The 288,358-nt window shown below is 40.9% G+C and overlaps 1 protein-coding gene and 1 pseudogene across 3 annotated transcripts; both read left to right on the top strand.

Moving 5' to 3' along the window:
• Nucleotides 1-69,777: 69,777 nt before the first annotated feature.
• Nucleotides 69,778-203,427, top strand: PRKCQ (protein kinase C theta). Of its 3 annotated transcripts, none has more exons than XM_036341735.1 (18): nucleotides 69,778-69,956; nucleotides 126,796-126,921; nucleotides 131,245-131,444; nucleotides 135,642-135,702; nucleotides 144,907-145,069; nucleotides 146,151-146,182; nucleotides 146,276-146,361; nucleotides 150,865-150,994; nucleotides 154,587-154,696; nucleotides 155,614-155,731; nucleotides 157,167-157,327; nucleotides 160,759-160,932; nucleotides 182,586-182,677; nucleotides 184,412-184,474; nucleotides 185,810-185,948; nucleotides 192,593-192,781; nucleotides 201,244-201,372; nucleotides 202,204-202,321. In XM_036341735.1, exons 2-18 carry the CDS (start codon nucleotides 126,804-126,806, stop codon nucleotides 202,210-202,212), a joined length of 1,974 nt encoding a protein of 657 aa, XP_036197628.1. In that variant the 5' UTR covers nucleotides 69,778-69,956; nucleotides 126,796-126,803; the 3' UTR covers nucleotides 202,213-202,321. The 3 variants fall into 3 exon arrangements, with proteins under 3 accessions (XP_036197628.1, XP_036197608.1, XP_036197618.1); XM_036341715.1 differs by having other exon boundaries at nucleotides 69,780-69,956; nucleotides 202,184-203,427; XM_036341725.1 differs by having other exon boundaries at nucleotides 69,780-69,956; nucleotides 155,614-155,689; nucleotides 202,184-203,427.
• A 47,048-nt stretch (nucleotides 203,428-250,475) lies between these two features.
• Nucleotides 250,476-251,109, top strand: LOC118656371 (annotated as a pseudogene).
• Nucleotides 251,110-288,358: the final 37,249 nt, after the last annotated feature.

The raw sequence follows: 288,358 nt of genomic DNA on the forward strand, positions 1-288,358 counted from the left end.
AAATATTTTTCACCAATGTTATTAAAAAATTTTGTTATGTGGATATTAAATGATTGTAATCTTTAATAACTTATCTACTAGATTACTAGTAAGTAGCTCTTATTATACATAAAAAAATAGTCTATAGAGTTGCATTTCATTTTCTGTAAGAACTAAAGGAAAATTTTGAATTTTGTATTGGTCAGTGGCCCACTATTGAGAATCATGATTATAGTAATAGATACTATTATAGACAATCAGAGAATAAGACAATTTGTAAGTGTTTGCATCTACTAATGTTTAACCAGGAAAACAAAAGTTCTTCAAGTATTTACAACAATGGAAATATACTGCAGGGACGTGGTTACAGAGGTGGAGACTTGAGAAGCCAAACCAAGGCAGCCAATAACCCAGAGGTTACCAACAGCAGGAAGCCACTACTGAGGCTGGGGACAAAAGGAAGAGGCAGTGCCATCTGAGACCTGGGACCGGCACCACCCAATGGAAGCTGGATCCGCCTCAGGTCTGCCTGCTGGGAGCTGGAGTGTCACCGTGTTCTTGCTACCTGACGGGTCAGAAAAGCAATGCCCTATCTTCTCCCTTCTCTCACCCTCCAATCTCTAATCAGTTAGCTGTACCCAATGGAAAGCTAGTTGACAGGGAAGTCTGAGAAACACATCAGGCAGAGGTCAAATACTAAGGAGAGAAGGGGCAGGGTGGGGAATGGATCTTCAGGCACCAGGTGGAAGGCCAGCAAACTTAGAGATACTGTGAGGATAATACATTGGTGATTAAGGATGTGAAAGGCGGGGTGGGGGAGAGATGATTCAAAATGAAGAAGATTACCAATGATTATAGGCCAAGAAACAATGCTTGATTACATTTCACAGCAATGGATAGTTCCCTCCTATACAAAAATTTTGATTAAGTTCAAAATGGAATCACAGGTAGAGAGATCAGGCTTTCTGCTTCTGCTATAAATTAAACTCCTAAACCTAAAAATGTACTGGGAGAGTGCCATGCGTTATGTAAGGATACAGCATATATCAAGTCATATTGATTTCATCCTTATTACAAACCGCTCTTTGTTCATAAACATCTCATGACTATCAGGTTTTAGATATATGAATTAATCTGAGGTAACTTATACAGACTAGAGAAAAGGAAGATGAAAAAAGACATCTGATTTTCTTGAAATATTTTTTAAAAGAGCTTGGTTTCATATGAATAATTTTTCTTATGTATAATAAACTTTTCTCATTAATATCAATATTTTCTTTTATCTGTTACAGTAAATTTTAATGAACAATATCTCTGGTTTATAATCAATTTTATTTACTTATTCTTTGAGTTTTTTAATATGCAAAAGATGACTTCAATAAATTCCATGTTTTATAAAACTCAATTTGGAGTTAAGCTATACTAGTATTAGTTTTAATTCCCAAGCTTCAGTCAAATGTTCAGAATTAGAACTTGCATTTTTATTCTTTCTAAATTAATACCTATGACATATTAGAAATGCCAGGTTCTGGAAGGCCTGTAGATGAAGAAAAGAAGGGAGAGAAAGAATAAAAAATAAGAAAACAGAACTGAAAAGAAGAGACAGAGGAAAACGTTGTAAGAGCAAGAATCTGAATCATCTTACAATCTATTAGTATTGAGTGAAATGCATGTAAGTAATAGCTACACTAAGAATACATTTATAATTCGTTTCAAAGATATTATTTTTACTTATAAAGTCATTGGCTTACCCTTTTCTATATTGATTTTTTACTTTATAAATTATACTTTGTATCAGATAAATTATATTGTTTTTACCTATATTCCTGTTTGCAATAATATCTTAGTACTGTTCACAGATTTAGTTCTAAAACTTTTCCCCCACAAACACATTAAAATATTTTAAAAACCACTTAGCCAATGGTTCCTTTAATAGTTTAGACTTGGTGGAAACATAATTTTATAGATGATGCCAGATGGATAAAAACAATACAAACTTGACTATAAACATATCATAGAAAAGGTAGTAAAAACCAAAGTAAAAAAAAAATCTTGAAAGCAGACAGAGAAAAATGACACACCACATATGGAAGACAACAATTATGACTAATTTTTTAATTGTTGCTTATTTTTAAAAGATTTTTTAAAAGCAGTTTTAGGTTCACAACAAAGTTGAGAAGCGATAAAGATTTCCTAAATGCCCTCTGCCCCCACACATGCATAGCCTTCTCAGTTATCAATATTCCCCACAGAGTGGTCCATTTGTTACAATTAATGAATCTACATTGACACATCATTATCATCCAGAGTCCATATTTTACATTGGAGTACATTCTTGTGTTGTATGTTCTATAAGTTTGGACAAATGTCTAATGATATGTATCCATCATTATAGTATCATACAGAATATTCTCACTACCCTAATCATCTTCTGTGCTCCACCTATGATCCCCTACCGTGACTAACTTTTCAAAGGAAGCAGTGAAAACAAAAAAGACAATGAAAGGTCATATTTAAAAGTCCAGGGGAAAAAGCTGTCAAACCAGAATATTATATCCCGAGAATATGTTGTTGTCGTTTTTCAAATTGAAGGCAAAATAAAGACATTGCAAATAAAAGAAATCTGACAGAATTGTCACCAGCTGACCTGCACTAAAAGAAATGCTAAAGGAAGTTACGCAGACTGAAAAAAGCTGACATTATATGGAATCACAAATCTGCAAGAAAAAAAGAAAAGCACCAGAAATGTTAAATATGTGGGTAAATATAAATAACTTTTTTTAAAAAAAGACATATATGACTGATCAAAGAAAAGTTAACAAAATTGACAAATCTTTAGTTTGACTAACCAAGAAAAAAGAGGGAAGGTCAAAATAAGTAAAATTATAAATTGAAGGAATGTATACAGTTAATACCACAGAAATAAATAAAAAAAAAAACTTCAAAGACTACTATGAACAATTATATGCCAACAAATTAGATAATTTAGAAAAAAAATGGATAAATTCCTAGAAGCATAAAACCTACCAAGATTAATCATAAAGAAATGGAACAGGAGCTCCAGTGGCGCAATCGGTTAGCGCGCGGTACTTATAAGAAATGGAACATATGAACAGACCAATTACTAGCAAGGAGATTGAATCAATAATAAAAAAATCTCCCAACAAAGAAAAGCCCAGGTCAGGACTAGATGGTTTCACAGGTAAAATTAAAGAATGAATAGCAATCTTCCTCAAACTCTTCCAAATAAATTGAAGAAGGAACACCCTAATTCATTTTACACAGCAAGCATTATGTTGATATGTAAGCCAAATAAGTATATTACAAGAAAAGAAAACTACAGGCCAATCCCTGATGAATATAGATACAAAAAGGCTCAGCAAAATACTAGCAAACAAATTCCAGTACACTAAAATGATGATTCACCATGATCAAGTGGAACTCACCCCTGAGATGCCAGATTGGTTCAATGTGTGCAAAGCAATATGATACATCTGAAGACCATATGATCAGCTCAATAGATGCAGAAAAAGCATATGACAAAATTCAAAATCTATTCATGATAAAAACTATCAACAAATTGATTATAGAAGGAATACACACTCAAAATAATAAAGGCCCTATATGACAATCCCACCGCTAAAATCATACTCCACAATGAAAAGATGAAAGTTTTCCCTCTAAGATCAGGAATAAGACAAGGTACCATTCCTATTCAACATAGTACTGAAAGTCCTAGCCAGAGCAATAAAGCAAGAAAAAAAGTCAATCAAATTGGAAAGAAGTTTCTGTTTGCAGATGAGACAATCATATCTAGAAAACCCTAAAGACCACCAAAAAACTATTAGAGCTAATAAACCAATTCAAGAAGATTGCATGATACACAATCAACATAAAAAAACAGTTGTATTTCTTTACTCTAATGATGACCTAACTGAAAAAGTAATAAATTAATTCCATTTACAACAGCATAAAAAAAATACTTAGGAATAAATTTAACCAAGGAGGTGAAAGATCTGTACACTGAAACTGTAAGACATTGGTGAAAGAAATTGAAGTAGATACAAATGAATGGAAAGATATTCTGTGGTCATGGATTGAAAGAATTTGCATTTTTAACATGTTCATAATACCCAAAGTGATTTTGAGATTCAATACAATCCTTATCAAGATTCAATGGCACTTTTCACAGAAATAGAAAAAAAACATAATCCTAAAATTTGTGTGGAACCACGAGAACTCTAATACCCAAAATAATCTTGAGAAGGAAGAATAAAGCTGGTAGTATTACACTTCTTGATTACAAGCTATGTAACAAAACTAGAGTAATCAAACCAATATGATACACCCATAAAAATAGACACATAGAAAAGAATCAAGCCCAGAAATAAACCCATGCATATATGGTCAACTAAAATTAAACAAGGGAGCCAGGAATACCCAATGAGGAAGAGATATTCTCTTTAACAATGGTGTTGGCGAAACTGTATATTCACATAAAAAAGAATAAAACCACCCCATACAAAAAAATTAACTCAAAATTGAATAAAGAATTTAATGTAAGACCTGAAACCATAATTTTCTTAGAAGAAAATACAGAGAAAAAGCTTCTTGATGTTGGTCTTTGTGATGATTTTTTGGATGTAACACTGAAGCACAAGCAACACAACAAAATTAAACAAGTAGGACTCTATCAAACTAAAAAGCTGCTGCATAGCAAAGGAAAACAACAAAATAAAAAGGCATTCTATGGAATGGGAGAAAATATATGCAAACCATATATTTCATAAGGGGTTAATATCCAAAATACACAAGAAAGGAACTTACATAAGTCTATAGCAAAAACACACGCACACAAAAACAAATACACCAATTAAAAATTGGACAGAGAAACCAAATAGACATTTTTCCAAAGAAGACATATAAATGGCTATCCGGTGCATTAAAATGAAAAGGTGTTTAGGGTCATCAGGAAAATGCAAATTAAAAAACCACAATAAAATATCACCACACACCTCTTAGAAGGGTTATGATGAAAAAAAAAGACAGAAATAAATGATGAGTTTATGAAGAAAAGGGAACTCTTGCACACTGTTAGTAGGGTGTAAATGGACACAGCATTATAAAAAGCAGTATGGGGTTTCCTCCCAAATAAAAATAGAGCTAGCATATTATCCAGAAATTCCACTTCTTAGTATTTCTGCACCTCCGTGATCATTGAAGCATTAATTACAATAGCCAAGACATGGAACAAAGCTAAGTGTTCATCAACAGATAAACGGATGAAGAAGTTATGGTATACATAGATCGTTCCTGACTTATGATGGTTTGACTTACAATTTTTTTTTTACTTTATGATGGTGCTAAAGCAATACACACTCAGTAGAAACCATACTTTGCATTTTGAATTTTTATATTTTCCTGGGCTACTGGTATGTGGTATGATATTCTCTCATAATGCTGAGCAGTGGCTGCAGCTCCCAGTCAGCTCTGCAATGACAGTGATAAACAACTCATAGTCTACAATGTGTTCATTGTGTTAGATAATTTTGCCCAATTGAAGGCTAATGTAACTGTTCTGAATATACGCAAGGTAGGCTAGGCTAAGCTACAATATTTGGTAGGTTAGATGTATTCAATGCATTGTTGATTTAATAATGTTTTCAACTTGTAATGCTTATCAGGACATTGTCCCATCATAAATTAAGGAGCATCTGTATGTACAATGGAATATTATTCAGCTATAAAAAAAGAAAAATCCTGACATTTGCAACAAAATTGATGACCCTTTCAGGCATTATGCTAAGTGAACTAAGTTAGATAGCTAAAGACAAATACTGTATGATCTCACTTATGTGTAGAATCTTTTAAAAAACTGAACTCATAGAGACAGAGAATAGACTGGTGTTTGCCAAGAGCAAGGTTGGTGGGGAAGTAGGTGAAGGCAGTCAAAGAGCACAAACTTCCAATTCCAAAATGTGTAAAATCTGAGGATCCAATGTACAGCATGGTGACTAGAGTTAACAATAGTGTATTATATACTTAAAAGTTGCTAAGAGAATAAATCTCAAAAAATCATCACATTGTATACCTTGAACGTAGACAGTGCTAAATGTCAATTATATTTCAAAAAAGCTGGGGGGATATTAGTAGCAAATAAGCATATAAGAAGATGTTCCATATCATATGTCATCAGGCCAATAGAAAGTAAAACAAAAAGATGCCTCATTTGTTTGAATAGCCAAAATCCTGAACACTGATCATATCAAATGTTGTGGATGTGGAGCAAGAGGAGCTTTCATTCATTGCTGGTGGGAATGTGAAATGGTGCAGGCATTTTGGAAGCTCATTTGGCAGTTTCTGACATAACTAAATATACTCTTGCCATACAATCCAGCCATTTCACTCCCTGGTATTTATCCAAATGAGCTGAAAACTGATATACACACAAAAATCTACCCATAGATGTTTATAGCAGCTCCATTCTTAATTGCCAAAACTTTGAAGTAAGCATTATGTCCTTCAGTAGATGAATGTATAAATAAACTATGATGCATCTAGACAATAATTATATTATTCAGTGCTAGAAAGAAATCATCTATGAAGCCATGAAAAGACATGAAAGGACCCTACATGCATATTACTAAATGAAAGAACTCGATCTGAAAAGGCCTCATATTGTTGGTTCCAACTATATAACACTCTGGGAAAGGCAAAACAATGGAGGCAGTAGAAAGATCAGCAGTTGTCAGGGCTTGGACAAAAGGAGAAATGAATATGTGGAACCCGGAGGATTTTTAGGGCAATGAAAATACTCAGTATGATACTATAACGATGGATGTATTACACATATGTCCAAACCAATAGAATATACAACACCAAGAGTGAGCCATAATGTAAACCATCAACTTTGGGTGATAGTGATATGTCAAAGTAGGTTCATCAATTGAAACAAATGCATCACTCAAGCTGGGTAATTATTTATAATGGGGGAGGCTGTGTGTGTATTAGAGCAGGAGATATATAGGAAATCTCTATACCTTCTGCTCAGTTTTGTTGTGAACTTAAAACTACTCTAAAAATCAAATCAATTAAAAAAACGTAAGAAATATTTAATGGAACTACTAGAACTAAAGTGAGTTTATCAAGGTTATAGGACACACGGTCACAAAACAAAAAAATACCTGTTTCTTTATAGCATCTGAAATGAAAAATTTTTTAAACATATTTTCCTATATTAGTGTCCCTTCCTGCACCCTAATTTCCACTTTTATGCTTTATATTAGCCAATAAAGGATGAACCATAAAACCCTAGACGTCCCTAGCATTGGCCCCTAATAAAGACAGAGCCCCAGGTCCATTTTCTCTCTCTCCCCCCACCCCACCCAAGACCTTGCTGTGTGATCTCTCACATGTACCCTATACCTTCCAGGATCTGTAAATGGTAAATCTTGTTCGTCAAAGCACCCAAATGATTTGTAATACCTATGCATGAAAAAAATAAATATGTATCCAGAACATATTTTTAGAAATCCATCCAATTCAATAATAAAAAGACAAACTTTTTAAAACATGGACAAAGCAACTTGGATGGACATTCCGCAAAGGAATATATATTAATAACCAATAAGCATATGAAAATGCTCAATATGTTTTCAATGGGAAATGCAAATTAAAATCACAAAGATATATTATTACACACCCACTAAAATGGCTAAAATTCAAAATACTGAGCAATCGGAAATTGCATGTATTACTGGTAGGACTGTAAATGACACACCTGCTTTGGAAAAAGTTTAGCAGTTTTTTATCATGTTCTTTTTTCCCCATTACCCAGCAATTCCACTCCTAAGTAGGTACTTGAGAGAAATGAAAACATGGGCAAACAAGAGTTTATAAGAACATTATTCAAAACTAGAGTCCCAGTGCATGGATTTATGAACCGGAGGGGTCCCTCAGCCTGGCCTGCTTAGATGGGGCCAAAGCTCTCCAACATCCCCCAAGGGGTCCTTGATTGCTAGAGGATGGTTCTCAGGTGACACATCCCAAAATCGGGCTTTCTCCTCCCTGGTTTCAGGTGCGTCACCAGAGAACCACAGCTGCCAAGTGACTGCAGCTTGGCAGCTCCTGTGTTGAACATCTGCCCCCTGATGGTCAATGCATGTCATAGCTACTGGTCGGTCGGTCGGCCAGTCAGCCAATTGCTTAGGCTTTTATATATGTAAACTAGAGGCCCGGTGCACAAAAATTTGTGCACTCGGGGGGGAGGAGGGGTCCCTCAGCCTGGCCTGTGCCCTCTCGCAGTCTGGGACCCCTCGGGAGATAACGACTTGCTGACTTAGGCCTGCTCCCGGATGGCAGAGGGCAGGCCCAATCCCTAGGTGCAGCCCCTGGTCGGGCTCAGAGCAGGGCCGATTGGGGAGTTGGGGCACCGCCCCCTGTCACACTCAAGGCAGGGTCGATGGGGAGGTTGCGGCGCCACCCCCTGTCATGCAAAGAGCAGGGCCCATCAGGGGGTTGAGGAGCTCGCCCCTGTCACTCACAGAGTAGGGCCGATAGGGGAGTTGGAGCACCACCCCTTGTCACACACAGAGCAGGGCGGATCAGGGGGTTGGGACACTGCACCCTGTCACACTCAGGGAAGGGCCGATGGGGAGGTTATGGCTCTACCCTGTCACACACAGAGCAGGGCCCGTGTGGGGGGGGGGGGGATTGGGGCGCCGCACCCTGTCACACACAAAGCTGCAGGGTGATCAGGGGGTTGGGGAGCTCCACCCTATCAGGCACAGAGCAGGTCTGATCAGGGGGTTGGGGTGCCTTTCACTGTCACAAACAGAGCAGGGCAGATAGGGAGGTTGTGGCCCCACCCCTGTCACACACAGAGCTGCAGGGCGATCAGGGGGTTTGGAGCTGCCCCCTGTCAGGCTGATCCCGGTGCTGGGAGGCATATTGCTGGGGACCGGCTCCCGGCAGCATATTACCCTTTTACTATATGGGATAGACGCCTGGTGCCCGGGTGGGGGCCGGCTGGTTTGCCCTGAAGGGTGTCCTGGATCAGGATGGGGGTCCCCACTGGGGTCCCTGGCCAGCCTGGATGATCGGATGATGGCTGTTTGCAGCTGGTCACACACCCTTCAGGGTGGGGATCCCCACTGCGGGCCGCCATCTTGGTTGGCAGTTAATTTGTATATTGCCCTGATTAGCCAATGGGAAGGGTAGCGGAGGTACGGCTAATTACCATGTTTCTCTTTTATTAGATAGGATAGTCCCAAACTGGAGACAACCCAACCAACTGATGAATGAATTAACTTCAGAAAGATAAAAAGTTGGAGTATTCAATCACACAGAGGTGTGCTTTAATCAAAGAGGAGAGCCTCTGGGAAAGTGTGTGTGTGGGAGGGTGGGGGGGCGGAGGAGGGTCCTCCTTCAGCCATCTCACCAGTGCCTAAGATAGGGAAATGGTTTTCTTGAGAACAATTGGAGGTGTGGCTTTTATCAAATGGAGTGAAATCAATAAAGTTCCCTAATGTCCACAAACTTCTTAAGAAAATTGTTTCAGCAGAAACACTCTCAGCTTGGACTAAAAGGGACAAAGGTATAGGGAATAAAAACAGACTAAAGGACTCCCAAAATTCTCTGGCGTAAGCAACCTAATGAAACTACTAACCTGTAAACATGAGCTACCTTTCATGAAAAAAAAAGATAATAGAACCACGAGCCCAGGAGGAAGATCCATGAGACAGAGAGAATTATTCCCTGTCCTGGAAATCCAATCAGGAAATTCTCATTACTCAACTGGATTTGGGAACTGCCTTTATTTTATTTTTATTTTATTTTATTTTTTCCTTCACCATTTATCCCCTCTATGCCCTCTTCCACCTCCATCCATGCCCCTCCACCCTCACAATCACACACTGTTGTCCATGTCCATGAGTTCTCTCTTTTTTTTTTCTTTTTTGCTCAATCCCTCCACCACCACCCATAAATCCTCACCCCACCCCAAGCCATCTGCCTGCTCTCTGTCCATGAGTCTGTCTCTATTTTGTTTGGTAGCTCAGTTTATTCATTAAATTCCATATATGAGTGAAATCACATGGTACTTGTCTTTCTCTGACTGGCTTATTTACTTAGCATAATGGTCTCCAGGTCCATCCATGTTGTTGCAAAGGGTAAAATGTTCTTCCTTTTTACAGGAGAATAGTATTCCACTATATAAATGTACCACAGCTTTTTTATCCACTCATCTACTCATGGACACTTGAGCTGCTTCCAAATCTTGGCTATTGTAAATAACAATGCAATTAGTAAACAAGTGCATATATTTTTTTCAAATTAGTGCTATGGTTTCTTTGGATAAATTCCCAGAAATCACTGGGTCGTAAGGTAGTTTCATTTTTAATTTTTTGAGGAAATGCCATACTGCTTTCCACAGTGACTGCACCAGTCTGCATTCCCACAAACAGAGCACTTTTCTCCACATCTTTGCCAACAATTGTTTGTAATTTATTGATGGTAGCCATTCTGACAGGTGTGAAGTGATATCTCATTGTGGTTTAAATTTGCATTTCTCTGATGATTAGTGACTTTGAGCATCCTTTCATATGTCTATTGGGCAATCTGTATATCCTCTTTGGAGAAGTGTCTATTCAGGTCAGGTTGGTAGGTTTCTTACCTTCCCATTTCCCTTTTTTTTTTTTCTAACCCTAACCATAACCCTTATCCTATTTATTTTTAACCACAATATCTGCAACTGTTATACTATGCCTGTCCCACCATTATATATTGGGAGCAAACTCTCTACATAGATAGATGATAGTTAGATAGATAGATTAGATAGATAGATTAGATAGATAGATAGATAGATAGATAGATAGATAGATAGATAGATAGATAGATGATAGATAATTTTTATGGTTGTTCTCTACTTCAAACTTATCAAATTCTCTACTTCATTCTCTTTTTTTTATTTTCCCCCAGAAGTGATGCATTATTTGACAACACTCAGGGAGTGGAAAAGACAAAGTTATAATAATTTTTTAAAAGTGGCAACCCCATTATCTATGATATATCTGGGTTCAGAATATCTTTTGGGTCAAAATACTGTTATTCTAATGCCATCCTTCACCCTCAGGGACCACTTCCATGGGTTTATTGTTGACTCCAGACACCAATATTTTTAATTGGCCGTTGGACTGAAGACACTGAAAATTTTGGACCCCAGTGCAACACATCCCATATGAGTAAGAGGCCTACTTTTCTTTGATAAAGTAAGAGAAGGGTAATTTTGAAGGGGAAATGGCCAAGAAAAACAGCATAAAATGTTGCCCCAACTGCATTTTTAGACAGATCACTTTTAAGAAAAAGGATATGTGGAAGTCAAGAATCTGGCAATGGATTCTTTAAAAACTACCTGGTCCATAAACCACCTGCAAAGTCTTCATGTAGTCCACATTTCTCAGTTTGGAAATTGCAAATTGAAATATTTCTGAATAAAAATTCTAGAAATGTAACTTTTAAAAATGTGGGCCGGGGCAAAACATATCTTCTCCGGTTCTCTTGACTTGAAGTAGACATTTAAAAAAACAATTACTGGAAATTACTATGAGAGAACTTGATTCAAAACAAGCAAAGTTTTTTTACTTTCATTTTAGCTACACACCAGAAAGCCATGTGTTGTGTGTGTGTGTTTTCTTCAGTGTGTCTCTATACAAATATTCTGAATAAGAAAGAAAACTAGCAACTTGAACTGAACTGATAAAACAACTTTGAGTATTTTTGCATTAGTCAGATCTGCTTCTGGGCACAAGGACCCTGCTCAGGGATGGTGTTCAGTCAAAATATCCCATTGCCTCATAAGTAAGAATCTAAGCGTAAGGTTTGATATTACTTTAGGACTCAAAATATCATAATTCAAAAAAAAAAATGAATCCAAGGAGATGACCTCTATTTTGATAAGATCTTTAAAAAAAAACAACATCGTTGTCCATTTCATTGTGTTTTTTGACTTATAGTGTGATTTAAGTCAAGTTTTGGTGACTAACAGTAGGAAGTAACATCTTTCTACTACCCAAAGTGAAGTTATAAGTCAACTCTTTGAGGTGCTATAGATGGAACAAGTGTCTATAGAATTTTACTGAACCAAAATTCTGTGAGCAGTTCATTCAACCTTCATGGAGCTGCCACTTAAAATATACAAAGACAAAGAAAATGTCAACTCAATCCATCTTAGGGGCAGACACTGTAATGAAGACAGGTCAATAATATTTTCTTGATTCTGAACATACTATTTCAGCTCTTTGATAGAAGTAGCATAGCTGGCTGAGTGGAGTGCCACAGTACTATCTTTTATATGTTGTTGTGACTCTCCCCTGCTTGCATGAGATGACCCACTTTCTAGTAAGCAAGTGGCAAGTCTGCTTACTTTAGAAAAGAGCCATGACCACGAGTTTTTTAGCAAATTTCAAATGCCATGTTGGGGAATGGAATCTAGCCTTAAACTTAGAAGATGTTTATCAACCAGGTTTTATTATGTTTCAACTCAAATCTATAAGTGGCTATTGCACACCAGTTTCTACTTAGCACCAGCAATAACAATTATAGTAATAGCTTCCATTTTTACTATTTTTTCTGTACCAAAGACTGTTCTTAACATACATGATTTTGTGAAATTCTCATAATAAATCTATGAGACAGATTTTTTTTGTATTATTCATTTTATACACAGAAGAAATGGTAGGAGAACTGGGTATCACAAGGCAGCATGCTGAAATAAAAAGAATTTGCATCATAGCAGTATTATCTTCACACTGAAAAAAATTTGGTTTAAAAAAACAAGTTTAATATGTCACACTATATTAATGCTGCCAATTTTATCAGTTTTACACTTTTACTTATTGTCAAATCTAAGTTGCATACTTAAGAACCATAAATATGAGGACTTTATGTACCATTTATATTTATATAGGTTGAAACAATAACAACTAATTTAAGCCAATAACATATAATGTATTATGTTTTCTTTCATAGGATCTGCATTTTCTCAAGTTTCTGAAGCACTGGAATACATTTGATACTATAAGAAGATAAAAGCAAGAACTAATGATGCTTATCTTGGAGGGAAGAAATTGAAGGTAGAGAAAAAAGAAAATACTGGTACATCAGAAGAGTCTTCAATGATCATGTATTTTTCTTCATGATCCCAAGTGCTAGAGTTATAATTAATGAGTGAAAGCTGTACACATACACACACCCAAAGTTGTGCAAGATGGAATGGGAAATGTAGAAGTTAATTTCCCTTTATTGTGGCTATTTTATTTTTTTCAAATATATTTTTATTGATTTTTTACAGAGAGGAAGGGAGAGAGATAGAGAGTTAGAAACATCGATGAGAGAGAAACATCGATCAGCTGCCTCCTGCACACCCCCTACTGGGGATGTGCCCACAACCAAGGTACATGCCCTTGACCAGAATCGAACGTGGGACCCTTCAGTCCGCAGGCTGATGCTCTATCCACCAAGCCAAACTGGATAGGGCTTATTGTGGCTATTTAAACATGAAATTCCATGACTGTTTGGGGCCTTGGGTGTAGGGTAAACCAGAAGACCAGAAGATCTTGGGTGTAGGGTAGACCAGAAGACCCTTAGGCTCTTCTTGTGCTGAGATTATCTGTCTCTTCAGGGAAAAGCATTGAAATTAGGAAGACATAAGATAGACTTCATCCAGTCACTATTTCTCCAGGATTAGATCTGTTTGTGATAAAATCTGAAAAATATGCTGTATCTCAAAGACATAAGAGGCACCAACCAGCAGGGGCTTGGGGGAAAGCAAGTAGTTGTTATCTCCAAGAAAGCTCCTTTACAACTGAAATGGGAGGAAGAAAAGCAAGGTTTAAGCTGATAACATATTTGATTACTGTGGCTAGTACTTCCAGCACTATGTGTTTTTATTTTATTTTATTTTATTGGTTAATAAGACCATACAGGTTTCAAGTGTACAACTCAATAAAACAACATCTGCATACTGCATCATGCACTCATCACCCAAAGTAAAGTCTCTTTCCATCTTCATTTAACCCTCCTTTGCCCACATCCATGTCCCCCAATGCTCCTTTTCCTCTGGCTGTCACTATACTATTATCTGTGTCTAGCTTAATCCCTTTAGCTTTTTCACTCAGTCCCGCAACCCCACTCCCCTCTGACAGCTGTCAGTCTGTTCTATGTATCTATGCTTCTTTTACTATTTTGTTCAAATAAGAATGGTGAAAGCAAACACCCCTGTCTTGTTCCTGATCTTAAGGAGAACACTTTTAGTTTTTGCCCATTGAATATGATGTTGGCTGTGGGTTTGTCATATATGGCCTTTATTATGTTGAGGTATGATCCTTCTATTCCCATTTTGCTGAGAGTTTTTATCATAAATGGGTCCTGGATTTTATCAAATGCTTTTTCTGAATCTATTAAAAAACTTTTGCATAGCAAAAGAAACCATCAGCAAAATGAAAAAAGAATCCACTGAATGGGAGAACATATTCACCAATGATACATCTAATAAGGGGTTAATTTCCAAAATATATAAAGAACTTATACTATTCAACACCAAGAACACAAAGAACCCAATTAAAATATTGGCAAAGGATCTGAATAGACAGTTCTGTAAAGAGGAATTACAGCCCTAAACGATGTGACTCAGATAGTTGAGTATCATCTCATGCACCAAAAGGTCACTGGTTCCATTCCTGGCCTGGGCACATACCCAGGTTGTAAGTTTGATCCTGTTAGGGGAGGCAACCAATCAATGTTTCTCTTTCACATCAACGTTTCTCTCCCTCCCTCCCTCCCTCCTCCTCCTCCTCCTCCTCCTCCTCCTCCTCCTCCTCCTCCTCCTCCTCCTCCTCCTTCTCCTCCTCCTCCCCTCCTCCTCTTCTTCTTCTTCTTCTTCTTCTTCTTCTTCTTCTTCTTCTTCTTCGTCTTCGTCTTCGTCTTCGTCTTTGTCTTCATCTTCGTCTTCATCTTCGTCTTCTCTCTCTCTCTCTATCAATCAATAAAAAATTTTTTAAAAAAATAAATGAATCATTAAAAGAGAGGACATATAAGTGGCCAATAGACATTTGAAAAAATGTTCAAAGTCACTAATCATCAGAGAGATGCAAATTAAAACAACATTGAGATATCACCTCATAATGGCTATCGTCAATAAATCAAATAACAAGTGCTGGCGAGGATGTAGAGAAAAGGTAATCCTCTTGCATGGTTGGTAGGAATGCAGACTGATGCAGCCACTGTGGAAAACAGTGTGAAGTTTCCTAAAAAAAATTAAAAGTGGAACTGTCTTTCAATCCAGTGATCCCACTTCTGGGAATATATCCAAAGAACTACAAAACAGCGATTTAAAAGAATATATGCACCCCTGTGTTCATTGTAGTATTATTTACAATAACTAAGATCTGGAAACAGCCCAAGTACCTATCAGTAGATGAGTGGGTAAAAAAGCTGCGGTACATTTACATAACAGAATACTATGCAGCTGTAAAAAAGAGGGATCTCTTACCCTTTGCAACAGCATGAGTGGACCTGGAGATTATCATGCTAAGTGAAATAAGCTAGTCAGAGAAACACAAATACCATATGATCTCATTCATATGTGGAATCTAATGAACAAAATAGAAACAGGGGCATGGGTATATGAAACAGATTGACAGTTATCAGAGTGGAGAGGGTTTGTGGGGCTGGATGAAAGAAAATGAAGGGATTATGCAAAAAATGTGTGTATACAACACATAAACAAGGATAACAGTATGGTGATAGAGGGAAAGAGGTTGAGGGTAGGTGGAGGTGGGCAAGAGGGATATAATTGGGGAGGGAGAGAGACTTTGCTTTAGGCTATGGACACATGATGCAGTGTGCAGATACTTTGTTGAGGGTACACTTGAAACCTGTATAGTTTTGTGAACCAATGTCACCCCAATAAATGCCATTTTAAAAACAATAAGTTCAATGTATTTACTTGAATGTTTTTCATGGCATTTGGTTGATGAGCATTGACAGAATAAATAAATTACTTAATTGATGCAAACATTTTATAAATTATCTCCCTAGAGATTTCTTAATATCTTGAACTTTACAACTTCGCAAGGTCATTAGAATGAAACCAACTTTACCTCCCTGCTTCTTCAGCAAAGGTGATACTATCCCATCTCCTGAAAAACTTCAGGAGACTTATTTCAATGGGATTTAGTCTTCTAAAAGTAAGTCCATAAATCAGGAATGAGGGATGTGAAAGTCTTATGAATCATTTTTAAATTATAAAACCAGATACATTATGCATATATTGTGTATTTATTCACAACCATGTGCCATCACTTACAGAAAACATCTAATTCAAATTACATCTGTGATCTGCAGCCTGTTACTTTCTCAAGGTATTAATACATCATAGGGTTCAGCAGTTACTTGAAGTGCAAAGTAATAAGCATTGCTATAAAATCCATGCTTCATAAACCCAGAGAAATTACAATAAGGATGGATAGGGAAGAAATAGGGTTTGGAAGTCATTCTGAAAGAGCATGATGTCCAAGATAAACAATGCCTGGACACTAGTAAAGGCAATGAAAACAGATTTTATTGCAATAGGGAAGAGAATCCAGCATAAACCAACATTATCTTCCATCTGTGCAGAGCTGACTGGACATTTTAAAGGTAGAATGCGAGAGTAAGGATGGAGAACAAGTGGAAACTGAAGCAGAGTCAGGGAAGTAGAAACGTACAGAAATAGGAAAAAGGGTTAGTCAATGTGAATAGGTTGTCTGGGTTTGTTAACTGGTGCTCATCCAAGTTAGGCTCCTGTTCTTCCACAAAGACTGGGGACAAGGGTCCTATCTTCAGAAATTGATGAGAGAAAACAATAAATTCTTTGGGCAGCCTTGAGCATTCCCAGAATTTAAGGTGGGTTATGGTCATTCTAGAAACATTGAGCTGTTAGAAACTATGCTAATGTTTGTTCAAGTCTCCTGTGAGGGTTTGGATGAAATTCTTTGTGCTAAGAGTCTTCAATCCTTATTGGCCAAGTTGACGGTTTAATCAAGAAAAAAACTTAGAAGAGCCTGAGGTTAAAGGGTCTTTGTCAATGATAAGATTGACCAAGCAACCTGGAGCTCAGTGACCCAATACAACATTGTATATGTCTGCCAGTATGGTAACTAGGTTACTGGTGTAGACTGTAGTAGTCCTTAAAGTGGTCTCCACAACATCCACACTACTCTCCCTCTGTGTGTAGCATCCATACAGTTTGAGTGTGTCTGATCCTATTCTCAGCTTGTGTAGACAGAGGGTGATGGGGAGGTTGATGGGTCTGAGCTAATCAGGATTGTCCCTTCCCTCTTGGTTCAGGTGCCCCAGGTCTTAGCCAGTTAGCACATATCATTTCCACAGTTCACAGGTGTGCGCCAATTTGTGAGAAACTCACTATTTATGCTACATGACAGTGAGAAGTCACCACTCTCTTTTTAGGAGTCATATGGCCCAGTTATAAAAGTTAGCCATCCCCCTACAGTGAGAGAAAGCATCTGAGGATAAACTTATATACAGAGGAAGGCAAAGTAAAGAGAAATATCTGGGGCTAGAACCAGACCTCTGATCAAACATATAAACCTACTCTGCCCTTAGCTAATAAATCTCCCTTTTGGTTTAATATCATCTAGGTTTACTTTTTTATCACTTTTCTATCAATTAAAAGAGTCCAAAGTTAAATGTAAATTTTAATATGACCTTTTGAAAAAGAAACAATACAAACACAATCAGACCAGAAATGATAAACAAAGAAATGTTTTGCAATTGAATGATTTGGTGTTTCATATATAAGAAGAGGGAGATCTTCAAACTTATTGCCCCATAGAGAAAGATGGTGGGTAAGTGGAGGCCTAGGAATGATCCAAGACATCATCCTTTGTATAGGGCACTTTTGTTCACTAGGCACTTTTTATTATCCCTGGCAAGAATTGGTTGCTACTTAAGTATATGTTAAAATAAAATGAGTTAGTGAATAATGACCCCTTTTAAATTCATGTACCATAATGATGTCAATTTATTTGAATAGTTGGCTTAGAAAGCCACTGTTATGAACTTAGCATAAGTGCATTGACATGCAAGCACCTTTTATGCCCCTGCGCTCCCTACACTCTCATTATTTCCCAATAAAACAACAAAGGTTCCCTAGAAATGCCCCAGTTAGACATCATTACTAAGCATTTTACCATCATTTGCTAAATTAATGTGACCTATAGTAATGAGTCAAGACCTTGGCGGAACAATTGAAATGAGATGCACAAATCCCTTTGTAAATTGCTTTAAATAAAAGCAAGTTCATTCCTTGTTGATAGACTTGATTGCTTTAAATGTCAGTACCTCTCTTTTCCTGATAGTCATTGCAGGGTCCAAAATAAGAATGGATAATTTATAATGCTTGGGAATTAACTTTCTGAAACTATATTGGATGCATTTTCAGCTTTAAAGCAGCAAGAATTTGGTCTGGGTCAGGATACTGCATATTATATAATATCTTCTCCTCATATAGATTAGAAAGGAATGAGAAGAAAGAACTACAAAATATACCTGACATTGTTGATAACAATTCATATCTAAAGGATTGGAAGGAAGTCATAGTGGTTTAAATGGTGGACTAGGAGAGTAAATCACCAGGGTCCAGGTCCTGGTCCTTCTCCTTCTTAGTTGTATAACCATAGAGAAATTATTTGATCTTATTAAGCCTCGTTTTCCCATTCTGTAAAATATCTATAATAATAAAAGCTATAACAATAATAATATGCTAATTAGACTAGATAGCTGGACAGCAAAAGACTGTCCAGACTGCCTTTTGGACGACCATCCGGGACCACACTATGACACTCACTGGCACCAGGCCAGCCAAGGCAGGTGCAATGCGATTGGTAAGAGGCCCGGCCATCACCCCATGGTCACCCTGCAGAGGAAGGCCCAGGCCAACCGACTGGCAGGGTGATTAATCAGGGGGCTCCATGATCGCCCCAAAGAGGGAGGCTCTGGCTACTGACCGGCGGGATGCAGTGGGTGGATGGGGCCTCCCTCTGCAAGGGAAGCCCGGGTCTGGGTGCCAGAGGGAAGCCAGTGCCAGCAGCAGGGGAAAAAAGGCCTACTCTTGCACAAATTTCGTGCATCGGGCCTCTAGTAATATAATAGCAAATAATACCTATCACATAATGCTGTTTTGAGAACTCGGTGCTTATAAAGTTCTCAGCCACATTGGTTACTAATAGTCAATAACTTTAGCTTATTGTTTTACAAAGAAGAGAATAATACTCTAATATAGAAAATTAACATTAGCTGTGCGGCCAGTGCAGGCACAGAGACCACGCCATCTTGAGAAACAGAGCTGCTTAAGACTAGGATCCTGGCCTCAGCACTACCCAATCTGGTCTCAGATGCAAACTAGGACTCTGCAGCCACTGAGGACAGAGACCTGCAACCACAGCTACAGACCCACAGACATCAAGAATCCAGACATCCCCATGGCAGATTTATGTGAGTAACAGAGCCCATCCCCCTCCCCGCAGGCTCACAGGCAGTGCCATAGTAACTGATAGACCCACCCCTCTCACAGTGTGCGCTGCTGCAGGAATTTGAGCCTGAGAGCTTGCAGACACTGGAAACCTGTTCCCTGCAGCACCAATGCAGGAACTTGAGCCTAGGAGTGCTCAGACACTGGGAATTTGTTCCCCGCAAGGCAATCCAGCAACCAAACCTGAAGCCCATGTAGGGCAGTAGTTCCACCTGACTTTGATTCTGGGCAAGCGTTCACTGAATTCCCCCAAGCTGACCGGGACCCCGATTCTCCAGGCGAGAGGCAGCACTAAGCACCAGTGACATGACACTGTTTCTTACCAGACATGTCTGGGATCCCTGACTCCCAGTGCATTCACACTAAGAGCCAGTGACTCCAATTCTTGGTGCATGCACACACAGGGACCCTGAATCTCAGCACAAGGCTGAGATACTGGATTCTTGGGGAACTCTGACTCCTGGCACATGCTAAGGGGCTCTGATTTTCAACACACACCAGGGGGCTCTCTGTTTCAGCATGGAGCAGGTGGGATCCCAGATTCTAGGTGCGCACACCAGGCCACACTGAGCACTGGTAACGCTGCCTCTGGGCGAGCCTGGTTCCCACCAACCCATGACAGTCACACATCTAGTGTCGTAGCTCTTCAGTGACACTAGGGTGGTGCAAAGCTCCCACTGCATATGGCCCAGGCCCACACAACTAGACGTTTGAACCTTCTGGTGATAGTGAAAATGGGGAGACTACACAATCCCCAGAGGAAAGAAAATGAGGAGTCGCCAAGAAAGGAAATTAGTGAAATTGAAGCATGCAACATGACAGAAAAAGAATTCATAGTAATGGTTGTACAATTCATTCACCAGATGGATGACAAAATCAACAACCTATGCAAGAATCAAGAAGAAATGAAAAGTGATATAGCTACAATCAAAAACACCATGGAAGGTTTCAACAGTAGACTAGAAGAAGCAGAGGACTGAATTAGTGAGTTAGAATAAAGTAGAGAAACAAGCTCAATCTGAACAACAACTGGAGAAAAAAAATTAAAAAGCAGGAGGAGAGCCTAAGAGAGCTTTGGGACAACATGAAACAAAGTAACATATGCATAGTAGGGCTGCAAGAAGGACAAGAAGAGCAGCAAGGATTAGAAAATCTATTTGAAGAAATAATGTCAGAAAACTTCCCAGATATGGGGAAGGAAAAAGTTACACAAGTACAGAGATTCCCAAGCAAGATGAGTCCCAAAAGACCCACACCAAGACATGTCATAATTACAATGGCAAATCTTCACCACAAAGAGAGAATTTAAAGGCTGCAAGAGAGAGACAGAGAGTTACCTACAAAGCATCCCCCATCAGATTATCAAATGATTTCTCAACAGAAACACATCAAGCTAGAAGGGAATGGAAGGAGGTATACAAAGTGTTGTAAAGCAAAGGTCCGAATCCAAGAATACTCTATCCAGCAAGACTATCAATCAAAATTGAAGGGGAAATCAGGAGCTTCACAGACAAAAAAAAAAGGCTAAGGGAGTTCATCACTACAAAGCCAGCAATGCAAGAAATGCTAAAGGGAGTGCTATAAAAAGAAGAAATAAAAAGGTAAGAAAGAACACAGGCACAAAAATAGAAATGGCTACAGACAAGTACCTTTCAATAATAACTTTAAACGTAAATGGACTAAATGCTTCAATCAAAAGACATAGGGTAGCTGAATGGATAAAAAGACATGACCCATATATATGCTGTCTACAAGAAACCCACCTCAGAACAAGGGACTCACACAGGCTGAAAGTGAAGGGATGGAAAAATATCTTTCAGGCAAATGGAAATGAAAAAAAAGCTAGGGTAGCAATACTTATATCTGACAAACTAGACCTCAAAGTGAAGGCCATAACAAGAGATAAGGAAGGCCACTTCATAATACTAGAGGGATTAATACAACAAGAGGATATAACCCTGATAAACATATATGCACCCAATGCAGGAGCACCCAAATACATAAAAAAAACTCCTGGAAGATATCAAGGGAGAGACTGACAACAATACAATCATAGTAGGGGACTTAAACACACCACTGACATCACTAGATAAATCCTCTAGACAAAAAATCAGCAAAGAAACAGCAATCCTAAATTACTCACTAGATCAGATGGACTTAATTGACATCTTCAAAACATTTCACCCCAAAGCCACAGAATGTACATTCTTCTCAAGTGCACATGGGACATTTTCAAAAATAGAGCACATATTGGGTCACAAGCAAAGTATCCCCGAATTCAAGAAGATTAAAATCATACCAAGCATCTTCTCAGACCACAATGGCATAATATTAGAAATAAACTACAATAAAAACAATCCAAAAAACTCAAACATTTGGAAGCTGAATAGCATGCTATTAAATAATGACTGGGTTACCAATGAGATCAAAGAAGAAATTAAAAATATCCTGGAAACTAATAACAATAAAAATACAACAATCCAAAATTTATGGAACACAATGAAAGCAGTCCTGAGAAGGAAGTTTATAGCTCTATAGGCCTACCTCAAAATATAAGAAAAAATGGTAGTAAATCATCTAACTCTACAACTCAAATAATTAGAAAGAGAGCAACAAGAAAAGCCCAGAGTGAGCAAAGGAAGGAGATAATAAAGATCAGAGCAGAAATAAATGACATAGAGACCAAAAGAACAATAAAAAATATCAATGAAACCAAGAGCTGGTTCTTTGAAAAGATAAACAAGATTGATAAACCTTTAGCCAGACTCACCATGAAGCAAAGAGAGAGGACCCAAATAAACAAAATCACAAATGAAAGAGGTGAAATAACAACAGACCCCACAGAAATTAAAAGGATTGTTAAAAAATACTATGAACAACTCTACTCCAACAAACTGGACAACCTCAATGAAATGGACACATTCCTAGAAAAATACAAGGTTCCAAAACTCAATCAGGAATATTCTAAAAATTTCATTAGGCTAATACCTATGGAAGAAATTGAGGCAGTCATCAAAAAGCTCCCAGCAAACAAAAGCCCGGGGCCAGATGACTTCACAGGGGAGTTTTACCAAACATGCAAGGAGGAACTAAAACCTATACTCCTCAGACTATTCCAAAAAAATTCAAGAGGAAGGAACACTTCCCAGCTCATTTTATGAAGCCAGCATCACCCTCATACCAAACCAGATAAAGACAACACAATGAAAGAGAATTACAGGCCAATATCCCTCATGAACATAGATGCCAAAATCCTCAACAAAATCCTAGCAAATCAGATCCAGCAGTACATCAGAAAGATCATACACCATGACCAAGTGGGATTTATCCCAGGGATGCAAGGATGGTACAATATCCACAAATCAATAAGCGTGATATATCACATAAACAAATTGAAAGAAAAAAACCACATAGTCGTATCAATTGATGCAGAAAAAGCATTTGACAAAATCCAACACCCTTTTTTGATAAAAACTCTCAGCAAGGTGGGAATAGAAGGATCATAACTCAACATAATAAAAGCCATATATGACAAGCCCACAGTCAACATCATACTCAATGGACAAAAACTAAAACCATTCCCCTAAGAACAGGCACAAGACAGGGATGCCCACTCTCACCACTCCTGTTTGACATAGTACTGGAAGTACTAGCCATTGCGATCAGACAGAAGAAGAAATAAAAGGCATCCAAATTGGAAAAGAAGAAGTAAAACTGTCCTTATTTGCAGATGACAGGATACTGTACATAGAAAACCCTAAAGACTCCATCAAAAAATTATTAGACTTAATAAACAAATTTGGCAATGTATCAGGATACAAAATTAATGCAAAGAAATCTATGGCATTTCTTTACACCAATAGTGAACTTACAGAAAGAGACACTAAAAAGGCAATCCCATTTACCATTGCACAAAAAAAAATTAAGCTACCTAGGAATAAACTTAACTAAGGAGGTAAAAGACCTGTAGTCAGAAAACTACAAGGCGTTGAAAAAAGAGATAGAGGAAGACATAAAGAGATGGAAGAACATACTGTGTTCATGGACTGGTAGCATCAACATCATCAAAATGTCCATACTACCCAAAGCAATCTATAGAGTCAATGCAATCCCCATTAAAATACCAACGGCATATTTCACAGATCTAGAATGAACTTTCCAAAAATTCATCTGGAATAAAAAAGACCCCGAATAGCTGCTGCGATCCTGAGAAAGAAGAACAAAGTAGGAGGGATCTCAATACCAGATATCAAGCTCTATTACAAAGCCACTGATCTTAAAACAGCTTGGTACTGGCACAAGAGCAGACATATAGATCAATGGAATAGACCAGTGAACCCAGAAATTGACCCAAACCACTATGCCCAATTAATATTAGACCAAGAAGACAAGGGCATACAATGGAGTCAAGACAGTCTCTTCAATAAATAGTGTTGGGAAAATTGGACAGATACATGCAAAAAGATGAAACTAGACCACCAACTCACACCATACACAAAAATAAACTCAAAATGGATAAAGGACTTAAACGTAAGACGGGAAATCATAAAAATACTAGAGGAATCCATAGGCAGCAAAATAGCAGATATATGCCGAAGGAATTTCTTCACTGATACTGCTCCTAGGGCAATGGAAGCTAAAGAGAAAGTAAACAAATGGGACTACATCAAAATAAAAAGCTTCTGCAGAGCAAAGGAAACCATCAACAAAACAACAAGAAAGCCCACTACATGGGAGAACATATTTGCTAATGTTATCAACAATAAGGGTTTAATCTCCAGCATTTACAGGGAACTCATACAACTTAACAAAAGGAAGATAAACAATCCAATCAAAAAATGGGCAATGGACCTAAATAGACACTTTTCCAAAGAGGACATTCAGAAGGCCGAAAGACATATGAAAACATGCTCAAAGTCACTAATTATAAGAGAGATGCCAATCAAAACGACAATGCGGTATCACCTCACACCTGTCAGAACGGCTATCATCAACAAATCAACAAACAACAAGTGTTGGAGAGGGTGTGGAGAAAAAGGAACCCTTCTGCACTGCTGGTGGGAATGCAGACTGGTGCAGCCACTGTGGAGAACAGTATGGAGTTTCCTCAAAAAACTAAAAATGGAACTTCTATTTGATCCAGTGATCCCACTTCTAGGAATATATCCCAAGAAGCTAGAAACACCAATCAGAAAGGATATATGCATCCCTATGTTCATAGCAGCACAATTCACCATAGCTAAGACTGGAGTCAGCCTAAGTGCCCATCAACAGATGAGTGGCTTAAAAAACTGTGGTACATCTACACAATGGAATACTATGCTTCAGTGAAAAAGAAGTTCTTACCATTTGCAATAGCATGGATGGAACTGGAGAGCATTATGCTAAGTGAAATAAGCCAGTTAGAGAAAGATAAATACCACATGATCTCACTCATTTGTGGAATATAGTGAACAACATAGGCTGATGAAAAGGGACAGATCCAGAGACAGAGAAGCAGTGATAAGACTGTCAAACCTCAGAGGGAAAGTAGAGGAGGGTGGGAGTAAGTGGGGAGAGATCAACCAAAGGACTTGTATGCATGCATATAAACCCAACCAATGGACACAGACAACAGGGAGGTGAGGGCATGAGTGGGGGTGGGGGTTATGGGGGGAATGAGGTCACATATGTAATACCTTAATCAATAAAGAAATTAAAGATTGAAAAAAATTAAAAAAATAAAAATAAAAATATTTTAAAAGAAAGAAAATTAACATTAATACAGATATGTTTAGAATTTTATTTATTCTTACTGCATGCAGTCTTAGTAGCATTCAGAAGAGGAACTCAGGATATTTCTGAGATTTTCAAATCTGATTTAAGGTATGATTAGGAATGGATAAAGACAAAGATATAATACGTCAGAATTGGTGATTACAGCAATGCAAGGGTTTCCAGACAGGGAGTTCGAATAGTCTTGGGGTATAAACTATGGCTTTATATTTATTTTCTAAGGAATGTTAATAAGTCTTTCATGAAATTCTTGTAATGAGCAATAAGGTTATTACAATTTTTATTTTCCTGAGGGAGATATAGCAAAATTATGTTAATGAACACATAAAGTCAAACTAATGTGGACATCAAGCTGTTTGAATTTCCCATTTTTAATGTAAAATGAAATAGTGATCAACCCAAAATTAATTTCCTTTTTTATGATAGTTTTGTGCCACAAACATCAATTCCAAATTTCATTTTGTAAAAAGTGCTGCTAAATATTTTTGTTTTCATTTAGTACTTCCTATCTCTGCATAGATGAAAAGGAACCATGAAGGAAAAAAGTTGTTCCCATATTACACTTTCTCTTCAGAGAATTCATATTTGCAGAATTAAGAAGCAGCATACTATAATGAACAATAAAGCATTACATCAAGGGTCTGATTTCTTTATTTAGGAGGTTCTTATTTTATGAGATTCTTGAAGATGAATTTGGGGTCACACTACTATAACCTTTTCTCTTTCCTTTTTTAAAAAATTTTTTGGAGGTGAAAGAAAAAACATTAAAGAGCATGGCAACAATTCTTTCTCCTTATCAATCTCTGATTCGATCATATTTTCTTAGCATTTAAGCATTCTCATGGTTTCACAACCCTCCTTATGAATTTATATTCTATAGATCAATAGCACAATCACTCACATTGCTAACACTTAAAATCTCTTCCCCCTTTCTTTCTAGGTCCCACTTACTTTGCAAAATACCATTCATTGATGAACCTGGCTATTTCAGATCTGGATCCATGTCCACTTACTCTTGACCATGCAAAATTCTTGGTTATTTTAGATAACAGTAGTGTGAAAGATTTGAAGAGGGTTGGCAAATTCACCACTTGATTATAATGAAATCAAGTAACAAATCAAATACCGCCACACATATAGACATTTTGTATACAATCATTTATTAGCAAGCAGGCTGGAAAGGTTCTATAAGTTCAGCTCTCTGACCTTTTAGAGACCTGTCACATCTTGCACGAACCTAATTTGAAGCAGACACGACACTGCAGAAACAGGATTCTGCTACCCTTACATTTGTCATCAGATAAACAGAAAACCTTTGACCAACGTCTAGACACAGGTTCATTTAGGGATATACTTCACTCGTGTAAGTATTAGTAATGTCTCCAAAATTTTTTAGGCCACCCATATATCTTGAATATCACCAATTTCCACTGATAGACCATTTCCCACACTGCATTAATTTATGAGCCTCTGATTTCACAAATAAAAATGCATTCTTAACATTCTTTATGCTAATTAGAGAAAGAGCCTGATGTTGATCAGGGATTAAAAAGAGCTATTGTTTCTGTAGTAAATGCCTGTGAAGTGTGGCCTTTCTGACACCCTGAAAAATGAATTTCTAAGATGACAACTGACTGCTTCCCCAAAACTTGCTCAATCTTTTTCATCTAAAGGAGCCTTTTAGATGATTTTTAGGATACAAAAGATTAAAGAAGAATGATAAATGTGTATATTCAAGTGGTTATTTGTTTTTCTTGTTTAAAACAAAAACAAAAAAATGATTTTTAAACCAATCTTTTCCGGAAAAAAGTAAAAACAGATAGTTAAGCTTAGTTTACCTTTCTCAAAATTAAACTCTTTCTTTCCTTTAAATTTTTTAAAATACTTATGAAGCTAATATAATGAATTTCTGCTAAATAACTAGACTAAACCAAAAGAGAATTTCATTTTTCTAAATTTGGCTCAATAAAGTTAATTCAAAGAAAGGTTATTAATTTACTTTTATTAAAGTTACTTAGAGCATAAAATTTTATTGATAATCAATAAATATCAAAGCTTCCAAAATCATAAGCCAAGGCCAAATGAATAAAAATATAGTTTAAGAAGTGATTTTAAATAACACTTTGCAAAAACAGTGTGAGTGTGGAAGGGAGGCTTTGAAGCTAAGAAACAATAGTTTAATAACCAGCACAGACCACTCTTGCTGACTCAGCACTCAATCATCCTGTTGTTTCTACCTATATACTCTGGACCCTGTCTCCGCTCTGAATTCAATCCCTAACTCATAATGCTTTGGCCATTCTAACTTTCTTTCAGACCCTTAAAACTACAAAAGCAACTCTTGCCTTAGGATCATCACAGTTTGCCTGGACCACTCCCTACCCCCATACAGTTTTATACCTGAGGGTTCATTTTCATCTTTAAGTTTTAGCTAAATTATCACTTCCACAAAGTGGGCTTCCTTAACCATGCAACCAAAATAGCAACCAAACCTTGTTCAGATGGTATCTATCCATTATGTGTTTACTTACATGACTGCTTTATGTCTGTGTCCATCCATTGAATGTGAGCTCCAAATTTAGTTTATCATTTTATATATAACACCTAGCACAGCTCCTGACATTTGATACTGCTGAGTAAAGATGGGCTGAATGGATGCTGTACTGACCAACTCACTGTGTTGGCAGGAGGGTCATTGTCATCCCCAGAAGAAATTCGCATTGGGTAGGGGAAGTGTTGGGTCAGTAAGTGTGAGAAGCCTAGTGGGGAGGACAGCTTTCTTGCCCTCAGGGTCAGCACAGTCACCAAGATCAGACTTACATTATATAAGAATTTCAGAAACAGAGCTAATCATCTGAGGGGGAGACCCTCGAAAATGGATATTTAGAAAAATTGGAAAATAAATAGGGTAAATTCAGGTTATGGACACTTTGCAAGCCAACCACGGGACACACACAGCTGTGCTACTTCCTCTGAGAACTGGGTAAAAAGAGTTCACTTTCTTTGCAGTAGCACTAGTCTAGTTTAGACTTTAGGAAGATATCCAAAAGCTAAGTGTCATTGAAATAGACTAACAAAGAGGCCGATAACATATCAACTCAGTACAGGGAAAATTTAGGACCTGAAAATAGAAGAGAACTCAGGAAATGTAGCCTTCCAAATCCACTTATACTTTGTCCCTTTCTTCTCATTTTTTCACTTGCCTAAATCAAATCATTTTCACTGTAAGGTTTAGTCTCCAACAACACCCTCCACTAGATTACATGGGAAATTCATAACTTGTAGTTGGGGCCGGCTTCATGGGCATACCACCTGCACTTGCACAGGACCCTATGCTCAGAAGGGCAACTCTAATGATCTGTTGCTAACATGAAATTAAAGTTTTAAACAAGTGATCTTGTATTTTTATTTTGCACTATATCTCACAAATTATAAAACCAGTCTTGCTTATGGTATAAATTCTGGGCCATATCATGCTAAAAGCATAGCCATATATATGTCCTGCCCAGCCTTGGGTTTCATTTCAAAACCTATCCTATCTAATAAAAGAGAAACATGGTAATTGGCGTACGACCGCTACCCTTCCCATTGGCTAATCAGGGCGATATGCAAATTAACTGCCAGTCAAGATGGCGGCCGGCAGCCTTGCAGCTTGAAACTAACATGAGGCTTGCTTGCTTCAGTGACGGAGGAAACCAACGTTCCCCGCCTGCCTTGCAGGCCTCTGAGCCTACAGTTTGAAACATTTTAACAAATAGAAGCTAAAAAAAACCCCAGAAACCAGCTTTCAGCGAGCTGGGATCTCAGAGCTGGAGTCAGAGCTGGAGTTATACATTGTTTCGAACCGAAACAAACCAGATACCTACTTTCAGCAGCAGAGGCCTAAGAGTTGGAGCCTCAGAGCTAAAGCTGGCCCAAATTAAAAAAAAAAAAAAAAAGAATAAAAGGAGCGGTTGGATGCTTCTGTCACCCGCCAGCCTGAAAACAGCCCTCAGCCCCTCACCCAGACTGGCCAGGCACCCCAGTGGGGACCCCCACCCTGATCCAGGACACCCTTCAGGGCAAACCAGCCGGCCCCACCCATGCACCAGGCCTCTATCCTATATAGTAAAAGGGTAATATGCCTCCCAGCACCGGGATCAGCATGACAGGGGGCAGCGCCCAAACCCCCTGATCACCCTGCAGCTCTGTGTGTGACAGGGGGCGGGGCCACAACCTCCCTATCCGCCCTGCTCTGTTTGTGACAGGGGAAGGCGCCCCAACCCCCTGATCGGCCCTGCTCTGTGTGTGACAGGGTGCGGTGCCCCAACCCCCTGATCGGCCCTTCTCTGTGTGTGACAGGGTGTTGCGCCCCAACCCGCCCCCCACCCCCACGGGCCCTGCTCTGTGTGTGACAGGGTAGAGCCATAACCTCCCCATTGGCCCTGCCCTGAATGTGACAGTGGCGGCGTCCCAACCCCCTGATCAGCCCTGCTCTGTGTGTGACAGGGGGCGGCGCCCCAACTCCCCTATCGGCCCTACTCTCTGAGTGACAGGGGGAGCTCCTCAACCCCCTGATGGGCCCTGCTCTGTGCGTGACAGGGGGGAGCTCCCCAACCCCCTGATCTACCCTGCTCCGTGCGTGACAGGGTAAGGAGCCCCAACCCCCCTGATGGGCCCTGCTCTGTGTGTGACAGGGGGCAGTGCCCCAACCCCCGGATTGGCCCTGCTCTGTGTGTGACAGGGGGTGGCGCTGCAACCTCCCCATTGACCCTGCCTTGAGTGTGACAGGGGGCGATGCCCCAACCCCCCAATTGGCCCTACCCTGAGCGTGACTGGGGGTGGCATCGCAACCTCCCCATCCGCCCTGCTCTGTGCATGACAGGGGGTGGCGCCCCAACACCCCAATCGGCCCTGCTCTGAGCCCGACCAGGGGCTGCACGTAGGGATTGGGCCTGCCCTCTGCCACCTGGGAGCAGGCCTAAGCCAGCAGGGCTTTATCTCCCGAGGGGTCCCAGACTGCGAGAGGGCGCAGGCCAGGCTGAGGGACCCCCCCCCCTTCCCCCTGAGTGCACAAATTTTTGTGTACCGGGCCTCTAGTTTTTTTAATATAAATTTAGAAGGTGCTATGTCCAATTGCCTGTCCCAATTCCTGAAATTTCTACCCCTGCTCTTGGCTACCACATCAGTACAGCTACATAATAAGCACAGATGAGAATTCAGATAAAGCTCACAACTAATGTGTCCTCTAAAGATGATCTTGCACATAAGTGAATGTGGACAGCAGCATGTTGTCTGCTTGGGGAATGTTAAAGTATCTGTATTAATTGTAAGCTGATCCCCCTCTTTCCCTACTCCCTCAAATCCCTGGCCTCACACCAGCTGGAAATACAGTGGGAATTATCAGTGCATTATTACAGATTCCAGTTTTCTCCTTAAAGGTTTATCATATAAAAACAAAGTTTTATATAGAAAACATTTTCTAGTTCTCCAAGTGTTTTTACCTTATTTTTTATCATTTGATCACCACAATAACTGTGCGGCAGGCAGAGTGGATCTTATAATCCTGCGTGGCAATAGCAACAATTGCGTAAAGGGCAGATATCAGAAGGCAGGCAATTCAAGGTCAGATCTTGTCTAGACCACTTCCTGGTGTGTATAATGGAGTTTATAGAGATTAAATGTGAATGTGTATAAAACTCCAAGTACAATGCCAAGCATGTAATAGGTACTCCATATGCAGCTTTTGTTGTCAAAAGCATGCTTTCTAGGGAATTGAGGACAAGCACCATCCTGATTAGAACCCATGTCCTCACATCATCACTGCCAAGATACCTGGCCCTGGTAGTTCCCAGAAAGCATCATGTTCCCTCATGGCTCTTTGGCCTTTTTCATCTGCTGCTCTCTCCAAAATTGCTGCTGCCATTTTCCATCTGGCTAATTCCACTTATCCGTTAGGACTTCTCTCATGTGGCCCTTTTTCTGAAACCTTTCCCCGAAAAGCCTTTCTTCATCCTGTGAGGTGAGTGGCTCCCATTCTCCTCTCTGATCGCTATGGTTGCACAATATGGTATTATGGCTGTCTGTTTCCTTTGTTGGTGTCCTTTGTTGTTTGTACTTACCTGTAGGGTAGGACCTGTGTCTTTACTCCACTTCTGCAGTCCCTGAGTATATATTCAATAAATATTTACTCCTTAAATGAATAAACACACAAATAAATAAAAGAAGGTAAAAAGGAATTAATTTTCTTTGTGTTCGTGCCCCCTGGTAACAAAACTGTGATGAAAACCTGGATTTCTACTCTCTTGGAGAGAAGCCAGCAAGCACTCCCTTTTGCAGCTAAATGCAACCAAACAAGACTTCTCTAAATGAAAGTGTTTTTTGAGTTTCCAGGAGTCTGGCCTGTAGCCACAGGTATGGAAGTGGTAGGCTGCTGGGTCTGGGTTGGGGAAGGAGTATCACTTGATTACAAAGATCGTTTTTCTTGGCACTAGTCAAAGAAGAGGACAGAGACATCTGCATGTCCCGATGACATCACTTGGCCCTGCCTTGTACAATAGAGAGAAAAAACTGTCGGGGCAAATTTCCAGTTTTGACATAGCTGAGGCAAAGCCAAGATCTTCCACCCCTACTGATCCCAACACCGAAAATGCCGCTGAGAACTGAATAACATTGCCTGGAAAGAGCAAAACACTTCATCAGATTTGCAGCCGTGAATTCGAGTCACTCTCATCATAGCATTCCTGTCCTGTATGCTTCCATTTCCCCACCCATCTTCCACTCAAGGGAACCACTCCCTCCAATTTGAGGATTATCATCCATAAGCATTTCTTTATACTCAAACTACACAGGTATATATTCTTAAAGCTATATCACATCGTTTTACATTTTCTAAACTTTGTATGTTATGTCATGTTGTATTAATCATTCATCTTTAATTTATTTAAACTTACTGTGTCCTCTCAATATGACATTGTTAAGTTTATCCACATAGATATTTGTAGTGGCATTCCCTTGGGTGGCATCAAATTTGACAGCCGCCAGTTCGAGGCGTGTTACATGTGCTATGTGAGGCTGGTGCGTGGGAAGCAGAGGACACATACACACAGGTCCTTGCTTCTTCTCATCTGGGGGTAAGCGTGTATCCTGTATCCGGGATGTCACAGAGCTGGGGGTATCTGTGGTCTGTTTTATCATGTAGACTAAGCTGATCTCATTTCCTGAGCTTTGTTTGCTCCTTGAGTGAGTCTATAATCAGATAGTCCATTGTTGCTGAAGAATACTAGGCTGGAAGTCAGAAACCTAGATTCTTGTCTCACTTCTGTAATAAGAGTCCATATGTCCTCTGCCAAGTTACTTCACCTTCCCAAGCCTTGGAATGCACATGGAGTGTAGCTTGATTTCCACAAGCTGCACAGTCTTAGGGAAATAAGACACACTTATTGGGTCAAATGTGGTGAAATTGTTAAATTGTGTTCAGAAGGACTCAGTCATAGTCTCTGCTCCCCCACTTCTCAATTGGAGATAATCAGGCATATTACTGAGTTTTCCTAAGTCTTGCTTACCTTCTCCCCACAAATTGAGAACATAATGATTAAATTATGTAACATATGCAAAGTGCTCATTGCAAGACTGGCACATAAAAAGTGATTGATGTTAGCTGGGAGTAATTAGTAATATTTCTCTGGCGATAACCTTTTCCCATTCTTTTGTGTCATCTCAGTCCTCCTAAAAGTCTGTCCTAAACCTATTTTCTCTGAGTCTTTAGAGGGTATGTTGCCAACTTCTGCTATAAATGAAGCCCCTACAATCAGCAGTGTCACTATGAGGGCACTGAGACGCCCACCACCACAGCAGGAGCTACGCTGGTTACGACCACCACAGGCAGTGACATGCACTTCCTTTCCCAGCATTTCCAAGAATTAAAAAGATATCTCTCCGTCTCATTGTTTTATTTTGGTTTTTCATTTCTATTGGTGATGTGTATTTTCAACCCTTTTCTTCTGAGCACTTGTGGAAGTTGGGCTGGAAACAAGTTGCAGTGACAGAACTGCCTGAGTCTCCCAACAACTAAGTGTAGTTTATGTTCCAGGATTCCTGGGACTCCTTCTCAATTCCCTTCAGACTCAGAGGTCTCTCCTTCAGTGCCTGTTAAAGACCCTTACCTCTCCTTAGTTAACATACCTCTCAAAGTCTTGGTGGAGGGCAAATTATCTGGCCCCTCTCAAAGGACATAGTGAGGGGTGTGTAGAGAGAATAATTGCCCCAAAAAATGTCCACCACCTGACCTCCTGACTGTGAATATGTCACTTTGCTTGGCAAAAAGGACTTTCCAGGTGTGAATAAGTTAGGGTCTTGAGATGGGAGACTATCCTGGATTACCAATTGGACCAATGTAATTGTGAAGGTCCTTGTAAGAGGGAAGCAGGATAGTCAGAGTTGGAGAAGGAAATGTGAGGCTGAAATTTTATGTGTGTGAGAGAGATTTGAAGTGCTACCCTACTGGCTTTTAACATGAAGGAAAGAGACATGAGTCCAGGAATGCAGTGGTCTCTAATAGCTGGAAAAGGCAAGGAGCAGATTGTCCCCACAGCTTCCAGAAGGAATGTAGCCCTGCCAACACCTTGATTTCAGAACTTCTGATTTCCAGAATGCTAACATGATATATTTGTGTTGTTTTCCACTACTGTTTGTGGCAATTTGTTACAGCAGCAATAAGTAACCACTACAGGTGAGTAAGTTGGACATGATAAATCCATTCCAGTGTTTCTATCTCCTTAAGCCTTTTGATTCATTCTGCCTTAAGCCTAGGCATTTCTAGCAACTCATTGATTGTTAGATACGATCTCCTGAGTGCACATTTCAATCAACCCTCTAAGCAAATGTTGAAAACCATTCTTGGGTGTTTGAATCCAGAATCTCCACGATGTGCCTCTAGTTGATAAATTGAGCCTAATCTAAAATTATGTTCTTTTCTTCTAGTGTATGACCTTTAAAATCCACTCCCACCTATTCTTCCCTGGTTTCTGCTGGTAGCAATTAGCAAAATCCTGCAATTCATTAAGTGTGCAAGCCTTCTCCTCTGATGTAAGACTTTGTACTTTCTTCTGGGGTCTCACTGGGGATCCTGACTCTGGAGTTATCAGGAATAGAGAAATGGAGAATCTTAAGGTGGCAAGAGAATAATCCTGTGAGGAGAAAACATCCCCTTGTTAGGTCACCAGGTGAGATTTTTACATGAAGCAACAAGGGAGGAGGGTCTGCTTCTTCTGAGGAGGAAGCTCCCCTAAGGTTTGAATCTACCCAGCATCTTCCTTTCAATCCTCTTTCCCATAATTGCCCTATCTTCACACACATACACACACACACACACACACACACACACACACACAGTGTAAGGCTAGAAACACACAACCTCTGCTGCAATTCAGCAGCCCACGAAGGCTGACCCCATCTCATTTGCATTTCTACAAAACATGAAAGATGTTTTAGGGGCAACACAGAATATGGATTATTATTCTCTCTACACACCCCTCACTATGTCCTCTGAGAAGGGCCAGTAGGGTAGCACCTTCAAATCTCTCTCACACACATAAAATTTCAGCCTCTCATGTCCTTCTCCAACTCTGACTATCCTTGCTTCTCTGACTGTTTCTTAATAATATAATTTTAAGATCACACCAGTAGCACCATCCCCAAAAGAACCTGGGTAACAAAGCAATCGGATCTACAATTAAAACATTACAGCAAAATATAGGAAGACAAAAAAACAATCCCCAAAGGAAAGAAAAAGAAAAATCACCAGAAAGGGAGTTAAATGAAACTGAGGCTAGCAGCATATCAGAGAAAGAATTCAGAGTAATGTTTATAAGGATGCTCAAACGGCTGGATGACAAATACACACAACTCAATGACAAATACACACAACTCAATGAGAATTATAAGGAGCTGAATGAGAATGTCAGCAACATAAAAGGAACCAAGAGGAGATGAAGAATGACATAGTTACAATAAAGAACACAATGGAAGGCTTAAACAGTAGACTACAAGAGGCTGAGGACTGCATCAGTGAATTAGAAGACAAAGTAGGAAAAAAGACACAAACACAGCAGCAACTGTAAAGAAGACTTAAAAAGCAAGAGGAGAGCCTAAGGGAGCTTTGGGACAACACAAAACAAAACAATATTCACATGATAGGGGTATTAGAAGGAGAGGAAGAGAAGCAAGGAATAGAAAACCTGTTTGAAGAAATAATGACAGAAAACTTCCCTGATATTGGCAAGAAAAAAACTATGCAAGTCCAAGAAGCACATAGAGTCCCAAACAAGATGAACCCCAAAAGACCGACACCAAGACACATCATAATTAAGTTGGCAAACACCAACGACAAAGTAAGAATCTTAAAGACTGCCAGAGAGAGGCAGAAAGTTACTTACAAGGGAGCTCCTATTAGGATATCAACTGATTTTTCAACAGAAACACACCAGGCCAGAAGGGAATGGAATGAAATATACAAAATGATGCAAAGCAAGGGACTGAATCCAATAATACTATACTCTGAAAGGCTATCATTCAAAATTGAAGGTGGAATCAAGAGCTTCACAGACAAAAAAGGGCTAAGAGAGTTTATTACCACCAAGCCAGCAATGCAAGAAATGGGGCTGCTATAAAAAGAAGAAACAGAAAGGCAAGAAGAAACACAAACATTAAGAATAAAAATGACAACAAACAAGTACTTATCAATAACAACATTAAATGTGAATGGATTAAATGCATCAATCAAAAGACATAGGGTAGCTGAATGGATAAGAAAACATGACCCATATATTTGCTGTCTGCAAGAGACCCACCTCAGAACAAAGGATTCACACAGACTGAGAGTGAAAGGATGGAAAAAAAATTTTCAGACCAATGAAAATGAGAAAAAAGCTGGGGTTGTGATACTTATATCTGACAAAATAGACCTCAAAGTAAAGGCCATAACAAGAGATAAGGAAGGCCACTACATAATACTAAAGGGAGCAATTCAACAAGATGTAACTCTGGTAAACATATATGCACCCAATACAGGAGCACCCAAATACATAAAACAACTTCTGGAAGATATCAAGGGAGAGATTGATAGCAATACAGTCATAGTAGGGGACTTTTATACCCTACTGACACCACTGGATAAGTCCTCTAAACAAAAAATCAGCAAAGAAACAGCAATCCTAAATGACTCACTAGATCAGATGGACTTAATTGACATCTTCAGAATATTTCACCCCAAAGCAACAGAATATACATTCTTCTCCAGTGCACATGGGACATTTTCAAAGATAGACCACATATTAGGGCACATTCAAAGTCTCTTCAAATTCAAGAGGATAGAAATCATAACAAGCATCTTCTCAGATCACAATGGCATAAAACTAGAAATCAACTACAATAAAAACAATTAAAAAATCAAACACTTGGAGGTTAAGTAGCATGCTATTAAACAATAATTGAGTTACCAAAGAGATCAAAGAAAAATAAAAAGCATCCTGGAAACAATCCAAAATCTATGGGACACAATGAAAGCAGCCCTGAGAGGGAAATTCATAGCTCTACAGAACTACCTAAAAAAAAAAAAAAAAAAAAAAAAAAAAAGAAAAAATGGTAATAAATTATCTAACCTTGCATCTTAAAGAATTAGAAAGAGAGCAACAAGGAAAGCCCACATTATCCATAAGGAAGAAAAAATAAAGATCAGAGCAGAAATAAATGACATAGAGGGAAAAAAAACAATACAAAAGATCAATAAAACCAAGAGCTGGTTCTTTGAAAGGAAAAACAAAATTGATGAACCTCTAGCCAGGCTCACCAAGAAACAAAGAGAGAGGACTCAAATAAACAAAATCAGAAATGAAAGAGTTGAAATACAAGTGATCCTACTGATATACAAAGGATTGTAAAAAAAAAAAAAAAAATACTACAAACAACTCTACTCCAAAAAACTGGATAACCTCAACGAAATGGACATATTCCTAGAAAAATACAACCTTCCAAAACTCAATCAGGAAGAATAAAAAAACCTGAATAGGCCGATAACTACTGGGGAAATTGAAACAGTAATCAAAAAGCTTCCAGCAAACAAAAGCCCTGGACCAGATGGTTTCACAGGGGAGTTTTACCGAACATTCAAAAAAGAAGGAAAACCAATCCTTCTCAGACTATTCCAAAAAATTCAAGAGGAAGGCACACTTCCAAGCTCTTTCTATGAAGCCAGGATTACCCTAATCCCAAAACCAGATAAAGATACCACAAAGAAAGAGAATTACAGGCCAATATCCCTGATGAACATAGATGCTAAAATCCTCAACAAAATTCTAGCAAACCGGATGCAGTATTACATTAGAAAAATTATACACCATGACCAGGTGGGATTTATTAAAGGGATGCAAGGCTGATACAATATCTGCAAATCAATAAACGTGATACATCATATAAACAAATTGAGAGACAAAAATCACATAATCATATTGATTGATGCAGAGAAGGCATTTGACAAAGTCCAGCACCCTTTTCTGATAAAAACTCTCAGCAAAGTGGGAATAGAAGGATCATACCTCAACATAGTAAAAGCCTTATATGACAAACCTACAGCCAACATCATACTCAATGGGCAAAAACTAAAACCATTTCTCTTAAGAACAGGAACAAGACAGGGATGGCTACTTTCATCACTCCTGTTCAACATAGTACTAGAAGTACTAACCATAGCAATCAGACAAGAAGAAGAAATAAAAGGCATCCAAATTGGAAAAGAAGAAGTAAAATTGTCATTATTCGCAGATGACATGATACTATACATAGCAAACCCTAAAGACTCCATCAAAAAATTATTAGACTTAATAAATGAATTTGGCAAAGTAGCAGGATACAAAATTAACACCAAGAAATCTATGGCATTTTTATACACCAATAGTGAACATACAGAAAGAGAAATTACAAAAACAATTCCATTTACCATTGCACACAAAAAAATTAAGATACCTAGGAATAAACTTAACTAAGGAGGTAAAAGACCTGTACTCAGAAAACTACAAGGTGTTGAAAAAAGAGGTATAGGAAGACATAAATAGATGTAAGAACATACCCTGTTCATGGATTGGCAGAATCAACATTACTAAAATGTCTATACTACCCAAAGCAATCTATAAATTCAATGCACTCCCCATTAAAATACCAATGGCATATTTCACAGATCTAGATCTGGAATTAAAAAAGAAAAACACCTGAATAGCTTCAGCAATTCTGAGAAAGAAGAACAAAGTAGGAGGGATCTCAATACCAGATATCAAGATGTATTACAAAGCCACTGTTCTCAAAACTGCCTGGTACTGGCACAGAACAGACATATAGACCAATGGAATAGAATAGAGAATCCAGAAATTGACCCAAACCATTATGCTCAATTAATATTTGACAAAGGAGGCAAGAACATACAATGGAGTCAAGACAGTCTCTTCAATAAATGGTGCTGGGAAACTTGGTCAGACACATGCAAAAAAAATGAAACTAGACCACCAACCTATACCATACACAAAAATAAACTCAAAATGGATAAAGGACTTAAACGTAAGACAGGAAACCATAAAAATATTAAAGGAATCCATAGGCAGCAAGATCTCAGATATATGCCGAAGCAATATCTTCACCAACACAGCTCCTAGGGCAATGGAAACTAAAGGGAAAATAAACAAATGGGACTACATCAAAATAAAAAGTTTCTGCACAGCAAAAGAAACCATCAACAAAACAACAAGAAAGCCCACTGCATGGGAGAACATATTTGCTAATGTTATCAACAATAAGGGTTTAATCTCCAGCATTTACAGGGAACTCATACAACTTAACAAAAGGAAGATAAACAATCCAATCAAAAAATGGGCAATGGACCTAAATAGACACTTTTCCAGAGAGAACATTCAGAAGGCCGAAAGACATATGAAAATATGCTCAAAGTCACTAATTATACGAGAGATGCAAATCAAAACGACAATGCGATATCACCTCACACCTGTCAGAATGGCTATCATCAACAAATCAACAAACAACAAGTGTTGGAGAGGATGTGGAGAAAAAGGAACCCTTCTGCACTGCTGGTAGGAATGCAGACTGGTGCAGCCACTGTGGAAAACAGTATGGAGTTTCCTTAAAAAACTAAAAATGGAACTTCCATTTGACCCAGTGATCCCACTACTAGGAATATATCCCAAGAAATCAGAAACACCAATCAGAAAGGATATATGCACTCCTATGTTCATAGAAGAACAATTTACAATAGCTAAGATTTGGAGTCAGCCTAAGTGCCCATCAGCAGATGTGTGGATTAAAAAACTTTGGCACATGCCCTGACCTGTTTGGCTCAGTGGATAAAGCATCAGCCTATCGACTGAGGAGTCCCGGGTTCGATTCCAGGCAAGGGCATATACCTTGGTTGTGGGCACATCCCCAGTAGGGGGTGTGCAGGAGGCAGCTGATGGATGTTTCTCTTTCATTGATGTTTCTAACTCTCTATCCCTCTCCCTTCCTCTCTGTAAAAAAAAATCAATAAAAATATATTGGGGAAAAAAAAACTTTGGCACATCTATGCAATGGAATACTATGCCGCAGTAAAAAGGAAGGAACTCCTACCATTTGCAACAGCATGGATGGAGGTGGAGATCATTATGCTAAGTGAAATAAGTCAGTCAGAGAAAGATAAATATCACATGATCTCACTCAGTTGTGGAATATAATGAACAACATAAACCAAGGAACAAAAATAGATCTAGAAACAAAAAAGCATTGATCAGATGCTCAAACCTCAGAGGGAAGGTGGAGGGGGGGGGTAAGGGGGAGAGATCCACCAAAGGACTTGTATGCATACATCTAAGCATAAGCGATGGATGCAGATAACAGGGGGTGAGAGCGAGGGCAAGACTGGGGGGATGAGGGACAATGGGGGGATAAAGACACATTTGTAATACCTTAATCAATTATCTACACTAATAAAAGAGAAACATGGTAATTGGCATACGACTGCTACCCTTCCCATTGGCTAATCAGGGAGATATGCAAATTAACTGTCAGCCAAGATGGCTGCCGGCAGCCAGGCAACTTGAAACTAACATGAGGCTTGCTTGCTTCAGTGACGGAGGACTCCAACGTTCCCCGCCTGCCGCTGCAGGCCTCTGAGCCTACAGTTCCAAACATTGTAACAAATACAGACTCCCAGAAACCAGCTTTCAGCTGGCTGGGATCTCAGAGCTGGAGTTGAAACAGAGTTTCGAGAACCGAAAGAAACCAGATACCTGCTTTCAGGAGCGGAGGCCTAAGAGCTGAAGCCTCAGAGCTAAAGCTGGCCCAGAATAAAAAAAAAGAAAGAAAAAAAGGAGCAGTTGGGAGCTTCAGTCCCAGCCTGAAAACAGCCCTCAGCCCCTCACCCAGACTGGCCAGGCACCCCAGTGGGGACCCCCACCCTGAAGGGTGTGTGACCAGCTGCAAACAGCCATCATCCCCTCATCCAGGCTGGCCAGGCACCCCATTGGGGACCCCCACCTTGATCCGGGACACCCTTCAGGGCAAACCAGCCAGCCCCCACCTGTGCACCCGGCCTCTATTCTATATAGTAAAAGGGTAATATGCCTCCCAGCACTGGGATCAGCAGAGCTGAGAGGCCTCCCGGCACTGGGATCAGTGTGACAGGGGGCAGCGCCCAAACCCCCTGATCGCCCTGCGGCTCTGTGTGTGACAGGGGGCAGGGCCACAACCTCTCTATCAGCCTTGCTCTGTTCGTGACAGGTGAAGGCGCCCCAACACCCTGATTGGCCCTGCCCTGAGTGTGACAGTGGCGGCGCCCCAAACCCCTGATCGGCCCTGCTCTGTGGGTGATAGAGGGCGGCGCCCCAACCCCCTGATCAGCCCTGCTCTGTGTGTGACAGGGGGCGGTGTGCCAACTCCCCTATTGGCCCTACACTGTGAGTGACAGGGGGGAGCTCCTCAACCCCCTGATGGGCCCTGCTCTGTGCATGACAGGGGGTGGCACCACAACCTCCCCATCGACCCTGCCTTGAGTGTGACAGGGGGCGGCGCCCCAACTCCCCAATCGGCCCTCCTCTGAGCCCAACCAGGGGCTGCACCTAGGGATTGGGCCTGCCCTCTGCCACCCGGGAGCAGGCCTAAGCCAGCAGGTAGTTATCTCCCAAGGGGTCCCAGACTTCGAGAGGGCACAGGCCAAGCTGAGGGGCCCTTCCCTCCCCCCCGAGTGCACAAATTTTTGTGCACCGGGCCTCTAGTATATATATAATTTAATCCCTGAGTTTATCATGTTGTTGTTGTTTTTTCATTAGGCTTCTGGCACAAATAAAAACAGGTAACCCATATTCTGAAGGTAGTGTATCCTTGTTGCTCTCACAGCCAAACAGATAAGACTACCATCCCCAGGTTCCCCCATTTTCTTGGGAATAATGATACTAATTACTATAGAGCAACAGTTCAGTTGCTGGAGAACAGACGCCATGCTGGCTGTTTTAAGAAGAGTCTTATCACAGACTGTTAAACACATTCCCGAATCATTAGGAAGGCTGCAGAAACAAACTCTGGGCTGTGCTTCTAAGGACAACTTTGAAATTACATTGCAGTGCCTGGAAGCCTCGAGAACTGTGCTTCTGCCATGATCCAATATCGGAGGCTGCCAACCAAGGGATACAAGCTATTTTCACACTTGCTGGTTTCAGAACTACCCTGGCCCTGCTGGGACCCATACAAACAGAAAGGAGGCTCATTGCCCACCTCAGATTCAAGTCCCAAGTAAATACTTCTGTTCAGCAGAACCTGATTCATATCCAAAAATCTAACTGCAAGAGAGTTCTAGATGTAATTTTTAAAATCTCTATTATTAAAAGTATTACATATGTCCCCTTCGTTCCCCTTTTGACCTCTCTAGCCTGCCCCCAACCCTTCCCCAAGCCTTTACCACCCTTTTGTCTGTGTCCATAGGTTATGCATACTAGTATATGCGTACAAGTTCTTTGGTTGATCTCTTCCCACCTACCCAACCTCCTCCACCTACCCTCTAAGATTCCATAGTCTGTTCCATGCTTCTATGTCTCTGGATCTATTTTGTTCATTAGATTCCACATATGAATGAGATCATGTGATACTTGTCTTTCTCTGACTAGCTTATTTCTCTTAGCATAATATTCTTCAGGTTCCTCTATGCTGACTCAAAGGGTAAGAGATCCTTCTTTTTTTATCACAGCTTCTTTATCCAGTCATCTGCTGATGGGCACATGGGCTGCTTCCAGATCTCAGCTATTGTAAATTGTGCTGCTATAAACATACATTCTTTCTGATTGTTGTTTCTTAGGGTATATTCCTAGAAGTGGGATCACTGAGTCAAATGGCAGTTTCAAATTTAACTTTTTTAGGAAACTCCATACTATTTTCCATAATGGCTGCACCAGTCTGCATTCCCACCAGCAGTGTACTGGGGTTCCCTTTTCTCCACATACTATCCAGCACTTGTCATTTGTTGATTTGTTGATAGTAGCCATTCTGACAGGTGTGAGTGATAATTCATTGTCATCTTAATTTGTATCTCTCTGATGATCAGTGACTTTGAGCATTTTTTTCATGTCTCTTGGCCTTCTGTGTGTCCACTTTGAAGACGTGTTTATTTAGGTCCTTTTCCCATGTTTAATTGGATTGTTTGTCTTCCTTTTATTTAATTGTATGAGATCCTTATATATTTTGGATATTAACCCTTTATCCGATGTTCATTGCCAAATATGTTCTCCCATACAGTGGGCTCCCTTTTCATTTTGTTAATGGTTTCTTTTCTGTGCAGAAGCTTTTTGTTTTGATGTAGTCCCATTTGCTTATTTTCTCCTTTGTTTCCTTTGCCCTAGGAGATGTATCGTTAAACATACTAGTATTGCTACAAGAGATGTCTGAGATTTTGCTGCCTATAGTTTCTTCTAGGATTGTTATGGTTTCACAACTTATATTTAAGCATTTTATCCATTTTGAGTTTATTTGTGTGTATGGTATAAGTTGGTGGTCTAGTTTCATTTTTTGCATGTACCTGTGCAATTTTCCCAACACCTTGAATGTTGCATCTTCTCCTCTAGGCAGTCAGGTAAAGGAACCAATCCACAGTGTTGGCTCACTGCCCCCGATAATTCCTAAATGAGGTACCATCAAGGCCCTGAGCTAACCAGCTGCATTGATGAGTCAGGGATCTGCCAGGCATCTCTTCTCCACAGATGAACTGGGAGTCAGAGCACATGTGGGGAGAAAGGCAGGACCAGTCTCCTGCCAGTGAAGAAGGCAATTCAACCTCAGCGCATCTATCACTTGGCTCAGAGATCTGAACTCTGAATGGCGTTTCATTGTTATCTTTTTGTATTTTAGAATTTATCTTTATAGCTACTTTCTCTTGTTTTTAAGTTCTCCAATTTTATTTCAGAAAGGTAAAGACTTCTCTCCTATATTCAAGATGTATAGTTGAAGCAATACTGAGAGAGAAATGGGTCCTACCAGAGGGGAATTCCCTCTGACAAGCTTCTCAATTTAAGATTGCTCAACTTATGTAGAATCTGGCAAATGGGAGGCAAATATGCATTGTTTTGATTTTAAAATTTGGATCTATACAATTAACTAAGGGAAAACTAGCATGCTATATAAATGCTAATTAATTACTCCTCATTTAAATAACAACAATTAAGCCATTGTTCCCGCTGTACTGGTTTGCATATGCAAATTGTGTTTTTCTCTGCTACTGGAAACTCTCAGATCACAGCTGCATGAAAAACTGTCTGGTTTATAAAGTTTCCATCAATCTTCACATGATAAAGCCTAGTTATGCAGAATTAATTAGCATTCTTGAATTTTAAAATGTGACTTTCATTTACATCTATCTTTAACTCCTAGGATGGTACATTAATCCCTAAGAGAACTTGTGAGGAATAATCATTTAACATGAAATCAAATACTAAAACATTTAAACTGGGATGTACATATGTGAACAAGCTTGAGAATGAGTGAATGTCTGACAAATTGAACATATGGAGCCTGTTGATTCATAGAAGAGCAATGATCCTGAGAACCCCCAAGCAGTTCTCCAGTGACTAAGCCTGGTCTTGTTTTCTCTATATCTTTTTCCACTTTCCCAGAAGCATTTTTAAACTGTGTGCTGTTTTCTACACGAAATCATCAAATTACCTCAGAATTTTACAGTAAAGCAAAAGAAAGACCATTAATTAATCATAGCAGTAACAGGTGCGCAGGCTGTTTTAACATCTCCCACACTCCCTGCAACCAGAAACCTTTTGCTATCCTCTGCACTCACACCAAGGAGGACTGGCTTGGTCTCATTTATTGGATGTATGTAGGAGGTTTTTATATATTAAAGAAAGGCTGTCTCTAAACCCCCAAACCAATCCATGGTAAGAAATGTTCCCCCTCTTCCCCAAATACGTGATCTACTAGTAGAAATCAAATATGATCTAGAAGTAGACTTGAGCATTTATAGAAATACAATATGCATAATTTAGTAAAGAAAAAATATCCAACTTTCTCACAACTATGCAGGTCCAGCCATAAATCATATTGTTCCTCTGGATCTTAAGCCTTGAGTGATGGACATCAGGCTTTTTCTAGAGGAAAAAAAAAGTACAGCCTGGGGAATGGACATGGCACAGTCAAGAAGCAATTAGTCAACTAGTTTAAAAGAGAGGACATTTACAGAAATAGAGGTAGATAAATTGGGGGAGACTAGACAATGGAGAAAGATTAAGATCAGAATATGAAATCTGGATGTTTATGTCTCAAGCAGTAGGATCGTCAACTGACTATTGACTCAAACTGCTATCAATAAGCCTTGAACCCTGTGGACCAGAAGTCATTAAAAAATATCGCAGGTCCCACAGGAGAATTTAGGGGAGAGCAGCCTCTGCTCTGAACCATACAACTGCTACCCCCAAATCTTAGGAAGAGTCAAGAGTGGATGTGGAGACTTTGAGTAAGGCTTGGACACAAAAAAGTAAGACCTTACAGTGTGAGCCTGAAGCCTCCCGCTTAGATACCGGAGGTTTTTCTGAACAAAGTCACTGGTTTTTACAGAAATCATGACCCATAGATTCTAAGATTTTCAAGATGCTTCTAAGATATTTACAAAGCAATAAAGACTTACCCAACTAATATGTCAAAGAGTTGAAATCATAAAAACAATTAGGTGAGCAGGGATAGAGCAGAAAAAGGCTTTAAAACCTGCAGTAGGAGAATGGCCTCAGATAGCTCTTTTTAATTTTATGTATTTTATTTTATTTATTTCTCCCTTTTATTTTATATTTTTAATTCTATAAAAAATTCGTTTACACAACAAAGATTCTTTGAATGCTTACTGTGTGCCATCAGAAGGCTGTCAAAGCGCAGGCTTGGAGTCATAGTTACCTCTAAGTCAACACTGCCATTTTCTGGCCATGGGATTTTGGCAAATTGTGTATGCTCTGTGTCCCTCAGCTACTTTTTCTTTTTCTTTTTTTTTTTTTTTCACAAAAATGATACCCATCTCAAAGTCTGTTAAAAGATTTTGGTTTATGAAATGCCAATAATAAATGATCAATGAAAGAAGGCTTAAAATTTTTAAAGTTTCATTTTCTATATCATCAAAAAAGATTTACTACTGTGTGTTAGGGCATTAGCTACTTTCCTATTTATAGGCTCTGCTTATAGAAATAGCTTTGGTTAGAATTTAAATGTCTTCTTAAACCTTTAAATTTCTATAAGAAATATAAATTATAACTTATTTGTTATTTAGGGCTGGTGAAGTCAATTTCCATGGATTAGTTTCACTGTTTCTCCTCTAATTGAAAAGAAAATAACAAACTAAAGGCTATTTATTTGTTTCAGATGATTCTACTCAAACATTTGGGATATATGCCTCCTATCTTCTCAAGCATTTAAAAATTCTTTCAAGCAATCATAAAATATATAATAACTTTTCTCTTGCTCTTCCCGTTCTGAGTTTAATTGTTCAAGATTCAGTTATTTAAGCTTTTAGTAAATGATCATATGATTCTATTACATCAGCAACTCAGCCTAAATTTTTTTACAAGGAAACACTTAAAAAGCACCTCAAGCCCAGGCTAGTTTGGCTCAGTGGATAGAGTGTCAGCCTGCAGACTGAAGGGTCTAGGGTTCGATCCTGGTCAAGGGTACATGCCGGGGTTGAGGGCTCGGTCCCCAGTAGGGGGTGTTCCGGAGGCAGCCAATCAATTAGTCTCTCTCATCATTAATGAAGGGAGAAGGAGATAGAGATAGAAACATCAATGATGAGAGCTAGAAACATCATTGATTGGCTGTTTCCTGCATGCCCCCAACGATTAAGTGTGCAACCCAGGTATGTGCCCCTGACCGGAATCAAACCTGGGATCCTTCAGTCCGCAGGCCAATGCTCTGAGCCAAACCAGCTAGGGCAAAAATACATATATTTTAAAAGTATATCAATACTTAGATTTCTTTAGAAAGACATAATATAATTGATAAAAATTCAAGAAATTAGCTAAATACAAAATACTCATTAATAAGCCTGCTGTCTTTGATAGTATTGGAGTGATGTTTCTACTGAGTAAAAAGCTTTGTGCAAGTTGGAAAAATACTTAAGAGTAACATTATCAGGTGCTATTTTTTACCTACAGAAAAATAACAAACACATCAGAAATTTTGTAGCCTAGTTTCAAGAGCTGTTTTTGTCTAGAAATAGAAGAAAATCTACCATATTTACCCATAGTTGACATGTCTCCATCAGGTAGAAAGGAGGGCAAAGGTACTAGAAAATCTGATTTCAATCAGTTGCTTGAGGCATCCAACAGAAATGTTTTGACCTTATAATATCTCCTTCCAAGGATGCTGTGCAAGCAAGTTCTCTTTCACAAAAACAGCCACTGTTCAAAACCAACATGGCTAGGTTTAAAATATCAGCAACAGCTGTGAATTTCTTTACAAACCCATCAGCAGGAACAGTCAGTAATTTAACGACCAAATAAGCGAAGTAAATGACTCTACAGAAAACTCTTTTATACAGGATGGGGGATGGCAGTTAATGCAATCAAATTACTCAGGCTCTCCCACTGAGTTTGCAGTTCTTCTCCAAATACAGTGCCAACTATTGCTACTGCTGCTATCACCACCTAGGTCTGAATGTCCCAACTTCTGAATGCCCATCTGCTACTCCATTCAAGTATGACATCTCCATGTTTCCCAAATACATGGGGAACTTTCACAGATTCTTATTTGCTCATGCTGTTACCTCTTCCTGGAATGACTTGTGTTTACTTCTCCCCTTGGAGAAAGTCTACTCATTCTTCCAGATCCTTTCTACAACATTATCACTCCCTGGAAGGCTCTCTAGATGCCCTGCTTCCCAGAGACACCTTGTGGAATAGTCAGCCATTTACCTTCTTCTCCTACTATCTCTTGTCCTTAAAACTAATTCACTCCCATAATCCTCCTCTTGAACTTGTCATTACAAATCACTGAAGCCTTCCATTCTTTGACCATAATCTTCTGTCTTTCTAGATCACCCTTTCTAGTATTCTTGCTCCAACATTCTAACATAGGATCTTCAATTCATCTCTCATAGCACCATCTTTTTTTTTCTCATACCACCATCTTTTATGGTCCCTCTTCCTCTCACATCTTCACTTATTTCTTTGTCATGCTTAAATTTCTCAATAAACTTCATTATATGTACTTTCATACATTAACTCTTAGGTCCTTCGTGCATTTTTGCTATATTGAATTCATTTGTCTAAGCTTCAACCTTGAATGTGGGAAGCAGTAGTTTTGGGATACATTTGAAGGAATATGAGATACAAGAAATAGAATCAAGGATGATTCCATACTGGAGAGCATTATGCTAAGTGAAATAAGCCAGTCAATGAAGGAAAAATACCACATGATCTCACTCATTCATGGATAATAGAGACCATTATAAAAACTTTTGAACAATAATAGATACAGAGGCAGAGCTGCCTCAAACAGATTGTCAAACTGCAGCAGGAAGGCCGGGGAGGGTTGGGGGGCAGGAGGTAGGGGGGTAAGAGATCAACTAAAGGACTTGTATGCATGCATATAAGCATAACCAGTGGACATAAGACATTGGGGGATAGGGGAGGCTAGGGGACTGTCTAGGGCGGGGGGATAAAATGGACACATATGTAATACCCTTTGTAACACTTTAAGCAATAAATAACAAATAGAAAATAAAAAAATAAAAATAAAAAAAATTTAAAAAAAAAAGGATGATTCCATGATTGTGGCCTGAGGAATTCAAGAACAGAGTTGATAGTTTCAGCAATGGAGAAGTCAGGGAGAAAAGCAAATATGGGTAAGTAGTATTCCAAAACTTAGTGTTGAATAGGTGCATTTTAGGTACCTAGTTGGCATGTCAGTAGATGTGTTGACTACTTGATCATTCAACTTTGAAGTTCAAGAAAAGATCTTAGATGGAGAAATAAATGTAGGATTCATCAGCATCTAGATGGTTTTAAAAATCACAAGATTAGAAGAAAATCCTCATAAATGAATGAATAGAAGTTATCCAAAGTCTCCAAGGAGAAAGCCTTGGGTACCCCAACAGTTTAGGCTGGTGGAGTCAAGAAAAGATACCGAAAAGCAAGTAGTTAGAGGAAAGGTAAGAAAAGCCTGTGTGTTTGGGGTCCTGATATCTAAGTGAAGAGATATTTCAGTAATAAGAGAGTGATTAGTTGTGACAAATACTGATGTTTCATAAAACTTTCATTACGTTATTCAATGGTAACAAGAAATCTTCAAATTTTGTTATATCAACAAAGGTTTATTTCTCTTTTATATTACATAGTGGCTGCAGGTCAGCTATAGTTCTGCTCTATTCTATGTATTGGTTTAATTCCAGGATATGGGTTGAAGGAACAACCCCCATCTAGGAAATACCATTCTCTTGACAAATGGTAGAAGAACCAGCATGATACATTTAAACTTGTGCTTTAAACTGAATTCCTGATACTGCTCCCGTTTAGTCACTTAGCCAAGTGGCCAAACCTAACTTTAAGAGAGCCTGGGAAAGGTAGCCTAGCTATGTGCCCTGAAAGAAAGGAAGATTTTGATTAATAATTGTCAACCTCTGAAAAATGGTGGCAACAAGATGGCATAATTGATGTTTTCTATCATCTTCCCCTTCTCCTTCTCCCAAGAACACCGATTTCGGCAATCACCCATTGACAATAGTGGAAATCTGCAAGTCCAGTGGAGAAGATCTAGAACACCTTTGGAGCAAAACAATATGAGTGTGGACACACTGAAGAGAATAAGAAGAACAGTTTCACTTTACCTGTGTCACTCTTCCCCCAAAGTGGCAGATTTCAGTGACAAGAGAGACCTTCACCATGCGAGATTTCTCCCATGGGGGAAAGTGATAGCCTGTAGTGAGCACCCAGCTTCCCCATTGTGTGGGATGCTGCCAGAGAGGCCCACTTCTTTCTCTCCCCATCCAGAATACTGAGGTGAGCTGCATAACAGTGGGATTGGAAGGGACAGAGAAAACGGCAGCCCAGGGCTCCAAATGTATCAAAGGGATGTGAATTCTACTTACCACTTCATGCCCCAAATACTAAAGGAATCTTGATCAAGAAGAGCAAATCTGGAGGCAACACACTTCCTAATTCCAAACTATATTACAAACTATAGTAATCAAATCAGTATGGTGTTGGCATAAAAACAGTCACATAATAAATAAAATAAGCCTATGAGACAGAATAGAGAACCCAACCATAAAACTAAGTATACCTGTTAAATTAATTTTTTTAAATATATCGTTATTGATTTCAGAGAGGAAGGGAGAGGGAAAGAGAGATAGAAACATCAATGATGAGAGAGAATCATTGATTGGCTGCCTCTTGCACATCCCCCACTGGAGATAGAGCCCACAGACCAAGCATATGCCCTTGGCTGGAATCAAACCTGAGACCCTTCAGTCCGCAGGCCAACGCTCTATCCACTAAGCCAAACCAGCTAGGGCTGTTAAATTAATTTTTAACAAAGGCACCAAGAACACACACAATGAGAAATTATAATTTCATCAATAAGTGGCAGTGGGAAAGTTCATGCATCTTCTCAGATCACAATGGCATAAAATTAGAAATCAACGACAATAAAAACAATCACAAAAATTCAAACACTTGGAGGCTAAATAGCATGTTGTTAAACAATTATTGGGTTACCAAAGAGATCAAAGAAGAAATATAAAACATCCTGGCAACAAATGACAATGAAAACACAACAACCTAAAATCTATGGGACACAGTGAAAGCAGTCCTGAGAGGGAAGTTCATAGCATTATAGGCTTACTCCTAAAAGTAAGAAAAACTGGTAATAAATTATCTAACCTTGCAACTTAAAGAATTAGAAAGAGAGCAACAAGAAAAGCCCAGAGTGAGCAAAAGGAGGGAAATAATAAAGATCAGAGCAGGAATAAATGACATAGAGAAAAAAAATACATAAAAGATCAATAAAACTAAGAGCTGGTTCTTTGAAAGGAGAAACAAGATTGATGAACCTCTAGCCAGGCTCACCAAGAAACAAAAAGAGAGGATCCAAATAAACAAAATCAGAAATGAAAGAGGCAAAATAACAACAGACCCCACAGAAATACAAAGGATTGTAAAAAACAAAACAAAACAATAAAACACTATGAACAGCTTTATTCCAATAAACTTATCAACCTAGAAGAAATGAACATATTCTTAGAAAAATACGACCTTCCAAAACTCAATCAGGAAGAATAAAAAAATCTGAATAGGCCAATAACTATGGAGGAAATTAAAGCAGTAATCAAAAAACTTCCAGCAAACAAAATCCCTGGACCAGATAGCTTCACAGGGGAATTTTACCAAACATTCAAAGAAGAACTAAAACCTATCCTCCTCACACTATTCCAAAAAATTCAAGAGGAAGGAACACTTCTAACCTCTTTCTATGAACCCAGCATTACCCTAATCCCAAAACCAGATAAAGACCCTACGAAGAAAGAGAATTACAGGCCAATATCTCTGATGAACATAGATGCTAAAATCCTCAACAAAATCCTAGCAAATCACATCTAGCATTACTAGTACATTGGAAAGATCAGACACCATAATCATGTGGAATATATTCCAGGGATGCAAGGATGGTACAATATCCACATATCAATAAACATGATACATCATAAAAACACATAGAGAGATAAAAACCATATAATCATATCAATGATACAGAAAAGGCATTTGACAAAATCCAACAAACTTTCTTGATGAAAACTCTCAGCAAAGTGGGAATAGAGGGATCATACCTCAATACAATAAAAGCCATATATGACAAACCTACAGCCAACATCATACTCAATGGGAAAAAACTAAAACCATTTCCCCTAAGAACAGGAAAAAGACAGGTATGCCCACTCTCACCACTCCTATTTGACATAATACTGGAAGTGCTAGCCATAGTGATCAGACAAGAAGAAGAAATAGAAGGTATCCAAATTGGAAAAGAAGTAAAACTGTCATTATTCACAGACGACATGATATTGTACATACAAAACCCGAAAGACTCCATCACAAAACTACTAGATCTAATAAACGAATCCAGCAATGTAGCAGGATACAAAATTAACACCCTATGGCTTTTTTATACACTAATAATGAACTCACAGAAAAAGAAACAAAAAAAGCCAACCACATTTACCATTGCACCAAAAAAATTAAGATACCTAGGAATAAACTTAAGTAAGGAGGTAAAAGACCTATACTTGGAAAACTACAGGACATTGAAAAAATAGAGGAAGACATAGCCAAATGGAAGAATATACTGTATTCATGGATATGTGGAATCAACATCATTAAAATGTCCATATTACACAAAGCAATCTATAGATTTAATGCAATCCCCATTAAAATACCAATGTCATATTTCACAGACCTAGAAAAAATGCTCCAAAAATTCATATGGAATAAAAAAAAGACTAAGAATAGCCGCAGCAATCTTGAGAAAGAAGAACAAAGTTGGAGGGATCACTATACCAGATATCAAGCTATATAATTCAAAGCCACTGTTCTCAGAACTGCCTGATACTAGCACAAGAACAGACATATAGACCAATGGAACAGAACAGAGAACCCAGAAATTGACCCAAGCCATTATGCTTAATTAATATTTGACAAAGGAAGCAAGAGCATATAATGGAGTCAAGACAATCTCTTCAATAAATGGTGTTGGGAAAATTGGTCAGACACATGCAAAAAAAAATGAAACCAGATCACCAACTTACACCATACACAAAAATAAACTCAAAATAGATAAAGGACTAAAATGTAAGAAGGGAAAACAAAAGAAACACCAAAAAGAAAGGATATATGTACCCCTATATTCATAGCTTCACAATTTAAAATAGCTAAGATTTGGAAAAAACCTAAGTGCCCATCAACAGATGAGTGGATTAAAAAAGTGTGGTATATCTACACAATGGAATACTATGCTGCTATAAAAAAGAAGGAACTTTTACCATTTGCAACAGCATGGATGGACCTGGAGAACATTATGCTAAACAAAATAAGCCAGTCAGAGAAAGATAAATATCACATGATCTCACTCATTTGTGGAATATAATGAACAACATAAACTGATGAACAAAAATAGATCCAGAGACAGAGAAAACTCAGAGGGAAGGTAGGGGTTGGGGGAGGAGTAAGAGATCAACCAAAGGACTTGTATGCATGCATATTAGGGTAACCAATGGAAATGAACACTGGGGATGTGGGGGCTTGTCCTGGGGGGTGGGAGTGGCCAGGGAGGGGTTGATGGGGGAAAAAGGAGACATATGTAATACTTTAAAAAATAAATAAATAAATAAATAAATAAATAAATAAATAAAATACAAAAGATAACCTACTTAATAGGAGAACATATTCATCAATGATACATCTGATAAGGAGTTAATATCCAAAGTTTATAAAGAACTCATACAACTCTACGCTAAAAAAATTCAAACAATCCAATTTAAAAAATGGACAAAGGACTTAAATACACACTTCCTCAAAGAGGACATACAAATGGACAATAGATATGAAAAAATGCTCACTGTCACTCATCATCAGAGAAATGCAAATTAAAACCACAATGAGATATCAGGTCACACCTGTCAGAATGGCTATCATCAATAAATCAACAAACAACAAGTGTTGGAGAGGATGTAGAGAAAAGGGAACCTTCTTGCATGCTTGTGGTGATGCATATTGGTGCAGCCACTATGGAAAACACGGTGGAGTTTCTTCAAAAAATTAAAAATGGAACTGCCTTATGACCCAGCAATTCCACTTCTGGGTATATATCCAAAGAAAACCAAAACATTAATTTGAAAAGATATATGCACCCCTAGTTCACTGCAGCTATATAAGCAATTGCCAATGATATTACTCATAAAAAAATAAAATCTGACCATTTGCAAAAACATGGATGAATCTAGAGGGTATTATGCTAAGTGAAATAAGTCAAACATAGAAAGATAAATGCCATATGATTTCACTTATATGAGAAATCTAAAGAACAAAATAAAGGGACAAAGAAAAGAGAAACAGACTATAGATTCAGGGAACAAATTGATGGTTGCCAGAGAGGAGGAGGTTTGGGAGATGAGTGGAAAAGGTGAAGGGATTAATAAATACAAATTGGTAGTAACCAAATAGTCATGGGGATGTAACGTAGAGCATAGAGAATACAGTCAATAATATAATAATAATTATATATAATGCCAGGTGGGTACGTGAATTATTGGAAGGATCACTTTATAAATTATGTAATTGTCTAACCACTATGCTATACACCTATAACTAAAATAATATTAAATGTCAACTATAATTTATATATATATATATATAAGCCTAATATGCAAAGTGTCTGCTCAGGAGTTCAACCCACCAGGAGATCGATTGCTTGCTAAGACATGCGCTGACCACCAGGGGGTGGCACGGAATGAAGGAAGGCCCTGGCAGTCAGCCGGCAGCCACTAGGGACCCTACCAGTGCACGAGTTTCGTGCACTGAGCCTCTAGTTGAAAAATAAAAATTAAGTTTAAAAAAGGATATTTACAAGTAGTAGATCTAAAGTTGACTAGAGACCAGGTAGAACAAGTCTGGTGGTACCTTTAAGACAGCCAGTGAGCACTCAGAAAGGTTAGGTCATGTGCCTTTAAAAGAAGCTCCAGGCCCTAGCTGGCTTAGTTCAGTGGATAGAGCATCGACCTGCAGACTGAAGGGTCACTTGTTTGATTCCGGTCAAGGGCATATGCCTGGGCTGTGGCCTCATTCCCCAGTAGGGGGCATGCAGGAGGCAGCCAATCAATGATTCTCATCATTGATGTTTCTATCTCTCTTTCCCTCTCCCTTCCTCTCTAAAATCAATAAAAATATATTTTAAAAAATTAAAATAAAATAAAAGGAGCTCCAGGCCAGGAGAATTCAATCTTCTGGAATTCATTTGGACATTGTCTTAAATGCCTCAGTTGTGTCTGCAAATTCCTAAGCTTGGTGCATATCTCAAACTCCAACTTTATTATACACTTCTCTAAGCTATTGATGTTTCCAGACCTGATGCCCTGACCTGGTACTTTTGCCTCCCAGACAGGTGTGATGTTTACCAACTTTTGGAAAGAAAAAAAAAATTTGTCTCTCAGGGACTGGTCTTTCTTGATAGATTTTGATTCAATCAAAACCATGAATATATGAAGTCGAGGAGACTTCGGTACATTGCAATATCTAGTCTAAAAAGCCACCAGTTTGTCTCTCTGACTCTCTTTCAATCCAGACTGTAGCCTAATGAAAACTAAAAAGTACTCTAGTCTCAGCAGCAATGTATTTTTAAGATCCTTCATTGACAGTTACTTTTCTGGGTAACTAACCCTTTAATTCTAGGAGGTAACATTTTTATGAACCTATTTCTTAATTAAAACTGTGCACCTGTGGCAGGCAGAATAACCTCTCCCAATAATGTCCATTCCAACATGTAACTAAATTTGCAGGTATTAAAATAGGGATCTTATCCTGGATTATCTGTGTGGGCCTAATCTGACCGAAGGAGCCGGAGAACCTTCTCAGTCCGTAGGTAGAAAATGTAGCAGATGTGGAGTCAGAGAGATTCCAACAGTGGAAAGGACTGGACATACCCTTGCTGGATCTTGGATGTCGGGGCCACATGCAACAACTAGAGAAAGGCTTGTAGGAATAGTGGCAGCTCCCATCTGCTATAAATGGTAACTTCAGTTCTACAGTTTCAAAATGGACTCTTCCCCCAACCTGAATGAGTCTGGAAGTAGATTCTTCCGGAGCCACCCAGTAGGAGCCCAGTGAGTCAACACCCTAATCTCAGCCTGTGAAAGCTCAAGCAGGAAAACCAGCTGAGTCAACTCAACTTCTGGCCTACAAACTGAGATAATGAATTTGTTCTGTTTGAAGCTGCTAAGTTTATGGTAATTTGTTACAGCATATAAAAAACCAATAGGATACCTTATTTGAAAATAGTGATTCCTTGACTCAACACAATTGTTAAAATGAATAAATATTTTCATTGACTTATTACTGATTTTTATGGAGGTCATATAATTCCAATAAATTGATGGAGGTGACATTGGTCAACATGAACATATAAGTTTCATGTGTGGGCTTCTGTTACAAGATCTGTATATTGAAAGATATTCCATTTAAAGTAAAGAATTTTCTGTTTTTATTTGTAAACATATTAAGTACTTCTTATGATGTGATGGGACTAAATTAAATCCAGTTGTCCAAGATCTAATGTTCAACAACATGACTATAATTAACAACATTGTATTTTATATTTATATGTTCTATGTCTTAAGTATATATAATTTTAATTGTCAATAAAGTTGGAGAAAAAAGTAAATAAATAAAAAATAAAGCATTTGCTCTTTGTTTTTACTTGTAAATTTACTAACTACTTCATATGATATGAAAAGACACTACATCTACAACTATTCAATGTTTTTACATAAATATAAGTGAATATATGTCATATATATGTAAAAGTATTGTGAGTAGCTGCCTTTAATTAATTTATCCATCTAGCAAATATCGTTTGAAGAACTGTTATGTGCCAGGTTGTTGGGGAACCAATAGGAAACAAATTGGGAAGGGAAATAGGAAGGGGCACTAGGAAGGGAGACACATAGGGAACGGCATGCATGGATAGAGTCTCGGGAGCTACAATTTTAAATAGAGTGGTCAGGGATGAGCAACTAATGTTCAGGCCAAGACCCCTACCTGGTTTTGTACAGATGTCGAGCTGAGGCTTGTTTGGCATGTTCAGGAGCACAAAGAGGTCAGTGGGGTTGGATCTGGTGAAGAAGATGAGTCAGAGGGGCTTCTGGGGAGTGGGGCTGGAACACATCTTCAGTGAGAAGGGAGCTCGTAGAGGGCTGGGGCAGGGATGTGACACATGTGACATGAGGATGGGCCGCAGTGGAGCAAGAGCAGAAGCGGGAGCACCAGTGGGGAGGATACAAATGCACGTTTTACCATACGCATCTGTGCTTATGTATAAACACTACCCGCTGATAACATCTCTGTGGCAGATAAGAGCTTGACAGATGTAGAACAGCTCACTCTGCCTTCTCGTTATACATGTGTTTCTGTTCCCTCTAAAGCAGAAGCCACGTGTGAAAAGCGCTTGTATCTGTTCCTCTTGATGCACCCAAGAGCTTCACCTACCGTAGTCTCGTTTGATGATCAGTAAGGCAACCAGACGAAGAAACTTAAACTACTGTGTAGTTATTCTTCCACTTGTGCATTTTTCTCTGGCAGCTTGAGCAGATGGCTTCCCAAACCAATGCAAGAAATTTAGTCAGAGTGGTTTTCCCTCACTATTAGGTAACCAACCATCTGAAAGAGGACCTCCAGAGTTATAATAACAGTATCTTGTGAAAAGAAGACTTACATAAAACCTATTCTATATCTCTAATAGTTTTAGGTGGTTACAGTTCAGAAAATTCAAATGATTTCTTGTGGGGGTTTTTTGCATTTCCTTCTGATTCACTGTAAAATTCAGACATATGCTCACATCATGAATTCAGTTGTTGCTCTCTAAATATTTATTGAAGAGTTAATTAACTTCAGATATAGAGTGAATGATCACAGTGGATGACAGAACTTTGAAAATAACTGTGAAGGTGAAATGCTCGAGGAAGGGTTATTTGGAGCAGGCCAGGTGCTTCAAGATAGGATCTGGTAAAGCATACTTAGAGCTACCTGGGAAACGGGAAGGGTCACCAAGAAAGACACTTTCTCCAAATTTTCCAGAATTTGCATTAAAAGAAGAAAAGAGTGGCTTGAAAACATATCAGAGGGTTGAAAATGTCCAAGATACCGAAGCCTTCACAATCAGGGGACCACAACTCTATCCAAATTGTGACAACAGATGCAGTTAGGTCCTACTTTCCAACAACTTTGGAAACTTGCAACAATTAACAGTGTTCTTCTCAAGAAAAACTTCTAACATGGGTTTGCATGTTTAAAGGAACTCCCCACAAACACTCTTTCTGAGCTATACTTTTTCTATTTTCTAGTGGAAATTATAACCACAGGTTACCTTGTTTTCTTTCCTGTGTTTGAAAACCACATGTGTTTTAGTGAAAACATTAAAGTGAATAATGAAATGGAAGACTTTAAACTACTAGATACCTGTCACTAGAAATGGAAATGTCTTACCACTCTTTTAATAGCAATAAATTCTAGTAAGTTGAAAATGTAACTTTTAGTTATCAATCTCAGTTGAATATAAATCACCTCTCATTTTTCCAAAGTATAAAAAAAGAGTACAAACATATGTCAGACTTAGGTTATTTTGTACCTTGCAGATTTTTAAAATTGAAACAAGCATTCTCTACTCATCACCTCATTCTTCAACTGAGGAAACTGAGGCCCAGAGAGATGACGCTCCTCCCCCACACACGCATCCACATGTCTTCTCAGCAGGGAAGTCCAGACATAAATTTGGAGTTCTGATACTCTGCAGTCCATAAGCTTCCACCAGACCACCAAGCCTCTCCTCTTTCCACAGCAAATACTAGAAAAAAGGGGGGGATATATTGAGTGCTTACTTAGAAACCTCCACATGTTTTATGAAACTCATTCTTACCTGTGAGGTAGGTAAATGGAAGCAGAAAAGTGTTGTAAAGTGCACTGAGCACCTATTATGTAAGCAGGCACTTTAAATGCCATAGGGAGACTCGTCATCAGGATTTCACTGCCCTTGAAAATAAAGAAGAAGGTGATAGTGTTTCTTTGAGCTGAAGGTCAGAAACCAAATAAATTAACATTTATACTTTTCTAAAAACATAGCTTCAAAATTATCTCTATTTCTCTGACTTCCTCAACACCAGAAAATCCCCCAGGATCATAGTATGAGCTGGCGCTGACCTATTGCAATAGAACACATAGCATTCCCAGGTGTGCATGAGGGCTGAAGGCTGAGGGAGAGCTGGACAGAGATCAGCCAGGAGCTCACAGTCCATCTGAACATGGGCCACAGGGACCTTCCTTCTGTCCAAGCCACTTTCTCATACTGTGTCTGTCTCTGCTTCCGGCACAGCTGGCCCCTTGGGTGGCTGCTCCTTGAGGTTCCTATTCCAGCACCTGAGCCTGGTGTGGAAGTTTCAGGAACTCAGTTTTGTCTGGGTGATCGGCACATGATGAAAGAATGTGCAATATCCAACACAAAGGGTCCACCTCATGGCATAACCAGTGTTGTCCAGTCACTCAGGACTCTAAACCCCAGACTGAATCAGTTCTTCATGAGCAAAATAAATTTTAAAAAAAGGATAATAGAGGAAAGTCGTGTTTCAAAAGGGTATTTATATCAAGCTAATAGAGGTTTATCCTTTTGTAGTTTAGCAATATATCTTTTGAAATAAACATTTTCATCTCCTTAAGCAAAGTACAATTAAGTACAACAACAATTCAGACAGCTAATTTTTATCATGCAACCCTCCTTCTGAATACTCTTTATCAATCCTCAGAATCTCTATCACCAAAACCTTATCTTTAATTGCCTTATTGAATTTTCCATCCGATTCTTTATTGCTTTTATTTATATCCTATAACAGTTACTTCATGACACTTTAATCTTATAGACATACTACCACCAAGAACAGTTGAGTGGGTCAAAACTACTCCCGTTTGTACTTGGAGGATTTTTATTAAATTCTATCTGGAAATTGGCATGAAGTGCACTTTGCTAAAGTTGGGAATTTTTTTATTTTTTTATTTTTTTGGCAGCATTTACCCACAGACTATAATGTGAAATTTGAGCTCTTGTTTACTAAACCTTTGCCTATAGAACAGATATTCTGTCCTATCTACTCTGCCCAGGGCATAGTATTAAGAAAGCAGGGGAAGTGCAGGGAAGTAGAGCAAGCACAAATCATGGCTGAGGAGATGTCAATGGGCCACCACTCAGAGCAGGAGCAGCAGGTGTCTTAGAGTTGGGTCCTGGACACACCACCTGTCCAACGCCTTCACTCACCAAATAAGGAAAAGAAACTCCGAAAGTACTAATGATTTGTCTGAGGGCACACTGTGTTAAGATTAACTTGTTGACATGTTGAGTAACACAAAGAAAGTCAGAGAGAGGGATAGGAAGAGAAACAGAGAGCGACAGAGACAGGAGAGAGAGAGACACACAGAAAGAGAAACAGAGACAGACAGACACAGATATGGACAGACAGACAGAGAGAGGGAGAGAATTGACGTATCTGTCGCATAGCTCGCACTCTCTGACCTAAAGAACTCTCTATTACCTGGGCCACCAACCCTGTTTCTGGACACACAGAAAGGGCTCCATAAATAGGATTATACTATGTTCCACTTTCAAATAACCTCTTTCTTGGGGTTGACCCATACAGAAAGGTACACAAGCAACAAAGGTGCAGCTGGATGAATTTTTACAAAGTGGACACATTGATGAAACCACATCTGTCAAGTGACAAAAGTGTCACCAACTCAACATAAACCATCTGAATGCCCTGTCCCAGACACTACGCCACCTGCCTCCCCAAATGTATAATCAATACTGTCCTGACTTTTCACAGCATAAATTCATCTTGAACCCATCAATGAAACCACACAGTTGGTGTTCTTTTAGACCTGCCTTATCCACTCCGCATTGTGACTGTGAGGTTTGTTCATGTTGGGCAGTACTTTGCTCACTTTCAGTGCCACATCATGTCCATGGATGACGGACCACATCTACAGTGGCTGGACAGTCCGGCTGTTTCCAGTGTAGGGTGCTCATGAGTATGTGGCACATGTGTTTTAGCGCATGTATGTATACGTGTCTGCAGATTATGTATGCACAGGATACCTGGCTCTCAAGGGATGCATCTGCTCAGCTTTAGTAAATACTGCCAATTTATTCCCAAAGTTGTACTGATTTGCTTGAGAATTCTACTTTCTCCACATTCTCCCCATAATGTACATAATGGACTCACCATGGCCAAGGTGTTACAAAGAAGATCATGGAATTTTTGAAACTTTCTTAAATAAGAAGTAAAAGGAAAAAATTAAGTTCAGAACCATGGAAGAGATCTCCATTCCATTCCAACGAAATTACAAGGTAAAGAGAAACTGTGAATCTGCAAAAAGTAAGTAAATACATGTACAATAGGTGTGGTTTTTCTTAAAGATTTCTTTGTCATGCTTTTACACCATGGAACATGTAAAAGGCCTTAATAACCTCAAGAACCTACATTTAAAGGCTCTTTTATTTATTGTTCAGTTTCTTTAGCTCTGCTCCTCACCACATTCCTGGGAGAAGTGGAAGGTTGGTAATTAAGTTGTTGCACCTTGAATGTTCTACCCAGAAGGCTTTTAAGTTCTTAACGTTTTGAAGTCTTGTTAGGTTCCCTGGGCAGGGCAGGTCACATGACATAAAAGTTCCCAAGCAACAGCTTTCTTATTTTTTGCTCAAAGAGAAACTTTCTTAGTGTGATTAAAGTTTAACCTGCATTTCAGCAGCCCTCCCAAATGTATGGAACGCACAAATATATTTATTAAATCTGACAAGTCAATGTCAATTTCTTCAGCCTGACCAAAGGCTTTTCCTCTCGTTAAAAGTGTGTGACAGGGAGTTGATGGTTTTCTTTCACTGCACAAGGGCAAGTTATAGTTGAGGGGGAAAAAAATTAAGCCATTCTGGGAAGTTATAAGGGCAGACTTGAACAATATCATTATTCATCTTTAAGGTTTTTTGTGTAGAAGTAATTTTTGCGCTTAGGGAAAAAGCAAAGTAACTATTCCTATTAAGAGCAACCAGAACATTCAAAAAATCAAATTTGTATTTTCTTTAAAAAACAGATCATCGCCGAAACCGGTTTGGCTCAGTGGATAAAGCGTCGGCCTGCGGACCGAAAGGTCCCGGGTTCGATTCCGGTCAAGGGCATGTACCTGGGTTGCAGGCACATCCCCAGTGGGAGATGTGCAGGAGGCAGCTGATCGATGTTTCTCTCTCATCGATGTTTCTAACTGTCTATCTCTCTCCCTTCCTCTCTGTGAAAAAATCAATAAAATATATTAAAAATAAAATAAAATAAAAAAAACAGATCATCAAGAAATTAAGTAAAACCCTAACCAGTTTGGCTCAGTGGATAGAGCGTCGGCCTGCGGACCGAAGGGTCCCAGGTTCAATTCTGGTGAAGGGCATGTACCTTGGTTGCGGGCACATCCCCAGTGGGGTGTGTGCAGGAGGCAGCTGATCGATGTTTCTCTCTCATCGATGTTTCTAACTCTCTATCCCCCTCCCTCTTCTCTGTAAAAAATCAATAAAATATATATTTTTTAAAAAAGAAAGAAATTAAGTAAAAAGTCAAACTTTTTTTTTTTTAATGATGATGAAGGTCGTAAAGTACAAATTGTGTGAGTAGTTAATTTCAGCTTCAGTCTCAAGACACGTGCTCTCAACCATGACCAGGATAAGAAACAAACGTATTAACAGTTCTCTTTATATTTTGAGATTATGAGTGTTTCAAATTTTCTATGATGACGTCTCACTATTTTACAATCAGGCAACAAATAAAAGTTATTTTTAAAATAAAATAATTTTAAAAATTATGTATAGATAAAAGAATGTAAGGAAATATACTAAATATTGCTGATTTGGGGTTATGGAATTATAGGTAATCTTTCTTCTCTTTTTACTTTTCTCTAATTTCTAGATGTGTCTGGGCATATGTGAGTGCATGAGTGGAAGTGAATGCATAACTTTTATCATAGAAGCAATAATAAACATTATCTTTCACAATCTGCATGCAGAATATGACCCTTATTTTTAGCCTCTGTAATTGGTGACCATAATTCTCTAAATATAGTTCTCCATAGGTCCGAATAAGGTCCACCTGGCTTCTGGTTCTGGCTCCGCCACTCACATGCTATGTGATCTTGGATAAGTTACTTATCCACTCTGGGCCTCCATGTTCTCATCTGTAAAGTGTGACTAACACCACCCATATTTCCAGGAGTGTTATGAGGATAAATAAGATCATATAAGTAAAACAACAACAAGAACAAAAAAAAAAAAAACTTGATACAAATGTCCATGAAGGGTAGTTGATTATTCAAAATACAGCATAAAGTTTATAGAAATCTAGAGGTTTTATCTACTCAGTCTTCCCTATGAAATTGTCAAGATGTAATAAGAACAGCTCCCCTTTTGTTAATTTTAAAGAGGAAAAGATTTGTGAAACAATGCATGACATCTGTAATCTATTTAGAAAAATAAGCATATCTTTCAATTTCCACATACCTTTCAAATATACCACATACCTTTGATTTTTTTTGAGCATATCATCTCCATCAAGTTCTAATATGAGGTGTGAAAAGATTAACTTGTTTTTCATTATTTTAAATGTTGCATAAAGGTACAGATATAAGCTGTTAATCTGATTATGTAAATATTACATATTTTTCTTTAATCATCAGAGTACATTATAGTCATGTACTGGATAATTCAGGTGTGTGTGGGGGTGGGTGTGTGTGTGTGTGTGTGTGTGTGTGTGTGTGTGTGATATAGATAAAACATCTGCTCTTCAAATGATATGCTGAATCCCAAATATAGAGCTTTACTTCTTTTATTTGTAACTCTGCCTAGTGACAGCAAAACAAAACAAAACAAAACAAAACAAAAAACTGCTTGAATCTATTTACAACATATACTAGTAAGCCAATATGAGTTTGAAGAAATAACCAGTCTCAGGGGTTATCATTTGGAGCTAAAAACTAACATTTCAGGGGTAAAATGTTTGGGATGGGGGATAAAACCTGACCTTGCAATAGAGTACCCTTAACCATTCACCCAACAGCCAAGTTTGGTCAATGGAGCCTCATTAGGCCATTGTTCTCACGACTGAGAGAAAAAAGAAATTCCTTATATTTTGTTCCAGAAAATTTTTACTTTAAAGTGAATGACTGGCCCTAGCAGTTTTGGCTCAGTGGATAGAGCATCGGCCCACAGCTGAAGGGTCCCAGGTTCGATTCCAGTCAAGGACATGAACCTCAGCTGCAGGCTTGATCCCCAACCCTGGTAGGGGTTGTATGGGAGGCAACCAATCATGTGTCTCTCTCACATCGATGTTTCTCTCTGTGTCTTTCCCCCTCCCTTCCACTCTCTCTCTAAAAATCAATGGAAAAATATCCTCAGGTGATGATTAACAAAAAAAGAATAATCATAATAAAGTGAATGGCTGAAACTATGATGCAGTCAGGAAAACTGTACACCAAGAAGAGAGTAATGATTTTCACTGTTTTCCTGAGTCATCAGTGAATGGCTTCCTTGAGAATATTTGAAATTTTCATACCAGAGAACATATCAAATCATCAATGAGTACAAGTAGAAGCAAATTATGTTACATTCCTCATTGTTGACAGTTAAAACCTTCTTTTAATTAACATTTCTTCTAAATCCTTTATAGCTGGAAGAAACCTGATAGAATATCCCATGTAGTCCACCATACATTTGTAAAATGAAAAAAATCCCCTCCTTCCGTGTGTGTGTGTGTATGTGTGTGTGTGTGTGTGTGTGTGTGTCAGAATAAAACCATAAATAGTATATGTTTGAAGGGCATGGATTGAAGGAGAAGGGAGTAATGAGGAGCAGGTGTGATATTTGCCTTTTAAAAAAGAATTGAGATATAGTTTACTCTAAAGTAATGTGCCTTCATTGGTAGATTTCCAAATCCATGGGTAATTGCAATAATAAAATTTATAAATATGAAAGAACATTTTGTCTTGATTGCTTCCTCCTGGATGCCCAGATCAAATCTCAGATTTATTAATCCTTCCTGGGGAGTATTTCTCATCAAAATGTTCAGTCTTTTGAACTCAGGTTGTTCTTGCTTTTCCACTGGTAGAAGAGAATCACTAAAAAGTGTAACTCTATCTAATTATTCTCTTTAATTTCAAACAAGATTTTATATCCAGTTGGGCCATACTCATTATGCTAATATCACCGAACTCACCCAATTCTACACTATAACTGCCAATCCTTAGAAATATTAGGCCATCCTCTTTTGTTCTGATTTTATCTACCCTTAAAACTTACAAACATACCACGTGTTCATGTTAACTTGTATCTATGCTAAAACAACACTGAAAATGTTATTCACTATCTGATTCAGATAGGTATGTTTTAATTAGTATCTCTTTAATAGCTAGCCATGACTTAAAAAATAATCAACACCTTTAGGATGGCAGAAGCCACAAAGTAACAATACTGTGTTTTTATAATTCCTTAAGTAAGACTTTCGTGCTCAGTTTGATTCTTTAATAATGTAATAATAATTGGTACTCAGGAAAAAATAAGCTCTACATGTTTAGCATCATTAAAGATTAAATTTTGTTTTATATTCTATGGTTGTATTAGAAAATGGACATTTTGATACATTATACTTCACAAATTGGCTTGCTATACATGCATTAACTCTTCTTAGAATACTTTATTAATCGGAACATTGACAAACACAAAATTCTTTTACTGTTTCAAGCATCAGGCTATAATTTCAGCTCTTATCTTTTTCTGTGTGTATGATGACAAAAGTCACAGATCTGGGAGTCAACAGACTGAAGTCCATCACTTACTGGCTCTGTGAGCCTGGTGAAGTCATTTATTTGACCTCTAGACTCAGCTAGTACATCTATAAAATGAAGAGGATATTATCCATCTCAAGGGATTTGTTTAAGAATCAAATGAGATATTCAAAGTTAACTGTTTAACACTATGGCCTGATACACGTCCTAAACACACAATAAATATTAGACAGTATCAGGTTCACTCATTATCTCTTTCTTAAATGAAAATAGAGTATCTACCTCCCTTACCTTGCCTAAGATTTTAAAATTAGCTTAATATTACTAAACATGTATAATAACAATGGAACTTTCAAAAGTATCATATTATGAACATTTTTCTTTTTCACCTCAGAGTGAGATTTCCATTCACCTTTTACCATTCCCCCTCATGGCCTGGAAGAGTTGATACCTCATTATCAATAATAATCCAGGTTTATTTACTCCCCAAGGGAGGGCCAATTTTTGCTTCAGGTTTAGAGCTATCTGCTGGCATTAACAATTTCTAACTTTTAATTATCCTTTTTTCCCACTTGAAAGCCTAAACAGGATTGAAGAGGAAAAAAAACAAAAACTCCTTTTCCCTTATCCAAGCTGTGAATTTAAAATACCTGTGTTTTGTCTGCACCTTTGTCACTTTTAACCATAGCTCCTAGAATAATTTTGACAATTTCTGAACCATTTTACCCTAGACTCCACATGTTTCTCGAGTGTCTTTGGTTAAGGTAGATCGCTGTCTTCTAATGCCATGCTGATTCTTCTGAGGCTTCCTGTGGCCCACGTTAAAAACAGCTTCTGCCTGGTCTTTGGAAAAGTGGACAGCCAGGGAGCCAAACTCCTCATGAAATAGTCCAATCTGATTCCCTCAGAGTGGTGACTTCTGCAGAGAGAGAAGTGTCCTTATTATATAATCCAGTGCTTAAATGATCTGTTTGTCATATCCTACTTCTCCCCAAGTATCATCTTTCTCCAAATTGAGGCTCATAATAAGAACATTTTCTTTTTAATTTCTATCCTAAATCCTTCATAAAAAGTCAATCCACAGATGGGTGCAAGAGCCACATGGTCTCTTTGGGAGCCAGGGCACAGCCGTCAATTAGGTCTAAAATGATGGTCACGTGATGTCTGAGGCTTCCTTTTGCAAATCCCAAGTTGAAGAAAGATGGATTGTGGTATCTCCAGGGACCAGATTCCTGGGAGTCCCTTATCCCTTAGCTCTGGATCCAAAGCAGGAACCATGTCTTCCCGGCTGCAATGAACTGGCACAGCTGCCCTCTGGTCTGTGTTCAGCACGATTCCAGGAAATTTGGGCAGACACTGAAGGAGGCAAGAAGCACACGACTGAAAGTGCGGTGTGTTTAACGTAATATGGAACCTCACCACCCACAAGCAGTCTGCTCCAGGAAATGCCATTTCCTCTTCCAGGAAACAAAGGTGTGGAGCACTTCTGAGCAGCAGCCGTGTTTGTAAAATAGAGATAATGTCTGATATAAACTGCTTTGTAAGCTGGAAAAGGAGAAGGCTGGCTAGACAGGATGCTGGAGTCAAAAAGGTCCAGAGGTATCCTAACACCTAGCATGTATCAAGAATAGATTTGGAATATTTTCTTTCAGATGAAATTTTAAAAAAACACTTTTAGACACATGATGAATATTGTTTTTAAAAAATCTAGTCTTCCAATTAATGAGTTTGCAATTGCAGGACTACATAGTTATAACTATGTAGTTCTGCAAATAAATAAATATAAAAATAAAATAAAATAGAGTAGCACTGGTCCCTGAGACCAGCTATCCCAAGAGAGAAGCAGAAAACAGAGGACATGGCTGTGGAATGGAAGCAGTATTCAACAGGGCTTGAGGGCTATTTCACACCAGCCTGAGATGAATGCTGGTTCTGGTGCTTCATCAATTGTGGCATCTTGAACAGGCTGCATGATCCTTCTAAGCCTGGTTAGTCTCATCTCTAAAATAGAGGAGATGAGGATGATGATAGAATATCTAACTCATAAGATTGTTATGAGGATTAAGAGAACAATGCATCCAAAGTGATCATACGATGACTGATATATAGGTACTCAGCACATAATCATCATTATTTGAAATTTCTTTTTAAAGCCACTAACTAGTATTGATGAAATTAAAGGGCATGTGAATTTCCCTTGAGCCCCAATACCTACTTAGCCTCCTTCTCAAAAGTCAATGAAAACCCAGCAATGGGGAATGAATGGGTTTACTATCTCTTAGGCACTGTAGCCGTTGGCAGTCTGCCAGCTCTTCTCTCTTCTCGATGTGATAGGCTGTGTAAGGATGGCTGGAGAAGAGCCAGGAGGAAGGCATTTTGAACTAGGAGGTTTCTCTTTGACAGTCTGCAGAGAGGCGCTGATGGGGTAGGAGGATGGTCATTAATCCAGCTCTAACGGCTTGTTCCCAGCCATAAACACATTTTTCCTCCAAATTTTAGTAGCAAATATGCAGTGAACGCCTACTACATGATGGCAGGGTGAGCCAGCACTTCTCAAGTCCCATCCACCCTCAACCCTCCTGGCTAGACTCTTCTAAGAGGTGGCAGCATCTCTGTTGGATGATCCTGGCCTAAGGGTCAGTTCAGTGCTGTTGGATATTAGCAATAGGGGAAAGGGGCTCATTTTAATGGACTATATTTTACCCTTATAAGGTGTGTGCATTTGCTTTGCTGAGTTCACATAGATTAAAAGAATCACCATATCTGGCTTCCCAGGACAAGCAGCAATGTGAATTAATCAAGTAACCAAACCCTGCTGGGCCTTGGTTTTTTTGAGGGGAGAGGGGTGTAAGAGATCACCCAAAGGTCTTGTATGCATGCATATAAGCATAACCCATGGACACAGACAATAAGAGGTTGAGGGCATGTGCTGGGGGTGGGAGAGGCCAGGGAGAGGTCAATGGGGGGAAAAGGAGACTCATGTAATACTTTCAACAATAAAGAATTTAAAAGAAAAAAAGAAAGAAAGAAAGAAAAAGTTTGACTTCTGGCTGGTGTGGCTCAGTTGGTTAGAGCACCCTTCCATACACCAAAGGTCACCGCTCAATTCCTGGTCAGGGCACAAACCAAGGTTTCCATCTTTGCGCATTTGAGAGGCAGGCAACCAATCAATATGTTTCTCTCTCTCTTTCTTTCTCCCTCTCCCTCTCCCTCTCCCTCTCCCTCTCCCTCTCCCTCTCCCTCTCCCTCTCCCTCTCCCTCTCCCTCTCCCTCTCCCTCTTCCTCTCCCTTCTGTAGAATCAATACAAAATATCCTCAGGTGAGAATTTTTTAAATGTTTTTAAAAATAATAAATAAAATTTTGGAACTAGCAGGAATCTGAGGTCCTTTTCAGCTGACACTCTAACCTTCTATGATCCAAGGCTTGCCTTTTTTTCCTTTTTCCTACCTTTTTAATCTCTCTCTCTCTCTCTCTCTCTCTCTCTCTCTCTCTCTCTCTCTCAATATTTTTTAAAGTATTTCTGTTTTATTGCTCACTGGTCCTAGTTTGTTAAAGCAACAAAAGCCTTAGCCAAGCACATTTTAATCATTTGGTGTCATGATTGAGAGGGAATAGCTCTGTAATAGTAATATAGTATTGGTAACCAGACGTGTAATTTCTGACATGAATTTTTAAAAAAAGAATTCTATTAAGTATAGGGGGACACACCCTATTATCCTCAGTATGATCATTCATGTCAGCCAGCGAAGCACAAAAGTCGTAAAATGACACATGCACTGTCACGACATTCCATTACAACTTCAATGGCTCAGTTCAGAGAGGGCAACTTTGGACATTTATAAATAAAACAACAGTGTGCAGATAGAAAATCAAAATCCCAGGTCAGACACCACCTGGGAAAGACTATCCAAGGTACCGAATTGTACCCAAACCTTCCCAGACGGGTAATTATAAAACAAAGATATTCACAAGTCCTTTCTAGTGTAAAAACAGACAAAATAGGTGAAATTCTTTTTACAGGGTGACCTTGATCCTTCCCACTGAAGGATCGTTTTCGCTTTTCAGTTTGTCTAGCTATAGAATCATGTGGTCTCAGTCCCCCCTCTCCTTTCCTCGCATCAGCCAGTGTGGGGCCCGAGCTCAGCGCCCCTTCCTCCCCGAACAGCGCACCCGAAGCGTGTCCCATCCCCTTCTGGTCGCCACAGCGGGGAGGGAAGAACCTGTAAGGAGCGAGGCTGGAGGGCGGGGCGGGCACAGCAGAAGGAGAGGAGGCGCCGGCAGCTGAGCGCTGGGCTGGTTCCTGGGCGGGCGGGCGTCCAGGACCCGCTTCTGCGGTCCCGAGCGCGGGGTGACGAGCGCCCCCTGGCCGGCACCGCCTGCGGGCGCACCCACCGCGCCGGCACCGCCAGTGCCCGCGCCACCACCAGACAGCTGCGCTGGGACCCGGCAGCTCACCCAGCAGGTAGGTCCCTGCGTGGCCGCTCGTCGCCGGCCAGGGGTGGGAAGGGGGTCTGTCTACGTGGGTCCAGGACCCCGGTCCAGCGGAATCGGCTCACCCAGCTCCGTGGTGACTTGTTCCAGGAAGGGGGGTGCAGAATGATAGAGAAATCGAAGAGACAGGAGCGCAGCGAACTTTGGGTCACTGGTTTCTTGGGGGGGTTTCTTGCGTGCGGGTTGCAAGGGATGGTGAGGACCTTGGCCGCAAGGAGGCCACCGGGCTGGCTGCACTTCCTCCTTCCTTCTCGTTTTTTTTTTTAACTCTCACCTGAACTAATGAAGGGCGGAGGGAGGAAGGGAAGAAGGTGGAAAGTTTTATGTTCTTGGCAAACATTTGTAAGGAGAGAGGTTTGATGCAGATGGCAACCTGTCAGACAGCAACTTGTTTTTTTGAAATCCATTGCTAGAGCAGCAGGAAGGGCTGCTCTTCTAAACAAACCAAGTTTCTTTTCGCCAGCGTGGGGTTAGGGTGAGGTAGGTCTCTGCTAGATGCAAAAAGAAACGAGAAAAAAAAAAAAAACACGTCTGGTGCTTAATTCGGTAACCTTGAGGGATCCTTGTTTGTTTTTAAGCTTTGAGGGTCATACGTATAGAGAGTGAAATGTCTTTATTTCACTGGATTTTCAAGAACCCCAATTATCCATGCGAAATGGACTTGTTCGTGCTAAAGGCGCAGGCACTACCGTGGGCATGAAGAGAGAGAGAGCCAAAGGCTGGCTCCTCTGGGTTGTGTCTGCAAAGTGAGTGTCACCGAGCTGCCTTGTCCTTGAGGGTTGTCCTGCTCAAAGTTGCTAATGAAAGATGATTCAGTAATGGCAAGGGCTGACAAGGAGGGGTGATGGCCTGGAGAGAGGAAGGATCACTCACTGCTTCTCCTGGTCAGTGGTGAGGGACTGTTCCTGGGGCGTGTGCAGGTCCTGCGAGGGCCGGGCCCTTTCTGAACATAAGTCGGGGGGGGCCCAGGGCTTGCTGCCCCCTTTGCATTGTTTTCTGGAGCTGTGACCACCCCAGGCCCTTCCTTGGCTGGGATGCTTCACAGACAAGCCCTATTTGTAAGGCCCTGGGTGCCCCACTCCCAGCATACACCCCAACCTTCTGAATCACCATCTTCATTTCTTTCCCCCTAACTTATCTTAGGCAACTCATAAAATGGCAGGCTTGCCCACAGATGCCTGGTCTCTTTTTAAAAATGCTGTGTCTAGTGGGAAGGAGGGTGACATTTGCTAATTTGGTTGCAATTACTTTTGAAGTTTATGCACAGCTGTTTAAAATCCTCTGCGATTAGTGCCATTGTTTGAGGCAGGTGTCCGCCTCCGAATGCTCTTGTCTCTTTCTTCTGCTGATTGTACGTACATATATTCATTTATTGTTTGGGGGTTTTGTTTTGTTTTGTTTTTGTTTTAAGCCAAAAAAATAAAAATGAAAGTACATACATTTAAAGATACAGCATTGGAAGTGCTTTTAAAACCTTCAAAGCATCATTTGTAAAACTCCCAACTTATAAATGAAGTGTAATTTAAGTGTTTGTGGTTTGGTTTTGGTTTTGGGAATTTTTTTTTGAGAGGAACATATTTTTTTTAAATCTTTATTGTTGAAAGTATTGCATATGTCCTCCTTTTTCCCCCACTTACCCCTCTAGCTCCCCTCTCTCCCCGCCCCAGGCCTTCACCACCCTATTGTCTGTGTCCTTGGGTTATGCATATATGCATACACATTCTTTGGTTTATCTCTTCTGACCCACCCACCCCGGCCTGAGCTCATCAACTCTTATTTCTGATGTCAAGAGTAACCTGTTCCACATCACCAGCCTTTGTTTCAGCCTCCTGTGATTTTCTTGTAAACTTGTAAAATGTAAACTTTCAGGGGAGACTCTTGTCACCACCCTCCGCTTTGTCATGTTCACTTCCGTCACTGTCTTGTACTACTACGGCGGCTCAGGATGGCAAGGAGCTCTTGGGCGACTTCTTTACCTTCTCTCCCACAGCTCCACTCCCTACCCTTTGTTGAGTCTGCTTGGAAAATACGTGGGTCAACTACTGGAACTTTGATTCCTTTTGCCGATGTCCCTCTTCTCTTTCAGGTATGCAGGGACATTGCTCAATTATTCACAGCTCAGTTGTTCTTATGCTCTCACTGATCCCTTCAACACTAATATTTTATTTCTCTTGTTCATGGCAGGTACTGGAGGCTCCCTTGAATACTTCATTTGTCTTTGATCATTTCTATAAAGGTCCCTCATTCCATTGTAACATATTCTCTCTCTTTGTGGAAATGACAGAATTCTTCTCTATAATGAATTTGGTGTTTCATCTAAAATTCCTTGTGCATTGGGTCTAGGATTTTGTTTTGAGAGGGTTTACAGTACAAATCTGTGACTGGCACTCAGGAGTAAAGCTCCACAAATCTCCATAACCCAGCTTAATGGTGGGACATTCGCCTTCCTTTAAAATAGGAATTAGAATTAGTACTTCCCTTTTTAATGCTTTTTATGTTTTAGAGTTACTGATTATGTTGTTTGCCCCTGAAATTATTGAAGAGATATTAATCTAATGTGACTTTTAATAAGAGTATATTTGATTTCAGGTGATTTTCTTTTTATACAATTCAATCTTTTCTTTCTTTTTTTTCAAGTAATTAATTTCCACAAATAATGTAAAATAAAAAGTTGTTACATGATGAAATATCCCAGAGAACACACATGTATCATGTGATTCCATATTTATATAATTGTATTGCCCAAGTCAAATCTGTCATTAAAAGTAGAGAAATTAGTGTTGTGGTGGCATGCATAACATTAAACTCTTTTTTCTGTTTCTGTCCATTACTTTGAAATCTTAACCATCTCATTTTCAAGAAGCAATCCATCTAACTTTGCCTTTTCATACCTATCCTGGCTGTTAAGGCAGAAACCATGAAACACCCATAGAAAAACATAACGCTGAAGCAGAAAGGTGAATTAAAAGGCATTGCGTTGCAGTAATGGAAATATCTTTCATTATTTTAACATGTAAAGCATTTATGCACAAATTTCATATTGTCCTCTCTTCTAAAATTATTCTTTGTGCAAATGAGAATCAGAGGTTTCAAGAATTAGGGATAGCTCAACCCAAGCCCAGAATCGTAGATTTCTGCTCTGGGATTAAACTAGCAGATATTTAAAGGTACTCATTTTGGCAGCATATACTTTTACAGGTTGATATAGGGTAATGCTAACTTTGAATTAAGCTGATAATATTGATGATAATAATAATCAGAGCCAACAAAAACAGTAAAACATAGTTTTAATGAGTCATTATTATTTGTAATTTATGTACCAGATTTTATACTCCCAACTTTATTTATATTTGACAAACATTCCTATCTCATTTAATCTTTGCAAAGCTTTCATAAATTAGATATTATTATTACCATAATCACCCTCATTTTACAGACGAGGAAACTGAGGCCCAGGGAGGTTAAGTCACATGTCCAGCTTTTATAGCTGGTAAGTGGTAGTGTCAGGTTTATCTGACCGCCAAGCACTTGCCATTAACCACAGAGCTGAACAACCCACCAATTAATTTTTTAATGGTGGTAAAATATACATAACATTTAAGTGTACAGTTCATTGGCATTAAATACAGAATGGAACAAATTAGGTTTACAGTTGTTCTAGTGGAAAATAATGCAAGAAGTAATAAATAATAATACAAGAATAAACTTTATGTTTTGTGTATTCACAACTGTAAACCTACTTTTGCCCCTCTCTGTATATTCACAATGTTGTCCAACCATCCATCCAATAGAATTCTTTCAACTTGCAAAACTGAAACTCTATGCCCATTACATACTAACTTCCAATTCCTCACTTCCCCCTGCTCCTGGAAACCAGCATTCTACTTTCTGTTACTATGAATTTGACTACTCTGGAATCTCATATAAGTTGAATCATACAGTAGTTGTCTTATTTCACCTAGCATAATGTCCTGAAGGTTCCCCAGGGTTCACATTGTAATATGAATCAGAATTTCCTTCCTGTTTGAGGCTGTATAATAATCTTTTGTTGGTATGGACCACATTTTGTTTATTCATCTGTTGATGGATACTTGGGTTGCTTCCACATCTTGGCTATTATGAATAACGCTGCTATGCACATGGGTGTACAAATATCTCTCCAAATCCTTTTGGCCATATACCCAGAAATGGAATTGCTGCGTTAGATGTTTAATTTTTGAGGAACCATCATACTATTTTCCATAGCAGCTTCACCATTTTACATTCCCACCAACAGTGCACAAGGGTTCCAGTTTCTCCACATCCTCACCAGCACTTGTTATGTTCTGTTTATATGATAGTGGCCATACTCATGGGTGTGAGGGGGTAACCAATGAGTTCTTTACCAAATTGTTTGATGCCTGATGTCAGGAGTCCCTGGGCTTATGGTACTCCTGAATTCATTGCTTTTCCTATCTCACCTTGTGCTTATATACCTTTCTCTAGTGCAGAATCATTGTAATTACTACTCAAGCATTCCCTGAAGGACTAGGGAAACCATGGATAGGAGGGCTTCTAAAAGATAAACAAAAGGTCCCTGTAGGTAGGATAGCCTACCTAGATTTAGAAGTGAGTGTTTGAGGAGAAATAGTACTGATTATACAGAATAGGCATGATTCAACTAGAAGTTGACAAAGATGAAAATGGCCTCTCTTTCCTCTCCCAAAGCTTTTTCCTTGCTGCTTGAAGACAAGCATTGGTGGTACCATGTGAGATGATGTGCTTTCCTTTCTAAAGCTGGGGTCCCCGGGATGAGAGCTGAATCCAACTGCCTACTTTTTCCAGTGTATATACAGATATTGATGAGTTCTCTGGGGGGAAAAAAGGAACTATGCCAATTCACAATGATATAACTCCATAATTTCCAACTCCAGCCAGGCTCTCAGACTTTCCCTGGTCAGCCCTCTTTTGCTTTCTAGAACAGTATATTTCAGACTTTCTCTTGTCACCACTGTCCCTGCACTCTCAGCACTTTGCCTTGCTTCCTTTGCAAGCTCCTCCTCTCCTTTCTGCCCCCTGGAAGATGAATATTCCTTCATTTTCTCATGCCATAAGCAACCTCATTCCTCATTGCCCTCCATAGCCATTCTCCTTGTTGACCACCAACCAACCGTTTGCCTATGCAAAGTCTTACTGATCCTCTTCCACAGAAAGCTGATAGGCACATCCAGCACCACAATATCCCAAAGTGAATGTATTATCTTCCTCCTTCCTCCTTCCATAAATTTTCCCTCTCATTCTTTCCCGAACCTAACTTTGGTATCATCTGTTCTTGTATAGCCAGAAATCTGAATGTTTTTGCCTGATGTCTCACCTCCAGGCTTACCCCAATGCAAGTTCTTCTAGTTCCACCCCCTGAATATCTCCCTATTCCATCCACCCTTTCTTGTCCCCACTGCCTCTGCTCTGAGAGGCCACCACTAGTTTTATTCTAGATTACTGCCAGAACCTGCTAACTGGTCTCTGTTACTATGGATTATTCTCCATGCCACAGCTGAAAGGATCTTTCTGGATCCCAGACCTTAGTGTGTCATTCCCTTGTTCTAAGTTCCCCAGTGGCTACCCAATGCCGTTGGAATGAAACTCAGACTCTGTGACATGAAGTGAAAGGTTCTAGTTGATCTACATTCCCCTGTCCTCTCCAGCCTCACACACATCACACTCCTCCGAGTCCAGCCTCTTTGGGTTCCTTAGCAGTCCCACGGATCCCCTGCCTCATCAGCTTTCTGCCCAACCTCTAAACCTTTTCTTCCTTTGGCTAGTTCTACGTATCTTCAGTCTCAACCTTAGATGCCATCCTCTGGAAAGCTTTTCCTGATCCTCCAAATTAGGAATTTATCTCCTCCCACGTGTTCTTAAAGTACATATGAGATCATCTATATCAGTGGTTCTCAACCTGTGGGTCTCGACCCCTTTGGGGGTCGAATGACCCTTTCACAGGGGTCGCCTAAGACCAATGGAAAACACATATATAATTACATATTGTTTTTGTGATTAATCACTATGCTTTAATTATGTTCAATTTGTAACAATGAAAATACATCCTGCATATCAGATATTTATATTACGATTCATAACAGTAGCAAAATTACAGTTATGAAGTAGCAACAAAAATAATTTTATGGTTGGGGGTCACCACAACATGAGGAACTGTAATAAAGGGTCATGGCAATAGGAAGGTTGAGAACCACTGCTCTATATAAAGTATTAGCACCATGTGTAGCATATAGTAATCAATCAAAAACTGTTAGCTACCACTACACTTAGAATATATTGCCATTGCTTGTTTACTTTTTTACTTCCCCAGAACATTATAAACTCCTTGGGGGAAGAAGCCACATTCTTCCTTATTATCTGTTGAATCCCTAGCATCTATCAACATATCTGACATATAGTAGGTGTTTAATAAATATTAGTGGAATAAATAAATACATAATGAATTTTACAACCTGTAATTTTTAAGGAACTGTGTGCTGTAGGAGAAAAGAACCCCAATCTAGTCCTTTAAATGTTCATACAAGTAAAATCATTATCATCTTGGGCAGTTTTTGCCTATGGTTCTCTAGAATTATCTAGATAAATTCTACTAGGAAGTCAAAGTTGAAGGAAATGCTAAGAGACAACTTGCTATAAGGGAAAAGCTCCACCTCCTCCTGTCTATGGTGTGATTCTCTCCCTCTGTCATCCTCAGTTTTTTATTTTTCTGACTATTATAATTCCAGTAATAAAAGAAAAAAGACCAACCTAAGAATGATCAGGAAATAAAAGGTAATATTCAAATACTCTGAAATATCCCACAAGCAAAAGAATGAGGTAAAAGGTAGACAAAATGTAGATATACTGAGAAATTAATTACATAATTTTATTAAAATTAATTATTTTAATAAAAAGAAAATATTAGATATTAAAAGAGGTAAGAAAATTTTAATGAAATGGCAAAAGACTTCAAGGATTCTTCAAAACAAAACCATAATTATCTTAAAAGTCACTAAAGCAGCAAGAGTAGGAAAGGTAAAAAGTAAAAGACTAGATTCAAGAATTTGGATGATAAAAGAATGCCAAAGATAAAATAATTGAAAACATTTAAAGAAAAATGTCTTGAAAATAAAGAGTAATGAATTATTTAGGAGATTCACTTGAAAGTAGAACAACAAAAAATATGAAACCAAAGGGGAAAAAACATAATCTTTTAAATGAGATTGAAAATAAATCCCAGCAATAATCAAATAAAATGGACACCAGTACAGGTTCCTAACAAGAAAGCCAGAGCTAAAATGATATTAAAATGGGAGCTTGGATTTCTGGCTTGTATCACAAAAGCTGACATAACCCCTGTGAGACTTCAGAGTTTTCAGAGTGCACTTTACTTCATGAATGGCATTGCATTTCAGGGGAAATGAACTGTGAGTTCCACTGATACTTCCCTCCAGGGGAGTGTCAGCATAGGCTCAGGTAGTTATGCTCACCTTTGCCTGCAAATAAGGGAGACACTTCTTACATCCTCTGCATTCCAACCCTTACTGGGTCCTCCATCCAAAGTATCTTGTTCTCCTTTAGCAAATAAGAAATGCAGGTGGCCCCTAAATCCTAAGTGTATTTCTCCCTTTGTTCATGAAAAGGTCTTCTCAACCAGGGTCCCTTTTAGCAATTAGGAAAAAAAAGTGTCCTTTTGTGTTATACCTTTTCCATGTAGCTTGTCACGTGTTTACCTTCCCTCTTATGTTTTCATATCTCTGAGGACTTGAGGTTTCTATCCAGCTGATGACTGAAGCTCAGTAATGATATTTTATTCAATTATTATCTCCTGAGTAAGCTAGCCTAAGGACATGTGCCAAGTTTTCTATTTCCTTCCTTTTCTTTAACTCCTGGCACAGAGCTCAGACCGCAGACTTGAGGAAGCTCATGAAGCCTCTCAGAGTGAAGGAATATATTTGATTTTCCTCCGTTCACCAACGTGAAGGATTCTGAGGATGATGTACATTTGTCAGACCTATAATTAGTATGAAGAGCCCTAAGCACTCTTAATTTTTGTCCACATCCTCAAGGTGAATTTTAGGGATCTGACTGAGAGTGGTTTACAGGGCCAAGTACACAGTTACCCTTTGGTGTGTTGACTTCGGATAAGCCAGTCTCTGTACTATATCACCCGCTGCTTCCTCCCCTCCCAGGTTCTAAGGTGCCAGTTTCTCCACCTCACTGCTCTCCAATTTCCCTACATAAAACAGGGAACTATGAAAGTTGGCTCACAAGGGAGTTGAGAATGCAAAATAGATAGTCCCTTTCAGCAGAAGGGACTGAAGAGAGTATAGATTTTGTCCTGCCCTTTGATGGCCCTGCCAGTGTTGCAGATCCATCCAACAGTGATGGTGGGAAGAAAGGTCACAGAAGTGGGAGCCAGGAGACCAAGGTTCTCTCATTCCACTTTTGCCATATTGACCACAGCATGAGTGAGTGGATGAGGGGGGTCTCTAGGACTCCTCCTGGCCCTGTTATTTTGCAGCTGTTTCTCAGATAGTCTTTTGGTATCCACATGTACCTGGGTACCTGGGGTGGTGCAGTACTGGATAAATTTTAAGGATTCCAGGAAATAGCACCTTCATAATTGTTGGTGAATAGACCATATAGATTAGAGAATATAATCAATAGTGGAATGGGTAACTCTTCAGCAATAAACAAGTGCAGTCACCCATTCACTGAAGTCACTCAATTACATCAAGCATGTCAAACCCAAAGGCTAACATGAATAAACAAGGTTTAAGTTTATGTGGGCCACACAAAAAAACAAAAGCTTAAATTTTCATAGAAATGTAGGTTTATTTCGATAGAGACATGCTGAATACAAAGGGCTGAAATAATGAGTAATCGTTAACATAAAATAATAGAACATTTTAATAAAAATTTATTTTTTTCTTGAACATCAACTTACCAGACCCTGAATAACTGCACAAATTAATAAGCATAACGCAAGTAAACCTATTTTTCTTGTTCTCCAAAAACGAAATATTTCCTGTTGCACACACCAAACAAGTCAGTCCAAGAGTAATCACATGGCAATCAGCTGGTAAAATATTTGCTGCTAATATTAGTGGAGAGAAAACGGTGCACCTGTGCGTAAGGCGCATAAGGGAAATGAATGCAACAGGATTATAGTAATCAGTCATTAGTGAACATTGTAGTTCGTTATTAATAATTATATATAATAGGATACTGTAAAAATTAAGTTACAAAATGTTTATTAAAATGTTTCTTACATACTGTTATATTGGCAGGGCTGCAAAAATATTCATTGTGGGCCTCACGTGGCCCGCAGTCTGTGAGTTTGACATGCTTGAACTACATTGTCTTGATTTTGCAAAAGCAAAATTTCATATGATAACAACAAAATATTTTTCCTCTACTGTGTTATTGTTGGTGGTAGCACAAGGAATGTTATAACGACCAAGTTTTATCAAAATGCTGGTTCTCCCAAAAGAGCAACTTGATTTCCTCGGTGAACTTTGTTTCTGGAAGATATGATAATGATGAATAATAGCCATACGGGATCTCTCCTCTATGGTTGCAGACTCTTTCAATTCTTTTTCATTAGTCATTCAAAACAGAAAAACAAATTGGCATGTATTTATTTTCCAGGACATATTCAGGCTGTGCAAAAGGGGTTATAGTAACAGTAGCCATAAATAAACTCTTTCTTAAGAGGACCTTGAATTACTCTACCCCTTACATGCAACTGAGCTCATCCTAGAGTTTGATGAAATCCTTTTAATGTTGATGAAATAATCCAATCAGAAATAACTTGCATAATTCCAGATTCTGAAGCAGAGGCAGCATAAGTATTTGCCAAAGGCACAGAACAAGGTTCTTTAACCTTCTTTCCTCCATTCCAATTAAAAGAAGGATTTTTTTTACTGGAACTCTTTCCTAGTTCCTGTGCATTGAGGTTTGTTAATATTTATAGTACACTTGAGATATATCACTAAAGGCACTTTAGTAAGACATATGAGCAATAGGAAAATGCTTTTTGTTACTTATTAAAATCAAATAAATGCAACATACTTGACCCAAAAAAATTGCCAATGTTGCTAAACATAAATTAGCACATATTTTTAGAAATTAATGAAGCAAAACTCATCTGTTAACAGTTTCCCATAGGTGGAGCTGGTAGAAAGAAATGCTAGCACATATTTGAATGTTATGTATTTCAATAGAAATGAAAGGAAGAAGAGTCCCTTCTCTTAACAGAAAGATTAGAAGTATTCAGAACAGAGAGAATATATATTTATTTAAATATGCAAAAATCAATTGTCTCCTGAAAAATATTGTAGGTATTTTCTCATGGAAAAATAACCTAGACCTCTAGATATAAAAAGCTAGATCTTGAGAGAGATCACACTACTGATTGAAATACTGTGGGGCCTTGACTTACGAGTTTAATTCCTTCCGAGACCGAGCTCCTTAAGGATCTCGTTAAGGAGCTCGTTAACTCAACTTACTCTATCAACTCAATGCAAAAAATCCGGAGAGAGACAGCTGGTATCTCAAAAAACTCGTTAGTCGGGACACTCTTAAGTCAAGGCCCCACTGTACTGTTCTATCTCGAGACACAGCTGTACAGCAAAGAAAGCCAATTATGGAGAATCAGCAAACATTCTGAAGCTCCAAAGAGTGAAACATGTATTTGTTTGGATATTTGTCTTAAAACTACCAGCAGGAAAGTTCAGTCTGAACTCTGGGGATTTTAATCCACACACCACATTTTCTTGGCCTTTTGCAAGACAGAATCAGAGGATTACCTTTTGTGAGAAGCCCTTTTTAAAAAACTTAAGTGCTAATCAGTGAACTATGACATACGCTCAAAATGAGATTTGCTAATAAATAAGCAAGGATGAAGTACACTTATTGGCAGTAAAGCAATGCTATTGCCCTGAAATTGTCACGGCTGCAGTTTGTTATTTATTTAACATGCATTTCTCTGACCCAGAGTATTGCTTTACCTATGAATCACCGTGTAACAAACCGCCCCAAAGCTTAGTGGCTTAAAATGGCACCATTTTAAGGGTCAGGAATTTGGGCTGACTCTGCCCCTCATGGTGTCACCTGGGGTCTCTCATGAGGTTGCAGTCAGATCTGAGATGGAATCACTCACATATGTGTTGCTTGGTGGGTATGGCTAGAACCCTAGGTCCACCTCATGTCCCCTCTTCTTCTCTATACCTTGGGCTTCTTTTCATGGTGATTTGATCAAAAAAGTGAGTGTTCCAAACACAAAATGGCAAAAACTCAGGTCTCTAAGGCCTAAACTAGAGTGTCACAGAGCAGCACTTCTGTCATGTTCTGCTGTCAAAACATGCCAAGCTCAGGAGGAGGGCAGTAGATGGCATTCTTCCGTGGGGAGCAGAAGAGTAGGGAGTGGCGGATGCTGTGGCAGCCATCTTTGGAAACATGGTCTGGCACAAATATTTAGGCTGTTGATATGATAACAGGTCATAAAGGCAAACTCAAGTTTATTTTTCCTGAGATGGAGCCTCTAGTCTTACTCTTCCCATCCATTCTTCACTCTGCTGACAGGAGGTTCTGCCTAAAACAAAAATCTGACCATCACTCTCTGCTTTGAGAACTCTGTTTTCTCCATCCACTGCAAAAGGAAATCCAGCCCCTCACATGGCTTGCTGGGCACTTCCCCGCTGGTCCCCAGACTGCCTCTCCAGCCTCCCATCCCTGGAGGCCCTGAGTACCTGTAGTTCTTATCTCCTCCTGGTTAGCACAGCTCCATGTGGGACCACAGGCTTGAGATCCACCTCTTCCTGTCCTCACTTTGCTGACCCCTCAGACATCACCTCCTCTGTGAAGCCCACTCCTCCGACCCCCAAAGGGCAGCCTGGGGAAACTGGTAGTGATAAGACCCCTCTCCTCATTCCGACTGCATCAGGAGCTCCTCCAGGGCAGGGACCTGTGTCCCCTTCTCTCCAGTCTGCCCTTCCCCACAGAGTCCCCCACACAGTGCCCATAAATGTTTCTTAAATGTCCGCTTAGTGCAGGCAGACGACAGAGCAGTGGAGTGCCTGAGGAAAGAGAACCCCAGACAGGAAGAAGGCGGGTGTGAGGAATAGGAAGGTCAGAGCCCAGAAGAGTGAGTTGTGTGCGGGAATCAATGTTGTGGGTGCAAAGCTGCAAAAGTGCAGAAAGAGAATATACTAGATTAACGAACAACAAGAAACCAGCACAGTAAGTCAAACAGAAAATTCAATTAGATGAGAGAGAAAGTGTGTGTCGTGGTTAAGGAAAAAGCATCGGTGAGAAGAAATGACTGCCTCACATCAGACCCAGCCACAGAGATACAGGAAGAGCACACCCTAAGGGCAACCCTGACCGGAAATTACAAGGAGGGACACCCAGAATCCGAACAAGACAGACCCTCCCTCTTCCTGACACCAAGTGGCTCTCACAAGAGGACTGACAGCCCAACCCAGGAGGGCAGGAGAGGCGCTGGGCAAAGTGCAGGGAACCTGATGCTACAGGAACATGCCATGGCACTGTCACTCCCAAATCTGAGGTGTTGCCTGTTTCACTTTGCTGGCTATCTTTACACCTGACCCAAATTGCCTGAATAACATGAAAGTGAAACTGACTGTGATGCTCTTGACTCTAGTGACAAGGGGCAGGGCAAATGGTAGGACTGGGGAGACGAGGGGTGGTAGCTGGACACCAATAGGGAACACCCACCTGAAAAGAACCTATAGCCTTCTTTTCACGGCGCACTGTAAAGGAAGTAATCGCTGTGAGGAAATGGTTTTCCTGCTAGATAGTGGAAGGACATGATCATCATTCTTTTGACTCTACTGAGTATATAAACTAAGTACTAATTATTATAGCTGATATTGGGCTTTTCTCTGTATGTCAGGTACTGCTCTGATCACTTTGCATCCATTAACTCATTTCAGGTAGATTTTCTTATTGTCCTCATTTTACAGATGAGGTAGAGTAGCTTGTTCAAAGGCACGGAGTTACTAAACAAAATGAGAGGGCCGGGGTTTGAGCACCAGCAGCGTGATGCCATAGCCCATGTTCTTAACACTCTCCTAAGCCTGAAATTCACAATACACTGTGCCTACTGACTCATTTTTTTTAAAATACTACTTGACATTGGTAGTAATTCTAAGAAGTGAGTTTTGACACTTACTTCCCTCTCAATTACTGTTTTGGGCATATTTCTTGTTTTGCTATGTAATACATTACTCGTTTTAGTAACAGAGAAAATGCTCAGGTTCAGCTTCATACATCACGCCAGGAGCCCTGCTTAGATCTGTACTACTTTTCCAGATCCTTCCCAGGCATTTGCCGCCAGCCCTGGAGGGTGGATCTCTGTACCCCACGCAGCTTGCAAATCCTTCCAGGTGTTTAGAGGGATGTTTAAAAATAGCAAAAAAAGCTGCAAGGAACTCTCACAGTTTCTGCTTCTCCAGGGAAACTGGCGAGGGAGGAGACTGCCCAGTGCTTTGCTTTGGCTCCCATCACTGACCGGGCCACTCCCAAGTTCCCACGAGGCAGCAGCACATAGATGAGGCCCACAGATAGCTCAACTCCTGTGCCCAGTCCTCCTTTCTTCCTCAGCCTTGAGCATCTATCTGGATTCCTATTTCTTCCCTGCCTGCATGTTTCCTTTACAGTAAAGTCAGATACTAAATTTATTGTGTTGTGTTTCCTTCCTGCCAGCTATCCTTCAAACCTACAATATCATAACAGAAAAATACATTTTAATACATGTGAAAAATGTACTTTAGAATCCTAATTTATTCACTTATTTTCCTCGTCTTTTATTAATCTCAATCTCAAATTCTGATAACACCCTACTTGGACTTTCCTCTTATATCTTTATTCTTTTTTCATCAGTTCTTTCACGTGTTTAACAATACATTAAACAGATTAGAAATGGAAAATTCTATCATATATGGACACACACACAACACACACACACACATATACACAGGGACTGTTGTAAGTTACAAAGAGCTTCTAAGAAGAAAGTTTGTTTAATTAAAAATGAGTGAGAAATGCAGCCAGATTAACATTCTTTAGCAATAACTTTGAAGTTTAAACTTCAACTTTATGGGGTTTTTCTGGAAATTAAAAGAGTAATATATTGTTATACTGTGAGGTATATTGTTTTTCAATATATATGCCTGATATAATTTTTTAATTTTCAGAATAACTCATATGTTTTTATATTTGTGACTCACAAACAAGGTTCACATTAAGTTTCTGATCATTTTTATGCCTATTATTTATTCACTGTTATTATTTGACAAGTTTCTGAATCATAAGATTCCAAAAAGTTCAAAGCGATATTCTTAGTCAAGAAAACATTTATTTTGCCAATAGTTTCCAAAGAATCATTTTTTAAAATCTCAAGAAGTCTGTACTTTATTATTTTTGGTTGGTTTGCAAAATAACATTCAAAATACAATAGATGCTTCACATTTGAACAAATGGACAATTTTCAGAGGTTGAGCAATTTATTGAATATATAAATATTAGCCCTGAAAATGAATAGGAAAATAATAATAGCCACCAAGGCACAGAACAGCCATGATGCACTGACTCAGGGGCAAAAACAAAGCATCTACAGCTCCGTTTTAACCTTGCCCTTCTGTCCCTCATGGACCACCGATGGCAGCTGCCCCACGGCCAGCACCTTTAGAGGATGTATGAACGCAGCCACAGAGGAAGGAATGAAGGTGTGAGAAACCAGAGCAGTACAGAGGCAGTCTCTTTTCTTAGAGTGGACTTCCCAGCAAGTCAAAAGGTGACCGCCTTTGGAATGTTACTTCCCGCCTGATCTCAAAATACCCTCCATTGTGCTGCCAGAAAGTCCTTACTTCACTTTATTCCAGTACCAGAAATTCTGCCAACCAGAAGTTTAAGGAACACAAATCCTCTTAAAAATGCAAGCACCGCTAAGATTTCCTTCACATGTTAGAGTGGCTTAATTAGTAACTTACTGAAAATAGGAAGTTTTATAGAAAAGGGAAAGGCTGGGATTGAATCATTACGCAACTATTTATTGATCAAGTGCTGCATTGATCATTGGTCAGTGATTGACCTGAGGGTTGCAAGTACAAGGGAGCAAAGAGGGTCAGTGTCCTGGCCCTCATGAAGCCTACTTTCTTTTGGAGGATGAAGACAATAAAAATGTAAACAGATTATAAATAAGATTCTTTAGATCATGGCAACTGCTATAAAATAGCAGCAATGGAAGAGAAGAACTGAAGAGACAGATTTCTGGAACCTAGTCTGTGCTTACATTACTAAATGTTCTCTATATGGAGAGTGAAGAACAGGTAAAATATCTGATATGTACTCACTGTCCCAAAATCATGGTTACAAAAAGAAAAAAAAAAAAAAGAGTATGCGGTCAAGTTACCAGGTGATAGAGAAAAGGCATTGTCTGTCCTTTCCTGGTCCCAAATAATCCCTAACCCTTGTCTTCATTCCTCATGAGGATAAGGCCCAGGCCATGGCTCCTTTATCGCCACTATGTTCCTTTGCTAGTACATATCTGGTACTTAGTAGGTGGTCAGTAAATATATGTTGATAAATATATGGAATCTGACTATTTACTATGATGATTCCTGTTAGTAATGAGGATCAATATCTTTTATTTAGAAGTCCTTAACTTTGTATTGCCTGTTGCTGACATGAGAAGAAGGAATCCCAGGCTCAGAGGAGCTAAGCAAGCTGGTTGGTAGACCACTCTAAAAGCCTCTTGGCATCTGCTATTCAACTCTGGCTCTAAAACAACCTAATAAACACCAGTGCTCTTCCATATCAACTTCAAAGATTCAACTTGAACCTAAAAGTCTTATCTCTCCTCCTGTATTAAGGTGACCAGATCCTCACAAGTGAATGGGACATGGTCCAATAGGTGACACTATTCCAGTTGGCGGGGATTCCCCTAAGAACATTATGTTCCCAGGGGCTCTGTGGAGTCAATCCGTCAGCTTCCTAGTCCAAAGCAATTTCCTATACCTTCATACTGTACCCATGATGTTTGCTTGCTAAACCATCAGCTGAAGTTATTTACCCCATATCTTTAATCTCAGTTTTCTTGTTGTATTTTATCTAAGTCATCTTTACTTTAGTTGAGCTAAAACTGTGGTTATGCAAGTTATATCAGTTGTGGGTTTCTGCATATTTCTCCTCCATGTGTTTATGAAGCTGTTTCTTTTTTCATTAGTATTAGATGTCTGTTTTCATCTTTATAGTTGTGTGAGGGGAGATTTGTTTTTGCTTAAGGTTCTTTTAAGCAAATTAAAGACTACAGAAAAGAACACATTTTAAGAAACCTAAACACTTTTTTAAATGCCTTGTTTAAGCTATATCGTTAGCCACAATTACGTTTCCTGCCGGGGTCCAACCCCAGCAGGTCCAGGGGTCCCCAAAGGTGTGGATAGAGTCAGCGAAGAAGGAATAACACGGAGACAGCGTTCAGTTGATCAGCAGCCTAGCCAGGATCTCCAGCCAGGATCTCCAGCCAAGTTCTGGTCTGGATCTCCAGAGAGGTTCTGCTTAGGATCTCCAGCCAGGTTCTGTGTCCATGTTCTCTTGCTAGGTTCTCCAGGTTCTCCAGCCAGGTTCTGTAGCCATGTTCCCTCGCTAGGTTCTCCAGCCAGGTTCAGTCACCAGGTTCTAGTCAGGTTCTCTTGCCAATTTCTGTAGTCAGGTTCAGTCCAGGATCTTTTGCCATGTTCTCTCGCTAGGTTCTGTCTCTAGGTTCTGAGGCCAGTTTCTGTCCAGGATCTTTTGCCACGCTCTCTCCAGCGAAGTTCTTCTGTCTCTAGAGAATGTTCTGTGTAGGTTCTGTGCCTAGGTTCTGTCTCCTAAGTTCTGTCTTCTTACATCTGTATTTATACCAGTTGATTCCAATCCTATCAATCTCTATTCCAAAGGTTAGGGCGTTTCTTATCTCCATTCCAGTGAGTAAAGATTATGTAGCTTAAGCATGATTGTTCGTAGTTAAAGTGATTAATTACCCGCCTGGCACTTAGTTAAGAGGTTTTATTCCCTCCCTAACTTCAGGGGAAAATCCCTACCTGGGGAAACAACCTTTCTCAGAGACCTTGGTTAAAACACATAGTGCCAAGAAGGTGAGCAAACATATTAAGAACAGTATGCCATATATGCCAGGTCCCTTGAAACAGCAAGCATGGACCAGCTCCCGGCAGTTTCCTTAAAGTTTTGAAGTTTGTCCATAACAAAGACTTTCTACTTTAGGAAAAAAGAAGGTTTCATTTTTTTTTCAACATGGAAGAGATATGAAAAGACAGTTCTTATGGGTAATGTGGAGGAGAAATAGGCAGCATTCAAGACAAAGGGGTATATACTAATTAGGTATTCATTGTAATAATCTAGGGAAGATATCTGAAGTTCTCAAGCCAAAAGACTGAATATTAGAGATCAATACAAAAGAAATAACCAGATAAAATCCATAAAACTTTTTGCTTAATTGGATGTAAGGGATGAAAATAAAGGAGTACTCTCAGTTGACTCCAATATTTGTAGCTTGGAAGACTTTTGACCAAGACAGGAAAAAGAAGAGAGGCATGGGCATTGAGGAAAAGGAAGAATTCATAGTTGTTTTGGTTGTGCTTGAGGAGCTGGTGGTACACCACTTGGAAAGGTCTGATATGCAGTTGAAAATATAGTACTGACAGAAGTGCAACTATCAGTCAAGAAAAATGTACTTTTTGAAGTTATCACTAAGTAGAGGATCATTGAAGCCATCAGTATAGATAAGATTGGCCAGACAGGAGTCAACTCAAAACCTAGACATATTCCATATTTATTTAGATTTTTAAAAAGCTGAACCAAAAGACTAGACTAAGGAGTGACCAAAGAGGTGGAAGGACAGCAGGAGAGAAGAAGGGGAGTCATCAAGGAAGAAGACCAAAAATGAACCAGTGGATCTGGAAATTGGCATCATCAGTGACCTCTGAGAAAGCAAGATTGGCATAGGGTTGGGCATCAGAGGAGGTGGGAGGAAAGGTGATAGAACCACAGCTTCAGGAAAAGCAATGAAAAATAGCATCATTGGTGCATTTGGCCCTTCTAGATACCCCATATCATTTGTTGCTTTGAGAACATGATCCATAAAATAAGAACAAAGGGAATAACAAGAAGGTAAGGTAGTAATTCTTACTATAATGTTCTATAGATGAAAAGGTCATTCTTAGCCATACCCTGTTTTTCAATCCACCTTATGGTATCCACTTATAAAACCTCACTAAAGAGCCAGGGGCCAACGCATCCGAAACAACCGAACAGATGACCAAACAGGCTGAGTGGGGCAACAAGACTGGCAGGGGGGTTAGTGAGGAACAACCAAATGACTGAGCAGCAGGCTGCATGGGGCAACCAGGCCATCAGGGGGGTTAGTGAGGGACAACCAAATGACTGAGCAGCAGGCTGCATGGGGCAACCAGGCCGGGGGGGCGGGGGGGGGCAGGCAGTTGGGGGCAACCAGGCTGGCAGGGGGAGTAGTTAGGGGCAACCAGGCTGGCAGAGGGGAGCAGTTGGGGGTTACCAGGCCAGCAGGGGGGGCAGTTAAGGATGACCAGGCCGGCAGAGGGGGCAGTTAGGGAAGACTATGTCAGCAGAGGGGGGCAGTTGGGGGTGACCAAGATGGCAGGGGGGGGGGCATTAGGGGCGATCAGGTTGGCAGGCAGAGGTAGTTAGGGGTGACCAGGCAGGCAGGCAGGTGAGCAGTTAGGAGCCAGCGGTTCTGGACTGTGAGAGGGATGTCTGATTGCCAGTTTAGGCCCGATCCCCAGGATCGGGCCTAAACTAGCAGTTGGACATCCCCCGAGGGGTCCTGGATTGGAGAAGGTGCAGGCTGGGCTGAGGAGACAACCCCCTCCCATGCACAAATTTCATGCACTGGGTCTCTAGTCCTATGTAAAAAGCTTAATATGCAAATTGACCAAATGGCAGAACAACCAGTGGAACAACCGGTCACTATAACGTGCACTGACCACCAGGGGGCAGATGCTTAATGCAGGATCTTCCCAGCCCACATGCCCCAGGCCAGCCAAGACAGGTGCCAGTGAGCTACCCCGACCCCGATCGCTCCGCTGGTCATCCTGCAGAGGAAGGGGACTGGTGGTGGCAGTCGGGGGTGGGGGCGGCAAGCAAGTGGCACCAGGCTAGCCAAGGCAGGTTTGCCCCGCCAGTCACCCCACAGATTGGCCCTGATTTCCAGCCAGGTCTATGGACCCTACCCATGCACAAAATTCATGTACCAGGCCTCTAGTAGCATTATAAAATTGGCATATTGCATTACCCTTAAAGTAATTCAAATTAGTGGCAGCCTTTGAAACCCCTTACATACTACTTTGATACTTATTTAAAATATATATGCCCAACAATGGATGTCTTTTGTCCTCTCCAATGATAGCACAGAATTACAGTTTAATAAATATTTTTGTTTAACAGTCTGTTTCAAAGGATTGCTTTATTCATCTGAGTTTCTATTGTCTGAAATAGAAATTCCTAAAAATAGCTTGTATATGCAACTACTAAGCTCTGCAAACAAATAACCACTCTGCTCCCATATCAATTAAAGGTGACACTAACAGATCCTACCTTCTGATGAGGAGATTCAAATGAGTCATCATAGGATTGGACTCAGTTATTTTGAATGGCAGTAATTTTTCCCAATAAAAGTAAGTTATAGCCCTAACCGGTTTGGCTCAGTGGATAGAGCATCGGCCTACGGACTGAAAGGTCCCAGGTTCGATTCCTGTCAAGGGCATGTACCTTGGTTGCAGGCACATCCCCAGTGGGGGCTGTGCAGGAGGCGGCTGGTCGATGTTTCTCTCTCATCGATGTTTCTGACTCTCTATCCCTCTCCCTTCCTCTCTGTAAAAAATCAATAAAATATATATTTTTTAAAAAGTAAGTTATAATAAGAGACTTCTTGGATATGATACCTGATATTACAATAATCTTTTAAATACAACTTCCATTTTCATTTCCTGTGACTAAGTATAACTTCCATTTTCATTTTCTGGGGAAAGAGTTGACAGAATTCCTGCCGTAGAGATGAGTGAGATGTTTGCCTCTTCTCAAAGCAATATACTAGTATAGTGGATGTGGCCTTGCCAGGTGCCATCTAAATGGAGGGCTCTAAATAGAAATGTCAGCAGTCACAGTATTTCTTGGAACCTAGCTATTGCCCTCTACATGCTGCTGACCAAGCTATCAAAACAGGGGACTTTTTCATACTGTTTTTCTTCCCCAACCTTATCCCCTTCATCCAATTCCAGCACCCGCCCATTAATTCCCAGCTCTGAGCCCCATTTTGCTCCTACGGCAACTGCTACAGAGTTTTCTGTCTTTAGAATTGTAATTCCTTAAGAAATCAGTGTGGATTTTAGCACCCACTGACCTTTGTTGCTTTTACGGTGAGTCCTATGTCCTGAAGAGACTATACTTTTTTTCTCTTTTTAAGAGAGAGGAGGGGAGAGAGCGCGAGAGAAACATCACCTCAATTTGTTGTTCCATTTATTTATGCATTCTTTGGTTGATTTCTGTGTGTGCTCTGACCTGGGGTCAAACCTGCAACCTTGGTGTATCCAAATGACACTCTAACCAACTGAGCTACCCAGCCAGGGCAAGACTATATCTTTGAAAATAGTGTGTTTTAATCCATACAATCATGAAATATTAACATTTTACAGATGACACTGTAAGTGAAGTAACTACTTAAGGTCACTCAGCTGAACTCAGCAGATAGCTGGTTGAACTGGCATTTAAAAGGATGGGGAGGGAGATGGGTATGATTTCCTCCTAGAAATATTTGACGGAGCTCTGCCAGAGTCTGTCTCTGGGCTCTGTTTTTGCCATTGCCATGGCTACTCAGCACCTTTTTGTCTGGGAGACCTTCCTCCACACAAGATGCATTTCCACACTGTTCATTACAGTTCTGTTTTAAAAATTATAATCACATTTCCTGCCTCCCAGAGATAACCTTCATTGAAGTTTTAGGTGCTCAAAAACTATTTATTGGTGCTTTTACAGAGCAATTTGGCAATGAGTAGGAAAGTGAAGACATGTATACACCAAAACCTACTGTGCGCCTATTCTAAAAAAACTCTACAAGAATGGTCAAACAGCATGGTTTATAAGAGAGAAAAATAAGAACAACAGAAGAATAGATTTTTTAAAAAAACTGTAATAAATTTATTTCAGTGGAATACTAAGGAGCAGCTCTCAAAGTGGGATCCAGGGAACCCTGGAGATCCTCAGGACTCAAGTCAAAACTAATCTGATAGTACTGCTCAGTCCATCTTGACCTTTCACTCTCAATCTATACCGTGGAGTTTTCCAGAGACCACATATTAGGAGCAACAGACTGAGTGCAGACATAGATAATGAGAAGCCAGCTGTCTTCTGTTAGGCCAGACGTTAAAGAGATTTGCAAAAATGAAAAAAAGGACACTTTTCTCATTAATTCTTTTGCTTTGAAAAATATTAGTTATTGCCGAAACCGGTTTGGCTCAGTGGATAGAGCGTCGGCCTGCGGACTGAAGGGTCCCAGGTTCGATTCCGGTCAAGGGCATGTACCTCGGTTGCGGGCACATCCCCAGTAGGAGATGTGCAGAAGGCAGCTGATCGATGTTTCTCTCTCATCGATGTTTCTAACTATCTCTCTCCCTTCCTCTCTGTAAAAAATCAATAAAATATATTTTAAAAAAAAGAAAAATATTAGTTATCATAAAATATGGTATTACATACATGGATTTTTATTATTATTTTTAAATAATAAAAAAGTGTTTTAAAATTTTCTCAGTATTTTTTCCAATTTGACAAATATTGATAGATTTAATCTATATAAACCAAAGCTCTTTGACATTTTCAATAATTTTTCAGAAGGGAAAGGAATCCTACGACCAAAAAGTTTGAGAGCCACTACTATAGAGCAATGAAAAATGAGTAAATTGAGACTACACGTATGAACAAGAATGAATTTCACAAACATGATAAACGCAGTTGTGGAAGAATATAGGCAATTTTTATATTGAATTTTAAAGCCAGTAAAATATACTACATATATATTTCATATCTGGATAGTAATTCTGTTGGTGGGTACTGGGTATATGAAAGGAAATAAAATCAGTGGGAGGACATTGGCAAATTCAAATATATTGGTAATGTGTTCTTTTTTTAGGTTGGACTATTGGTATAAAAGTGTCCATTAAGTTATTTTTTATATTTTTGTATACCTGAAGTGTTTTGTAATACAGTTTAATTTGTAAAACTAAAATGTATATATAACTCAACAACAAAACAAAACAAAAAACAATTTAAAAGTGATCAAAGGACTTAAATAGACATATCTCTAAAGATGATATACAGATGCCGAAAAAGTATATGAAATGGTGTTCAACATCACTAAGCATTAGTAAAATGCAAATTAATACCACATGAGATTTGACCTCATATGCATTAAGATGGCTACTATGAAAAAACAAAATAAGTTTTGGTGAGGATATGAAGAAATTGGAACCCTTGTGCACTGCTGGGAATGTAAAATGGTATAGCAACTATGGAAAACAATATGGAAATTACTCAAAAGAAAATTAAAAATAGAATTATAGTATGATCCAATAGTCCCACTAGTGGGTATACATTGAAAAGAATTGAAAAAAAGTCTCACAACAGTATGGTGATTACCTGAGGGAAGGGAGAGTGAGAGGCAGATAGAAGAGGGTAACGGGATAAACTGTGACAGGAGGAGACTAGACTTTGGATGATGATTGCACATGGCAATATGCAGATGATGGATGGTAGAATTGTACACTTTAAACCTACATAATGTTATTGACAAATGTAACCCCCAATAAATTCAATAAAAAAGAAAGAAAACTGTCTCAAAGAGATATTTACATACCTATATTCATAGCAGCATTATTCCCAATAGCCAATAGGTGGGAACAACCCTAATATCTGTTGATAGATGAATGGATGAACAAAATGTGGTATAACCAAATAATGGAATATTATTCATCCTTCAAAAGGAAATAAATTCTGACATGTGCTATAAGTGAAATAAGCCAGTCATACACACACACACACACACACACACACACACACACACACAACAAATAAATATGAGTTGATCTCTTTTACATGAAGTATCAAAGTAGTCAAATTCATAGAAACAGAAAACAAAATGGTGGCCACCAGGGGCTACAGGAAGGCAAAAAATGGCGAATTGTTGTTTAATGGGCATAGAGTTTCAGTTTTGCTTAATGAAAAGTTGAATATCTGTTGCCCAATAATGTGAATATACCTAACACTACAGAACTCCACACTTAAAAATGGTTAAGAAGATAAATTTTATGGTGTTTTTTACCACAGTTAAAAAAAAAACTAATAGCTTTAACAATATTTTTTTCTGAGCTAGAGATTTTCAGGTTCTTTGCTTTCACTCCAGTTATCATAAAAATAATGTTAACTATTTCTGACTTATCTATTTGAAACTTCTGCTCAGACTCCCTGCTTCAGTCCCGTCTTTGTAATTGGCTCATACTGAGCTGTCTGCCCTTCCAGAATGCCCTCAATCCCCTCTCACCTACCTAAGTCCTACCCGCAGGAATTCTGATGACTCCCACTGGAGGATGCCCACCAAGCTCTGCTTTCTCCCTGATACAGCCAGGAATCACCCTAAGCCACTTGGATCCCTCTTGCCTTGAGGACCCGGTACACTTAATTTTTATACAAGCTATTGTCCATACACATTAGTCCCATGTATTGCTTCTTAATTTTTCAAAGATATTTGATCACCCCAACTGGAATTTAGGCCTTTGGAAGACAGGATCAACAACAGCTGCTTATGCATGCCTATAGGTAAGCTTTGCATATAGCTGGCACACAATAAGTGTGAGTGAATGAATGAATAAACAGATAAATAAATGGATGGATCAGTAAGATCTTTAAGATGTAGCTGAGCTGAATGTGATAAGAATTAAGTAGAATGTCTTTTCAGGGCTAGTGTACCTCTGGCTTCCCTATGCTTTACTTAGATTCCTTGCACCAAACCCCATATTTCCTCTCAACAGCCCCATCTTGCTTTATCTGAAGAGGCACGTCTACCCCATGCGGGGATGGAGAGAGTGAGGCAGTCCTTACTCCCCTCCTTGCTCACACTGCTACCCCTTGCTCACACTGCTACCCCTTGCTCACACTGCCACTCCATTTTACCATCCTTTTGCTTTAATAGGTTTACTATTAATGATACATAAAAACAGATAGCAGGTAACAAAAATAATAAGCATCAGGACTTCTACAACAGCATTTGGTACTTGATGTTAGATACCTCTAAGCTCAATTCCTCACTCCACTTACTAACTGTGAGTCCTTACTGACAATTTACCTTAACCCTTTCTCAAACTGTGGTAAAATATACATAGCGTAAAATTGACCATTTTAACCATTTTTTCAGTGTGCAGTGCAGTGGCATTAAATACATTCACACTGTGGTGCTATGATCATGACCATACATCTCCAGAACTTTTTCACCTTCCCAAACGGAAACTCTGTGCTCACTAAATAATAACTCCCCTTCCCCCAACCCTTGGTAACAACTGTGTATTCTACTTTCTGTCTCTATGGATTTGAGTATTCTAGGAGCCTTATATAAGTGGAATCATATGGTATTTGTCCTTTTGTGACAGCTTATTTCATTTTTTGAATTTTTTTAATTGATTTGAGAGAGAGAGGAAGGGAGAGGGAGAGAGAAAAACACCAATGAGAGAGAGAAACACTGCCTCCTTCATGCCCCCTACTGGAGATTGAGCCCAAAACCTGGGCATGTGCCCTGACCTGGATTGAGCCAGCTACCTTTGGGTGCACAGAACAACGCCCAACCAACTGAGCAACACCAGCCAGGGCATGATTGGCTTACTTCACTCAGTATATGTCCTCATGGTTCATACATGTTATGCCATGTGTCAGAATGTTGTTCCTTTTGGGGCTAGATACTACTCTACTTTAACCTTTTAGATCTCACTTGCCTCTTCCATAAAACAGGATGAGTAACCCATTGTTCAAAGGCTGCTGCAAAGACTTGAGGAGGCCATGAAAAATGATGCCATGATAGATACTAATTCAGTTTCCTTCTCTTCCCTGTCTAAATCCTAAATCTCATGAGGACTAGGTGAAAGAAATATTCCTTTCTCATTTCCCTAGTTCCTAATTCACATATTAGTGAGCATGCAGTAATTATTATGTGTAATTGAATGGAAAAAAATATCTTTATTTAGTAAGTTAAAGATCCACTCCCAGGGTCCGAGCATTATAAAAGCAGTCATTTGTTTCAAAGTTCCCGATACTCCCTTCCCCCATTGATTAATAACATAAGGGGGGAAATAGAAGACCCTCTGCCCTAGCCAGTGGAAAGAGTGCTGGCTTGTAGACTGAAGGGGCCAGGTGTGATTCTGGTCAAGGGCATGTACCTCAGTTGCAGGCTCAATCCTTGGCCCTGGTAGGAGCGTGTACGAAGGCAACCGATAGATGTGTCTCTCTCACGTCAATGTTTCTCTGTGTGTGTGTGTGTCTCTCCCACTTCCACACTCTCTAAAAATCAATGGAAAAGTATCTTCAGGTGATAATTTACTAAAATAAAATAATAAAATAACAGACCCCTGCCACTCAGGAAAACAAAGTTGATATAACCCATTATGCGACTGGGTAAGAGAGAAGGTTGAACAGTTACCTGATAAATTCAGATGCTGAGGACAAACTGAATGAACCAAACCACAACCAAAGTCCCAGTTTTATTTATCTTAATTTGTAATCATCTTTTGGCCTAAATCAATGTGAGGTGATCAGTGTGGATTTAATAATAGCCCCACTCCTTCCATGGGCACTGCATTATTAAAATGGGCAAGTTGCTACTTCAGCTAACAGTGTTACTGGGTCCTTAGAGAGGTAAATCTGATGAAGAACCTTGAGTGATGTTGATTTTAGTGGAAACATAAAGCCATTCATGAACTTTCCAGCATGGATATAAAGTGGCAGGAATTAAACTCAAAAATGACTCTGTGACAGAGTTTAACTATCAGATTGGTAAAATTTCTGTGAAAAAATTTACTTCACACTCTCTTTGATTCTTGAAACGTTGTTTTCCCCAAACCACTCTCTCTAGAGCTCCTCAAAAGATGGTAATTTAATACATAAATTGTTTGCCTTGAGAAGTTCTTTTTTCTTTAATGTGAAAGAATGTAGTAGAAGTATGCTCAGTGAGAAAAGTCAACTTTTTTAAATCCTACATTCTACTAAATGAATCTTGCCTATCTAAATTGAGAAAACAATGAGCTTAAGTTTATTATGTAGAAAATAATGTTAAGTCTATTTATTTTATTACTAGTGGTCCAGTGCACGAAATTCATGCATGGGGGCCAGGGATAGGGGGTGTCCCTCAGCCAGGCCTGAACCCGCTTCCATCTGGGACCCCTCAGGGGATGTCTGACTGCTGGTTTAGTTAAATCCTAAATTTCATGAGTACCAGGTGAAAGATATATTCCTTTCTCATTTCCAGCAGTCGGACATCCCTCTCACAATCCAGGACTGCTGGCTCCTAACCGCTCACCTGCCTGCCTGCCTGATTGCCCCTAACCACTCTGCCTGCCAGCCTGCTTGCCCCCAACTTCCCCCCCTTCCAGCCTTCTCACCCCCAACTGCCCTCCCCCTCCTGGTCTGATCACCCCTGATCCTTCCTAACTGCCTCTGCCTCGGCCCCGCCACCATGGCTTTGTCCAGAAGGATGTCCAGAAGGTCCCCCAGAAGACCTCCCAGTCTAATTAGTATATTACCTTTTTATTAGTATAGATCACTTAGGAAAAATTAAACTGCAAGTTTGTGTATATTAGGCACTGAAAATAATATAGCTTTCCCAATCTGCTGAAAGTCAATGTGTCATATTCCTTAAAAAAATAGGGATGTTTTAGAAACATATGCTACATATCTCAGTGAGGCCAAGCCCATAATTGATTGGAAAATAAAGGAATGCTTTATTTATGTTATACCAAACCCAGAAAGCAATTTGTAGATCTTACAGAGTTGGGAGTTTATCTAAAAATTTAAAAAAGGCAACACATAATATTTTGCAAACAAATATCATACCCTTTCTTTTCTTGCCAGGATCTCATCTGTAAGAGTTACACAGGGCCCTCCCAAAGAACAGAATGGCTCAGCAATTAGGCAACAGTGCTTTGGAGACAAATACAGCAGTCTAGGTCCCTGGGCAGGGGCAGGGACAGGGTGGGGTGCAAAAGTGACTCAGATTTTCCCATTAGTCCTGCACATAACAATAAAATAAAAATTAATGTGGCACTGATATTTTTATTCTTTGTTTTGTCTCAAAATATACAGAATATTGTGACTTCTTTGTATTTCAGACAAATTAAAAGAAAAGTTAATGGAATTTTAGAATAGTGACATTGTTTTAATTATGTTTGGTTAATTCTATGGTATGCAAAGTAATTTAAATAGTTAAAAATAGGTTGTCTGCCTGGCCAGCAATGGCTCAGTCATTGAACATCGACCTATGAACCAGGACATCACGGTTCAATTCCAGATGAGGGCACATGCCCGGATTGCAGGCTCGATCTCCAGTGTGGGGCATGCAGGAGGCAGCTGACCAATGATTCGCTGTCAACATTGATGTTTCTATCTCTTTCTCCCTCTCCTTTCCTCTCTGAAATCAATAAAAATATTTTTTTAAACAAAATAGGTTGTCTAGTAGCACCCACCTTTAAAAATAGAAACTGGCCCTAGCCAGATGTCTTAGTCGGTTGGATTATCATACTGTACATTAAAAGGTTGTGGGTTCGATTCCAGGTCAGGGTACATATCTAGGTTGCAGGTTCCATCCCCAGTCGGGGTGCGTATAGGAGGCAACAGATCAATGTGAGGATTGATGTTTCTCTCTCCCATCAATGTTTCTCTCCTCCTCCTCCTCCTCCTCCTCCTCCTCCTCCTCCTCCTCCTCCTCCTCCTCCTCCTCCTCCTCCCTCTCTCTCTTTCTCTAAGATCAATGAAATAGCCTCGGTGAGGATAAAAAGAGAAAAGAAACTGACTGCTGGGGTAGTAGAAAGGGCCTCAGATGCTGAATCCTTTCCTTCTCAGCTGCAAATCCTTGTATAAGATGTTTAATCTCTTTGTCAGTTTCTTCATTTGTAAAATAAGGGTGACAATTTCTACCTTGCAGAGCTACCGTGGGCATGTTTTAAAAGAGGGGTATAAAGCTCAATCAATAGTAGCTAATAATATTTCTAACTTTCATTTCCATTATAAATACCTGCAACTTACACACTAAACACACCCCCTTAAGACATAAAATAGTCTTGGTATAGTACTTAGCAAAACCTTCCCCAAAACATGTTTTCCATAGTTAAATTTTAATCTAGCACTTCCTTGTGAAGTTTAACACATATTCCAAATTAATCAGGGATGAGAATTAGATTAAATTAATGAGTTTCTTGATTTACTGTAGTAAGATAAATGATATAATCAATTTCGCTTACCTGAGGGGAAAATGGCACTCTCCTAGGAAGCTACATGCAAGCTATCTGAAAAATGCGTAACCCTCTGAGTATTAAAAGGACTAGAGATGACTTCTTCCCTTCCCATAAGGCTCCAAGTTTTCCAGTCTGGCAGCTGCCTACACAAAGCCTAAGTCAAACAAGATCATTGTAAGGGGTGAGTTTATTTCAACATCCATGACAGTGTTTAAGTGTCTGGGGGTGTGTGTTTGCTTTTCTGAGGTAACCACAAAGTAGCGGTTAGTTTCTCTCTAATAGATAAGGGTGGCAGAAGTTGCTGTTGGCTTTAGGATGATGTATGAACTCTTATTCAGAGAATGAACTTGGTACATTTACCGTAGTCATGACAGACCTAGTGCTTACTTTTTCCTCTCTCACCTTTTTCTCCCCAGCACCCTTCCTTCCCCTTTTCATTTTTCTCCTCCATTTGGAGACGGAAAGAAACCAGACAGACTCAGCAGAAAGTGCTAGGAACCACGTGCCATGCTGACAGTATTTCAGATGTGTGGGCTCCACCTGTGTGACTTTTGCTTCTTTTCCTTTTAAAAGTAAACACAGCAGAATGTGCACAAACCAAGTACTGAGCACATCGAAATAGGGCAAGTGCTGGCTGAGGAACAGCTTTAAAGGACAGTGGCAGGAGCTGGCTGCCTCCCTGCAGGGCAATGGAAGTGCTGTGCTCTCGCTCTCCCACCCCCCATCCCCTACCCCCCACCCCCAGAAGGAGTTGACTTCCTAGCCCTGGACTTTCCTTAGAGCCCCACAGAAGTAGCTCTGTGTAGGGAAAGGACACGTTGGCAGTGGGGTTTTGCTCTTGCTTTGAGACTTTCTAAACATAAGCAGAGAAAGAAACCTTTATTTAAAAAAAAGAAAAAAAGGAAACCATTTTTATTTATTTGGCAGAAACAATGAAAAGAATATGAACTTGACTTGGAAATACCTTATACCTTGTGAATTACATATTTTCCCAGTGAGTATATGTAGGAATATATATATATATATACATACATATATATATATATATATATATTCCTAGGAATACCTAATATATATATATATATATATATATATATATATATATATATATATTCCTAGGAATACCTAATGAAGCTATGATGTAGGTAACCTTTATTACTTCCATTCCTTTTAGATAAGGAATTTAAAGCACAAAGCAGGTGAGTGACCCTTACCATCAAATTCGATGTTAAGCTGATCATCTGACTCCCCCCTATGTGCTACTACCTAACATCACAAGATGAGTGGCAAAGCGCACCTGCAATCCAGATGCTGAATTCTGCTCTGTCTTAGAGTGAGAACTGTTAACTCTGAAATTATGTATGTTCCGTTATTCACATCATGGCTTCCATAAATGCTGCTGTATTCATGTCTTGCTGCTTCTATGAAAATGCAAGTGTTCAAGGATAAAATACCAATAATCCATGCCCAATGAGTATTCATTGTGTAAGTGTTACCTGGTCACAATCTGGGACCCCTTGGGGGATGTCAGAGAGCTGGTTTTTGGCCCAACCCTCACAGGCCAGACCGAGGGACCTGACCGCTACACGAATCCGTGCACCAGGCCTCTAGTATGCATATAAAATCTTTGGTTAATCTCTTCCCACCCTCCCCCCCCACTCCCTTTCCTTCTGAGATTCATCAGTCTGTTCCATGTCTCCATGTCTGTGGTTTCCCCTCCTGTGTTGAATGTCTTCCCCCTGGTGGTCAGTGCACATCATGGCTACTGGCTGGCTGGTCGGCTGGTCACTTGGGCTTTTATATATATAGATATGTTATTCCCAGAATATCAGAATACAAGGATATTTCACCAAGATGGCATATTTCTGTCTGTAAATGTATTAGCAAAATAGCATAAATAGCAAGTCTGGAAGCTACCACACACTGTGGGGTGTTGGGATTACACTAGACTGGAGAGATTAACCTCTACTCCCTCATTTTATAGGCAAAGAAGATGAGACCCACAGAGATGAAATAATTTTCTCAAGTTTACCCAATTCTTCCCTGAGCTTTGAATTGGCCTCCTCATTCTTAGTGAGAACAGTTAGAACCATTCACAGCTCCAGCTCCTGCCTCTGCCAGAGAATCAAGGAGCATGTTGAAAAGGTGTGGTTGCTTTCCTGGACCTTCAAGTCAATAATATAGAAAAGCCCAGCAGCTTGGCATTTTAACAAGTTCATATAGAAATCAGATAGCATCCAGAGAGTAGGGGGAAATAATTTGAATTTTGAATATGAATACATTTTGGAGAAAAGAATAAAAAGTAGATATTACTTGGTATGGAAAAGAGAAAGTTGGAGGTGAGTTTATGATGTAGCATCAATATAGGAAGGATAATTGAAAAGAGTCCAAAGTAGCAATTTTCCAATCTTCACTTAAAAGAGAGAAATAGACTTGTAATATAGCAGAAAGTTTTTTGTATATTTGTAAAAAAAATAAAATGAAATAAAATAAAGGTGATAATCAGCAGGACTCATGCCAAACGCACTTAATTTCCATTTTTGTGGAGTTACCAGACTAGTGAAATACTAGTGAGAAAGCATTTTATTTCAATAAGATATTTAACACAATGTCTCCTAACACTCCTGTTAAAAACATAAAAAATAACTAGCTGGTGCATAGGGATAATTCATTTCAAATTCAAGATAGAGGGGTATTTAGTGGCAGGTCATAGGAGGCTGTACTTGATTCTGCCCTAGTCATCAGCATTTGTAGGAATTATTATCCTGAGTGAAGACTTAGAAGTCAGGCCAAACTAACATCTGACCACACAAAACTAGAAGGGTCCGGAGAAGGCAGCGCCAAAATGATCACATGATAGGGAAGCCGGGCCAACACCAAACTGAGATCTAACTTTGTTAAAAGCCTTCATTTAGATCCAGCAACCTAACTGGTCAAGGGCAGGATGGGGAAATATGGGAACATTCTGATGAAGAGGATTCCGGAGTTCTAGTTAAGACTTCTGTAGGAGATAACAGTAGAATATAGCTTTCACAAAAAGTCCATTTATTCTCAGCCTGCATTGATGGGTCTTCAGTGGATCACAGAACACTACCCTCTGTCAATCTGACAATATCTGGAGAGTATGGATTATTACAGACATATTTTAAAAGCACATGAACATGCACAAAAAGATGTTCAAAATCACATCCATTGGGACGCAGTAAACAGAAAATAAGTGTTGTGGAGAAACATTACTGGTAAACTGTAAAATGGTACAGTTGTTGTGGAAAACAGTATGATGGATCCTCCAAGTTAAACATAGAATTACCATGTAATCCAGCAATTCTACTCCTAGGTATATACTCAAAAGAACTGAAAGCAGAGACTCAGATACTTGTACACCAAGGTTCATGACAGCATTATTCAGAACAGCCAAAAGATGGGAACAACCCAGCTACCTATCAATAGATGAATGGTAAACAAAATGGGGTCTATAGGTGCAATGGAATACTATTCAGCCATAAAAAGGGAGTGTAATTCTGATACATGCTACAGTATGGATGAACTTTAATAATGTTATACAAAATAAGCCACACACAAAAGAACAAATGTGTGATTCCACTGAAGTGAAATATCTAGACTGGTCAACTTCTTAGAGACAGAATGCTGAATGGTGACTACCAAGGTCTAGGAAGAGGAAGGGATGGAGTCATACTGCTTAATAGGTACAGAGTTTGTTTGGAAGATAGAAAATTCTGGAGATGGGTGATGATGATCATTGCACAACATTATGAATGTATTTAATGTCACTGAGCTGTAAATTTAAAAATGGTTAAGATGATAAATTTTATATGCAGGGTGTCCCCCCAAAAAAATGTATACACACTTTAACAGCTGATAGCTAAATTTTGAAAATAAAATGTATTTTAATAAACACTGCCTTTATAATTATTCAAAGTTTGTATATACATTTTGAGGGGATAATCTACATATTTCACCATAATACAAATGTTATTAAATGTGGATTAATTTTTCTGGCAACAACAAAGCATATTGACAAACTTCACTGTGTCCCTGCAAAGGTGATCAAGACCAATGGTTTAGAACAGCCGTGGGCAAACTACGGCCCGCGGGCCGGATCCAGCCCGTTTGAAATGAATAAAACTATTGAAAAAAAGACTGTACCCTTTTATGTAATGATGTTTACTTTGAATTTATATTAGTTCACATAAACACTCCATCCATGCTTTTGTTCTGACCCTCTGGTCCAGTTTAAGAACCCATTGTGGCCCTCGAGTCAAAAAGTTTGCCCACCTCTGGTCTAGAAGCTCTGACAAAGAAAAGGTAACTAAAGGATCTGAGGGTATTTCCTACCAAGAAGAAAAGGCAGAGGAGCATGTCAGCTGTCCTTGGCTAGCTGAAAGGATCTGTGGCAGAGGCCACACACTATTCAACTTACGGAGAGAAACCTTGGGGACAGAACTAGAATCAATGAGGGAACTGATATCCAGGGGGGTAAATTTCAGTACAGGAAAGTCTCTAAACAATTAGAACTATATTTAGCACTTCCCAATGGAACAGCTTCTATAAGATGTTTCTTCTCTCTCTGCTAAGAGGTCACTCCTATTAAAATGCCTTCTACCTCCAATCAGACACCAGCCCTGCTTCCTTAGCTTCCCAGAGGCCCAGCAAGAAAATAACTGGAATTGATTGCAGTCAGTCAGGCCAGACTTGCAGACCCATTTCCTGCTTCCCCAGAGCCAATCACCCCTAGACCCCAGCTGTGGTAGCCCCAATGGTTGGACACCGGAGCACAGCACATGGGCCTTCACCGTAGAACAGCTACTCTTTCCTCAGAGGCTCAGATGAGTGGTGTTTCAGACAGATGCAGGGGAAGCTGGCAGGAGCCTCAGTCCTGTTCTCACTGCTCCTGGAGACAATGCTCACATTCCCCCTCGACAGCCATGGGACAGGGAAGCAAAGCCCTCTCCTTCCTCTTTTCCTTCCTGTTTGCCTGAAGGCTAGATGTTCTTTTTCTGTCACTTGTCTTTTTATTCCCATCCCATCACCAGGGAGGAAGCACTGAAGTGCTGAGGGCCCAGAGCCGGAAGTGTGGGGAAGGGTGGCCCCCCCTGTGGAAGAGGAAGCAGAAAAAGGCAGCACTGATTCTGCCCTCCCTGAACCAAGTTTGCCAAGATAAGAAGTGTGGCTTCATTATTGGGAGCAACAGAAGTGAACGTGTCTTTTGAGAGCCCTAGATGAATAATACCTCTTAATCCCATCTCTGCAGTCAAGACCAGCCGCTGAGAACTCAGTGGGAACCCAAAGGTTTCTTGACAAAGATGTCAGAATAACTCACTCAGTCAGAGGTAATTAAAAATGATTACTAACAGAATAGCACTTAGCTTATTGGAGATCAAAGAACTGTGTGTGCTCTCTGAACAGACTCTGAGTAAGGAGGGGAACATTTATGGCCGAGAGCCCCCAGGTCAGCATCTGCGCACTAGAGTTCCAGTCCCCACTCCGCCATAATTAGCTGTATGACTTTGGACAAATGCCCTCACCTCTCAGCCTGTTTCTCTCTCTGTACAATATGGTAGAAGTATCAACTTGGAAACATCACAAGACTGTAGCATTAAAATGGAGGAAACATATTTGAAAGTACTTAGAATACATGTCAGATTTGTTATTCCTCATTCTCATGTATTTCTCTAAGAGGTGAAGTGAAGTACAGGCTAACAAACTAGGTTATTGATTTCAATTCTTTTTAGAAAAAGATGAAATGTTAGTTTGAAAAACAAAAGTAAGAAAGAAAAAGAATGTCCGCCTTCCCTATAGCCATTCACAAACGCCTGCAGTGAAGAACCAAATCAACTCCATTCCTTCTCTTCCACGTCCAGCAATCTATGTGTCCCCATCCCACCACCACCTCCACCACCAGCACCCCTTCTGCCCCATGTGCTTCATTGCCTGGCTCTTTCTATCCCTCGGGCATTACAAGTTTGTTCTGGTGACAACCAGACCAGTATGTTCACTTCACTCTGAGCTCTGAGATTGGGAGATGTTGAGTATTAGGGGCAGGGTATTCCTAATTAGCTAGGTAGGTTTTTGTTTTGTCTCAAGGAGGAAGAGTTTGTGCCCCTAGAGTTCATCTTCTTTGTTCCAACAGCCGAAGCACAGGACGATGTGCTAGATACTCTATGCATTTCCTTCTGCTTTCTCTCCCAGAATTCTTCCTCTGGGCAAACAATTTGAATTTCAAATTCTTAAACTTCAGGAAAAGATGTGTGCCCAGAAGATGGTTCACGTTTGTTTTGTGCTGTCAATTGTTGGGCGGAAACAGGACATTGAGGCCGATGCCCATTTGGTTACCATTGTCATGTCCTCCTTTTTTTTCTTTTTTTTCTTTTTTTTTCCTGTGAGCGGGACAGGGAGAATTGGCTGGTCAGAAGAATTGGCTGGCAGAGTGGGAGGAAGAAAAGAACCTTTTAGAGTAAAATGATAAAATTCTATTTTTGTTATTAAGATAATTTTCTATCAGTCAGAAAACTCTTTCAGTTATATTATTTCTTATTAAAGTCTTGTGAAGTGTGGTATTTGATACTTTATGTTTGGCTGCTGTGGCCGAAACAAGAGAGCTGAGAACCCAGGCTCGGGCATCACCAAGGTGACTGCCAAAGTGATGCAGCGCCACCACCTCCATATTGTAGCCGGGGGCCCAACCTGGAAGTTACACATAGCTAGGCTCACCTGCTGTTGGCCATGCCCAGCTGTCAGGAAATTGAAGGGAATAGGTCTGGGTTCAACTCTGAGTCTCTGTGCCAGTGGGAAGGTTTATACCATAAGCTGTCCAACCTTCAAATGCCCTTTGTTGGAGACCACCAATTGCATATGTTCCTCTTCTTCCCCTCAACCTCCTTTTTCTCATCCTCTTAAGTTCACCTTCCCTGGTGTCAGTCCTCCTTGTCCTGTGCCTCCATTCCCACGCTCACCTGGAGTCTCTGTTGCCCTCCATCATCTTGCCCACTTCACCTCAGCGCCCCTACGCTAAGCATCATCTGAGGGCACATCTCCCCCACTTCTGCCTGCCTCCTCAGTGCCCTTTACTCCAGGCCCTAACTTCCCACTGCTCTTGGCCACGGGAGCCTCTCCAGTGACCTGGTGCTGGGGAAGGATGACCTGCTCCCACTATTCAGTAGGAAGGAAGAGGAATCTTCAATTCTACTGCCATGGCTACCACAGGGTGTGTTCCTAAAACACTAAATGGAGCTTGGGAGGCATCTCCCAGCAAGTCTATTGTAAATCCATGGTAAGTGGTACACAGTACCATTTAGTACTTTAAAAATGTGCATATGTGGATTCAACATCATGGGTAACATTTTTATGGGAGAGGGAATATGTACAGATTCCTTGTCTAAACCATTATCACCAGATCTGTTTCAGAACTTATATTTTGTAAAGGTAATAAGGTTATATACTCTGTATATTACCAAGTATTTCCACCAAGTTGTATGTTGATGGGGAGGGTATTAAGAGTTATGTTCAGTGCAATAAATAGCCCGGCCAGTGTGGCTCAATGATTGAGCATCAACCTCTGAATCTGGAGGTTACGGTTTGATTCCCGGTCAGGGCACATGCCTGGCTTGCAGGTTCAATCCCCAGTGTGGGGCATGCAGGAGGCATCTGATCAATGATTCTCTCTCGTCGTTGATGTTTCTATCTCTCTCTCCCTCTCCCTTACTCTCTGAAATCAATTATTTTAAAAAATAGACCACAAAAAGTCCACATCAGATTTTGCTACAAAATTAGTTTGCGCTATAGAATAAAAGGTTTTTTTTTCTATTTTCAGAGCCTTTTGGATTTTAGAATTGCACGGAAGGGATTATGGAACTGGATAATTTCTTTTATTTCTACTGAAACTGAATTTTTTTTCCTGTTTTATCAGCCTTTAATAATATTTCCTCTGGAAAATGCCTGCATTGAATCTTTGCCTATTTTTTATTAGGCAAATAATAATTAATTATTATATTTATTATTTTTATTGATGTTTAGGAGCTTTTCACATATTTATCAAATACTTTGCCACATATTTTACTATTATATCTCCTGGTTTGTCATTTCTCTTAAACTTTATTAATATTTAACACATAATTTTTAGGTAAAATACTTTATTAATATTTAACCCATAAGTTTTAGGGTAAAATATTGTAGAACTGTGACCCTTTATGGAGTTTGTCTATGGTATCATACTTGAGAAATCCTTCCTAACTCCAAAAGGATATAATTAATCTACATATCTAGCACTTTTCTTGGTTTAGAGGTTTTATTTCTACATTAATATCATCAATCTATCTGAATTTTATTTTGATGTTAGCTTTAATGTAGGGTTCATCCAGTGGGCACACTCCCATTTACTAAGCAATCCTTCCTTTTCCACTGACTTTAAATACTGTTTTCATCATACACAAAACTTTCATAAATACCTGGATCTGTTTCAAGACATTCTATTTTGTTCTGATGATCTACCCAACCCTTCTGTCACTAGCACCATACTATTTCCATTATCACATCTTTATTTTAATATCCATCAGGGCTAGAGAGAATGAAGGATGAATAGAGAGAGCACAGAGGAGTTTTAGGGCAGTGAAACTACTCTATACAATACTATAATGGTGGATACATGTCATTATACATTTGTCCAAATCAATAGAATGTACAAGTCAAAGAGTGAACCCTGATTTCAACTATGGACTCTGGGTGATTTTGACATGCCAATGTAGGTTCATGGATTATAATAAATATACCATATGGTGAAGGATGATGATAGTGAGAAGGGCTGTGCATGTGTGAGGGCAGGGGGATGTATGGGAAACTTCTGTATCTTCTGCTGAATTTTGCTGAGAATCTAAACTCGAAAACTCTTTAAAAAAAAAACACTAGATATTGCTCCTAAAATATACATTCAAGCAGGAATATAAAAGATAAATAGAAAATTAGAATAGATTGTTATTTAGCAACTATTGGGATACAAGTAGGTTGTATCAGAGTGTTTCTCAAACTCTGTGATGAATGACCAAATTTTAAAAAATGAAAACAATTTTCATATCTATTAAGACTAGCAAACTTGCCCTGGCCAGTGTGGCTCAGGCCTGGGTTCTAAGCACCAAAAGGTCTCCAGTTCCATTTCTGGTCAGGGCACGTACCCAAGTCGCAGATTCGGTCCGTGCAGGAAGCAACCAAGTGATGTTTCTCTCTCACATCAGTGTTTCTCTTTCTCTCTTCCTCTGCCTTTTTCTCCCTCTAAAACCAATTTTTAAAACTATATTTTTTAATTAGAAAAAAGACTAGCAACCTTTTTATTATGCTCATCTTTGAAAAGTTACTTATAAACTGTCAAGTACTCTATGCATGCTAGTTGTTGTTTGCCACAAATATGTAATGGATCCCTTGTTATAATGAAGATACTTATGATACTGCCTACCTTCTGCTCTGAATAGACAGATTACAACTAGTAATTGATGCAGTAATTTAAAAAAAAACTCCCAACAAATAAAAGCCCTGGGCTGGATGGCTTCACGGAGAGTTTTACCAAACATTCAAATAAAAACTAACCCCTATCCTCCTCAAACTATTCCAAAAAATTCAAGAGGAGGGAAGAGTCCCAACCTCATTGTATGAGGCCAGCAGTATCCTAATTCCAAAACCAGATACAGACACTACAAAGAAAGAAAAGTATAGTCCAATATCCCTGGTGAACACAGATGCTAAAATCCTCAACAAAATATTAGCAAATTGGATCCAGCAATACATTAAAAAGGTCATACACCATGGTCATACACCACTGCATCCAGAGATGCAATGTTGGTACAATAGCCTCAAATCATTAATAGCTTCACATCAATAAATGTGACACAGCACACCTTATAAATAAAATGAAGGATAAAATCCACATGATCATAGTACTAGATGCAGAAAAAGCATTTGATAAAATCCAGCACCCATTTATGATAAAACTCTCAGTAAAGTTGGAATAGAGGGAACATACCTCAATGTAATAAAGGCCATTTTGACAAACCCACACCCAACACCATACTCAATGGGTGAAAAGTAAAAGTGTTTCCTTTATAATCAGGGACAAGACAGGGATGCCCACTTTCACCACTCCTATTCAACATAATATTGGAAGTCCTAGCCACAACAATCAGACAAGAAGAAGAAATAAATGGCATCTAAATTGTAAAGAAAGCAGTAAAACTGTCATTATTTTCAGATGACATGATACTTTACATAGAGAACCCTAAAGATTCTACAAAAAACTACTAGAACTGATAAGTGAATTTAGTGAAGTAGCAGAATAGAAATCAATATCCAGAAATCAGTTGCATTTCTATACACAAATAATGAACTATCAGAAAGTGTAACTAAGAAAACAATCACATTTACAATTGCATAAAAAAATGCCTAGGAATAAACTTAACCAAAGATGTAAAACACCTGTACTCAAAAAATTATAAGACACTGAAGGAAGAAGTTGAAGAAGATACAAATAAGTGGAAGCATATACCCTATTCATGGGTAGGAAGACTTAACATCATCAAAATGTCCATACTATCCAAAGCAATCTATAGATTCAACACAATTCCTATCAAGATACCAATGGTGTGTTTCACAAAACTGAAACAAGTAATCCTAACATTTATATACGAGTAGAACCACAAAAGACCCTGAATAGCCACAGTAATCTTGAGAAAGAATAACAAAGTTGTTGGAGAATCACACTACACTACAAGGCTACAGTGATCAAAACAGAAAGGTACTGGAATAAAAACAGACGTATAAATAAATGGAACAGAATAGAGATTCCAGAAACAAATCCACACCTTTATGGCTCATTAATATTTGACAAAGAAGGCAAGAACAGCCCTAACCGGTTTGGCTCAGTGGATAGAGCGTCGGCCTGCGGACTCAAGGGTCCCACGTTCAATTCTGGTCAAGGGCATGTACCTTGGTTGCGGGCACATCCCCAGTAGGAGGTGTGCAGGAGGCAGCTAATCAATGTTTCTCTCTCATTGATGTTTCTAACTCTCTATCCCTATCCCTTCCTCTCTGTAAAAAATCAATAAAATATATTTTTTTAAAAAAAGAAGGCAAGAACATACAATGGGGTAAAGATAGTCTGTTCAATAAATGAAAATTGGACATAGATGTGCAAAAAATGAAACTAGACTACCTTCTTACACTATACACAAGAATAAACTCCAAATGGATTAAAGACATAAATATTAAATTTAAAACCATAAAAATTCTAGAAAACAAACACAGGCAGCAAAATCTTAGACATTTCTTGTAGCAATGTTTTTTTCTGATGTTTCTCCTTGGGCAAGGGAAACAAAAGAAAAAACAAATAAATGGGACTACATCAAACTAAAAAGGTTTTGCACAGCAAAGGAAATGATCAACAAAATGAAAAGACAACCTACTGAATGGAGGAACATATTTGCCAATGATAAATCTGATAAGGAGTTAATATCCAAAATTTATAAAGAACTTATATAACTCAAACACCAAAAAACAAAACAAAACAAAAAACTCACAAACAATCCAATTGAAAAATGGGCAAAAGACCTGAATAAACACGTCTCCAAAGAGGACATACAGATGGCCAATAGACTATCTCTAACCATCAGAGAAATGCAAATTAAAACCACGATGAGATATCATCTTATACCATGTTAGAATGGCTCTCATCAAGAAATCAACAAACTGTTGGCAAGGATGTGAAGAAAAGGGAACCCTCAGGTACTGTTAGTGGTAATGCAGATTAGTATAACCACTGTGGAAAACAGTATGGAATTGTCTCAAAATATTAAAAATGGAATTGCTTTATAACCCAGCAATTCCACTTCTGGGAATATTTCTGAAGAAGCCCAAAACACTAACTCAAAAGAACATATGCACTCCCATATTCATTGTAGTGTCCTATCTAATAATAGACATACATGGTAATTAACCATACCTTCGACACGTTTCCCATTGGCTAATCAGGGCTATATGCAAATTAACTGCCAACCAAGATGGCGGCCAGCAGCCACGCAGATGAAGCGAACAGGAGGCTTGCTTGCTCCAGTGATGGAGGAAGCCAAGGTTCCCCACCTGCTGCTGCCGGCCTCTGAGCTGCACTTTAAGAAACAATGTTGCAATTATAGAAGCTAAACAAACCCCAGAAACCTGCTTTCAGCCAGCTGGGCCTCAGAGCTGGAGTTGCAACAGTGTTTCAATTATAGAAGCCAAACAAACTCAGATACCTGCTTTCAGCAGCCGAGGCCTCAAGCTGGAGCCGGGCCTCAGAGCTGGAGCCAGCTCTCAGTTCCAGTGACAGCCATAGAAGGTAAATAAATCCCAGAATAAAAAGAAAAAAAGGAGAGGTTGGGAGCTTCAGTCGCCCGCCAGCCTGAAAACGGCCCTCAGCCCCTCCCCCAGACTGGCCAGGCACCCCAGTGGGGACCCCCACCCTGAAGGGGGTGTGACCAGCTGCAAACAGCCATTATCCCCTCATCCAGGCTGGCCAGGCACCCAAGCGGGACCCCCACTCTGATCCAGGACACCCTTCAGGGCAAACCAGCCGGCCCCCACCCATGCACCAGGCCTCTATCCTACATAGTAAAAGGGTAATATGCAAACTGACCCTAACAGCAGAAAGACTGGGAATGACTGGTCACTATGACACACACTGACCATCAGGGGGCAGACGCTCAATGCAGGAGCTGCCCTCTGGTGATCAGGGCGCTCTCACATGGGAGGAGCTCTGCTCAGCCACTAGCCAGGCTGATGGCTGCCAGTACAGCAGTGGTGGTGGGAGCCTCTCCTGCCTCCTCAGCAGTGCTAAGGATGTCCGACTGCAGTTTAGGCCTGCTCCCCGCTGGCAAGTGGACATCCCCCTAGGGCTGCCAGGCTGCCAGAGGGATGTCTGATTGCCATCTTAGGCCCAATCCCCCGGGGAGCAGGCCTAAGCCAGCAGGTGGTCATCCCTTGAGGGGTCCCAGAGTGCGAGAGGGCACAGGCTGGGCTGAGGGAACCCCCTTTCCCCTTAGTGCACAAATTTTTGTGGACCGGGCCTCTAGTTATTTATAATAGCCAAAATCTGGAAGCAACCCAAGTGCCCATCAGTAGATGAGCAGATGAAAAAAAACTGGTGCATTTACACAATGGAATACTACTCAGTCATAAAAAATAAGGAAATCTTACATTTTTGCAACAGCATGGATAGACAAGGAGAGTATTATGCTAAGTGAAAGACAATTACCATATGATTTTATGTATGTGTGGAATCCAGTGAACAAAATAAACTAATAAACAAAATACAAACAGACTCATAGAGAACAGCCTGACAGTTGTCAGATGGGAGGGGTGTTGGGGAGCTGAGTGAAAAAGGTAAAGATATTAAGCAAAAATAGCAACAACTCAGACACAGACAACGGAATGGTGATCACCAAAGGGAAAGTGGGATGGGGAGAGATAGAAGAGAGTAAAGGGGTAAATGGTGATGGGATAAAAGGAGACTTGACTTGGGATAGTGAGCACACACTACAATGTACAGATGTTGTATTATAGAATTGTACACCTGGAACCCATATAATTTTATTAACCAATGTCACCTCAATAAATTTAATTTAAAAATAAGTAAAACAAAAGACATTTATTGTGAGCATGTTATATGTCACTTACTGTGCTACCTGTGACCCTAAATGAGAAGGAAATATGATAAACAGAGAGACACATCTCCCCAATCACCTTAATCCCTTCTCATTGTGGGGCTGGAATTCACTAACTGTGGTCAAGTGATGGCAGACAGAGAAAATGGATAAGGGAAGTTCTCTTGACAGCACCACATTTAATAACTTATTCAAAACAAGGTTTTTCAGCCTCAGCACCTTTGACATATTGTTGCATTGTAGGTTGCTTGTCAGTATACCTGGCCTCAACCTACTACATGCGAGTAGCACCCTCTCTCCCCATTGTGACAGCCACAAATGCCTCCAGACATAGCCAGATGTCCCCTGGAGGCAAGATTTCCCTGGTTGAGAAGCAAGTGCCAGACACTGCACTGGATGCTAAGCCAATAAAGATGAAAAAGACCTAGGCCCAGTCTTGTGGGTTCACTGTAGTGCTGTGCTTCTTGAACTTCATGGTACTGTGAGGGTCTGTTAAAACTCAGATTGCTGACTACACATAGGGAATATAGTCAGTAATCTATCTATCTATATATATATGAAGCCCGTGTCTATAACACCATAACGCTGTAACGACCAAACAACTGGTCACCAGGAGGTGCATTGATGGGTCTCACCGGCGCGGCGGGTCTGGGGTCCCACCTTGCACAGCGGATCTGGGGTCCCACCATGTGTGGCAGGTCTGGGTCCTGTCCCCCACAGCAGTGCGGTGGAGTCTGTGGTCCTACCCCCACGGCGGTGTGGCAGATGCAGGGGTCCCACTCCCACAGAGGCGTGGCGGGGTCTGAGGTCCCACTCCCGCGGTGGCAGGGTGGAGCTCACAGCTCATGCGGTGTGGCCCACAGGCTCCGATCGCAGCAAGGCTGGTGGCAGGCGGGCCGGCAGGGTGGCGGGCAGGTGGGCACGGCAAGGTGCACACGGGTGGGTAGGGCTGCGAGAGCAGCAGGGCTGCGGGTGCGTGGCCAGGGCGCTAGCACGGCGGGGCAGCAGGAGGGTTGGCAGGGCACGTGCGGGTAGGCAAGGCTGCAAGCACAAGGCACACATGGTGGGCGGGGTCGCGCAATTTCATGCGTTGGGCTTCTAGTATAGTAATAACTATGTATGGTGTCAGATGGATACTGGACTTAGGGTGATCACTTTGTAAGGTATATAAATGTCTAATCACTGTGTTGTATACCTGAAAATAATACCATTCAACTGTAATTGAAAAATATAAATAAATACTCAGATTGCTGAGCCCCACCCCTTGGTTTCTGACTCAGTGGGTTTGGGTGGGGCTGGAGGATTTGCATTTCTAAGGAGTTCCTGGCTGCTGCTGGTGCTGCTGGTCCCAGGAGCTGAGCTAGTGGGTTCCCATCTTACATGGCTGTGGTGTCTCCTGCAGCTGTGGCCAAAAGTACAGATGTTCTCTTCTCACACAGTAAAACTAGTGTCCCCTGCCCAGCCAGTGTGGCTCAGTGGTTGAGCATTGACCCCATGAACCAAGAGTTCTCAGGTTCAATTCCCAGTCAGAGCACATGCCTGGATTGTGGGCTTGATCCATAATAAGGGGTGTGGGGGAGGCAGCCTATCGATGTTTCTTATCCAGCTCTCCATCCCTCTCCCTTCCTCTCTCTCTCTAAAAAACAAAACAAAACTAGTGTTCCCTGAGAATCACAGTCATTTGTGGGTTTTAAATTGAGAAATTAGATTCAAAATGGGCTACTAAACCCATAACAAATCTAAACTGTCTCAGGAAAAGAAAACCACAGAGGATCTAATAAGCTAGAACAGTGATTTTTAACCTTTTTCTTCTCATGGCATACATAAACTAATTACTAAAATTCTGTGGCACACCAAAAAATATGTTATATTTTTTGCCGATCTGACAAAAAAAATAGGTATAATTTTGATTCATTCGCACTGGACAACTATTGTTATGTTGGCTGCTATCATCTTTTATGTGACAACCTAGGGGAAAAGAGGTCAGTACCTCTAAATAGTCAGATATTGCATGTTTTAAAAATTCTTGCAGCACACCAGTGTGTTGTAGCACACCAGTTGAAAATCACTGAGCTAGAACAATGACAAATGGTTGTCAGTTTTATAAATTCATTCTGAATTAACAGGTTAGTAGTTAATGGGCTAATCTAGGAACCTAAATAGTATCTAATCTCGCAATTCCCATGACTTCTAAGTTCCAATTACAAACAGGCTTGTGCAATCCACTCATTTCTAAGTTGGGGATATTTCTGTGTGCAACAAGAAGATATGGGCCACTCACCTTGACCTACACGCACACATCCCCCCTAGGTTGTTGGACACTCACTCTGTCTCTTTCTTTTCCTTCTCCTGGTCCTCATCCCTGGTCACCCTGTCTCAGCATCTACAGCACCCTTCATGTGATGGGCAGTGCCACCAGTGCTGCCTGTCATGGCAACCACAGGGAGGATTCTGTGTATATTACTCTGTACAAAACTATTAACTCATCTACAGACTAAACATTGCTATTTCCGCTTGCTGTGGTGATACTACTAAATACTGTATTTTCTTTGAAAAGTGTCACACACCCTCAGGAGGAAGTGGGGTGTGGGGTTAGAGCAGCGCTGGGAGGACAGGAGTGTTTGTTACTGGTGCACACAGGAGTGACAGTCCACTTTGCATTTCTTGTTTTCTCTGACTCTAACAAGAAGTTCACCTGGGTTAACTGGCCGTGCCCCTTTATTCACAGGATAAGAGGACAAGAAAGTGTCATCCAGGCTCTCAAACCCTCCCGCTCTGATCTCCTCCTGACAGGACTGGTCTACCCCATTCTGAGGCCCCCAAGCTTATTGAGAACAGGGACCATGTCACATTTTTGTATCCAGCACAGTGCTTTATGCATAGTAGGTGGGTTTAGAAATGCTTATTGAGCAATGGCAAAAAATAGGTGTGTATGTTGCTTCATTTACTTAGCTAGTGTTTATGTGAATTCTAGGCTATGTCAGATAATCCACTGAGCAAGTTACCATCATCAGTAACTAATTTTCACCAGGGAGAATTTCTAAGGATACACTGGGAAAATCCTATATGATAATGGTAGCTACCTTTTCACTAAACACTGTTGTAAGCATGTCCCAAGAATTAATTCATTAACTCCTCATGACAACTCTATGAAATGGGTCTAGTATTTTCCCCAGGTTGAAGATACAGACACATAGTCACAGAGAGATTAGGTCACTTGACTAAGACTTTGCAGTTGGTAAAAGCTGGCTTTTCTACCATAGTAGTCTCATTTACATACCTGTGAGCTTGTCCACATGCCCTCTAACTCCTGTATCTCCATGCTTCTTTGCACACTGCAATGTAAAGGCCAGAGGACAATGGACCATGTGCCCAGGTATATCAGCCTCACCTTCTCAGTCAATGTGCCCCATGACCAGAGGGCCTGAGTCCTGGCTCTGGTTTGACGTCCCTGGTTCAGGTGATGTGCTTCTCTCTGAGCACCTAACTGGCAGGAAGCACTCTCCCTCTGCTGTATTAGGAAGATTACAATGCACACTGTGTCTGATTTGACCTACTGATTGATAAGATGTTAGAGTCCCAAAGAAAACCGTCTCTTTTTCCCCTGACTTTATTGAGATACTAGAGGCCCAGTGCATGAGACTCATGCACTGGGCAGGGGACGGGGGGTCCCTCAGCCTAGCCTGTGCCCTCTCACAGTCCAGGACCCCTCGGGGGATGTCCACCTGATGGCGGCAGTCAGACATCTCTCTCACAGTCCAAGGCTCTCGCAGTCCAGGACCCCTTGCTCCTTACTGCCCACCTGCAGCGGTGGTGGAAGAGGCTCCCACCACTACTGCTACACTCACCAGCCGTGAGCCAGCTTCTGGCTGAGCGGCGCTCCCCCTGTAGGAGCACACTGACCACCAGGGGGAAGCTCCTGAGTTGAGCGTCTGCCCCTGGTGGTCAGTGCACATCATAGCAACCAGTTGTTCCACCAGTTGGTCAATTTGCATATTAGGCTTTTATTATCCTATCTAATAAAAGACAAAAAGGGTAATTGACCATACCTTCGCTATGCTTCCCATTGGCTAATCAGGGTGATATGCAAATTAACCACCAACAAAGATGGCGGCCGGCAGCCACGCAGCTGAAGCAAGCAGGAGGCTTGCTTGCTCCAGTGATGGAGGAAGCCAAGGTTCCCCGCCTGCCGCGGCCTGGCTCTGAACTCCGAAAGCAACAAAGTTTCAATTATAGAAGCTAAACAAACCCCAGATACCTGCTTTCAGCAGGCTGTGGCCTCAGAGCTGGAGCGAGTAGGAGCCGGCTCTCAGCTCCAGTAATGGCAACAAAGTTTCAATTATAGAAGGTAAATAAATCCCAGAATAAAAAAATAAATAAAAAAAGGAGAGGCTGGGAGCTTCAGTCGCCTACCAGCCTGAAAACGGCCCTCAGCCCCCCCCCCAGACTGGCCAGGCACCCCAGTGGGGACCCCCACCCTAAAGGGGGTGAGCCAGCCTGAAAACAGCCATCAGCCCCTCATCCAGGCTGGCCAGACACCCAAGTGGGACCCTCACCCTGACCCGGGACACCAACTAGCCAGCCCCACCCATGCACCAGGCCTCTATCCTACATAGTAAAAGGGTAATATGCAAACTGACCCTAATAGCAGAAAGACTGGGAATGACTGGTCACTATGACACACACTGGCCACCAGGGGGCAGATGCTCAATGCAGGAGCTGCCCTCTGGTGGTCAGTGTGCTCCCACATGGGGCAGCTCTGCTCAGCCACAAGCCAGGCTGATGGCTGCCAGTACAGCGGTGTGGTGGGAGCCTCTCCCGCCTCCTCAGCAGCGCTAAGGATATCTGACTGCAGCTTAGGTCTGCTCCCCGCTGGCAAGTGGACATCCCCCGAGGGCAGCCGGGCTGCCAGAGGGATGTCTGATTGCCATCTTAGGCCCAATCCCCCGGGGAACGGGCCTAAGCCAGCAGGTGGTCATCCCCCGAGGGGTCCCAGACTGCAAGAGGGCACAGGCTGGGCTGAGGGACCCCCTCCCCCAAGTGCACAAATTTTTGTGCACCGGGCCTCTAGTATAGGATAATTGCCACTTAAAAACTGATTATACTTAAGCTATACAACTTGATTTGATATACATATGCATTGTGAAATATTCATGACAACCAAGCTAATTAACATATCCTTCACCATATATAGTTCTTTATTTCTTTTCTTTTTTTCTTGTGTGTGTATGGTAAAGATTGTCTTTTAAGAGTAAATTTTGACACAATAAACAGAGTCAGAAATAAAATGTGATGCTTATAGGAGACAGCCTCTTTGAACCCAGTAAATGATTACCCACACTCTACTTAGAAAATGCTTCCAAAGAGACTGCTTTGCTCCAACTGTATAGAAGCAGTTACTTTTATTCTCGAGTCTGGCCACAGAAATCTTCACTAATACAGTCAGCCACCAGCAATGCATGAATGGAGAGAGCATAGAGGTGAGACAGCACACACTAGTGACATCTTGAGAAAATTACCAAGGTCAGCAGTGGTGACCTCAGTTCCAGAAAAGAACTTGAGTTATTCCAAGAAACTTCAGCTCTGCTTATATTACCCACTTTTTAACTCTTCAGATTACAGATATGGGTTCAAGATAGATTAAATCACATGTATTGACAAAGAGCTAGTACCTTAGGTAATTAAGCAAGTAGTCAGCACAGAGGGTGCTGAGAAAGCCTGTGCCGCCAGTTTTAACAGGTCCTTTCTAGTGAGAGACTGGTAGAGCAGATGGAAATTATCTATGGGGAAATTTCCAGGCTTTCACTTCCTCTCTGACCTAACCTTAACTGACATTTTCTAGCAAGAAATCATTGACTAGTTTGGGTGGGACACTTAGCAACCAAGGCTGGGATTGAGATTCTGCCAGTACTAGTGGTATGACCTTCAGCAAGCTGCTTACCCCCTCAAGCCTCAGGTTTCTTATCTGTGGGATGGAGCCAATTATACCTACCCTGTGGGCTTGGTGAGAAGATTGAATACTATACATTTTCTAAAGCTCTTTGAAAAGTTTTGTGAATTGTAGGGGACCCAAAAATAAGCCCTCTGGGCTGTGCTTGTGCTTAAAACAAATGGAGAGACAGATCAGGAGTCAGGGGAATGGAGAAAAATAAATGTTAACTTGATGAATAATAAAGGCTGGATTGGTGGATATGACCAAAGTGTTTTAAGCAAATAGGTTGGTCATTGCTCAGTGTCCTAGACAATGCTGGACAATGGCCAGGACTGAAGCAGATCGACCCCACCATGCTTATGGCATGCCAGAGAAGAGTGGAAAGACTCTCTCTGAAAGTCAGCAGATCCCTCCAACAGAGAGAAGGAGGCTGGGCAGGGCAGGCACAGTTTATTCTTCTAAAACTCATCCATCAAATAAATCACTCCTCGTCCCATGGCAGCAGGAAAGAATTTCTGAATGCGGCAGTACATAAGTGAGATCCTTGTAGGATGAGGAAGACGGCAGGGTGGCAGCTGTGCACACCCTGTGGAGGTGCACAGAGCATTCCCAGCAGAAGGAAAGGTGTAAAAACAGAGCCACTGAGATGGAGGGTTGAGTGTATTCAGCAAACGGAGAAGTTGAGATAAGCTGAGTCAGGGGTGCTGTGTGGGGAGGGCAAGTGGAAGCCAACTCATGAAGGTTTTAAAATAACAGGTTAAGAAATCCTGATTTAATTCAGTGTGGACTGGGACAGTTTTATTTTAGTATTTGTGTACTTTGATCAGAGCTATGCTTTAGTGGGACTATTACCATGTCAAATTAATATCAGAATATTAATAATGTTATCCTAGGTGTTTTATTTTCTGTATTTCAATATTTGTTTTGTTTCTATGCTGTGTTTTTGGTGGAGGAGGGCAGGGTGTTATATTAGTGGGCTTGGGCTATCATAACATAATACCACAGACCGATATTAAACAAGAGGCTTAAACAATAGAAATCTCTTTTCTCACTGTTCTGAAGGCTGGGAATTCCAAGATCAAGGTGCCCTCACAGTTGGTTTCTGATGAGAGCTCTTTTCCTGGCTTATGTATGGAGCCTTCACACTGTGAAGTGGAGGTGGAGGTTGTCTGGTCTCTTCCTCTCCATATAAGGGCAACAGTCCTATTTTGATGAGGGCCCACTCTTACAACTTCATTTCACTTTAATCACCTCCCTAAAGACCCTGTCACCAAATACAGTCTCATGGGGCCTTAGGGCCTCAGCATATGAATTTGCGGGCATGCAATTCAGTTCATAATGGAGGGTTCTTGTTGATGTTTGCAGGTAGTTGGTACCTCTGTTGATAAACCCTCCTTCCTTGCTAGTTCTAAGGTTAGGCTTGTTTTCTTTTGTCTTTACAGCCACATACTTTAGCGATTATTTTAAACTACTACCTTCAGTTCATACTTGTTTTCATTCACTTTTGAGACCGTATTTGTGGGCGAGAGGCTAATATTTAATCTGACTCTTTTTATTGTACTACTTGGTAGAAGGCTCAGCCACAGGATAACACATTCCCGATTACATGATCACTCACGGGTTACCGTCTCTCCTCTATGCACATTGCAAGGCAAATTATTTTTTTATTATAGGTTATTTTCTACAGCAGTAGGTCATTTCATCCAGCAGTCACCTTTACCTAAGAAACCTTTTACATCTCATAAAGAAAACTAAAAGCTGTAGACAGAGCTTAATTTGCCAAAATTTACCTGATGTTTAATTTACCGAATTTTGGCTGAACTGAAGGATATGGAAACCACTGAATGATTTTTTTTTTCCTCATTCCCCAATTTACTATTGATTAATTTGTGTTCTGCTTCATGTTTTGATATTTCTGTGAGACTATCCCTCTTGTCACCAAGGTATCTCCAACTAAATTACAGCAATGCAAGTACTGTCCATATATTTTTTAAATAAAAAAGTATGCTCATTCTTATTTCATTTGCTGCAGAGGAAGAGAGGTCTGGATCTTTTTTAGCTGATGAGAGTACATAGCAGTTCCCTTGTTTTCTATTTCTATGTGGCATCACCTTTTGTTATGTGGCCACAATCCTTGACATCATTGTGAAAGCATTCCGCAGGTTTGAACTGTGGCAAGTGAGTCAGTCTAGGTAAGTAGGCAAGTCAACAGCTAGGGAGTTAAGAGACCGGAATTCTCAGTTCAGTACTTAATCTTGCATGACCTTAAGCATGCCGCCAAGCAATTTCACTTGAACATCTACTTGCATCATAGCTACCTGCTAGAGATGGATGAGATCACACTTACAGGTGAAAACATTGAGCTGTGAGAGTAAATATTCTCTACAAATTTTAAGTACATATTGTAATGATATTTCACAGCTGGGATAGCAAAAGCACAGAAGATTGCATGGACCTACTGATAGTTCATCATGATAAGTGCCGGCGTCAAGATGATTCTATTAGAGGGTAATGCACACAATAAGAGAGACACATATGGGGTTTATGGGAGCTCAGTGGCAGAGCACAGAGGATGGTCACCTCATGCAGCCCAGATATGCTTTCCTCTCTTCCTGCCCTTTTTTGATACAACTAGTAAAGTCGATAAAGTCCATTAGAAAATACATCAGAGTTGCAATAATAATAACTAACACTTTTTGAGAGTTTACGATGTGCCACCCCATTCTAAGCACCTCCATGTATTTGCTCATTTCATCCTCATAGCCCTGTGAGATGAGCAATAGTGTTATCACCAGTTTTCAAATGAGAAAGCAGCATTAGAGGTTAAAGAGCTCCTGCAGCTGAGCTGGGAATGGCATTGATTCTCTGCCTGTAACAACAACAACGCCAGAGACTCTTCCTTTGTATTGACTTCCTCTATAATTGCCTGCCACCTAACTGAACCTCAGTGTACCCCTGCAGGTAAGAGAAACGCATAAAGATTAAGAGATGATGTAAAATGCCACTTTTGAAAATTAAGTTCCTTAACAAAAATTCAATAAGCTTAGGCTACCTGTCAGAGAGAGGGATCAGCCATGGAGGTTCATACATGATTAAAACATGGCCCCTGTTCTCAGAGCTCACAGTCTTATGTGGGGGCACCAACATGAGCCAATAAGTAGAGTAAAATGTTATAGGGAAATATGACCACCCCATGAAGTTAATGGCAATGTCCAAAGAAATTTGATTACAGAGAAAACCCTTTATCACAACTAGGGTCTAGGAAAGTAAGGCATCCACACGCACTCACTCTGTGGAGAGGGGATTTGCTAGATGTGATGCAGATAAAATGAGAGGAACATCTATAGTTTGAGTCACTGCCCTCTTCTAAGTATATGTGGTGCCCCAAGGATTAACTAGGAGAAATCCTGGTGGGGCTGTACTATGTCCCCCAAATTTGGAAACTGAAAGGAGTCAAGGACAGAAAATGGGAGTGACACAATCTACCATACTCAGACTTTTGAAATGGTAGAGGTGAGGTAAATAAATTTGGCAGGTGCTGTCTCACAATGTACCTAGGGACCCATGGGAGCCTAGAAGGCCAAGTAAACTCCACCAGGATGTGTTGGAGGGAGAGTGATGGAGGCTTCAAAGAGGAGGTAGATATGGAGCAGGAACTTGAAAGATGAGGATGTAAGTATGGGGCAGGTGGAGGGTGGAGTGAAATAGGGGGGCATTCCAGAGAGGGAGCAGTATTACTACACACCTAACTGTATGAAACAGCATGGCAGTTGGAGAAATGGCAATAGTTCTGCACAATCCTAAGGAAAGTTCTGGTTGCAGACCTGTCTGGGAATGAGAGATGACCAGAACTACAGAGAGAAACACAGGATAAGCTGCTGTGATGAGTCAAACTAGAGAGGATACAGAATTGAGCTCAGGCAACAGTGAAATGGGGAGAGGAGGTGGAGAAGGAAAAAAGCAATTTGCTTGTGGTGCATGAGGGGAAAAGTGACATCAGAGCAGAGTGCTAAGTCGAAAGTCTTGGCACCATAAGTGAAGGGCAGATTTGAAAGGCGGGACAATGAGTTCTGTTGGGAGGATCCCCAGGAGCTGTCCAGGAGAGAACTGAGCATGTGGTTTGATTGCTCAGAGGAGAGGTCTGTAGAGGGAACTGGCCCTTGGGCTCTGGTACAGCCTGGCCAGAACTGCACTGTTTGTTGTGTAAGTACAGCACTGTCCTTATACACGTGCTGTTTGTTGTCAATGGAAAGTAAAGAGGCGATTTATGAAATTTACATTCAGAGAAACTGGGGGAGGACACCTGATAGATCCTATCCCGTGCATGTATTTTTGCACACAAATAATTCTCTTTTCTATTTTAGCACCCTGGGAAATCCCCTTTCTCACCATCAGCTCTGAGCACAAGAAGCCAGCCCACAAAAGCTTTCATGTTAATTCTTCTTCTTGTGCTTATTGCAGATTTTCTTGGCTCTTGAGATATACATATACATACACACATACATAGAAGTGTGTATGCATATGTGTCCTCAAGAGAATGGTGGAAATTTACACTGCAAGCCTCATTATATAAAAGTATATGATTGATATTGTCCTTGCCAGTGTGAGGTAAGAACATTTCCAAAATATTTGCTAATCACAAAGGTAAAAAATTATTATTATTTTTTATATATTAAATATTTTAACTTTTTTCATTATTACAGGATCTATAAGCATTGAATATTTATAGATCTTTAAATAAAATGCGTTATCAAATTCTAATGTTACTCTTCTTCTCAGCCATTTGAACCAAAATGCAAAATTTCAAAAAAGCTTAAATACTGCAGAGTAAAAGTTGTTTTGTTTATCTTTAAGACTCTGTTTCTATGAGTAAATTGAGGCGGCTACTCTTAATTACCTTATGGTTTAAAATTAATATTTTGTTATATTAATTCACATTTTTCCAATGTATATTTTTGCATTTTTATCTATATACCCTCTGGATTTATTATCCATGCCTTGAAATGCCAAACGCATATTTTAATTTGATTTTTAAATTATCATATGGCAAAATTGACTTTTGTTTTTGGTGTATAATTCTGTGAATTTCAGTTTAGATTTCTGTGAGCACTACCACAGTCAGGCTGTAGAACAATTCGATCTTTCCCCAAAACTTGCTCATCAATCCCTATAAAGCCATACCCTGCCCCCTCCCCCAAGCACTGGCAACCAGCAATATTTTTTCTCCATATTGCTTTGTCTTTCTAAAAATAGTATATTAATGCAATTATATAATATCTTGTTTTATTTGGCATTTCTTGAATTGCTCACAAGGCTGAACACTTTTTCATGCAACTAGTTGCAGCTATGTTTTCTGTATTTTGTATAGTTTGTGTCACTGCCACTTACGCATTCAGGTCATAGGTAGCATTTATGTAAACTTACTGTGCTTATTACATAAGAACTAGAGGTCTGGTGCACGGATTCGTGCACATTGAAAGGAAATTAATTAGAAGGTGGACGGTGGGTGGGACTGAGTGAAATGGGCCAGACATGTCCTGGAGCCAACCTCTCATGGTCCCTCCCCAGCCGGCTGCACTTGGGATGGTGCCACGGCTCGAAAGGTGACTGCGGAGTGAGCGGGGTCCCTCCAGCAGAGGGGTCCCTCGGTCTGGCCTGCAGGGATCAGGCCAAAACCAGCAGTCTGACATCCCCTGAAGGGTTCCAGAGTGCAAGAGGGCACTCTGCAAAGTTGCTGTTACTCAGCAGCTCCTGAGTTGAGCATCTGCCCCCTGGTGGTCAGTGAGCATCATACCTACTGGCTTAGGCTTTTATATATATAGATGATGCTAACTCATTGTGGTAATTTCCATCCATATTGCCCTTGCTAAGTTCTTGGCTTTATGTTTCATTATTTTCTTGAAATATATAAAACCTTACGATTAGTAATATCATCAGATCTAGTAATATTGAGTACTCTGGTGATCTAGTCTGATGCAATATTCCTAATTTTTAAAAAAATTATAAAAGGATGGTTATGACAGCATATTTCTAGTATGGAAAATTTGGAAACAGTCTAACTGTGAAACTATAAGACTTTAGTAAAGCACATCCCAGTGCTGTCCCTCAGTAGAACGTCATGCAAGAATGAAAAGGATGCTGTCAAAAATAATGTAACATAGACTGTTTTATGGTAAAATATTAAACGAAAAAGCCAAATATAATTCCATGCATACATATGAGCACAGTATACAAAAAACACACACAAAACCTGTTTATTTAAAAGGACTAGAGAAATATATATCAAAATAGTAATAGCAATTTGTTTTCATTGCTGGAACTGTGAGATGTTCCAATTTTGTGTGTTTTCTTCATATTCTATACAGATCACTTTATTGCTACAAGAGGGGAAGTTTTTCTGAAGAGCTCAGGAACAAAATGCTACCTTTGGCCTTTAAAAATACCCACCCCTGAGCTTGAGCGTTATTAAAAGATGTGTGAAGTTAAACACACAAATGTCAATTCGCTCTTTTGGATGTCAAACTGTCAAATCCTGTCACTGGGACTAGACCTTTAGAAAGAGAGGCAGTGGCTTGACTCTCACACAGGTGCATGCACTAGGTAAACTGTCAAATGCTCATCGGTGAGTGGACAAGGTAAGAGAATCTGGTGAAATGGCAAATGAATCTGGACTGCTAATGAAATAGGTCAGTTGCTGTCTAAGAAGCCCTGTGGGAGGAGAGGGGGTTTCACTGCTCCCCTCTTTCATACAAAGAAACCCAGGTTACCTTAGAGGCTTCTGTCTATTCCCAGACAGATTTTCCCAGGTGCATGCTGAGCTGTTGTCACCTAATTGTGAACCCAGCCTGGGAATGGCAGAATGACAAATCCCTCCCTAAAGGTCAAAGTGCTTGTAACTCACACTTCATGAGTCAATGATCCCTCCTGACTCAAGAAAGAATTACTTATCTTTACTTGTATTGAAGAAATCTTCACAGAGTTCACACATGGTAAATATTCTCAAATGAGAATAGTTTCTGGTGATTTTTCCTGATCACTGGAGATACACAGATTTCTCCAAAAGACCTCTGTGGCCCAGGAGAGGTGGGGAGGGGTCTCAAAGAAGTTTTCTCCAGAGAACACTCCGTTACCAGCTCACCTACTGCCTGAGAATTCTAAACTCAGAGGGTGAAGGGTCCCCTAAAGACAAATCTGAAGTCATCCTGCTGCTAATTCAACAGAGTGACCTACACAGCTTGTGTTCCAGAGACTAAGGACACCCCAACAAATCATGATTCTGTAACCAGCTCCTCTAGTTAAACCTGCTAAACTCCGCGGGAAATTGGGACTTGCTTAAAATCCATGAAATTAACAACAGTTGTCAAGAGCCCCTAATTTGTCACGCTCTGGGTCCAAAAAAACCCAAAAGATCCAGAGATGACTGGCATTCCCCAGGACTGGTGAACTTTTACCACTCGGATTCAGGATTCTGGGCCCAACATTTCCAGCAAAGTCATTGATTCTCACATCTGGATTCCCATTAGTCTGAGCAGTTTACTTCCTTTATATAAGGTAGAAAAGACAGCTAAGGCTTTGTAATGATTACCTTTGTTCTTGTTAACTTCAGCTTACTTAAGAAACTGGTAAAATTCAGGAGACAGTTCAAGAAGCCAAAAGAAGGAACTTTTCACTGATTACCAGTTAATAGTTTCAAAGTAATGTGGCCTCATAGAAAAGTAGGTTAAAAAGGAAAAAAGGTGCTTAGTTGAGATAAGTGGCAGCCAGAGTAAACAAGGAAAGGAAGGAACAGCAGGTGAAGATTCAGACTAGAATCCTAAATGTGTGGCCAAGACTATGATTTTCACCTATATCTCTAGGCAAGCTTAATTATGAGTTAATTGGCTTTTATGAAGTACTTTGTTGATCCTTGCACAATAAAGCACTGTTTTATGGCAGTCAATGATTTAGGGTTTTTTAAGTAGTTCATGACATTCAAAAGCTTATTTTATATGTATGCATATTTACATATCACACATATATATGACTGTGAAGAGAGCAACCTTTTTGAAATGTCTAAAGTACATAGGGCTCAGCTGCTAAATATCCAGAGCCAGTTCTACCACACACACAAATAGCCCATGTAAGAATTTTGTGGTGTCATATTTAACTGGTGTGACTAAAATAGACTCATCCTTTATAAACTCATTTTTCTATTATTGTTCGTTGTTTCCTGGGTATTATTCCTACTTGAATAATAGAAGAAATAAAATGTTGGGAAACATTTCCCTCTCTCTGCAACTATCAGACATAACTGCATTAAATGAAGAGTGGATTACAATTCCAACCGACGAGGTTGAATAACGCAGACTTCCAGAAAGCCTCCTTCCTTGGCAAGTCGGTCTGTGGTTTGGGGTGAGCCCAGTAATATATTTTGCAGAAGGGGGAGTAAAAGCATTTGTTCAAATGGAGAGTTAAGCCATTTGAAGCTGAGGCTGTTGGCAATAAAGCACTGGTTAGGTGGAGATGGGACACCAAAAATAATACATTTTATAGCCCCTCAAATAGCATTTGTCTTTTGTCACTTTACAGGAGCCACTATGTCACCATTTCTTCGAATTGGTTTGTCCAACTTTGACTGCGGGTCCTGCCAGCCATGTCAAGGAGAGGCCGTTAACCCTTACTGCGCTGTGCTGGTCAAGGAATATGTTGAATCAGGTAAGCTAGTGTGGGTCTTCCAAGCGGGGGCGGGATAGGAAGATCCTGCTGTGAACTATGAAGCAAGGCCTGTGGGAAGAGCTCAGGAGATTTATCTCAGTGCAGTGGCAGATGCATTGGCGTGAGCGCACTCCACCTATACAAGCTTCCTCGGCACACCGGGAAGTGGCAGCGCCCGCCTGAGTAAGCCTCCTAGAGCCCCTACACAGTACCCTGATCTTTCCTACTATTGGCTGCCCTAAGGATAGTGTAAACTTCTGATTGGTCCAAAAAGTTATATATACTGCTGCACTTACACAATAAACTTAGATCTGCCTCACTGAACCTGGTCTCCGGAGTCGGGCATGCTTCGTTAGGACTCTGTCAGCCTCACCCCCACGGGACCCCCTGCTTCAAAGGCCTTTCCCGGTCTTCGAGGTCATCTAGTTCAACCTAATTTTCATTCCAGGAAACTGATGCCCAGGGAAGCCCAGTACCTCCTCAAGGGTAAATGGGCTTAGTGATCACCTCTGAACTAGACCCAGGCCACCTGCCTGTGTTCTATTTCACGAGACCATTTTCCCACATAAACAAAGGGAGCAAAGGAAAGGAGAAATGGGTTTTTGGACTTTATGTGAGGAGTTAAGGGCGTGGGGGGCTAGAGGGAATCTAGTGCTCTAATGTGGAACATGGGACCTATATTGTTAAGACTCATTGTTTTCAATGATTATAGGTTAAGTCTGCATAATCTTAGAATTAGCTTCTAAAGACGGCTTTCTGTTTCTTTGCACATAGTTGATGAATATTACAAAGAATATATGAATTAGCCATTAGGAACCAAATTTCAGAAAACTTACTTTTGCATTAAGACCCTGGATCAGTAAAATAATAGTTTGTGTTATGTCAAATTGAAATGTAGATAGGCAGTTCATGGTGAGGGAGAAAGCGTGACAGGCTTTCAAAAGTGGGTTAGATCATTAAATTAAAATAATCCCATTCTGACTGGAATTTATCCACAGTCACTTCCACTGGTTTCCATTCTCCTCCCTGCCTCTATATTTTAAGATTTTTATGGACTTTCTTTTTTTTAATTTATCTTTATTGTTGAAAGTATTACAGATGTTCCCCTTTTTTCCCCATTGACCTCCACTCCTGTCCCCTCCCCAGGCCTTTACCCCATTATTTTCTGTGTCCACGGGTTACACATATATGCATATAAGCTTTTTTGTTGATCTCTTCCCACTCCTTCACCCCTTCCCTCTGAGGATCTTCAGTCTTATGGACTTTCTAGCAGTGGTTCTCAACCTTCCTAATGCCGCGACCCTTTAATACAGTTCCTCAGGTTGTGGTGACCCCCAACCATAAAATTATTTTCATTGCTACTTCATAACTGTAATTTTGCTACTGTTATGAATCGTAATGTAAATATCTGATATGCAGGATGTATTTTCAGGGGTCACGACCCACAGGTTGAGAACCGCTGAAGGAAGTTTACATCCCAAAGTTTTCCCAGCCCCATTACCTTTCCTGTTTCTCTCCATACACTTCTTGTTTCAGCAGACACTTTGTAGAGAAGTAAGATTACCCCACGCAGGTCTTCAGTGACCATATGAGCCATTACAGTTCATTTGCATGAGAAGTATTTATGGGGCACCTACTGTGCACTGGGACAGAAAAAGTGCCTTTGCTTTAGCACTTCTATTCTTGCAAAGGAAGATAGGAAGGAAACAAAAATATTATATGGTAAGTAATGTGGAGTAAAGAACAAAAAGTAGGAACGGGGAGAGAGAAGATTTGGGGACAGAGAAATGTTACTGCCTCTAAGGGGGTGGGGACAGAGAAATGTAACATTTACAGACACAAAGGGGAACCTGATTCTGCAGGTGAGACCCTGATTCTGCAGGTAAGAATCTCTAGCTAGATGTTACTGGCTCAGCATCCTGGGGTTCCCAGTCCTCCTGTCTTGCCTTTTCTCGCCTTTAAAAGACTTGGACTCCCAGTTGACTTCATCCCTGCTGCCACAGTGAGTGTGTCAAAGCTGAGGAGACCATCTGAATCATCCTGATTTCCCTTCTGACCAGATTTCTCTCCTGCTTAGTTTGAAGTGAGAATGGCACTTGCTCCCAATCTAAAACCTTTCAAATGTCACAGAAATCTTTGAAGTGTGAAATGTCTTGAGCTCTTCAAAGCTGCTTTGGACTTAATGGGTCTCCTGGATCCCAGTTCTCTTTACAACCACAGGTCTCCCTGACATTTGCTTCCCGGGAGCTTTATTTTTTTTTTTTAATTTCTTCTCCTTTTGGCCTTGCCTTTGAACTTGGTCTAACCAGCCATGTGGATCAAGACCTTGTCAAAAAAGAAGATGACTTTGTTTTTCCAAAGGTTAGCCTGTTGTTTTTTATTTTGCTTTGGTTTTGTTCAGAAAGAAAATCTCTCTGAACATTATCATTCAAGTATTACTTCTACGGAATTTAAACACACTTTAACCTTGGGGCTGTGTGGCTGCCTTTTTCGTGGTGAATTCACAGAACAGGGACAAACAGAACACAGTGCTGAGGGCCCGAGAGCCTTTGAAACAATGATGAAACTCACTGTAACTAGACAGATGCTGAGTTCTGGTCCTCTTTTTTAGATGATTACAAACCTAGTGATCAAAAGTGTGAAAAATGCCTCCCCCTGCGAACTTCTGTCCTTTGTCGGGTGGAGAAAGGTTATGGTTATGAGAAGAATTATGAGAAGGAGGGGCTTAGAGTCCATAGAAGTAAAATGTTACTATGATCGTTACTCTTGCCATAGTTTGTTTTTAAATCCAATTCAATTTTCTTTTTTCCCAAGATTATTAATCATATTTAATGTTTTTAAAAAATATTTTCAAAATTTCTCACAGGCTTTTTCTCCCACTTATAAGCAAACCTTAAACCAAGGTGTGATGAAATCAGTGAGGAAAGAGCGGAAGGTGCATGTGCGCGAGGACTATTCCCAGGCCTCAATTCCAGCTTTGTCATCAGCAGAACCAGAGGGAGCAGCAATATATACCATGCCACTCCTTTAGCTCTGTCTATATTATCCCTGAAAGTTAAGGGGGTATCAGAGTGCTGGTAGAAACTTCACTAAGTGTGAGAAACTATTCCTTCTTCTCGGCCTCGGTTAATAATTACACTTCCTCAAACAGTGCCTTCCACTTTACTAAATCTTCATCCTCGCCCATGGTTCTTTCCAATAACAGACTAATCGATGTCACTCTCCTAGTTAAGTTTCTTTTAAACAAGCAATAGAAATCTTCCCCTTCCTATTCTCCCCCTATCATTATCAGAGTTCATACCTCCAATAACCAGGTTTGCCTAAAAAGAGAAGTTTCAGCTTATTCACATCCTTGTATACCTCCCAAATACCAATTTAGCCTGTTCCGTTCTAACAGTGTGCCTTGGAGAGAAAGGTCCATCTGGAGTGAACTACTTGGTTTCCCTGCTTTAAAGGGACTTTACCTTTGGGTTCATCAACACCGCTGAATTGCTAAATCTGCCACGTGCTGTGCTTATTATCACAAGAAACAAACACTCATATGCCACTGTCGTTTTCTGCTTCTGGAATGATTAGAGAACATCTACTACAGAAACCCAATCTGGATGAAAGATGGGACAACACTATTTATACTCCCACTAGTGAACTCTCCCAATTGCCTGGCGGCTCTGGGGAGGTTTCCCTTAAACCTCACCATCCTGACCATGGTTCTTGTTAGAACCATTCCCGAGGCTGCCACTGTCTTCCTTCCTCACTGCAGGTCTATGGCCTGCTCCACTGACTCACTCCATGGAGAAGGCCACCACCTCTCCAAGTTACTTGTCAATTTTTGCTTAGGGTGCATGGTGCCTGGTTCAGGGAAAATGTATCCGCATTTGAATATTAGAGAAAGCAATAATGGCTCATTATATTTTATAGTTTATGCCTTTTACCATAAAGAATGGGGTGTAAGTCACTCTGCCCTACCAAATATACTAAGCTTAGCCCTTTAATTCTCTTTATTTGCTTAGATTTTCACACTCACAGTGAAGCAATTAACTGTCGGATAGGAAAAGAATGGTGCCACTCCAAGGCATTGTCAGATTTTTGTTGCCTAAATTATCCAGATTGACTTTACGTTTCATTTCATTACCTTGCTTGCCAAACTTGGAACTGTCTCATTCTGTCCTACATTGTCTCTAATTGTTTTCTGCATCATTTTTGTCTTTTCAGCAGGATTATATATCTTGGAGAGTAGATGGAATGAGTGCCACTGCTGAATTGAATTGATTTTTCCCCCGAGTGGGCTAAAGGAATAATGAGACCATCTCTTTCTGTCCCTAGAGAATGGGCAGATGTACATCCAGAAAAAGCCAACCATGTACCCACCCTGGGACAGCACTTTTGACGCCCATATCAACAAGGGAAGAGTAATGCAGATCATCGTGAAGGGCAAAAATGTGGACCTAATATCTGAAACTACTGTCGAGCTCTACTCCCTGGCTGAGAGATGCAGGAAGAACAACGGGAGGACAGAAATATGGGTAAATATCTGAGCTGTGAGCCTTATTTAAACTGTGTGTACCATTAAGTGATAAGTACCATATTAGCTAAAGACTAGCTCAAAATTTCAATGTCACCCTAAAATTATGACATAGTAGCCTTGTGTAAACAGACTCCCTACTTAGTCATTGGTGACTTGATAATGACAATGATCATTACTTGTGGACTATTGAACATATTGTCATATTCAAATCTCTTTGATTCCTGTGTAAGGTGAAGAACGTCTCTTAGGCTATGAACAACTGTTCATGATTTACAACTAAAAGTAAGCTCAGAAATATCACAAATGCCCCCTAATTTGGGAGCATAACTGTTGTCTATTTATCAAGATAACACATAAATATCTTGATAAGATATCTTACAGATAAGATAATAGATAAGTGAGAGTATAGAGCAAAGATCTATTTAATGTTTGGTCTTCTCCATACTTTGCCAATCCTTATAAATTGTTTTAGCTATAATGTATTCACTTAGCTTACTTTGTACTAAAAAGTACATCATACACATTCCATGTTACTACATCAAGTTTTTGAAAACTTTTATAAGTGCTTTATTAACAAATGTTTATAAATATTAAAGGGAAGAATCCCATATAATAAAGAGCTAATATGCTAATTAGTCCAAAAAGCAGAACAACCGTTCGGATGACCTTCTGGACGAAGCTGAGGCTGCAAGGCCCGAGCCCCTTGCATGAATTTCGTGCATCGGGCCACTAGTAAAATATAAAAAAATAAATAAAATTCCCAGTGAAAATTGCTGGGGCCTACAAAATGAAAGTATTTCTATACCAGTGAAAACTGCTTTTAAATAACATGGAACCCAGAAAAATATTATCAAATGTTTATATCATTTACAGAAACAGAGAGAATCTTACCTTTCTGCTTCTTACTTCCTATAACTCAGATTTTTAATAACTCCACCCAAAAGATTTTCAAGTCACTGGATTCAAAATAAGAATAAGAATGATATAAGCTAAAAACTAGATTTTTTTGTGTGTCCGTTTTGTATTTTTTACCTCAAAAAAAAATCAGTACTTATCAGGGAAGTGTATTTTTATATAAATCTTTTGCTAGTGTCACTAAAGTCATCTTTAAAGATAAGCATATGCCAAGATTTTTTATTTTTAAAAAAGGGTTCCTATGCTTAGATGTGCCCAGATAATTTAGTTCAGCAGTATCTGTTGAGCACTTGGGGGAAGACTCATGGAAACAGAAGTCCTCCTGGGTAGCTAATTGGGCAAGTAGTACAATAATGTCACAGATGTGTACTATAGTCTTAAAGGGTTTACATAAACCAGGTAAGTGAAGGGAGAGGCTGTAGCTGGGCCTGAAGCAAGGGAGCATTAGACTAGGCTAGGAGAAAGCAGAAATTAACTAGAGAAAGTCTTCCCCAGTTTTCATCATTTCCCATTTACTTTCTGCTTTCTGCCTTATTAAAAAGAAAAAGTCACCAAATCCCTAATTTTTAAAAGTAACATGCTATTTTATTTCCTTCTCAAATAATGAAAGGATGACTACCTTTTTAATCCTTTTGTTAAGATTCACTGATAAACAGGTTGCTTTTCTATTTGTATCTCAAAGTTGCCTTTGATTGTTTGCCTCAGCTTTTTCTGATTTTATTCTTATCAGACTTTTCACTTTTTTTTTTTTTTTGCAATCTATGATTATTTAGACATAACCCTTGGGGACCTTCAGATCTTCATTTAATTAGCAACCTTTTTACATTTTCCAGCTTTTTAAAAAAAGCTTTTCTTGATTGACTTTTATTTATAGTGTTTAAGAGCCAACAGGTTGTTTGGGACTTTGTTTTGGACTTATATTTTCTCATGCTTCTACTTTCTTAAAATTAATTTCTTTATTTTTAGAAAAATCTTTTCTCAAAGCTGCCTTTCACTTATGCAGACACCATCATCCAATTTCTAAACACCCCACGGAGGCTTGCCTCCTGTTTTCCCAAGTTTTTTAACATTTGTATGGTGACCTACTATTCACTCTCAGAAACGTGATGGACTATGACTTTCTGTGGATACTGTTTTGCCAGCAGCTTAGAGGTTTAACTTCCCCCATCACCAGTAAGTCCTGCCTGTTGATAACTACGGTTACCTGGTCCCAATCTCCCCCACTTCATTGTCTCCTGCTCTTCTAGTTTCACCTTTGCGTCCACCTTTATTACATATTACACAAACCAGAGAACAGCAGCGTATATTCTTGATGGCAAAAGCACTTCTCTTTTCATTAATTTATTTAGGTTTTCAAGAGAATTTAATGTTGACCAAGCAGTACAGCCTTATTTTATCATAAAATTCTAATAATTGTGATTCTGTGACAGAAGTGTCACTATGTCAGTTTTTCAGAGATCTTTGAAGGATTAGTGACTTACACAAGGTCACACAGCCAGTAAATTATTTCGCCACAATTCAAATTCAGTCCTGGGTTCAACTAGTCCTTTCTTAACTAGTCTCAGTTATTCTAGTTAACTCATGGATGTAATTGTCAAGAATGACCTTTAATCCATCTTCATATTCTTTTTGATATATTAACAATATAGAGTTATGGTTTAGTATATTAGCAATAGTGGTCAGGTTATGGTGGATTTGACATTTTTCCCATTATGTCACAATACTGTATCACCCCTTAAATGACATTTTGCTCTAATCCTTTCTACATACTAGGTGTACTGGTTAATAATATGGATTTTTTTCAATAGATGGAGTTACATATATGTTGATATATATGTGATTTGATATGTATGTTATTTTGTTGTATTGACAACAAGCTTCAAAACTTCATATGTCAAATTTTCTGAAGGTGTTAACATCATAGATATGTTTACGCTTAAAAATGTAAAATTTCACGCCAAAAGAAAAGCATTTGCAGAAAGTTTTAATTCATTACTTTATTTTGAAGTGCTGCTGAAAGTTATCGTATACTTCGGGAATCTTATGGTGAACATGCTCCATCTCAAGATACTTGTAAACTCTGGTTTAAATGCTTTAAAAGTGATGATTTCGATCTGAAAGACAAAGAACGTCCAGGTCAACCTAAAAAGTTTGAAGACCAACAAAATTACAAGCATTATTGATGAAGATGCATGTCAGACTCAAAAACAACTTGCAGAAAGATTAAATGTTGCTCAGGAAACAATTTCCAGTCATTTACAAGCAATGGGAAAGATTTTAAAGGAAGGAAAATGGGTGCCACATCAACTGAACAAAAGACAAATGGAAAACTGGTTAATAGTTAATCTGAAATATTAACCGGTTAATACGGATTTTGTAATTTAAAAAAACGATAATTTCAAGAGAAACATCAAAAGTGTTTTATTCAAAGTAATGTCCATCTCTAGGTACACATTTCCCCATCTTTCAGGTAATTTGTGTATACCGTCCCAATAGAACTTTTCTTGTTTTGAGACAGACTATTCAGAGACCCAATTTTCCACTGCTTTGTATGTTTTGAAGTGCTGCTCAGAAAGTGCAGGTGCCATCGATCAGAACAAGTGGTAATCTGAAGGAACAATACAACAAAATAGCATAATATCAAATCACATATATATCAACATATCTATAACTCCATCTAGTGAAAAAAAAATCCTCATTATTAATCAGTACACCTAGCAATGGTACTGAAATATGTCATTTTATCATTTCTCAAACCAATTGAATCAAAATTTCCTTTAGATTATCCAGCCCTTTCCCTAGGAAAAAGTCTCTCCTTGTAGAACAAAAGGTCACTCCCATCTCGTACCCTGATTAACCTTGTCCCATGTGTGGAGGCACCTGCAGTAAAGGATTTATCTTTCTTTCCAAAGACCTACTTGTTCCCCATGTAAGCTAGTCCCAGGGTCTGTGATTCTTTTGTCATGTTTAAGATCTGAATTGCCCCTTTACAGTTCTTCAGATAAGCAGCAGTGCGGGACAAGAAAATCAAATAGAATCTGTTTGGGAATTTGTTTCTTCCTTATGGAAGTTTTGATCTCCAAATAAAATTAATGAGTTGCTGAGGTGTCTTAATAAAAGAAAGACTATATGCACGGATGCTACTATGATGATATGCATGGGTAAAATGAAAGGGAGCAATGATTGGATTCTGCCATCACCAAACTTACCAATTATGATATCATTAACCTCAGCACTTGTTTCACCTTTTGACTGATATTCCTTTCCTTCTCTCAACCAGTTAGAGCTGAAACCTCAAGGCCGAATGCTAATGAACGCAAGATACTTCTTGGAAATGAGTGGCAAGTGACATTTCTTCTTCCTGTTGGGGGGTGAGAAGGGCATGTCCCTCTCCTCTTGTGCAAACCATTGGACTTTTGCAAAGCATAGAAAAGAATCAGGAGAAAAGGGAAGCCCAAGTAATGTTCTTAAATTTTCCAGTGGTGCTCAAATACTAGTTGAAAACATTTATAGCATTAGTTTTTTAATTGTGTGGACACATGTGTCCAGTACTTTTAGTCTGTCTTTATTTTAGTTTGGGAATTTAATGTAAATTCAAAAGGCTGTTTATGTGTCATGATACTGTCTTTGTGTAAATCAGTGGTTCTCAACCTTCCTAATGCTGCAACCCTTTAATACAGTTCCTCATGTTGTGGTGACCCCCAACCATAAAATTGTTTTTGCTGCTACTTCATAACTGTAATTTTGCTACTGTTATGAATCGTAATATAAATATCTGATATGCAGGATGTATTTTCATTGTTACAAATTGAACATAATTAAAGCATAGTGATTAATCACAAAAACAATATGTAATTATATATGTATTTTCTGATGGTCTTAGGCGACCCCTGTGAAAGGGTCGTTCGACCCCCAAAGGGGTCATAAACCACAGGTTGAGAACCGCTGGTGTAAATGATGTAATATAACAAGCTGTCGCATTATCAGCAGAATACAAAATAAATATGAGACCAATAAATATTTTCCATAGCACTAGGAGCAAAATTTTAATGACTTCAAGTGAGTCACCTCAAATCCTTTTAGGAACAAGAAAGGAAAATGCCTTGCTAAAGAGTTTCAGTTCCATATAACACACAGACATTGATGACGGAAGTTACATTTACGAGTGTGTGGTTGGTGCCTGTGACAACTTGTCAGTTCCTTCTGTTGCATTTATATTCTGTGGTCAAAGTGTTATTTAAACTAAGTAAATGCTAATACTCATAAAATCCTAAACCTCAGAATGTATATGTGAACTTACTGATAATTAACTGATTTAATTATTTTCTAAATTAGTTTTACTACCAAGAAACAAGTTTAAGTTTATAAAATTGTGATGCTTTGGGAGGCCAGGGGGGGAGGTGTTTCACATGTACAATTCCTTTGGGTCCAGATTCAAAAAAATACAATGGGGAAAAATATTATGAGATAACCATGTAAACTGGGACACTCAGCAGATATTTGATGATATTGAGACGTTAATTTTTTAGGTGTGATGACATTATAGTTATATTTTTCAAAGGCTCCTTATCTTTAAGATACATATGCAAATATCTATATATAAAAAAGCCTAAGTGACCGTTATGACCCAACAACCAGCCAGTAGCTATACACACACTGACCACCAGGGGGCAGATGCTCAATGCAGGAACTGCCCGCTGGTGGACAGTGTGCTCCCATAGCCAACCTCCCATGGCCAGCCAACCTCCCACAGTCCCTCCCCCCCACCCCCAGCCAGCTGGCCCTGATCAGCCCCAATCACCAACCAGGCTGAGGGACCCTACCTGTGCATGAATTCGTGCACTGGGCCTCTAGTTTATAATAAAATAATACCAGGAATTTGTTTGAAATAATGCATTGGCACAGGGTGAGGGGAGTGGATGGATGTAGTAGATGAGTGGCCATAGATTGAAAATTATTGAAGCTGGATGATAGTTACTGAGAAATTGATTACAATATTTGCTCAACTTTGTATATATTTGAAATTTTCCATAATAGACCTCTTTTTTAAAAAAGAAGAAAACTCCTTAAGAGGTAACAGTACAATCCAAACTTTTCTTCTTTCACGTCTGGTGGCTCCAGATATATACTGCATGTCATTGTACTATTTTTGATAGTAAATATAGGGCAGCTAAATAACTGGGTTTGCATCAAAAGTGAAAGTACTGGACTAAATTATAATACCAATGCTGTTTAATTCCTCAAGTAAGACAAATTATACATCTCCTATCAGGTAAAATATGACCCAATGTAAATTGAAGAAAGTCCTCCATCAAAATGCAACTATTCTTGGTAAATGGTTTAAAGATCACTGCTTTGAAAAATAATTCTATGGAACTTAAATTTTGTCTTAGAATGAGAAAGCAAATTCAGACGGACCAAAAACAATGATATTTCACAATGATTACACAAGCCCAGGAAGTTTGTTTGTTTTTTAGAATAAAATGTTGTAGTATTTTAAATTTTTTATACTAGACTAAAATTGAGACTCCATCTTTAAATTTTTATATATCAAAAAACCCTAATTTTTAACAAGCAATATTATGGAATAACTCAACTTTAAGATTCCTTATTGATAATGAGAAATATAGAATACCATTCAATTAAGAATATTTATTATTACATATAACAAATCATTTTCTGAAAGATTCAGAAAACCCAAATGTAAGTTCTTACTCAGGGATCATAAACTCAAATTGGAGAGGTGGTACAGATTAAGCAGAGAATTAAATCTCAAAACATATAAATGATGATTAACCAATGGGTTACCTTCATTTCAGAAAATTGCATATGACAGGCATTGAAGGGGAGGCAGAGTTGAGTTTGCGGAGAAGTGGGTTTAGCCTCTAGTAGGAAAAACATGGAGGCTTGAGCAAAAATATGAATGAACAAAGGACTATGAGAAGATGAGTCTAGGTAGATCAGTGGACCCATGCTAAAATCAGGATGAAGAATCAAAGACAAACCTTCAAGGGCTTAGAAGCCCTTATTGGTAAATGTGTGATTTTGAGAAGTCACCAACAAAGAGTTATAGTCGCATTCTTGAGCAGGACATGATATGATATGATGAAAGCAGTGTTTGGAGGGAACTGCTTGTGACAGAATGTGGAATAGATTTTGGAAAGAAAATAGACTGGATATAGAGAAAACCTATAAAATTTTATTTTTGCAGTGGAGAGTTGGTAAGAATCTGGCCTAGGCATGTACTTAAAGGAATGAAATAAAAGAAAGAGTCCAAAAGAAAATAAGAGTAAGATTTCTTGGCAATGCAGATGAAAGGGTATTCCCATTATAAGTACATAATTAAGGTGCTTTCATAATTCTTTAAAAATGAAAGTTAAATGAGGGGTAAAAATGTTGATGACATCTCTTAAAATAGCCTGGAAAATTATAATAAAAGTGCTAGAAATTGGAAGAGAAGGCAAACGAAGGGGGATAATGAATTCAATCTTGGATAACAATTAAGATGATTTCTACTACACCTCTCTTTAATGGAAACCTCAATTCATTTCTACTCTATAGGGAGTTAAATGGCTCATTGCTCTCTACATACAACTCAGTCCTTTCTGTATCTTTTCTAAAATTCCCATTCCTTGGTTTCTGTGCTGGAATCACTTTTTCTCTTCTTACTCTGCTCTCCTACCATCACTCTTAGTAGTTCAATGTTTACCCTCACCATCTGACACACCCACTTCATATATTTACACCTTCCTACACTTTTTGTTATCCATTCAATAACCCACAGGTCTTCATGTGGAATTCTCCATCCCAGCAAGGACTCAGAGTCAGTCCTCTTTTTCTTGTAGCTCATTCTCCTCCCCTGTCAATTCTATCCTCTCTCCCACCCAATAAGTACTAGACTTTACCCTAATCTAGTTTCTCTTTCACACCCATTTGTTAGCCACTTTTGACGTAAACTCAAAACCTAGCCTGGAATCCATGATAACCCTTGCTAATGCTCTACTGTCATGAGCACCCTCTTCTTCCAAAGATATCCTGATCTCCATACCAGGCATTCCCTCTCTCCTGCCCTATGCCTTTGACCATTTTTACCAGTAACCTATTCCTCTTGTCTTCATTATCTTGGTTAATCATTGCTTCATCCATTCAGAAACCTGAAAGTAATTTTTATAGTATTATTTTCCTTCAACCTCCCACATTAATCCATTATCAGTTTCTGCCTATGTTGTCTACTTAGTGTTTTTCAATTATATCCCCTGCTTACATCATCATTACAGCTTGCCAAATTCCACTCATTCTGCACGGCTGCCAGAATAAACTATGTAAAACTCCACTCTGAACATGCCATGCCTCTGTTCCTCTCTGTGCTCCTATCCCTGCCTACAGCCTTTTGGTATTTATAAATTATCTACAAGAAAATGCTTAAGCTGATGTGACACCTACACATCTTCTGCATGTGACCAGTTGTTTTCTGCTTCTTACCACACACTGGCAGTACACACATCCTAAGATACCTTATCACTGTATCCTTGCTCATTCTTTTTCATCTAGAGAGGACACTTTTTGCTTTTCCCCACAATACCTTTTATCACATATTAATGGGAGTTATTTATCCCTCAGAACCCAGGTTGGAAATCATCTCTGCTAGTACCTTTCTTGTCCCAACTTTCCACTCTTTCTCACTTCCACTACCTACACCTGTCTTCAGTGCTATAATTCCCTTACCTCTGGGTTCCCATAGCCTCCTGTGAATACTACTGCTCTGACATTTACTACGTTCCTTCTGGACTCTAAGTTGTTTGCAGGAAAACAATGGTTTAAATGATCTTATTTGTCTCTCTAACTCCAGCACCAGGTTCTATGCTAGGTACATAGGAGGTATTTAATGAATGTTCGTTGAACTGTTCAGTTGGACTTACCCTGGCATTTAGAAATTCCTTTAGTTTTCTTTTGAATCCCATAAAGTTCCTATTCCAAACATTCGCACACTCCTTGGTTTCTGAGGATATCTTATTCTTACTCTTTGAGATTGGTCTGCTCCCCTCCCCTCACTCACCCCCATCCCCGTATAACTGGGAGAGACTCCATCTTTGTCTGTCTCTGCATTTAGAATACAGTTGCTTCTTCCTGCATTCTCTTCCTGCTTTTCTGACTCTAAGAAAGTCCTTCCATTCTTGGTCTCCTACATCTAATTCTCAGTAGCTCTGTACCATCAATCATGCTTCCTGTCTAGCATCTTCAGTTTTCTTTCTCTCTTTTTTTATTTTTTTATTGATTAAGGTATTATAAATGTGTGGTTATCCCCCCATTACCACCCCCCCAATCCTGCCTTCACTCTCATTGGTTTCCAACTCACTGCAAAGACATCTTCTCCTATCTTCAAAGGGAACTTTTTTCACCTTTTTACCTCCATGAGTTTTTCTTTCCTCTCCTTCTCTGACACATTTTTTGGAAAAGTAGCTTATATTTATTAGTCTCTGTTTATTCACTACTTTGTCAATTCTTAAACCCTAAGAGTCTGACTTATATTTCGACCAATCTGCTAAATGGCTTTCTCCAAGACTATGAATCCTCAAAACAAATACCTATTTCTTAGCCTTCAATTCCCTTGACATCTCTATATCATTCCATGCTGAAAAACCCATTCTTTCTTGGCTAGCCCAATGTGATTTTTTTAAAAAAATTTATATCTATATTGTTTTTAAAAATTATTTTTCTATTGTTTGAGCTACATGCTTCTAACATGAATTCATCTTTAACATGTGCTTAACATGCACTTAGCATAAACCTTTCTCTTTTAATCTTTTAAAATCCTTTATTGTTTAAAGTATTACATATAATTCCTTTTGACCCTATTGACCACTCCCCACTCATTTCCACCCCACTCCTGCATATGCCCTCACCCCCTCTACTGACTGTGTTCATGGGTTATGCTTATATGCATGCATACAAGTCCTTTGGTTGATCTCTCCTCTCCCCTTTTTCCCCACCCCATTCCCCTCTTCCCCCTCAGGTTGTATGGTCTGTTTGATGCTTCTGTGTCTCTGGATCTATTTTAGTTCATCACTTTATGTTCTTAATTATATTTCACATATGAGTGAGATCATGTGATATTTATGCACTGCTAGTGGGAATGCAGAGTGGTCAGCCACTGTAAAAAACAGTATGGATTTTCCTCAAAAAATTAAAAATAGATCTCCCATTTGACCCATTAATCTCACTCCTAGGAATATATCCCAAGAAACCAGAAAAACCACTCAGAAAGGACATATGCACCCCTATGTTCATAGCAGCACAATTTACAATAGCTAAGATTTGGAAACAGCCTAAGTGCCCATCAGCAAATGAGTGGATTAAAAACTATTGCCAAAACCGGTTTGGCTCAGTGGATAGAGCGTCAGCCTGTGGACTGAAAGGTCCCAGGTTCGATTCCGGTCAAGGGCATGTACCTTGGTTGCGGGCACATCCCCAGTGGGAGATGTGCAGGAGGCAGCTAATCGATGTTTCACTCTCATCGATGTTTCTAACTCTCTATCTCTCTCCCTTCCTCTCTGTAAAAAATCAATAAAATATATTTAAAAAAATAAATAAATAAAAAATAATTAAAAAAAAAAACTATGGTACATCTACACAATGGAACACTGCACTGCTGTGAAAAAGAAGAAACTCTTACCATTTGCAACAGCATAGATGGAACTGGAGAGCATTATGCTAAGCGAAATAAGCCAGTTGGAGAAAGATAAATATCACATGATCTCACTCATATGTGAAATATAATTAACAACATAAACTGATGAACTAAAATAGATCCAGAGACATAGAAGCATGGAACAGACCATCCAATGTGATATTATTCAAGTTTTTCTCTTAATTTTTCAGCTGCCTCTTTATGGTCTCTTTTGTAATTCCTTTCCCTACCACTCAAAAAATATGCATGTACATATCTCCAAGGCGATTTCACACCATCATATATACAGTTTTTTGTGTGAGCGCCATGTCTCCCTGACTTGACTGTTAGCCACTCAAAGGTTACAGATATTTTACATTTCTTTAGAACATTCAGCATGGCAATTTTCTCAGAGCTTCCCAAGAAACATCTGTGCTCAGATTGGCTGCAAACAAATGATAGAACAAATAATATAAAAGAAATAACCAAACATATAAAAACCAATGAGCTTCTTCAAGCCAATAAATAAACAGAAGAGAAAATTGCTTCAGAAATAAACATCATAAATACCAGAAATTCTGAGCTTTTGTAAATGTACTTCTTGTAATCACTGAAATGGTTAGAGGATAAAGGATATCACAATAAGAAGCAAGGGAATAAATTCATTTCTAGCACTTTCTTCTTTAAAAAAATTTACATTATCATAGTCTCATGCACAGAAAAAAAAAAATATATATATATGTATGGTTATAGTAGTACAGTTAGAATTCCCAAAATAATTCATTTCATCCCATGAATTTAAAAGTAATTTTACACTTTACTTATTTTATTTCATATCATTTCATCTGGACCAAAATAGCAATCTTACTGACATTTGTCCTACTACCCAGTCATGAGTTGTAAACAGATCTCCACACTTATACCAACGCTTGTGTAAGAAAACAATCACATCAGTGACCCTGAATTTAACCTCTCATTCTCCAAACCTAATTTATTTTTTTAATTTAAATTCTTTATTGTTTAAAGTATTACATAAGTCTCCTTTATCCCCCATTGACCTCTCCCCAGCCACCCCCATCCCCTCACCACCACCCCACCACTGTCTGTGTCCATTGGTTATGCTCATATGCATGCATACAAGTCCTTTGGTTGATCTCTTACCCCCTCAACTCCCGCCCCTTCCCTCATAGGTTGGACAGTCTGTTCAATGCTTCTATGACTCTGGTTCTATTTTTGTTCATCAGTTTATGTTGTTTATTATATTTCACAAATGAGTGAGATCATGTGGTATTTATCTTTCTCTGCCTCAAGCCTAATTTATTTCCAGCTCAGTTCCAAACACAAGGGCCTCAAAGCCCTAACCTTAAAGTACTGGGCAGTATTATGCCCCCATCTGTGGAACTCTTTACATGGTCATTGGGGTTGCTCTTTATTTGGGAGTCTGGAGTTGCCATAAAACAAACCTGTAAACACTGTGGAGAAGACTTTAAACTTAAAATGCATCCTGGGACTTGGGTGGATTCCTGGAGGAGAGGTCTCCATCTACACAGCACCATCTTTGTCTACTCAAATGTGTTTCTAGCTGGCCACTAACAGAGATATGAAAAAGACATTATCTTAGTAGGGACATTTGCCCCAAATATGTTGTCAAGCCTCTGCCACTGCTTAGCCAGAATGGAAGTAATTTAGTTTAAATATTGTTAATTCTTTATATTCACAAAATACATATAATTCTTTATACTTACTCTCAATAAACCTCCATTTTTATATTTATAAAAATAAAAGAGATAGACTATGCAATCCAAGAATCTTCAAGCTATTTAAAATTATAATTCTAGAAGTTATAATCATTAAATTCATTATCTTTATTTTAGTGATTATTTTTGTTATTTCTTTCTTGTTTACCGCATTATTCTCTCTTACATGCTATACTTTTTATCATGTTGTTTAACCATGACTGCCTTGCTGTTGTGTGTTTTGTTTGTTTTTTGTTTTTGTTGTTGTGTGTTGTTGTTGTTTTTGGGGGGCCTGGGCTTCAGCCAGGGCATTATTGGCGCTCTCAAAATTCTCCCAGCCTTTTGAAAAGATATCATCTGGGTATTGAGCATTGTAAATGGTGACTACCTAAAGTACCTTCACCAATATCCAGAGCCCAGGATGAACTGAAGAAATATGAATGTGATGATTTGATGTGGATGACTAGGTTACATCCAGGACTACCTAGACATTAGAAAAAACATCTACAGTTATCCATTAATTCCCAGCCCTTTCTACATTGACCAATGTCGTTTCTAGCTGGTCTGTCTTATTACTGTAAATATCAGGAACCCAACATAAATAACTCCCCAAGGTTTTTTTGCCTTCACACACAAGTCTGGCCAGCTCTCTCCTGTCTACTGTACTCTATAACCAGATGTAAAGCATCTTTAAAAAGAATGCCATTTCCAAGTTGTTATCAGTAACCACATAATTCTCTAGAATTACAGGCAGAAAAGTACCACTTCCTGTCTTTCTGGCTGACTCATCATTGACAGTGAATAGGAAAAGTTGTAAATACCTTGAAAGTTCTGACCTCTGGTTTTAAAAATTGAAATATGATAACTCAGCACACTCAAAGGATAGTGAAGGATTGAGCCAATAATCCAACCTTGCAGTTTCAAATCCTATAATAATATACCCTATGAAAAATCTGTATTAAAGAATTTTTTAAAAAGGCTTAGTACTGCACCAATCTTAATAAGTACTGGGGATTTTACTGGTCTCAACATTTGTCTAATTCCTTGTCCATCTCTGTCCCTTCCCCATCTCCCCACCCTCCCCATCCAGCTATGACAACCATATCACAGAACTTCACTTTGTCCCCTATCCTCTTCTGCAGACACAAAGGACATGAGTGAATTTGAGACTGAAGGCTTCTTTGCTTTGCATCACCGTCGAGGAGCCATCAAACAGGCCAAAGTCCATCATGTCAAGTGCCATGAGTTCACCGCCACCTTTTTCCCACAACCCACGTTTTGCTCCGTCTGCCATGAGTTTGTCTGGTATGGTGGCTTGACCTTTCACTCTTAGCTTTAGGTTATACATTTTGTCTCATCCTCCAGGCTCCTTAGGGGAGCGTGACAGAATAAATGCTACATGAGAGTTTTCAGTGGCCGCACCTGGATTGAGAAGGCTTAAAGGGTGTGATTCTAGAAAAGATTTCATAACCTGGCTCCTGTAGAGCAAGGAAGCCAGCTCCCTCAGGAAAAGGTTCCAAGGACTTTAGTTCCTGATTAAATGGGAGGCTGCTGGGGTAAGAAGGGAGGGACAGAAGGGGTAGATACCCTCCTTGTAAGCACAGTTTCACAGCTGAAACTCCCACCACCTTACACCACCTTGATAGCCCAACTGTGCTACAACAGGCAACAACTTTCCCATTGGAGCTAATGTGTTTAGATGTTTATAGTGCCCTTGGGTGTTTTAACAGCTCTCGAACAGAGATCAGCTCAAGCCTCAGTAGCCATATAGCAAAGGCTATGATAGAGTAGAGACTTAAAATGACTCCTATCTCTGGGCTCAGGCTGTTCGCTTCCTAATGGGGTGTTCTTCCCTTTGGACAACTGCAGAATCCTTTAATGCACAACCCCAGCTTAACCAGAGTATCCAAGGTCAAATAGACTTCTGGTGGATTTCCATCAACCTGTTTCCACCTAATGACCTGAACCTCCTTCCTTTCCCTAGTGAACGATACTCAGGAATAATATCCAGAAAGAGGAAATGAAATTTTCAGATGTCTTTGCTGATCTATATTGAGCTTAGTGAGACATGGAAATTTGCTACTAGGAACCTTGGTGCATTTTCAGTCAGGCATTTTAACCTCTACATGTTTGCTTGGAAAATACACAAATGAGAGGGCAATCAATAGCTCCTCATTTATTTTATCATCAGACTTTTAGCAAAGCAATTTAAAATAAAATAAAATAAACACACATGTTAATACTCTTAGCAAATGACAGACCAGGGCTGCTGATGAGAAAATGCTCTGTGATCATAGAATAAATGAGATCTCATCACCTTTCAGATGTTTGAGGCGCTGCTGTTGGTTTGAACACCCATATAAATCATACCTATGCTTTATTACAGGGGTCTGAACAAACAAGGCTACCAGTGTCGACGTAAGTAAGAAGGATTTCTGTTGCACTACCATCATTCTTTTGTAGTTGCTCCTTAACTTCTGAAAATGTTAAGCTGCAATCATTTCTTTTCAGAATGTAATGCAGCAATTCACAAGAAGTGTATTGATAAAGTTATAGCCAAGTGCACAGGATCAGCTGTCAATAGCCGAGAAACCATGGTATGTAGTTAGATTCTGCTCTTTGTCTGAAATATGATGCCTTTACCCTAACATTAAACTTTACAGCCCACTAATTCTTTTTAATAATGCCTGAACTTGAATCCTTAAGGTTATTGGTGATCTCCCTAAAACCCTTTCCTCTTCAATAATTGTTACTGAGATCCAAGACTAGAGTATGAATTTTAAAAAACACAATAGGAATTTTAGTGGCTCTGCCTTTTCCAGAAAAACATAATAGAAAGTGGCCAGAAAACATAGTTTTGATCAATTATAATATATGAAAACAACTCCTGTGGTATCTACAGCTAGAAGTGACAGTTAAAGAGCAGAAGCAAATGACAATATGTACAGATATGAGCATTTACAAGAGGTGATAATAGATGTATAATTCTTATATTAAGAAGCAAATATTTCTTTCTGAATGAACTTTGAGGTATGTAGTTTGAGGACAAGTTAGATTTTACTCCATAGGGAAGGGAAGCTGAGCTAGAAAGTCAAGCAGCCTTCCTTCTCCCACCCTTTCCTTCTTTATTTGACAAATATTTATTGGGTGTCTAACACATGGAAGGTACTCTGCTATGTACAGTGTACAGCAGAGCACAAAACAAATGTGGTCCTGCCTTTATGGACTTTACCATAAATCTGGAGAAAGAGATCATTAACAAATGACTATGTGTAGTTTCCATTTATATTAGGTATTATGAAAATAGCCAACAAGGTGCCATGATGGAGAATAACCAAGTGGCCCACTTAGACTGAAGGCCAGGGACTCTCCTAAGGGAGGGGACGCTTAAGCTGAGAGCTGAAGGGTGAAAGGAGGCAGCTGTGTGAACAGTGGGAGGAAGGAGCCCCCAGACAGACTGAAGGGCCCCATGAGCAGAAAGAATCAGCATGTTTTAGAAACTGAAATGAGCCCATGTGACTAGAACAAGGGCAAAAATCGAATATGAAGTTGGACAACCTGGCAGGACCTTGATCAGGCAGGGATCTTCAGATTCTGGAAAAGAGGTTGGATTTTTTAAAAAATATATTTCTTTTGATTTCAGAGAGGAAGGGAAGAGGAGAGAAAGAGTTAGAAACATCAATGGTGAGAGAGAGTCATTGATCAGTTGCCTCCTGCACATCCCACACTGGGGATCAAGCTCGCAACCCAGCATGTGCCCTGACCACGAATCAAACCATGACCTCCTGGTTCATAGGTCGATGCTCAACCACTGAGGGATGCCAGCCAGACGGTTGGGTGTTTTGTTTTGTTTTGTTTGTTTGTTTTGTGTTTTGTGGGTTTATTTTTTTGTTTTTTGATTTTTTTTTTTAATGGAAAGTCCATTGCAATGACTGCTGTAGGGGGAAACAGTGGATTGAGATGTGAAAGTAAAAACCTGGGAAGATGGAGTACCACCAGGGAAGAAATATGGTAACAGTAGAAATGGAGCAAAATAAGCAGATTTTTTTAGGTGATTTCAATATTCCAAATGACTCTAATGCTAATGGACAAGATGTGGAGAATGAAAGAGATGGATGATAGCTGAGTGTCTGTCTTGAGCAGTGGGGTAGATATCAGAATCATGAGAATGTCAGTAAGACTGGAAGTAGAGATCTACAGGGGAAAATTAATATTTCCATTTTAGACAACGTCAGTCTGAGATGCCTAAGGACACCCAAGTGAAGTTATCAAATAGACAATTTTATGAGCTTAGAATTCATATGAGCCAATGGAATAAATCTATAAATGTAGGAGTGCCTATCATTGGGGTAGAATTTGAAGCTGCCAAAGAGATGACCTAGTGAGGGGGGATAGGAAGAAGGGAGTATAGGCTCCATACTGACCCCAAAGGAATCTAAAATTAGATGTAGGTAGAAAGAAGGAACTTGGGATAGAGATGAGAACAAACGTTCAGAGAGGGCTGGCTCTTCATATATTAAGAGTGTATGAAAGGGTTGGTTGTGTTCAGTGCAGTTGAGATGTTGAGAAAAACGAGGGCCACATGGAGATCTTTTGAGCCCTTGATCAGAGAAATTCAGAGGATTTATAGAGGCAGTCCCCTCATTGGCCAGCACTGGAAGATGATAGATAATATGGAAACAACCTATGCATTAATATTTTCATGAAGATTAATTGTAAAAGAGATAATTGAAGTAGAACAGTAGCTGGAAGGAGGTGAGATACAAGTGGTAGAAGTAATCCCAGAGCTAGGGGGTAATGACACATGGATGAAGTTGGAGAGAGGGATGACCAAAGCAGTCAGTCTTGGCAAGAGGGGAAGAGGTCCAAAGCACATGTGGAGACGGGTCTTTGGTGGACAAATGATCATTTCATCAATTGTAGGAAAGGAGAAGTTGGTTGCAGATACAGTTAGGTTTGCAGATTTGAGGGCAAGCAGTTCTGTTAGACAACTTATATCCTCAAAGAAGTCTGAGGGTTAAAAGAAGGAAGGCAATGACTGGCTTTAGAGATGGGAAAGCAATGGATTAGAGAAAAGCAGTAGGATTGCCAAGCATAGTTGAAAGTCCCTTTGAATTTGAGGGTGTCAACCTGCCCAGGTATGTGATTTTCTCCAGCAAAGGGGCAGGTACAGAGAAGGCAAATTGATTTAGTTTTTCCAGAGTAGAATTACTTTTAAAATTTAGAGGGGGGATAATCTCGTATTAAAATGACTCTGCTAAGGCTCAAAGAGATTAAAGTAGTTTGTCTATAGTCAACCACATTTAAGGGACAAAGCTGGACTAAAATTCAGATCTCAGTCTCCCCGAACAATGTTTTTGTTTGCTTAAATCAAATTGCCACCTCCCAACACACCCTCCTGCTCCCGTTACTTGATACCTCAGCTTTCCTGGAAAATCTCAGATTGTAAGCATAGCTGTTCACCTCAAAGGCTAATGTCCAATAGAAACAGAATGAGAGCTACAGTACAATTTTAATAAATTTTCAAGTAGCCACATTAAATAAAGTAAAAAGCAACAGGTGAGATTACTCTTAACATTATATTTTTATTTAACCCAACCAGCCCAAATATTATCATTTCAATGTATAATTAGTATAAAAATTAATAAGATATTTTACATTTTTTCATACAAAGTCTTCAAAATCCAGTGTGTATTTTACTCTTACAGCACATCTTTTCACCACCTTGCAAATATTCACTTGGCCCTTGTGGCTAAGTGACTATCATATTGCAAAATATAAATCTACAGTCTTTCCCAGATGAGCCTTGAGCCATTTGGGCAGTTCATGAATTAAAGTGGAAGCCTTCTAGCCTGGACCTTGACATTAATTGTTCATATTTACATGGAAATGCTTATACAAAGTCAGTTTTGAAAGTTGTTTTTTTCTTGATTGAAAATGACTAGAGTAAGTGCTGGGGAACCTTTAACAATTCTAAACAGCCATTATAAAGACCCAGTGCTGACCAGTAGCCAAAACAAGAACATTAGCTACATCACTTTAATAAATAAGGTTTCGTTGCTGTGCACACTTCCAAATGAATTGTTCAATTAAAAACTGAGGCAGAGATTATAAGTCTTAAGTACATAAAGCTTTTCATACTATACAGAAATATTGGCATTCTTGCCAGAATTCAAACTGCCTGATTTTTTGTTGTTGTTGTTCATGGATGTTTGATTAAAGGAGAGGATTGAAACTCTGGAAAACTGAAAGAAAGAAAAAACTGCAATATCTTTACCACCAGCATCCCTTTCTCATCTCCCCTCTCCCCATTTCCTAAATCATGTTTGTTTTGAGAGAGAAGAGTAAAAGTGAAAGAGGACAGGCTCTCATTCTGATGGCCAGGCTATAGCTATCCCAGCTCACTTGGCTGTGTGACCTACACAGGTGTCTTGCTCTCTCTGTGCTTCATCACCTCATCTGTCAAATGAGAATACTAATAGAGGCTACTTCAAATGGGATATTTTGAGGATGACATGAGATATCACATGTAAAAGATAATACACATGCCATATGTGTCCACGGCACTTAGCAGAACCATCAGCTACCTCTGGCCTCCTCTGTTTATGTATAATAGGTGTGAAGTGCTTCACACTTCAGGCCCTCATACTAATAAGCCGATGGCAATGCTGCCGCTAGAGGGGTCATTATATAACGTCTTCCAAAGGTGAAAGCACTGGTCCTGAGTTGAAAGAGAAAAGGAAATATTTATATTAAAATAGGAAGGGAAGTGCAAGGTTTACTTAGCTCCTATCTAAATAAATAACCTTAGTTCCCTCTTCCTGAAATGTTAGCCTGACTGTGGAATGCCTCAGACTGCAGCTGTCTGCGGGTTACTTGATATGTGTATATCGCGTGCCTGCCCCTCACCCCGAAAGCGCTAATGGCTGGCTGAGTTCTTTGAACATGACTATAAAACTTGACAAGTAAAAATTGTGGTTTAAAATATACATCGTTCCAATGTTTTTATTATTCTGCTAGTTATGCTAAAGTATCTGCTAAGACATGTAAAGCTGGGAACCCAGGGACACCAACTGCCATGTGGTCTCCTCTTCTTTCAGTTCCACAAGGAGAGGTTCAAAATTGACATGCCGCATAGATTTAAAGTCTACAATTACAAAAGCCCGACGTTCTGTGAGCACTGCGGGACCCTGCTCTGGGGCCTGGCCAGGCAAGGGCTGAAGTGTGACGGTGAGTCTTGTGGGAAATGCGTGTGGGCCCAGACAGAACACTCAGGAGGTGGATTCGCAGCTTCAATGAAGAATGAGAGGGAGGGAGGGAGGAGAGATGGAGCCGCTGACCTCTCCAAACAACCTGGAGGAGCCTGTGATCGTGAATGAGAAAGGCCTGAAACTATAAGCCACTGCTGATCTTTCTCTCATACCGCCCCCCACACATCCAAATGCTTGAACCCAGATAAGTACAGAATCACTCAGGTTAAATGTCAAGGCTCCTGGCTCATTGCCTTCTGTTGTGCCTCCTCCTGGGGAGAAATGAAGAAGGCAGCATTTCCCCTCTGACCGCTTCCCTCTCCTGCCCCGCTGTCTCTCTGGGCCTGGCCCCTGGCTCTGGCAGCTTCTGCTTTGCCCCTGCCGCCCTCCTTTGTATCAGCCAGTGAGAGTCTTCCTGTGGCCCCATCAAGGAGCAAGCCCAGCGCGCCTGCTTGGCGGATGGAAGGTCCTGCACAGAAGAATTCCCTGACTTATGCTGGATGGAGAGTCTATCACTCAAAATGCCCAGAGAGAGGCCAAGCGCAGCTCTGACTCCGGCCTTTCCCCATGGGGTGCCAGTACAGCAGAGCCAGAGCCTGCAGCCTCTCTGGTCAAGTTATCCAGACCGATCCTGAGAAAAAGCCAGCAGGGCTTTCCTGCTCTACAACTCCAAGTTGTCAAGGCAATAACCTTTAGAAGCTGAGATGCTGTTGCCCCAAGATCAGGGAGTAGAGAGGAAAACATTCCACCGAGGATGACAAAGCACATCTGCCTTTTAAATGAGAGTGAGAGTGGGGATGGGGCCCAGATATCCAAAAAGGAGGGCTCAGCTGCAGCAGGGACCTTTCTGTTCTGAATTATTAAATAGAGAAGCCACTGTTCTTGGCAGCCCAACTTTACTTTATGTCGCTAACTTATGTGTGTCTTATCTTTTAAGCGACAGAGGTGCTGACTTAAGGTGAAAGATCACCTTCAGCAGCGTCCCCCTTCCTCATCACAATTGTGTTCACGTGTCTGGGGAGCCTGGAGTGACATCTTAAGGGAGGCAGGAGGGCCTAGGTTTTAAATCATTACCGAAGGCAAGACCAGCATGTAGTCAAAATCCACCTGAACAGTCCTTCCGTAGCCTGCAAGTGCTGCGACACACTTTCTTCTCGGTGCCTGTTCAAGAGGCATGGGAGGGCCTGGCACCGCGCAGAATACCTTTACAAGTTCACAGGCAAGAAGTCATTGGATATCCTAATGGTACACACAGCACATGAATAATCAAAGCCCCATCCACAGTCTTCCTGTTCTCATGAGGGTCTCACCGTTGACATTTCCTTTCCCTGGAACTCGGCCCCCCAACCCCCACCCAGGCCAGGCAGTGTGATTATGCTCTGAGCTTAGAACTCCCACGAGGATTCTTGGCATTATTTCATGGTTCACGTGCCTGCTTTGTTCTGTCCTTTTCTAACGTTCTTTCTCTTCCATTCCATTCTCTTCCCCACTCTCCCATCTCCTACATTTCAGCCCCCTCCCTCTTTTCTCTCCTCTCCCATATCCTCCCTTCCGTTTCCTCCCCCATATGTGTCCTCTGTTCTTGCTACCAACACCCCAAAGTCCCTGCTGCCTCACCTCCTCATGTCCTCATCTTTGTCACCTCCCACTCTCTCCCTACATCCCTTTTCCCTGGTCTTTTGCTGCACACTCTCTTTATCTTGCTCTCTCATAAGCCACCTTCCTAAGTAGGGCCTCCCTTCATCCTGACCTGTCTGCTTTCTCGCTCCACTACACTTCCCATGAAAATAGCCATCAGAAGGAACTATTTGCACTCAAAGAGATCGACTCCTCACCTGCTAGGTTAGTAACAAAGACTTATGGCATTGTCATGGTGGGAACAAGGCCTTTCTTTACAAACTGCACATCAGAGACAACCTTAGATCTGGTACAATTTTAAGGAGCAAAGTAAAACTCCCCAACCCCTTGTGCTAAATTCACATTACCTGCCTCCCTGTCCTAAGGATGCAGAATTCAGAAGGGCATCAAGCCTTTGCAAACAGCATCTTTATTAAACATCGCACTTTAAATGGATTTTATGACTAAATCTACCCACTTATACTGGGCAGCTTTATACTTACATAGTAAATGCTGCTTTATTGTGTTTTGTTATTGAACTATCTGAAGAAGAGTGGGCTAGTTAAAACTAAAGATGAAGGTGGCTAACATTTCACCTAAATATTTCAATATATATTTCGTTGTAATATACAATGAAGATGAAAGAAAAGTTGTGTCTAATGAGCGCCTATTTGATGCCAATTACTGTGCTATTTGTGGTGGGTCTTTTATTTTTTATTTTTTTTGTGCACAAATGGGCTAACAATAAGCAGATAAGATTGAAACTACATGATTTTTTTTTTAGCTCCTCCTGCGTAATTCCATTTTAACAATCCTGATTGATATACTTTTATAAAATTGAGTTGGACTTGAGATCAAAGTATTTTTAGCTGGGATTTGGAAACCTTTGTGAACTTTTTTTTTCATTGTAACAGTGATGTTTTGCAGGCAGAATTTTAATTTTCTAAAACTAACAACAAGATATAATAGTTGTCTTCACACAGACACACAGGCGTGCACATCCCCCAAACCAAGGAGGCTCACGTGACCACAAAAAAGTGGAGGCAGACCTTTATCATGCTGTTTTCAGGACTATTAATAGGAAAACTCCTGCAGAATCGTGGCTGTAAGAGCTAGAAGCCTATGTAGACTGTTTAGCTCACCTAGCCCAGCTCTCCTATATGCTGGGCATGTGGTCTCAGCCACTTTCCCTCCTCCCACCCCCAGTCCTAAGCCCACACACAGACCACCCTCCACCATCTCCATTTCAGTTCTGCAGGCTGAGGCTGAACCCTCATGCACAGAGAAGCTCTCTGCAGCCTGTGTGGGAAAGGGAGGACTTGGGCTGTGGTCTAGGAAGAGGGTCTAGGGTTGGCATGAACAAACTTCAACTCCAGCATTGCACATTTCCACCAATGAGAGCCAACGTCAGTCTTTTTCTCTCAGTAATGGCACAGTCTAAATCAGGGGTGGGCAAACTTCTTGACTCAAGGGCCACAATGGGTTCTTAAACTGGACCAGAGGGCCGGAACAAAAGCATGGATAGAGTGTTTGTGTGAACTAATATAAATTCAAAGTAAACATCATTACATAAAAGGGTACGGTCTTTTTTTTCAATAGTTTTACTCATTTCAAACAGGCCGGATCCGGCCCACGGGCCGTAGTTTGCCCACGGCTGGTCTAAAAGCATACTGACAGCAGACCTCTGCCCCTATCAACACAGCTCTAGTCCCATCTTTAGTGGGGCTCACTTCCCAGAATCACACAGGAGCATCTGTGTATTTCAGGAAGGGGAGCCCGATGGCATCATAAAAGCACTGTCCAAATTTATTAGTATTCAGTGTCTCCTGCTGTGAAGATGGCATGGGGGCTGCCAATTGTTCCTTCACCACAGGTGTACTTAAAGAAGGTCATGTGCAAAGGCCATGGCACTTGGTTCTGTTGCTCTGGCTCATGGTGTCACTGTTCTCCTTTAGCATGTGGCATGAACGTGCATCACCGATGCCAGACAAAGGTGGCCAACCTATGTGGCATAAACCAGAAGCTGATGGCCGAAGCACTGGCAATGATTGAGAGCACCCAACAGGTATGTGACAAGTTCCTGCAGTTTCAACTCTTTAGCAACTGTGTGGAACAACATAGAGTCTATTTCTGAGCACTTGCTTCTCCCCTTTCATCTTCATGCCCATATCCTGCCTTTGTGATATTTATTTAATGCATTTGTATTGTATGGCTCTTTGTAATATCTTAAATTTGTAGAATGAGCAGGAACAAAAACAAATAAATTCATTAAAATTATTGAGGATTCATTGCCAGCTTTATACTCATACTAGAGGCCTGCTGCACCAAATTTGTGCACTGGTAGGGTCCCTAGGCCTGGCCAGCGATCAGGGCCAAACTGTGGGGCAACCGGCGTGGCTATCGGGGAATCCCGCTGACACCCACCTTGGCTAGACTGGGGCCTGCAGGCTGGGGGCAGCTCCTGCATTGAGCATCTGCCCCCTGGTGGTCAGTGCATGTCACAGAGACTGGTCGTTCTGCCGTTCAGTCGATTTGCATATTAGGCTTTTATTATATAGGATACTAGTGTTGATTAATAGCCTGAGGGAAAACTGATATGCTAGAATCATCCCTAAAATGCCCTCAGAACTCCTAGTCTGGGGCAATTTTTGCCTTGCCATATACTAGCATGCTTAACTTGCATATCCAAGAACAACACCTCCTTAGGACTTGGCAATGCTGTTTTTCTACCCATTGCCCTTCGATTGGATAGCATGGGAGAAACAATTAATTAGGTCCAGAAAAGTATGAAGGAAGTGAATATGCTCTGCTGCTGCATAAAATCCAATAGACTCTCGCAGAATATGGAATCCAAAAAAGAGTGCTTAGGGAAAGAGCTTTGACTACCTTATGCATTTAGGAATCTCAAATGGCTTTCGTCCCCAAGGACAGGCTGAGCTGTCCATCAGTGGTGAGTGGTCTGACTCTTTGTTTGTAATCTAGGCTCGCTGCTTAAGAGATACTGAACACATCTACAGAGAAGGTCCAGTTGAAATTGGTCCCCCATGCTCCATAAAAGGTGAACCAAGGCTGCCCTATGTACTGGCATCAGGGAAACGAGGTAGCTATCTTGATCCCCATAGAATCAATGTCAGGAATTTATTTCGATTAACCTTAACCTGAGTCCTCTGTATATAAATTCTCTGTGTACCTGGTCTGATAGATGATTCTTTTCTATCTAAATATTACAGACATAGCCACCAACTAAGATGCTCCTACTTCTTAGAAGTGAAACTAAAACATGCCCCATTAGGAAACCTTTTTAAGACAGTGGGAGGTTTGGGGCAGGGGGGCAGGGGAGAAAATGGAATAAGTCTGGAGAAAACAACCGTTCTTTTTTCCTTAAAATTTTAGAATGTTAGTTACTTCCTATCACTGTTAAATGTTTTTATAGAAATAAATCCACCATAAAGCTCAGTGGTGGGGGTACCGCAGAAGACCATCTTATTCTGCACCTTCACAGACTATTCTGTGATGTTTAAGAGTAGAAAGGGGAAGAATAGCGGTGCCCAAAGTCCTTAACATTTGTGACATGATGGAAGTGTATCCAGCCTTCTGTTTGAAGGTCAATCATGCGAGCGTATGACCACCTGACTCTGAACCTAAACAGTTTCAACATACATTACAAAATACTTATTTTTCTTGGATTTAGGGAGAATATGAAAGATAAACCTATAGATTAAAAAATAAATGTCATTATTCCAATCACAAGCAAGGAAATGATCATTACGTGATGTGATAGTGGTACTGTCGCTACAATGACAGTCGTATCGCAATACGCAAATGTATCAAATCAACATATTGTGCATCTTAACACAATGTGAGATATCAAATATTTTCAATAAAAAATAAAAGAAAAATTATATTCGGGAGAGGAGGAAAGATTCCAAAAATGTTTTTCTACACGTCCTCTGGCATGGGGTGAGGAATAAATCGACTTAAATTTTTTTAAAGAAAGGTTTGGATTAGAGGGGGAAAAGTGTCCAGGCAAAGAAGTAGACCAGGTCTTAGAGATGATCAAAGTAGGTGGCACGTTGACTTGAAGACTGTGACAAACGATGCAATTCAGATCTTTAACAGTCTGCTATCCATTTTCTCTTCCCTCCCCTGGTAAGTCATAGAAATTGATGCCACTGTTCTTGTGAGCCACAAAGCAATTGAGAATCATCTTTCCTTGAGTTTGGTGAAGATCTCTATTTATCCATGATTTGACATTTACTAAAAGTGCTCATTTTGGTTGCATAAATGGCCTTTTGCTGATTGGAATGTTTCTCAACTTGAAAATTTCCCCAATCTATTGGATTAAGAGACGCAGTCCAGGCCCCAGTGTCAGGCTCACAAGCATACGGTGCCACCAGTCACAGCAGGAATGCCTTTCTGCGTTATTGAAGATGGATCCTAGAATGGGAAACTGGAAAGAATGTGTGTTCTCCAAGTAGCTAGAATAACCCTTCATTGTTCTTTGTTTCCTTTTAACCACTGGTTGCCATTCTCAGAGCCTCAGGGAATCTCCTGGGAGTCTCCCTTGGATGAGATCGAGAAAATATGCCATCATCCAGAACCTGAGCCAAACGTAGAAAGACCATCTCTACATATGAAGTTAAAAATCGAGGATTTTATCTTGCACAAAATGTTGGGGAAAGGAAGTTTTGGCAAGGTATGGTATACCACAGAATCCCACAGACCAACGTCCAAAAATTAAAGAGCAAAGCTCCTGGTTAGGAGAACTAAGCTCTTGGGGTCAGAACTGGGAGTGGGTATGCAGAGAGTGCAGTCCTGAGCATTTTGTGACAGGTAGAGATGTTGTAATAAATAGGGGCCTACGGGCTCCAAGGAAATCAGCCTTTGCCTCCTTGGGTGTATGCAGGCCATTTTGCTTTGCAGGTGTACATCTCCAGCTTATGAGTTTGGTATCTCTGGACACCTCAGAAATAAGAAGGTGCCTCAGCCAGTTTCTTTTTCACACTGGGTTTTTGTTTGTTTGTTTGTTTGTTTGTTGTTTATTTATTGCTGTTTGCTCGAGTGTGGGTTTACTTCTTATGTAGTTCACTTTATCAAATGTGCTCGGCCTTATATTAGTTGGCTAGGGCTACTGTAACAAAATGCCACAGACTGGCCACTTCAACAATTCTCACAGTGCTGGAGGCTGGCAGTCCCAGGTCAAGGTGTCGGCAGGGTTGTTTTTCCTAAGGCCTCTCTCCTTGGCTTGTAGATGCCTCTTCTCCCTGTGTTCTGTCATGGTTGTTCTCTGTGCAAGGCTGTGTCCTAATCCCTCTTGCTATAAGGACAGCAGTAATTTTGGATTATGGCCCACCTCAATGACCTTCTTTTAACTTCATCACCTCTGTAAAGACCTCCACAGTGACACTCTGAGGTCATGGGGGTTAGTATACAACCTATTGATTTTTGGAAGGGACACAATCACAATTCAGCCTATAACACGGCTGTAGCTTGAGAGTCCTGGGAAAAGCTTCATGGAGAAAATGCCTCCTCTAAACTCCTCCTGCCACACACTGGAGTTATGGGCTGTCTCTGCCAGTCACAGGGGACAATGAGAGGAAGAAGACATAATTTAAGAAATTATAATCCATTATCAGTGATGGTAGAATATTTACAAACCAGTGATTGTAAAGAGGGATGACATGGAATATAGAATTTGGGGTTCTTTACAGTATTAAGGATACCTAATGTATTAGTTGTTTTATAGTCTTAGATTCGGCACCAATGAACATTTTAGCCACAAACTACTGTTCCATAAATTTATACACCCAAACTCAGCATTATGCTCAGCACCTGCTCACCAGACTTTGGCTGGAAAACTTACCCAGTTTATTTAATAATAAACAAACTAAAATGCAACTGATTTATTGTCCCAGCTGAATGATGATGTGCTGGGATTGGGGTTTGGATTTAAACAGCAGTGCTTCACTTTTGGCAAAATCTACTCTGCCCTGAAATCTATAGCTGATATTCATTAATTCTTTTAGTTCATTTCCACAATCATATGAACCACAGCAGGCCCATTTGATGTTAATCTGAGTGTAATAGGCAATTTTACAGCCAGTCCTCACTGTAATTTAGCATCAATTAATGTGTAATCATAACCTGTTACCAAAAACTGAAAGCACATTACAGAGACAGAAATTACCTTTCCAGCTTCTTGCTTTATGGCTGGTTTTGGACTGTTTTATTGAAAGAAGCAATTACTAAGAAGGTAATTTTAATTGTTAATGAAATGTTTATCTTTCCTTATTCCTGGGTGAATTGCTTCACTTGAACATGGTTAATAAAAAAGACATTAAGTTGAACCTACAAGTCTTAGGTAATATCCCAAGGGACAGGTGAGAGCTTCGGGTATTGTAGCTTCGGGTATGTGCCCTGCCCAGCAGCACCGGGGGTCCCTACATCTGTGAGGACTGCACTGTGGGGCCCGTGGAGAGGAGGACGAAGCACTCCCAAACTCGTTCTTCTTCCTTGGTGCTCTCTATAGCAGTGATGGCGAACCTTTTGAGCTCGGCGTGTCAGCATTTTGAAAAACCCTAACTTAACTCTGGTGCCGTGTCACATATAGAATTTTTTTGATATTTGCAACCATAGTAAAACAAAGACTTATATTTTTGATATTTATTTTATATATTTAAATGCCATTTAACAAAGAAAAATCAACCAAAAAATGAGTTTGCGTGTCACCTCTGACACGCGTGTCATAGGTTCGCCATCACTGCTCTATAAGAAGTATGCTTCCTCACCAAAATGGTAGCCTCTATATTCTTGTTCTGTATCTACTTTTAGGCCCAGGAGAACAAACTGCATGTTTTCTAGGGTTTTACACATTACTCATTTGCCTGACTTGTCATCTAAGCTCTTTCCCCTCTATCAAGCCAGCTATCCCAGAGTTATGTGTCTGCACTATATCATTTTAAATGTAGACACAATGCATTTTCACTACTGGTTTAGCATCATTGACTTCAGCACTCCCTAAAAGTCATTATATGAAACAAATGACAAGTATTCTTAGTATCTGCCATTTAGAGAGGATTTTATAGTTCACAGATCACTTTCCCAGGTGGTGTCTCATTTGATTTTCACAGTGGTCCTAAAGTTAGAGAACATGGTGACAGTTCTCTTTTTTATACATTAGGAAACTAAAGCCCAGAGAGGTTAACTGGTTTGGCCACATTCCCACAGCTAGTAAATGTCTGTGAAATTAGACCCTCGCTGGAGTTTTCTATCTCCAAATGCCATGTCCTCGCAACTGCTAGTTGTCTGTTGCTGCATCATTTGCAAAGGCGAGAGCTGTGGAAACTCTCCATTAGGTGCCATCTGGTGTCCTTTCATGTGTGATTCACGAAATCAAGTGGAAAAAGTAAACTCTGGAGTTACATTTTCCACTGAGTGGCTCCATGAATTTGAGAAACTTAAGTTACTTTTTGAACCTAGTTTTTTTATTATTATTATTCTTATCTGTCTTGCAGAGTGTTCTCAGCTAAGAATTAAAAGATTATAAAATGAGAGAACACAGGGAAAGTACAAAACAGAATGCCTGACACATAGTAGGTCCTGAAAATGGGATTGGTGTCTGTGCCATCAGATAAGATGGTGTGCCTTCTCTGAGCACGCAAGGAGAGCTGTACTCCTCATGGATTTTCTTTTGCCTTGAAAAACTGGGTAAAATTTGGGCAAGGTTTTATGCACATTTGCAGTAATGTTTCTAGTACAATCAGGTCTGCCTCTCCACTACTTACAGCTGCTTCCATCAATACACATTTGTCTCTGTGGTTTTTAATTATAAATTTACTCAGGTCCCTGGACAGACAGGGCATACTTTTTTAAGTAGAATTTTTCAGGGACTGAGAATAACGCATCCAATTGCATAGTAATTTTTTTGAAAACCTTTGAAATGTACAAAGAGAGTATGAAATTGTTAGGTGATAACCTAAACCAGTGAAGTGCTCTATTGTGTCTGCATAAAGGTGACAAAGGGGTTGGAGAAGAAAGCCTCCTTTCTCACCCAGCACACATCTCTCAGTCTTGTCCCTTAGTGACTGTTATTCCAACTTCTAAAATAAAGTTACCTCTTCCTTCTAGGTCTTTCTAGCAGAGTTCAAGAACACCAATCAATTTTTTGCAATCAAAGCCCTAAAGAAAGACGTGGTTTTGATGGACGACGATGTTGAGTGTACAATGGTAGAGAAGAGAGTTCTCTCCTTGGCCTGGGAGCATCCATTCCTAACGCACATGTTCTGTACGTTCCAGACCAAGGTATGGCTTCTGTGCAGACAACCCTTTGTCCACTTGTCCCTAGTTAATCTGCCTGTGCCCAGACGGTGCCCTGGTGGCACCCTCATTGTGAGATGTGGTACATCTCCATCCTTTTCTTTTTTACCTATCAGTCCACCTTCCATCCATCTAAACAAATTTCTTTCCCTCTAAATGTACTTAGATTTTTGTTGTTGTTGTTGATTCTCACCTGAGGATATTTTTTCCATTGATTTTTAGAGGGGTGAGGGAGAGAGAGAGACATTGATTGGTTGCCAGGGCCAGCAATGAAACCTGCAACCCAAGTACCTGCCCTTGACCGAGAATCAAACCCATGACCCTTTGGTGCAAGGGCTGGCTGACTCTCTATCCACTGAGCAATACCAACCAGGTCTAGATTTTTAAAAATATTTTTATTGATTTTTAGAGAGGGAAGAAGGGAGAGGGATAGAGAGATAGAAACATCAATGATGAGAGAGGAACATCATTGATTGGCTGCCTCCTGCACGCACCCCTACTGGGGACTGAACCCACAAACCCGGCATGTGCCCTGACTGGGAACTGAACAGGCGACCTGTTGGTTCCTGGATGGCTGGGCCAGAATTTTTTTTAAATGTAATCGGTTGGGAAAGGGCTTTTCTTCTGAATATGTTTATCTGTTTGCTTGTTTTTTAGAATTTGGTTTAACTTACATAACAACTAGAATTTGTAGCAGTTTGTGACTTGACAAAGCAGTGCTTTGTGAGGGGGGGTGGAATGTGACACCTGTTTATTCATCTACATGTTCATCTGCACATACATCTATTTGAAGAGACAAACGGGTCAGAACGCACGTGCACTGCTGTCTTCCTTTATGAGGCCAGCAGGCGAGCGGCCTGTACAGTGGGCTTCATCAACGAGTGAAGACCTGAGCACTGAGGGCGAGGGAGAATTTTGTCAGAAGCCCCTCCTGTTCTGGGAGGATTCTCGTCCTGGTCTCCTTTTCCCTTAGAAAATTTAATTGCTTTTTTTTTCTTGACTCAAAAGTTATCCAGTATCATTTTTTAGAGAAATTGGAAAATGCTTATATACTCAGAGAAGAAAATGGTTTATAATCCCACCCCTTGGGTATACTCACCATTTATACTTCAAAGTTTATCCTTCTAGATGTCCTCCCCAGTGGATTTTTAAAAGTAAAAATAGCAACCTATTGTAAATATCAACTATTCTGTAACCCATCTTTTTTAACACATTTCCTCACATCTGTGGATACTCGTCTACAGCATGAGTTACCTAACTAGGACATTTCTTAACTTTTTGTTCTGATGTTAATAATACCCAAATGAACATCCTTGTAGATCAATCTTCATGCACAAGCACCATGATTTTCTCTTTTCATTTTTCTATTCTCTTTCATCCTGCCCCCATACACAGCCTAGAATAATGAGCAGATTCATGTGGGACCATGTGGTTAAGGTCCAAAGAATATGAAGAGTTTTCTCTCAATTTAAAGCCTTGATGATAATGTACTACCTTACTGTAACTATGCATGCAGAGGGCCTCTAAGCTGCCTCCAGCCACAGAAAGTAATGGCGGGAAACTGGGACTTGATCAAAAAGTGTGGATGGCAACTTCCCCAGCTCCCAGTGGGTACTCAACAGATGTTTAATGAAGGACTAAATGAATAAATACACTTAGCTAAAGTAAAAAGAAACCAGACCATGAAAGAGAACTTAATAAACATACTGTGCTCAAAGCACTGTGGAGGATATGGAACTATATAATACAGTTCCTGACCTTGAGAAATTAGAGAATTTCACTCTAATAAAAGAGGCAAGAGTGTGACTAATGCTACTTTGCAGAAGGCAGACTCTAAGCACCAGAGCTGGAAACCTGGACACTGGGAATTTGAATAGGCAGGCAAGGTTGGAGGCAGCGGATGCATGGGGCTACAGGTAGAGGAAGCATGAAGGAATGAAGGGGCAATGAGAGGCTGTTTAAGAGAAAGCAGGCTTATTTTCTGCAATGGGAAGGAGTCTGGCATGTTTATACTGAGTGAGAGAGATTTTCCACTAGAAATTTCCTCCTGGAGTTCATAAATATCCGTTGGTCTGGGATGGCGTGGATATGTCTCTGAAAGTGAGGAACTTTGCCACACTCCCCAGCGTGCGTTCTGGATTTGCTGAGTGCCCTGGCGCTGTTTACAAACTCACTTTTCTCTTGAAACATTGTGAGGCTTGTATAAATGCTAAATACACTTCAGACCAGGCTTCCAGGGCATTATGTAATGAAGTGGAGCGTGCGCCTTTTCCCCGCTGGTTTTTGTTCTGTTTTTGATATTCGTATGCATGGTTTTGTCTTTGTATCCTATGGGGAAGGCTGTTATGAATCCACTTGGTAGATCACATGTATATTCCCTTCCCTGCCTATCTCTCAGGGCTCTGGGCAGTGCTCCCTTCTTTCCCTGCCAGGGACAGGCTGCAGGTTCCATGCCGCCGTAGTGCTTTGCTAGGCCGGGAAGTCAGTGCATGAGAAAAAGTGGCAGAAAATGTGCACAAATGTCAAACATGACTGGCTCACTGCTTAGATTTCAAGGCATTGAGTCTTTCTAGAAATAAGAATGGGGGGGGGGGCTTGCATTACACTCTCTGAAGGGCTCTGAGTTGCTTTTAAGATGTCCTGATTTATTATTCAGATCTTGCATGTCAAACAGAATAACCAATTAAGTATCGTACACAAGTGTATAAAGCAATAGTTGATATAAATGATGAATTGCTCTGGGGACATTTTGAAAACAGCCTTTTTGAAGGGACAGTCACCTTTGCATACTAGTGAAGACATTAGATAAGATAAATGACTATTCACTTTTCCAGGGAATTGTTATTATTTGGAAAAACTTTCTCATGTGCATGCAAAGAACCCTCCTATGGATTGCCAGATTATTCAAGAGATTCTGGGGGCAAGATTCCCTTGTGATCTGTCTGGGTATGTGGGTTAATCATTAAAAGCTTTTAAAGTTTATATCTGAGGGGCATATGACCTGTCAAAGTGTGAAAATACAGTCAAGTCATTTAGGAAGCTATGGAGAGTGAAAATACCTGTGGACTGGGCTTCTGAGGAACTGAGTCCCAGCTCAACCATCACTCAGCAGGGCTGAGGGCTCCTCCTCCCCAGCACTGGGTAGAGAGTAGGACTCACCATGCAGAGGGGCTGTGGGTGGGAGCCAGGTAGTGTGTGGAAGCACAGTGCTAGGACATAGGTGTATGAGACAGCATCAGTTGGATCTGAACCTGAATCTGAATGAGGTTCAAAAGGAAAGAATCTTTTAAATTAATTTTCTCGGTGCCAGATCAAGATAACTGTACTTCCTTTAGGCTGTGACATAAATCGCTGGCATCAGAGTCTACTAGTACAAATCACCATGATGAAAGGCTGTCATCTTAGCAGGAGGAGGAAATGACATTTTATTATTTTCTTTATTTTGTACTAGCTTTTGTTATTTTTTAGTATTTTATTTTCTGTGTCTCACATGAACGCCCATATGTCTTGAATTGTGTGGTCCCTCTTAGTATCAGATTCAGCACATATGCCAGCTACCTTTCACATACACACTGCATTGTAAACCCATATGTTCAGTACCTATTTTCCATTATTTATATTTTTTAAAAGTAGAAATAGGGAAAGTCTACAGTAAAATTTTTCTGTAAAAATAATTGTCATAAATATTTTAACTGTACTAACAAGTAAAGTAAAAACTATTAGAAACAAATTGATTAATCATAAAACCTTGAAAATATATTTCACAAATTAGAAAGTCACTGTTAGGTTAATTCAACAAACTTTTCTTGGGGACCTACTGTTTATACATTCTCGATGTTTCCTCAAAAGAGGCAAGACTCTAACACTGCATGGGGATTACATTACAAAGCTATGTCCTTTCCTAACTAATTCTAATTAGTAAATAATTTTTTTAAATACTACCTAACTTTGAAAAACAATAGTCTGCTATATTGAATTTTAAGATACCATTAATAATTAGATGTATTATTGCTTTTCTTGATAAAATTATTTTTAAAACTGTGTTAGAAGCTATCTCCCAATTTCAGAATTGTCTAAATGTGATATAATGTGTGTCAATTAGAAAGTGCATTGGCTGCTAGTAATGAGGACGGAAAATAACAATGACCTAAATGAGTCTTCATATAAAAGGAGTGAGACATGTGTGGTTCAGAGCAGGTCTGACAGTTCCATGGCATCATTCATCAGAGATCCAGGCACCATTTGGTCCCTGCTCCATCATCCACAGCACTGGGCTTCCGTCTTCAAGGGCATTCCTCAGCCCAATGGGGCTGCTGGAGCCCAGCCCTCAAAACCAGGTTCCAGTCAGGAAGAAGGGGAACAGGGAGAGGATAAAACAAGCCCATGCCATGTTTCTTTCCTTTATTGAATCACTTTTCCATAAGGCCCACAAAAACTTCTGCTCACATATCTCTGACTCTTCTACAGCTACAGAGAAAGCCGAAAACTGTAGCTTTCAGCTGTGCACTTTGCCATCCAGAATAAATATTTCTATTAAGAAAGAAAGGTAGGGAACCAGCCATCTTACTCCAACTTATGTTTTAAAATACAGAAAAATATCATTGAAAAAGCCTACCTTTATTGAGAACCTATTTTGTGCCAGATAGTTTCCTAGGAACTTTAAATATGTTATCTCATTTATTTCCATTAACCCCAATGAAGCCAATATTATTATTCCTATTTACCCATGAGAAAACTGAGGCTCAGAATAATGAACTTTGCCTAAGACCATTCACCTGGTCACTGGGAACAGTATTCAATTTAACCATGTGTCTCTGTGTCCAGATATTGGCCTCCTGTATATTCAGATCATGTAAGTACCTTAGTGATATGTCATCTATGTAGTAACTCAATGTTGACCTACAGGGAAGACATAACACTCTCTTTTTAATTATGCTAGATTAAAAGAAAGGTCAAAAATTCAAGTATCCAAAGTTTCTCTGATTTATCTCTGATAACCCTGTGGAAAAATAAGAGGATTTCGCTCCAAAATTAGTCTGGAAAGGAAAGATGCCTCAGGCACTGTGAGAACACTTGTTTTGTGTTGTGTTGTTTTGATTTGAACTTATTTTCCTTAAAAATTAAAAGGGAACTACAGCCTACCTTTGTGCCTCCTTTGAATTCTGAAAGCTCTTGTACTCCAGTCTGCCCTCAAGTAATCTAAGCAGCGTTACAGTTCCACACCTAACAGAAGTTTCAGAGGGCGTGAGAGCACCCCGGGTCCCTCCTCAGGTTGCCTGGAAGGCGCCGTGGCTTTGCAGAACGCCGTGAGCAGATCCCCAGCACCGTGTCAGGAGCCAGGATGCTGGTGTCGATTCCCATGCCCAGCACTGCCCCGGACTTCCACCCCACCCGTGTGAACCGGTCCAACCTTCTTAGTGTTACTTTGAAATGTCTCTACCATGAACAAGAAAACTGACTTTCATTTTCCATTTATAGAACACACAAAGCTTGACTTTGGGCCAACCTCACCACGGTCATCCCTCTGCTGAAGGTTTCAGATTATGAATCTATGCCCGACACTTTGTATGACTTTCAGCAAGTCGCCTAACATTTCTTTGCAACCTTGTCCTCTTTTGGCCTCCAAAAGGGTGTTTCCAAAAAATAGCACTTGCAGAGGACTTTGAATCCTTCATGGAGAAAGGGCCATACTAACTGCAAGATTTTATTATTTGAAATAAAACCAAATAAAAACTTCTCAACATAGCAGTCCTTTAAGAAGTATTGCCATTCTGATATTTCCATGGTTTGAAAGCAAAAAAAAAGCCATCAAAGATGGCCATAAGGCTTTTACTTTCAAACATTTTATTCAGAAACGGCCTCATCTGAAGCTCTCAGCAACACTTTTTCATCCATAACCCCTCCAGTTGAGTTGGGAGTGCTGGCAATTATCACAATTTTAGCACAAAAAAGAAAAACCACATGAACCACATCCTCCAAAATGTATATCCATGAACTCACACATGAATTAACTTTTTGTGTCATCCCCGTTTGTAGTGACTGCTCAGTCTCTTTCCCTCAAAGTGATCAAGCCGTTTCCTGATGCTGAGATGCTGGGAAACGGTTATTTCAGAAATTACACATCACTCCCATGCACTTCCAACGCCCTTTCTGTGCAAGCAAACTGTGATTCGGCAGATGTTATATTTACAGTAAATTCACAAAAATTAGTAAATTTTACAGATTATGGTAATCTCATGTTGCATGCCCCCTGCCAAGATATTGGAGATAATCAGCAATTAATGAGCAAATATTCAGGTGTCCTTTGACTATATACATTGGTTCTCAACCTGTGGGTCGCAACCCCTTTGAAGGTTGAATGACCTTTCACAGGGGTCGCCTAAGACCATCCTGCATATCAGATATTTACATTACGATTCATAACAGTAGCAACATTACAGTTATGAAGTAGCAATGAAAATAATTTTATGGTTGGGTCACAACATGAGGAACTGTATTTAAAGGGCCAGAAGGTTGAGAACCACTGGACTATAAGCACTGCCTGGGGAGTCTGAAATGTCACGTCCTTTCTGCACACCTGCTTGGTAAGCTCACAGATATTTTCTCACATTTATGTGACTTTTATAATGTTTCTTCAGGGTACACAAAGCCACACTGTCAGTCCATTTCTCTATCAGCTTTTCTCTCAAAGCCCCAAAAGTTCTGTCACCAGCTTCCCTCAAGATATGAGCATCTTGCCTCTGCTTCGAAAGTATTATTAGAGGGAAGGCCTGCTCTCATCTGTGAATCTGCTCCTTTGAAAGCTGGCTCAGAGAGCCCTCCTCCACAACAGCTTTCAGATTCACGAAAGCCGACTTAATGACCATTATCTTCCTGCCCCTCGGGCTTCTCAGCTTACAGGACCCAGAAAGGTGATTTGTTCCTGCGAGGCTTGGCCTTTTCCATCCTGCTTTCAGGGCCACTTACTTGGTTTCTCCACGTAAATAATACTTTCCTTGATACCAAGAAGCGTGTTTTGTTCTTGTCCTTTTTTTCATTTCCCCACAGAGTGCTAGATAATGTTCAGGGTGGGAGGAAATAAAAGGAAGAGAAACCATCCCATAGTAAATTATATGGGCTGACTACAGCATGCCTGCCACAATCCCCAGGTGCCAGAAAGGCTGGTCCTGGACAACCTCAGAGAAGAGGATGTCCACCCTCGGCATCCCCTTCAGTCCCGTTAGTTCCCCTTCACCCCCGCTCGTGTGCCCTCTGCAGCTTCTGAGCTCTCCTCCTCCAGCCCCAAATCATTCTTATCCGACTCTCCACATTAAAACTTCTGTCAATTTAATGTCCTTTCCTCAGCTAGCAGTCTTAGAGAAACCTGTGGTAAACAGCACGTCACTGCTTAATACTGATTGTTCCCAGCAATAACTTCTCCTAAAATGGGGCCCTTGGAGATGCAGTTCCATGCTAAAACCCAACCACACGGCATCTGAGGGGTCATGGCACATACCTTGAGGAGGGAACACATGTGGGACTCTGGGAATAAAGAGGCTCAAGCACCAAACCAAAGAGAAGCCCCTTCTTCAGTCATAGGAGGGAGATGAGGAAAAGGAAGTAATAGAAAGATTTCTCAAGAGGTGAGGTGGGGGGACCAGAAGAGTAGGGTCCATGGAGAGGAAAGAATTTCCAAAAAAAAAAAAAAAAAGGATGGAGTGCTCAGAGTGGTGAGAAGGCCAGCTGTTGACATTTAGGAAGAGCAAAAAGAAGCATCTTAGTAGGAGGTTGAAAGCGTAGTCAGGTGACAGAGGCGTAGGAGGGAGGGGCAGGTGGGCAGACGTGGTGGTTCTGCAGAGGTCTCTCAGAAAGTGTGTTTCAGAAGAGGGAAGCATGCTGTCTATGATCACAGGGCTTAAGGGTTAAGAGTAGTGGAGAATACTTGAGACAGGGGAAGAAACAAGACAATAGGGAGGCAGATTCTGGAAGAGGAAGGGGTTAGGATAAAGACCCCAGCAAACTCTGGCAAGGACAGTAGTCACTTCTGACAGTTGAAATAACAGGAGGAGACTAAATTAGAAGGAGAGGAAATCTGAAGCTACTCACAGTGATTGCAATCACCCCAGTAAAGTAGGACACTGCCTCGGGCTGGAAATGAGAGGGGCAGGAACGGGACTGAGAATCTGGAGACGCAGAAAGGCCTGAAATGTCAGCAACAGGAGCGCCAATAAAGATTCATTGAGAGACAGAGCAGACATTGCGAGGTACCACCTAAGGGCCAACGTTTAAAGAGAAAGAGTGGGATGGAAATTTCCCAGGGATGGAAACTGGCAAGGTGAAACCAGCCTTCAAGACAAAGAAATGAAACTTAGTGTGTGAGTTCTAAGCCATTTCATCATTTGTATTTATCCAGAATGGGAGTAAATCCTTAAAAAACAAAGCCGTGGCCAGTGTGGTTAGGTGGTTAGAGTGTTGGCCTACCCACCAAAGAGTCTTGGGTTCAATTCCTGGTCAAGGTCATGTACCTGGGATGCAGGTTCCATCCCTGGCCCCAGTCAGGCTGTGTGTGGAAGACAACCAATCTATGTCTCTCTCTGTCTCTGTCTCTGTCTGTCTTTGTCTCTCTCTCTCCATCTCCCTGCCTCCTTCCTTCCTCCCTCCCACTCTCTCTAAAAATCAATGGAAAAAATATCCTCAGGTGATATTTAACAATAACAAAACAAAAAAAGGGGGGGAAAAGCAGTAATTCTCCAGGAACTATGAAGAAAAAAAGAAACTATTCCTAGAAGAGCAGTTACAAAAATTTTGAGTGGACACCGACAACCAAAATAAATAAAAGCATGTTCCTAAAAGTCATTGTTTCAAGAAATATTTTAAATAGACTCTGCAATGCTACCTTCTTTGTATAAACTTCTACCTTTATAGGGCAAATAAACATCACAATCTAGTAGAACTTTATTAGTTTCCATATTCTTCACTCATTTTATTGATATTTGTATAAATTCCATATGAGGAAGAATCTAAAGATGCTTTCTTTTCAGTCATGTATATTATCATTACTTTGAATGTATCGGCTAGCCCATAGCTACTAGTTGTTTTTCTTAATTAATAGACTTGACTTTTAGAGCAGATTTAGGGTATAGAAAAATTGAGTGGAAAGTACAGAGTTCCCACATATCCTTCCTCCCTCAGCCCCCGTAGTTGGGGAAAAATAGGGGTATTTTTAACATCTTGCTTTAGTGTGGTACATTTATTATAACTGGTGAGTCAATATTGATACATTATTATTCACTAAAGTCCATGGTTTACATTACTGTTCACTTTTTGGATTGAACATTCTATAGGCTTTGACAAATATGTGACATGTATCCACCATTATGGTATCACACCCAATTGTTCTCCCTCATCATCCTATCCTCCTCCTCCAAATCCTTGGCCACCACTTTTTACTGTCTCCATAATTTTGCCTTTTCTAGAATGTCATTTAGTTGGACTCATATAATATGTAGCCTTTTCAGAATGGCTTCTGTCACTTAGTAATAAGCATGTAAGTTTTCTCCATGTCTTATCATGGCTTCAGAGCCCGTTTCCTTTTTTTTTTTTTTTTGCCAAATAATATTCCATTATCTAGATGTACCACCATTTGTTTATCCATTAACCTTTGGGGGACATCTTAATTGCTTATAGCTTCTAATTTGATTTGTTTTACTCATTTTTTTCTTATGATAGACTCAATAGATGTAGAATTTTTTATATGTAATAAGGAATCAGATTCCCTCATTTTGACGCTAAAGAAATTGATATCCAAAGATCAACCTAGCCCATCACAATCTAGTGGTCTTTTCTAGATCATACTGTCAATCTAAATCTGTTAATAAAGGTGAAATATCAAGGTACCTAAACACAAAATCCAACTCACAACTGATTTAACTGGAAAATTATCCATTGCATGTCCTAAATCTTAGACCCAAGTAAAAGGGGGTCTGCCCAGCCCCTTACTTTAGAAGCCTCCCTTTGGCCTTCCTCAAGCCACACATCTCCTTGTGGAACAAGGGATCATGCCCTCCTCAGCCCCTGTCCCTATTCCAAAACCATGCTCCAGGACCCCAGAATTCCATATCCAAATAGCTTGAAGCATGTGGGACATCTTCCTAGGTTCTGTTGTGGGAAGGGGTTGGACAGTGAGGTGTAAGAGTAGGAATTTGGAGGAATTCTAAATTTATCACTAGCCTTCTTGGTAATTATTAAGGCACATTCATCAAGATACAAACACACACAGCATATATATATATATATATATATATATATATATATATATATACACACATGCAGGTATCTATAATAATAAAAGCATATGCTAATTAGACCAGACATCCTTTCAAGCAAAGCCAGGGCTGTGAGGGAAACCCAGGTCCCAGGTGCCAGAGGGAAGCTGATGCCAGCAGCTGGGGGAAGCAAGGCCTACTCTTGCACAAATTTTGTGCATTGGGCCTCTAATATATATATTCAGATATATATGTACATATATATACACACGCAGAGAGATATATATACACACAGATATATATAGATATATATCTGTGTGTATATATAAAATAAAAGCATAATATGCTAATTAGACCAGACAGATGAACAACCATCATTCCAGATGTCCTTCCAGATGAAGCAGCAGCAGCAGGAGCTGAGGCAGAGGCAGTTAGGGGCCATCAGGTAGGCAGGCATGTAGTTAGGGGTGACCAGGCAGGCAGGCAGAGGCAGTTAGGGTAAATCAGGCAGGCAGTTGAGTGGTTAGGGGCAATCAGGCAGGCAGGTGAGGGGTTAGGGGTGACCAGGCAGACAGGCGAGTGGTTAGGAGAGATCAGGTAGGCAGGCGAGTGGTTAGGGGTAACTAGGCAGGCAGGCAGAGGCAGTTAGGGGCAATCAGGCAAGCAGGTGAGTGGTTAGGGACTATCAGGCAGGTGGGGGGACAGTTAAGGACGATCAAGCTGGCACACAGAGGCAGTGAGGGGCGATCAGGCCAGCGGGGGGTTTGGGGGGAAGTTAGGAGCTACCAGGCACGCAGGCAGGTGAGTGATTAGGAGCCAGCAGTCCAGGATTGTGAGAGGGATGTCTGACTGCCGGTTTAGGCCCGATCAGACCTAAACTGGCAGTCAGACATCCCTCATGGGGTCCCAGATTGGAGAGGGTGCAGGCTGGGCTGAGGGGACCCACCCTCCCCCCATGCATGAATTTTATGCACCCGGCCTCTAGTACTTAGATATTTGTAATATCTATTTTTATTCTAATTTTATTTCTTCTTGAGGCATTGCAAATCTTCTCCTGTATAAATTTGTCACATTAATTTACTAGGCATTGAAGGAAAAAATAGCACAAAAATGGTTACAATTATTCTTTTCCTCCTTCCCCGCCTTATTTTTCCTGACGAGGGAGTATATATTCTTGACCTCATTTGCATTACATTTGCCAAGTTTTCTGTATATTTTCAAAACTAATTGTTGTTGTTTTGATAAAATCATTAGCTAATTTCTTTACTGTTATAAATTTCTCATTTATCCAATAATACATGAACATTTGGCAATCATTAGCTAAATTGAATAGTCATCATTGCTAAATGATTTTTCAAGTTCTTTATTTTCATTCTCATTTAAAATGAATGTAATTATTCTAAGGGGAAAGCAGTATAGAAGTTAGATCATATAACTTCTAAAAATATACTAACTTCTGAGTCTACCATTACATTTTTCCCCTTACCTGATTCTAGACTATTCATTTACAAAATGTTCTTTTAAAGAACTATCATATGTTTTAAGTATTGATATATTTTGACAGCCCTAAGACTTTCAACTTCTCTAAATGATATCTGTTTGTGCAAACACAGTCCTGTGAGAACTATTCAACCAGTTCTATTAAATCTATCACTTTAATTTTGCATTTAATCATCTTTCTGTCATATTGTGAAAATAGATTTTTATTTTAATGATGCCCCCCTTTTTAGATCTTTCTGTTATTTTGGTTCTTTTTGCATTACTCAGATTAAAAGTGATTTTTAAAGTATATAACCAGATGACTACTACCCTATGCCTGGTTATGCTTTCTTCACATTTAGCCTGCCAGCTTCAACTCAGGTGAGCTGGAAAAGAGAGCATCTGAGTTGACATCAAACACTTGCTGTAAATCTCCATGCCAGCCCTACAAATAGCCTTACCCATTTAACTCTCTCAGTGACTCAGACTTATTCCAGATCTCTTTGAATTTGATATTTGACAGAGTGAAAAGCCCTAGATATTCCTTGTACTTTTGGGAATTTGCTCTTCAGTAGCCTAAGTCTGAACAGGAATAACCTACTCCTTTGGCAAATATTGGGAATATATATCATATAATCATAAGGTGGTAGACAAATCACTCGCTTAAAATTTTTAAGTAATTCATTCTTCCTTTTTTTGGTATCTGTTTTTCTTGGTAGCAGTGATAATTTAGTAACTTTAAAATCTTCAGTAGAGTAAATCATTTTCACCTCACAATTACATTCTGTAAAACTCCGTCTGTTCCTGAGACCCCTCTGTGCTTGTGAGTCTGTATTTCTCAACATGCATGGCATGTATATAATATGCAATAACTACAGTCATAAATATAACAACAACAGCTGACATTTATAGAGCATTTACTATGTGCAGTCCATGTTCTAGGCACATTACAGCTTTTAGGGCATTTAATATTCACAGCAACCTTATGAAGTAGACATTATTATTACTATCCCCATTTTATAGATAAGGAGAATGAGGTGGCCCCTTTAAGGAAGGTAAGCAACACACCAAAAGTCAAAGAGCTATGAAGTAGGGGAGCCAGGATTTAAACTAGGGCAGCTTGGTGGTGAAGTCCATAGACCTAACTGCTCTACTGCCTCTCATTGGAGACCTAATCATGTCAGGGAAAACAGTTTAAAAATTCATGAAATGGAGTCCTGTTTGTACTTCAGTTATGAAGGAAAATAATCTATTCGTTAATGCAAGGAGACCCCATGGGACAATTAAGCCAGTAAATACAACTGAGCCTGAGTCCCTTTTGCAAGGTACAAGCTTGAGCACATTATTTCTGATATATACTAATGAATCTATCTGAAGGCAGTGAATTTTACTAATGAGAGTTTACAGTAGAAATATAAACAGGCCCTAATGAATAAGTTTGTTGGCCTACTCTCTCTCTCTCTCTCTCTCTCTCTCTCTCTCTCTCTCTCTCACACACACACACACACACACACACACACACACACACACACTACATTTAGATATAAAAAGTACATATATGACTACCTGTTAAGATTTTTAATGGTATATTCCTTATGACTAAGGCAAGAAACATGTTCTAATTTATAGCTTAATATAGAAGAAATAAAGTCCTCCAGATCCAGAATCGCTCCAGCCTTCTAAATTACAAATATACCTAAGCAACTGAGTGCTGGTGTGACCCAACTAACATAGGTATGTAAGTGTGCCAGTGGGACTTTTGGGTGAACCCAGCATCCAGTGTGCCCACCAGGAGTGCTGGCCAGATGCAAGTCCACCCCCACCTGGGTGCTTCTTCCAAATACACAGTTTGGGTAGCCCTGACCCCAGCTCCGTGGTGTATTTTGAGACAGGAAGCCCCTCCATGTCCTCATGACCACATTGCTGAGGAGGTCAAAAAAGGCAGCTCTTATGGATTATAATTTTCAACTAAAATTTTGTTTGGGGTGTAACACTAAGTAGAGGTAAACCTTGATGAAGGGGATCCACCTCTACTTCTGACACTATTTCAGACTCAGTGCATCAACCATCTATAATAATAAAAGCGTAATATGCTAATTAAACCAGACATCCTTCCACACAAAACCAGGACTGTGAGGGAAGCCTGGGCCCCGGGTGCCTGCCGGTGGTCGGAGGGAAGCCTGGGTGCTGGGTGCCAGAGGAAAGCCGGTGCTGGCAGCCCGGGTAAGGAAGGCCTACTCTTGCATTAATTTCGTGCATTGGGCCTCTAGTGCAAGTATAAAGATTGAGACTCACAAAGGTAGAGAATCCAAGGCATTGTATTGGTTACATTTAGACCAAAATTATTTAAAAGACTTGGCCTTGAAAATCACTGAAATTATTATTAATATATATATATAATCTGGAAAATTATTTTTTTCTAGTTCTTAGATTAGCAAACTATTTACATTTCTATTCTTGTATTCTTGTAGTCAGTGATTATCACCCTTTCTTCATTTTACCAGTATAAATCACTTTCACAGTGAAATTTCATGTAGATATTTCACACAATAAATGAATACAAAAGAATTTAGAGTCCCACTGAAGTGATCTCATATTTTTATAAGAACATGGGAGGACTAGCTATGCAGTTTTTTTCAACCAAGTAATGAAAGATATTTATGGAAACTGGAAAATTCTGTACTTTGTACACTGAATTCTTTGCAAAACCACTAGGCTATTTTGAATTCTTGAAAGTTTTTTTCTCATATATATATATATATATATATATATATATGTGTGTGTGTGTGTGTGTGTGTGTGTGTGTGTGTGTGTGTGTATGTGATTTATTTATATATAAGTAATATAAAATATATAAATGATTTTGCAAGACTATAATATATACCATTTTTAAAGCTCTCAAAAATATTACCACAGAGTTTTGAATACCCATTTATTTACAGAATACCAGTATTGATTATTGCCTTCACTTGTCAGAAAATCACAGCAAAGCTAAAACTCTCTTGTTTTTATGGTCTGGCATAAGAGAGCAGCATGCGTACCATAGGTATATTTGTAAATTGGAGAGCTGATGGATAAATACAGGTATTCGATGATATACCCAATGCTTTCTTGTTAGCCATAGGTGCTTCAGCATTATTCGATGAATCACTTCCTCCAGTAGCCCTAATGTAATCGTACTGTCAAACCCCAACTAAAACTCATTTCACCAACAGGATGGAAATATGCTCAGTGTGTTATTGTTTCATTAATAAGATCAGTGGGTGAAGGAAGAACACTCACAGAACTCACTCAGAAGACCATGAATGGTATGAACATGAAGCCTTAAGGAATGCTCACTTTACAGAGCAGTCCATTTTCGTTTCCTCCTGCAGGAAACCGGCTGAGTAGGCAACCCTCCTATTTTAAAATTCACTTTTCCTGGGAGCTACTAGGTAGGCAAAGTAAGAAAAAAAAAACTCATCAAATGTTTGAACTGGGGCCAGGACCCTAAAGGTTGAGCTCTACTCTAGTGTTTTAATTCTTTTTGCAAAATCAGGGATAATACTCTTCTCCTACCAGGCCTGCTGGTGTTCTTTCTTTTTTTTTTTTATTTTTTAATCTTTATTGATGAGAGTATTACAGATGTCCATTTACCCCCTCATTGTTCCCCTCTACCCGGTTTCTGCCCTACCCCAGGCCTTCATCCCCTATTGTCTGTGTCTATAGGTAATGCACATATGCATATAAGATCTTTGGTTAATCTCTGACCGGTCCCCTACTCCCCTTCTCTCTGAGATTCATCAGTCTGTTCAGTGTTTTCATACCTCTGATTCTATTTTATTTTGTTCATTAGATTTTTTGGTGTGTTCTTTTGTTTTGTTTTCTTTGTTTGTTTTTAGATTCAATTCTTGATAGGTATGTATTTATTGCCATTTTATTGTTCATATTTCTTCTTCTTCTTCTTCTTCTTCTTCTTCTTCTTCTTCCCTCTTCTTCCTCTTCTTAAAGAATACCTAACATTTAATGTAATACTGGTTTGGTGGTGATGAACTCCTTTATCTTTTTCTTGTCTATGAAGCTCTTTATCTGACCTTCAATTCTAAATGATAGCTTTGCTGAGTAGAGTAATCTTGGTTGTAGGTCCTTGCTTGTCATCACTTTGAATATTTCTTGTCCTTCCCTTCTGGCCTGCAAAGTTTCTGCTGAAAAATCAACTGAAAGTCGTATGGTCACTCCCTTGTAGGTAACTAACTGCTTTTCTCTTCCTCCTTTTAAGATTCTCTCTTTGTCTTTAATCATTTTAATGTTGATGTGCCTTGGTGTAGTCCTCTTTGGATTCCTCTTGTTTGGGACTTTCTGCACTTTCTGCACTTTTAAGTCTATTTCTTTCACCAGGTAGGGGAAGTTTTCTGTCATTATTTCTTCAAATAGAATTTCATTATCTTGCGCTCTTTCTTCTCCCTCAGGTACCCCAATAATACAAATATTGGTACACTTGAAGTTGTCCCAGAGGCTCCTTATACTATCTTCATATTTTTTTATTCTTTTTTTATTTTTGCTCTTCTGATTGGATGTTTTTTGCTTCCGCATATTCCAAATCATTGCTTTGATCCTCGGAATCCTCTATTCTACTGTTGAGTTCTTATAAATTATTCTTTATTTCAATTGTTTAATTTCTGACTGGTTCTTTTTCATGTCTTTGAAATTCTCACTAAGATCCTTGAACGTCTCTCTAAATCCCTTGATGCTCTCATTAAGTCCCTTGAACCTCTCATTAAGATTCTTGAGAAACCTTATATGTTTTAAACTCTGTATCTAATAGTTTGCTTGCTTCCATTTCATTTAGATCTTTTTCTGTCTTTTTATTTGTGGTATGTTTCTTTGTCTCTGAATTTTGACTGCTTCCATGTCTTTCTTTCTATGTATTAGGTAGAGCTGTTATGTCTCCTGGAATTGGTAGAGTGCCCTTGTATAGTAGGTGTCCTATAGGGCCCAGTAGCTCAGCCTCCCCAGTCACCTGAGCTAGGCATTCTAGGTGTGTCCTTGTGTGGGCTACATGCACAGTCTTACTGTAGTTGAGCTTTTATTGCTATTGGTGTCACTGGAAGGAATTTACCTCTAGGCCAATTGACTGTGAGGACCAACTGTGATTACAGTGGAAGAGCTGCTGTGCAGGAGATACCCCTATGGAGTAGGACTTGCTTTACTGGGGCTTTGGTGCTCACTGATTCTGCCCCTTGAGTGTGTCACTTGTGCATGTGTAGAGTTGTAATCTGGTAAGGTATGAAGCTGTCCACCAGGTTCACTGGCTTTAGGGCCTACCAGGAAGTGCAATAAGCCACTTCCTGGGGCCACCCTTCAGGAGATACAAAGCCATCTGCAGATGGCTGCTACTTGTATTACGCTTGGATGTGCCCAGGTGAGGCCAAGCTGTGAATCAAGGCAAGCTGATGCTAGTGCTGGGTCGTGGACTTCTTATTGATAGGTAGGGGGCATGCTGATGATGGCTGTTGCTTATTTAAGAGATTTTAGAAAAGTCTGAAGCCTGAGCCAGAACAGGCCATTCATATGGAAAAGCCACTGCAAACAATTTGGATGGGCCTATAAATTGGATAGGGTGGTGTCTTAGGGTGTCACCAGGGCAGAGTGAACAGTGTGAACCAAGCTGATGGAAACTCAGATATGGTTGCCAATCAGCTCTGCAACAGGGGAGGTCCCAGCACAGGAACATGATGCCTGCAAGCATCCCCATCTGGAGAAAGCTGCCCCTGAGTTCTTTCCCTGATGCCAGGAAATCCAGTTCCTCCCTGAATATCTCAGTTACCTTTCAAGTCCCCCCCCCCCCCCCCCCCCGCCACCACCAGCACACCAAGAACTGGAGCCCAGAGTGATCAAGTCCGAGTAAGTCTATGTGCTGGCCCTTTAAAAGGAACTGCTGGGACTCCCACAGTCTCTGTTTCATTCAGCCACAATCCCTGCTGGTTTTTACAAACTGAAGTTATGGGCAATTCTCTTCCCACCTCTGGAACCCTGGGCTGGGAGTCTGGGGTGGGACTGGAATCCCTTGCTCTTCACCAATGGCCTCCACAGCAGAGATATCCCTCCTGATTAAAACACCACAGCATGGGTGTCAGTTCCATGCTTCTGCTCCTCCAGTCTCAATGTACTTTTTTCTTTACTTCTCTAGTTGTAAGACTTCCATTCAGCCAGATTTCAGGCAGTTTGCCTGGTGTTCTTTCTAAAAGAATAAGACACAAGATTCAGAAAAAAATCCAAAGACAAATCAAAAAGTCAGTCTCCTGCTACTCTTGTCTACTCAAATGAGTCCTAAACCACAATTTGTTCTAACCCATTCTGTTTTTCAGCCCTTGGCCCATGATGGGATTAATTCAAATGTTAAAGCAGACCCAAAAGAATTTTCACCCAACCAATAATCAAGCTCTATTAGCATAACCAGAAGACTACTTAAATAGGAGGAGGTCCTCTGACATCTACTTTTTTACCTCATTTGGAGTGTTATGGTGGGCCATCAATCCAGCCATAAAGCTTACCTCCTTTGAGAAAGATTCAAAGGGAAGACTCATCACTATTTCTTCAATTTACTTCAAATATGCATTGCTTCTAGACACAGACTTCTCTTAAAAATTTTGCAAGCATAACATCTTTTTACCAATATATATTTTATTATTTGGGAAATGTTGCTAGTACATTAGTCTTATAATGTGCTCAACAGTCACAGTTTGTTAATTTTATCTCTTCCCCCAAGAAAAAGGGGGGAAACTAAATGAGAAATATAAATGGTGAAAATCAGGGAGTCTTTAGTAAAGGGGAATGTAGCTGATACTTCTCATTTTTCAGAGGTTGAGACTGAGGCTCAGGGATGGTGCTATTTACCTGGCTACAGGCTAGTTAGTGACAGATCAGAATCGAAAGCTTCTGCTCCACAAATGCGGTGCCGGCATTGTTGACAAATGCTAAGTCTAGGGCAGATTTGGAGCATCCCATTCCCCAACACCACACAATGCCAACTTTCATTGCCCCAAAAGAATCATTTGCATCAGCTAAAGTATTACCAGGCCTAAGAAGAGAGGTCTATACTAGTGAAATGGGGCCACAGGCCAGGAGATCATGCCCCCCTCTCGAGCCTGCTTTGCATTTTCTCTCAGCTCAACCGGAACAGAAAGAAGAGACTGGAGGAGAGCCAAGACCCCGTTTTCCTCTTTGTGTCAGGAGCCACAGGACTGTTCAGTTCCTTCCTCTGGGAAGGAGCTGCTGTATGTTTTTACTTTGTTTTTATTTTTTTTTTACTGGCTTTTAAATTGTTCCCTATAATTACAACAGCACCAGATATCATGTGCATGCTGAGTGCCAAGCCTGGGCCAGCTTTCCACATATATAATCTCATGTAATACTCAACGACACCCCTAGGAGGTGGGAATAGCATTCCCTCCATTTCACAAATGAAGACTGTTAGGCTTAGGAGAGGCTAAGTAACTTCTCCAAGTTCTGAATTCGGGTCTGAATGAGGGCAAAGACCATGGTCTTAACAATTACCCTGAGTCAACTTCTTCTGGGTTTGGTCCTACCCCACCCAATCTGGAGTTTCTCCAGTGGGCAGACTTTTCTTTTTTATAGGGCCCCTGCAGAGTTCCAGGTCAGCAGCAGGTCACCTCCATCTCTGAGCACTCCCTTCCCAGCCATTCAGGAAAACTTGAGTCTATTCTATTTATATTTAAGTTTTATGAATAGGATTTGAGATTCAACTTTGAAAAGGTTTAGCCATCCTTCAAAATGTGATACTCAAAACCCAAATCCCGTAACTGCATGGTTTGTGTGTACATTCTTTTATGCTAATTTCATCACTGAGTCATCTCATTGGGACCAGAGTGGACCCAACAGTTCCCTTGATGAGTGGATCCTTGAGACTTCCAAACAGCTATCAGAACCCCTAGAAGAGGGCAAAGATCCTCAAAACAGCACCCTCTCAAGGAAGAACAAGTTTCCCCATTCTGCCCACCCAAGCTGGACTTCCAGGCATGGGCTGCCCTTATCCCCCTTTTAAAAGCCCATGTTTTCGCTGCTATTCACCCAAACCAAAGGCTTAAACTGAAGCAAAATGTCATCATAAATAACCAAAAACAACCCGTGGGCTTTGTTTGGTGCACCAGCTTAATATAAAGGTAGAACTGGAGCAGACTGTTTTTGGAAGATTTATTGTGGAGCCATAATGTGTTTTAGTGGGATTAAATGTGACATCCAACATGCTATAAATCTCCATTACTATTTAATTAGTCATCACCACATCAGTGTGATCTTCTTGGAATGCCCATCGTACTAAATTGACTGAGCCCCATAGTAAACTGACTCTCTGTGGATGCACAAATTCAGCCCCAAACCCCCACCCAGGGTGAGAGTCTGATTTAGACATGAGAGCCAAGGGGACTGCCAGGCCAAGGGTGTGTACAAGTGATGTCAACCTTTTCCCTTGAGTTGCCTTCCCCCACGTTCTCCAAGTCCTAACTGACAATGTGTAAATCCTGAAGTTTCAAACTTTATAGGAATTTGTAAACATCCTAACAATTAAAGGGAATCTTTCATCTGAGCGCTGTAATAAATGGTCTCACTTTAACCTTTTATACCCTTCATTCTCCTGGATACGTAGGAGATCCCCCTGTGTGTGTACAGGTCATCACAGTTTTGGATAAAAAGGTAAAGATTAGGAGCTATTCATATGGTACTTATGACAAGAAGAGCTCGAGGGAAGATGTGCTAATGAGAAAGCAGGTGTGTGCAGATGAGGCAAATTATCTACCTCCAAGTATGTTGGAAATAGCAGTGTTTGGATTTATGTCAGCAGAGGACTTTGGCCTGCCCACAAGAGAAAGTATCAGTGACCTCCCATCTAAGGTCAACTTTGGAAAAAGCAGGAGGATAACGCTTACTTTTGCCTGAATTATTGAGATAATTGCCACAATGCTGGGTTTCCCGTTTCTGTAGCAGGCAACATATGTCACTGTCAGACCAGAATGCTGTTTCCACCATCACCTGGCATGCCCTGAGGCCACAGTTAGTTTCACATCAAAACTTAAAGGTTAATTCTGTTAAAAAATCACCCAGGTGAGGTTTTCAGGTGCAAATTTATGCACAGACACGACACATGTCTCCACACTTTGTGGATTACAAATTCTGTGGTTCATGGGGACTCTAAAAAATCAGGGCAAAGTGCCGTGAATACAGTTATCGAGGACATGTTGTCTCACGCAGTAGGACGAGCTCAGGCTTCCTGGAATTGTGGCCACCTCTAGAACTCTGACCACACCCTGAAGATCTCAGCCTTGCCTTTGACGCTGCCACTCAACCCTCCACGCCCCCATGGGGGCAATACGCTCTTAAGCTGTGGCTCGCCCCCATCTAAGCCTGCACTGGAGAGATAAAGGCTATATTTGGTTGTAAGCACCCTGAAGGCAGGATTGTGTCTCACCATCTTTGATGGATGAGGCAGCAATGCTACTGATCACTTAAATGAGTTTTATCTCTTTGTAAGTGGTCTGAAGACAGAATTGGCTCCTGTGAAATCATCAATATCCATTTAAAAAGCAATGCTTGTTGCCGAAACCGGTTTGGCTCGGTGGATAGAGCGTCGGCCTGCGGACTGAAAGGTCCCAGGTTTGATTCCGGTCAAGGGCATGTACCTGGGTTGCAGGCACATCCCCAGTGGGAGATGTGCAGGAGGCAGCTGATCGATGTTTCTCTCTCATCGATGTTTCTAACTCTCTATCTCTCTCCCTTCCTCTCTGTAAAAAAACAATAAAATATATTTTTAAAAAAAAAAAAAAAGTAATGCTTGTGTTCCTTTTTTTTTTTTTTTTTTTTTTTTTTTTTTTTTTTTTTTTGAGGAAGCTAAAAATTGGGACTGTCTTTGTTTTTCCCCAGGAAAACCTCTTTTTTGTGATGGAATTTCTCAATGGAGGAGACTTGATGTACCACATCCAGAGCTGCCACAAGTTTGACCTTCCCAGAGCCACGTAAGAGCCCTTCGAAGGGTCTGGGGTTTTCCGCTGTTCATGGCAGTGTCTGTGCCCCCACAGTGCCCACAGAACACTCTTTCCCTCCCCGGGGCGTGTTTGTTACCTCACCCAGCACGCCTAACTCCCAGGACGAGGTAACCCCAGAGAATATACCACACCAGGCAACCATGTTCCTAGTTTGTGAAGCTTACATTCTTGTCAGTGTTGTTTAATTTCTCTGTGTTTTGAAATCAACTGTGTAGTTTCTCAAGGAGATGCCCCAGTTCCTCGGGGTTCTAGATGATGTGAGCATGGAAGAAAATGTGTGCCCTTTGAAAAGAGAGCAGTCCAAAGGAGCACAGATTTTAAAGGCGGTCGCAGGATGAAGCTGAGGCCTTTCGTGGAAAGGTCAATGCGAAGCCATAAAGCTCCGAGCATGAGAGTTCAGAACCCGGGAGGGACACTTAGTCTGAGAATAAACCTTCACCTTCTTGGGCAGCCCTCAACACAAGCGAGTCCAACAGGCTGCCTATACCCATTGGGACTGCAGCTGAGGACCCCCTTCCACCCACCCACCCCCTTCCAGCCCCCACCCCCACCGTCCCTTTCCTGAATGGTAAAACCACTGTGACTTTTTTTTTAATGGTGCCACCAGGCCCATTTTTAAATGCTGGGTACAGAATTGGCTTTATTTCTTTTCCTTTTTTTTAACATATTTTTATTTATTTCAGAGAGGAAGGGAGAGGAAGAAAGAGCTAGAAACATCAATAATAAGAGAGAATCATTGATCGGCTGCCTCCTACACTCGGGATCGAGCCCACAACCTGGGCATGTGCCCTGGCTGGGAATCGAACCGTCCTGCTGGTTCATAGGTCGACGTTCAACCACTGAGCCACGCTGGCCAGGCAGACTGGCTGTATTTCTTCAATAATCTTTCACTGGCTCCTAATGAGTGCTCTGAGTGGTGGTGTGTGAACCAGGTTGAAAGATGGACTTGTTCCCCAGCTCCTGCAGAAACCTTGCTGAGATCCATACCGCTGATCTCGTGGCCTCGGGGAGCCATCCGCACACTGCCCAGAGATCATTGTAAGGACTAGCCACCACCGAGAGACCATCAGGCATTTTTCGTGCTAGAGAGGATTCACTCAGTCCAGCATCCTTCCCAGCTTTGTAAGGCATGAGAGCCATCAGACACCTGCTATCTGTGTTATCCAGGGTGATTGAGCATCTACCTATGAACCGGGAGGTCACGGTTTAATTCCCGGTCAAGGCATATGCCTGGGTTGCTGGCTCTGTCCCTGGTGGGGGCGTGCAGGAGGCAGCCATCAATGATTCTCTCTCATCATTGATGTTTCTATCTCTCCCTCTCCCTTCCTCTCTGAAATCAATAAAAATACATCTAAAATAAAAGGGAAAATTACTTTCCTATTATACTATACAATTGCATTTAGTGTTTGGGTATGTTCTATTGGGAAAAAATGACAGCTTGAGCATTGTCCTTTAAAATATAAGAAGGAGCACCAGCTGCAGGTAGGGCTAACTTAGGGTACCAGCTCTGCTTCATTCCCTCGGAGGACATCTTCCTTTTGTTCGGATGAAACAAAATTCTGTGCGTGCACAGGTACATTGTGTACAAACAGAGGCGTGTATACATTACGCAGAGGACGGCACAGAGTAATCACGGGGTAAAATGGGGGTTTTCTTCCGTTCCGTTAATGAATTGGTGGAGAACTCTGATTTTTCTTCCCTCAGGTTTTATGCTGCTGAAATCATTCTTGGTCTGCAGTTCCTCCATTCCAAAGGCATTGTCTACAGGTAAATGTTACGCTTTCAGACACACGAAACATCTGTATTTCGTGGTCGCATTAATGTAGTCGATGCTCTTTCGTGCCGTGAAATGCCCAGGGTGTTTTTGTGGCCGAAAGTTTCACACCCAGGCTTCCTGCCCATGCTGATAACACGGGTGATGATTTACTAGTAACCAAGTAAGAAATTCCAGTCTCCAAAGCAATAAGGGTCTGACCTTGCTTTGCTCTTTATTCCGGTCCTTCCTCTTAATCTTCTTCTCACCCCGTTTTTCTCCCTCCCTTCCTATACTCTGCTCTTTCTCTTTGATACCTTGTTGCTTTCTCGCTCTGTCTCCTGCGCCTCCTGTCTTTGCCTGTGTTTGCTTTGGGCCACCTAGAATGCTCTCCTTTCGGGTGGGGGAGGCGGGGAGCTCTCCCCTGAACACTCAGGCACCCCTATGGGAACTGTAAGCCTACACCTTGTACAAGTGCACAGACTGCCACGTGTACCCTCTTTTGTGAATGGATGTCCTAAATGTCTCCATTACACGCCATCACTTCACATCCTTCTCGGATGAAAGCTACTGTACTTCAATCTCCTCACTTCTTTTCTCAAAACATAATTGTCTGGTTTCTGACTCACTGCAGATTAAAGGGGGAGTAAAAATTAAAAAGAAAGGAGCTATGCCCTAACCGGTTTGGCTCAGTGGATAGAGCATCGGCCTGTGGACTGAAAGGTCCCAGGTTCGATTCCGGTCAAGGGCATGTACCTTGGTTGCGGGCACATTCCCAGTAGGGAGGTGTGCAGGAGGCAGCTGATCAATGTTTCTCTCTCATCGATGTTTCTGACTCTCTATCCCTCTCCCCTCCTCTCTGTAAAAAATCAATAAAATGTATTTTAAAAAATAAAATAAAAAGAAAGGAGCTAGATGGAGGCCGGCTGACCAGCTGGAGGCCAGCACAGCCACACAGGGAGAAGGGGCAGTTGAGAACCTGACGCAAAAGGAAGGCGCAAGACAACTAAAAGGACCCAGAAGAGTGGGTTCCTGGGCTCTTCTGAGGAAATGGCACAGTCCTGACCCAGCGTCTTCTGTAAGGGTTCGGGGACGGCCCACACCGGCTGTTGACGGCAGCAGCTCTGTGTCACCAGTTCAGACCCTCTCTCTCTCCGGGATGGTCAGTACTGACTGCGGTGCTTAGAGGGAAGGCTGACAATCCGCCCGGGGAAGTCTCCCCATTTCAGAGGGTGCAGCCAGGCGAGGGCTGCCCTGGGTAGAGTGATGAGACCGCCCTCAAAGGGCAGTTCTATTCTAACAACATTGTAATGACGGCAGCGAGGACTTGCTATGCTTTTGTTTTTCAGGGATCTGAAGCTAGATAATATCCTGCTAGACAAAGATGGGCATATCAAGATCGCGGACTTCGGAATGTGCAAGGAGAACATGTTAGGAGATGCCAAGACGAACACTTTCTGCGGGACCCCTGACTACATCGCCCCGGAGGTAGGGATGTGCAGTGCCCCTTCCCAGCCCCGCACGCCCAGCCGGCACCACTGCTTCCTCCTCCCTGAAAATCAGATTTTAAGTATTCTCGTTCGGGATTGGAATTTGTGGGAGTTTTTTGTTTTTGTTTTTATTTTTGTTTTTGTTTTTTGTTTTTGAGTATTGCATGATTAGGGCTGCATATGCAGCGGTTCTCAACCTGTGGGTCGCGACCCTTTGGGGGTCGAACGACCCTTTCACAGGGGTTGCCTAAATACAGCCTGCATATCAGATATTTACATTATGATTCATAACAGTAGCAACATTACAGTTATGAAGTAGCAACAAAAATAATTTTATGGTTGGGGGTCACCACAACATGAGGGACTGTGTTAAAGGGTCGCGGCATTAGGAAGGTTGAGAACCACTGATATAGGGGCTGCTGTTATTATTGTATGAGGGGATGGTACTCATGCTAATTAGGTCGGCTCTCCAAGTCTTGAATGATGCAGCATATCCTTTCTGTCATGGCTCCTCCCCACCCCAGTATTACAATATCTTCACTCTGCTCAGACCCACCAGAGAAAAAGCAATGGGGAAGAAGCAGGTGGACACTGAACAGGGTTATAAGTAAGCACCTGAGTAGTCCAGCGGGTCATTTTAGGAGCAGAAAAACCTACACTGTGGTTTCTAAGCTGCCGCGAGCATGGAGGGATTGCCGGAGTGCACTGGTGTATGCCCCCTTCTGGGATATGAGGACACAACGCTGGTGTCACATGTTATTGGAAAGTTTCTGGTTTGTTGTGTTGTTATTTCTTATTTTTAAAAAATGGGAGGACATCACAATCACATTCTGAGCCCCCAGAAGAATGGCATTTGCTCAGAAGAGATCCATCCACCCAACGCTCCCCTCCTCTCTCCTTGTTATGGAGTCGCCCCAGGTGCCATCCCAGGGCGATCAGACACCCCCTTCCCATCTAGCCCTTCCCTTTGCATCGCACGTATCATCATTGCTTTTTTATCTTTGACTCTCCCTGTCCTATTGGATGCTGATTGCTCTAAGTCAGGGGCTTATTTTTATTCCTTTTTTAATAACTTATTATTTTGAAATAATTATAGATTCACAAGAAGTTGCAAAAATAGTACAGAAACATCACCCATATACACCCGTCACCCAGTTTGCCCCAGTGGTTACATGGTATATAACTATGATACACTCAAAACCAAGACATTGAGATTGCTACAACATGTGCATAGTTCTGTACCATTTTGTCACATATGTAGATTAGTGTGATCTTAATCACGTTTCTATCCAAAGACCGCGTGCACAGCTTGGCACATAAGTTAATAATAAATAACCTTTTAGAAGAATGAATGAATAACCGTATTTATAAATAGGTGGTAATGGTTGTTTGATAGACAGTGATGGACCTCTGATTTCCTGGGTAAAACAAATTTAACAGCAAATCCCTGTCATTGCCAAAGGAACTGTAGTCATCCCGACTCTACAAAATATGTGACTTTTCCCTGTGAGGATGTGGTATTTAATTTTGATTTAACCTTGTTTAAATATAAGATTGGCCTCTGGTCAACAAGAAATTACAACAGGAAAGCTTTTAACTTTCCTGTCTACAAGTACCTTATGCAACATCCTCTCCCTGAATCCTTCTTTCCTCTACATCTCCCAGAATTTGGCTTCAGCGACCTCTCTCTCTGTAACTTCAGTCTCCTTCTCTCATCCTCACACATGCTTGTCTTCACCTGATCCCACTCTTGGTCCTCTTCTCTTCTTACTGTACATTCTCCATGAGCAACAGTATTTATCAGGATGGTTTTAAAACACCAATGTCAGTATGGCCAGCCCAAACTACTACTTCTTGTTCTGGACCTATACGTCCATGTTTTTGTTTGAGACCTTCAACTATCTCCACAGACCATTCAAACAAAACAGGTCCCAAACTCCTTCCTCTGTTGAACTTGCTCCACCCCCACCCAGCCTTCTCCTTTATCCCTTTTTTGATGTTGTTGTTAATCCTCACCCAAGGATATTTTTCCATGATTTTTAGAATGGAAGGGACAGGGGTTGGGGGATGGGGGGGAGAAACATCGATGTAAGAGAGACACATCATTTGGTTGCCTCCTGCACACACTCTGATTGGGGCCAGGGATTGAACCTGCAACTCAGGTACATTCCCTTGACCAGGAATTGAGCCCAAGGCCCTGGGGTGCAAGGCCCGACGCTCTTACCACTGAGAAACACCAGCCAGGGCCTTTATCTCTTTCTTGGAAAATTGCACTATACACCTATCCATCCAGTCACATAGCCAGGACACTAAGACTTATCCACGTTTTCTCCTTCTTTCCTACCCCTCCCAAATCCAGACACTAAGATCTTCTAAACTTAGACCTCATGGGCCATTGAGCCTATTCTTCCCTCCCCAATTTTGTGACAGAATTAAGATCCCTAGATCCTTTCTCAGTCCCTTCGCTTCAATCCCCCATACTTCTCCTATTCCTTCCCATCCTTACTGTTGGCACCCTCTCCAGGCCCTCGGCACCTCTTGTCTGGACCCCAGTGATACCCTTTTGCCTGGCTTTTCTCTCCATCACCATCCAACTGCCAGTGCTTCTTCTTTATATATTTTCAAGCTATTTTTTTAATCCTCACCCAAGGATATTTTTTAATGATTTTTAAAGAGAGTATAAGGGAGGAAGGGAGGGAGGGTGAGATGGGGGGGAGAGCGAGAGAGAAACATCGATGTGAGAGAGACACATCGATTGGTTGCCTCCTGCATGTACTCCAATCTGGATCTAGTCTGCAACTGAGGTATGTGTTTTTGACAGGAATCAAACCCGGGACCCTTCAGTCTACAGGTCAACACTCTACCCACTGAGATAAACTGGCCAGGGCTATATTTTCAAACTTTTGACCTGCTCCCTCATCTGTTAAAAATGCATCCTCATTATATGTATACTTATTATATATGAATCTCATACATTTTTGCCAATATTCTCTGTGTGTTTTAAAACATGCATAAAATGGAATATAATCAGGTTGAACTGAGGATGAAATAGTTTTAAATCACTAAATTTTATTAGAGTTATTAACAGTACAAACATGTTTATGCATTAAAATATTGGGATTAAATAACAAAAGACCACGCTTCAGAGCATAGTTTTCAACACATGTGACCTCCCTCAGTCCAATCACTTCTCTTGTTGGGGATAACAGGATCTACCTCAGAGGTTCTTATAAATAAAATAAAACACATTCTATAAGGAAAACCCTAACACAGATCAGCAAGCCTTTGCAGACATTGTTTCAACAGTATGTAATTGAATATGAATCTACATTTTTCTTCCTCCTAACTTAAGACTGAAATTCTTTATTAACATCACCTAGCCTTAAATGCCTTAATTTCCACCATAGCTGTCTCCTGTCCTCCAGATTTCTTTTCATTTTTCCTGCCAAATGAAGTTGTTTACAAAGATGCGATGTTCAAGCAGTTTCTGGTTGCTTGGGGCTCCCCCTTGTGGCACATCCCAGGAATTGCGTGTGAACCCGTCCTCACTGAAGGCAAACTACTGAACTGATTGTGCACATCTTTATTTACCTTATCATTCTCCCTGAGTCTATTTTTAAACTGCTCCTTAAGGCAAAGTTTATTTTTAAAGTTAACTTTAAAATTTAGGCCCAGCCAGCGTGGCTCAGTGGTTGAGCATCGACCTGTGAACCAGCAGGTCACGATTCGATTTCCATGCCAGGGTTGCGGGCTAGATCCCCAGTGTGGGGCGTACAGGAGGCAGCCGCTCATAATTCTCTCTCATCATTGATGTTTCTATCTCTCTCTCCCCCTCTCTTCCTCTCTGAAATCAATAAAAATATTTTTTAAATGTATAAATAAAGTGAAATTTAGCATTTAAGTATTGAGTTAAGGCTAGTGGATAGCGTTTTTACACTGGAAGTCAATAGCAGATTGCAAATTTCTGTTTGCAACTTGATCTTTGTTTTCACAGGTGGGTACCAGTTCATCAAGACAGATATTTACCATGTAGCATATAGTCATTTCCAAATGACAAAACACTTTGTCTTTCCTTCTTTTCACTGGAGCCTCACAACAACCCAGTGATAAACTACACGATAGAGGACTAAGGCAGAAGTAGAACCTATAGTATTTAGTATGGCCTTCACAACTGTTTATTGCTGTTTGTTTGTTTAGCAAGTCTTATACTAGAGTAGTGATGGTGAACCTTTTGAGCTCAGCGTGTCAGCATTTTGAAAAACCCTAACTTAACTCTGGTGCCGTGTCACATATAGAAATTTTTTGATATTTGCAACCATAGTGAAACAAAGATTTATATTTTTGATATTTATTTTATATATTTAAATGCAATTTAACAAAGAAAAATCAACCAAAAAAATGAGTTCTCACGTCACCTCTGACACGCGTGTCATAGGTTCGCCATCACTGTATTAGAGACACTTTCACAGTATTCCTGAGCCTCACTCCAAGCTTGTCTCATTTCCCAAGGACAGGCCTGGGGAGAGGTAAGGGTCAGAGATGGGTGCTGTGCACATTATTTTCTGCATCAGAAAGTTCACCAGCATCAAGATATAAAGCTGTCCTAGAAAATACTGAAATGTCTAGAACAGTGGTTCTCAACCTTGGCTGCACATTAGAATCACCTGGGAATCTTTTTAAAATTCTGATTTCTGGGCCTCATCCTCTGGAAATTCTGTTTCTTTGTTACTAATGTTGTGGCCCCATCCCATAACAAAGAAACAGAATTTCCGGAGGATGAGGCCCAGAAATCAGGATTTTAAAAAGATTCCCAGGTGATTCTAATGTGCAGCCAAGGTTGAGAGCCACTGGTCTAGAACTATAGTGTCACTTTTCTTTCCTGGGCTCATCAGTGTTACAATTCTACCATTCATTCCTAAGACCCATTTTCAAAGGGGGAAATTCCATTTCAAATGAGGAATGCTATACTAAAATGCTCTGTGTGTTTGTGTGTGTGTTCACACAGGTGAGCTAACCCTTAAATTGCAGTGTGAAAAGAAGGTCCCAGTCTTGCTTTTTAAATTTAGTACTTCAATACTAGTATCCGTTCTCCATTTTGCTTTGGGTAATAAAGCAGCTTCCCCCAAACCATCCTGTCAGCCGGAGTCAGGAGAGACAGAATGTTCTCTTCTCCATATAAAATTAGAGAGAGAGGAAGAGAGAGAGAGACATCAATGTGACATTGATCGGCTGCCTCCTGCACACCCCCTACCAGGGATTGATCCCGCAACTCGGGCATGATGGGGAATTGAATCAGCACACCACACACACACACACACACACACACACACACACACACGCACCGTGCATGGGACAATGCCCAACCAACTGAGCCACACCGGCCAGTGCTATGTACTGACTTTAATTGTGGTAAAATATACGTACCATAAAGTATACCAGCTTAACCATTTTTAAGAGTACAATCAGTAGTGTTAAGTACATTTACATTGTTGTGCAACTAATCTCCAGAACTTTTTCATCTTGCACAACTGAAACTCTATCCCCATTAAACAACAACTCCCCATTTCCCCCAGCCCCTAGGAACCATCTTTCCATTTTCTGCCTCTATGAAGTTGGGTACTCTAAGTACCGCATGTAAGTGGAATGGTACAATATTTGTCCTTTTGTTACTGGCTTATTTCACTTAGCACAATGTCCTCAAGGTTCACCCATGTTGTATCATGTGTCAGGATTTCTTTCCTTTGTAAGGTTGAATAATATTCTACTGTATGTATAGACCACACTGTATTTATCCATTCACCCACTGATGGCCCTATGTACTATTTTAGAGAAGGTTACATCATTATTTGTTGGGATGAAAGCACTGAGTAGAGTGACATGTGCACTCTCTATGTTCCAACATTAAAAAGGAAGTTGCTGAATGGCCTGAGTACAAAAACTTTTCTGCAAGAAAGTGGATTGGTGAACAGGTATAAATCTTTTAAAATTAGGTAGGATTCCAGACTTTAAATCCACTACCCTTAAGAATAGTCCAGACCAGTTCTACGCAAAGCACCAATATCAAAGTGCACATGGCGCTTACATCCAATATCTATATTGAACAAGTTGGTATCCTAGTCTGTCTCTTGGCATGGTCACAAAATTTTACTCTCTTAGTTGTAAACCATGACTAGTTCAGATTTAAGGAATGGACTTGTTCAGATAACCTCTCTGGATACTTGGTCACCTACAGAAACTTTATGCAAAGATGCAGGACAGTAGAACACATGGGGGTGGTTTAGATATTCACCTCAGAGGCACTGGAGAGCTGGGATAGATACCAGCTTTCTTAGGTCTGTGTCTGCTGCCCTCACATCACAGATGGAAATGAAGGCTAACGACGTACACAGTTTAGTTATTTCACTTAAGGCCAGGGGACAAGTAGAAATTGAAACTCAAAAAATGTTTGCTCAGTTTTAGATTGCCTACTCATTTGTATTCAATCATAACCTTCCCAAAATATACAGTTCTCAGTGTGATCTTTGTTTATACCACATACAACTGTCATCACCATCAGTGATTTACTGATTGGCCTTGAAAAAAGCCATACAAGGTGTTCACTCATCAACCTCACTTTTATTCATTACATTTTTGGCTACACAGATCTTGCTGGGTCAGAAATACAACCATTCTGTTGACTGGTGGTCCTTTGGCGTCCTCCTCTATGAAATGCTAATTGGTCAGTCACCTTTCCACGGGCAAGATGAAGAAGAGCTCTTCCACTCCATCCGCATGGACAACCCCTTTTACCCCCGATGGCTGGAGAGGGAGGCTAAGGACCTTTTAGTGAAGGTAAGAAATGAAGTCAAGGTTAGTATTGGGTTTTCTGGTCAGTATTCCCATTCACTTCTAAGCTCGGATTTATACCTGGTAGAGTAAACAATAATTGTCTTGAGCTGAATTTACATGGGATGCTCACCGTCTCTGTCTTAACTGAGGCACCAATGTGATGAACATTAGACAGCAATAAACCCTATGTGCATAACTTACAAAAAGAAATGACCAGGAGCCAGTTCCATGACTCTTGGTTGCCCTCACTTGGACATGTGATTAGTCCACTGAACAAGTACAATTTGTGGCTTAAAACTCATCTTTTTCCCCCCATAGTCCCTATTAAATCTATTCAGTACAGTCCATCTTCCCCCACTCCTGGTGGAAAACTTGGACAGGATGCATGACTTTTCTGCTCATTCTTAGGGAAAATACATAAAACACCACCTCAACTGAGAAATTAAAACTGTTCAGTCTAAGACACAAGTCCTCACATCACTATTAACCCCAAAGCAAAGACTTCTGCTCCCTCTCCTCTGCCCAAGTTCCTGACTGGCAGCACTCAGCTTTGGAGAAGGGAGAGTGGTCATACTTGTGTGTCTTTGTTCTCTTCCTCTCCAGCTCTGGAGTTTCTATTTCAGACCATACCAGGTTAAAAGCAGGGAGAAAATTGAGGGATAATGAGGAGAAAGAACTATCCTTATATGGCTGGGGGCCTTGATGCTCTTCCAGTTTGGTAGGTTGTTAAAGCCAAGACTTCGGTGATGCTTTCTAGTGGGTTTTTGGAAATCCCTACCACTGGGGACATTTCTGGCTGAAGCTCTTGAAATGCAGGCTATTCAATGCATTCCACAGCCCAGCTCCTGTACCAAACCCTATTTCAGCAGCACTCCATCTCCCTGGGACTCTCACTTCTGGAGCCTGCCTAGCAGCTCTCAGGCAGACCAGCTCCCTGCCATACCCCCTACCTGTGTCCACTGGAAATATGAATGCATTTTTCAACCTAAAACTTTAGGAGTGCAGGCTGTCACCATCTTAGCAGCAATCTCCAGAATTCACCATCAACACAGGAATCAGACCCCCATCCATGATAGCCCAGGATCAATTAAGAATCAGTGTATAGCCCAGCCAGCACAGCTCAGTAGTTGAGAGTCGACCTATGAACCGGGAGGTCACAGTTGGATTCCTGGTCAAGGCATATGCCCAGGTTGTGGGCTGGGTCCCCAGTGTGGGGCATGCCAATCAATAATTCTCTCTATCATTGATGTTTCTATCTCTCTCTCCCTCTTCCTTCCTCTCTGAAATCAATAAAAATATATTTGTTAAAAAAACACAACTACTTTAAATAAAGAATCAGTGTACAGTGCTACAGATGTAAACTTAGAAAATCACTGGCCATAAGCCAAGAGCTCCCAGGGCAAACCAGTGCACAGACAGAGGAAGCACCTGAAAGCCATCGTTATAGATTTTCAGAGTCCCAGTTTACCTTTATTGAGGATGCAAGATACTATCTACTGTTTATGACCAATAAGTTGTAAAAACTACACCATGGCAATACAACATGCTAATTGTGTGTAATATTAATAACCACCTACATTTACTGAGCTATTCAGAACTATCTAGGTCAGAAAGACCTTCCAGTATGAGGCTAACAAATCTAAAAGAAGTGGACCCAGAATACAGGTGCTTTGAACAAAACAGTGTTTTGATTTCTGGCATCTCAGATCTTAGATAACTTTAAAACAATTATTTAAGCCCTAGCTGGTTTGGCCCAGTGGATAGAGTGTCAGACTGCGGACTGAAGGGTCTTGGGTTCAATTCCAGTCAAGGGCACATGTCCAGGTTGCGGGCTCAATCCCCAGTAGGCTTCTCTCTCATCATTGATGTTTCTATCTCCCTCTCCTTCTCCCTTCCTCTCTGAAATCAATAAAAATATTTTTTTTAAAAAAAATCATTTAAGGAAATAATTTTAGCCTTGTTCTTCCTATATTGAAAAGGGAAATAGGACAAGATCTTTCAACATAGAAGCTATCAGTGAATTTTAAATGTAAACTTAGAAAAAGATTACCAGACCCATCTCTTTTCACTAGTCTACCTTTTTCCTCATGAAGAACCATGGGAATTAAATTTAAAGGGCAACACTCCTACCTCTCTCACACAGCTGACAGCTTGTCTAAGGTATTTGAAATGTTGAGGCCACTCCTGAGTTCTCCTTGAGGAATCAAGATGTGGAATCTGAAGTGCTGACAAAGCCCAGTAACATACTCCTCACCCCCAACACCTTCCAAGGCTGGTGGTGTTTAAAAGTCTGAGCCAGTGCAACTCAGCTTTCACTGTTTCCGACTGTGATCCAAACAGTAGTAAACTTAGAGAGCTCCTCAAACAACCAATTAAATTCACTTTTAACGACTGAACAAAACACATATAAAATGAAAACTGATTTCAAAATCAACCAATTTTTTTAAAAGATGGTAAAAATAAGAGCAAGATTATAATGCAAGCAATTTTCTTTACATAGAGACAAGTTCAAATGTTATTACAGTCGCCACATTTATTTTACATTGGGCTTTTTGAAGGACTTAACCTGGCTCAATACCAGTGGGGGACATACAGGAGGCAGCCAATCATTGATGCTCTCTCATCACTGATGTTTCTATCTCTCCCTCTCCCTTCTTCTCTGAAATCAATAAAAAAATATTTTTTTAAAAAGAATGAACTACTGTTGATATATAAAACAACTTGGATGGATTTCAAGGGCATTAAACTGACTGAAAAAAGCCAATCTCAAAAGCTTGCATACTATATCAGTCCATGTATGTAACATCCTTGAAAGGGCAACATTATAGAAATGGAAATCAGATTAGTGTTGGGGATAGTGGAGGCAGGGGATTGACTATAAAGGGATATCCCAAGGTAGAGCTTTGTGTTGATGGGACAGTTCGGTATCTTGTTCGCTGTGGTGGTTACCCAGATCTACACTTGTGATAAAATGACATAGAACTAGACATACTATACCGTATTGCATCAATGTGTGTTTCTTAGTCTTGATATTGTGCTATAATCATGTAAGATGCAAACATTAGGGGAAACTAGGTGAAGGCAAACATTAGGGGAAACTAGGTGAAGGCAAACATTAGGGGAAACTAGGTGAAGGGTCCACAGAACATCTTTTTTTAACTATATTTTAACACCCTGTATATATATATATATATATATATACTTAATGTGACCCCTACAATTCATAAGTTTAAGCCCTAATCCCCCAGTATTATGGTTATAAGAGGTAGGTATTAGGTATAGATTATATTATGGGGGTGGGACCTCCATGATGGCATTAATGCCCTTATAAAAGGAGGAAAGGAGATCTTCCCCTCTCAAGTGCATGCACCAAAGAAGGGTCATGTGATCACACAGCAAGAAGGTGGCCTTCTATAAGTCAGGAAGAGAGCCTTATCAGAAACTGACTATGCTGACATCTTGATCTTGAACTTCCACACTCCAAAATTATCCTATATAATAAAAGGCTAATATGCGAATCAACCAAACGGTGGAACAACTAGTCACTATGACACGCACTGACCACCAGGGGGCAGACTCTCAATGCAGGAGCTTCCCCCTGGTGGTCAGTGCGCTCCCACGGGGGAAGCACCGTTCAGCCAGAAGCCGGGCTCACAGCTGGAGAGCTCAGCGGTGATGGTGGGAGCCTCTCCCACCTCCGTGGCAGCACTAAGGATGTCCGACTGCCTGCTTAGGCCTAAGCCATCAGTTGGACATCCCCCAAAGGCTCCCAGACTGTGAGAAAGTGCAGGCCAGGCTAAGGGACCTCCCTGAATGTATAAATATCGTGCACCAGGCCTCTAGTGAGAAATAAATGTCTGTTGTTTAAGCCACACAGTTTATGGCATTTTGTTATAGTAGTCCAACCATACTAAGATACTGTAATTATTTCAAAATAAAAAGTTTAAAATCAAAATCTAAGGCTAAATGCCAGCAAATACAAAAAAAAAAAATCTGCAGAGTTTCAGTAGCAAGAAAAAGATTTGCAGCTAGAGTAGAAAGTAAATGTGGTTTAATAAAGCAGAAACCAAGACAAGGATAAAGAAGGGAAGAAAAAGGACTGTTGTTGCAAGAGTATTTAAATCCATGTGTTAGAGTTTGGGCTTATTCTTTCCCACAGGAGTTAATGAAAATCCCATGCCCTTGCTCCTTGGGGAAGGTAGCTCTTGCCCATCTTTTAACAATTGGCCTGACTTTTGCAAAAACCAAAGGTAATATTTCTGAGAAACTTCCTCTAGGGAGTTATGCCTAATGTTGTGAAACCCAGGAGCAGTAGGTCTTCTGGAAAAGCTGAACAAAGAAGCATCTAGTGGCATCTGTCACAGCGGCAGTGTCAGCACCAGACTCTATCCCCTTTAGCCCTCATAGCACATGGGGGTGTGTAACACGGGGAGCAACTGCACAAGGAGGGAGGCTGCACTCCATTAAGAACTGCAGCTGGGACGCTGCAGCACAGTGGACCATTGCCAAAGACATGTCTCTTTCTTCCCCATTTATTCATCCAGGATGTCCGGTCCATTTGTTTGGAAAATAATGGAAAACTAATTATCTCAATCAGAATGCCTCTCCCTTTTGTAAAAGATATATCAGAGGAGTGGACAAAGAGGAAGAGAAGATTCCAGTGACAGGTGCTAAGCACAGGGTGGGCCATCCTTGGCAGCCCAGCACTGCTTTTTCGCCTAAATAGCTGAATTTAAACAAACTCTCGCTACATCCTGGCCACTTATGTAAACAGTGTGCTATTTTCTATCAATGTAAACCACCCTTTTGACAGCTTTTGTGAACAAAAGCAAGTATTGCTACATGAACATTTATTCCCTCAATGCAAATTCCTTGCCACAGACACAGTCATCTTCAGGACCTGGGAGGAAGAGGAGGTGACTTATTGCAGGGCAGAAAAGATAGTAATTTACTCTTGTGTGCAAAACTAGAAAGAATTTTGACTCTTTTTTTACATTTTTTTAAAAAGATTTTATTGATTTCAGAGAGGCAGGAAGAGGGAGAGAGAGATAGAAACATCAATGATGAAAGAGAAGCATTGATTAGCTGCCTCTTGAACTCTCCCTACCTTGACCTCCTGGTTCATAGGTCAACACCTAACCACTGAGTCACACCAGCTGGGCAGAATTTTGAGTCTTGAAACTGGAGATCATATTATATTCTTATTATACATTTTATCTTAAAAAAAAAATTTTTTAATTACACAGGTACATATAACAGGCTCATGATCCTCTTGGTACAAATGCCACATGTTACTAGAAAAATCTAATGGAAAACCTAGTATGGTACACACTTGGCCTCCGGCAGTTACTTCTAACTTAATTTTGCTGAAGCATTTAATTATAACAACATGAGCTAGTGTTCGCCCTTTTCTTGAGGCACTTGCATCCTCTCTCTAATCTTGTTTCATCAAAATGTCCTTAAGAAGTGGAGGTCAATAATTTATTATGATCATTTCAAGGGAAGATATATAAAGCCAAATCACTTATTCCCTCTGCTTTTAAAAAATCAATCTGCTTTTCCATCTGGTGACTCACACTGGTATTTGAATCTACAGAAAAGTGTGTCTTACTGTGAACTTTGTGCCTTTTCTATAAGCTGTCCTACATGTTGAAAACAAGAGTCTAACACAGTGATGGCGAACCTATGACACGCGTATCAGAGGTGACACGCAAACTCATTTTTTTGGTTGATTTTTCTTTGTTAAATGGCATTTAAATATATAAAATAAATATCAAAAATGTAAGTCTTTGTTTTACTATGGTTGCAAATATCAAAAAATTTCTATATGTGACACGGCACCAGAGTTAAGTTAGGGTTTTTCAAAATGCTGACACGCTGAGCTCAAAAGGTTCGCAGTCACTGGTCTAACAGAAGAGGACTGAAGACACAATTTGCAAATAAATAAAGTAGAAAGACAGCTTACTCACTTATTCAACAAGCATTTACTGACCATATACTTTGTGCATGGCACTGTGTTTGATTCTGTAAGAAATAGAAACATAAATGGTGTCTGCCCTCCAGAGCTTACACTCTAGTAGGAAAGATAGGCGTGTGTGTGTGTGTGTGTGTGTAGCTAATTCTCTAATGGAAGGAAGACATTCTGTGGAGTACACAGGAAGACTATCCAATACCCGAAGTAGGAATGGGCTGTTGATAATTTAGGCTCTATCACTGGCTGGACTTGTGATCTTGAGTTTTCTCACATAACAATATCTGCTTTTAACATCTGTTTTTAAGGTCAGGATAATATAGCTAAGGCATCTAGCACAATGCCTGACTGTAATTAACCATGTGACAATGGATATGACTTGAAAAGGAGGGAGAACTCACTATAAGTAGAGGTGATCAATGAAAGCTTCACAAAGAAGAGGGGGTATAAGCTAAACCCTGAAAGGTGGGTCAGGATTTAAAGATGAGGAAAGGGAAATTGGAACAGAATGTGGGAAGAGGTGTCTTCTTGCAAGATGGTAATGTCATTAGCAAGAGACAGAAGTAGGAAAGGCAGGTGGCATATCCATAAGTAGACATGTCTGAACACCAGAGTGCGTTATAATGGGAACTGAAGGACATGTGTTGGCATTTGACTACAGAGAGCCTGGAATGCCCGCCCAGGGGGCTCAGAGGACATTAGCACTCACAGGAGTATAGATTGACTTGCTTCACCCTCCATTTTACAAGTCAGGAAACTAAGACTCAGAAAACTTGCCCAAGGCCTTGTGGGTAGTAAGCTTCTTAGATGACAGTTTCATGTTATTTCCACTATGTAGTGGCTTTCTAGTGAGATGCTTTGGAACTCAAGTTTCCACTGAGAGGCCTCAGCGGCCATCATATTTCAAGAGGAAAGGAAGCTAGAACCATGCCCAGGACTGACCACCTGCATGCACAGGGGTGATTGCATGGCATTTCACTTAGATTACTAAAAAGACTCTCCGAGAGAGAGAGAGAGAGAGAGAGAGAGAGAGAGAGAGAGAGAGAGAAGAAGAAGAAGAAGAAGAAGAAGAAGAAGAAGAAGAAGAAGAAGAAGAAGAAGAAGAAGAAATTTTCACTTTGTTATAGTATGTTTTGTTTGTTTGTTTGTTTGTTTTGTTTGTTTGTTTGTTTTTTGTAGAGTAAAGCCTGTGAAGCTTTTCAAGTAGTAAGATAACACAAGTAAAGCTGTGCTTTAACATATGGACTGGCTATTCTTGTAATTGCTAAAAACAAGAGATCTCTGCAATTCAGTATGAGTGGAGGTCAAGTTCTGCCAGAATCTCATGGAAAATACTGCATTCCATCATGGTTCTGTTTAAAACCCACAGCCTCTTTATGACACCCTCCAACTAGCAGTTACTTTATAAATAAACATCTAGTTGATGTAAAAGAGAGTGATGACTATTCCGGAGACTAAGAAAACACGTGACTTTTCTAGTTTCAAGTCTGGACTCTCGGATTCCTTAATGCCTTTGACATGTTTTGCTTAAGTTTTAAGAGTTTGCAGGTTTCTTTCCTGTCCTGGCCAATGTTCATTTTGACCTCAGAGAGGAAAGTAACAAGAGAGGGGACAGAAGAGGAAAATGTCTATGTAACAGGTCAGAGATGACAAAAGATGATTTAATGATTACTCACCCAGCAAACTTGCAGGATTCAAGATCGAGTCTCGATAATCATTTGCCTTCTCCAAAGCCACCTGTCAGGGACTAATTTACATTATAGCTGCATAGCAAGGCTGTAATCCCCAGAGGACAACCTTACAAGGAATCAAATGAAATTATCACTTACTCTATGTTGTTGGGTTTTACAGACCAGAAATCAGTACACACATTCACACACACACACACACACGTGTGTGTGTGTGTGTGTTGTATGTGGGTGTGGGTGCTGTTATTTTATTTAACCCTCAGAATGGCCCTGGGAGTAGAACACTTCATTCACTTTACAGGTAAGGAAACTAACTCACCTGTAACTTGCCAGAAGTCCTATAAATAACATAGGATAAAGCTGTTTTAAACCAGGTCTATACAACTCAAAAAATAGCATTTCGAGGGAGTAAGAAACCAAAATCTCATACTCTAAAATATTCAGAAGGCTTGTTCGAGTGAGAGTGTTGCCACCAGTTTACTCATGTCAACAGTTGATAACAGTAAGTAAAAAAAAAAAAAATCTTATATAATAAAGAGATAATTAGACCGGGGTGGACCGACCTTCCAGAATGACCTTCTGAAACAACCAGTGGGCGAGGCAGCCAGGGCTTCGAAGGCCTACTCTTGCATGAATTTCATGCATCAGGCCTCTAGTAAGGTTAGAAAAGCAAGTGGCAAAAAGCCAGGCGTTTATCTTTGTAGAGTCAAATTTGTGTGACTCATACACTAAGAAATGCTACCTCCATCTGAAGCTACTTGGCTCATCCCTCAAGAAGTAACTGCTCCCTTTTTTCTCCTTTGCAGCTTTTTGTGAGGGAACCTGAAAAGAGGCTGGGAGTGAGGGGAGACATCCGCCAGCACCCTTTGTTTCGGGAGATCAATTGGGAAGAGCTTGAAAGAAAGGAGATTGACCCACCGTTCAGGCCTAAAGTGGTAAGGAGACACCAGGGGATGGGACCACCTGTTCCAGCCATTCTCCTTCTACTCCCAAGCTGCCTGCCTGTCCCCTTGAGGGTGGGAGGGGCCCGGCTCTCAGTTATGCTCCTATATAAGGGTGGCTTTTGATAATCTTAGAAAGCTGAATTGTACACCATACTGAATAGAATTCATGAATAAGTGTTTGTTATTACATTCTCTATCTTTTTCATGGGCACCAAATGGACCAGGTGGCTTGAGGAGAACCTGTCCCAATCTGGGTTGTCTTGGAAAACAGTCCAAGATGTTTAATAATAAAATTAACATAGGTGGGAGAACCAATAGCAGTGAAGGATGTTGATAAAAGAACCAGAATAGAGAATCTCAAAACTCCTTCCTTCTCCCACCTTTCACCAACCCCCAGCCCCCACCCCTACCCACTGTTCCCTATAGACTATAAGGACAGAGGTCAAATTTGGGCTCACCCTTTTTTTCAAAGGTGGCCAATTCTGCTTCATGTAAACTATTAGCTAGAAACATTAGATCCTATTTGAATGTTTACTATGGAATTCCTTTATATGAATTTAATTATACTATTGCTGAATTGATGAGTCAGGATATTAGAGATGTTCAACAAAAACCACATATGATCATCTGTATTATTTCAGTTTAGTTTATCTGCAAACATAAACACTTTCATACACAGATTATAATTCAGCTTTCTAAGATTATCAAAAGTAGAGATAATTGATTTAGTGGCTGATTTTCTTCCCTTTTTCTCTCCCCCGCCCTACCCCCCACCCCCACCCCCTGCCAAACTCTGATCAAGAAATCACCATATGACTGCAGCAATTTTGACAAGGAATTCTTAAATGAGAAACCCCGGCTGTCATTCGCGGACAGAGCACTGATCAACAGTATGGACCAGAACATGTTCAGAAACTTTTCTTTCATTAACCCGGGGATGGAGACGCTGATATCCTGAATCCCATCTTCAGACACACGGAGGAATTTGCCTTCTCTCTGGAACTGGTTTGAGTGACACTCCTTGGGTTCCTTTTCAACTTGGGAAAGAAAAGAAACACTCAACAACAAAGGCTGAGGCCTTTCAGCTCCCCACTGACTTTGCATCTGTAGCAGAAACCAACTCAACTTCACTAATGACACCACCTTTGGTTTCTCTGATCTTCCACAGCTATTCTTGAAGTTAGGTCATGACTAACCATAGTTATTTACTTGAAAGATGGTTCTTCACATTGGGAAATATGTGAAAACTTAATTCTGCTCTAAATGATGGCTCTTCACTTGTGCACCAACTGCTGATCAATGAAATACTTGATGACTCAAGGAGCAAAGTGAGAACAAATGTCTCAAGACTAAAACAGCACGTTGCCTGGTGTAGTAATGGATTTCATTCAGGTGCAGACAAGTAGTCACTAACCCATTTTATTCTATGTACACCTGTGGAAGTGTGTGAGTGGTAGGGGGGAAAGCCCTGAATAAGTTTTTATGGGAATCCTTCACAATAAACATAGCTTGTAATTTGAGATTTACAAATCCATCATTCTGATTAGCCATGAAATACACAGGAAAGAGGAAAATGGAAAGTGGGAAGAGCTCATGTCACTGATATGGAAAGTTTTAATAGAACGCTTACTCTGGTGACCTTCTCAACATAGATATTAAATTTAGAGTCCAACAAAAATAGAATCATGGTACTTCTGCCAATAAAACCTTTCCATACATCCATTCTTAGTTGATTTCAGTACAGTGGCAGTCACTCATTGCCATCCTCACATTTATTATAACAAGTAAAGAAATGAAGTATATAATTCTTCCAAGAGAAAAAAAGCAGTCCCTTATACCATTACTGATGAATTGATGGCTGATAAGTCTCTCTTTAAGCATCACTCAAGAGACCCATGCATGCTAATTGTAGCAGTCAATCTTGTTAAATTACATTACTAGCTATACATTTTTAAGTATCTGTGCTGTTTGTATATTTTGATAAAATGTTGTGACTTAATGACAAAGAGGTGGATATGTAAACATGGAATAAAAGAAAGAAAGAGAGATGCCTCTTAATAGTTTCTCTACTGCCCCTGCAAAAACTTGGTTCTGTCATGGCTATCATCAAGATATAGCTGGAATTGAGTTGATATTTTAAATTTGAGGAATCAATAAAAATCCCAAAGTGGAGAAGAAACTCAGATAACACTTAAGTCATTGGTATTTTGTTCCTCTTTCCCTTCACCACAAGATTCCTTGAAGGGCTGGTAATCATGGTTGCCTCTACTTCTCTCCAATCTCTCTCTCCTGACACTGCTTTCTTGAAGGATTACCTTCTTGCCAGTCCTTGTGGAATGTTCTAGGCCCTCATCAACCTTTCTACAGCTTTTTATACCAGGAAAGAGCCTCTCTTTTATCTCAGCCCCTTAGGCACTCTGACACAGCATCTTCTTCCATCACCATCATCTTTGATTACCTCGTTGGCAAGCCCCTTTTCCTCCTCCTGCCCCCAAATCACTTCCAATGCCCCCTCCCCTCCTTGCTTTCACTTCCCTTGGTTCTCTCCTTCCACCTCCTATCTTAAGGCTCACTCAATGCAATTAATCTCAAAATTCACATCTCCAGCTCTAACCTCTCTGCTAGGCTTCAAATAGGCTCCATTAACTATTCTATGTTCTTACAACCTTTATCTCTAATGCATTTCCAATTTCTGTGAATGGCACCATCACAGGCCCAGTCATCCAGGCTCAGAACCTCAGTCATTATTGACTGGTTGACTGTCCCCGCTCTCATTTTTTAATGAAATTATTATGATTCTGCTTCTGCAATCTCTCCGAAGTACATTACTCATCTCTACTTTCTTTCCTACTAATCATGCCTGGGTCAAATCTCCCCATCTTAAGTCTGTCTCTCCATTTTAATTCATATATACAACCTATATTATAAACTTTTAGGTAAAAGTAACTTTTCCTCTACTCTCTTATATTAAATTCCTGGAGCTTGCAAATTAAACTGACAAAAGACATATTAGCAAGAGAGGTATGATGTTATTTACACATCCAGTGCACATACAGGTGGGAGTGCTCAGTGATGAGTCACGCAAGGGAATGGTTAGAATTGAGGGCTGAAATACCTAACTTAGCATGAAAAAAGGAAAAGAAAAATGCTTCTATGGGAAGAACAAATAGGTTTATTTAGGAAAGACAAATGGGTTTTCAGAAGGACAAACAGGAGATAAAGTTTTTGATAATGTTTGAATGGTCTTTCCATCTTCCTCAGGGCCATAAAACTCCTTCAGAGACGGGATTTACAGGAAGTAGGTTTACCCTTGGTCTCACTCCTGGGAACAGACCCACACCAAAGAAGGAATTTATGGTGGTCCTCGTTTCTCTGAAGTTTTGGCTTGTAGTCTGATAAAAAAAAAAAACACCCCAAGAAGTCCTTTTCCTGTATCTATTGAGTCTTAAATGTCTTTAGCTTAAAATAATTATTATTTATGAAATATAGAAAAGTTATCTTCACAAATCAAAGGTTTTATTCCATCACACTCATGTTCAAAACCCTGTGTAATCTTCACTGGCCATAACCCATTTAAGACCACCCATTCATCCCCAGACAACCTCTCCACCTTTACCTCTTATTTCTACTTTTCACTTACCTGTGCTCCAGGAAATCTGAATTTCTTAGCACTGCCTGTCTACACCCATTGTTTACCACCTCTGGGCCTCCCCAAGATGCTAGTTTTTCTGCCTCTAATGCCCATCCCTACATGTTCAATGTCTTCCTATCTCTCGAGATCCAGTTCAGTTGATGGGTCTGTCTTGAGGTATTCCCCCCTCTCCTCATTGTTCCCCCACCTGAGTTGGTGTATCTCCTTCTCACTTCTCTAAAGTCCCATCTTATTGCATTTCTCTGTGCTTTTCTCGTGGCACTCACCATTTTCTATCCAGTTGTAAAAGAGTATGCTTTGACTCTCTTTGTAGGCTGCATCCCCTGAGGCAGGATACCTGTACAATTCATCCTCATATTTCCCACAATTCCTCTGTATATTAGTGCTTAAGAGAATTTGGGGAAAGTAAGTCAATAAATGAGTGCACTGTGTAGTGTTTGAAGGTGGTCCCGCACAAGATATGACCACCAGGCACCTGTGAATGGGGCCTTATTTGGAAAAAAGGTCTGTGAAGATGTCATAAAGTTAGAGTTGATCCTAAAGACAGCCTGAATAAAAACAATTCTAATATTCTATATAAAGGGCATACTCTTGTGCTTCCTTCTAAAACATTGTAATAAGAGGCCAGAAAACCATTCAGGCAACCTGTTATTCATTAGACAATTTTTTTGCTCTCCAATCAGAAAATCACTCAATAAATATTTAATGTGCACCTATGTACTGGAAGTACCTGGCTTGTCTTCAGGATCTCCCAAAGAACTCTGCAAATTTTCCTCTCTCCTCCCTAGTCCACGTAAGAGGAGTGCTACTCAAAACACCAGCCAAAGTTTGACAACTGCAGTTAACAGAAACATGATGATTTTATCCACATGTTTCTCTCCCACACACCAAGAACATTTTTCTTAAGTTATGTCAGTGTTCCTTGAGCAGGTCCATCACCACCAAGCCAATACTATATGAAATGCTGAAGGGTATTCTTTAAGAAGAGGAAGAAGAAGAAAAAGGTAAAAAAAAAAAAAAAATGAACAACAAAATGGCAACAAATACATATCTATCAACAATTGAATCTAAAAATCAAATGAATAAAAATTCTGATGAACAAAGTAAACTGGTGAATGGAATAGAATCAGGGGCATGGAAATGGAACAGACTGACAATTCTCAGAGGGAAGGGGTATGGGGGGTGCACGAAGAGATTAGACAAAGATCTTATATGCATGTATGCATTACCTATGGACACGGACAATAGGATGGTGAGGGCCTAGGGTGGGGTGGGAACTGGGTGGAGGGGAGTTATGGGGGGAAAAAGAGGGACCTCTGTAATAATTTCAACAATAAAGATTAATTTTTTAAAAAAGCATAACAAAATTCTCAAAGCTTAAGCACCAGAGGTGTAAATGAAAAAAATATTTTTAATAAAAATAAAAGTTTTCTATCCACCTGTAACCAAATTTTCTGGAGTGAAGATCCACTCAAATTTTTCTACATATAGGATCATTCTTCTACATATAGGACATTAGCAATGAGATACCACTTCACACCTCTTAGAATGGCTATTATCAAAAAGTCAAGAAATAAGTGTTGGCAAAGATGTTGAGAAAAAGGAACCCTTGCACTTTGGTAGGCAAGTAAACTGGTACAGCTATTATGGAAAACAATATGGAGGTGCCTCAAAAAATTAAAAACAATACCATGTAACCCAACAATCCCACTTCTGGGTATTTATCCAAAAAAAATCCAAAACACTCATTTGAAATGCATCCCTATGCTCACTGCAGCATTACTCACAATGCCTTAGACATGGAAACAACACAAATGCCCATAAATGGATAAATAGATGAAGAAAATATTATATATCTATATATATAAAACCCTAATATGCAAATAGACTGAACAGTGGAACAACCGAACAACCAGTCGCTATGACGTACGCTGACAACCAGGAGACACACACAGAACATGGCAGGCATTGGCTGTGGTGGAATGTTGGAGGAGGTGAGTGGGGGCACCAGACCAAGGTGGTGCACCGGTCACTGTCATTGAGGTGAGCCTCTGGTGGTTACTGAAAATTCTTTGATCCTGCACTCCGCAGTCCCGCCGGGCGCTCGCACCTGCTGCCAGTGCTGGCCCCACTCACACCTGCTGCCGGCACCTCCTGATCACTCGGTGCTGTCAGCAGGTATGAGCAGCAGCAACCTCCGCTTGCACCCACTGCTGGCACTGGCACCAATCGCTCAGTACCATCAGTGGGTGCAAGCAGGGCCTATGCCATCAGCATGTGGAGATATATAAATATATATATACACTAGTAGCCCAGTGCACAAAATTCGTGCACTGGGGTAGGGGGTAAAGGGGCCCCTCAGTCTAGCCTTCACCCTCTCCAATCTGAGACCCCTCAGGGAATGTCCAACTGCCTGTTTGTGCCCATACTTTTAACAGATAACAGCTCCGTTGTTTCTTTCTTATGCTTAAAACCATTGGAATTAGTAGGTATTCAAAGTGTGTATACATTTTGGGGGGACATCCTGTATATCTCTAGTCAGCAGTGAAAGAAACCAACAGCAGATTTGGAACCCCCAGACAGGGAACCTCGCTCACTCCCCACATGTCTCCCCACTTCACTTTCCACCTTCGTGGGCAGCAGGAGAATCAACGTTTTCTCTCATTAATTCCGAAAAGCACGTCCTGTCACCTGCTGCCCGGCAGGAGTGCACTAGGCCCCAAGCAAGCAAGGCTCAGTCAGGGCAGCCTTCGCTCATGGGTGCTGGCACCCAAAGTGCACATTCCTCCTCTACAGTCGCCCTGACTATCCCACTGTTTCACTGAGAGGACGGAATTCCTCTCAGCCTCTGGGTTCTTGATCTTGAACGCTGACCGAAGGCACCTCAGCGAGGGCCACCTGTGCCCACCTGGTGTGTCTGTCTGCACCTGCTCCTGCCTCAGCACCTGCATTAACCCCCCAGAGGTGATCTCGTAGCTGCACTGGCCTCCTTGGGAACAGGGCATCACCACTCCGCCCTCTCACTGTCATCTCACAGGTGCCCACCCTCAGCATCCAGAACACCCAGACACTCTCCAAAGGACGTGAGCCCATCAGAGGGGATGTGTGCACATCCTGTGGGGGTGTTAGGCATGCTGGGTTAATGGAAGTGCGGTGGAGAGGCAGGGGGAACTTGTACACGCTTTGGTTTGCAACTGTTGCAGGCGTGGGAGGGTGACAGTGTGCTGGGGGGTGTTCGCACACCAGGGGGGGATGTGCACACCGGAGGCCTCTGGCTTTGCAGAGTCGCAAACCCCCGTGGTGTGGCCAGGAGGACTTCAGTCTGGCCCGCCATGGTGGCTGTCCCTTATATCCTGCACCTTCTGGGCCAGGAGGCGGATCTTGCTCAGCCACTCCTGGGTGCTGATGGCCTGCAGGAACTACTTCAGCTCAGCCTGCAGGCTCCGCTTGGTGCACTCACAGCTGTCACCACCACCATGTGGGGAGTACAGGCCGCCCTCTGCCAGCCTGCCTCCCTTGTCCAGAGGCTCTCTGCACTGCTCACTTGCCCAGAGTGACTGGGGCTGGGCGGAAGCCAGGCGTCCTGCCCTGTCCAACCCCGGCCGATCCACCCCTGTGCGAGCTGCCGCCCTTCCGGGAAGGGTCATGGATCCAGGTCCCAGACCGCGGACAGCCTCCCATGCTGCCCCCCACCCGGCAGGGTCACAGATCCGGGCCTGGACCACGGACAGCCTTGCCCGCTGCCGCCCGCCTTCAGTATGCAAATTAGCTGCCATCTTGTTGCTTCAGGGTGGGAGTCCCCACTGGGGTGCCTGGCCAGCCTGGGTGAGGGGCTGAGGGCCATTTTCAGGCTGGCCGGTGACTGAAGCTCTCAACCTCTTCTTTTTTTCTTTTTTTTTTATTCTGGGATTTATTTACCTTCTACGGCTATCACTGGAGCTGAGAGCCAGCTTTAGCTCTGAGGCTGGCTCCAGCTTGAGGCCTCGGCTGTTGAAAGCAGGAATCTAGGGTTTGTTTAGCTTCTATAATTGCAACATTGTTTCTTAGAGTGCAAGCTCAGAAGCCTGCAAGGCAGGCGGGGAACCTTGGCTTCCTCCTTCACTGGAGCAAGCAAGCCTCCTGTTCGCTTCAGCTGCCTGGCTGCTGGCTGCCATCTTGGTTGGCAGTTAATTTGCATATCACCCTGATTAGCCAATGGGAAGGGTGTCGGAGGTACGGTTAATTACCATGTTTGTCTATTATTAGATAGGATACAAGGATACACACACACACACATACACGAGGCCCAGTGCACAAAATTCATGCACTCAGGGGGTCCTTCAACCTGGCCTGCGCCCTCTTGAAGTCTGAGAGCCCTTAGGAAATGTCCGACTGATGGCTTAGGTCTAAGCTGTCAGTTAGACATCTTTAGTACTGCTGCAGAGGCAGGAGAGGCTCCCACCATCGCTGCTGTGCTTGCCAGCAGTCAGCCCAGCTTCTGGCTGAGCAGTGCTCCCCATGTGGGAGCACACTGGCCACCAGGGGGCAGCTTCTGCATTGAGCATCTGCCCCCTGGTGGTCAGTGCATGTCATAACAACCGGTCATTCTGCCATTTGGTCGATTTGCATATTAACCTTTTATTATTTAGGATAGATAGATAGATAGATAGATAGATAGATAGATAGATAGATATTATTAATCTTTAAAAAAGGAAATTCTACCATTTGCAACAATATGAACAAACCTGGAGGACATTATGCTAAAGATGAATACTGTATGATCTCACTTATATGTGGAATCTAAAATAATCACACTCCTAAAAGAAGACAGTAGAATGGTGGTTGCCAGGGGATCAGAGGAGGAGGAGGAAATGAGTAGATACTAGTCAAGAGTACAAAGTTGCAGTTATACAAAATGAATAAGTTCTGGGGACATAATGTACAGTATGGTGGCTGCAATTAACAATACTGTATTGTACACTTAAAATTTGCTGAGAGTAGATCTTAAGTATTCTCACCACAAAGAAAAAGGTAAGTATGTGAGGGAACAGATTTATTAATTAGTTTAATAGCAGTAAAAATCTTACAATGTATACACAGATCAAAACATCAAGTTGTATCTGTTTGGGTGGCTCAGTTGGCTGAAGTGTCGTCCCATGCACCAAAAGGTTGCAGGTTGGATTCCTGGTCAGGGCAAATACCTAGGTTGTGGGTTCAATCCTTCAATCCCTGATCAGAGCCTGTACGGTACACAACCCATCAATGCCTCTCTCTCTCTCTCTCTCTCTCTCTCTCTCTCTCTCTCATCTCCCTTTCTCTCTAAAATCAATAAAAATATATCCTTGGGTGAGAATTTTTAAAAAATCAAGTTGTGCTCCATACATATATGTCATTTTTGTCAGTTAAGCTGGAAAAATTTTGTCAATAAAGCTGGGGATTTTTTCTTTTTAATGTAAAAAATGAAAATATTATGTTAATAAGGTAAATAATCGATACATATTAAACTCGCCATATACTTGTTCATAGGGCTGCTCATTTTGTGTGAGTTTCTATTTAATGAATGGAGGAGCATGTGTTTCTCCTAAGCCCTTTGCACCAATAGCTTCCTGAGGCATCAATGCCAGAAAGGCTGATTCAGCTTTTACAGGTGGAAGATGCTAAGAGAAGAAAAGCATTGACCAGGAAGATGGAGTGACTGAGTACTTTAGCCAAATTAAAGTTCAAGCACTGGCTCCCCCAAACCCCTGCCCTCCCCTTCCTCATGTCTGAGCTGAGGCCCTGTGGTCCAGGCAGACTGTTCACAAAGAGCTCTCTGCTGTCCCTTGATGGGGAGACCGCAATGCTGGACTCTGCCTGAGGAGACTCCAGAAACCCTTCTCTGCCCCAGAAGAGGCCCCCACTTCCACCACTAGGGGAAACAAAAAGAAAGTACCCACTCCTCCCAGCAGAACAAAGATATATGGCTGCACCATGTAATTCCACCGGGGCTGGCCAAGCAGCCACAGGGGACCTCCAACTAGTTTTCAACATTTTAGTGCATGTGTGAGACTGATTTTTACAGGGGACTTGGGGCCAGTTTTAATCTGGTCAATGCGGTGTTCTTGGCCTTTACAGAAAAACCGGGGTTCCTTCTGAGGCAGGAAAGGGGTAAGACCTCTCATCTCAAGCTCACAAACTCAGTCTCTGGGTCACAAGCCCACCATTTCTTTTCAGGTAAGCTCTACTTTTCCCTGACATCCCCATCGTATGTTACTGTGAATCTTACACGCCTTTCCTTCAGACATGTGTGGGGACTCTGAGAATAAATTTGTGTCCATATTGGTTTTGTTCATTTCATGTCACAGCTTTTGTGACAAAAGCATACTTAAAACAGGTCTATATACTTAGAGTCTGTTTATAGCAGTGTATGATGGTCTTATGTAAAATAGGATGAGAGCGTTTTATTAATTTTATGCAGATTCTAATTTCCAGAGGTAGAACTCGTCTGGCTATGATCCCTGGGCGGCACTTTCTTCCCTCTATCTTCTGTCCTCTTCCCAGAGAAGAGATGTGAAGGCAAATGGCCATGGCCTCCTAAAATAATAAAGGCAGAGCTTCATTAAATTGCAGGACTGGAGGAGAGTCAGCTATACAAATTCCTCAGTTTGAATTTGGAAGAAAGAGAAGCTTCTGGAAGATAAGTGGCATCCCCGAAGCCACAGCTGGAGAGGCAGAGAGGGAGACGCCCATTCTGGAGCTCCTTGTATGGGGTATTCATGACCATGGTTTCTTCACAATTTAGAGTGAGATAAGGATTCCAAACTTTCCATAGCAGAGCTTTGGTCTGGGAAAGGGAAGTTATGGAAAAAAGGGACACTTATTAAGCTTCTTATGTACCAGAAGGAAAGCAGATAGACACAATAACCGTGTGAGTTAGGCATTATAATTATAGTCCCATTTCACTGCCCCATTTTACAGCTCGAAGTCACACAGCTAGAAATTAGCCACCGCAGATTGGACCCCAAGTCTAACTACAAGGCTGCAACTTTCATCTCAACAGCATGCTTTTCCCAATTCTCTCTCTTTTGAAACTAAACTGTACATATTGCCCCTCTGCCTCCATGTGACAACATCCACTTTCCTTTACTGCACTTACACCTCCCCCTTCTCAACCCATCCCACTTCACAGCGCACAGAGGAGCCATCACCACTGCCCTCGGGGGAACTGAGAGTCCAATCAGCTCTCTCTTCCCAGCACCTTCTTTCGTTATCCGTCACTACACAGTGGTAGAGGCAGGACGGTAGGCGACTGTCCAGCAGCAACGTGACTCTCACTCCTCCCTCAGAGCCTCTGTACCGGTCATCTTCACACGTCGTCTATTTACAGAGGCTGTAGCAGTGAGAAAACATCAAGACCACCTTGCCTTCCCATTCCTTTCAGGGCAGACAAGGCAAGCACGGTGATTCCCTCCAGAGCAGAGCAAGTTATAACATGGAGGTGATGGAGCATCGTCCTAAAGGCGGGGTTTCCGCTCATTGGCGCTCACACTCTGGTTGCTGGGGCTTGACTTCACCTTATTTAAAATAAGGTCCGGAACAGTGCACTTCTAAACCAGACCAGCCTTGAATGTGGTAAAACAAAGAGGGGAATCAAGGTGAAATAATTTGCCAAGACAAAGCAACAGGCCCTCAAATGAGGAAACAAGCAAGTCTGTCTGAGGGTAGATTACTTACCTGTAGCTGTACTATTCATTTCAGAATAGTAAAGAGGATATGAGAGCAAGTTTGCTTATCCTGGGTTAGTGACTGCTGCCCCTCCTAGGCCAGGAAGATGGCCTGCAATTTACCTGAGCTGGGGCTTGGGAAAGAGTCAGTGGAGAAAGACATGTTAATTTTGCTGTGGGAGTCAAAACCTGAAAAGGTAATTAGGTAAAGATAGCATCTCAAACTTCAAATTAAACGCGGGTATAAGCTACACCGAGGGTGGGCTATCCTGTTTACTTGCTGTTTATTTTTCTCACTGTGGGCATCACAATGGCCTAGATCAGTGATGGCGAACCTTTTGAGCTCAGCGTGTCAGCGTTTTGAAAAACCCTAACTTAACTCTGGTGCCGTGTCACATATAGAAATTTTTTGATATTTGCAACCATAGTAAAGCAAAGATTTATATTTTTGATATTTATTTTATATACTTAAATGCCATTTAACAAAGAAAAATCAACTAAAAAAATGAGTTCGCTTGTCACCTCTGACACGCGTGTCACAGGTTTGCCATCACTGGCCTAGATGAAGAGTAATCTACAAATGCATGTGAACTGGACTTCCAGACCTGAGAAGCCTTATGAGGAAAATAATATATTGAAGTGGGCCACAGGGCTAAGAATTCATGCTCCCTTAAGGCAATTATAATGGCAAGTTGACAGTCTGACAGACTTGCGGTAATATTATCATGACTAGCTTAACGCTATTGTGATTGCTTTTTAAATAGACATTTAAATAGACATGCTGCTGAAATGAACCCTGAGAGCCTCATCAAATACAGTGGAAATAGGTGCCTGTCTTCAGAAGCATCGATTCAGATGTTAGGGCACCTTATCCTGAAAATAATATCAAGTCTGCAGATCTCCAGTTACATGGAAGGGGCTGCTCCCCCTTCCCTTGCTCCAGGTGAAAATGCATACAGATGTCTGTCAAATGCCCCACTTGAAGGAGAAAGAGAATGGACAAGGGCCCCGAGGGGCGAAGCGGGTTAAGTGAAGGGAAAGACTAAAGCAGAGAATCAGAAATGTTCAGGTCCTTGGTTCTGAAACGGCTCTGCTTCTCATTCACCATGAAACCTTGAACAAGTGATTTAATCTTTGTGAGACTCCAAATAAGGGGTCAGGGAAGATCATATCTAAAGTCCCTTCTAGCACAAACATTTTCTTGTTCTAATCTGAGAAGCTGCAAAGGTCGATGAGCAATACTTTCCACACACAGAGACACTCATTGATTCCACCCTTTTCAGACCTGAGACCTGCCTCAGGCCCCCTCTTTCTCAGCTCTCCTCTCCCTCCTTCTGGGTCCCTACGTGCCCCGTGCCCAGGCATCTAGTGCTCTCATGCTGCCCTGACACCCCCACCCAGACCTCCAGCAGGAGACATTTCTAAGAGTTGACTCTTAGAAATAATAACATTCAAATTGTATCCCCTGCACAGTACCCAAAATAATGTTTAATTCATAACTGGCCTTTAATAAATATTGCCTGTGTAAATTTGTTGGTGACTAACGAATTATGTTTGCTTCATATATTAGAGTGTACAAAGGACCTACACATATCACTTTATTCTTATAGGAGCCCTCTGAAATTGCTAATTACTATACCTACTTAATTGATGAGGAGGTTGAGGCTCAGGGAAATGGTGACTTGTCTAAAGTCATACTAAAATGTTGCCCAATAGAGACTTGAACCCAGATCTCTTAACATCAGATCCTGCTTCATTCTAGGCTATAGCATTCCTGCTGCGTCTGTCCAACAGTGTTAGACCCTGTAATTTACAGAGATTTAAGTTAACTCATCCAGCTCAGGTTCACACCTTGCCTTACCTGTTCCATTTCTAGGGAAATAAGTACATAGACAGTCTCATGGAAGCCTGGATGTCTTAGCACCATCCCCGATTCTCTCCCACATTGTACTTCTCTGCCTAGACTCAATATTGCCAGTAGAAATGAGAACTTTTCCTTAGGGCCCAGTCAAAGTTTTTGGAAAAGATCAGTGTTTTTTAGGGAGATATGAACTGAGAGTTTGACTGTCCTAATGGACCTTTTACTGTCCATTTGCAGACAAAGGAAAAAGCATGAGGATGTCTTGTGTACATGATGCGGGCCATTGAGAGAGGCTATGCAGGGTTTTCTCAGAGCCTGTTAGCAAGACCACCTAGTGCAGCTGTTCTGCTAGGGTTTTGTCACAAATGCTTAAGTGTGGAGGAAGAAGTTGTACACTATCAACCAGAAGAGAGACGCCTTTGGGCATGTATAAAAGTGCAAACAGAGATCTCAGTATTCAGAACATCTGTCTGGGGTAGACCCAGCAAGGCCCCTAGAAGAGAAAGAATCAGCTTTATCACATACCAGGCCCAGAAAATGTCAAAATCTATTCACAACAGTGCAAATCAATGAAGACTTCTCCCACAACCCTTTACTCTTTACTCTCCTCTCCCAACTTGGGAGAAAGTACAGGAGAGCAAAAACCATGGTTATCAAGCCAAAACAAAAAGACTAAATAACGGAGAACTTAGAAATCACAAAGAAGCTGACCACAGCATGCAGCCTCCTTGAGCTGGAGGAGCGGAGAAGACTTGCTCTAAATGGATTTTGGATTATTCTGTGGCACCGAGCATTTAAGTTGCTAAATGGGACTTGAGGGAAAACAGAAGTAAAGATATTTTCAATCCCCTGGAAATAACCAGAAAAGTCTTGAAACCTATGCGATTCCAAGGTTGAAAGAATTAGCCGCACAGAACAGGTTTGAATGGGCAGTAGGCAAAATACTTTTTATTTTATTTTGTTCTGCCCTAAGGGTTCTGTTGTTTACACACACAAACATGTGTTGGAGCCACGATTATGTTTCTCTTGGTGCCACAGTATTCATGAGAGAATTCAGATGCATACGTGGCCTGCTTTTTATCACTAATCCCACCCCCACACAGGTGCTCAATAAATTTTGCTGAATAAATGAATTTAACTGTGGGTAAGCACCTAACTGTGATCATCTATCAATAAATGGGACTAGTTGATGAGAAGGCCCGGTGGTAAGTGCTTTGTCCAACAGTGATTAACTGAACTTTGGTATCACATTCTTTCTCTTGAGGAATTTTAGGAAGAGGTAGGAAGCTGTTGACAAAGAAAGAAGTCATCAAAGCAGAAGCCACAAGTCAGCAAAAAAAAAGGAAAAGCAGAAGCCAGGAGGTAGAGAGCATTCATAGAAGTCATGATAATGTACTCTGTCACCATATGGGGAACCACTAGAATAGTGACTAGGAACTAACCAATTCTGAGAACACCTGGAGTTGCTACCGAAGGGTCCACAGAGCTGCTGGGACGTTAGTGTCATGGGAAACCATCAAGTCAGTCCTGTTTTGGTCATAAATCATGGCACCCATTCTAACTCACTCAGGGAGCCATCCTGACAGAGGAGGGAGCACTCCCCAATCAGAAAGCCAGCCAGGGAACTGAAGATGCTGGACACATTCATTCTCTCAGTGACATACTCCATGAGGGTTCCATGGAGTCCAATCTCCATGAGGGTTTGCAATAACCCTGACTGCCTGTTTCTCCATATCCTCAGAAGCCCTGAGCCCAAAGAATCTCGTGTGTGTGTGTGTGTGTGTGTGTGTGTGTGTGTGTGTGTGTGAGTGAGAGAGAGAGAGAGAGAGAGAGAGAGAGAGAGAGAGAGAGAGATTAACTAAACTATTACAAAAGACACCATGCAGTTATTAGCATCAGGCTGGTTGACTCATTGTTCCCTGCATACCTGATGTATATTCCTATCCCAGAACTTTGACTCATTTTCTCCTACCAGCCTAAGAGGTCCTCCTACATCTTTTGGGGTAAACAACCCAAAACCAACCCACTCCCCAAGACCCAGCTGATGCTCCAACCTCCTACATGAGGCCTTTGCTGACCATTCCAGTTGGAAATGGTCAGGTATGCCTCCCTTTTCATTTTGTCTTTTAAAACAACAGCAGTTAAGAGCAGACCCCAAAACCAAAGCCAACAGGCATTGGGGGATGGAGTAAGCATTCCCCAAGGATGTTTATGCGTAGTTCTCAACTCACTGTCAGGAAAGCACCCTCAGAGGGGTTGAAGCCATTCCCATAGGGGTCTTGTCTGGGAGAGGGGGTGATATCTCACCAGGGAGAGAAGGCAGCAAAAGAGAGGAATAGCAGAAGCCAGGAGGTAGAGAGCACTCATAGAAGCTGTGATAGTATAGTCTGTCACCATACAAATGCCCAGAGCAAGGAACCCATTTCCTGCATTACAGTTCTCTGCCCTCTATGTTACTTCTATTGCTGATAAACTTTTGGCTATAAAATACATCGCTGTATACAAATTATTTGGTAGGGAAGAGTGGGGCAGGCCAGCAACAGAGACACAAGTTAGCTATAATGATATTCCCAATAAGCCCTCTCTGTTATTGCCTCCCAATAGTCATCAGCTCTCCCCCACACACAGGTTCTGTTAACAGAACACTGATTTTGTTCCAGAATCATGCAGACAGCAATATGTCCAGGGAAAGTGGACCCTTCCTTAGAAGATGTAGAGAGAGTCAGCTAAGCCAGAGTGAATAAACTTTTCTGTAAGTGACCAGAGGGTACATACTTTAGGCTTTGTGGGCTATGTGGTTTCAGTCAGAACCTCTCAACTCTGCCATTGTGACAGAAAAGAAATAATCCTATCTAATAAAAGAGAAACATGGTAATTGGCGTACAACCGCTACCCTTCCCATTGGCTAATCAGGGTGATATGCAAATTAACTGCCAGACAAGATGGCGGCCAGCAGCCAGGCAGCTTAAAGCAAACATGAATGAGGCTTGCTTGTTTCAGTGACGGCGGACTCTAACGTTCCCTGCCTGCCTTGCCGACCTCTGAGCTGGCAGTTTGAAACATAGTTACAAATATAGAAGCTAAACAAAACCCCAGAAACCTGCTTTCAGCGAGCCGGGATCTCAGAGCTGGAGTTGATACAGAGTTTCAATTATAGAACCCAAACAAGTCTGGGCCCGAGGGTTTCCACTTTCCCAGCAGCAGAGGCCTCATAGCTGGCGCCAGAGCTAAAGCTGGCCCAGAATAAAAAAAGGAAAAAGAAAAAAAGGAGCAGTTGGGAGCTTCCGTCACCCAACAGCCTGAAAACAGCCCTCAGCCCCTCACCCAGACTAACCAGGCACCCCAGTGGGGACCCCCACCCTGAAGGGTGTGTGACCAGCTGCAAACAGCCATCATCCCCTCACCCAGGCTGGCCAGGCACCCCATTGGGGACCCCCACCCTGATCCAGGACACCCTTCAGGGCAAACCAGCCAGCCCCTACCCGTGCACCAGGCCTCTATGCTATATAGTAAAAGGGTAATATGCCTCCCAGCACCAGGATCAGCGGAGCCGTGAGGCATCCCGGCACTGGGATCAGCGTGACAGGGGGCAGCACCCAAACCTCATGATCGGCCCTGCTCTGTGTGTGACAGGGTGCGGCACCCTAACCCCCCCCCCCCCCCCCCGCATGGGCCCTGCTCTGTGTGTGACAGGTAGAGGCATAACCTCCCCATCGGCCCTGCCCTGAGTGTGACAGTGGTGGCGCCCCAAACCCCTGATTGGCCCTGCTCTGTGCGTGACAGGGTGTGGCGCCGCAACCTCCCCATCGACCCTGCCTTGAGTGTGACAGGGGGTGGTGCCCCAACCCCCCCAATCGGCCCTACCCTGAGCGTGACTGAGGGTGGCATCACAACCTCCCAATCTGCCCTGCTCTGTGCATGACAGGGGAAGGTGCCCCAACTCCCCAATCGGCCCTGCTCTGAGCCCGACCAGGGGCTGCACCTAGGGATTTGGCCTGCCCTCTGCCACCCGGGAGCAGGCCTAAGCCAGCAGGTCGTTATCTCCCGAGGGGTCCCAGACTGCGAGAGGGCACAGGCAGGGCTGAGGGGCCCCCCCTCCCCCCCAAGTGCACAAATTTTTGTGCACCGGACCTCTAGTAGACATTATGTAAATAAATGAACATAACTGTGCTTCAATAATACTTTACTTAACTTTACTTATGGACACTGAAAAAAAAGACATCATTAGAAAGCATTCACTTCATTAACTGAAGTGGTTTTTCGGCCAGCCTCTAGCTGGAAAGTTCAGAATAAAAGATTCTTTATAAAAAAAATTTGCTAAGTAACAGGCACTGTGTGAGGTGATTTATGTGTATTACTTCACTTATTCCTCAGATCAACTCTCTGAGGACAGCATAATTGCCCCATCTTAATATAAGGACACTAAGATTTGCAAAGTTAGATATCTTGCCCAGAATCTTAAAAAAGAGCTGTTTCATTCCAACTTCTATGCTCTTTATCACTATACAGGTATGCAAAACAGGAGCGTGTATGAGCAAGTGGGTTCTGGAGTCAGACTGGCCAGTTCACATCCCAGCTTCACCACTACATGGTGCATAACCCTGGACAAGTCATTTTGACCCTCTGTGCCTCAGTCCCGTCTTTTCTAGAATTAGGACAATAATAGTGACAACCTCAGGGGGGATTTAGAGGAATTGTGAGAAGTGAATGAGATAATACATGAAAAACACTTAGAAGACCACTTAATGTATAATAGGTACCCACTAACATTTCAGTATTGTAATTATACTAATGAATTCCAACAAAAATCATTTGGATACCGCTGTTAATAGAAAAATAATTTTATCTGATCACCAAAGGTGGGGATCCAACTTAAACATGGACAAGTTATATATATATATATATGCTATAAAACCAAAGTAAGAGCATGATTTGCAAAATAATAAAATTAACAGTGTTAATTTTATGTGATAACAATATTAGGAAACTAAAACTAAACCGCCACTCTTATATAAATGTGTAATACAAATTCTTTTGAGTTTAATCATGGTTAGATTATCATGTATGATGTGAGGACTCAATCCATCCATTGCTTTTCTCTATTGAAATTATCAAAGAAGAATCAGTTATGTGTCTTGATGTGTTTGATCTTCATGTGTCATCAATGCTTACAGGCATCTGAGCTCCTTTCTTACAACATATGAAAAATTAATTCCATTGGTGCCAACATAGTCATGAACAATGTGCACCATAAGCTCTGGATTTCAACAATATCCAATAGAACTTTCTCCAATGATAAAAAGTTATCTACGGAGTACAAAATGGTAGCCAGTAGCCACATGTGACTATTGCACACTGGAAATCGAGAAACTAAATGTAAATATTTTTCATGTTAATTACCTTATTTTAAATATAAGAAATCACATGTGTCTACATAAGAAAAGTCAAAAGAACTGCAGATGTTTGGCTTGGAGAAGAGAAGGAAAAGAGAAGCTTGGGTCCTGTGAACAAATATTTAAAGGCTACAATTATGTGAAAGAGGAATTACACTTATTTAATATACTTGTTTCAATTAGCTGGAAGTTAGAAAAAACAGAACAGTGGCACAAACAAAACTTATAGCAACTGTAATAAATTAAGAAAGATATGTGAATTATATCTCAACTAAAACCAAAAAAAGACTCTTCTAGCTATCATGTTGTCTAAGGGAACAGAGAAACACACAGTACATCAAATACAACATCTCATCCACTTCCTTCCCAACCTCACTTAATTTTCTTAAAGATATATTACTTAAAAGGACAAAGTGAACAAGAAAAGAGAAATCAAAAATGAGAGATGTTAACAAAATTTTGGCTAGAAAGCAGTTAAAGAAGACTTTGCCCAGTGAAGAGATAAATCCTTAACCTGAGGCCTATTTGTTCCATAGAATCTCAGAAATAAGCAAAATATCTTAGAGGGCAATAGTGTAAAATGGAGCTGATAATGGGGTTATAGGCTGAAACTTTTTAGAGGCATCAGTCAGACGTTCTGGTGGTACCTTCTCCGTTTAGCTAAGACATTGCTGAGTCTAGTACCCACCTGAAGACAAGGGATTTGTTCCCTTGAGAAGATCTGGACTCAAGGACCTTCAATGGAGAGTGGACTTAGGCCATTATATCAAAAGGTGAAACATTGAGTCAAAGTCTATATATTGAATGGGGAGACCTCCTCCTCCACCCTAGTCAACTTCTCTCACTTTGTTTCCAGGATAATTATTTCTCCCAGAGCTGGAGACTCTAGGATTTCTTTCTGAGGAGACTGGTCAGCCCAAGAATAAAAGCCAAAAGACCCAACCATAATTTTAGTGTCTTTCTCCAAAATGTAAACAGACAGCTCAGAATCACCAATGACTTGAAGAAAAGCTCTATCTAAACTAAAAGACAGAAACTAAAATAATGGGGTAGGGAGGAAACTGAGAGAAACAAAGACAATAGAGAAAATATGGAGAATGGGAGAAAACTAAATAATAACAATAATTAAAACTTTCAGAGACACAAATTATAATTTTCCATATTAGATCTGTGGAAAGACCTGGGTTCTATTAAAAATTAAAGAAGAAAAAATCATTTGGGAAATTCAAAAATCGATGAGAAATTTTTAAAAAAATAGTTTAGAAAATAGTGGTAAAGGAATCTCTCAGAAAATCAATCAAAAGGAGAGCTAGAAAAAAATTAAACTTTCAGTCCTGAGGTTCAATGTCTACATAACTGGAATTTTAAAAAGGGTTTTAAATAGGTATTTGAACAAACTATTTTGATGCCCAGTAAAATTAATCTTTTAAAAAGATTCCCATACAAACACATAATAAAGAAATTTTAGGATACTAGTAACTTGAAATGAGAGAGAGATCCAAAAACCTTCCATAAAAAATAAAAGAGGCCACATTCAGTGGATCAGGAACAGAATGATATGCAACTATTCATAGTAACACTGAAAGCTGTAAGACAATGGGACATGTCTTCAAAACCCTGAGAGAAAACAAATTTGAACATAAAATTCCTTCACTAACCAAAACTATTATTCAAGTGGTAGGATATAACAAAGACATTGTCACCAAAGAATGGTGTGTGGGGAAAAGAGGGCTTACACGGGGTGGGGAGAGGGACACTTAAGAAAAAGACAAAAAAGACAAAGACAGGAACTTGGAAACAGAGGACTCAACTGAAGAGTGAATGAAGCAAAAGAAGTTTCCAGAATAATTATAAAAAGAAGTTGCAAGACAGTAGCTATGCTTTAGTGTGGCCCTGGAGAGCAACCAGTTCAAACTATAGCAGGATAACAGATGAGGTTCTCCCAAGTTCTCCCAAGGGGAAGGGGGGAGGAACATACAGAGGGGAATATCTGGTGTGTGTAAATGTATTAAAGAGATTTCAGTTCTGTCTGACATTTGAGTATGAATTAGTAACAGATACACAGAAAACCAAGATTATTAATAAACAAGGTAATTATTAATTCTAGATAAAATAAAAATTTATTCAAAAATGCAAAGATAATATTCAATAATATTGTAATGACTATGTATGGTACCGGGTGGGTACAAGACATATCAGGGGATGACGTCTAAATTCTATAAAAGTCTAACCATGGCCCTGGATGATGTAGTTCAGTTGGTTGAGCATCATCCCATGCACCAGGAGGTCACTGGTTCAATTCCCAGTCAGGGCACATGCCTGGGTTTCGGGCTCAATCCCCAGTAGGGGCATTCAGGAGGCAGTCAATTTATGTTTCTCTCTCCTTCTCTCTAAAATCAATAAAAATAAAAACATTTTTTAAAAGTCAAACCAGTATGTTGTACACCTGAAACAAATATAAAATAGTATTGAATATCAATTATAATTGAAATTTTTTAAATAAAATTTTAAAAGCAAAGGTAATAATAATATATTAAATAGATGTGCTGTGGGTAAAAAGTCACATGCCAATAATTATGTAAATGACAAATTAATCAAATTGAGAGTTATAACCTAATTGGAAGAATATGGGGAGAGCAGAGGGTATGTGAATAGGGAAGTAGGTAAAATAAATTTTCGTCTTTATTAGTAGGAAACCAAAATATAATCTCAAAATTTTTAAATCAAGAAAGAGCAGTATACATATCTACTTGAGATATATTAAGGAGAAACAGCTAAGACATTTAAGTATACATTTAACACACATACACACATACACGCACAACACATATGTAAAGGGAGAGAGAAAAGGAAAGAGGTGATGATAGATAGATAAATAGGTAGGTAGGTAGATGATGGATAGATAGATAGATAGCCTTTGTGAAAATGGAATTACACTTATTAAACTTATCTTTGCTTCCTGTCTCCTTGAGGAAGTCAGAAGCTCCCTGACTGATCTCTGAGAGGAAGGAGTACGTGGGTATTTACAGGGGAGAGTGGTCTAAGCATTCTGTCCATTCTAAGTAGTTCATCTGGCAAGGGACATACTAGTATATCAAGAAATTTTAGCAATCTAAAAATTTTTCATACACCAAGTCTGATTCTGCCTCACAGATTTTATAGGTGCATCTTTTCCTTTTTTTTAAATAAACACAAAGGTTCTTTGAATCCACATATGATACCTTAAAATGCCACCAGTGGCATCAATTAATTTAAAAACAAAGATGTTGTTTGGGAAAAGTCAGCTTACAATCCAAATGGAAGGGGTGGGAGTGGAGAGAATGGAGCCAATGGGATGGGGGGGAGGGAGGGGACAGACGGGGGACATCTGTAATACTTTCAACAATAAAGATAAATTAAAGGGAAAAAATCCAAAGGGAAAGAGAATCTCTCTGCAAATACTTCCAGTAATGACCACATATTTATTGGGGGTTTTCTAGTGCTGCAGGCTTTAAGAACGTTGGGTGTCCAACCAAAGATGTAAATGTGAAAAACAAGTGGAAACTCTAAATCCTGCAAAGCCTACTCATATTTAGCGAGCATTTCAAATCACCAACAGATGATATCTACTCAAGAAACTACCCACTGAACTAACTGCCCCCACAGATTACTCTCTCCTCAACCCCCTCCCCACCCATCCTCCAGGGACAAGACACCCACTCATTGTTGCCATGGAAATTGTTCTTTTAAGGTTTTCCAGTGATCCCATTTGTTTTATGGTAAGGTGGAGACCTCTAGTGCCCCAAAATTGTATTTCCTCCAAGAATAAATGATACCATTGGTGTTTATGGTGGTGAATGCATAAAGAGGAAGGTTGATTCTACTAACAAACAGAGTTGGTCCTAAAATGGCTGAAAAAAATTAAGAATCTTGTATTTTGTGCTCATTATACATCTGGTCAACCATATCAAGAATCCAAATTGACTTATCATGGTGAATGTTTGACTCCTCCCAGGAGGCATATTTGTCAAGTAGCCTCTAAACTCATTCAATCTTTTCTCAAATGAGAAAAGTATTAGGCAATTGCCAACAAAAGAGCTCCATACATAACGTGACCCAACAATCCCAGAATCATACATGGAAACATGGTCTGGGAATTTCCACCATAAAGGGAGTTTTATCAATAGCAATAATCCAACTTTAACCTCAGATTTACAGTATGATTTGTTACACCTCCCTCACCATGGGCTTGTCCTCATACCTTCACCTCCTTGATCTAAATTAGAGCATTCATAAATGAGCCAAAATTTCTTGAAAATTTTGAGTATGTGTGTCTATATGTCTCTTGGATTTAAGAATTCTTTTTCTTGCTGGTTTTTAAGAGGTCCTGGTACAGTTTTCTTCATGTTTCCTCATCATATTTGGAAAATTGGGGGCTGTTATTTCTTTAAATATTTTTTCTCCCTCTTCCCTTGATTTGGGAACTCCAATTGCACATATATTTGGCCAATTAAAGTTATCCAGTAGTTCACATGGATGTTCTGTTATTCTTTTCCTTTGGTCACTTTTCTCTCAAGGTTTTACCTTGGATGATTTCTATTACTTCCTCTTCAGGTTTATAGACTTTTGCTTCTGCAACATCTAATCTGCCATTAATCTCAATCAATATATTGTTCATCTCACACATTGTCGTTTCCACCTCTAGAAATTTAATTATTTTTTCAAAAATACCTTCCATGTCTACATTTACCATGTCCAATATTTCTTCTAGCTTGTTGAACTTATGAAATGCAGTTGTACTCGTATATTTAATGTCCTTGCCTATTAATTTCTGGATCAGTATTGATTAAATGACTTCTTTTCTCCTCACTATAGGATTTGTTTTCCTGTTTCTTTGTATGCCTGGTAAGTTTTTTATTGGGTTTCAGACATTGAAATTTTTCTTTTGGGGGGCGTACCAGATATTTTTGTACTACTAAAAATATTTGAGCTTTGTTCTGTGTTGTGATAAAGTTACTTGGAAACTATCTGATTCTTGCAGATTTTGCTTTAAGCTATGATAGACAAAACTAGAAAAATGTTTAGTCTAAGGCTAGTTTTTTTTGCATTACTAAGACAAGATCCTCTTTGTACTTTATCCACTGTCCTGTGGAGTATGCAGCTTTGCACTCTAGCTGTTGTAAATAGGCATTATTTCAGGCTCTCTGTGAGCTCTGGGCACTGTTCTCCCTGGTCCTTTCTGGAAGTTTCTCCCCCACCATGCACATACACTGAACAGTACTCAACTGAATACTTGAGTGGGATCGTCTACAGATCTCAGGAGGTCTTTCTCTGTGCTACCCGCTCCTCTCTGATACACTGTCCTGGGAGATGCAACTGCCTTGGATTCTCTGGACTTCCATTTCCATCCACTCAACTCAAGGTAACTGACAGAGTCTGCTTAGTTAAGCTCCCCCTCCATTCACCATGACCCTGAAACTTTTTCTAGGCAGTAGCTGGTACAATCCTGAGGCTCACCTCATTTGTTTCCCATTCTTACCTGATGTGCAATGTCTTGACAACTATTACTTCATTTATTATGTTTGGAGGGGAAGGGGTTGTGTGTGTTTTTTTTTAATATACATTTTTATTGATTTCAGAGAAAGGGGAGAGAGAGATGGAAGCATCAACAATGAGAGAGAATCATTGGCCGCCTCCTGACCAGGAATTTAACCCTGACCTCCTGGTTCATAGGTCAATGCTCAACCACTAAACTATGCCGGCAAAGCTATTATGTTGGTTTTCAATTGTTTCAGTAAGGAGGGTAAATCTAGTTCCTGTTACTCCATCTTGGCCTAAAAGTGGAAAACTCAAATATTTTTAATATATATTTTATTTGGACATTTAGTACAATGCTTCCTAACTATGTGTGTGCATGCACCATAATTTTTTATCTGCTTGGGTCCATATCTACCTGGGGATCCATCCCCTTCACACTGGGCAGGAAGGTCAAACTGAGTGGTGTCCCAATCTCTTGATTATGTCTGCCCCCAGGGCGTGGCTCTGCCTGTGCTCTGAGTTTCAGCCGACATAATTAAAGACTCCTGAGTGTTTACTAGCAGCCCTCAACAGTAAGCCTAGCCTTTTTTAAAGTTGTTGAAACATAAAGAATTATGATCTTTTTACAGCAAACTAGGGTACATGAGCAATTGTGCTTATGAACGTCTGTGGAGGATAGCAATAAACCTAGGAATTCTGACAATACCAGTTGTGCCTAGCTGATTGTTGAAGTGATCAATAACTCAAGCCACTTGTAACCCACTCTAGCAGTGCAGAAGTACACTGGTCAGGAAGCCCTGATCTAATCAATCAAGGATTTCTTTAATACATGTTGTACGGCAGGAATCTAACCCTATTGATTTTTCAAATAGATAACCAAGTGACTCAATACTGCTTATTGAATGCATAATTTATCTTTTCTCTAATGGTTTAAAATTATGTCTTTGTCATATTTTACTATGCATATCTTTGAATAATCTTACTATGATCTTCCAAGCTATTTATCTATTCTTCCACCAAGAAACAACTGCTTTGATTACTATCATTTTATAAGACAACTTGATACCTTGCAAGGCAATTGCTCTCTTTTCAAAAACTTCTTGTCCATTCTTACATATTTACTGTATATATATATATATATATATATATATATATATATATATATCCTATCTAATAATAGACAAACATGGTAATTGGCCATACCTTCGCTACACCTCCCGTTGACTAATCAGCGTGATATGCAAATTAACCGCCAACAAAGATGGCAGGCAGGGTGGGACAGCGCGAGCCGCCAGCACGCCACCATCCAGGGCAGCCCCAGAAGACCCAGAAGCTGGCCTGCTTTGCCGCCAGGGACGTGATCAGGTCCTGGGTGGCAAGGCAGGGTGGGACCCAGAAGACCCAGAAGCCACCTGATATGGTAGTAACTCTATCAGTAAGCACTCTGAAAGTCAGTGCGAGCTGCAGTTGCCAGCCCCTATCGCCCCTCAGGGCTTCTCCACCTCCCCCTGCTCCTAAGGGGCAATAGAGGCAGTAGCCACCACTCACACCCACTGCTGGTGCAGGCCCCAATTGCTCTGCACTGTCAGCAGATGCAAGCGGGGTTGCCGGCAGAGAGGGGACCAGAGGCCATGGCGGGAGGGGCTGAGCAGGGGCATGGAGGATGGGCTGAGACCCACCCCTGTGCCCACTGCAGCCTTATGGTCCACAGTTCCTTTCTGGGCTCCTAGTTACAATAAACTATAAATTAGCTTAAATTTCATTTTTAAAACTCTTACTTTATATTTTTATTGGGATTGAATTGAATTTATAAACTGACTTGAGAATAATGAATTTTTTTTACATTGTAAAGCAAATTCTGAGATAACTAAACTCTCCTTTGCTCAATTATAGGTTTCTAGATTATTCTTTCCAAGCACTAAAGGCTAATAATGCCCATTACCACCACCCCTGGGCCACTTTTTTTAAATGCTCCTATGCATTTCCAACGCCACTGCTACTTAAAGCCCTCGTCATGACGCTGTTTGGGATCAATCTTGGCAGCTGTTGACCTAGAAGTAAAGCTGCACCCTCGGCCCTAGATTTCCTCTCAGGAAGGCAGCCAGCATGGAAGGAAGGGATTTCCTGGTCAGCCTCCCTCAGCCAGTGTGATGAAGTCCGAAATAGCAAACCAGGTGTGATCTCTGACACTGGAAATTCCAACCTAGGAACCTTATTCATTTAAGGATTTACATCAGTTTAAAAGCATATATCCTGCCAAGTTGGTAACATATTAAACAATCCCATAAATATCCCTTAATAAGGACAAATTGTCCTAGCTGGTTTGGCTCAGTGGGCAGAGCATTGGACTGTGGACTGGAAGGTCCTGGCTTTGATTCCAGTCAGGGCACATGTTCGGGTTGCGGGCTAGATTCCCACTAGGGGGCATGCGGGAGGCAGCCGATCAATGATTCTGTCATCCTTGATGTTCCTATCTCTCTCTCTCTCTCCCTCTCCCTTCCTCTCTGAAATCAATAAAAATATTTTTTTAAAAAAGACTAAATTGAAAATCATCTAAAAATGAATCAATAAATGAAGGCATTGATTGAGGAATGCATACCCAAACAGTGTTAAAGGACTGGCTTGATCTCTGTCCCCACCTTTTCCCATACAGTTAATGGGCTACTGCCAGACTTCTTCAAGTGAAGGACAGTCCAAAATTAAACTAGGTGTCTTAAATTTTGAGTTTGACATGGTATCAGCCAACCTTTTAACTCATTTCACCAAAGATATAATGAACTAATTCTTCTGCATTACAAAATTTGTAATTTTGCACCTGGAGTAATTGCATGAACAAAGAAACCTCCTCTTGGTTTGCTTAATCTTATTCTTCCCATTCCATGGAAATGACAGCTTTTCAGTGTACCAACATTCTTGATATAATATCTCCTCCATGCTACAAAATGGGAGCTACCCTTCTGTAGTTTTACTCACTTTGACCTAAATGGAGGAAAAGATACTACTAGTATCAAAACTGCAGTGTCTGAAAGTTCTTTCAGGAATAGTTGAAATGGAATTCCAATTAGAAATTCCAGAAAGCATATATAAAGTGAAAAAGAAATACATACTCCAACTTTAGGGGTGGGGAGGGAACACCAGTATTAAGTCCTGTTTTATGAAGTTACAAGGAGCAGTAAACATCTGGATTTAATTCTTTATTCCATATGTCCTCTTTAAACCAACTCAGATTGGATGGTGAGAAATGTCCTTGGTCACGTAAAACTTTACACCAAATTTCCTTTTACCCCTCTTCATTACTGTGAAAATAAAAACCACAGTGAAATGCCATTACACATCCAGCAGATGGGCAAATAAGTTGAACAAGGAAGTGAAACTGCAACATTAAGAACAACTGTTTTGGAAAACAGGCATTAACTCGTAAAGTGAAACATAATTGTACCTACAACTCAGCCCATACATTTCTGGAGAAATTCTTGTTCAAGTTATTCACTAGAAGGCAGTATGAGAACATGTCAACAGCTTCTAACATCTCCAAAAGAAAGACAACCACATTTTATTTGTCTCATGAAAGAACAAAACACTGTCTATAGTCTTGCCAAAAAGTTAATCTGAATCTGATGAAACCTCTGTATCCAAATACTAATTTATAGAAAATGCAGGACACAGAAAAATATGCCAAAGTACACTCTGCAGATGTAATAAGCAAGATCCAAAGTGGACAATTCAATAAGGCAAAGGTTTTCTTCAATAAATAAATCACAAGGAAAAAGAGAGGAGAGGTAATTTTAAGAAGACTTAAAAAGCATCAATTAATCATAGTGTATGGACCTTCTCTGGATTCTGAATTTTTTAATGTAAAAAATACAAACAAAAATGATTGCCCTGGGGTGGTTCATTTGGTTGAAATGCTGCCCTGTATATTAAAAGGTTGTGGTTTTGCCAAAGCTCCAATCAGAAAGAATGTATGCACCCCTATGTTCATAGCAGTGCAATTTACAATAACTAAGATCTGGAGACAGCCCAAATGAGTGGGGAAAAAAGCTGTGGTACATTTATACCACGGAATACTATACAGCAGTAACAAAAAATAATCTTTTGCCCTTTGAGACAGCATGGAGGGACCTGGAGAGTATCATGCTAAGTGAAATAAGTCAAAGACAAGTATCACATGATCTCACTCATATGTGGAATCTAAGTAACAAAATAAACTGATGAACAGAGTGGATCCAGAGACATGGAAGCATGGAACAGAGTGTGGAATCTCAGAGTGAAGGCGGGGGAGGGTGGGTGAGTGGAAGGTAATCAACCAAGGACCTTGTATGTATATATGCATCACCCATGGACACAGACAATAGGATGCTGAAAGCCTGGATGGGGGGCAGGGACAGGCTGGAGGGGGTTAATGGGGGGGTGGGGGTGGGGACACATGTATACTTTCAACAATAAAGAATTTTTAAAAAAACAAAGTTTTCAAGTTTGATCCCCAGTTGAGCACCTACAGATGTCCGATTGATGTTTCTCTCTCTCTCTCTCTCTCTCTAAAAAATAATAAAGAAAAATAGGTCCTCTGGTGAGAATTTTTTTAATGATATAAGCCATTGGAAGTATAAACAATAACAATAACAAATATAAACAATAGCTTTATTGTTTGCAGTCCAGCGAAAGTCTGTATAGTCATTTTGCATTTTGAAGTCATTAAAATAAAAAATGTTAAAAACTATAGCAGCAACAAGCAAACCTTGTGACAAGAAGGCAAGGGTTAAGAACTGAAAAAAAAGTTTACACAGTGTGTTTAGGAAAAGTGTGTGCTGTTTATCTTCCATCAGCAGGAGTTCGACTGAGGGACAACATTGTGCTGTTTTTTTAATTCTTTAGAAATACAATATTTTATGTAATTTGAGATACAATTAAATAATATGACATATGGGATTTGTTTCAAAACAATCTTAGTGGGAATGAATTAGATTGGAACATGGATGAAATAAGATTGGCCATCAGTTGGCAATTCTTTTTCTTTTCTTTTCTTTTTTTTTTTTTGAGTTGATAATTCTTGAACCTGGATAATTGGTACAGGGAGATTCATTATACAATTCCATATTTGTGTATGATTGGCATTCTCCATGTAGTAAAAATTTACATAAAATAGACAATTACATTTTTCTCTCTCCCTTTCCTTTCCTCTCTCTATAAAAATCAATAAAAACATAAAAAGGGAAAAAAATGAAATCCTATTGTGTTGGCACTAAGAGTCCAAAGTTCTTCGCTTACAGCAAGGAGGAGGAGGACAAGAAAGATGAATTTATGAGAAAGAATAACAAGAGGAACAGATTTTTAATAGGAGGTCAGGGAAAGTTTCTCTAAGAAAGTGACAGTTAAATTGTGATTTGATGAATAAGTAGACACATGAAAGAAAGCAGCTTCTAGTTACAGTTAAAGAGGGTTCTATCTCACACCCTACACAACAATCAACAGCAGGTGAACGAAATACTTAGATGCAAACAATTTTTTAAACTACCTAAAGAGCATACAGTAGATTATATTCATGTCTTAAGAGTGGGAAAGGACTGCTTAAACACATCATACATAAGGTAAAACAAGCTATAAATAAAAAATACAAATTTGGCTACATTAAAATAGAAAACTTCTGTACAATTTTTAAAAAGGCATTTAAAAGTGAAAGTCAGACAGGCCATACTTTGGAAGAAAGTGGACAAAGTGTATATCCACTCAAATGTTATTATACATCTGTAAAGAATTCATACTAATAAATAAGAAAAAGACTCTCAAATCAGTAGAAAAATAGAACAAAAATTTGAACAGGCTATTCACAGAGAGAAAAATCAAAAGGGAAAAATATAAAAACATGCTTTAACTACTCCAGGAAGAGGAGAAGACTTATTTTAAAACATAAAATGGAATCACAACAGATTGAGGGGAAATTAAGTCAGACAATTGCAAGTATTGCGAGTGTCTGAGGAAATGGGAACCCTCACACACTGCCAGAAAAAATGTCAATGGGTGAAATATTTGGGAGGGTAATTTGCCTTTAAGAGATACCTTAATGCTGTGACCTAACAGTTCCCCTCCTAGGTTGATAGATGTAATTCTAGATACTTAACTTTCACTGCTGTAGAGTATTCCATGGGTCAAGCATCCTACTGGGAAACATTTGGGCTGCTTCTAATTGTTTGCTTTACGATATGGCAGTCAATATACTTGTCAAGGTTTCTTTTTACATTTATGTGAACGTTCCTCTGGACAACAGTGAGGACAAGCTGTACGTGGATCTAATTCCCACCATTTACTGAGGGCTTGTGAGGCCATTGTTGTATCTGCATTACTTCATTTAAAAGGGTAATCACTGTGTTACTATAGAATTTAGGTGTCACCGAAACCAGAAATTCCACATTGGTATACTCTGCAATTATATTTTTAGCCACTGGGGGGCAACTTAAGTCAACATTTTACAGCTAAATTCCGGAAGCATGGGTTAGAGCTCAAAAGAACATGGGGCCTCACCGTGCAAACTTACCTTTTTGGAGATGCCAAAAGAAGTGACCTGGTTAGTGGGTGGTGGAGATTGGTCTAGAACACAATTCTGGGTTTTAAAAGAATCGTCTTAGATTGATATTTGATATAGGTATGCTCTGAGTTCTGTCAACGCAAGAAACATTCAAACCTGTAGAGGATTTTTATGAGTTTATTTGAGCCAAACTGATGACAATCGGTAGGAAGCAAAATCTCAATGGATTGAGAAAATGCTCCGGAAAAAAATGGCAGTTTTGCACTTTGTTTTATACATTCCAATCAAAGGATGATGGTTAATGGGTTACATGAAATCCATTGGTGACAGATTAGGAACGAGGGAGAAAGCCAAGTGGAGGAAACTTCTGAGATTGGATAGTGACAAGTAAAATCATCGACACATACTTCTGTTACTTAGGGGGTACAGGAGAGTTAACAGTCAACAATTAACATGAAAACAATAGCAATGAGGGTATTTGTGATCTCCGAAAAGCTGTGCCTGTGCTTTGAGGGGTCTGGAAAAAGGGAAATTACTTTGTTATTGCAAAGGCATATTTATCAGGTATGTTATCCTAGATGCAAAAAGACAATAGACGGGCTCAATTAAGGTGAAGCTTGACTTTTGTCAGGGAAGATTCTTGCGTAGGACATGCTTTAGCACCATAATTGCCTTTTAGTTTTAATTTCAGGCCATCCTATGTGGTTACTTTACATCTCAGAATTTGTAAGGCCACCACGCAGGCCTCCCCTGAGCTTGTCAGGTTAGTATGTGGCCCTTTTTCGTCCACAGTTCTACTATAAACTAATTCTAAACCGAGATACATCTAAAATGTGCATTTGAAATCCACACCATGCTTTACACTTCGCTCTGTTACAAACCCATCTCAAAGGGCATAGTTATCATTAGGCTTTTTCTCCACTTTCATAAAATAGGAAAAGTGTCGGTTACTACGAAGGCCCAAAATAAATGACTAAACTTCCCTCAAAGACGGACACTGCTGTGTAAGCCCACAATCCTGACCTGAAACTGCACCAAACCGAAACCATCATCCCAACCAGAGGTTCTCTTTCACAACAGGCAGATGCCTTGGGTTTTGGAGCTGTCGTTGTTCCCCTGGGCAGCTTCATAAAGTAGCCAGCACCCCTGCATTCTCACTTCAAAGCCTAGCGCCTCCAGTAGTAGCGGTTAGCCTCCCCTATATCCAGAATCACATGAATATCCTTTGGCAAAGAGTAGGACAAAGAACTGAGTCACCTGTTGTAATAGATGTAATTCTAGATAATTAACAACTGAGTCACCTGTGTAATAGATGTAATTCTAGATAATTAACTTTCACTGTTGTATAGAATTTCATTGGACAAACATGCTACTGTTGGGACAGGATTGGAAGACACCAACTTCCCTCTTTAAGAATGTCTGCCTCCCCACCAACCAGACTTAACATTTTCTATTAAAAATCTTGTTGTTGTTGTTGCTGTTTGCCAACATATAATTGACATGCAACATTGTATTTGTTTTAGTTGTATCTGTAATAATAAAAGCGTAATATGCTAATTAGACAGATGTCCTTCCAGACGACCTTTCGGATGAAGCTGGGGCTGTGAGGGAAGCCCGGGTCCCAAGTGCCAGAGGGAAGCTGGTGCTGGCAGCCGGGGGAAGGAAGGCCTACTCTTACACGAATTTTGTGCATCGGGCCTCTTGTAACATAATAATTTGATATGAGTATATATTATAAAATTATTGTCACAATCCTAAATCAGAAAGATTTTCAGGGCGAGGGAATTCCCTGGTTAATCTGCTAATCACACTGGGTAATTAACACATAGTTAGTATGCAATTTGAAGACGGTCAAAAAGGAAGCAGGCATTGGGGGTGAGGGGGACTGGGCAGGACACAAACAAGGAGAACAGCTCACGAAGGTCAAGTGAGAAAAGGTCTAATGCACAGATTTGCCAGAAGGAAAATTACTGCCCAGAACAAGCAGATCTGCTCTTTACTCAGCTATCATAGGGAAAACCAAGTCCACTGTCAGAGTTTGGTGTTGAAGAAAATTTTTTATGTGAATTATATGTGAGAATTATTTTTTAAAACTGATTTTTAGAGAGTGAAGAAGAGAGAGAGGGAGAAACATCAATTGGCTTGTTGGAGTCCAGCCCCATCAGGTCCAGGGATTCCCATAGGTGTGGACAGAGTTGGCGAAGAAAGAATGACACGGAGACAGTGTTCAGTTGATCATTATAGCGAGGTTCTCTTTTATTCCTGTTACATCTATATTTATACCATTTGATCCTATAAGCATGCCTCTATAATCACATCATGGTATGTTTTGGGTAACGTTCTACAGTTCCTTGTTTCTTATCTGACCTTTGCCAAAAATCCTGTCTCTATCTAGTTCTGTTGATTTTAATGTTGTCTAGGTTAATCTCTGTGTTCCATTACAAGGGCTATTCCAAGGTCACTGCTCTACTGATAGGCTACAAGGAAGTGACTGAAGGAGTTTATCCTGCCCAGTAAAGGTTATGTCCTCCCAGCCTCACTGCTTGCCTTCCCTGGGACTGCCCTGTGTCAGTGGGTCTCCAGGGGTATAGGCTTTGGTGCTTTCCCTGGTGGGCAGACCCCTGGGGATGTGGGCCCAATAAGTCCCAAATTTATTGCCAACAGTCTTAGTCCAAGTTCTTCATAAGTAGTATATGGTATTTCTGTAACACTAGGGGGATTTACTGATTTATTCTCTTCCTTAGTCCTGTTAACCCCTAACCTGGGGAAACAACCTTTCTTGGGGAGGTGGTCCTGGTTAAAACATATAGCGCCTAAGAGGGGGAGCGAACATATGTCATATACGCCAGGTCCCTTGAAACATAAGCTGTGCAGATGTTTCTTCCCTGCAGCAGCTGTGTCAAACAGCAAGGGTGGACCGGCTCCCAGCATTGGCTGCCTCTTGCACATCAAGACTGAAGCCTGGGTGTGCTGGGCTGCATATCTGGCGCTTTGGCCAGACGGGTCATGCTGTGCTGTCTGTTCCTAAAACGCATAGATAGGAAGGTACTGACATCAGGCCAGGCCTTGAGATATGGTCTCATGGCCCCTTCCCAGCACGCAGGCCTTCTTTCTCAGAAGGCCCGGAAGTCTCATTCCAAATTTGGGAGACAAAGGACTGGAAAAAGTATAAATAAAGAGAGTTTCCTCCATATTGGGGGGCCCAGAATTTGAAAGACACATTTTTCTCTGGGCCTCCACAAAATTTAATAATAAAATGTAACTCTTGCAGTCGGCGCTGCAGTTCAGCCTCTGCTTCGGCAGGGTGCTGTAACTGTAGTCAGCTGGCCAGCTTAATAAAGGCTCCTAAATTTTAAATTCTGAGCCAGTGGTCTATCTCGCTGAGTGAACCCATAACACTGGGCACAAGGAATCAAACCAGCAACCCCTTGGTGTACAGGATGACGGCCAATCATCTGAGCCGCACTGACCAGGGCTTTATGTGAAAATTTGACTAAATCCTCTAACTATTGCTTGCCTCCATTTCTATACAACATCACACTCCTCTCAATGACATTAAAAGGTTTTGCCTTTAACTCACCTTAACAAGGAAAGGGTGGAGTTCTGTATTGTTTATGCTTACTCCTAAAACTGAGACTGAGAGAGGCCAGTAAGCCTGGACAAGTGGAAGACAGACCATCTCCCTCATCACCCCTAAAAGCTCTTAGGGATGGAGTCTCTGAGGGGAAAATGAGACAGACCAGTCTCAAGTGGAATAGGGAAACTGAGGCAGACAGCTGAACAAACTGGCAGAGCAATTTACAGCAGATACAGAAGGTCACCTCCTTTGAGATAACATCTAGGCCTCAGTTGTATTTCAGCTCCAGGCCCAGAAAAAACAGCTAAACCAAGTGGGCAAACCAGGACCAGCTGCAATGACTAACCATTCTCTGCCCTAACCCTGACCAATCAGTAGAGACCACAACCCTGAAGGAGCACACCTAGAAAACTGATGAATATTCTGCTGAACCCTACCCTGAGACCTCCCCTAAGATTCCCACCTACAGGAAAGAGATAAAAGCCTCAAGACAAAGGGCACAGCATATGCTCTCCCTCTAGAGAGCAACCCCCCACATTCCCTTTCCCCTCTTCTTCCCCCCCAGGCATGCATCCCCTAACCTCTACAAGGCCCCCATGAAGCTTGCAACCAGGGGAGCAATGGGCAGTGGCAGCTTGTCCCAGGCTAACCCTGAACCTGTCTCCAAGGCCCCCTTTTCTCTGACTTCCCAGGGAGTTAAGGCAGCCCAGCCTAGGCTCTTCTGTTGCTTCTTCTGTGCTAAGTAAGGCCTTTCTTGTTTTACTGTCCCCAAATTTAATAAATGTTCCCTCAGAGTCACCTGGACTCCTGCTGTGAAATGGTTCCTGCACGAAGTCAAGAACCCAGGCACTAGGCAGACCCACTCAAGGTCAGGTCCTCTTTCCAGTAACATGACCATCATGGCTGGAAACCATGATTTTTAGTTATCAGAATCTGTGGGCACATTTTATTAGTGTTTGCCTTTGTGGGTTTGTTTGTTTATTTATCTAGTTTGTCTTTGTAGCCTATCTTCTGGCTTTTCTCCATATGTTCCTTTATGTTGTGGATGAAAAAGGGGCCATATACTAAATCTGACAAGCTCAGGGGAGGCCGACATGGTGGCCTTAAAACTCAGACACCAAGAGTAACTACATACGATGGCCTGAAGTTAAAACTTTCTAAATAAAAGCAGTTCATGGCAGGTAGTCATGTCCTAGGCCGATATTTTTCCCGAGCAAATGTCAATCTTTACCTAAACTGAGCCTGCCTAGTGTCATTTTTTGCATCTCTATAACATACCTGTTAACATACCTTTGGAATATCAAAGTAATTTTCTTCTTTCTCCCCACCTCCCCCCAAAGCACAACCACACACCAGAGCAGAGACAACAAATCCTCTTATTGTCATTATTACCATCTTGATTGTGAACTGTTAACTATCCTATACCCACCTATGTAAAAGAAGTGTCTATTCCTTCTACTTTTTGTCTAATCCCAGAGATTTCTCCCCCCCCACATTCCCACCCCCCACCCCCACTTTGCCTTCTCCTGCCTCCCCAATCTATCATCAGTGAATTATGTAATCCCCTTCCTTCTTTCCCTTTGATTCTGATGTACAAAATAAGTGGTAAAAACTGCAATTTTCCGGAGCTTCTTTGCAATCCATTGAGATTTCGCATCCTGGCGATTATCATCAGTTGGCTCAAATAAACTCATAAAAATTCTTATAGGTTTGGGTGTTTCTTACATGGACAATGTCTTATCTCTCACAATAAAGATTACAAAACCAGGAAGACCTTTCTCAAATTCCTTCACATCACACATGCCTGTTAGCCTGGAAACTGTAATTACGAAAAAACAAATATTTGTGTGTCTGATTTGAAGGACAAAGTATTACTAAGGTGAATTGTTATTCATTCATTCACTCTTGAAAAAAGCAATTACTGAGCACCAACCATGTCCCAGGCACTGGGGACACAAAAATAAATTTGCATAATTCAAGCCCTGTAGCTATTTCCATCTAGTAGGAGAGATAAACACTGTGTGCTTGGGTACAATAAGAGGTACAGAGCCCAGCCTGTGTGGATCAATGCTTGAGAATCGACCTATGAATCAGGAGGTCACAGTTTGATTCCCAGTTAGGACACATTTCCAGGTTGCAGGTTCGATCCCCAGTGAGGGGCGTGCAGGAGGCAGCCAATCGATGATTCTCTCTTATCATTGATGTTTCTATCTCTCTCTCCCTCTCCCTTCTTCTCTGAAATCAATAAAAACATACTTTTTAAAAAAGAGATATTTTTTAAAAATTGCCCAGTATTCTATTTGAAACATCCACATAATACTTTCCCAAGTTCTCTCAAGCCACTAGCACTGTGAGAAGCATTGTTTCTGTGGCTGCCAAAAGACTCACCTGAGACCCACCAAGGTCAGCAGTGAGCTGGGAGTGATCCCGAAACTAGTGGCCCAGTGACATTGGCAGCTCTGAGAAGAGCAGAATGGAGAGTGGGTACTAAGCAAGACTCCTGTTATTGATATGGGATGAAGCAGAGGCGCCTCTTCCTACTGGGTATTGTCGGGGTGGCGTTCTTACGCTATCCTGAGAAAAAGAGTTCTCTGAGACTTGTCACCGGAATGGCGAGCCGAGGTGTTTTCCCAGGGCCGTGTCTCACGATGCTGAAGAATTAAGCAAAAGTGTGGAAAATTTATTACAAGCAGATTCAGACTCCCACAAGGGGAGGGCAACCCAATAATGGGCTGCCTGTTAACGCCTTGTCGTCCGGGGGTATATATTTGCCACCAGCCTGCTCTATGTCTATCCATGTTGTCACCTGATTGATTTCCTCAACTGTTTTTGCCCAGCAATGGACCTAAACTCTCCCTGGTTCTCTGTTCCTATGCTGAACTTTTTCTGTTTCTATGCGTCCGTACACCTTGTGACTGCAGGCCATCCCTTATTTACTCGTGCCTCCTGCTATGAGTCCAGAAACATTTTCTTATTTCAGCTTGGTTGGTTTCTGTGATTAGGTTTGTTCAATCTGCCATGTTTGCCCCTGCCTATGTTCCACCTGCCTTTGTTTCCACTGGACCCCTGCCCTGTCTGCCTGCGTTTCAAGTTAACCCTCTCACTTGCGCAGGAGAACGAGTGATTTTTGCTTGCGTGGCATTACATCCCTGTGTTTCCCAAGTTCCAATTTCCTTAATCTAGTCATAGAAGAAGTGTAGCTGGGGTTTCAGTGGAGCTAAAAGCAAAGCCAGTGTCCAGAGTTTCCTTTTCATGTTGGAGCTGGGTCCCGTTCAGCCTCAGTTCATTAGTACATTGTGTGTGTGGCCCATGGACCAGTGGATGCCATGGAAAGCCAGGAGGCCAAGCATGAGCCATGAACCAAGCATGCCAAGAGGAACCAAGAGCCAACAGAGCATAAGAGCACAAGAGAGCATAAGAGTGAGCTTTTCATTCAGGGAATTAATTATCCCAAATTTCCGTGCTCTTGCAGTGGCCAAGGCCATTCTAGCCAATGACCTTTGTTCCCAGGTATGATTGACAGTAAGCACCTTCGCTAGTCCCCCCAACTTTGGGCATGCATCTATCTTCCCTTTGTTGAACCCCTGAGTAGTGTAAAGTTGTAGCTTCCTAGTGAAGCTGTCTAAATGACATGCCTATAGTATCTGGCCTTCCCTTTGCTCCTTTCCTATTATTAATAGCTAGGTAATTACAATGGTATTGGTATTAGAATGGCAGAATCAAGCCACTGGATCCATTTGTAAAGAGAACACGCCAGAACTCCTCCCTCCTTTGCTGGTTTCCAAGTAGAAGGCAGCACCCAGAATGCAGCTTGCCTTGTTTTGACTAAGTGCCTGATAGCAAATTCCTTAGTTTTGTTTGATTGCAGTGTCATAGAGAAGTATGACTATGGCCATCTCCAAGTGTTTACCATCTGCAAATTGCTGGAAGCTGTGTTCCAGCAGAGGTGAGTGATCTCTTTAGGCATGACTGCAACTTTCAGGGTGGTGTCCTCGCTTCCTTGCCTAGAAACTTGATCCTGGGAGGAGATAACATACAAAGGAATAGAAGAGTCAGAGGAGGAGAGGAGAGGAGAGGAGAGGAGAGGAGAGGAGAGGAGAGGAGAGGAGAGGAGAGGAGAGGAGAGGAGGGGAGGGGAGGGGAGGGGAGGGGGGGGGAGGGGAGGGGAGGGGGGGGGGGGGGGGGGGGGGGGGGGGGGGGGGGGGGGGGGGGGGGGGAGGAAAAGAAGGACAAAAGTGTTTAGGGTATGTGCAGATACAGAATAAAAAAGCAGTCCTACTCTCTTATGGACGAACCGGGCCACAGGCTACCCTGACAGGCTCAGGGAAGGCCTGTGTGATGGCCTTGAAAATTCAGAGACCTAAAGTAACCACAAAGATGGGCTGAAATTAAAACTTTTTAAACTGAAAGGCAGTTTATGGTGGGTAGTCATGACCTACGCCAGAATATTCCTTGATAAAAGCCAATCTTTACCTTAATTAAGCCTTCGTATTGTCTTTTTTCATCTAAAATGACATACCTGATAAACATGCCTTTGCAATAACAATGCAATTTCCCTTTTTCCGGACCCCTCTAAGCACAGACACTATGGAGACCACAAATCAACTCATTGTTATTGAGTTAACTAGAGATCTAGTGCATGAATTTGTGCACAGGTGAGGTCTGGCTGGCCTGGCCCCATTTGGGGCAGATCGGGGCGGGCCTGTTGAGAGGTGGAGACAGCAGGACGTTGGCCAGCCAGTCTGCCCCAATTGGGGCCAATCAGGGCTGGGCCAGCCAGGCAGAGGAGCTGCGGGCGATTGGCCAGCACGCCCTGCTCTCGAATGTGGAAGGGGGGCCCATCAGGGGTCAGTGGCTGGGGGAGGGGCTGTGGAAGGTTGGCCAGCCAGCCCGCCCCTGATTGGTGTGTGTGGCTGATCGGGAGTGGGACCAGCTTGCGGGGGGGGGGGGGGGGGGGGGGGAGAGGTAGCCACTGGCCTTGTCCCTAATGGAAGTGGGGGAGCCAAGCAGGGGCAGAGCAGGCTGGTGGAAAGGACTGTGTGCCTATCAGGGTGGTGGGGCCTGACTGGGGGTAGGGCCAGTCTGGGGGAAGGACACAGGAGGTTAACCGGCCAGCCCCATCTCCGATTGGGCCAGTTTGCTGGCTGCAGTGGGCGTCATAGTGACCGATCATTCTAGTCGTTGTGGTGTCTGGTCACTGGCTTTTTAAATATATAGACTGCTGACTGTTAACTATCCTGCACCCACCTAACTAAAATAAGTATGTGTCTATAATTTTACTTTTTATCCAATCCCAGAGGTGCCCCTCTCCCCCCTTTGCTTTCTCCTGCCTCCATAATCTACCACCAATGGATTTCATAAAACCCACTTAGGACTCCTCTTTTTATTGTAATGTATAAAGCAAGGTGTAAAACTGCCATTCTCAGGAGCATTATCTCAATCCCTTGAGATTCTGCTTCCCAGCATTTGTGGACAGTTTGGCTCAAATAGACTCCCAAAAATTCTTCAAAGATTTGAATGTTTCTTACCTTGACAATCTTAATGCAAGTCTCCAGTGCAACATGGTGTTTAACTTTACATAAGAGACAGAAAGAGTAGTTACTTCCACTCTTCTTTAAAATTTTAAATCCTCTTTGTTTCTTTTGGTACAAAGAGGGTTTGGCCAAAGTGGGCAAATGCTTTTATCTTTGTGTCCTTGATATTTAGTACAGTTTCACATGTATGAAGCATGAGGGAGGGAAGGACAGAAGGAGTAGATAAGGCTTGGCTTTTTTGTAATTTTTGTGTTCTTGCAATAAATCCCTACTGCAAAATACAAATAATAGTAACATATAAATACATTTATATAAATTATAAATATAATATAGATTATAAATATATTACTATTATATTACAAATCACTACCTATATATATATACATGTCTATAAAAAATAGTAATTTTTTAAAAAATATATATTTTTATTGATTTCAGAGAGGAAAGGAGAGGGAGAGTTAGAAACATCAATAACGAGAATCATTGATTGGCTGCCTCCTGCATGCCCCCTACTGGGGATCGAGCCCAGGCATGTGCCCTTGACTGGAATAGAACCTGGGACCCTTCGGTCCACAGGCTCTATCCACTGAGCCAAACCAGCTAGGGCCAAAAAAAAAAAAAAATAGTAATTCTATACTCGAGTCACTAGAGGGAGGCAGAGGGACATGAGAAAAGCTGTAGCTCCTGCCACCACTGGCTTATTAGAGAATGGATATACTTCATTGACCAGGCAAGATTAAAAATCAAAAGAATTAGATACTTCTGCCTTTCCTTTCATTTAAAACGTGTATTCTACCTTTAATCAGTGTAATCTAAATATTCTTTAAGACTTAAAGGAGGAAATCTGCTTATCATAAAGCAATGCAGAATTATTGAGTCCAAGTCATACCAGGGCTGCCAGGCCATCTGGCCGGAGCTCTCAGCAGACAGTGTCCTCAGCGGGAAGGCATGTAGGAATCTGAGCCGGATCAGTGCTCTCTAGCTTGCACCACCACCAGGTTATTTGTCCTCAGAACCTGTCTTTCCTCAGTAAAAGAGGGGTAGTAATCATTTCCACCTTATTGGGTTGCTGTAAAAACTGATAAAGAACTTTCTCATAAAACAGCAAAGAACAACATGGATGCAAATCCAATTATTCTCTTTAACCATGTGTCCCAGTCATGAGGTTGCCTACTTAATCATGTTCTTAAGTGAGAGTCCACAGCCTGTAAGTTCTGCAGGGGAAGGAGCTATGGCCACTGCTCTTAGCATCAAACATGGTAAATGGTAGGAATTTCTTTTACATTTATTAAATGAATGAGTAAAAACACATGTAGGAAAACCATATAATTTAACACTTAAAATTAGTATTTTTTTCTGAAAGGGAGTACTATTAATAATTACTGCAGGAAATGGGTCTAAAGCAGGATTGTCCCAGGCCAACAGGATATGGGGCATATGGTCACATTACTTATGTAGCACTTACTATGTGGTGGGCACTGCCCTGAATATATTATAAAATTAACTCATTTCATCTTCATAACAATCCAGTCGAGATTGGTACTATTATTAACCATATTCAACAAATACTGAGCACCTATTATGTGTCCCAAGCCTTCTACATTCTTAGGATAAATTTTCAAAAATCAATAGCCACAAAGTGAAGATTTCTATCCTGTAAAGGTAGGCAATGATGTCCGGCCAGCATGGCTCAGTGGTTGAACATTGACCTGTCAACCAGGAGGGCACGGCTCAATTCCCGGTCAGGGGACCTGCCTGCTTGCAGGCTCTGTCTCTAGTTGGGGGTGTGCAGGAGGCAACCAATTACTGATTCTCTTTCATCACTGATGTTTCTATATCTCTCTCCCTTCCTCTCTGAAATCAATAAAATAAATCAATAAAATATTTTAAAAAAATAAAGATGGGCAATGAGACAATAAACATAATAAACGAATTACATAGCATACTAAAAGTTAATAGTGCTTAAGAATATTGCATGAGAAAATTAGGACATGGAAATAACATATTAAGTTGTCCAGCATCCATAGCTGGTAGTAACAGAGCCCCAATTCCAATTGAGGCAATCCATCTCCAGTTCTTGCTCTTACCCAAGATGCCATTTTTTCCTTCAGTTCAGCTGTGCATCTCACCTTGCTCCGTATGCAAATTTGTTTCCTCCGTAAGTGGCAGAGAGGTGCACACAAAATCTAGTAATCCTTTTACCACCAACTTAGTGTCCTCCATGTATGCTAAACATCTGCCACAACTGATGACTTGATTTGGGTTACAGCTGACTTCACACTGGACTTTGGGCCTCGGGAATTGCTGGCCTTCCCAGCAGACTGAGGCTCCACCTGAAGCACTCAGTTCATGAGTTCCCGGAAAGGGCCAGAGAAGCCCACCAGACAGAAGTAAACAAATGACTCTGAGAGGAAGGGCCTGGTTTCGGAAAGTCTAAATTGTTTGAATGAATGCTGGCAGCTAAGCATATCTGAGCCATTGAAACCACATGATGATGGTTGAACTTCCTCTGCACTGCCCCCGCCCCCACCACCCACCCTGCTCTTGGTCTTCTTGCCCTTCCTCATCTTGTGACGCTGGCAGAACTCCAGGGTGGTTATTCAACCTGTCTCGAGACACCCCGGGCCAAAAAGAAAGAAAGGGCAAGGGCAGGCTCCAGGGCAAAGCTGACTGCCAAAAGCACCTTCAATGGCATAAAGCCGGGCAGTGAGCACAAAGGAATCTTTAACTGTGAAAGTCAGCCTGCAGAGGATTGAGCATATTCTCAGCCTTCTGAGCCTGTCCTTCCATGGCTAGGTGTCCTAGCCTCAAGTCTTCACACCATCTAGTAAACAATCATGGCAAATGTTTTCTTTTCTTTTTTGCCTGTGAGACATTTATTTTTATTTTATTTTAAATCTTTATTGTTGAAAGTATCACAGATGTCCCCTTTTCCCCAGTGACCCTTTCTAGACCACCCCTGCCTCCTTCACCACCCTATTGCCTGTGTCCATGGGTTATGCATATATACATACATGCATACAGTTCAGTGGTTGATCTCTTCCCACCCACCCACCCTCCCTTGCCTTCCCTCCGAGATTCAACAGCCTGTTCCATGCTTCTATGACTCTGGATCTATTTCGTTAATCAATTTATGTTGTTCATTAGATTCCATATATGAGTTAGGTCACTTGATAACTTGTCTTTCTCTGACTGGCTTATTTCGCTTAGCAATAATGCTCTCCAAGTCCATCCATGCTGACTCAAAGGATAAAAGATCCTTCTTTTTTACTGCTGCATAGTATTTCTTAGTGTGAATGTACCACAGTTTTTTTTATCCACTCCTCTACTGATGGGCACCTGGGCTATTTTCAGATCTTAACTATTGTAAATTGTGCTGCTATGAACATAGGGGTGCATACTTTCTTTCCGATTGGTGTTTCTTAGGATATATTCCTAGAAATGGGATCACTGGGTCAAATGGCAGTTCCATTTTTAATTTTTTGAGGAAACTCCATACTGTTTTCCATAATGGCTGCACCACCACCAGCATTCCCACCGGCAGTGTACTAGGGTTCCCTTTTTCTCCACATCCTCGCCAGCAGTTGTCATTTGTTGATTTGTTGATAGTATCCATCCTGACAGGTGTGAGGTGATACCTCATTATTGTTTTAATTTGCATCTCTCTGATGCTCAGTGACTTTGAGCATGTTTTCATACATCTCTTGATCTTCTGTATGTCCACTTTGGAGAAGTGTCTACTTAAGACCTTTGACCATTTTTTAACGGATTGTTTGTCTTCCTTTTGTTAAGTTATATGAGTTCCTTATATATTTTGGATATTAACCCTTTATCAGATGTATCATAGCCAAATATGTTCCCCCATACAGTGACTTCCCTTTTTATTTTACTGATGGATTCTTTTGCTGTGCAGAAGCTTTCTATTCTGATGTAGTCCTATTTATTTATTTTCTCCTTGTTTCCTCTGCCCTAGATGTATCTATAAACATATTGCTACAAGAGATGTCTGAGATTTCACGTGGCAAATATTTTCTGATGGCCTATGATGTCAAGGCACTGTGCTCACAATTATTTACTTGAGTGGATACTATTGCTTTCACACAAATCTCTCTAGGCTTCCTTTACATATCTATAAAGTGAGGAAGTATAAGTTGACAATTTCCAGAAAGTCAGAAATCACATTCTGACTGGTTCCTTGCTACACCGTGAGCATCCTGAATGCTCACGGTGTAGTAAGGAACTATGCCCCATTTATATTTCTCACCCAGGCTTCCAGCACAGACCATAACATGTAGGAGTTGCTAGCTAAATATTAAGCAAATCAAACTTCTGAAATATGGTTCTTCAGAGTCTCCACAACCTGCCCATGCCCATTTAAAATGTATAAGAAAACATGTTATATAATTTTCTTATTGTTAATAGCTGGGTATGTAAAAGTTTTTACCTCCACAGAAGAATATAACTGATATCTATGAGCCTTTCAAAATTTAAAAGTGTCTACAAATACATGATCAAGACCAGCCAGCATGGCTCAGTGGTTGAGCATCAACCTATGAACCAAGAGGTCATGGTTCGATTCCTGGTCAGGGCACATGCCCTGGTTGAAGGCTCAATCTCCAGTCTGGGGCATGTAGGAGTCAGCCAATCAATGATTCTCTGTCATCATTGATGTTTCTATCTCCCTCTCCATCTCCCTTCCTCTCTAAAAAACGAAACAAAAAAGCAAAACAAAAAAATACATGGTCAAACTGTCTGATAAACAATCCTTTATTTAAAAATAGCATCAGTTTTTAAGAACTATTAAGTAAGAGGACTTACATTCCCTTATTTCAAAACTTACTACAAAACTGCAATTATCAAACAGTATGGTGTTAGCATAAGAATAGACATATAAATCAATGGAATAGAGAATTCAGAAATAAGCCCTTACATTAGTGGTCACTGATTTTCAACAAAGCTGTCAAAATAATTCAATGGAAAAAGAACAATCTTTTTAACAAATGGTGCTGGGAACAATGGATATTCCACATGCAGAAGGATGACTCTGGACCCCTACCTCACACCATATAAAAAATTAACTCAATATGGATCACAGACCTAAATGAAAGAAATAAAACTATAAAATTGAGAAGAAAATATGAGAATAAACCTTCATGATCTTGGGTTAGGCAATGATTTCTTAGATATGACATCAAAAACACAAATGATAAGAGAAAAATATTGATAAATTAGACGTCATCAAATAAAAAATGTTTGTGCTTCAAACAACATCATCAAGAAAGTGAAAGACAGCCAACAGACTTGGAAAACATATTTGCAAATCACATGTCCAATAAGAGCTTAGTATCCAGAACATATAAGTAACTCTTATGGGTGCTGAAGGCCTAGGGCAGGAGGGGAGGGAACTAAAGGGGGTTTCTGGGTGGAAGAAATGACTTATGTAATACTTTCAACAATAAAGAATTATTTAAATTAATAATTAATTAATTAAAAATAAAAATATGAAAATAAATAACTCTTATGATTCAACAAGAAAAAGACAAATAACCCAATTTAAAAATGAGTCCAGCTGGTGTGGCTCAGTGGTTGAGTTTCTATCCATGAACCAGGTTCCCAGTCAGGGCACATGCACATGCATGGGTTGCAGGTTCGATCCCCAGTAGGAGGCATTGCAGGAGGCAGCTGATCAATGATTCTCACTCATCATTGATGTTTTTATCTCTCTCTCCTGTCCCTTTCTCTCTGAAATAAATTAAAATATAAATAAGTAAATAAATAAGCAAGCAAGCAAAGGATTTGAATAGACCAGTGATGGTGAACCTATGACACGCGTGTCAGAGGTGACGCACGAACTCATTTTTTTGTTGATTTTTCTTTGTTAAATGGCATTTAAATATATAAAATAAATATCAAAAATATAAGTCTTTGTTTTACTATGGTTGCAAATATCAAAAAATTTCTATATGTGACACGGCATGAGAGTTAAGTTAGTGTTTTTCAAAATGCTGACACGCCGAGCTCAAAAGGTTCGCCATCACTGGAATAGACAGTTCTCTAAAGAATATCCACAAATATTTAATAAATACATGAAAAGACATTCAATCATTAGGTTAAGGCAAATAAAACCACAATGAGATGCCACTTCACATGTACTGTATGGTTGAAATTAAAAATACGAACAATGATAAGTGTTGACCAGGATGTGGAGAAATTAGAACCACCATACACTGCTGATAAGAATTTAAGATGGCACAAACTACTTTAGAAAACAGTTTGGCAGTTTAATGTTAAACATATAATTACCATATGACTCAATATCTCTCATAGGTATCTACCTAAGAGAAATGAAAACATGTCCACATGAAGGTTTGTACACCAAGCTTTATTGCAGCATTATTCTTAATAGCCAAAAGTTGTAAATAACCCAAATGTTCATCAACTGATGAATGGATATACAAATGTGTAATATCCATATATCAGAATACTACTTGGCAATAAAAAGGAAAGACGTGCTGAAACATGCTACAATGTGGCTGAAACTCAAAAACACTATGCTTAAGTGGAGGAAGCCAGTCATGAAAGACCACTTATCAGATGATTCCATTCTTATGAAAGGTCCAGCCTAAGCAAATCTATAGAGACAGATAGATTAGTGGTTTCTTAGGACTGGGACTAGGGGAATAGGGAGAGATTGCAAATGGACACTGAGCATCTTTTGAGGGTAATAAAAATGTTCTAAAATTAGATTATGGTGGTAGTTGCTAGACTCTGTACAAAAAATATTAAATTGCATTTTTTAAAAGGGTAAATTTGGTGGTACACGAATTATATAGCTCAATAAGTTTGTTTTAAAAATATTAGCTTTTGAGGAAAAACATATTTGATTTAGCTAAGGTATTAAAGTCTAGCAAATGATAAAGGGAACTAATTTTGAGGCTGTAGTACTTAGAGGTGATTTTTTAAAATTTATTACTCAAGTATGATAATATTAGCATTCACATTCCCAGAGCAGAAATGATATTGCCATCAGTACCTTTTGATATTAGGCAGTTTTAATATCTACTAATTTCTTTGTTCCTTGAGCTGGAAGGTCTTCTACTTGGGGAATCCATTAAGCCTGCATGTATCTTATTGATAAAGAAAATTTAGAACACATAGTGGTTTATTTGAACCTATCATGATAGCTACAAAAAAAAAAGTGGGAGTAGGGGAAGCAAAATGACAACTCCTGAAAAATACACTCAGCATGGTGTAGACCAGCCGTGGGCAAACTACGGCCCACGGGCCGGATCCGGCCCGTTTGAAATGAATAAAACTAAAAAAAAAAAGACCGTACTCTTTTATGTAATGATGTTTACTTTGAATTTATATTAGTTCACACAAACACTCCATCCATGCTTTTGTTCCGGCCCTCCGGTCCAGTTTAAGAACCCATTGTGGCCCTCGAGTCAAAAAGTTTGCCCACCCCTGGTGTAGACAGACAGGGTCTCAGTGATATTGATAATAGTAGCAGCAGCACTGTCCTTCAGTTCCTTTCAAGGTGCACGAATTCGTGCATTGGGCCCCTAGTTTGTGTTATAATTCTTCCCCCCTCTACTACAGGAGATAAATGGCAAATCAGATAAATGACTAATCTAGTTCAAGGCCCCAAGCTATCAGTGGCATGTTGTTTGCCCTATGAATCAGCAAGCAGACTGTGGAGGGAGATACAATACATCTTATCTGGAAGCCAGGCCTCTAAACATAAACAATGAGGCAAATGGAGGAAGGGGCAGAGTGTGCCCAAGTCCAAATCATTCACATCTGTGCTAAACCCCAACTACCACAGAAGATAAGGACAGACTGAAAGGTACCTAATGAGACTTCAATGGTCCTACATAAATGGCAGGAGCAGCTTCCTTTTCATATGTATTCTAATAAATCATTTCTCCTTGCATGTTAGTATCTGGGGAATACTAGAGGCAAAGATGAAAGGGATAGGTGGCTCTATACATATGCTGAGGCCTCACCCCACCTTTCCCTATTTAACTCTCAGAATCAGGTCTGTAGCCCCAGACAATAGAGTTTCTTGTGAGCTCTGCTCCAAGCCAAGAAGACAGGAGAGCAAGACAACCAAGGGAATTCCCAAACTCAAGAACTCAGCCATCCTGCCCTTCTCTAAAGCTCAGTTAACACACTCTATCCTCATGCACACAATCTCTCTCAACACTATGGTCTTCCACTCCAAAGTCAATAGAAAACAGTAATAGATGACCAGACAACCGAAGAAAACCTCTAACGAGAAAAATAGGAGCCAAATCAAATAAATGGAAAAAGAACAAGTGGAAAACAGAGGAGCTATCACTCACAGCTTCAGAGAGCTAAACAAGAAAATGTCTTATGTAGAAATAACATTCAAAGAAAAAGAAAAGAATTCTTAAAAATTAAAATAGGATTACAGAAACACAAAATTGAGGAAATATCTTATAAAGTAAATATAATAAAGAGATTGATCATAGGAGAGAAAAGAATATTAGAGGATCAATCCAGTGGACCCAATCCTATATAATAAAGAGGTAATATGCAAATTAACCCTCACACCCTCACAAGATGGCTGCCTACAACCAGGCTGGTGGGGGGGTTAGTGAGGTACGATCATATGACTGAACAAGCAGGCTGCATGGGGCGACCAGGTCTGCAGGGGGGTTAGTGGGGGACAACCAAACGACTGAACATCAGGCTGCCTGGGGTGACCAGGCCAGTGGGGGGGCCATGAGAGGTGACCAGCCTGGCAGGGGAGATAATTGGGAGTGACCAGGCCAGCAGTGGGGGGCAGCTGGGGGTGACCAGGCCAGCAGGGAGGTGAGCAATTAGGAGCCAGCGGTCCAGGATTGTGAGAGGGATGTCCGACTGTCCTGGGATTGGGCCTAAACCGGCAGTCAGACATCCCCTGAGGGATTGGAGAGGGTGCAGGCTGGGCTGAAGGGACTCCCCCGCCCCGCCCACCCCCACCCCAGCCAGGCACAAATTTCGTGCACCGGGCCTCTAGTACCTAAATAACAGGAATAGAGAAAGCAAGGAGAGAAAATGGAGGAGAGGGATTCATCAGTGAAGTAATCCCACTCAACCCTCTGGATTGATCCTTGTCATGACCACAGCCCTGGCCAGCTGTCTTCATGGCAGCCTGTGAGAAACCCTGAGTCAAATGTTCCAGCTAAACTATACTTGAACCTCCAAAACAGTGAAGTAAATTTTATTGTTTTAAGCTGCTGAGTTTGGGGTAATTGGTTGGGGTGAATTGATAACTGATATAGCATACTACATGACTCAGTGTGTACACAGTCCGAGTAAACACTTAAAATTAATCTGGGGTGTGATGGGAACAGCATGCCGCTGGCCGCCTGGCCTCTGCCTTGCAGGGCTGCTGCTGAGTCCAGCCTTGCATGGTTGCGTTTTGGAACCCTGGCTCCCAGGGGAGCAGTGGCTGGTGGCCGGCCTGGGGAACCCCAGACAGCCCAGCACATGGCACAGCGTGGGGATGGTGGTGCTGAAGCAGCTGGCTCGGCGGTTGGGTGTAGCGAAGAGCTGGGCCCCTGGCTGCTTTTGCGCCACCCACCTCGCCCTAGCCGCACTCGGGGATGCCCAGCTTGTTCTGCTTCAGCTGTGGTGGCTCATGAATGCCAACGGGCACAGCGTGGTCTGGGCCATTGGGGCTAACTGCTGAGAAGGTTTACCTGGTGCATGACTACCTGGACAAGCCCCTGGGAAAACTGGCTCTGAAGTTCATTCCTGCATTAGCTGCCTCAACTCCAATGCAATGCCATGGCTGCGGGTGGGCATCGGTGGGCACTGGGAGCCCTACACACCCGGATGCAGTGCAGGCGCACGTGCTAGGCTGCTTCTCCCCATTGGAGCAGGAGCCTGCTGCCTCCAGCGCTGGAGTGCACCACAGACCTGCTCCTTGACCACATCCGTGAGCGAAGCCACAGGGGCCCTTGTCAGGCACCTGACACCAGTAGACACAGCTGCTTGCCCACATGCTATGCCCAAATGCCCAGCCACGTCCACAGAGGTGCCAGGCCAACCTTTGGTATCCACCTCTCTGGACTGCTCCAGGCTTCCTTGGATTAACGGGGACTTTGGCGGGATCGGTCCATTTTTGGGATGGGAGTTGGTCTTCTCTCTATGTCTTACTTGGAAAATAGGGAAACTTCAGGAAGACTAAACATAAAAATTAATCTGACCAAAACTTGAGAGGACATGGGGTGAGAAAGTTGTAGATGCACAATGGGAAAGTGGTGGGAATGAGAGCTAAAGCCTTAGTTTCCATAGAGGGAAGTCAAAAATGGTGTTGAAATATGCGTCTTTCACAAAGTGGAAAAACTTGGAGAGATTTCTTCTAATAAATTTCCCTTAATATTGTGTTTTGACCCTTGTGTCTTCATTCAATTTTTTTAGTTTTTAGTTTCAAGCTTTTTCACTCTATATCAAAGCTTCCATTTCCCTAAATCCCTAATACTTTCATCCTTTTTTTTTTCTTTCTTTGGCTTTGTGTGTGTGTGTGTGTGTGTGTGTGTGTGTGTGTGCCCTCCACACTGGGTCCTTTCTGCTTCTGCCTTCTTCCTAATGAAATCAGAAGTCCCACAGTTGGATTTGTAGAGTCTCCACATCTAGCCAGTGCCTGGCACATAGAAGGGTCTCAATACCTGTTAAATGTATAAGCCTCCAAATTGAGCATACAACTCATCAAAGAGGCCTGGAAAGTTCAAGAATTGGTGAAGCTAAAAGAGAAGGGGTTAGGGTAGGGGGTGGCAATGGGGGTTAAGGACCTTAATCAATAAAGAAAATAATAAATTAAAAAAATAAAAGAGAAGGAGTAAGGAAAGGCCCTGGTCTAAGAAACCCACTTAAGTGGCTGTGACTGACTGTGGCTGTTTAGCTTAGTGGCAAGTCCCATGAGGCAGCGCCAGGTTGCAACAGGCTGATGGCCAAAAAGAGCAGAGAAGAAGCCAGGACTGCAGCCAAACAGATGTCATACTCATGACAGGCCTCATCATCAGCTCTGCAGTGTCATGGAGGAAGAAGTACTCATCGCTAAAGATGGAATCCACTCCCCCAAAACAAACAAACAACAAACCAGGGCAAGGGAGGGAGGCCAGTGAGGTGGGGGGAGGAGCCTCCAGAATGGCGGTTCTTGACTTCTGCTTAGGGTGGTACTGTTGACCAAAGAAAACTGTCCAGCAAGGCAACTCTCCCCAGCGAGGCAGACAAATTCCTGTTCATGTGGGCCCTGGGGCTGCCAGGAATTGGTGACTCTCCATGAGTTATGAGGTTCAGGGACTGAGGAGAGCTATTTAATTTCAGAGAGCTGCAGGGACCTTAGAAATCACGTATCTGGTCTGGAGCCTGTCAGGTTATTTGATTAGTGTCTGTTTCCCTCTAAACCACCAGCTTCAGGGGTGCAGAGGCCTTATCTGATTTTGCTCCTCATTGATTCTCCAGAATCACACTCACTACCTGAAATATCCTAGGTGCCCTATAAATATGGGATGGATGAATGAATGAGAGCTTGTGATGGTTAATTTTCTGTATCAGCTTGACTGGCCGCAGATGCCAGGTTAAACATTATTTCTGGGTAATTCTTTGAGGATGTTTCTGGACAGGATTAGCATTTGAATCAGTGGATTCAATAAAGTAAATGGCCTCCCCTCCCCAGTGTGGTGGGCCTCATCCAATCTATTGAGGGTCTGAATAGAACCAAAGGAGAGGAAGGAGGAATTTACCCTTTTTTTCCTGCCTCATTGTTTGAGCTGGGACATCTCATTTCATATTCTTCTGCCTACGGACTATGGCTTACACCATCGGCTTCCCTGGTTGTCATAGCTTCAGACTCTCCCTGAATTACACCACTGGCTTCCCTGGGTCTCCAGTTCCCAGATATGCAGATCTTGGGACATCTCAACCTTCCTAATTGCCTGAGCCAATTCCCCATAGTAAATCAACCCCAATCTATCTACCCAGCGTGTGTGTGTGTGTGTGTGTGTGTGTGTGTGTGTGTGTGTGTGTGTGTTTACTGGTCCTGTTTCTCTGAAGAACCCAGAGAAATTAGTCTAATACAGTAATACAGAACTAATCTGTGTTCACTGGTAGCAATCCTGGCTGACATTTTGAGTTTTGGAGAAGACTGTCTTGTTAACAATTTTTGACAGGAAGAGGGCAACATTTCACTTGTTTCCCTTGCTCAGGCATTCCACTGCTCCACCTCTATGGGATCAGATGTTGTGACCCACACACACACCCTTGATTACCTCCAATAGAAGCCTCAGTGTGCGCTGGGCAGTGGCCTCATCATGCCTCCAAGCCCATGGAAGGAATCTCTCCATTTGCCCTTTGTTGGCCTAAACTGCACTTAGTTATCATGAAATCAACTGTTTGTAACCAGCTTGAGATTGACCTTCCCAAAGAAAACTGACCCAATCCCCATGATGCCAGACCCCAGGAGAGAATTTTTGTGAGAGAAAAAAATTGGCAAACAAATGGCTGGTCACAGCGTGAGATAGTCCAACAGGTTCACACGCAGGACACGTTTGGGACTGAAGAGGAAGCAGATGTGTCCCCTCATTTCAATAATGTGATGTGACCCTGTGTCATCTAGTTAGGTGATAATCATACTCAGTGCAGTGACCCAACTAGTTAGTCTGGGGTTTACACCAATACTAGGTTTTATTGAAACAATTCACTCTAATGGGAGGCTCTAAATTGAATAATAACTACAATTTGCTGAGCCCATACTGAGTGCCAGGTACAGTGTGAGCATGCTTATCAGATATGGGTTATCTCTAACTCTTACTGCAAGAAAGGTGAAGGGGAACAGAGTTTGCTACCCAAAAATAAGGCTCTTTGGGGTATTATTTTAAGCTGGTTATTTTAGGAAACAAAGGACTCTAACTGCCTAAAAGAATTTAGATAGATGACCTGCTGCAGGAAGGGAGCGATTTCATAGATAACTATAGTTTATGTGAACTAAATATCATAGACAGGAAGGAGCCTAGCAAGACTTGTGAGATCAAAGTCCTCTCTGTCCTATGGTTACTATGGTTTGATGGCCCAGCAAACGTTTGTTTACCAAATTTGCTTTCCTATCCCTATGTGATTTGCCTTCTTGCCCTGTGAAATCCCAAACCACTACTACCCACCCCGCTTCTCCTTAGATCAAGAAGGCATATAGGCCCATGCTTAAGGGAGAATGTGTCCAAAGAAGCTTGTGTCTCCAATAAATAGTTAGTTGTGTTACATTTAGTGATATTTCTAAGAACATCAGTCTTAAAAAATGCAGTTATTTTAAGGTACAGAGATTCATTTGTTTCACTGCTAGACTTGGTCACAGATAATGATTAGATTAGCTCAGCCCTGTGTTAATGAAGGCCCGACTGCATTTTGAGGACAAAGCTATGAGTTAACTGTGTGTGTGTGTGTGTGCGCGCGCATGTGTGTAGGGTATGTGTGTTAAAGGGGCAAATCACATAGGGATAGGAAAGCAAATTTGGTAAACAAACGTTTGCTGGGCCATCAAACCATAGTAACCATAGGACAGAGAGGACTTTGATCTCACAGGTCTTGCTAGGCTCCTTCCTGTCTATCATATTTAGTTTGGCTCAGTGGGTAGAACATCAGCCTGTGGACTGAAGGGTCCCATGTTTGATTCTGGTCAAGGGTACATGCCCAAGTTGCTGGTTCGATCCCCAGTCGGGGGCATGCCAATCAATTATTTTTTCTCCTCCTTGATGTTTCTATCTCTCTCTCCCTCTCCCTTCCTTTCTGAAATCAATAAAAATATATTTTTTAAAAAGGCATATAGGCCTCAACGTCCCAATTTGTCCTCAGGTCCCATATTCTTATGAAGCCCCTGTATGTACATATGTAATTAAATTTGGATATTTTCTTGTGTTAATCTGTCTTTGTCATTTTAGTTATCAACCATCCAGAAAAACTAAGAAAGGAAAGGGGGATTTTCCTCCTTCCCCACAAAGGTATCCATCCCATTTTATAAAGAATGGAACTGAGTCAGTGGAGTTGAGTATTTTGCTGAAATCTCAGTCAGTATGTGGCAGAACTGGAATTCAAACCCAGGGGCGAGATCTGACATAGATTACCTGATTTACGGGTTCAATCCTGGATTGGCAAAATACTGGTGATATGACTAAAGCAAGGAACTCAACCTTCCCAACTCCTACCTCAAATTTGTGAGGAGCAGATAATAAGGATACCTCTTCAGAGAGTTATTCCTGGAATGAGGTGAGATAATACATTAACAGCACTTCAAAAAATATCTCAGGTACAAAGTAAATTCTCCATATATGTTAACTATCCTTATTAAAACACAGTGCTGCCCCTTTAACACACATACCCTACACACACACACACACACACACACACACACAGTTAACTCATAGCTTTGTCCTCAAAATGCAGTCGGGCCTTCATTAACACAGGGCTGAGCTAATCTAATCATTATCTGTGACCAAGTCTAGCAGTTAAACAAATGAATCTCTGTACCTTAAAATAACTGCATTTTTTTAAGACTGATGTTCTTAGAAATATCACTAAATGTAACACAACTAACCATTTATTGGAGACACAAGCTTCTTTGGACACATTCTCCCTTAACCGTCTAGACTATGTTATGTGTCAATGTCTCCAGCCTCGGTAGTACATTTTAGTTCCCCTTAGCAGTGCTCAAAACTCGTCTAAACATTTGCTCAGCATCCAGCTTTCTCTCCAGACCAGCACTGTTCAATTGAAATATAATGCAAGCTACATAGCTATCTTAAATTTTCAAGTAGCCACATCTAAAATGTAAAAAAGAACAAGTAATATTAATTTCAATAATGCCATCTATCTAACCCATGATGTCCAATATATTACTGGTCCAACATGTAATCAATAATAATAATAATTATCAGTGAGATGTTTTACTATTTTTATACTGTCTTTAAAATTGGTGTACATTTTATACTTCCAGTACATCTCAAAAGGGACTAGCCACATATCAACCAGTCAGTAGTCAGAAGTGGCTAGTCACAAACCAGGGCACATCTCTACAGGTCCATAACAGTAGAGATATTGTCTATCCGGTTCACTGCTGTAACCTCGGGGCCCAACACAAGGTCATTATAGAACATAGTATACAGTAGGAGCTCGGTATGTATGAGTTGGATGATTGTATGGATGAACAAATGAATGGGATTCTAAATGCATAGTTGATACAAAACATTAAACCTCCCGTCATGCTTGTGAAACAGGCCTGCATGGATCAGCAGTCTCAGCCTGCTCTAGTAAGTGGGCAATGTCATTCTGTTATCGCTGTGCCCTGTGTTTCTAAACAGAAATGTCACAGGCTTCAGCAGAGAGTAAACAATAAAATGTTACTATAGTGACCTGGGAGCTCTTCACAACATATGTCAAGTTTTCCTATGTTTGAAGGTTTGGCGGGGGTGAGGGGTAGTACAACATGAGAAAGTTGGAATCCTGACCCAGTCTCCCTCCAGCTGTGGGATCTTAAGCAAATTACTCCACCTTGTTATGTCAGTCTCCTCATCTGTAAAACCTCATGAGGTTGCTATGATGTCTAAATAAAAAGCCCCCTGAGGGAGGTCTGAAAGAGAGTAAGTCCTCAATAAGTGTAAGCAGCTTTTATTCTTCTTTTACATCCTCCGCGGCCTGCAGTGCCCTTACTTTTCCACTGCTGCAAATCAGAACTTAGGCCAGTATAGCCACCAGGGCCTCTCTCCTAACGTTTCCTTGGCATTTGCTTCCTCCCTTCTTCATCCTCCTTCAGTGTTCAACCTGCTGATACTTGATCTTTCCTACTTGCTTCCTAGTTCTGGGACAATTTCTTATCCACTAGCCAGGGACCCGCAAACTACCTCCATGTCATCGTCTTCCTTAAGATATCTGGATTAATCATTCAAAAAAAAAAAGGTAAGTTTTCCCTTTATTTGTTATCATATTCTTGAGGAATAGGTCAGATTAAATTCTTCCCTGCACAACAGTACATCTTAGCTCTTACTTAGGGCATAACAGATCACTGTCCAAGAGCCTAAATAATCCCTGAGAATGGGAGGTTGAACTGCATACAGAACAACAGCCAAGAGGGAGTTATGTAAGAGTCCAGGTAGTTAAGGATAAATACTGTTAGCCTCGGAAAGGTGCCCAGATAGCCTGAAGGTGACAGCTGAAAACCCAACTCCTTTGTTTCACGGACTTTCTACTGAACAAGCCGTACCCAACTTCTTCCTCTCGCTGACTCTGTCCTCCAAAGGACTAATTTAAGGAAGTAGGGCTAATGTTCTTTGTGCCTAAGAGGGCCACAAATTCAAGAATTGCCCATCCATATGCTGGTCAGCAACCTATGAAGTGACTTGACTCTCTTTTTTGTGTGTGATTTGACTTGTTATATTGCCTAATGATTGTGAGTCAAACCAAGCAGTTTGGCTTTTTAAGATATTTGGTGTAAATAAATGGGAATGATTGGCTAATCAGGAAGAAAAGGAGGCCAAAGCAAACACATATAGAGAAGCAGATACACTGTGACAGAAAAACAAACAAACAGGGTATTCATTCCCTAGGGCCACTTCAGATATACATAGGCAAATTGAGTTAGAAAGAGAAACTAGGTGTGGCATGTTCATAGCTTCCTTGTTATACTTACAAACCTTTTACAACTTTACAATAATCCCTTACATAACCTGTGCTCTACAAGGACACAAAACGGAGGCAATAATGCTGATGCTTTATGGAGAGGTGGGTGAAATCCCAGGACTGCAAGTGTGAAGTGAAAGGGGCAGGGAAAGCAAGGTGTATGCTACCAGCTATTGTGGCCTCAAAAGAAAACATAGCTGATGGTTCAGTCATGTGGGACATTTCTGGGATGGTCAAAAGGCATCACTGTCCCAGAACAGTTCATGGGTGGGGGCAGAAGGGAGGAGGAGGGAAGTAAGAGGGATTTACATGCCAACTGTTCCCATCTCCTGTCTCATTGGTTAGAGCTCATGGCATGAGGGCATTTAGCCACCCTATCCCCACCCCATACCTTCACTGCATGGTATGTGAACCCACCTACACTTCCAGGTTGAGTCTCTCCGGTTAGCAACTGGGAACCCAGGTCCAACTTCCCACAGTACATCATCTCATCTGAGTCTGGAAATGGTGGGAACAGCCAGGGCCACTATGAGACTGTCAGGTTGGGAAGAGGGATTAGGTGCCAGAGCTGCTGTAGCTCCCACATGGAACAAGCAGCTGAGGGCTCTTGATGGAAGGCAGGTGGGACCAGGTGAAACTGAGAGTACGTGCATACATTCAGTACATTGTACCCCTTTTAGTAAGATGAGTTTAAAAAGCCCAACTCAAAATTTACTTATTATCACCTTCATCATGTCTCCTCACCTCATTACTAGCTATAATCACTTCCAAAATCAGCTCAAGTAGAAATTTATTGTAGCTTCACACATTCTGGATTCAAAATGTCTTATAGCACCCCTCCCATAAACCATAAAAACTCCCCTTAATCCAAAATTCCCATATCCAATGGCTATATATCCCACTCAGTCATGGTGAGACTATGTGCTCCAAAATATGAAGGCTCTCATCAGAGCATTATGGTATGCCAAAGACAGAGAAGTCGCCAGTCCCAGAGCCTTCCCATTCTTGTTAGGAGATGTTTATAAAAATCTTATAATGATGCTTTTTTAATACTTCGAAGTACATGACCTGGGCATTGATATGTACAATTCAATATGCTTCATAACATCAAGTTTCTTGAAGACATGGCTATGAGGGAGGCTGTGTGATGTAGCAGGGAAATTTTTACAAGTAATCAGAGTGACTGGCTTCTAGTCTCTGTTCATGCACTGACAGTCTGACATGGGATGTGTCAGTCAACCTTTAGGAGGTTTCAGGGTCCTCCTCCATAAAGGAGGGGGCGTAGAACAGATCCCCACAGAGCTGGCATTCTGTGATTCTATTTCACAATGACTGAGCAAAAGAATGTTCTTTACTTTCAAAGGTTATTACTCCAACTTTCAAAATATTTAGATCTCCTTGGCTTAACACTTCTTTCCAATGAAATATAAAACATTCTAACCAGGCCACAGATGGCTTGACAATTACAGTGGTTTACCAAGTTCCCTTTGATTCCAATGACTTGCATAGCCATGTGATTAGATTTTGAAAGTCTGGTTACTTGGACTGGCTTCTCCCACAGTAACATGGGAAGCCTCTCTTCTGGGTGTCAGATTGTCTGTCCATAAAACAGGCTGAGCAGTAACTATTGAAACCCTACAGGAGGACTCTGGTGCTTGGGGAGGCTACCCCTCAAAGTGTATGCACAAATGGTTCATCACAAAATACCTGGCATTCTACTAGTTCTGCCCATCATCATTAGAAAATGATGCTAGCTCACCATTAGGGAAATATAACAACCACAAAAGAAGAATGAAAGATAAAATAAAACAAGAAAGAGAAGATGAGGCTGCATGGACCAGAGACACAAAAGTAGTCTTGTGAGCTGTATGGTAAGGACAGGGTAGGACTTGATGCATACTATACAAAAAGCATGGAAATGAAGTTCATACCACTCTTAGATTCAGGAGTTGTGAGGATCAGAATACTAAATCTGAGAGTTTCAAGTCCATCAGCTTTTTGAAGTCCCATTTATAAAATGTAGATATGGAGGGTAGGTCACTAAAATGTTACTCACTTCCACATAAGATTATGTCAACTTTAACAAGTATTAAATAGAGTAACATAAATAGCTTGAAGAAAAGAAACATTAAACCTGGATAGAGCTTAGATTTTCTTACAAGTAAGACTGGAAGGCTTTCTTATTATTCTCTAAAGCTCTTCAAATCAAAATAACACTCACCAGTCTCTATAGATAACATAAAACTTAATATTCCGTATTATAAACTAACTAGAGGCCCAGTGCACAAAATTCATGCATGGGGGTGTGTCCCTCAGCCTGGCCTGTACCCTCTCCAATCTGGGACCCCCTCAAGGGATGTCTGACTGCTGGTTTAGGCCCAATCCCAGCAGTCAGACATCCCTCTCACAATCCAGGACCACTGGTTCCTAACCGCTTGCCTGCCTGCCTGCTGGTCTGATTTCCCCTTAACCACTCCCCTGCTGGCCTGATCACCACCTAACTGCTCCACTGCCAGCCTGATCGTCCCCAACTGCTTGCTCCCCTGCTGATCTGATCGCCCCTAACCCCCTCTGCCTTGACCTCCGCCACCGTGACTTTGTCCGGAAGGAAATCAGATGTCCGGAATATGTCCAGTCAATCCAGTCTAATTAGCATATTACCCTTTTATTAGTGTAGATATGACAGCCCTGGCCAGTGTGGCTTAGTTTGTTGGGTGTCATCTGTGCACCTAGAGGTCATTGGTTCAATTCCTGGTCAAAACACATGCCTGGTTGTGGGCTTGATCACCAGTAGGAGCATGCAGGAGGCAACAGATAGATGTTTCTCTCGCTCCCTCCCCCTTCCTCTTTCTCTAAAATTTCAATAAAAATATTTTTTAATAAACATGAAATAATATGACACATGGCAAGGTCTTGGATATCACTAAATAGTGTTAAATTCTCAATAATGCATAAATATGTTTTGTGTGTGTGTGTTACTATATAGAAAGTAATTTGTATGTGATTCTGCTTTTCTTAACTATAGCATGTGTTCTATTAAGAGCCTTGTGGTGGATGGATAATTGCTTAATTGTGTGCATATTTTAAGTACTTTCATACATTTTATTTTCAATGGGTGAGAAATATTTTTTAAATCCTTCACTCATAAGCTTGCAGTTATTAGTACAAGTGAAGAGAACAACAGTAGCTAAAGAGCAGAGACAATGGATATCTTTGAGCCAAGAATCAAGTGTGGATTGGCCAGGTATCAAGATGGCAGTATGTCTAAGGTGGATTAGAGGATTATGGTTAACAACTGAAAAGACCTATGATACTTACCATAGTGGAAATATCGCTGGACTAGAACTCAGAAGATCTGTATTAGAGTCTTGTCCATCACCTATCTGTGTGTGACTTTTGTCATTGACTCTGGACCTCAGTTTCGTTACATGTAAAATAAGGGATTAGACCATATGACCTCTCCACTCTCTTCCAGCTCTGAAACTCTGTTCTGTAGAACTCTGTGGCCTTCCTTGGATACAACTGACATCTTTTCAGATAGTGAAAGGCAACATTTAGCAGAAATTAGTGATAGGACACGTGTAACCCTAGAAGTAGGACAATGCACCTTGTAGAATATGTACTGACTCAGCTAGCCCATTCGTCAATAGGCTCTGTCTATATAATTTTACAAACATTTTAAATAAGTTAGTGATGTCATAAGAAAACATGATTTGTGACTCCATGAAAAACAAGTTATTATCTGTGAATATTTCAGAAAAGACCTGAATTCAGGTAAAGAACCCTTTCATTAGACTCCACAATGGACAGTCTTCCACACAGCTCTGCCTCCCTTTTTCCACAGTTGAGAGGAGCATGGAGAGTTGGCGGTCCAAAGGACTATGGCACATAGTTAATGATAGCAAAGGAGACCTGGAATGAATAGTAATGTCTGAGGAGGGGGAAGCTAGTGAGTCCCTTAGTAACAGTCTCTGGGTGTATGAGAGTCAGCACTCCCAGGCTGCTGCCCTGCTGCTCTCCTATCTGCAAAACAGGAGTATCTGGTGTAGTTCTCCATTGTCTCCCATGCTTTTCACAGCAAGGCAGAGCTCTGGCCACATATGGGAATCTCCAGGAGAACTTTTAAATACAGATGGCCTGGATCCTGGAAACTTTGACTTGATCAGTCTTGTGAGCTGATAGCCTTGGGGTGAGGAACTAGCTGTGGCTGGTCAGTCTGGGTGCTTGGCCTGAGTTTCCCATTCAACATGCACACTTAGCCCAATCTGACACATAAAGCTTTCTCTGAGACTGAGTCTGGTGTAATGGAAAGCAAAGACTTCTCAATGATCTGAAGAACTAAGAGGCCCTCAGGGCAGCTCCCAGGGCAAAGGAGATGCCTCATGCCATCAATGCTGGGAGGTTGGGCGGCCATATTCTCCAAGAAATTGTTAGCAACCTGGCTGGTGTGGCTCAGTGGTTGAACATCGACCTATGAATCAGGAAGTCATGGTTCAATTCCCAGTCAGGGCATACGCCCAGGTTGTGGGCTCGATCCCCAGTGTGGGGTGTGTAGGAAGCAGCTGATCAATGATTCTCTCTCATCATTGATGTTCCGATCTCTCTGTCCCTCTCCTTTCCTCTCTGAAATCAATTATATATATTTGTCAACAAGAGGTCTACCTCATTTTTCCTTTCTTTTTTCTTGGCTCTCTTTCTTGGTTTCCCTGTCTCAGGCAAGCCTGTACTTCAGAGTGTTTAGCAACTCCCCTATAGATTAGGAGTTCCTAGAAAGGCAAGACTATTCTTGTCCTTTTGCTGTGCGTGTCTAGCACAATGTCGGGCCACTGTATCTTTTCACTCCCAGTGGACAAGCTCGAGGCCCATGAGGCAGGGGGCGGGAACTGTCTCCCTCTCTCTATCCTCACAACCAGAGGTTCAGCACTAGGGACAAAGCAGGGCCAGTTTCCATTTCTTCTGGTGAGGAACGCTCCTTCCTGTCTAGGGTCCCAACTGGAAATGGATCTCCCCTCCCAGCATTCTCATGATGCCAGGCTCCATGCTCCCCAACCCCATAAACTCAGCTGTGCAGTAATCAGTTCATAGTTAGTCTTTTAAAGCCTCCATGAGACCCCTCTAGACTCCCGCGGGCTCTCCACCCTCCAGCCAGTCCTTAGTCTATCCGGTAATGGAGCAGCAATATAATAAACTAATTCCTTCAAAGGCACTGTTCAGAAATGGCAGGCAGTTTCCTCCCCAACCCCAGAGCAGTTCGAGGGATTGGGAAAGAGGGAACAGCCGGGCCGAGGGCTCCAACACATAAATTTCTTAGTAGAGACAAAAGCTACATAGCTACTAGTGTACCAAGTGACTGTAGGGAACCCCAAAAGGTTCCATGGGGCTGAAAGCATCTCCTTCCCATCATGTTCATCATTCCTGATATGAGAACCATGTTGTCACTGCATAACTGCTATGCACCGTTTTCAGCTAAAATACTGTGTGTGTGTGTGTTTTAAGGTGCTCTAATTGATTAGCTGACACAATGGCAAGGATCCATGATACTGTAAGTAATGATGACACATTGCAAGTGCCACCTGAAGCAGAGTCTGAGGCCCAGGACAGAGAAGACGCTAGTGTTGAGGAGGGAAGCCAGTTGTGGCTGATAAAAGCCATCTGCCTAGGAGGGGTGGAGAACCATAGATGCATCAGGATGGTGATGGGCATGTGAAGGGGAACAGAAGGCGCTGGAAGTAGGCATCAAGGGCCACAAGAAAAAACACAGCTGTACCCAGGAGGGCTCTGCCCCATGGCAACAGTCCAGCTCCCCCCAATGAATGCAAAGCCCTGGAGAATGAATGGGTTTTGTTTGGCTTTTCTGAGATGCATCTTAATTCAAAGGCTGTTGCCTGAGTGAATCAGATGCAGGAAAGTCTTCAACCTCACTCCAGCTGGTACTTTTCCATCCTTCCCCTGGATTATGTAACATGGCACATTTTTAGAAACTTGGTTCTAACTGCAGAGACTTCTGCACTAAAATTTCAGCTCCCCAGTCCTCATACTCTCAAATTTCCAAGAATGGAGATGCTGGTGTGTTTTGAGCTACGAAGAGTAGGAGTTAGTGAATAATATATTTTTCCTACATGTGTAAAAATAAGAAAAAATACAAAGAAGTCTCATGCAGTCATCTCAAAATAGCTCCTTCCTATCCTTGTGTTTAGGGTCAAAGTAAGAGAACTTGCAGGTGGTTAGCTTTTATATAGTTGCTCCTAGGGAAGCACCTGGGAAAGGACCCAGCTTGGAGATTTTAAATGTAATCACATATGAAGATAGAACATCAGCTGAAATTCATACTAACATGGAGAACATTGATGGAGCATCCAGAGTAGTTTTCTAGAGCAAGGACATTTCATGGGGACAGCATGAAAGAACAGGGATCCTAAAATAAGGAAAGACTGAAGCCAGAGGAGAGGTGCTTACAGAGATGGAGGGAGAGGGGCTCAGGGTAAAAAGGAAAACTGAGGCAGAGATTGCTTCAATGACTGTCAAGTTCATAGTTCAAGATGGCAAGTTACAAGGACCAGATTCCAGGTCTCTTGTTTCTCACCTCACTTGTTAGAACGTCCAGCCTGATCCCCTTTGAGCCATTTTCCAAAGCAGCTCCTTGTCCCACATGACCAGGAAGAAAAAAGCAGCAGTCCCATGCCAACCTGTCCTCCTCTGCAGAGCTTCAGGCAAAAATAAATAAAAATAAAAAATCTCTAGACAAAGCTGTGTGCATAGGGAGATGTACCTTCTTGTTTAATGTCTGCTTAGCCACCACAGGTCATGAAACCTTAGTCATCGTCCTAAACAGCTAACGCCGAACAGGAATGGAGAGAGCAGAACAAAATGGGTTGCAGCTGTGCAGACATCCTCTGCTGGGCTATGTCTGCTCTCCTTCCGTCTCATGCCCAAGGGCTGACATCTGGTATACATGCCATTTCCCAAGGGCCTTTAAACTAAAAACCATAACTTTCAGCTGCACTGTAGGGTGATCATGTCATATGAACTATGCGGGAAGCTAAAGATTAGATCTGGCCTCATATGTTTATAGGCAACTCATTTGTGCAGCAAGTGGCCACTGTGTTCCTGCCTCTCTCTCATACAACCTTTCTCACTACCAATGGGACATCCCTGTGCCCACAGTTTCATCTGTAGCTACATTTTAGACATTTGTGTTAATCTTAGAACCTGAAAAGCAAGCTAGTGGAGAGGTGGAAAAGTCTTGATATGTAAGTCTTCTGTCCCCAACATAAGGATAATTGTGTGTGCAATATTTGTCCTACATCTCACTAGGTAAATTGACTTTCTTTAGAGTTCCCTCTCTGTCTAATGATTGCTACAGGACAGTCACAGTTACTCCGTCCAAAGACTCATCCAACCAGTGGGTCCACAGAGAGACATGGTGGCCACCTAGCTATTTACATAAAGATTGATAGCAGAAATACATGGAGTACTTGCTATATACCAAACACAGGACTGAGCACTAATCACCAAAGGTTAATAAGACATGCTCCCTGCCTCTATATCCTAAATACTTTGACAGTCCATGTGAAAACTGTACACATCCCTTTCCAACTCCACTTTCAGAAATGTCACAGTGGCAGCTTGAAATTAGCCATAATAGGAGTATTTACACTATAGAAATTGGCCACTACAGATTAGGTTTTTGTTATTGTTATTTGGGTTTTTTTGTGTGTGTGTGTGTGTGTGTGTGTGTGTGTGTGTGTGTGTCAAGGTGGTTTACCAGCACACCATGGTCTGTAACAATGGTGTACATGAGATGAGGTACTAATTTTGCATTTAAAGCTGAGTAAGATTTCCCAAGGCAACAAAAGAGGAACAACGAATTCCCGAAAAAATAACATAAGTAGAGGCACGAAAATTCCTAATTTTAAAAAGCTGTAGGGCACTAGTCGGTTTGGCTCACTGGATAGAGCATTGGCCTGTGGACTGAAGGGTCCCGGTTCAATTCCAATCAAGGGCACATCCCTGGGTTGTAGTCTCGATCCCCAATGTGAGGCAGGCTGGAGGCAGCCAATCAATTATTCTCTCTCATCATTGATGTTTCTATCTTTCTCTCCCTCTCTCTCGTACTCTCTGAAACCAATAAAAATATTTTTAAAAAATAAAAATATAAAAGCTCTAGGAATTCAGAGAAAGAAACCAGTACAATCTGTTGTGCTCTGCAGGAAAGAATAAATAGGTCTTTGGCAGATGGATTTGGGGAGAAGGAGGTAGGGGAGGAAGGACTTGACATGTGTCCAAATCTATAGAACTTACAACACCGAGAGTGAACCCTAATGTAAACTGTGAACTTTAGGTGATAGTGATGTGTCAATGTAGGTTCATCAATTGTAACAAAGGTACTAGGTGAGTGGTGTTGACAGTGGAAGAAACTGTGCATGTATGAGGACAGGAAATATGAGAAATCTCAGTGCTTTCCCCTCAAATTTTCTGTGAAACTAAACCTTTTCTTTAAAAATATTTTTTAAGACACAAAACTTAGCACAAGAGAAGAAGCCTGGTTTTAAGGGGATCCTGCTCTTCCAGGGCATCTGCTCCTTGCCCCTTTAGAGGGTTTGTTCCCTCTGTGATGACTAGAAGCCACTAGATGGCGCTGTTGCAACCATAAACTCGCCCTTAGCTTAGAGGCCAAGTTGTTGATGAGCCTGGGATCCAGCAGCAGTATGATCAAGGATTCCCATCCACAGGGACAGATAGATTCTTTAGGAGTCCAGAGGCCTGAAGCTAGGAGAGTAAGAAGGGATTGGAGAAGGGAGGAAAAAAAATCTGATGTTGGGAAGGAAAGTGATGATCACCTGCAACAGCTAAAGTTTAGTTCAAAATGCATCAAGCTGTTTCATCACGAAGACTTCCCTGCAGACATTCTATTTAAAAGGATGGAAGAGAACAGCAAGTTGGAGAAATGCATTTCACCCCATTTCGTGCATGGCTTGTGAGACAGTTTAAGAATCTCACTGGACTGTGAGGAAGAGATGAACACGCCCAATTCAGCTCTAAGGAAATGGTTTGGGGGAGTGACAGAGCACGTGGTAAAAAGCACACATGATGTAAAATTTACCGCTGGTTATGGATTGAATGTTTGTATCCACCACCCCCCAACCCCCCCCCAAAAAAAAATTATATGTTGAAGTCCTGACACGCCGTGTGGCTTTATTTGAAGATGGGACTTCAAAGGAAGTAATTAATATTAAATTAGGTCATAAGGGTGGGACCCTGTTCAATAGGATTCATGTTCGTATAAGAAGAGACACCAGAAAGCATATCTCTCTCTCTCTCTCTTTCTCTCTCTCTCTCTCTCTCTCTCTCTCTCTCTCTCTCTCTCTCCACTCCTAGAGTAAAGGCCATGTGAGGACACAGCGAGAAGGTGCTGTGCACAAGCCAGGAGAAGGGCCTTCACCAAAAAATGAATTTGCCTTAACCATGGACTACCAACCTCCAGAACTATGAGAAAATATTGTTAAGAACACCCAAACTCAGGCTCATTATGGCAACCCAAGTGGCTGAATACACCATCTTAACCACATTTAAGTGTACATTTCAATGGCATTAAGTACATTGGCATTATTGTGGAAAATTTATTTTTTATTGCTAGAAGTAAACGAGACAATTTTATTTTAAAAACTGGGGATAAAATCGTAAAAATCTTGAACTCTGCATTTAGATTGCTTTTCAAGCATCTTTAAATTCTTCCTCCTTTATAAGAACCCACACTGGAAAATAAAACTTCTGGACTAGAGTTTATAAAGAAGGTCAATGGAGAAATTTAATCTGTAAACTCGTAATCAAAAAGCCTTACACCAAAGAGTCATTAAATGAATGTTCTTGATATTTTAAGTGAGAATGCTTAAATAAGTTGGTATTCTTTTCTTTTTTTAAAAAAAATATATTTCTTTATTGATTTCAGAGAGGAAGGGAGAAGGAGAGAGAGAGATAGAAACATCAATGATGAGAGAGAATCACTGATCGGCTGCCTCCTGCACACCCCCTACTGGGGATCGAGCTTGCAACCCAGGCATGTGCCCTTGGCCGAGATCAAACCTGGGACCCTTCAGTCCCCAGGCTGATGCTCTATCCACTGAGCCAAGCTGGCTAGGGCTTTTAATTTCCTTCTTTAACTGACTCTTTTGGTTGATCAGCCGTTGCTGTTGTCAATCATGTTAGATAAAGGGAGTGTGTACAGATTCCATTTCATTTGCCTGTGCTTTAAAGGATGAATGGTTTGCACAAGGCAAAGAAGGAAGAAAAAGATAATTAGATGGAGGAAACAGGTTGAATGAAGCCACGGAAGCATGACTGCACATGACATATTAGTGAATTGGTGAGATATCAAGGGCAACCGTGACACTGGATCACGAGGGCATCCCGGGAAGAAAAGTCAGAAAGGTTCACAGGTCCTAGATCGCTTAAGACTTTGAAAATCATGCTAAGACATTTGGGTTTGATCCTGTGAGCCACCACTGAAGGTTTTCTTTGGGGTTGTGTTTGGGTTCAAGTTATGGTTAAATAACAGCACATGAACTAAAAATGAAGGGATGCCTGGTATCAGGCATTTTCTACCAGAAAAGGTAAAAATGTTTGAAATAAGTCGTAGCAGCAAAAACGGAAACATGCAGACATGGCAGGCATTTTTAAAAATAAAATTGACTTCATAAAGAAGACATTTTCAAAGCTGTTGAGGAAATTTCTAATTTGTTTCAATAATGGTTAAGATTAAACTGGCAGGAAATTGGCCTGTGGCTTTCTCCCAAGCAAATATCTTTTTACTGTGGATAAATTAATTTCAACTGACTGCCGCATATTCCTCTGATACTGTCACTGTGAGCAAAAAGTGAGGACAACGCTCAAAGCGGAGAATTCACCTCCCATCGGGTTCACAGATATTAAGCAGAATAACAGTCAAGATCCCGAATGCTCCTAGAATCAGCGGCATGGCCAGGTGAGAGTGGAGGTTCTGCCTCTGTTGTGGTCCTTAGAGCACGATTTATTGAGAATATGGAATGTGTACCAAAAAATATGTTCCAAAACAGTATGTCCTCCAAACCCTATTCCAGTAGATTTAGACAAAAATATCATCTCTCTTTGCACATAATAAAGTCGAGATCAATTGAGGTGCATTGGTAATGTACTCCAAAATAAACCTCATCCACTTCAATTCCTTTTCCATACAGGGGTCCTTGGAGACTTTTCCAAGAGAGTTTGAGCCTTCAACTCTTTCTCATTACCCTAGGTATTCATCAGTAGTTGCATGACCATGAATATTAACAGGTATACTTATTGGCTACACCTTCTTTGTGTGTTTAATAATTGGCAGCACGCCCTAGTCGGTTTGACTCAGTGGCTAGAGCTTCGGCCTGCAGACCAATGGGTCCCAGGCTCGAGTCTAGTGAAGGGCATGTACCTTGGTTGCAGGCTTCTCCCCAGTCCAGGCCCTGGTCGAGACACGTGCAAGAGGCAACCAATCGATATATTTCTCTCATATCAATGTTTCTCTTTGTTTTCCCCTCTCTCTTCTACTCTCTCTAAAAGATCAATGGAAAAATATTCTCTGGTGAGGATTAACAAAAAATAATAATTGGCAGCATGAATGGCCACATGAATTTGAGTTAACTCTATGATTATGTTGATCTTGCCTATGAGGTGCTTAGAATCTAATAAGAGAGATAGCCTGACATAGAAATAATTATAATACTAAGTAGAAAGCAGCATAAAGAGGCAAAGTGTTCCTTTAATTAAGGAGAGCCAAGCCCTAGTCAGTTTGGCTCAGTAGATAGAGTGTTGGCCTGTGGACTGAAGGGTCCCGGATTCAATTTTGATCAAGGGCACATGCCTGGGTTGCAGGCTCGACCCCAGTAGGGGACGTGCAGGAGGCAGCCAATCAATGATTCTTTCTCATCATTGATGTTTCTATCTCTCTTTCCCTCTCCCTTCCTCTCTGAAATCAATAAAAAAATATTTTAAACATAAAATAAATGCAGTTTTTGCCTGAGACCAGTGATCTCTTCTAATCCTATAATTCTGTAATCCTAAACTCAATGACAAAAAATTAAAGATCAATGAAAAGGCTACTTAAATACTTAATATATGCCAGGCTTCCGTTTAATTGCCACAACACCCCTATGTGTAGATATGGATAACACCATTTTAGAGATAGAGAATCTTATTTCCCACTATAAACTCCTCAAAGATAGAAACTATCTCCTGCACCTCTAGGTTTATGCTGCTCAGAATATCATCTAGAATACATGAGCTGATTGACTGTATACTTATAATGCTCACAACCTCCTTGTGAAGGAGGTTGCTTTTTCTTGTCTCCGTTTTGCTGATGAGGGAACCAAAGCTGAAGAAATAAGCAACCTGCCCAAGGTCACACTGGTGGTTGCCCAAATTCTGACTCTGTTCCTTCTGCCACATTACCCTACCACCACCACCACCAATTCCCAGTGTCTTTTCTAAGGTCCCCCAAGAAAAGTTTTGCTGATATGCTTCCCAAATGGAGTAGTTTGACATGTCCTGTTCCATAAATATTGGCTTAGTCACACACAGAAGCACCATGATTTACCTGAGCTTCCAGAGCTAGCCACTGCCAGACAGTAAACAGAATCCTAGCCCCAGTCCCCATGTGCTGCCAGCATTCAGTTCGCATCTCCACCTTTACTGGGGACCAGTGTGTGTAAAGGGTTCAGCTGGGCGCAATTATAGTGCTTCACCCTCATGATGACTACCCAGGGTCAACTGTCCGTTTCAGAACTGGATTTTCCAAAAAAGTGACAATTCCTAGCTTTCAAGTGGTTTGAGTTTAGCAGAAAAACACCTAAAAATGTGTACCATGTGGTATTTTCCCCTTCTTTGGCATTTTAAATTTCCATGTATTAAAGTGAAATTCAATATGTGACTAAATACAAATTAACTCATCAAAATGAAAGCAGAAAGATGCCAGTTATTTCCACAACTTTTTGCCAAAGTCTCTCTTTGCTCCCTCCTGAGAGGTAGCACCAGGCTGTCTATTGATATTTAGCATTCAGGTGACATTTTACAAACCCAGCATCCATCTTTAATGAATTATTGCACATAAAAACTCAAAGGGGGCATTGTGGGAATAGCTCTATCCTCCACAAAAGACATGTAATAAAGACACACAATACAGCTAATTAGTAGGAATAGGATTTGGGATGTGAGATATTTTATATTCCTTTTTATTGTTTAATTTTTGTCTAAAATGTGTATTGATATTTTTTAAGACTCAAGTAAATAAAAGAGTTCTAAAAATAAAGTTTATAGTTAACATACCAAATAACCTGAATTAATTCAGTCATTCAAAATTATTAGATTCTTTGCACATCTAATAACTAACAGTGAGTAAGAACTACAGGTCTCATCATCCATTACATGCTATTAGGAGAAAGGTGATTCAGACAGCAAATCCCAGACCAAATTCTGCCACACCGAAATATTTATTAGTGAGTAGGCACAAAAAAAACACATTTATGTAAGCTCATTGAAGTACCAGGGCTCAGACCTTCCGTAAAATGTTAATTCAAAACAGATGTAACAATAATCTACCAATAGTTCTCAGCTCCTGTGCTAGTGGGAGCAAGTTGCTAGAGCCCTCTGTTAATACTTGGACACAGGACAATTTGGTGTATCTATGTTACACATCACTTGAAGGTTTATAATTTTCTGGCATGCTGGATTCCTAAACCCTCTTCATGCAAGGGCAAGGGTGTCTGTAAGTAGTTCTAGCCCGTTCACATATCTTGAACAGCACTCAATTCTATGAAAAATAGCTTCATATATTTATTAGGCTCATAAAGAAAGCCTCCTAAGACTGACCAGAGATAGAGATCACTAAAGCCTTACCATAGCCCATCAATACTACCAACCACTCCTAAAGAGTATATCCAATTAGGGTATTTCAAAAGTTAACAACCCCAAAGAGGCTTAAGCAAACATGCAAACACACACACACACACACACACACACACACACACACACACACACCACACCACACAACACCACACCACTGTATATACTGAAATATTTAAAAGTAAAATACTTACAAGTACATTTTATGGACACTATAACAGGACACTATAACAGCTAGTTTAGACAAAAAAAATACTAGTACAACAGCGATAGGTGGATTTTATAAAGACACACCAATGGTATAAGGATGGAGTCTCTGGGCTCCTTCCATAAAAATGAACATATTTTTTAAAACCTTAGTTTGGTTCTTAATTGTGCACACACAAATCATAGCTTAGTCTCTTCATTTTAAATCCGAGCAAACTGAGGTCCAGATGAACAACATGACTTACTCAAAGTTGTTCTGAGGATTAATGACAGAGCCAATACTGGCACCACTCTTTAGTCTTTCTATGAAGTTTCTGAAAAACTAAACTTTTAAAATATAAAAAGAATTCATAACTTTTTATAGAAAATGTATGAGAAAATAAAAATATCTATATTAATAAAAGCTTAGGTGACCGTCACACCCTCACGTAATCACAAGATGGCCACCACAAGATGGTCGGCAGGGGAAAGCAGTTGGGGGGACTGAGCCTGTAGGGGAGGGCAGTTAGGAGTGACCAGGCCGGCAGGGGAAGGCAGTTAGGGGCAACCAGGCCAGCAAGGGAGGGCAATTGGGGGTGGCCAGGACAGCAGGGGAGGGCAGTGGGGGCGGCAATCAGGCCGGCAGGGGAGCAGTTAGGCGTCAATCAGGCCGGCAGGGGAGTGGTTAGGGCCAATCAGGCAGGCAGGCGAGCGTTTAGGAGCCAGCAGTCCCAGATTGTGAGAGAGATGTCCAACTGCTGGTTTAGGCAGGGTCGGGCCTAAACCGGCAGTTGGAGATCCCCCAAGGGGTCCCAGATTGGAGAGGGTACAAGCTGGGCTGAGGGACACCACCACCCCCACCACCACCTCCCCATCTTCCCCACCCCTCCTTCCCCCGGTTCATGAATTTCATGCACTGTGCCTCTAGTAAAGATTTAATAAGAGGCTATTCATAATTCCTCACTTAGATATAGCCACTACTGATGCATCTCCTTCTAGAAATTAACATAACATATATCCATTCCTTTTCATTTTAATTTATAAATTTTATATGCATTTTGCATGGTTTTATGGACTGCTTTTATGTTTTTTAATTTTTATTAAATTTATTGGGGTGACATTGGTCAACATAAACATATAGGTTTCAGGTTAAACCCACTTAGTGTGGGTTTCTATGTTACAAAACTGTATATTACAACATATGCTTTTATTTTAGTATACGATTTTATATTGGAAATAATCTCCCATGACATGTAATAGCCTTCAAAAATATGATTTTTGTAATGATTGCATGGAAGTTTATAATATTATCATTTATTTATCCATTTCTCTATTGCTGGACATAATTATCTCTAATAATTATAATCACTCTAAGATGGACATTTTGCCATTGGAATGTAAATACTATGAAGGTAGGAAATTTGTCTGTCTTGTTGATCATAATGCCATCAGCCCCCAAAAAGTATCCATCACAGAGTAGCTCAAAAAAGATGGATGGATGGATGGATAGACATTGATGGATGGATTAATATGGCTGGGTATTTGTATACATCTCTGATAACTTCTCAAAACTCATTTTGGTTGAACACTCAAACTGATATTCTCATTAAGGTTGCCACAAAAACTACAGGACATCTATTTGTCTGAAATGATTCGTCGTATTGTATTAAAAATATATTCATTCTTTATCTCACATTTACCTGAAATTATTTATTTACCTGAAATTCAAACTTGAACATCTTATTTAGATTTGCTAAATCTGATAAACATAAAAGTAATGATGTACTACCTTCGCAGAATGGGCTGCCAGAATACCCCATTGGTCCCCAAGCAAAAACTCAGTGCTCTTAAAGAGTCTACCAGCGGTTCTCAACCTGTGGGTCGCTAACAATGAAAATACCTCCTGCATATCAGATATTTACATTACGATTCATAACAGTAGCAAAATTACAGTTATGAAGTAGCAACAAAAATAATTTTATGGTTGGGGGTCACCACAACATGAGGAACTGTATTAAAGGGTCACTGCATTAGGAAGGTTGAGAACCACTGGACAGCTTATGGCAGCCAAACAGTGTAAGTGCTATAAATAGCCATTGTTCATTAGTCAAGGGGAGCAAGAAAAACAGTAGAGCCTGGCCGGCATGACTCAGTGATTGAGCATCGCCCTATGAACCAGGAGGTCATGGTTTCAATTCCCAGTCAGGGCACATGCCTGGATTGCGGGCTCAATCCCCAGTGTGGAGCATGCAGGAGGCAGCTGTTCAATGATTCCCTCTCATCATTGATGTTTCTATCTCTCTCTCCCTCTCCCTTCCTCTCTGAAATCAATAAAAATATTTTTTTAAAAAGAAAAACAATAGAAAAGAGCACACCCAGAGTATCATCCCATGGACAAAGAGGTGCCAGGTTCGATTCCTGGTCAGGGCACATGCCTGGGTTGTGGGCTCAATCCCTAGTAGGGGGAATGCAGGAGGCAGCCAATCAATGTGTCTCTCTCATCCATGTTTCTATCTCTCTTCCCTCTCCCTTCCTCTCTATCTAAAAATCAATAAAAACATATTTTAAAAAAGAAAAAGAGAACACCCAATAATGACAATGAAAAGAGCCAGAGGATGACCTTCCCAAACACAATCATAGGACTTGAGTATCTTCCAACTCTGCTCTCACCTCTGTCCCTGCCTCTCCTCCTATCTTAGTCGTTCCTATGCCCTAGTCACACATCAGAAATTTCGTCATCTAATCCCTGCTTATCTATCAAACCATTTACCTCTCCCTGCCCCTCACTCTGTGCACTACAGCCACGTTGGACTTGTTTGAATTCCTCCAATGTCCCAGGCTCCTTCCTACCACAGGATCTCTGCCCAGGCTCTTGCTTCTAGCTGGAAAGCCTTCCCTTCCTCCTCCTCCCTCCTCTCGTTACTTAGTTATTTCTTAGTCGCCCTTCATCTCAGCTCCAAAATCACTTCCAGAAGGAAGCTGTCCCTAATTAACTTTGCTGATTAGGTCAGGTTCCCTTTTCTAAGCTATTAAAGGTAATATGTGCTTTTTCCTTCTTTGCACTTACAATAGTTGACATTTTATTTTATTTTTGTGATTGTTTAATATGTGTATCTACTATAATCAAAAGTCCATGAGGGCCAGACATCATCTCTTTTTTGTTATGAGTTAATTCCCAGCACCTAGAAGAGTTTCTGCCAAAAGAAAACAACTGGACATTCAATAAATACTGACTGATGTGTGAAAGCTTTCAGGGTAAGATGTTACCCTTCCAAAGTAGACTAAGAGCCACTCCTGACTACGAAGGTTGACTCACTCCAGGTGGGTGAAAGGAGGCAGATCAAAATCCAGTTTCTTCTTTCACTAAATATCCACGGAATGGTACATAATCCTCATATTATGCCACATAGGACATGAATATGACCACATCACAATGTGAAAATGTTAGATGCATATAAGTAGTACACTTTAGAAAATACTTTAGGAAATATGGGCAAATGTGGAGTGAAAGTTAGAGTCTCTGTCTGTCATTCAAGCTAACTTTTCTTCCAGCTGAAAATTTCCAAACTTCCAGGCCTGTGGGGATTTTCACTCCTCCATGGGCCTCCATGGCACCATTTTATCCCAGGTTTTCGCTTAGCTTGTCCTCTTCACTGGATCCTCTTCCTCTGTCAGGCCTAGGCCATTTTTCTGCTCAGTCTAAATTATTACTGAAATGTTCAAACATATGCAAAAGTAAAAAGACCAGCACCTATCATCTAGCTTCAACGAATATCAACACACATCCCTACTTCCTTCTGAACACAACTGGATTATTTTGAAGCAAATCCCAGCTATCATATTATTTCATTCATAAATATGTCAGTATCTATTGAAAAAACATAAAGATTTCCCTGAGTGTCTTAACATTTTTTAAACAATTGGCTTGTTCAAATTAGGCTCCAAATAAGGGCTACACACTGGCTTAACTATTGTAGCTCTTAAGTCTCTAATCTACAGATTCACTCTATTTTGCTTGCATTTTATTTATTGAAGACACAGGTCATTTGTCCTATAGAATTTCCTATATCCTTGATTTAATTAATTGCATCCCCAAGGTGTGATTTAGCATGTTCCCTTGCCTACCCTCCACCCCTGCAGTTCCTGCCTTTAGATCTATAGGCCTGATGGAATTTGGGTTTCACTTTTTGTTTGACCTAGATATTTCAAAGTTAGTACTGTGTACTCTTTATTATATCAAGAAGTTTATAGTATTTTGTTGGGGTTCTTTTGTTTGTTTTTTTGTTTGTTTGATCTTCATCTGAGGATATTTTTCAATTGATTTTTAGAGAAAGTGAAAGAGAGAGGGAAAGACAGAGAGTATGGTATTTCAGAGAGAAATACCATTGTGAGAGAACACATCGATTGGTTGTTTCCTGCACAAGCCCTGACCAGGGCCCAGGCAGGGGAGAAGCCTGCAACCTATGTACATGCCCTGGGCCAGCTGGGTGATTTTTGCTTCTTCGTATTTCAAATCTTTGACTTGATTCTTGCAATCCTCTGGTCTGCTGTTGGGAGTCTGTATAATATTCTTTATTTCAGTCACTGTATGCTTAATTTCTAGTTGGTCCTTTATCACAACATTGAGGGTCTCACTAGATTTCTTGAGGATCTCACTACATTTATCGGCGGTTTCTAGAAAATTCTTGAAAAACCTTAAAAGTGTGGTTTTGAACTCTATATCCAGCAGTTTGCTTTCCTCCATTTCTGTCATTTGTGTCCTGTTTCTTTGTCTCTGCATTTTTTTTATGCTTCCTTGTGTTGATAAAGTGGTTTTCTGTGCTAAGTGTCCTCTGGGGCCCAGTGGTTCAGCCTCCCCAATTACCTGAGGAGGACACTCTTGGTGCTCCCCTTTGTGGTCTTTGTGCACAGTCTTGTTGTAGGTAAGCCTTGATTATTGTAAGTAACACTGGGAGGGATTGGCCTCCAGGCCAATTGGCTGTGAGAATCAGCTGTGTCTGCAGTGGGAGAACTTCTGTCCTAGAGCTCTAGGGAGGTGCTAATCTAGCCTCTGCCTGAGGCTATCCAGCAAATGCCTCCGTGCAAGGCTTGGGCGGAGTGGGTCCCAAGGGATCAACAGGGCGGGCGGAGCAAGCAGTTATGGCTGCTCTCAGTCCTGCCTTCAGAGGCCCCGCTTCTCAGTGTCCCAGCGTTTGCTGCAAGTACCTCTGAGAGAAAGCTGCCCTCAAGTTCCAACCGATGCCAGACAGTCCCGCTTCTCCCGTATGAGTCTAGGTCCCCAGAGACTCACCCAGGACTGGAGCTCAGAGCCTGAGACTCCCTCCCGATTGAAAAAGACACCCACGCCCTCAGCCGCCAGTCCGCTCCATGTGCACCTCTGTACCTTAGTATTTTACTTCTGCACTGCACCTCCTCTGAGTCTCGGTATGCTTTTCTCTTTCCTTCTAGTTGTAGAATTTCCACTCAGCCAGCCTTCCTGTGGTTCTGGGTGATGTCCGTTCTGTTTTTAGTTGTATTTTTGAAGTGGTTGAGCGAGGCAGAAAACTCCGGTGTTTACCTATGCCGCCATCTTGGTTTCTCCCCAAGCCATTATGCTCAATTAATATTTGACAAAGGAGGCAAGAGCATACAATGGACTCAAAACAGTCTCTTTAATAAATGGTTCTGGGAAATTTGGAAAGATACATGCAAAGAAATGAAACTAGATCACCAACTTACACCATACACAAAAACAAACTCAAAATGGCTAAAGGACTTGAATGTAAGATGGGAAACCATAAAAATCCTACAAGACTCCATAGGCAGCAAAATAGCTGACATATGTCACAGCAATATCTTTACAGATACAGCTCCTAGGGCAATGGAGACTAAGGAGAAAATAGACAAATGGGACTACATCAAAATAAAAAGCTTCTGCACAGCAAAAGAAACCAACAACAAAACAACAAGAAAGTCCATTGCATGGGAGAACATATTTGCCAATGATATTTCCAATAAGGGTTTAATCTCCAAAATTTACAGAGAACCCCTACAACTGAACAAAAGGAAGATAAATGATCCAATCAAAAAAAGGGAAAAGGATCTAAATAGACAGTTTTCGAAAGAGGACATACAGAAGGCCCAGAGACATATGAAAACATGTTCAAAGTCACTAATCATCCGAGAGATGCAAATCAAAACAACAATGAGATACCACCTCATACCTGTCAGAATAGCTATCATCAACAAATCAACAAACTACAAGTGCTGGCGAGGATGTGGAGAAAAAGGAACCCTCCTGCACTGCTGGTGGGAATGCAGACTGGTCAGCCATTGTGGAAGACCGTATGGGGTTTCCTCAAAAAGTTAAAAATGGAACTCCCATTTGCCCCAGTGATCCCACTTCTAAGACTATATCCCAAGAAACCAGAAACATCAATCAGAAAGGATATATGCACCCCTATGTTGATAGCAGCACTATTTGCAATAGCTAAGATTTGGAAACAGCCTAAATGCCTATCAGCAGATGAATGGATTAGAAAACTGTGGTACATCTACACAATGGAATACTACACTGCTGTAAAAAAGAAGGAATTCTTACCATTTGCAACAGCATGGATGGAACTGAAGAGCATTATGCTAAGTGAAATAAGCTAATCAATGAAAGAAAAATATCACATGATCTCACTCATATGTGGGATATAATGATCAACATAATTTGATGAACAAGAATAGATTGATCTAGAGACAAATGGTAGGGGAGGGGGGTTAGAGAGCAACGAAAGGACTTGTATGTATGCATATTACCATAACCAATGGACACAGACACTGGGCGGTGGGGGCTTGCCGGGGGTGGGAATGGCTTGGGGGGGGGGGGGGCAATTGGGGAAAAAGGAGACATATGTAAAACTTTAGATAAATATATATATACATACATACATACATACATAGGCTTAAAATTTAAAAAAATAATAATAATAATCTGCCCTAGCCTGCTTGGCTCAGTGGATAGAGAGTCAGCCTGCGGACTGAAGGGTCCCGGATTCGATTCCGGCCAAGGGCACATGCCTGGGTTGCAGGCTCGATCTCCAGTAGGGGGCGTGCAGGAGGCAGCCGATCAATGATTCTCTCTCATCGTTGATGTTTCTATCTCTCTCTCTCTTCCTCTGTGAAATCAATAAATAAATATATTTTTAAAAAATAATAATAATAATCAGTTGCCCTAGCCAGTTTGGCTCAGTGGAGAGAGTGTCAGCCTGTGGACTGAAGCGTCCCAGGTTCAATTCCAGTTAAGGGCACATGCCTGGATTGTGGGCTCAATCCCCAATGGGGGTGTGTAGGAGGCAGCCAATCAATGATTCTCTATCATCATTGATGTTTCTATCTCTCCCTCTCCCTTCCTCTCAGAAATCAATAAAAATATATTTTTTTAAAAATTAATCAGTGGTTTCAGGTGGTACCAGCTTGATTCATATATTATAAAGTCCCCCCCATCAGCTTTTCACCATCTACATGGATGGGCAAAAGTAGGCTTACAGTTGTGAGTACACAAAACACAGAGTTTGTTCTTATATTATTATTTATTTATTTATTATTGTGTTATTTTTATTATTATTAACCTACTTTTTTCCACCCTGTAGTTTTAGTATTACACTGCTGATAATTACCCAGCTCTACTGTTTCATTAAAGTAGTGATGTTCTAATTCTGACATTCTTTCTGAATTTATTAGCTGAATTTTTCCATAAAGAAGACATTTCCTTAATCATCACTTTGGTTACTGTGAGTAGAGTTTACACAGGAAAATAGAATAAATGTTTGATTTCACTCCCCTTATTTTACTGGTTTTCAGAATAATCAAAGGTAACAGACTCCTCCAAAAGGAAACAAATGAGTTTTGTGGTTTTGAAAATCATTATGAATTCATGGATTGATATATGTAGATATGTTTCAACCCACTGATGTCATTATTCTTTGTGATGTTCAAATTGTCCCATCTCTAGCCAGTGGGAGCTTCTGGGCCCTTCTTATAGGACCCAGTTGACTTTAGTGGCTTCCTTGCTAATCTGGCCAATGTTCTTGGCTCCTCTTGAAGAGTTCCTGACCCGAGTCTGGATCTGCTTCCCTCCAAGGGTGCATAGTCACTTGAACCTTCTTATTCACCTGTGGTTTCACTTTCCCCAGGCAGTGATGAGAGTACTCCAAATGGAACACTCCTGTTGAAGTGGTCAAAATAAGCCACGGTGACATAAAAATTATTTTTAGCTGAAGGTATTTGAGTTCCTGAAATCCATTATCTGCCTAAGAGCTTAGCACCCTAAAAACTAAATTGTGGTAAATCCCCTTCTGGAGAGCAACTCTAATCCTCTCAGAAACCAGGCAGGAGCCAGCCAGCACCCCGCTCATACACGGTCACAAAATTATCATGTCTCCCACCCATTCTCTTCCAGGACTGCTTGCCTCTCCAAGGAAGAGATGGCTGTTTTACATTTAAATTGTCCCATGAGCTCCCTTCTCCCCCTCCCCTTCACCTATTAAGGTGATATAGAAGCCCCAAATGTTAATTGCCCTTTGAGTCACATTTCTTTGTAAACTCCCATCTATATGTATAAAAAGGCTAAGTGACCGACCATCCGTCTGACCGTCCAACCGAGCAGCCAGTACATATGACATACACTGGCAATTTAAAAATAAACGCTGACTCCTGCACTTCTATTGTAGAGAATGGGGAAATAGCAATATTAAAATATTTTGTATTTTAATTTTATAATACTATATTATATATACTATTTTGACATGTAATTTTTTGCAGTAACGTAATTACCTCACAAATCTTTCTTCTAATTCATTTCCTTTCAATGTGCACGAATCCATGCACAGGCCACTGGTTAGTTCATAAGTGATTAAAATCTATGTTCCTGTTCGTTTGAGTTTAATATGCAGGCCCCCCAAATACTGAACCTAAGAGAGTAGAGGAAAAGCTTTTCCTCTCCAACACTGTTCTGATTTTCCTCCTCTACCACAGATCTGTATGCATAGCAAGTGATGGGCTATTGCCATCTTTACAGCCACTAGACACTTTTCAAATTTAACTTGTTCAGATATGAACTCACCCCTTTTGTCCACACCTAAGTCTGTTACTCTTTATTATGGCCTTTGTCAATACTGGGTATCAGAGCAGTGATGGCGAACCTATGACACGTGTGTCAGAGGTGACACGCAAACTCATTTTTTTGGTTGATTTTTCTTTGTTAAATGGCATTTAAATATATAAAATAAATATCAAAAATATAGGTCTTTGTTTTACTATGGTTGAAAATATCGCCGAAATCGGTTTGGCTCAGTGGATGGAGCGTCGGCCTGCGGACTGAGGGGTCCCAGGTTCGATTCCGGTCAAGGGCATGTACCTGGGTTGCGGGCACATCCCCAGTGGGAGATGTGCAGGAGGCAGCTGATCGATGTTTCTCTCTCATCGATGTTCTGACTCTCTATCTCTCTCCCTTCCTCTCTGTAGAAAATCAATAAAATATATATTAAAAAAAAAAGAAAAAGAAAATATCAAAAAAATTCTATATGTGACACGGCACCAGAGTTAAGTTAGGGTTTTTCAAAATGCTGACACGCTGAGCTCAAAAGGTTCACCATCACTGACTTAGAGTCAGGTCAGAACAAGACTCCTTTAGAAACACAGATTTCACCCATATCCCCTGAAGTGATCTTCTTCCAGCTCTGGCTAGACCAGCCTCCTAACAGCACAGTATAATCCTGGGCTCTGCCACAGCTATGAACTGTTTGAAGACTCTAGAACCGCTGAGGACGCTAGGCCAGCCACATCCCTTCATTTGCATGAGGCTGTGAGAAATAGCTTTGAAGAAGTTTGGCTGTCTGCGCAGGCCAGTGTAGAGGATGGAGAGAACACGGTTTCTGGGTCAGAAAGGTCTATTTGATTTGATTTTGACACCGGCCCATGAAGAAGAGGCTGAGCTATGCAAGCCCAGTCATCTCTGAGAAGCCCCTCTGCAAAAGCTGGTGTGGAAGGGAGAAAGGCACTCGAAGGTATAGATGGCTTTGCAGGTGGGCAAAGCATAGATAGAGCACAGACAGCAACCTGGGGCAGAAGGATGCAACAGCTGTGATGTGAAAGACAAATCAAGGGGAACGGCTGAGCAGGGGGCTTCCAGGAAAAGATTGGACATCCTGCCAGGCACTCAGGTAGCCTCGGAGCACTGAGGTTTGATTAATGTGACCTTGTTCTCACTCACGGCTGAGTCCTGAGAAAAACTGGGTACAAAAGCAACACCAATCCCTCATTACCCAAGTCCCTGCCCTCATCACTTGCCCTCTCCAGACCCACATTCCTTCAGTGACCAACTCTTATAATTCTAACTTCTCTCTTAACAAAAGTCTCTCCTTTAGTTAATAATCTCTCTCCTGGATTACTGCACTGCCTCCTAGCTGATCTTTCTGACTGTAGTCTCACTCCCATTCAAGCCCTCCTCTGTTGCCAAGTACGCCAAACACTTTTTTCTATTTTGCCTCCTACCAAATATATTTATATTTATTTGCAAACTGAAAATGCTCTACTGAACCAAAACTTAGGTATATTTTAGAATGTGCACAAAAGAGAAAGTAAAAGAGAATGAGAAAAATAAATAAATGGATTTGCTAATAGTTTCTCTCACTTTCGCCAATCAATAGTCTTACCAACTTCACCTGACACGTACCTGCAAAGTTACTGAAGGGGCTTTAGACTGGGCTTGCAGCTAATTCTTACTTAGGCTGGACTGGATGATTGAACCTTGAAAATGACTCTTAATGATCTAAAAAGAGACTATTCTTAGGGCTGAAAGAGACAGGAAAGGGATGAATTAAGGAATCTGAGATGTCATGTGTGATGGCAGAGACTGAAGATAAATAAATTCATTTCCTGGTCCTCCCTCCATTTAAGTTCAGTCTGTTTAATATATTCTGCCCAAGGCCAAACAAATTTTTTCTGACTGGATTTTTTAATTTCTTACTTGGCCTGGGGATAAAACTTGGAATTGGGTGGCAATATAATCATCAGTTCTGCTTAGGTGGGGACGCTTCAAGTTAAACACGGGTATTAGAGGTCCGAAAGCAAAGGACAGGGGTATTCTGCCTGGCTGTGGTCCCAATAGCCTTTAAAAGGCAAAGATGGTTCTTGCAAGATCCAAAACCAAGTCAGCTGACCTCAAGCCTGGCTCTAAAATAAATTTACAGGCGTCATTTAAGATGTAGGTTTACTTTTCCTGTTTTCCCGTCAAAGCAAATTAGCCTTAAAAAAAAAAAAAAAATAGCGTTCCAAGTGACCAAAGGTTAGAAAAATTGTCCTGCAAGTATTTTGAATTTCTTGTCACCCCTGATTTCTTCCACAACTGAGTATGGGTCATCAGGGAGGTTGTTGGCATGGGGGTTGACAGCTTAAATGGCAAACAGGATGCGCCCCCACAGAGGCCTCCTGCTTTGCTTCAATCCACTGGAATTAATTGGTCTTGGGGTGTTTGGGTGGTGGTGGCGTGGGTTTTTTGCTTTTCCTTCTTTCTTTCTTTTTTACTGAAGGGCCTCAGACGGGCAGACATGGAAACAGCTTCTCATTTGCATAGAGCGTGGCAGGCAAGGGTGAGCTGAGGACACACCGAACTGCCTCCTTGGCAAAAGCAGGAAGTCAGCTGTAAGAAGCTACCACTTTTCAACCCTGGGTGGCTTCTCCTTTTCTCTCTCTCTCTCTGTCATTCGCTTTGGAAGAAAACATAAGTTTAATTTCAAACATAGCACAAGAACTTGGAAGGCAGTGGGGGGGCGGGAGGGCACAAAAAGAAGGCAGCCAAATGCTCCAGGCTGGCCCGACAATTCTTGCCCCAGTTTTTTCTTAATTGAAGATGTGGCCCTGAATGGGTGGCTAAGTTGGTTGGAGAACTGTCCCCTACACCAAAAGTTGGGGGTTCGATTCCCAGTCAAGGTACATACCTAGGTTATGGGTTTGATCCCTGGTCGGGGCACACACAGGAGGCAACCAATTGATGTTTCTCTTTCACATCAATGTTTCCCTCCCCCCTTTCTCTCTCTAAAATTAATAAAAACATATCCTTGGGTGAAGATTTTAAAAAACAATATATGTGAAGCCATCAAACTGAAAGGGGCTAGCGGTCCTTGGCCATGCCCGAGGGTGATTGGCAAAGATTAACACGACAGGCAGTGCCCCAAGCACCCCCTTGCCACATGGAGGCAGACTTGCATCAAGGGGCACAGCATCCTCTACAGCTACCTGGGCATGTCCAAATCTGAGTTTTTTCATCATCCCACCTGGGGGAAGCCCCTGTTTCAAGGAACGCTGCCTGAATGGGTGACAGGTCTGGGCAGAATGAGCCAACACTGAGAGAAATGCTACATCATTTCAAAACAAATTGAAACCAGTCAGTTCTTTATGATTGGTTTTCAGGTGTGTTTCAATTCTCCCCAATTTCTTCTCTTGATTTGAACCTTCTTCACAGATAACGCCACCTTCCAGCTAACTGTGTAATAGGCTGCTCAGCTGTCTGGTACCAGAAACTAATGAGTAACCCTGCTCTGGTATGGGTGGCAAAAAGAGAGGCAAGCACATGTGGAGGGGAACTAGTATATTTCTGTGGGTGGTTTCTGGCTAAAATTCATGTTATTTCTCTCAGATAAAACAAAGAATTCTTCCCCAACAGATGCAGCAAAAATACATGAGAGTATTTATATGTTGGTTTATTACAAGGAACAAAAAAATAGCAGGAAATTACAACACTAAATTGTAATAAGGTAGGTGGTAATATTTAGACATGCATGTAAACGTCACTTTTATGAGAGTGTCTCATCATTTTTATACAATCCTGAATTATCTTGTTCCCACAGCAGCGTGCAATAGGCCTCACATATGGGTAAAGGATGTGACCCAGACTCCTGGAGAGCTCCAAATTATTGAATCAAAATGTTTCTACAAGCTCCTGACTTTCTTGACAATCATATGCCCACTGAGTCACAGTTCAAAAAATATTCTCATCCCACAAGTTGTCTTTTCAAATGTCATCACTGTTCTCTCCCATACCAAATCCTATATAATAAAAGGCTAATATGCAAATTGACCATCACTCCAATACAAAAGATAGCCGCCCCCATGTAGTCAAAGAAGGCCACCCCCATGTGGACACAAGATGGCCAGCAGGGGAGGGCAGTTGTGGGTGATCAGGCCAGCAGGGGAGGGCAGTTGGGAGGGACCAGGCTGGCAAGGGAGGGCAGTTAGGGGTGACCAGGCCAGTAGGGGAGGGCAGTTAGGGGCAATTGGGCCAACAGGGTAGCAGTTAGGCGTTGATCAGGCTGGCAGGGGAGAGGTTAAGGGTGATCAGGCTGGCAGACAGAAGCAGTTAGGAGCAATCAGGCAGGCGGGCAGGCAAACAGTTGAGAGCTAGCAGTCCTGGATTGAGAGGCCTAAACGGGCAGTCGGACATCCCTCAAGGGGTCCCAGATTGGAGAGGGTGCAGGCTGGGCTGAGGGACACACACCTCCTGCATGAATTTTGTGCACCAGGCCTCTAGTTGTTATATATGTTTCTAACAAAGAAGTCTTTTATCACCTGAAAAGCATACAGGGTTTGCTATTCCCCCTCACCCTTTCACTAGCTAGATGTGCAATCCAAGATATCCATTGGACAGAGCATGCACTATGTGTGAGAAAGCATGTCAATTGTGCCTCAGCAAAATTGAAATCACTATGTTTTATGGTCCTTCAGGTTGATTTGAACAGCAACACCAAAACACCACATTCTTTGAAGGGCCGAGAGTACATGCTAACCTATGAAGTAGAACCAATTTATAATTCAGATATCTGACAAAGTACTGGCATCTAAGACAAGGGTTCACTTGACTTTTTTCTGCATGGTTATGTCTGGGGAAGGCATGATTTGAAATGTGGATATATTTGAATTGAGAGAATAAATAAAATTCTAGGGAGGTTCCATTTCTAATGACCACGAAGATTTGCAGTTCATTGGTCTTGCCACTAAAATGATTTCCTCTTATCAACTTAGCTGATGATTTTTAACATCACACCTTTTTACGGGGCTTTTTGAGGACATTTTTAGAGTTCAGGGTAAGTAAGGAGACGTTGTGCACAAAGTCTTATATCAAACGCCATCAACTAAATGTTTTAATAAAAACTGCTTTGTGTCTGTGAAGTCAGCGTGCGTTGGCTGGGATGAATTCCCTATCTGCTTGTTTTGCAGACATACAAGCCACTGCAAGGCAACTTAGAAAATTGTTTCAGTGTGTAGGGTTCTCTAGAACCAGACAGACATGCCCATCTTAGTCTGCATTTAGCTCTTTAACCTTAGGCAAATTAGTTAACTATTTTTAACCTCATTTCTTAATTTGTGGAACACAGACAAAGTACTTACCTCATGGGGTTCTCTTAAATATTGTATATATAAAGTGTGTATCACAGTGCCTGAAATGCCAGATAAGTGGATAAACAGATAGATATTCAAATATTTTGGAAGAGAGGTGAGTTTATTTTTCAGAAACTCTTCCTGAGGCAAATCATCCAATGACCCAAATTTAAAAAAATAAATAGTTCTCAGTGTTTCACACTGTGAAGTACTAGTAATCTTCAGCTCCAACTTCATCATATTTCTTCACCAGAATTCCATTCAATTTTTCTCGTTATTTTTTTTTTAATCAAATCCTTCCCTGTCCTCATTTCAATTCCATTTGGGGAAATAATATTCAGAGGATACAACAAGAGGACCTAATTTTTATTCCTCTCCTTGCTATCCAATTTCACAGTATGATCAGGTATATTTATCAAACCTCATTTAGCCACAATCTGAAAAGGACATTATTTTTTTTTTAATTCTTTGGGGAAGTCATAGAGATAAATCAAATCATTTTTTCACAGAGCCATTGGTTCTGTACAATAAAAGAATATAGCCATTTTATGCATAGCTATCAATTAGTCTTCATATCATTATACGGCTTGCGCAAGTCTGTCCTCCCCTCATCTTCTCCCTGTCCTCCACTCTTCCCTTGTATGACCTGCTTTTGCTCTTATTCAGATCACTTCTGGGATCTGAATCTCCATTATTTGGGACAAAACTCTTGATCTCCTGCCACTTTCCCAGGGTCACATGGTGATGAACAAGATAAAGGGGGGATTGGAGGCACAAAGGTGCTCTACAGGCTCTTGCGTCCCTGCCCATTCTCACGGCTCTTTTTCCTCCTCATTGCTATTTAGATGCTTTCCCAGATCCTTGGAGGCAGCCCCCTCTAACAAGGTTCCATTTCTAGAGCCTGACTTTAGATTTAGCGGCGCTCTGCTTTACCTGAATGAGGCATCATCTCATAACTCTCTACACCAGTGATGGTGAACCTATGAACTCATTTTTTGGTTGATTTTTCTTTGTTAAATGGCATTTAAATATATAAAATAAATATCAAAAATATAAATCTTTGTTTTACTATGGTTGCAAATATCAAAAAATTTCTATGTGTGACATGGCACCAGAGTTAAGTTAGGGTTTTTCAAAATGCTGACACGCCGAGCTCAAAAGGTTCGCCATCACTGCTCTACTCTCATCTCACCACTCTCATGGGGACAAACGCATGGAATGGGAGATGGCAGCCATGGTAGGAAAAGGAGAAGGGCAATCATTGATCTTGCTCCAGACCAGCATTTCCACCATCGAATTTTAATCAAAACACACTTTCCTTTCCTTGGACTGACCTCAGGGCATGGCATGCCCTTATTGTCCTTTGATTGTTTGAAGGAAAAGACAATCTTACCACAAATGAGTAAGAAAGTCACCCCCTACTCCCACCATCTCCCTCCTTGTTTAGCAAGGAGATAAAGCAAACGGTGGCCTAACAACCAGCCAGACTCATCTCCCATGTTCTTCATTTATCAAAAATTCAAAGGAGCAAACTACACTGCTGCAGTTCTCCTCCTCCCCGGTAGCCTGGGGCCTAACACTGACCTGATAGGGCCAGGCTGGATGGAAGCAGAGTGGAGAGCCTACTCGGCCAACCCAGGTGACTCCCGTCAGAGAGGTTCAGCTCTTGCATATTTCAGGCTGCGGTCACTCTGCCCCCAGAATGCTCCTGGCAGAGTCACAGAGTTATGTTTGATGAACAACCAGACTGGCACCAACAAATCACCAGATTCATCTTCTGACTCCATCAGCACCATGTGAAAAGGCTGGAAGCAACATGCAGGCGCGCACACCTTTCCTTGGCTCCTCCAGGCGGATCCGTTTATCCTGTCTACACTCTAACCACAGATCGAGTGCTGGACAGGAAGCAGAGCAGTGTGGGCCCGCATATGAACAGTCTGTTGCCTCACCCTTTTTCTTATGCCCAGGAGGCTCTCAGGATGCAGCACCCCAGTATCTGGCACCTCCCTGTATCACTAAACTCCCAGTGCCCTTAGGGTAATCCAGGCACCTACATAGCCT

Source organism: Myotis myotis, unplaced genomic scaffold, assembly GCF_014108235.1.
Source record: "Myotis myotis isolate mMyoMyo1 unplaced genomic scaffold, mMyoMyo1.p scaffold_m19_p_1, whole genome shotgun sequence".
Classification (NCBI taxonomy): domain Eukaryota; kingdom Metazoa; phylum Chordata; class Mammalia; order Chiroptera; family Vespertilionidae; genus Myotis; species Myotis myotis.

Bases quoted from the DNA above. Each gene is read 5' to 3' on its own strand.
- PRKCQ (XM_036341715.1), top strand. From the start codon at position 126,804: ATGTCACCATTTCTTCGAATTGGTTTGTCCAACTTTGACTGCGGGTCC. The intron at 157,328-160,758 runs GTATGGTATACC...TCTTCCTTCTAG, and splicing joins GGAAAGGAAGTTTTGGCAAG to GTCTTTCTAGCAGAGTTCAA. The intron at 185,949-192,592 runs GTAGGGATGTGC...TTGGCTACACAG, and splicing joins CTGACTACATCGCCCCGGAG to ATCTTGCTGGGTCAGAAATA.